Source organism: Corvus kubaryi, unplaced genomic scaffold (genome assembly GCF_017639235.1).
Source record: "Corvus kubaryi isolate FWS band 111438036 unplaced genomic scaffold, C.kubaryi_AGA036_p1.0 split3-131, whole genome shotgun sequence".
Taxonomy (NCBI): domain Eukaryota; kingdom Metazoa; phylum Chordata; class Aves; order Passeriformes; family Corvidae; genus Corvus; species Corvus kubaryi.
Genome location: NW_024582083.1, coordinates 808,642 through 1,096,999, shown reverse-complemented (window position 1 = coordinate 1,096,999; position 288,358 = coordinate 808,642). Strand labels below are relative to the sequence as shown.

Sequence of the window (288,358 nt, the reverse complement as noted above, 5' to 3'; positions counted from 1 at the left end):
AAAAATAAAAAGGCTATTCACCTCTTTTTTCTCTACAAAGCTTGAAGAAAAGAACTTTGCAGTTGGTATCTTAATTTTTTTTTTTACATTTTACTGGCTTGACAAATTGGTGATCTCATGTGAAGAATTACTTGAATATTTCTATTGGCTGGTTTAGAAAGGTTTTAGAACTGGAATGACTTTCAGAATATATCTGAGAAATTATAAGGGACACTCATCTTTCATTTAACGTTTTATCCATTAGGAGGTCTGAAAGTTGGGCTTGCCCTTGCTTTCTCTAGTAGCATCAAACATCTTAAGACTTACAAAGGAGTAACTTAAAAGATATTCTAAGAAGCTTTTAAGTAAACACAGAAGTTGCTTTCCTTTCTTGAAACCATAAAAGTTTACATTCACTCTCCAGTGAAGTTAATTACTACTGTAATTAGTATTAATCAATTCATCCTGATGAATGAGCAGGGTCAGGTGCTATTCAATCACAGAGAAAAAATGAAAGGCGATCTGCTACTGTTTAAACACAAATATTTAGGATGTGATGAAAATCCTCTATTATGAAATGAAGCACTAGAACTCATTACTCCAGAGTATGCTGGTTTATGACAAATTCTCTTTTCTACATATTTTGTTACTGATTTTATGGTACTTAGTTTTTATTTTGTCTTTAAAGAAGGGATACACTAATAACTGTGCTTACTCTTACAAAATTCCTTTGTCAGTATACAAAAATTTACTAGTTGTAATTGTATATATTTGTATTAAAATTGACTAAACATTACAGTAAACTTACAAGCCATCAAATTATATATATCATGTTATACATATCTGATTAAATATATAGGTGAAGGGAAGTAATCATTTTTTGAGAGGAAAATCTTTAGTTTCAACTCACTTAAAAACTTTTGCATAATTTCAAAATGCCACATCAAAATAGACACTGTGATTAATTCATGCTCCAAGTTACAGTACAGCAGGGAAAATATTATCCTCCTGCTGTAAATTGTGCTTTGAAGGAGAATTGCTTCTTTTGCTTTCTTGGTTTTCCTGTTCCTCTCTCTCTCCCCATGCAGGAACCCTAGAGAGGCTGGTATCTTCATGCAAGGACTCAGTCTACACAAATATCCCTCTTTTGGCTCCCTCCAGTTACATTTCTCAGCATGTCCCGTGCAAGATGCAGAGCACACTGGAGACCAAGTGCCAATTACACCTCCTTCCTATCCTTTCACTTCTAAAGTGGTTTGATGCCTTTTCCTGGTCTTAAAATCAAGTCATACACAGTTAGAAGGGGAAAAGGGATTTTACCTTGGTATTTATTTTAAGGATCCTTAGGTGCACACATCCAGGTCATATGCATCGAGATGCACCCCACCAAGTATCCCCAAAAGATCTGGTATAACATTATAGGTTTTACTAATTAGCATATCTATCAAAGATTCCCCAGTGAGAGGCTCGAGTGAGCCCCCCCTCCCCAAGGAACCTTCCCCTGGATGGTTCTATCTCGGTTTACGGAATGTGTTCTTGGAGAGGACCTTGGGGTCTGGGGCACACTGATCCCTAGCTACGAAGCTTCTGAAATGTTTAGTCTCTGAGCTTGACAAACAAGTCCAAGAATGTAGGCTAAAAGCACTAAGAATACAGAAGTTGTAAAAAGGTGTAACAGCGGTATAAAAGAAAAGGCAAAAAATCTTTATGGCATCAGTTTGTCAGCGTATGCTTGTCCTATCTCCCCTAAACTCCCCTCCACTCTCTATGCAGCTACACCCTTTGTGTACATTTCCTGTAACATACAACACTGCACACCTTTTCATGCTTCTATCTGATAACTGCATCTGATGAAAAGGTGAGGAGTGTTGCACATTAAAGGAAATTTATTGAAAGTTCATGACTTTTCAAAATAATTCCCTCCAAAAAGCACAAGACAACACCCTACTCCCTAGCCTCTTGACATTGTCAACAAAACCAGTTTCTCAACATAATATCTGCTGCTCTTTCTGTGCTCTGTCGATCTCTCCTCATCATGAGACCCTCAAGCTATGTACATTCCTCATAGATTGTCCAAAAAGAGGAGAATCTGAAATATAGATTTGATTCTGGTGAGATGTGTTGCCATTCATTTTCCTTTTATGAATACTTTGGGAAAGCACCATGGACTACTCTTATTTTGTTGTTTTTCTGTTTTGATCTTAGTAGAAATAAATGAGCTCCAAGTAATGGTCTCACTAGGCATACTGCACAAAATTCTAGGCATAGATCTGTAAAAATTTTCTTGTTTTTTAGGACTTTGAAACAGTTTCATGCTCAAGCAAATCAAGAGAATCTCTTGGGTTTGGGAGTACAGTGCCAAAACAAGCTGCAGAAGTTATGTCAAGTGTAGATACATATCTGAAAATGCCTGAATTTCCTCATATAAAGTATACAATTCCACCAGATACAGATTAGCCCAATTTAAGACAGTCAACAGTAACAAGGATAAGCATAAACACATAAACTATACAGAGAGAGGAAGAGACCCCTAAATGAGTCTTCTACAGAAATAGCATCATAACTGCCTCAATTATCATATAAAGACAGAAAGAAAGCAGAACTCAAGAAATAGAAGCTGTCATGAAACATTTATCTCTGAATAACTGAAGAAACTAGAAGGAAAAAGTGAACTGAATACATTACAATAATTGATTTATGCAAAATTTTGATTAATTTTTTTTATGACTTTATGGCAACAATGTTCCACAAGAATTCAGAGGTGCCACTCTGTGGAAAAAAACAGTAAAGGATAGTAGACTTGAACAGAATAGCCTTCATCAATTAAAAGATAAAATGATTAAATAATTACTTTTCTTGTGGCTAGTTTTGGTCAATAATAAATGACTCAATGCATCCAGCTGTGACTGTGAATTATTACCTCCATCTTATTTACTTTTCAACACTTTCACCTATAACAACATATTTACATAGTCATTAGTGAGAGCAGACATTTTGAATGACAAGTACTTTTCCCCATGTGTTTCTTCATTGCTTTCTCCAATGCTTCTAGAGATTTGTTTTGTAGTTATCCATGCCCAGACGCAGATAAAATTGGGCAAATTGCATATTTTCTGATGTTGCAGTATTTAATCTTTGCAACATAACAAATAGATTATCAATTCCAAAGTCACAGAAAAAGGTCCCTTCTCCTCTTTTAAATGCATTTGATTTGTCCTAATTTAATCATATTTGTTAGTGTGAATTGGCCTCTGATAAACATACCACATCCTGTTTAAACAGTTGTGCAGAAAGTCACATCAATCTCCCATAAAATGCATGCATATTCCTGCTATGCCTACAATATCATCTAAATTATGGAAAACTGGTACAGTTTGGATCCTTTTCTTAACATCCTACTCACATAACATACATCAATTAAGACACCACTTTTTTCTAAGGCCAGCATAGCACGTTGCATTTCTCCTTTGAGCCATTCTTCAGAACATCAGAGTGTGGCTTTATTTAGAAAGGTATTCCTCAATGTAACAGCACAAATATTGAGTGTGTATCAGCCACTAGAGCATGTAAATTGTGGGGCGAATAAGATTCCTTATTATCACAAACAATTAAGACTAGAGAGAGTGTTTATTCCCTAAAGTCAACAGAAATCTTAAGTTGCTACTATGTGGGAATTACAGACATTGGTATTTTCATACAATCATAGAATGGTTTGGGTTGGAAGGGACAAAAAGATAATCTTGTTCCAACTCCCCTGCCACGGGCAGGCACAGCTTCCACCAGAGCAGATTGCTCAAAGCCCCATCCAACCTGGCCTTGAATGCTTCCAGGGATGGGGCATCCATCACCTCACCAGCCTCACAGATTTTCTTCCTAATATCTAATCCAAACCTAGCCTCCTTCATTTTAGGCTATCCCCACCTTGTCCTATCACTCCATGGTCTTGTGAAAAGTCACTCTCCAGCTCTCTTGCAGCTCCTTTAGCTACTGGAAGGCTGCGGCAAGGTCTCCCTAGAGGCTTCTCTTCTCCAAGCTGAACAATCCTAAGTCTCAGCCTCCAAGTCTCAGCCTGTGGTCCAGCTCTTGGATTATGCTTATGATTTTGATATAAAGAAGTTTCAATCTGTTCTAATACTGTTCAGTTTCTTCATGCTAATTAGTTAAAATACATCGAATGATGCCAGCCTCTTAAAATTATCACTGCTCTTGAGCAACCAATTTAACATGTTCCAAGACTCCAGAAATTTGATTTAAACATTTTTGTTTAAATTGTGTACCTAGTTAACATGAAACAGGAAAACACTTTTTCCAATGAGAAACTATATATTCTGTAGGAACCCAGAGTGCCGAGAATATTTCTCTGCCTGTTTTTAAGGGTTCTTACCCCCCTGAACAACACTGTTTTAGCCTCCAACCTTGGAAAATATTACCAACAATCAGACAAGAACTAGAAAATACAGTGGTGTGAATTAGGTGATAGACTACTACGTAAGATTGCCACAGGGAGAAAAATTTAGAGGTTTTGGGCTTCTCTTTGTAGTAAATAGGTAAGAGTAAAAAATATCAAAATGGAGGATTGTTGTTGTTCTCTAAACCTTCTTCTTCTACTACTCCATGTTTTGCAGTTAAAGTAGTTTGGAATGATTGGATAGAGAATTCCGCAGTTCCTAGTCGTGTTACTGAATAAGTGATAGGAAAGTGAAAATAATGTACGTTTTTAGTAACTATTGGTTAAAATGTCTTTAAAAGGCTGTGTAAATCTTGATAGAGAGCCTTTACTCCTGCTTTTCTGTGCTCTATGCTGTACCTGGGTCACACTAGTGGCTCTGTTCCTCTGGTAAGACTTAATAAACAACTATCTGGAAGCATTGAAACTCAAGGAAAAGTCTCGGTTTATCTTTGAAACTCCTTGCAAGGACTTTCAGCAAATTCTCTCCCAACAGGAGGCACTTGATTTATGGCATGGTTCAGTGTCATATTCAAAGAATATAGAGTGAATGACATTAGTCAGCTTAAACTGACAAGGAAGAACCATCAGGAGAAACTTTATAAAACTTTAACACTGGTTTTGGCCTGAGAAACCCTTAAAACCAGAACTACCCTTGATTAGGAAGATTTGGATATAGGCCATAGATGAGGCTGAAGAAAATTGTCCTTTAGTCTGATATAAAAATGCTTGCCTAATTTGCAGTTAATTTTTTTCTCAGTTGTAAAAAGAGAACAGTACTTGAATATTGCACAGAGTCCTCATGGAGCTTGAAGTACTTGAGTATGATGCTGTGTGTGTTACAAGCAAGCCTATCTGGATCTCAAAGACTAGTTCCATGTGAGAAACAACATCAGTGTTGTCTAATGATCCTGTTCATAGGCAGGATGGCGCAAGCATTTACTCTGAGCTAGGCCATCTGGCTTCTTGGTTCAGTTGGTAAATTTTATCATTAATATGTATTTCCCAACTATGAATCTCTCAACAGATTGTAAAACTACTTTGAAGAAGTAAGGGGAAACACAGAAGGAAATTAGACTCTTAATTAACTGAGCCTTATAATATCCCCATGGGATATTTCTTATCTATTACTGAGGAATTGAAAGTGTGCTGCTCATCTTAATGTTAACTGGTACTGTAGGTGCTCTGAACTTTGAAAACAAGATCATGTTTTTTGATGCCTGAAGTTGCTATGCTGATTTTGACCATAGTGTCTCTCTGAGACATACAGCGAGTAACGGGCAGAAATAAAAAAAAACTACCCACCCACCCAAAAAAAACTCTGCATACTCCAGGTTCATCCTTATCTTTGTGTTTTAACATGAAAACTTACCTTTTCTTTATTCCTCAGCTTTGCATTGTAGCATTCTTTTAATATATCCACTGAAAATACATGCTGAGCTGTAAAAGTGAGTACATCCCGTCTCAAGAGCTCTGGAAAGTATGTTAGGAACTGAGTTGTCCTAGCACATCTTAATGGCTTTAGAGCATAGCTCTGTGTTTTCCTGTCACTGTTGGAAACTGACAGACTCTGCTCCTGGGAGGAAGGTGGAAGCCAAAGCAATGTTTGCCAGCTGGTTCACAAAGATGCTGCAGTGTCAGCACATTACAGAGCCAAAAGGCCAGATGGTGTGAGACGAGACAGTTACTGGAGTCGGTTCCTATTCTCATTGCTGCAACCACCCACAGCTGTAGTTGGGGCAAGGCAGCTCATTTCTGTCCATCTTTCCGAGTTCAACTGATCAATCCATTACTACTACTTTGAAGTAAAAAAGGAACGAAGAACTAATAAACTTTATGAACTGAAATCTGTGTTTCTCCTTAGCACTGCTGGATCAAACAGCCTCATGTATTGATCCCACTCAAATATTATTTCAGTTTGTTGTCTACAACACTATTCTTTTTTATAGTCTCTATTTCCTTTCCAAAGCAGCTGTTTGCAGCCCCACCTCTAATGAGCTTGGTATCCACCTGTTTCTCATTGAAGTTGATAATAAAACTGCTCTGGATGAGAGGGTAGGGAAAGATGCAATTACAGCCTTTTCCTATGTGAAATTCAATTTTTTCCCCCCATACTTGGGTATGTGAGTTCCATGTACTTACCATTACAACAGATAAAAATTTCATCAACAGCCAGCTCCACCAAGAGGACTCCAAAGAATGGTGGCAATAAGAAAAAACAGAGACAACAGTATATACATGGAAAAGCTCCATCTTTTCCTCATAGTGCCTTTTTCCACTGCTGAGGATGAGCCATTAGAAATGTTTTCACTTTAAAACATCTTAAATTTGTTCTTTTGGCACAGTTAAGCCTCTGTAACTGCATAAGTGTTTTTATGATGCCCCATCAGAGAGATGGGTAGAAGCCTTCTGCAGTTTTCAGCCCACAAATACTTACGCTTATTTGCTTTGATGCAGTCTTTGTTCCTTACCTTATATAGCTATTTTCCCTCCATGATGTGTATCCATTTGCAGTAGTTAGGGAAGCAATGATACCTCCCTTATCCTTCTGCAAACTCAGTTTTCTATTGCTTTAATTTCACCCTATAAGACAGGCTGATTATTTTATGTTTTCTTTTTTCCTAAGAAATTAATAGTACTGGGAAATTATTAATCCTATATTTAATAGAGGCTGTATTCCCTGATCTTCAGTGGAGATACTTCACATGTGATACGTCTTAGGGTCATATTTAATTTTTCACAGCCTAGATCAAATTGTTGACTCACAGATGCATTAGGAAAGTCAGGCTTTTTTCATTATTGTTGGCATGCCCTCTTAAATAAATTGTCACACTTTATCTTATATTTAAGCTGTGAAATTCTATCCCATCACCATTCTTTTACATGTAATTCTCCTAAGGTGTATTCTGGTACCCCTGTACAGATAATACAGGAATATAATTTCAACAGTATAATGGACCCAAAAACAGAAAAAACAAAAAAAAAAAGCCAAAAAACTCCCAAAAATGGAAGTCAAAACTGAGGCCTTTCTTCAAAGAACTTCATAATTAGCACAACCTAGTTGTTTCCATACTTGTAGATCTAACACTTGTCCCTTCTTCTTGCATCTAAATTAAGAAATTTCAAAATATCAAATACTGTGCTCTTAAAAAAGCCTCAGATCACTTTCTCATTGAAAAATCAAAAACTGTCAGATGGTTCTATCATAATTTTTCTTTGATACACAGTCAGAGCAACAGTTTATGACATTTCCAATTTACTATTTCTGAGACTGACAAAGTAATCAGAAGTCGATTACTTTATTCTTAATATTTCAATTTATCTATTATGTTTCATTGCGTGGGTTGGACTTCACTACCCATGAGAAACTGGTTAAAAATTTATCTCATGCTTTGGCAAAACATCATACAAATTCTTTTCTTTATACTCTTTTTTTCTTTATTGGTCACTCATTACCTGCTGAAGCTGTCATACATATTTTTGTTTTCAGAGATTTCTTAATTCCAAAATTGCAACAAAAAGGTTAAAAGACACTCCAGAGCTTTGCTGCTTGTTTTCTATGCTTAGGATCTGACATTTCTCCATCTAATATTATCTACTCTAGTTTTTATCCAGCACACACAGGTGTCCCATTATGTTTAGCATAAATTAAATCAGATTTGCTCAAGAGAAATGCAAAAGAGATAACATTAAAGGGCTGTTTTATATTCAGAGAAGAATAAAGTCATTTAAATAAATAATATTTGTCCCTAGAACTACAATAAAAACATTTATATTTACCTGTTTCTGGATGAGGTAGTCTAGTGAAATATAGATTCCAAAGCCTCTTAAACACAGAAAGCAATTTCAAAAGACAGAAATAATGAGCCCCTCAAGTTAAAGAGAGGCAAAGGTCTTAAAACAAAAGGATTTTTACATGCAGATACAAGAGATCTGTGAGGAGCATAAGGTCAAAATAAAGGTTAGAAATGTGTTTTTGGAAAAAAGAAACTGCGAAATCTTTGTAGAATCTGTAGCACACTAAGCTTTCCCAAAGTCCTTTGCCTGCTTGCTGCCAAGCCAACAGAAATGCAAGTTTGGTATTTAATATTTCTATTTAAATATTAATGGAGAAAAAAAGGTGCCATTTTTGGAACTTTCAGTGTAAAGGACATAGCTTTAGTTCACAAATCCACTGATCTGAGACATATCACTTCTGCATGACAGTAAGGGTGATCTTGGTTAATCTAATTGTTGGAAATACAGCATTCCAAAGAATTCCAATACATCACATAAAGAAAACTTACAACAGCAGAAAACCTAGACTATTTATATGCCCTCATGTTCCTGTCAGATCAGAATAGTACCTAAAAAATCCCCAAAACAAGAGGAATCTAACCTGAAAGGCAGTACTGTTACAAATAGAGGCCTGGTATGTAGCATTTTTATGGCTTTTCCAATAAAAACCCCAGCCCTCCATACTTGTAGAGACAAGGAATTTCCTTTTTTTGTCATTAATGAACAATTACATAAAGTCATGAGTGATTATTGAAATGATGGTCATTTAGGAAAGGATTTCTCCTTTCTTAGATCAACAGATAGGAATATAATTCCATTACTAAAACAAAAACAAACAAAAAATCTTTACCACAAAACTGGAGTAAATCTGATTTTGAAATACATATGCCTTGAAATGTAGTTTTTCTGAAGATAATCTGAAAAACAACCAAAATTGAGTGCTTGATCATATATCAGAGAATGAATTTAATTTTTGGCTGTTCTGGCCAATATTATTAACATATAGTTTGATGAACATTCATATTACTACAGAAATCCAGACATCCATGGTAGTATAGATCTATTTTCTTCCAAGAAAATGCCTGCAAAAACTTTACAAAGAAGGCTATCAAAACTAAAACCTGCAAGGTGACTGCTTTGGATTTATGTACTAGCTACAGACAAGGTTTTAATAAAAAAAATAGCAGTTTAAAGCCAGATTTTTTCATGTTCACAATGCATGTGGACATGAAGTTCTTCTGTCATAAGAACAGTTTCTAACTAATGTTCAAACACAAATTAACTCCCAGGCTATCCAGCTCACCAGCACTAGGTAAAACTTAAGGATTACAACACTGATGTCATGGAAACAATTATGCTATCAGAAACTCTAGTATATTGGAGATTTCCCACCAGAGTTAAATAACTATTAAGTGTTTAAATAATGTTGTTATTTTTAAAGTTGCCAAGGATCAAAGAAATTATGAGAAAAAAAAAAAACCTAAATGAGTGACTCAAAAAGATGTGATTTTGTGTTTAAGGATGGATGCTTTGACTGAAATGTCAAGGCACAAATCAAAGTGCTGAATCTCTCACATAGTCAGCAGGATTTTAGGAATAAGTTTATCAAGCTCTAAAAAAATTAACTTTCATAGCAAAATTACTAGAGTTTTCAGGGTGGTGTAATAGGCTGGTTGGATGGGTATCATGGCAGCTCCTTTAATGTTTGAAAAGTCTGTTGTTGCAGAACAAACCGGGTCTGCATACAGAGTGCTAAGGTATTAAAGAAAAATAGTGAAAGTCTTTCATCTAGCATGAACCTGTAAGCATGGACTGAAATTGCTCCAGTAGAAGGTGGGAAATACCTTCCTCAGCAAAGCAACACAGAATCCCAGAGGCCAAAGTCCAGGGATGTGAACTTCTTGGGCAATTATGATATTTTTTGTCCACAATCAGATCTACCCTACACAAAATTCTGAATATCCCTTAGTAACTCTTTGACACTTCTATCAAACATGTCTGCTTTGGTGGCACTTCTTTGCTGTTTTGACAGGTTAGATCTCCTTACATGGTGACAGGACTGTTTTGGTTTCTGCTCCCTCAAGGTCAGCAGTATTTTTTCCCTCCAAAATTCAAAGTCTCTAAGAGGTAGAAAGCTCAATGTACTAAAAAATTTCCTTTCCCCCTATTCCTTCTCTAGTCCTACCTTCCTAGAAATGTTTGGAACTGTCATAAGTGCATTTGAATCCTTAAATGAAAAAAACAAACAAACAAACAAACAAACAAAACCCTGCAAAAATACCCCTATTCCCGCCCCCCCCCAATCTCTCGGGAATTTTATCTACAGAAATTTCATACAGTAAAATACTAGTCATCCAACCATTCAATTATCTTAAATAAATCCTTTTTCTCAATAGAGAAGGTGAGAAAGTTGGCACAAATCACTGCCAATATTGCCATAAAACCTTTCCTTGTCTTCCACCCTATGGTGGAACAAAATATTTCTGGTTGAGGGAAGATCACTGCAGTGACTTTTTTCTTTGAAGCTTCACTTGCAGCAATACTAGTGAAATCATGCTAAATGTGACTTGATATTCAACCTACCTGAATTTGAAATCCTACTCTTTGACTTTAAAAAAATCTTGAGTGATTTAGAGCTGCCATTTATCCCCCCTTCACCATCTCCAGCAGAACTGTTTCTGTTTACCAAACAACAACAGAATCCATGTTTTGCACAGCGATATAAACATGGGTTTTACAAGTTAACAGATGTACCTAGGAAATGAAAAATACCTAACAAGAAACATTGCAATATTTTAGAGACAGACAGACCAGGAAAAGCTACTTAACAGGGAAAACCAAAAGCAAAACAGCAAAAAAATGAAACAGAGCCAACCACAAACATTGTCTCTCCTGAACTGAGGAGGCCAAAAACACGCAGCAAAGAACAAGACCTGAGATGATCTGGTGCAGGATGTAAACCAAAGTCATGGTTCTTGGAACAAGAAAAGAACTTTAAAGCAGTTACCTCACACTGATTTTGTGGTTTTCTGTATCTCAGTGTTTCTTCAAAGTGAGCATTTAGCAGAATTTATGAGGCTTGCTTATATTTTAGAAACCTTGCTACCAGCTTATATGCATAGGGAATGAAGCAGAAGGGGAAGAAGAGGCAAGGAAATCAGCTGAACCTTTCCAGGCAATTAGTCATGCATCAGATAAGTTGTTTTCTACAGCTGCACAACTGCATTTCTTTTTTGATTTGGGATTCAAATTGACTCATAAATATTGAAATTATAAGCTTAAGGAAAAGGTACTATTTGATTCGTGGCCTATTTCTAAGAATTATTCTAACGGAGAAATCATGGCTCAAGTGTCACCATTTCAGTGTGTTACTCTACTTACACTTTGCTGACCCTTTCAATAAAAGGCCTTTGTAGAGATTATGGTGCTACTGTGCACTATTGCCTTCCTTTTACTACTATACAGTTCCTAGAAGTTCATGAGGCTGGATTTTCATTCATAACTGCTCTCCTCAATGTTGGCTGTTGCAGTGCTAAAGGACCTAGCACCAGTCAGCTCCACAGACCACTCGTATGGAGTCTACAGTACTTCCTTCTATACACTTCTGAAGTGTTTTAGGATCTTTATCATCCTGACTATAAAACTAGCTGTGTAACTCAGTCTACCTCCTACAGTGCCCTTTTCTTTTTACTTTTACAGCTGCTTGAACACGTTTTCTGCACGGCACAATTAATACTCTGCTTTTTGAGAGCAGGCTGTCCCCAGGGCGCAGTGACTGTAGCTTTAGAAGGAAACCAAACTGTTTCAGCAGTTTTGATCCAAAGCACTCCAAGGCAGAGGGAGTTGTACAGAGGTAAGTCACACAGATTCCTTCTAGACCCAGACTGCATGCAAGCATTCCACATACTTTTACTGGGCCCCATTGCTAATTAGATTTGCAGTTTTATGGCAATCATATGTAATTCTCTACTATTTGATGAGAACAATTTACATTTTTTTAGCTACCAAGTTATCTCATAGCTGATGTTAATGTCATCATTACCTGTTATAAGGTCCTTCACTAACTCTTCAATAAGCTTCTAGCATTCAGTGCTGTGATTTCCCCCATGCATTAACTGGAGTGTGGGTCAGACTACAGTACAGGCGCAGCTCTGCTTTTCTATCAGCTGCATTTTAAAATCCTCAATTTCTTATTTCTCCTATTTCAGATCACTTCTGTGTCTTGATCCTGAGAACACACGACTCTGGTAAGGTTTCTCTGTAGATCTTTCTAGCACTGCTTCTGCTAGCTGTTTTTATATTGGGTTGCTTTGTTTGAGCATACTGAATATTTTTTTGCCCAGAGCATGCAAGAATAACTGTTGATGTTTCCTTCTAAGAGATGAAATTTCTCGGCTATCAAAGTTTTAAAACTCTCACCACTCTTGAGCATCCAGTTCTCAGGCATTCTTCTCACTGATCATTCTTCTCACTGATCTTTGTATATCTTTTGCTCTGTGCTGTCACCTGCCTCATTGAATCCCGCGTTGAGAGATGTGTCACAAACTGTAAGATAGGTGAATCTGTTTAAGTATACCACTATTTCCCCAATGTTCTTTGCTCTACAATAACTTACTTTCCTGACTATGTTAAAAATTTGACTGTTGCAACTGCCTCCTTTGATCACATTTCCTCTTTAACAAGTGTTTTATTTTACCACTCTTGATAGCTGCTATCAACATTGCATGGCAGCAGATGTGAGGGGCTTGTTAAAATACACCCTTTATAATATTTCTGAAAAAAATAATCTTTAATATATTACAGCTTGTAGTAAATATGACTGTTGCAGAAAATTGTAACTCATGTAAAACTAATTCAGTACATTTTTTTCCGCCCCGAGAATATTGAACATTAACATCCTGTTAATCAACTTACTTTAATTACTTTAAAAACTGTCTCTGTGGTGTGAACAGAAACTCAGCTGTCATACATGATCATAAAAGTCAGTTGCAATAAAATATATCATCACATGGTGGCTTATTCCCTGCAGTACTTTGTTGGAAGTTTATTGGGAGTCTAATAATTACTGGGAAACTTTAGACTACCAACAGTCTGAGCGTAACACGAAGGGACAGGTAACCAACCAAACCCTGCTCAGTGTTGAAATCACTTCCAGCAGCAGGCTGTTTTCCTTAATCTATTATCTAAATCTAAATTAGGCATAGCCCAGTTTGAGTGACTACTCATAAAGCTCAAACTTTCTAGTATTAGAAGATTGTGTCCCATCACAATCCAACAAAGAATGAATACAGCTTACACTAGTATCAGCTATGTTAGAAGCATTAAAGTCTTCAGCATTTAATTTCAGTTTCACCTGTGCTGGTTTTTTCTCTAATAACTTCTGATACATTTCTAAAAACCACATTAGATAAGCACAGAGCTGAGAATCTGCAAAGACAAGCAAGAAAAAAGGTCATGTCTAAGAATGATCTTCACACTGCAGGGTAGTATTTTTAGATTTTGGAAGCCGGAACATTTTAGAAATCAACTTTCAGTCATTCAGGTATGCATAAAAGTTAAAAACTAAAATAAACCATCTGGACATTGGAATTAGACACAAGGATAGAAACAATTAAATGAAAACACAATTTTGTAGTCAAATATAGCTGTATTACTGAATTTCTCAGCTCAGAATTAATTCTTAGTTAACTACAGTCAATGCATTCCTGTTGATAAAAGATTTCCCAGAGATTTAAAGGATGAAAAGGTACTTTAATTCAAAATAGTTTATATTTGCTATGGGTAAAAATGGAGGAGAATTCTGAAGAAATCTGGGTTCAGAATGACCTAGCAGCATCATTAAGGCTGAGATCTTGAAATCAGAAGATGGGAACACAGACTGAGACAGAATTGCTGCACAGGCAATATACTTGTAATTAACAAAAAGGAAGTAGGAAGAAGAACCAAAAATATGCCCAGTGTAACAAATAGGCTTCATTTAAGAACACAAGAAAGAATACATATTTAAAAACATGGGTTTCGAATTTCACAGGCTGAGGGTCTGAACACAAGACCAGAACAAATAATCAGTCTTGCCACCTAGAAAATATGATCTGGTTTCAGTAAGACTTCATGTTATGTCTTACCTTAAGATTCACAGCTTTTTCATGTGCTAAACACTGATGCTCATTGTGAGTAACGAAGCTTAAATATGTTGTGATTGTAATTTTAGCCTAGCAACTGATAGGCTCTTTTTACCAAGGAACAGTTCTGAGACTAAAAGAACATATTAAAAAAGTGTTCTTCTCTAAAGTAATTTTGTGTGGTACAGCCTACAGCTTTGAAAATTAAGATTGCAGAGCTGGACCAGCGGGCCACATGAAACACTTCACACAAATGAGCAAGTGGATATGCATCTGTCGGAAAGACAGGAAGAAAAGCTCCAAAACTACATAGAACTTTTCTCCTCACAAATTATTCACATTGGAACCATGCAAGCTAGTTTATCCAGAAATTAAAGATCAGATAAGCTGCAGAGAATTTTTCTTTTGTTTCAACAGTCTCTCTTCCTATATCCACAAAAAACCCCTTTAATCGAAATTTAATGCAGCTACCATGATAAAGAAAATTTTTAGGCAATTTTACACAGACTTAAGAGGAAGGAGGGAGCAATGGTAATGGTTACAGGAAAACAAAGATGGGTATTTACCATGCATTCATCCTCAAGCAAAAGGGTAAAGTAATAAAATGGCTTCTGCTATAGACAACTGGTGCCTGAGAAATACCTAATGCTCAAGGAAGAGAAGCAGGTTCTGAGGTTTGAAAAAATAACAAGTAGTTGGGCAATTGTTTTCAGATGTAGGCTGGAAAGCATTAGAACTTTACAAAAGGCTGTTACATATGTGTATATACATATATATATTTTTTTTAAATATCTGAGTTGTTTAATGTGAATCTGAGTGCTTTCATGCTTGCACATCTGCATCATAAACTTTTGAAAATGGCTCATAACGGCAATAATCCCGAAGAGATTTATCATTACTGCAGCTCCTCCTTGCTTTAGAAGAATGTCTACTACTTTCAGTCTTTCTTCAGGCCATTAAATAATAAACCAAAAGTTACCAGAAAATTCACTGGGAACTGTTGCTTCATTATTAAAGCAAGATTAAAGCAAGCAAACAAACAACAAAAAAAAAAGAATGAAAAAGGTGCAATTTTCAGAAATTACTTACACAAAAAAACCAAAAGCTGATTTCTTTCCAATGCAAATTTTGTACCTGCCGCTCAATTCATGTGCTACAAAGGCAAAATAACTTAAAACATAATGGGCAATATTAAAACGAGGTTTGAAGCCTGGGGAAGACAAACATCATTTGGAACACGCTTCCTAAATAAACCAGGGATTCCAATATTAATGAAGTAGACAGCAGGCAGCCTGCAAATGGACATCCACGTTTGCTACATTTTAGAAAAGTACCATCTTGCAGAGTTCCTTTCTAGTTTGTCCTTTTAGCTGCCCTTTAATTCCCTGTGTCACAAATTCCCACTGCATATTTCACAAAGAGATGATGTACGGACTCAGCTACCCCCTGATAAGTAAGCAAGGTCACCTGAGACACCTGGAAACGTACAGGTCTCCACTACTCATCTGACTGACTACTGTGCAGATTTCTTGGCTGTCCTGAACATCCTAAATGACACCAAATGTCTCTGTATAGGCCTCTGAACTGTGCCAAGGGTGTCCGATCCCCAGTTCCTCAGTGAGGCAAGAGGTTCCCAAAGCAAATCAGCCAGCCAGGCAGCTGAACAGCAGGCTGGACTGTACTGACACCAGGTGACAGAAAACCAGGTCACCAGGTGACAAAACAAGATTGTCAGGTTTCTGCGTGCTAGCTCAAAGAGAGCCCGGAGGTGTAGCCGCAACCCGACTGCACTATGGCAGGCACACACACACAAAAGCGCAGCCAGACGGGGGTACGCTCCTCACCCAAGGGGGCCGTCCCTAAACAGGGGGTGAAGGCACGCAGGCAGAGGCAAAGAATGGAGAGAGAGGGGACTCTCCGTGTAATTTCTACAGAGAAGGTTTATTGAGCTGAGACAAAGGTGGGAGCAGATGGAGAGCCAAGGATCTGGCAAAGATCCAGGGATTTTATAGCGGGGATAGGAAAGGCGGGGATAAGGGATACAGCAAATGTGATACTTGACAGAAGGCGGGGTTGAGCGCAAGGGAACCAATGGAAATAACACAAAGGAGGGATTTAGGGAATGGGCCATCGAGGAACAACGAACTTTCTAGAACTGATACATATTAAACTTGGGAAATGAATATGCACAGCCTCATACATAAAGCAAGAAGGGAAAAGCATTAACCAATCAAGGGAAAACATGCAAACAGCACAGTAAGGACTCATGGGTTCTCACCATGACTGAAGTCACATGCTAAACTTGGGTTGCTGACTACCACAGCTGGCTGGCTGAGTTCTCCTCAGGAGACGAAGCTGGTGGAGCCACCTGCGCTGCCGCACAAGATGTTTTGAGATTGGTGTTTCCAACATTACAGTTAGTCTCAGGAGTATTTCTGAAATGGCTGTTTGACTGTTCCAGGTAAAATACAAATGCGTTAATATATCTAAATTTATAATAACCATTTCAAATATTTTTAGTCACAGAAAATATACAAAACCTACTAAATTACTCAAACTACAATCTAAGAAATGAGGGCATCAGCACTTTGATACAAAGAGAAGCCTGTTGTAGGTAATAATCTCCAGTGCAGCTTTGCAAATTAGGTAAAGCATTGAAGTCTAAACTATAAATTACACACTGACTCTGAGTAAATGGAAGCCAGTTGGCTGGCCAAAAGTAAGACAGGAACATTTTGTTGTAAAGGTTGCAAATGAAAAAGAGAGACATGAAATACAAGATTTTCCATAGTGTTGCATGATGGCTCAGCTCCCTGCTCTCTTGAATTCTGCATGAGTCTTACTTTTTACTTGGGGTAAACAGTGTGCTCAGAGCTATTAATTTTTTAGGGATCACAGATTTGTTTCAAACTAAATGTAACGTGAAGTAAAATACTAATGATTTGTGATTGTATTACTGCATTAGAATTGTTCAGTAACAATTTTGTGACCTCCTTCTCATTAAGTTCTTAGCTTAAAACACAAAGAATTTAGTACTGTCGGTGTAATAATCTGAGCATCGTTGAGGATAACAACACTAAATGATTCACAATAGAACTATAAGGGCTAAACACCTACTGATATCATACTCTACCACTTTCTTCGTGTCCATGGGGAAACCTACAGTAAGGAAGAAAAAATGAATTTACTAGAATATTTCCAATATATATATACAAAAATAGCATTGGTTTCCTACTCATGCTTAACCTGATGAAAATGCTTCTGAAAATATGGTAGCTGAGGAATGCTACCCTTGCATAAAAATTGCCCAGAAATATTTTATTAGACAAATTACCATCTTCATCTGAGGTGTTTGCCCAAGAATACCCACCCACGTAAGAAATTGTTCTAACATGTTCTATAGTTTATGAATGAGCTCTCTCTATATAGCACCGCACTTCACAATTAAAGCTATTACTGTAAAATGCAGGAAATTGCATTCATGGTTAATTGCATAATTCATTAACTCAGGCAAAGTGCGAGCTTGGTAAATATGTAAAACTTTTCAATCAACTCAAGTAGAACGAAAGAGGAAAACACATTATTGCTGAAGCTTTATATAGAAAATAAATGTTGAGTTGATGAATGCACTTTTTTTTACATACTCATTTAATATTAAAAAGGAAAAAATAATGAGCACAAAAGAAACAAGTGGGAACTACCTTAATATTTTGGAGTTCTTTCCTTGTGGTTGAGACAGAAAGATTCAAAGATTTCAACTCGTTATTCAATCTAATGTTGATTTTCTTGACTTACAAAGCACCTAACTGAAAATGATGATAGCACTGGGCACTTATTTACATTTTTATTACTTTTGATAGGACCAAAGGATGAAATAGGAAGAGATACTATATTTGAGGTATAAATATCTTTAAAAGTCTAGAATTCAATATTAAATGGAATATACAAATCTGAGCTTCTAAATTGTTCTTCTGTAATGCTTCGGTTTCTGTTCCATTTAAAGACAGCTTACACACAAACAGAGAAAAGAAATATTTATTCAAAAGAGAATTAATGTATTGTTAAAATTAATTTTTATCTTTTGAATCATGACCTATTTTAACAATCTCTTCATGATCTTTCTCATTTTGCTCATTCCAGCATTATGGAATACTAGACACACTAGATTGTGTCTGTTAATATAGGGTTTACTGGTACTATTTGACCATGCTTACAATTTGTATTGTATTTGCTGCTCTCTCTTCTGTCCTTCTAGAGAGAAACTGAACACTACTATCATTTAGAGAAAGGTTTTGAGTACAAGCAAGAGAAACATTTTCAGAGTACCTTTATTCACATTTTCTTTCCATTTTTGCCACCCTTCCTCATTCACTTTTGGATTTACCAGAAATGCGCTAGTAGCCAATCTTGCTCTTTTGATATATATCTTTATCTAGTCATTTAAAATATGGATAGATATCAGACCTTAAGAGTAGTGAACTAATCTCTTTGAAACAGATTCTTGCTGCAGATGAAGGTGGAAACACTAACAGTAACCTAGGAACCAAAAAACCTGCTCCTCAGGTTTTATATCTATATCAATACTTTATTCCTAGAAAAGTTGCTGAAGCCTATTGCCTTAAATATTAAACTACAGACTTGAGGTAATTAAATATGGAGTCAAGAGCTTACTTTGAGAATGGATCCCATAATCTCTGCAGAAAATAATGATCTAGGAAAGAGAGGACACTAAAGCTAAATGTAGAGTTTCTAGTAAATTGTAACTCTCTCTTAGATCTGTCGAGCAATTTTGTTATATGGAACATTGTTTTAAAAACATAATCACTAATGAGCACAGCTGTGTTTTGCAGCAGATTGTTCTCTGTCAATGCATTACACATAAAAGCATCCTACATGGAGTCACTGGTAGAGTACAGATTTTACAGCTAAAAAGAATTTTCTTTCTCTTGGTCCAGCAAGACTAAGGAATTCACACAGAAAAACACTGACAGCTACAAATTAATATGCCACAGTTAATAGTCACTTGCAGTACTTTTACACATTATCTGTACATGTATATTTATTTGCACTGTGCTTGACATTTAAAATGCAATTCAGGCGCTGCAGAAGAACATAGGAGATTCCAGTAAACCACTGCTGAGCCACACAATAAAGGTGAATTACAAGTCATGTATCTGACACGGCACAGATAAGAGCTGCCACATAAAGAAGATGGTAGTGTTTTTTACTGCTAATAGTTGCGAGAATGTTTTCTATTGATGGTGCAATATTCTGTAGCAGATGTGAAATCTTGAGTATCAACAAAGTAGTTGAAGACTTTCTTATCTAACGATATCCTAGTCTAACAATATAAAATGCTGATTGATATCAGTATAGCACAGAAAACAGCAGAATAGTTGATTTCACAAGATGTCCTAATCAAATTTCAGTTTTTCAATTGCTTTGTAACCTTTAGCACATCTCTTTCAGCAGCTGAAATCTGAGCACTTGATAAATATAGTAGCAGAATATCTGGCACGATAAAAAATAAATGCAAATACTAGAAGAACAACTTTGGCTATACAAGAGTGCATGCACTAGATATAGTTCACCAGGGACAAACTGTCTACATATCTTAGGAGCAGGCATGCTGATGAAGCTTGGTGTACCCGCTAAGGGAGACATGAAACAAAGGAATGATCCAGACAGTAATTGAAACCTGAACTTTGCTTGACTACCTTGAAAATACACATTACTTTTCATGCTCTTATGTATGTTAAAGACTAAAGTCACTCAAACTCCACCTAAATATGAAATGAAACCACCTGTAACTTTACCTTTTCCCCTCCCTCAAAGTGAGGAGGGAGGTCAGGGAAGAGTCTGTTGTAACTTCTGGGATCAGTTGATGGGCTGAGCCTGCCTTCTGCTCCATAGGGGTGTCTACTGCTAAATGATTACCTCAAGCTAGCTTTCATTGGTGATTAGAGCTTGTCACTACATGGCTTCCAATTCTTCTTTGCAGTCAGTTAACGTGAACAGCAATCTCTGAACCTTACCCCTTTAATTATCACTGTATTTGTAAATAATGTGTGTTGTTCTGTAAATTGTTTAGGGTGAGTCCTTCAAGGGCACTAGCAGTGGCCATCAGTAAATAAGATACTTGGAAAAACTGATAATACACCAACTAGAGAGTGGGGATATTGGTGTCATGAGCCCCTGGACAGGACAGCTGAACCACCTCCAATACAGGGGACTGTTCTGTGGGGACAGGACACTGACAGGCTGGTCAGGTGCAAGGGTCTCATCTTCCCTAGGGGTGCTGAAAGACTGGCCAAATATAAAGTGTTCAAGGAACCCCTTTCATGCCACAAGAATCAACAAGAGAATGGGGGAGAGATGCACATCTACCACACAGGGTAATACGTAAGTAGAGCAAAATGTCACAGTGTGTTGCTACCTCTCATTAAGTGAGCCAGAGGTACATGTGTTCTGTTCACAAAAAATATATTCATGTTGCCCTTCTATTACTCCAAAAAATGCTACTTTTCTGAGCCTAGCAAGTGGCAAAAACTGGTTACTGCTGATCTTACAATTAGGAGTCCTCCTTATTTAAAGGAATTTTTTAGAATAGGCTTCAACCATTTATTTCACTAGATAACAATTCCAAGTTAGAGCCCAAAATTCCCACTTGTAGGATCTATCCTTTTACTAAAGAAAAAAAACTAGTTTACTTCTTTTTTAATGGAAATAAAGATAAAATAAAATGAAATCCCTCTCAAAAAAATTCATTTCTGTCATGAAAAGTGGTTTTTTTTAAAAGGTAAAATATATTTTTCGACAATCAAACCAGGTACTGTAAAAAAAAAAAAAAAAGACTGATGCTTTTCAGCATCCATTAATAAAATGATGCTCATCTAAGAAATTTGGAAAACTTTATATAGAAGGAAAACATTTAATAGTCCAAATAAAGACCCATATAAAATGAATTATCTCAAATGCCTGCTGAGTGGTCCAACATGTTGCAGAAACTGGGTTTTGCCTTCCTTTCATTCAGCCTGAATCCAAGGTTCTGTCACAGAATACCCTTGTTCTGCTAGGAATTTGCTTACCTGGGCTTCCAGTGCTAAGATTTGAAGTGATTTTCCAAGTTGATCTTTGAGCACTGAAGGGCATCTTATGTTCTTTTCCTTCTGCAGTCAGAGCAGCTACTTTTTATATGAAACTGTACTGAACTTGGGTTACAACAAAAGTTTGCTGTTTTCTCATGTATCCTTATTATTTATTAAATGACCACCTGTCCAGTACCACAGAAGATGTAAATGAAAATTGTCCTAATGTAAAGATTTTTCAGTCTAAAATTGTTAATGCAGTCCCAATAGAGAATTATTCTCTAAATAATGCAACAGCCTGGCAGGGACTCCCAACTGTTCGACGAGCCTTAGGTATTCTACAGAAAATGTTGTTAATTGTAGGCAATCTAATCAGAAGTTTAGAGTTGACACTGGTCTTTCTGCCTAAATGTGTTCTTCCAGAGAGAAAGGATTAACAGCCTTGGGCTTCACTCATAACAATACAGACTATATTCAGACACAGTAGAAAAAAGGTGTTGGAAATTCCATTTAAGGCATATGAAAAAGGTGAGATGTTGAGAGGTGAGAGAGGAAAGAGTAGTGGCTAAGATGAAGACAACTGACAAAAACAGAGAAAAACTGTCTGAGACATAGCCAGTAAAGTAAAAAATAATTATTTTAATACATGTGTTTAAAGAGCTTACAGTAAGTACACTAAATGGAGGACTAAATGAAATCAAAAGCTTTATGTGACTTCGGATCAAAGCATGCACAGTAATTGTTGCATTAAATACATAGTCCAAAATGCAATCTATCGGTTTATATTGGTTTGGCTATTCCATAGCATTATCAAGCTTAATGATTCTTTAAAAACATTTCTTATTTTAGCATTCTCTCTAATTCATATGGCATAGCACTGCATATATCCTTACCCTCCCTCACATAAAACCAGCAATGTAAATAAGCTGAATACGATCTGTAGATGGATGAACATCTGAAGCTAATGTACTTGAAAGAGATCAACAGTTTGGAAAAGAGAACCGTGTCATTTACTGGGTCCTCAAATGGTAACCTTTCAAATGAAATGCAAACAAATTGCTATTTCAAATGCATTTTATCCAAATGAAGCAAAGACTAAAGTTCAATGTGTTAATTGCTCAAAAACTGGAAACAGTTATGAAGTCAAAGTTCATCATATAAATGACAAGGGCTGCAATTTTTCTGTAACAAGACATAATGAGTTTACATCTGGATAAATAAAAACCTCATCCTACATGCTAAGTCTGGTAATTTATGTATTATGAATCTACAATTAATTCCACCAAAAATTAATTTTTCAGTGGAACTTTGTGTTACACTCTACTTGGCCTCTTTATATTGAAGGATTAGCACACAGATTTTAAAACTGTATTTATAACCACATTTAAAATGTTTTTAATAATTTATTGTAGTGAAAATTTATTATCCTCTAATTCTTACCCACTTTTTAAACTAGAAATTAAATCATAACAATTTTTTTTGTACATGACCTATTAGACAACTCAGGATTCATTAGAAGTTAACCCTCTCATTGTTAAAAGAGGGTTAAACAAAAAAAAAAGGACAATAACCACATGCAGAAATAAACCTAAACAACAGTCTTCATTTTTAAATGAAGCGGTTACATGCAAAAACATACATAAGAAATAACTGAGACACCCTACTTACATGCACTTACAAAATAGTTAAAATGTTTAAAAAGTTCTGTAGCACATATCTGGTAGAGTTATTATGTGACCCACCATGACAGTCTGGTCAGAGTGACTCCTTATATTTCAGTGTCACTTGTATGTGTTTATCAACATACAGAATGTTATGATTTATGAAAGAAAGGAAAATTCTTATACTGAAAAATGATGCAGTCAAACCCCATATGTGTTCTTTGTAGAATCCTTGTACAGGTGATTTGGGAAGTAACTTTTCTTTTTTCCACCATTTATATTCCCACATAGCACTAAGAATATAGCCAGGCTGCCTCCAACTGAAAGCAAGATACCAGTGTAGATCTGGCTGTGGATGTAGTTTTAACACCATGAAGCAAGATCCTGGGAAAGACATGCCAGTGAGAATTTACCAAAGGTAAAGCATTTTGGCATAGCAAGGTCACAAGAGTGCCTTCTTCCCAGAGCAGATATCCACATTGGAAGTTGTTGCTCTAAGTTATAATTACAGGAACAATGAAAATCAGAATTCAAGCTCAATAAGATACTGGCACTATTTCTGTGGAAACAGGACAATACACAACTGTTTATTTCCAAGAAGGGGCAACTTCTCGAATATGAATCGATCATGACTTTTTTTCCTTTACGAGGTGAAAAGTAGGACCCTTGCCATCTTTGCATTTTATTCTACTATCTCCAATTCTGTGTCTCCCAAATATATATTGTATACTCCTAATCATTAAATAAATTGGCTTATTGCTGCACCAGTGGACATCAGAATGCTTAGACCCATGTAAATGACTCTGTAACTGTTCCATAGCAACTATTCCATAGTAACTAGTGTACTTCAGATGGAAAACAGCAAGGGAAAACTGGAAAAGAAGAAACTGAAAAACAGTTAATCAACTTTCCCCTGTTATGGTGTATTTCTACAAAGTTTTCCTTGTGCCCCTGGTTCAGCATAAAGCTGCTTCCCTCATCTGTTCAGTTACCTTGTCAGAAAACTTACTCTGGAGTGGAAAGGTGCTGCAATATGGTCCTGTCTGCTTTCTAGAGCAGTGGCATGACCAAAGTTTGTTAAGTGGTGTCTTCAGGGCTCTGTTTCCGTATCTGTATTTTGCCATAAGAAGGAATTCATTACTCTTTTGCAAATGGTTTCATGGAAGACAGCTAAAGTGTTTACCTGTGTATGGTATTCCTCCAAGAGCTAGACAGCAAAAGGGAAGGCAAAATGAAGGGGAAAGAGAAATGAACATTGGAACATGCCCATCTTTTATTCTAAAGAGAATCTGCAATAGGTGTCCCACAGAGTAGCCTGCTGATAGTATATTTTAGTTTAAGGACATACTGCATTGCCATTATCTTGCCAATCCTGAGCAGAAATCAACTCAGGGCAGAAGAGAAAAATGCCTGTTCAAGCATCTGGACAAATAGAACACCAGGCTTCTGGTTTCCTGTCCGGGGTCCAAAAACCAAAGCCCCTAAAACACTTATTTGATGTAGTACTACATTCCCAACAGCATCTAAAGTTAAATATTTCCAGGCATGTAAATGCATAGCTGGTAGAAGGCAGGTAGGAATCTACTGACAGACACTTAGGCATTGAAACAGCATCTGAATATTAAATTTAGCAGCTACATGAAGACACTACAACCATCAGAAATAGCTGAGAGGTGGAAGCAAACCTGCAGAGATCCAGCTAATAACCAAGTTCCCTTCAGAAATTTGCCTTCAAAGTTGATCTTAATTAAACCTCATCTTAATGTGTTGCATTGAAATAAACCTCTTTTTAACATCAGATCTACATCCCTGTTAGAAGCTTTGCCACAATAGTTTCTAAATTATACAGTAGTGGAGTTGCAAAAACTGAGAGCAGACCAGCATTTGTGGACCCTTTCATCTGTTCCTTTTGGAAGCTTGTGATGAGCGCTAGATAATTTCAAGGCAATTAAGACAATTTAGAGAGGAATGTAAAAAACTCCCAGAGAAAGAAACGAGAAAAGGACATTGGTTTAATTCACAGAGAGTTACTTTGAGAAAAACTTCTAGAATCTTACATTTGAAAGAGATTCATCCATGCCTAATTCTTAATCTGCAGAACTTTGATTAAATTTTATACATGTAAAATGAGGTCTAGAAGGGGAGCTAGCAATACAGATGTTATGGAGGAACTGTACAGAACATTCTCTTAACTAATTTACATAAGTCATGTCAACTTATTCCGCTAAAGTAAAGACTGTAAATGTTTCCAGTACAACTATCAGAGTAATAACAATTAGATTTATTCCACACCCCAAGAACCTAGGACAAAACAGCACAGCAGATTTACATATTCTTTATTACCTTTCAGTGATATCCATTCAAAAGGAAAAGGAACCTCTGAGTTGAAAGTGAATGTAAATTACAATGCAAATTTGAGGGGAAGGATAAAAATTAGAAATTGTTAGAACTGATATACAATGTTATTTACCCTACTGAATCTTCCTGCTAGGCTTCCATGAAGACATGATTGACACAAATAATTGACAGTGACATTCTGTCTACCATCAATTTACGGTTTTTCTTATCTATGAAATGAAGTTAGCTGGAAAATTTAATTCTAGAAATCACCCCAAAATCACAAGAGTGTGTGCCTACAAATAATAAATACTAATGTTTAAGGATATATATATTCTTAGTCTGCTTGTCCATGTGGTGAACACACCTAAGTATTTTAGGGTGCGTAGGCAGTATTCTGCAGAGATTCTGGTCTGGCCATATGACATTAAACCTCCTTATCAAGTAGGTAATTTTCGTTAAGTATCTTCAATAAAGAATGATTATAAAAGGATGACTATTTAAGAACTATCTGGTTTCTTCCATGCAATAAAATACATAAGCACTGATATCTCTATGATTCCATATATGCTGTTCAGAGACTGCTAATGTCATACACAGTATGATACAATGACTGTGATTTCCTCACAGGTATATCATTTAATGGCAATTCTTTCAAGACTGATCAGAAATAGCTTAACCAATCACATCTCTGCAGTTTTTATGGCACATTAACCAGGTTTTGACGTACCTGAAGTCCAGAATGCCAAATGATTGCTAGAGGGCTTTAAATGGTAAAATGGTGTTAAATGTAAGCATCAGAGCTTTCACTGTAAGCTCTGTACATTGCAAGCTTATAAAAAGTGAGCAAAGAGTGAGCACTGGTGCTGTTCATCAAATGTGTCTGTTATCAAGTGATAGTGAGCACAGATCTATTAAGATATTTTTATTTTATCTGTCTAGAAGCATATGAGATAATCAAATACTGTGCATTAAAGATGATATCCTAAACCAGATGAAAGAATCTTTTAGGAAATGGGTATCAAGTGAAATAAATATTAGATAGTCAAAAGATACTTCTCTTTTCCAAATCCTGTGACTTTTATAAAAATGTTCTGTAGAATTCTGAGACATGCATATTTCTCTGGCCATAAGACTATCATGACCTATGTCAGTATCACTAAAATCAAGATTTGGCCTTTTTCACAGGTATTTCTGAAAAGCCTATTCACTTTTTAATCTAAACATCAGAGTACCAGAGTACCAGTATTAAGAGGCACAGTACTAAATCTCAGGTAGGTTTCCCATCAAAGTTCAACTGCTTTATTAGTGGGTTTACTTGTTAATATTTTCTATTTAGAGAACCATCCATCAGATAAAGTTGGCTTTCTGAAACATGCAGAATTTAACTTGCCATACAGAATGAGAGAACACGTGAACTATTTTCTCAAGTTCTTTCTCAGTGCATACTTAAACTGGTCCTTAATATGATGATTTAATCATTAATTCTTCATTATTGATAACGGAAGCCTACTTCATGGAATAAAATTGGAAATGAAAGACTAACTGTTCACAATGAAATGTTACTGCTACTTTCTGTGCTTCAAATGTCTGATAACTCACGTAGATTCTTCAATAAAAGAGTCAGATTACATTAAGTATTAGCCTCACCTTTATTCTGTTGTACAACTTCTCAAGTACTTGCATTTGATCACATAGGTCATGATAGCTACTGAAAGACTAGAGAGAAACATATTTTGTCATCTTGTGCTCTAAAAGATTGTATAAGAGCCAGAGAGAGACCTCCTGCTTTGGGAAAATAAATGTTTCATTGAATAAACATCAAACATAAGAATGCAATTCAGAAAGTCTTCTCCACATAAAGTAAATAACATACACAGGTTTATACATAAACTTCTTCTGTGTTCTTTGGTTTAAATTAAAAGTTCTAAAATATGAAGTACCAGGTTATGGAAAAAACACATTCAGAATGTTGAGTGCAACTTAGTTCCAGCTGCTAAAACTTGATGAAAATACTGTAATTATTTCATAAGGTCCATGTGACTACAAAGTGAAGTCATTAGAAGAGGGTTTCTTAAAGACAGCTCCCATCTTTTCTGATATTTATTTTAGGTTCAACTTCTAAATGTATATACACTGTCTATTTTACTTGCCATTACTAGTAACTTTAACTTCCATAATTTTGGTTCTTCTCTGCATTACTATCAGTGCACCCATCCCCATTTATTTGACCTTTCCTGTAATGGCATAAATATGCATTTAGCAAATTACTCCTTTCCTGGTCCCCCCATCACTGCCTTTCCCTCCTCCTCCCCCCTGATAATCTGGGTAATGGCCAGCACAAAATAATAAATCTGACACATTATTGGAGTGCCCCTCCCAGTCGTGACAGGATTAATCTGAAAACCTACTGTTATTTACAGGAACACAGTAGGGACATGATCCAGTTTGCAAGGAATCAATGGTAGTCTTTTTACCCTAATTTATAAGCTGTAATAGAAGCTGAAAGAAGTCAGCTTCTAGAAGATTTCCCAAGTGATAGGAAATTCAGAAGCAAATGAAAATAATTTTGTAACTGTTTTCTAACACCACGGTTTTTGTGCTTGGTAGATTTTGGTCACTGGGCTCCTGCATTTTGTCTGAACTTTTTAAAATTTGAAGTATGAAGTCTTTTGACTGCTTGGTATTTTTTCTAATAAAAGAAAAAAATATATATACGCTTTGTTGAAGAATGCATGTCCAAGTTCAGTACAATGTTGAGTAGTGAGTACAACTCTAGCCTTATTTTCCTCTAACATAATTGAAGTGTAATTGAAAATTAAGATGCACTAGTATTTAAAACAATTATAACTAAATGTAGTGGTTGTGTAATTGACTTCTGTAAGAATGTTCACCTCAATTTTTACTTGAATAATTTGATTTAGCAGTACATGGAACTCAGAACTTGCTGCTCTCATCACAATTACTACCTACATGTAGTACATTGCTGAGCTATTAATCTGAAAAAGGGCATGTAAATATGTTCATTTTTTCCCCTACTGGATTTCAACTATAATTATATGATCCAATAGCTCTTACAGCTTGTCTCATTTAAAGTAAGGTCTGGCACAAATACTGAAATAAAGGATCATCACTTAATTTCTAAGGTAGGAACTGCACTTTCATTGTTACTGTAGTTAACTACACAAATTTCAGAATTCAATGTCATCTTGATATTTCAGTCAGAATAATGATGAGTATTTTAAAAAACTGAATAGTTGGTAGTTTTTTAACATACCCATGTGCAAAATGAGTAATAGAAAAATGTGCAAGGCAATGTTTCTAACAATAGAAATAAGAAAAACAAATATTGATGTAGATACAAAACTTCAGATTTATGTCTGAGCATGAAAAAAATGTTGACGCATATTGCTAGTTAATGGCAGTTAGCATGCAATTTGGTAGTGGCATTAGATGAAAATTTATGCCAAATATTAGTTAATCTATACCTGAACTACCATGATAAAATGTGTTTATAGTGAGATATTATGGACCTTCAATCATTTATTTTATTATCCCACCTTATTTCATGACAATAACTCTGGATTGTCATTACCCCAAAATTTACCTGGACAAAGTGCATCTTGCTAAACATCTGAGACCTGGTTCTACATATTCACTGATACCACCAGAGGAAGTCCTAGGACCCAAAAGCCATCAGAAAGGTAGCAAAGCCTGGGAGAAGAAGATTTTTTAAAATATCAATATTCAGTGTGTGGAACCTGTATGTTAGGAGAATAATAAGTAATTGTGTATCTTTGATCACCACACTCAGATTGGCCTCCCAGGAAAAATCTGGAAAACCAGATCACTGAGCAGTAAGAGGAATCTGGTAAAAGAGGTGCTGAAAACTTCCCTTCCCTTTTCACAGAACAACAATTATTATTTGAAAACAAATTTACCCCTCAACAACTCTTTCTTCATAAGAGCTTTCTTTCTTTTCCATTTTTCATTATTTACTGATTGGTTTACTGTTACAGACTGAAAACAGAAGTCTTTGTTCCAAAGAGAGGAGATGTGATGAAATGCTCAAAAAAATGCCAGGGCGATATAATCTATAAAAGATCTTTGAGGCACTTTTCAGAGAAGTTTTATGTCACAAATACATTACTTTCGTAAAATTCTTGCATGTATTTTTACCCGAAAACCAATACCAATGAAATCTAAGACAGACATAAAATTACTGCCTTAATAACAGAAAATTGGTGTCTAATATCTATGGTAACATATATAGTGTCTATAATCTATGGTAACATTTTCTCACTAAGAATCTCCCTCTGTCTAGACAAACAGTGCATCATAGATACAGATTATTTCCAGAACACTCATGGATTGAAACTGCTGTTCTCTGGTTAAGTAATTTACTAAGATTTTCACTGAGATTGAGAGATTAATCCTTCTGAAAATACTACTTCTCTTACTTTAGCAAACAAGTAATTTATACTCATTAACTGCGTCTCACTACAACGATACATTCAATAGGTCTTTGTAATAGAATCTGTGTTGGTCATGAATTAACTTCTATGCTGAGTTTCATTTTGTGAACACAGCTGAGTGAGCAACAAATATTTTCATCCCAGCCTAATCCATTTAAAAATGCTCTGCTCACAACACTGTTTAGTGAGTAGTAAACGTGGTTAGGATGTACTTTCAGTTGTAAGCCATGGTTACAAGTTCATAATAGAGCTGAAGATATCAGGCAAACGGAGCTCACTGACCAAGTATAAACAGGAGAAACTGACAATGAAAAGAAAAAATCACAGCTGGCCAGATAGTCTGTCTTGGTAAATTATAGGCATTATAAAAATATTAATTTGGAACTCAATTATTTTGTGCTGATAAATTTAATCTTATATTCCATGACTCTAGGTGTCTCCCAAGAAGTCATGGCAGATATAAAATAAAAATCCTCCACCTATTAATACTCACACAACCAATGTCCTACATATCAATGGAAATGTAAAAGAGAAGCCAACTTCACACTTGCTGTCTGGGACTAACATAACATGGTTGGTCAGCCAAATATGTAGTATTTCTGTTCTCCATGAGTAACAAAAAACCCTTTTCTAGGATTAATATTTCTCATGCTAAAACCTCATGATTATTTGCCCAATTTTTCAAACAGATAGTTCTGTCTGCATTTATAACTCCTGAAGACGATTCCACAAAGAATGTGGCAAGAATTTTTCTTCATCCCACTAGAGAGAAATACCTTCGTAACCTGTTCCTATGATCCTTTATATCCTAGGTAGAAAAGCAGTTTTCAAAACTATTTGAAAGGAACAGAAAAAAAAAATAAAGAAAACAGATTGCTCAGAAAGAAAATACAGCTGAGCAAATAATGGTGATTCACATTTTGTAATATAAGGGAACAGCAAAATAGTCCAAGTTTCATTTCACCTTCCTGGGACAGAAGACAATTTTTTCTTTCCTGACAGAATAAATCAATGTAAAACCGAGAAATGGCCCCTTCTAATCAACCCACAAGAGCCAGACCAAAGACGAATTGTGAAGATGCAGTGGTCAAGTGAGGTTATCAGGGAAAAGCTTTTTCTCTACTATGTGTCATGCTGTTTTAGTCTACACAAGTGCCTTCCTGGATGATAGTAAGAATTCTAGCATTATTATGCCTGCATTTAAAAAAGTTTTATTTCCTTGGAAAAAATTGTCCTAGGTAACTAATGTAAAGATTTGATGTTACAAGACAAAACACTAATGGGAATATTTGCAATCATATTCTTAACATCCTTTAATTAGTCATTTGATAAATATTTAACTTTTCTGTCAAAATGATGACATCTACAGCTGGATTTGTTAGGAGAAGAGATGTATTTCTTAAAGAGGCACTGCAGTTATCTTTCCATATGCAGAACTGGCACAAAGAGACAGATGTCACCACCCTAAAGCATTCTTTGGGTGGCCAGCTTTCTGCAGCAAGGTCTCCCCAGCCAAGCAGAAGAGAATAACTGTTACACCACGTCAGCTGAGCGGGCAGCATCACTATGACCTGGAAATGAGAAATTAGCCTGAGCCTTATATTGATTAATGTCAGGACAGGGACTCCTAACCTAATTTTCACTACACACCTGTCGTTTTTTTTTATCTGCGCACCCGACTGGAGAGCGGGAGAAGAAGCAATCCAAAGAAAACATAGGAAATGAGTGGTGATTCTCCTGTTCTCTTTCTTGCTTTCTTTCTGGTTTGTTTGTGTTTGCTGGTGTAGAGAGAGGAAAAGAGATAAAGAAGGATTTTTATTTCCTTTCTCTGATACAAATGAGAGAACTTCTAGATCCAAATTTCCCAGACAGCAGTTTCTCTGTGTGGAATTTCTTAGCTGCAGAAATGTTAGCTAGAAGGTAAGGAGGTTGGGGCATACCTTGTTCTGCTTATTGAAGGCTGGCAGTCCTTTGGAAATACTATCTGTAATCATCGACTTTATAGCATGTTATCATCAGCTTCAGAACAACCATGAAGTATATGTATTTACCCCCTCAGCATCTGCACTGCTGAGTTCACTTTAGTGCAGCAGAAAATCCAGTTTTCAGGACATTTGAAGAAATATTCCAAAATGCCCGAAGTGATAAAAATCAAAAAATTGGTGCAGAAAATATCCATTCTGGCATGTCAGTCACTTTTGATCACTACCCACAGGTAAATGCTAATGAACAAAACTGTCAGAGCTACTGCTTTCCCTCACATTCCCAAAAGGACAGTCCTCTTTATGATACACAGCAGACACCTACATTTGCAAGTGCTGAAATTGGACAATTCAACTTTGTTGCTGAGATTGAACCTTGCTGTACTTTTACACAATTAGGAGATAATGAGTCCTACCTTTTCCACACAGCAATGATAACAAGGAAGAAACATACAGCATTGCTACAACATATTACTGTTTGCTCATCCTTAGATTAACTAAAGAAACATAGGCTCTGTGTTGTACACTCTTTCTCATCCCACCCACTGAAGTCTACTGACATTTATAGTCTCCACCAGAGTCTTTGTACAGACATCATGGATCAGTGATAGTCTTTGTCTTGACATCAAAAGCAAACATAACTGTCTGAGGAAGGGAATGCTAATATTTAATTTGATAGCGATTGCAAATTCTTGTCATTGCTGTAAAAGAAACCATAACTGCTAAAGCACCAAGAACCAAGGGGCTGACTCTAGGTTCACACAGAGAAAAATTCTAAATGACTCAAAAATACAGTACATAAAACTGGTCTGAGTATATACATTGTGTTACAAAGGAATCTGCAGCTATTTTCTGAGAAGAATTTTATGTTTTTTCCCAGCCATTTGTGTTCTTGCACCACCCTTGTTCTTTTTTCTGTGGCAACCCAATGTTTGCTGCAGTCACTAAATTCTTAACGGAAGAACAGCCATTATAGCCATAATAACTCATACCAGTTAAAGATTTACTTCTCCTACCTCTTAAATTTTAAGGAAAATATTTTAGAGGGAAAAACATGCTCAAATGAATCTTATACCCTTCCATCCCCTTCACACTAACCTACAGAAATGAGTCCTCTCATCTGTGGTACAACTCCTCTCTGAGGGCCTACAGGCCAGAGCCAGTTGACAGATTACGAAGATGGCAGAAGATCAGCATCAAGCCCTCTTGAACAGATTACATTTAGTTCCTTGCCCTGGAGCCCAGTTTCATCTATGCTGTGCCTCTACATCCAAATACAATCATTATGCTGGCTTATCATGAAAGAGTTCCCACATGCAACAAAAACTGTAAACAACCCAAATTTGCCTCTACCACCTAAAATATAAAATCAGATTTGCATCTCAAAGCTCAGGGTTCAAATCAAGTTAGGGAAAAAGAAAGTATTTCTCCCCATTCCCAAACTGTTTCAGAACATTGTCTTAGAACAATACTAGTTTTAAAATAAATTAATCTTGTAGCTAGAAAAAAAGCCTTGCAAGTCTTTTTTCATATATTTAAAAGTCCAGGTGAATGGCTGCTTTCTAAAAGAAGTTTTCTCAAAGGTGGAGGGGCCGGAGCAGAAAACATGCAACATATTCTGTGAACTTCCAAGTTTGAAATTATAATGTCTCAAAACAGGCATATAGAAGAGTTCAGCTGCATTAATGCTCTGTATACTCTTTACTAATGTTAACAAAGAATTGCAGAATGTCTTAGGACCTAAATCATCATGGTAAAAAAAAGATAAATGATAAACTGAAACATTGCTGATTGTGAAACAGATTGACCGTGCTGAGATATGATACAATGTTCAATTTATCATAGAAAAGGCTTTCAGGAGACCAACAGTGGCTGAATCCTATGTAACTACCGACTTTGGTGCGGGTTATTTAATGAGGAAAATGTTATAGTAAGTCTGCTGGTACCTCTTTATCAGGAAAGGACTTTGAAATAGATACCTAAAGACAGACTAATAGTTTTTTGTTTAAAATATTCAGTAATCAAAGCACAGTGTATACAAGTATGTCACACGGAAAAATGTCCTGAGCACCCTTCAGTTGCTGCTTAGTAACGTTTTTGAAAAAAGACTGAATTCTGCTTAGCTTACACATGTATAATTCCAGAAACCTCATTGAACACCCTTAGCATGTACAATTTTACAATGTTACTATTCAATGGCTGTTTCTTAACCATATATGTATTTCTGAATATAAATAGCTGATTGCAGCTCATTTTATAGTAATAAAACATGGAACATTGATGCTTGTATTGTTTGTCTGTACATAAAAATAGTCCAAAGCTTAGTTATTTGAAATAGAAGCATCTTACTCTTAGTTTGATTTACCTTGAAAGTATTCCTGTTAAGTGTCTCTGACTAATTCCAGGTGGGGATAGGGTCTTGGAGTTCTATGCAAAAGCAGTTTTTCTCATGAAAGGACTGCACAATTAATTAAGTCTTGAAATATTTCCATCATCTGGATGTTGTATGTTTTCTTATCTCTGTGGTAAGGATGAGTAATTTCAAGCACAGACGAACTCACTGAATTTCACGCAGCAAATTGCAAGTAGTGGCAGAATCACATCTGAGGGATTTTTAGCTTCTAGCACTTGTTTGACCTCATTGTCCCTTTCAAGTACATTTACCTGTAAAATGGCAGTTTGAGGCAGAGGAAGTTGAAAGGGCTTATAATACATCTCCAAGGGTCTTCAGTGTCCTGTATAGCAAAGCCCTCTTCACTCATTATAGTGCAGATATCCACCTGGATTCCTTTCAGTAACATGTTTCTCCTGTGTATGCCACAAATGGAAGTTGTACCTCTTCTAAGATGTGTGTGAATGGAGAGCTCTGTAAAACATCAGACGTCTGAAGGGTTCTAAGAGGCCTTAAAAAAGAGCAAACCTTAAAAAAATAGTTTTTCAATGAAAGGTGACTGAAAAGGAAATACGAGGACTGGGAGATTTCAATTACCTTCAATGAAAATAAATATCCCCTAGTTCTAATCCTCAGAGTTTAGTTAGAAAATAATAAAATACAAATAATAAAAGAATAGTGGTATGGTACAAACCAATGCTTATGCTTAATATTTCACACTAATATGGAAATTTTTACTTACTGTATAACTCCCCCATGATTCCCAGTGTATAAATTATTGTCATTCCTCTCTAGCAGTTCTCTACCAGTCTGCTGGTGAAGATTCCATCCCTAAATTTGAATACTTTTGGATTTCCTCAGTCAAAATCAGCAGGGCTCGTCTTCCCAATTTTAATAAGTATTTTGTACTAACCCAGATTATTTTCCCTAAAATGTTTCAGGTAATGCTTATAAACACTCCTTTACATATCAATATGAGGCAGTCAGACAAGCAGAAAGGACCAAGATTCCATTTATTATGTAAAATGAATGGATTTGCAGAGTGTAAGTAGGTGCTAGCCTACCAGCCTTTATAGTCAGGAGACTACCCTTAGTTCTATAACTGAGAATTCTCATTGTTTCATTGGGTTATTATTTGATTAATAAAATTTTGATAAGAGTGCCAAAAAATCCAGAACATTGCTAGAAAATGGAATAATGGAATTCAAAGACAGTAAAAGGCAAAACCAGAAAAAATAATATCTCACATTACTTCATGTCTTTCTTAGCTTCAGTAGGTCTTTAAATTTATGTAAATCTAGATACCTTGGAAAATAAAGCACAAAGCAGAAGGTAATTCCCTCAAAACCAGAACATTTTAGAAAATTGTTAAAACAATGTATTTGATGACACAGTAGCACTGAATACTTTAACATCCATTAATGATACTAGTTTCATTTAAAATAAATCATTAGTTATTAGTGTTCTAGCATTGCACAGGAATAGGAGGCAAAAATACTATGTAGAAAAATTTGTCAGTGGACCTTAGAAACAGGCTATTCTCTCTGTAAGTAGGCATATTCTTCTGCTGAAGAAGGACAGAAATATTTGCTGCAAAACTAATTTGCATAGGAAGCTTGCACTATTTTCACCAGGTGTGAATGGTAAAGTATACTCATGTACTAGTCTAGCTTACGTGGTGACGTGTATACTCTGAACCTGTACCACTATAATATGTTCATTTTCTTAATCATAGGAACTAATGAAAATCTGTTCTGATTTTTTTTGCAATGTACCAACTGCATTGAAATATACTTTGGTTAGAGCCTAAGGCAGTTAACCCTCACTCAGAGTTTGTTTCAATACAAATACTGTCTTACTCTCCCAGTAAATTCAGCCAGTGTCATCCTTAATAATCATCACAGTGATTTCACAGTCATGTCGAACAGGGAAGGAGTTGTCCAGAAGCATTTTCAAGGGCAGTATTTCTTAACTTTAGTCCAAAGTGTACTTGTCTTTCCTGAAAATATCCAAAGACCACACCCTGTAATTAATGCCAACCAAAACCATTGTCATTATGATTTCCACTAATTTAACCAAATAATGTTTAAGCTAAATTTGCAATAATTGTTTGCTATTGTTCTTTTTGATAGCGTGGGGAAAAATGTACATGTTGCAATGACTTTTTCACCCACCTTGTGATACCAGATCATCAGCGGTTCACTGATTGAGGGCATCTTTCTGTCTCTCACTTGGCAATTCTATCTGGTCTGCATACAAGGACTTCAAGCATATTTTCCTCTGGAAGGCATCAAATTTATGCAGTCAATCACCTTTCCCTGGTGTAACAGCGAACCATGGGTTGTGAGGCTGATCAAGAGACTAGGTTTAAAAACACAACCCTAATCTAAGCACAACTGCCACAGCAGATAAAATTAAGTGTTTCTTCATCATCATTACAAAGACAATTAATCTAGGAAAAGAGTAATCCAAGTCAGACCTAAAATTGTGCTGCGCAAAGTACTGTCTCACCAGATGAGCAACATGGGGAGGATGGGAAAGCCATATAAAACACTAACTAAAACATCAATATCAATAAATCTAAATAAAAACTTCCTCTCATTGCAGGAAGGAGGAAAGCTCTCTTATTATGTTCAGCATAACGTGTTTTCTGCTTTATTTCTTTTAGGGAGTAGGTACAGATTTCTGCAAAGCAATGGCTTCCGATTTAAATACATACCACTCAGTAACCAACGAACTACTGGACAAGATACTTCTTGTTAACAACCTGGATATCAGATTTCCAATAAGAAAAGCTGTCAGAACAAGATCCTTCACCATCTAAGTGTATTAACTGACTAAGTGAAAAAACCAGTGTCTCTGTAAACAACTTAATATACGTGGAGCAAATTAATATGTCTGAGAAAACAGCTTTGGTTAAAAGGATTTTCAACATAAGTCTTTACTTTTAGTGTATCAGATGAAAGTAAGCTACAGAGATTCATTCCCCCACTTAAACACTGATGGTATTTTGCTTTGGGGACTATCCTTTCATTTTTGATGGAGCCTTTCTAACTATTTTGGCATCATTAAAAGGGCCTTGTAATGGGAAAAATATTTTTTTCCGTCTCAAAATACAGTGAGGACATATACATGAGTGATCACTATGTTTTTTTAAGTAGAAATCCTTTTTATTATACAATAAAGCAGTGATACAAGGCTAGGACCTTGAGGAAGAACTCACTCAAATCCATACTTCAGTTAGCATCAATATTAAATAGGGCTTAATGTGCAGCTGTTTCTTTCAGCTTTAATTTAATTTTATTTTGGTTAGAACAGACACTCTACAGTTGTAACCCCAAAATGCCATCTTTAATTATTCTCTGTTCATATTTTTTCTACTGTGGATATCCAATTTCAACTCAGCACCTTTGCAGTTTCAGAGAAGCCACAGCACAAACCACCCCCCCTCTCCTTTTTCTCTCTTTTGTCCAGTCCCAGAATTCAGGGCAGCTTTGGAATGAGCTGACATGCAAAAGAGTAATTATCCTTCAGTCTGAATGAGGAATTAAGACATTAGTGGAAGACTGGAAATCTAGCATTAGCTTAACCATCAATTTGTGCCCCTGCACAAGACCCAGCTGTAACACATGAAGATTATGCTATCCATTATGATATCCATTAGTGCTTTAGTTGTGCTGATTGACAGCCAAATCTTTTGTGATTCAGTTGATGTTTGGTATGCACAGATAGAAAATGATTACTTTGACATTCTTATTAATTGATTTAATGTTATTTAAAATGTTGGTTTGTAAAAAAATAAAAGAAAGGCAGAAAAAAAGGCAGAAAAGGCAAAGAATCCTGAGTATAGTAAAATCTTTTGTGTGTCATTTGAAGTGACATATGCATGGGGTTGGTTGGTGGAGAGTTTTTTTAACATTTTCTAATTACTCTATCCTTTCCTGAGTGACTGAATGTTTAAATTTCCTTCCAAGAATTAAACCCTTTATTTTACTGCTCTTAAGTTTTTTGGCTCGTGGTAACTGTTGACAATTGCCTTGCTTGAGACATCAGCCCCAAGACAACTTATAACTATATACTAAGTGATGCCACAGATATCAGGAGGAGCACTTACTGCTCTGAAAACTGAAGTTGGTTAGTGATTGTTGGGAATAATAAATGTTCTGAAAGAAGAAAGGTGCAAGTAGCTCTGCTTAAAAAGTATGCTGCATTTCAACAGCCTCCAACATTACACAAAAACACATATGCAATTATTATATTGTCTGGGCAGTTTTTGGGATGGTGTATTCAGAGTACTTGTGATAAGCCCCAATCAGACATGTGAATCAGTCTTATTCAAGAGTTTCTTTCCTTCAACAAAAGAAAACCCAGCAAGAACTTTTCATGCTAAATCCAGACTGCTGTAGGTTCCTAAGTAGCAAAAATTGTAAAACAAAGGGAGTTGTCAAATTAGAAGCAAACCTTAGTCCTATCCTCAAACGTGTATCTATTTGATGCCAGTGGGACATGGGTTTTATCCGAGATATTTTTACCTCTGAGCAGGTGGACAAAATGTCATAGCAGCGTGACAACATAGACCTTCTCCATAGTTATAGGTATCAACTGAAAGCACTTGAAAAAACATAAACTGTTCAGCCAAGAAACATTTAATTATACATCCTTTAGCCACCAATTCTAATTTGTTTGCTAATGAGTACAGGTTGGTAATGGACTTTTTTGTGGAGAAAAGCAAGTCACGGGAAATTAATGTAGCACGTGCCTTGCAGTGGTACTCAAGAGAATGAGATGGAATTTCAATGCTTTAGTTTGACAGTCACAAATACCTTAGAGTTTTCTGGTTTATGTATCATCCAATATGTCTTTACAGTACTTGTCTGGAAACTTTAAATACTTACGCATTTTCTTGCAGTTAGAGTGATATATTTATAAAAATATTTTTGGGTTTTTTCATTGTTTTCTTTTTTTCTTCTTCTTCTTTTTAATACGTCTGTGGCTTATTATCCTATTGCTGACTTCCTCATATATAAAACTGCAGATTTTGCAGTTTGCTTGCTCTATTTCATGTGTTAACATTATCTAAAAATGATTTGGTATTACAAGAGGTTTTTTTGGATTTTTTCCTTTGTTTTAATTTTTTAAATAAGACCTGCTGATACACCATTATGCTGTTTCACTATGAATGCATATATTGGCCTTTTAGCTGATATTTTATGAGCTTCATAAGGAAAAAAGAAAAAAGAAGTTTCACATTATCTATTTAGCTGCCACACAGATACAGGGAAGCATTAACACATAGCTACAGCACTTTACATAAAATAAATTTTAAAAATAAAATACAGCACCACTGTTGTTATATAGTTGCTAACAATTTTTTCTTCAGGAGGTTGAGGTTTATATTATAACGAAATAGGCCATAATGAAAATGAAAGTGCTTACCCTGCAGCAGTCGAAGAAAGAAGCAATGTCCTGGAGACACCTTATGCATATCAGGTATTTCCTTAACAATAATAGCTAGAAGAAACACAGCTATATAAAAGGTTCAATACATATTTTTCAGAAAATCAGCATTCAGCAGATCTGATTCCAAGTTGAAGACATGTGGTTTCTTACCAGGGAAATTCTTAATCATGTATACAGCATATCATAAATACAGTAACAGTTCAGGGCCATTTCTAGAGAAGACTGAAAAGAACCCATGCATTAATAAATGTATGGCTTTGGTACTCTATTGTAATTAATAGTGACTGTTAAGTCTAGGTCAGGACGTCTAAAAACCTTTTGGTTGTTACATTAGGCAGCAGAGACTGTGTTTTGTTAGACAGGAAGCTGAAAAACAGAAAAGGCATGGTTCATGTCCTACACACAGAAAACTTCCCTCCCTATTAATTGTCACTCGAACAAGCAACATTTCAATCCTTACTACACAGCAACTTCATCAAGCTCTTAATCTGCAGAAAATTAATGCCTGAGAACACTGTGAGTTTTTATGTATGCATATAAAACTCAAGATGCTGTAGTGATGAAGAACATATAAATGACTGGGTATATAAATTTTCTGTGTGTCCTGCATGTCCTAATAGCAAGCAATACTCATATTTTTCCACACACAGCAAGCTGTTTTGCTCATCGCTGTGTGGCTGATGAACAACTCCCAGCTAGACTTTTATCAGGTTATACCTAACTGATGAAATCCAGGCAGTTTCAGTCTAAATTAACTGAAAGATCTGTAATTAAATGTACAACCCAAGATGACTGGTATTAGCTAACAATGGGTTAACACCCAAGGCCTTGGAAAATATCCTGAAGGGCACAGTGTGAAGGAAAAAACCCTAACCTAACTTCCAGTTCATGGGCTGACTGGGATTTAGGGGCATGTCCTCTTCTAAGAGGATCTTTACTATTTCCATGACTTCCTCTCTTTCACAGTGTCTTGTTTTCCCTGGTCACCCCAAGGTTAAAGCTAAAGTGTTATAAACAGCATGTAGCAAGAGCTAAAACCAACAGCAGAACAGAAATTTCAAGGCAGTTGTTTCATCTAACTGAGAACATTAAAGGTTTCTGCTCAAAGGGAAAGGCCTTATTTCAGTGGGAGGGTCACAACTAGTGAGCATACCAGACAGCATAGTGATGGCATATGGAGCATTTTAATTCTGGGTCATTGGGTTCAAATCTGACCTAGCTTTTAGTAGCCAGTAGTAATTACCATCTGTTGACTATTAGTGGCTATATGAATTAGTCCTCTGTCTAAATCCTAGTAAAATTATTCCCTTTCACAGATAGACAGTATTCCAGATTTGTTTGGCATGCCTCCACCTTTTTGTCCCCCTGCAGGATGGACACATCTCAAGAAATCAGCTCTCTTCCACAGAATTGGACCCTACAGGAAGAATTCAGGGTTATTAGGAAGGATGTGTGCACTGGTGCTTGTTGTGCGGTACCTGTTGTGCAGAAAAAGGGAAATGCTCATGCTCCAGGGCTGCCAGTCTGGCCACCTTTTATACAGTCAGAAATGTTAAAGCTAGAGAGGAGAATGAAAACCATCTCATCAAACCTCTACCTCATGTGCCATACAGCACAATAATCAAATGAGATCTACAATTTTCAATACTGTTTTGAGCTATAGCATTCCTATGCTGTACTCTTTTACTCCACTGATCCAAGATACTATTAATAGAACAATACTTTTCTAGGTAAGTTGATAAAATAATGTTACCATTGAAAACCTGCGCCTTCTTTTGAGTCTGAATTTCTTCAACTGAAGCTTTCAACTAGGTCATTTGGTATCAAGAACCAAATATCATCAGAGATCTCTTTATAAGGTAGGTAGTACATGCCATGATCAACTCCACTGAGTTTTAGCTTCTAAAGACAAGTGTCTTTCAAAGTTCAAAGCCTTCCTGGGTGCTTTGGAAAGAATTTTAACGATACAGAGAAAATTTTCAACTTTTATTCTGAAGACAGCTGGCATTTATGTTGTTATAATCAGAGAAAAAGGCATCTCCTTACTTTATGCCTCCTGCCTTTCTTTGTAGAGCTGTTATGTCAGTATCTTAGTATCAGTGCATTAGAAATTTACTTCACGTCTTTAAATCCTTTATGATGTTGTAATTCATGTTGCAAGTCATGCAACAGTCTTAATTCATAGATATCTTAGTTTTCATTTAGCCTCTTTAATATTCATCAAATGAGGTCCCTGCATGAAGAAATCCAAATGTATAGATTTCCTCCATTACTTTTAACCATTTCTTTGTCACATGAATCCTACTGGGATTATGGCTTTCCAAAAGAAAAAGTGGCTTTTCAGTGGCAATAGACATCTGGATATTAGTGCTAGTCCCTTCTTTTGCTCACTGTCCTCCTAGAAAAAATTACATCTACTTATTTTAAAATACTAACTTCAAAATGGCAGGGGGAAAAAAAGGCCTACAAATATTTCTTTGTGAAAGAACGTTTTCTCCTTCCCCTTAATTCTTCATCTCTACAACTCGCAAGCAAACCGCAACAAATATTCTTGCCTTAGTGCTTTAATTCTTTCCATTCAACATAGTTATGAGCTATCTACACCATATCACACAGAATCTCTTTTAAAACTCATGCTACTAAACTCTAGACACACCTAACAGCCCAAATTATTTCTATGTGGTCCAAAAGCAGACTTTGCCTCTGTGGTGGCACTCAAGAGATTCTATGGGTTGTGGAGGCTTGTGTAGGTAAAAGGTCTCCTCTAGCACCAGGGCAGAGAAGGGTAAGTGTCTTGGAAAGTGAAGTGAGCAAAACCATCAGCCCTATAGAAAAAAGATTCACAACTACCAATTCCAGATCCTGCTAGCTCCCCCAGCCCATCCTACAGATGCATGCAGAAAAAAATAAGTACTTCTGTGTCTAGTCCAGGACCACCATCTCATTAAAGGCAGACCAACTTGTGCTGGCCTGTCCTCTCCTTCAGGTCTTTCCATCCCTTACAGACCCTTCCCTCAGCAAGTCTCTGGGCATCTCCAACCTAGTGCATCACCCAGAAGACAGGTCCATCCACCACACATTTTCCCCACTCCCTCCTTCCAGTTCCCTATCATGTAAGGGCACAACTGTAGTTTGACTTAAAAGCTTCTTTCTTCTTTCCTAGATTAAGTGCTATTTTTCCACAGTCTTCTAGTTCCACAGACAACTGAGAGTCTTAATATCATCACAAGAATTTTCCTCCTCTTTATGTCCCTGCTGAAGCCGTTGATGATCTCTTAATCAAGGTAATTTGTGTCATGGCTTCCAGTCATCAGCATGATTTTTACCATGCTGTTCAGACTCCTATCAGCCCTCTGTGTGATCAATGTTTTTATTGCTTCAACAAAACACTATGCACACTTTCTGTCCTTTTGCCCTCTGCTGAATGTCTTGTCTGCTGTTCTTAATGTCAGGAATGTTGAATTCATAAAAATTGTTTTTAAAAAGGGAAAAATATCCCATGCCCTATGAATATTGATGCTGAGTGTTCCTGAAAAAGGCTGATGTGTTCTTCTAAGTGATACCTTTTAACCATCAAATATTTTCACACATATTAAATTACCTCTGTGCTTGCTTTCATGTTAGTTTGGAGACATGGTAGCTTTGAAGTGTTTTAAAAGACGTGCTTTTATGTGTTGCAGTATTAAAAATGCAATGCTTTACCTTTAAAGGGTGAGGAGCTTTCTGAAAACTGTCTGGGGGTTTTGGGGGTGTTTGTGTTTATGGCAATTGTTCCTGTCAATGTGTAATGACAGCTAAGTATTTTCTCCAGTGACTTTCACAACGAGAATCAATCAGGTAGCAGCATGAATACACAGCAGTACATACTCAGACATAAATTGATTTACAGGGTCATTACTCTTCTCACTAACTTAAGGGACCAGCTCCTGTTAGTGACACCAGGAGATGCTTGACATTCAACTGCTCATAAAATAATAAGACAAAGAAACAAGACCGAATCTTTCAAACTGCTCCTAGCAGCAAGTGGAAAATTACATTTAAAGCTAAGCTAATAGAACAATTCAAGATTCTGGGGTGACCCTGATAAAATAGCACAAATGATCTATCTGGAGCATGAATTGTAGAATTAAACTTTCAATGGTCTACAACTACCATGAAATTATTTCACATTTATGTGTATCTGAAAGAAAATCTTTAGGAATAAAAAAGCAATTCCTTAGGGCAAACATTCTAATGATGCATTGCTTATATAAAATAGCAAATTCCATTAAAATCTGCATATATATCTAGATCTATAGATATATAATATAATACCAAGACATTGTTTAATTTGTGTTTTAGTTGTTGATAATATTCAGGACGGACTCCCTTCTGATAGATATACATCTACAGATGTATATGTATCTGGGAGATACGTATACAATGCTATGTCAACTCTGCATTCTAAGACTTTTTTAAAGCCAAAATGTTTAAGTGATATTTTACTGTTCAACAATGTTCATGCCACTTAATACCTGTCATCACCACCCTCACCACCTACTAAGTTTTGCATGTTCTACCACCAAACCTATGTTCTGTACTTCAACTTGAAAGGGGAGTCTGTCTCCTGAACATCAAAGGCTGACGCTTCAGTTATTTTATGTTACTGCCTGTGCTCTGCCTGACACAGCTGAATAGAGACATTACACTGAGAGCTCACCTGAATCAGCTTTAACACTGAAGCTCTGTGATAGCAACGTTCTTTTCTTTTGCTAGCCCAAACCCAGTACTTTTCTCCTGTTCTGACATTGCTTTTAGCGTTCCTCCCTTAACTATGTTCAGAACTTGTCACTGCTCTCAGATAGATGCAATGGCAATTGCAGAGCCACATCAAAGTGGCACATTCCCTCTTGCTGCTTTAACTTGGTACTCAGTGATGTCTTATGACAGACAGATAACAAGCATAATGTAGTCTGAATGATCAGCTGCCATTCCTGGCTATGTAGTAATATTTAAAATTATTTTTAAGAAATTAATGCATTCCTTCTTCAGGAATGAGTTGTTTCAGGACTAGAATGACTTTTCTGAACAAGCTGTATTTACAGTGCAAACAGCAAAGCATTAGTGAGATAAGGGATCCTTCATCTGGCATCTTTCTCACCACTGACACAGCACAAGTATGCTGGGAAAATCAGCAAGATACTAAAGTCTGCCCAATATTTACCTTCTTTAGTATTCTGGATAAGTCCAGGGACTTGAAAAAATCCATGTTAAGTTTTTGTAAAACAGAAATACAAAAAGTAGCACAATGTATTTCTAATGTTTAAATTTTCCTCTGAAACTTCAAGTTTAATCAACCACCACCACTATGTTTAGTTCAATTTTGTCTCAACAGAGAAAATTACTTCACTGAAGTTGAAGGTTTCATATATTTACAGGTTTCTTTCAAAGCTACTTTCATGTCAGGACCTTTTCCTTTGCCACTTTCCGTCTTCAGCTCCTGTCTTATCCTACCTCTTGTTTTTTCCCCATGTTTAGATAGCATCTTTATAAGTTGTGTTTCCTTTTCAAGAATAGGCATCTCCTTTAGCTCTGTCACATGTACTGAAAGATTTTTTCAATCATTCTGTGGGCATTAAAATAACAGATATCTCTGTGTTAGAGAGCCTGTATGAGTTTGTACTGTGTATTAGAATAGCACTGTGGTGGAAAGGTTAAAGCAAAAGTCTATAAAAACAGTTTGAGCTCCATTTTTCCAGTAGCAGAGCTGCCACCTTGGACTTTCAGAGGGCACGCTGAAAGTATGAGAGGTGAAAGATGAGCCAGCAGGCAAGAAGACTGGGCTGGCTGGAATTCAGTGAAAAAACCAGAGAGTTTACGTCCTTTGGAAGGAGTAGGCAACATAGGAGAACTTCAAGGATGTTTGTGAGGTTATGCAGGTTAAAAAATTAGAAGGGTTAAAGACCAGCTAGAAATTGATCTGGCTATTGCTGTGAAAGACAACAAAAAGTGTTTCTATAAATGAATCAGCAACAAAAAGAGGGGTAAGGAGAATCTCCGTCCTTTACTGGATGCTAAGGGAACATAGTGATGAAAGAGGGGAAAAAGGCTGAGGTACTTAATGCATTCTTTGCTTCAGTCTTTAATAGCAAAACCAGTTGTTCTTTGGGTACCCAGCCCTCCAAGATGGAAGAAAGGGACTTAAAGACTATTCAAGTGTCACAGTTAATAAAGAATGGCAGAATAAAACAACATTATCATTTTGTTATTTCCCACTTATACTGTCTCTATGAATAAAATCCTTTGTTGAGAACCAACCCACTAATGTGCTAGGGTCTGTACAAACACAAATTAGAAAAACAGGTTCTGGCACAAAGACTCCACAACCAGATAGACAATAGATAAGAGGTGGATACTGTGAAAAATAATAGACATTTCAAAAAACCAGAACTTTCAGTTTCCTGGTTAGACACAGAAATGATTCCTGGATTAGATAGAAATGGAATTCTACTGACAAGGATTAGCAATCATCCTTCAATGTCAGGAACATATTTTGTTCAAGGTTTTCTGTGATTAGAGGGGAATTTTAAGAGTGATAATGAAGCAGCTTTGTGGCTGTTTATGACACATCTCCAGTGTAGGAGAGGCATCATAGGTCAAGGTTTAAGGGTAGCTTTTAAAAAATTTACAAGTGGACAGTAAAGGCTGTTGCTACAATATGGTTGACACTGATGAAAGAGAAAGCTCTTGTTTGCACTGAATACTTCTGCTGCAAGGAAAATATGATTTTCTTTGTGGCTCTATTTTATGTCATAAGGCAGAAAGTTTTTGCATGAGAAAATCTATCTCCCTGCTATGTGTCATTCCTATTTCCACAAATAAACAAAACCATTTCTTAACTCAGCTATAAGATTATGTCTTCAAAACTGCATGTATTGCATGTTACCAATTCATAAAAAAATATGCCCATCTTCAATGTGAATAATTTTCAGAAAGCAGAATCTTTTTTCAGTTTAAAGCATACAGCCCAGGATTTTATTGTTTTCGAATTCTTAGTTCCCTTTTTTTGATACCTATTAAGAAAAATGCTGTGTCTCTTCTCTGAGACTGCTCCTTCCCTCTACACCGTACACAAGCTTAGAAAAGAGTTTAGCAGTGTGATAGGCAAAATGTACAAAGTTCCACTTTTGAGCCCCTGCCTCCTCCCCCAGACCAAACTGTGCTTAGACAATATTACCATTATCAATTAGCACTTTGACAATTAGCCAAGCACTGGACCTGCACCTCCTGTAGCAGGTGATTCAGAACTTTCAATTACATCTTTCTATCTCCCACAGTTCAGCACTGAATTATTAAAACACTTGGGGAACTCTGGTGGCGGGCTGTTAGAATTGAAAATATGGATTAGATACAGTACAAAATCAGAGGGAAAACTTTAGGCAAGCAGTAAAAGACTGTTATATATACAGCTGTACATCCTGTGAGAAAACATTAAGGTAAAAGCAGCCTTCAAGCTAGAATACCCTGGATCTTATTTATGCATTTGCCACACAAATTCTCATAGCTACACTTCCAGATCTTTCAGGTAGTTCATTAATTCCTGCCTGATTAGTTGTTGGTATGTATTCAAAGTCAGTACTGAGTTTTCTAATTTAGCACACACCTCTTTCTGTGAGGCCTCTGCCACAAACCTATTCCCTGCTATCATGGTAGAGACAGCTTCAACCCCTGAGCCTTCAAGTCCTTGTGAGCCTGCAAGATTTTTGCTGTTTTAACTGTAGGACATACATGATTACTTGGGAAAGCAGACCACCGAATTGTAGCTTTTTGATTTTAGCATTTTTTGTGCTCTATACAGGGAATTCACACAACACCCTTTCTTCTTACCAATAAGAGACTGCAGGAGTTCCACAGGAAAACTACATAGAAATGGCCAGTCTTATCAAGACACATCTGAGTTCACTCCTTTCCTCATGGGAGCACTCGTGACACTGCTGGAAGCCATTCCACTGCCTCCGCACCTAAAAAAGGCAGAACTGCTGGATGGATAAGCAGCAAGATGAGGAAAAACATCCCCAGAACTTGTGTCACAATGTACATGTTACAGTGTCATTTAAAAGCAGTTCTTGAAGGCAAGAAGCACATTTAAGAAAGGATTGATGTTGCTTTGCAACAACCCCATTGCTACAGCCTTGGAGTAGAGTGGCTCGAGAGCTGCTCAGCAGAATGGGACTCGTGAGTGCTGGTCAGCTGGATGGGAGGTGGCAGTGTGCCCAGGTGGGCAAGAAGGCCAGTGGCATCTGGTGCTGTCCACCAGTGCTCCCAGGTCCTTTTCTGCTGGGCAGCTTTCCAGCCTCTCTTTTCCAAGCCTGTAGTACTGCTTGGTTTTTTTGTGACTCAAGGACCGGACCTGGCACTGCCATTGTTGAACCTCATATGACTGCCCATTGATTCAGCCTGTCCAGATCCCTTTGTTATGCACTCTATTCCCTCCCTACATCAAGTAATTTCCCATCATTGTCCTGAAATGTAAACCCCAATACGACAGATGACATGTGGAAAATGGAAACAAGGGGTAAGTTGGTTTAAAAAAAAAAATTCCATTTGCTCTGCATTGTCCATTTCCTGCATATTTACCTACTTGAGCTACAAGACAGAAATGTGCTACCTTATAATTTCAGTTTTTCATATATTCTGCATGTGTTCTGTAACTTAACACCCATTTCTTCTCCTCCATAGGCATGAGTTTGTAACAAATTCCTTAATGAAAGATGTGAAACATAATGGGAAAAAAGTGAAAAGGGATCACTAAGGAGAAATCTGGGCCCTGACGTGTTTCTGGATCCCATTTTCCTTTTCTTTGAAGGCAATTTCAGAACGCCAGCCAAATGTATCTAAAAGCTATAGACTTCCTTCCTGCTATTTACTGATAATCTTTCCTTCTTGTGCAGATGGATCCTGCTAGAGGTAATAAATATCTGTTACCCAGATAACAAAGAACAAGACAACAAAATATAAATCATCACGTGCCAAAGAAGCTGTTCAAATACTATGAAACAGCATAGTTTGTTGCTGTACTTCTCCCATTTCTGGTAGACTGATAATTTAAGCAGAGACCACTTCCCTCCAGAATGAAACAAAATAGTCCAGACAAAAAAAAAAAAAAAAAAAAAAAAAAAAAAAAATTAGTCTTTTTCTGAGTTGGTAAAGTCTTGTAAAGCTGCACCAAAAATATTGTGTATTCAGGAAGACACCTCTGTCTTTCCAGGCACATCTATTCAGTCCTCAGAAATATGACAAGTGGTTCTTGATATTTGTCTCTTGTTGCTAATCCTGGTAAGGATGTATGCAACATCAGACTGAAGTTAATCATGATTGCTAGGAAGTGGCTGAATCAAATGCACTTTAGGAGCTCAGACATCCCTCCTTCTCAATCCACCAGAGCTAAGGCCTATGTACTCTAAAACCAGAGAGGTTTCTCCCATCCCAGCCTGACAGATGCAGTTGCTGCTCTTCCCATGGGGAGGTCTGGCCAAGCAGCAAGACGCAGACACTCTCAGTACTGACATTGTCTCACACAGACTAACACAGGCAGAGCAGTGCCTTTTCCAGCATCCACGTAAAAACCAATCTTACACACATATAAGCACTGATAGCCAAGGCTTGTATCACCTCTCCAGCTTCGCTCTCCAGTTCATAAGACTGCTGCTTTTTTATGGATAATAAAGGCTTAAATTCCTTCTAATCATAAAATTAAAGAACTATAAAACATTTTGGGTGGAAGGAACCTTACAGATCATCTAAATCTAAAACCCTCTGCCGTGGTCTGGGACAACTTCTGCTAGGACAGGTTGCTCAAAGCCCCATCCAACTTGGCCTTCTCTGGGTGACTTGTTCTGGTGACTCCCCACTCTCATAGTGAAGAATTTCTTTCTAATAGCAAATCTAAATCTACCCTCTGTCAGTTTAAAACCGTTTCCCCTTGTCCTATCATTATAGACCCTAATAGCTTCCCTCTCTAGCTTACATGTAACTCCCATCCATGCCTAACCACTGGGCCCCTTCCCTGGTTACTAGCTCAGAGCTTGGGATTTTCCAGGTGCAGGTTGCCTCTACTCACCCACCCAGTCCAGGCTGAAGTTCCCTAGTGAATTACACATAAATATACTCAGGCAGACAGAGGGCTGCTGTTCACTGGGTGCCATGGTTTAACCCCAGCCAGCAGCCAAGCCCCAGGCAGCCACTCGCTCACTCCCCCAACAGTAGGATTGGGGACAAAATCAGGAGGGTAAAAGGTAGAGAATTTGTGGGTTGAGATTAAGGCAGTTTAACAGGGAAAGCAAAAGCTGCACACACAAGCAAAGCAAATCAAGGAATTAATTCATTGCTTCCCATGGGCAGGCAGGTGTGGAGCCATCTCCAGGAGAGCAGGGCCCCATCACATATAATGGTTACTTGGGCAGACAATCCTCCTCACTCCAAATATCCTCCCCTTCCTTCTTCTTCCCCCCCTCTTTCTATCCTGAACACAATGCCATTTGGTCTGGAATATGGCTTTGGTCAGTCTGGATCACCTGTCCTGGCTGTGTCCCCTCCCAACCTCCCATGCACCCCCAACTTCCTCACCAGTGTGGCCATATGGGAAGCAGAAAAGGCCTTGGCTCTGTGCAAGCCCTGCTCAGAAATAACAAAACCAAAATATCTCTGTTATCAACTCTGTTCAGCACAAATCCAAAACACAGACCCATACCAGCCACTGTGAATAAAATTAACTCTACCCCAGCCAAAACCAGCACAGTGGAGAAAAACACAAACACACATACACAGACACACACAGAGTCTAAAGACACCTGTGGTCCTTTTACCAGTTTCTAGCACTTGGATCTCTTAAATGTTTCTTACACATGAAAGTATAAAGAGTGAAAAATAACAGGACAATAGCAAGAAGAAAAGCCCTCAGTGATCAGGCATTTGGCTCAGCCTGGTGAGCACACTGCTAATCTTACTGGTAAGAGACTGGCCTCTTTTATCCCTGTCTCTCCATTTTGCTATGCTGGGTCATCTCCCATCAACCTTAAACCCTCTCTAGGTCACCTCAGCCGTAAGCAGCTACACCTAGGTGTGCTTGGCTTTGCAAGAGTGCACTCTCCAAAATGTTCCCAATGCCCCTCTAAAATTGTGTGTGGAGTGTGGCAGTCTCTCATACCACTTCCACTTAACTAGTTGTGAAATCTTGTCCTTCCTCAAGGTCCTACATGCAATTTTGTGAGTCTCTTGTTCTGTCATTTATGCTCACCAGTTTCTCATGTCGTGTCCAGCAGTTTCTTGTGGTTTTCTCAGCTAGCCAAATCTCATGCGAGGACCTGCACACCTTATCAATGATTATTTGGCAAGGTACTTCTCTCTATGCATAAGTTTAACCGTATGCCTAAGTTTCACTGGGTTCCTCAGTGGCTACTTTCTATCTACAAAAGAAAACACAAATGCTGTATGTATATGTTCTCTTTGAAGAATCATTGCAAGATGATTGCTATAAATCATAACTCCACAAAACCACCCATGTTCCTGTTATCTCTCCTCATGTAGGGGCACCACTACATTCTCAATGTTACGAAAAACACCCACAAACATAACTTTTAATAAATCGTAATGTTTGATGTATTCTTATATCTGAAAACATCCAACCTAAGAACCCAATAAGACGGCATCCAAGATAAGAACTAAATTCTCTTACTTCACAAGGAAGTTTAGATTTACTTGAAGGTAAACTGTACATATATATATAGAGATATATTTGTGTTTGTATGTATTTAGTTTAGTCAGCATTTCTTCATAGCAGACATAATTTTTCCCAGCAGTTTCCTAAGGGAGGTATTTTAAATTATACAATGATGCAAAAGAAGCCCTGGACTACTTTAAAAGTATACTGTAAACTGATAGGAAGATACTACTATCTTCTCCTATAGTAGAATTTCAGTTAGAATTTTGGCAACTTAAATTTTACCTTTTGTGAGGCAGACACCTTTTTACAACAATCTGGAAATAATTTTACTGTACTGTGCAACACATTTACTTGCCTTCATCAGTAATATTCAGCAGTATATGCTCTATTTTGCTGTGGTCTTTGGTTTGTTTTAAATATGACCAAGAATACTGAACGCCTTCAATTCCTTGTTGCAGGAGCCATCTGGTATCTGGGCATAAGGAAAGAATAAACATATACAAGAGCATATGTAATCTACAGCAGCATGAACAACTTCCAGTAACAACTCACTTGTTTCCCTCAGCAAAGATGAGGTAAGACAGGACTTAAATCACGAAGGACATCTAGCTTGAATGATATTTGGGTTAAAAACAGACCTTCAAATCTGCATATCTTTACACTATTTGCAAGATTGTTATAGATTTAGCAGTCTATAAAGTCAAAATTGTTAAGTGAGAAAATCAAACTGTCTAAACACAGAGGCAAACCAATAAACAAAAAAGGTTTCCTCTCTCACAGAATATTGCAGCCGTAAACTTGCTGCAGTTAGTTATGGATTTTAATACTGCTGGAGCAGCTTGAATTGAAATCACTTACATGCCAACTGAGCTAGGAAATCTGTGAGTCATTTTAAAAATCCTCCTCCTTATGTAAACACTGCATATGGTAAAGATGAAATAAGTGACCTAGTCAAGTGAAAGTTTGCCCTCTGGCTCTGGCCTGTGCACTCAACTGGCTGAATAACAGACTTTCTGCCTGGAAAGATTTGCCTTTCCTAATGGTTCAGACATGCAGCTCAGAATTCGCGTAAGGAGGAGACAGTTTAATTCTCTGCAGCCTGTTTTTGTTCAGGATAATTGTTAGGATGGCATAACACCTGTAGGAAAAGTGTCTATCTCTCAGTAGGAATGTAGTTACTCTGCTGTACATTGCAAGTAAGAATGGAAAATGCTCTTAAAAGTCTATATAGTGAAACCTTAACAGCAGGAATCATTACAATTTAAACAAAATCAAGCATAATTAAGTATAATACTTTCTATAATTTGGAGCAATATGCTTTTTATTAGAAGTGGGGTTTTTTAGCTGAAGAAGAGCCTACATTGCCTGGTGATAACGTTCAAGGATATTACAAATTCAGTTATCCAGCAAGTGGTCTTTGCATTTTCCTTGGTGTTTTTACAGTAAGAAAAGATTAAAGCTAAAAATGCCTATGCCTTTGTTCAGGTGACTAAAAGGCAAGACTCCCTGAATGTTTAGACAAACAAATATTTCTTGCATTATTAATTTCTTCCACATACAAACTGCTTTCTTTTCTTTTCTTTAAAATGCAACAATTAAATGATTATGAAATAATTCAGTGGGATTATGTTCTCTTTTTAAATATTAATTTTGGATATCTACCTAACATTGGCACTAAAGATCAGTTTTCTCTGCGTGTTAACTGCTGAACTAGGAAGGAAAAAGGAATTTCAAAGGAAAAGTCTAGTAGTGGTTAAAAATGCAGTTCACATATGAATGCTAATGAAGTAGCAGATGCAAAGGCTTCAGGTAAATTTGAACCAGACAGAAAAGATGATTGGAGATTCTCATGTAAGGCATATATACAAAGACAATGACAATTTTTATATGCAGGATCTCAAGCACGTAAGAAATCTAGATAGGCGTTTGGGGCTAACTTTGCTCCAAGCAGCATGTGAACTACTTGTTCTCCCTGATTTTCTGTCAGTGTAGTGTATAAACAGAAAAGTCAGGGTAAACTGAAATACTATTTCAGACCTTGTTGAAAAAATTGACATCTTACTTTCATTAAATGTTTTCTCTCTCACACATATGAGATACACCCACAGAGCTGCTCAGCTGTCTCTAAGCACAGGCAAGGTAGGCTGTTTTCTGGAAGCTCATCCTGAGAGGCAAGTGGCCGTGGCTCTGCTATACAAACTGTAGTGCCAGAAATTTTTAGGTGGAAAAGACTGTCTGATGTAGCTCCACTTGTAGCTCCAAAATTCAGCCTGCAACTGCTTTCTATTGCAGCATCTAGATAGTCCTAGCTTATCTCCTTTGGCATGGCAAAATGAATTGATGTCTGCCTGTTGAGAGGTACAGAGATTTTTCAGCACCTACTCACAGAACTGATATACAATTTGATCTACTTGTCTAACAGGCTGGAAAGGAAGAAAGAGAGGAGGCTGCTTGTATCAGTTTTAAATACTCTAAAGTGGTGGGTGATGGAGGCTGTAAGAGCAGGTGAAAAATGCCTGGAAAGAGCAAGAGGTAAAAATCATCACAGCAGTGGAGGAGAAACCAGAAGGCAGAGAAAAACAGAGTATTATTTCAGAGGCAAATGGATCTATTTGAACTTCTGAGGGATAAACAGTTTGCCATGGTGTCAAGTATGTGTTGGTAAGGGGAAAGCTAGACTAGAGCAGCAAGTAAACCTCAGCAAATATGCTTGTATCCATCATAACTGTGGCATGCATCTCCAGTTGAGGAGAACCCAAAGAGAGCACACATCAGTCAAAGGCCTTGAAATTTTCTTTCTCTCTGAACCTTAAGATACTTCAAACTTAAGACTAATCTTGTCAATTACTGTGTATCATACAAATCTAATAACGTTTCTCAGATATTGGAAGTAATGTTCATCCTGGATTGACATCTACCAGGTTTTTACTCCTTCATGTAGACGGTAAGGCGAAGAGGAAGCCAGGTATGAGTATTCATCTGCTTGAATATTACTAGTTTCAGTCAGTATAATGGCTTTGCATTTCTTTTTTATTTTCTTTTAGAAAGCAGAGATATGAAGCTGAGCATCTACATTTCATTTGTCAATACAGCAATTGCTATATTATTTCTCAGTATCATTCACTTCTAAAAATCTTTTGTAGACGAAAAAGCATTTGCACTGAAATTGTTTGAAGAGCATTCACATCCACAGCAATTAGGGTGTCTTAGGCTCTAAAGAGAAGAAATGTTTTCTATTCTGTATTCAGTAACAGTGGCTTAGGCACAAATCTAAACAAAAGAGTACTTTCAGGAAGCGCCGTGCTATTAAGTACTTTCCTGGTCACACCTTCTCTCACACAGCAGACTTTTAAGAGCCTTTGAGCAGGAGGTTGTATTGCAGTTGTACGGCCACCATATTTTAAGAAGTAGAACAGTGACATCTAGTGCAATAAGGTTGCATGGCAGGGCCCAGAAATTGCTTTGGTAGCTTATCTTCATTTCTTTGAATACTGAGGCAAAAGTCATTGCCAGTAAAATTTCTGCAAACTAAATTTACTACATGATCTTTGATGCTATGCTTTGTCAGACTGATGTTAATTTCTGAAGTCTTAGTCAGTCAATGAAAGATAAACATTGATGATGTAGAAGAGGAACAAACAGTAAAGGAAGAAATGCAACTTTTGTTTAGCTCTGACGAGCTCTTAAAGAAAAAGGGACCCACCATGCTGTCCTGACAGGTGCTTTTGTACCAGTTGGGTCACTGATCTCAGGTGCCTCTTATGCAAAGGAAAAGGGGAAAGCTAAATAGAAATCTGTGTAGATGGAGAAGAGAATGAAAATATTGGGCCTTGGGAGCGAAAAATAGAGAAGGTTACCTGAAGAATAACTCAGTAAAGCAAAAGAGAAAAGAAGATACTTGAAAAGGAAAAGGGGGAAAAATTACAAGCCATTTGAAGAAGATAAGAAAAATGAGAGAATGACAATGTAATCTGACATTAGCACAGGGGAAAACCCGTAAATTCCATGTCTAACAATATGAGGGGGAAAAAAAGAAGAAATAAACATGGGAGACAACATTAAAAAAATTGTGCTATTTCAATTGTTTTCATGCCAAAAAACAGTACCCTAACCTGTTCAAAATTCACACTTTTTATTGGTCATTACCCATAATGCTGCTTAAAAGAGCAGGGGAAAGTTAATTGTATCTCAATTTCAGAGTCAGCAGAGATTTCAGAATGATCTGCCACCAGCATGACAAAAACTAAAACTGTGCTGTTGGGTTTTGAGTCTGAATAGGAAACATTTGCTCAGTTGTATTTCATTGCTCTGTTAGAATGAGGAAAGCAGAGAATAACAACACTTTCCTATTATTTACTGTGAAAATGGCATGGCAAGAACAAGAATGAAGCTGATACTATTGAGACATTTTAATAGTGGTATAGCAGAGGTCGAAATATTTTGATAACATTTGTTCAGCTCCTGTTGGCTAAATATCAGTTTTACTTGAGATGTATCATGGGTGAAGGTGCAAAAAGGATCTTATCCTGTTAGCCTGAAATAAATACTATAGCTGCCTTCTCTCCCTTGTGATTTTACAGTGTCTTAGTCACTTCACACTGTGGCCACTTTGCCAAGGAACACAGTCCCACACAAAGTGCCCTACTCAAGCTAGAGACATTTGCATTTGTTTGCAGTATCCCTGTCTGTCTTCAGCTGTCAGTTCTGACTGCTGAAAGACCTTCTGGATCCTTATGGCTCAAGAAAGGAGGAGACAGGCTATCTATCTAGAAAAAGAAAATTAAAACTGCTCTATTTCTTTCAAGGAATTCCAATATGGAAAACATGATGACCTACTGCATTGCATAAGCCCAGTAGATCCAAAGACAGGACATATGCGTGGGTGAATACACTGTGCAATATGTGCACAGTAAATCCAGCATTTTCCAGAACTATGGTGCTGACTCTGTGTGTGTGTACGTCATGGAAATTTCCAAACTTCCCAAAGTCACAATTGCTCTATCAGAGCTACTGTGCAGTAATTCCAAAAGGACTGAATGGTGGTCAGGGATTGTGGGGAAATGAATTGTTTTGAATTGCTTTGAACAGTTTTGAATTCTGTTCTATTATTCAGTCCTGGGGTAAAATCCTTCAAACCTGGAAGCAAGACAGGAGAGTCTGGTTCACCTCTCATTTGCCACTGCCTTTTCTGGCCACCTTATAACTTTAAGCAAAGCAGCCTATAAGACCTCTATGAAAATGTTGGGGACTTTCTGAGGAGCAAAGAAGATGGGCTTCCTGCTCCTGAGCCAGTGTCAAGTGAGGATTCTACTTCCAGACACCAACACATACTAGGGAAATGCAGCAAAACCAGAAGAGCCCAAGGGACAAAAAAAAAAAAATTGGTCAGTGACATCTGGAAGTTTCTAGTTGAAAAAAATTAGAAATGCTTAATTTAGGGAGGAAATTAACATGAGGAGAAAAGAGGAGTATATCAATAACATAGCAAAGAGGAATCACATACCCATCATCTCAGAGTACAAATGGGCTGTCACAAATGCAAGCACAAATTAACAAGAGCAGCCTTAAAAATCACAGATAAATACAATCAAGCAGATTTTGACTGAAAGGATCGTATTACACTCTGACAACTTTGCCACTGGACTTATTAAAATCCTGTGTCTCAAGCCAAACCAAAACCAGATCTCATGTTTGCAATGGAGCAAGGGCTAGTAAATCACAGTTACAGGAGGCCTGTGACACATGCCTGCTCCCGTGGACAGCAGATCCTGCCCACACATGGTTGCCAGCTGGGCAGGAACCTCTCACCTCAGCCAGAACTTTCACCTCAAAAGAAATTTTAAATTAAACCCCGTGTCCTCTCCCTGTATTCACCACTGTGTCTGCCTTTCCCTGCTCATGACTTATTAAAGCTATACTCAGCAGAAACCTTGCATGGGCCCCTCAGTTTTTTCTGAGTTTGAAGCTTTCAGTTTTTTTGCTTTTATAATTTATTGTTTAAAGTTTTCACTTTTTGAGTCCTGCTATGCTTGAACTTCTTACATTTTTTAAAAGGTAAACTCTCCCATCAAGTGTGATGTCAGTTAATGATTAAGGCTACATACTTGACTGCGTTAAAACCAGAAAAAGCTGCTCTTCTCATCATTTTCAGTCTCTAATGTGATCCTACAATGCAGCCACAGTCTCTTCTTTCCACTTCTGTGGTCTTATTACATATAGTTTGATTTTTCAGCCGACTGTGCAAGATTTCTCTACCTGGCACAAATCCATTCTCTATATATTCTTCATCTCCACTGTTGTAGGTACTGCCTCAAGTCCTGTCATCAACTCATTGTGGACTCAGAGACAAGTTACTGTACTCAGTCTCCTCCTTCATCATCCTGATATTTCCAGTATCTCCACAGACTGCTGCTCACCTCCTAATTCAAATGAGACATTACCTTCACATCTTTGAAAAAGATCTGACGAGCTGCTTTTTTTCCTTTAACTACACTTAGAGCCAGTTTTATTTTTCTTACTTCTTGTGTACCTCTCATCCTCACATGCTCTTTGAAGTTATCTTCCATTGTTGAATGGTCTTCATCTTCTTAGATACCCACTGACCTTTCTCTTCCCATCCATTTTTTTCTTATAACACGTACTTGTTTCACTACACTTTCAAAGGTTTGTGGAGAATGTGCTCCATGAAGCCTCCTGTGCTCAGAAGCCACACTGGGCCTCACTGGGACTCTCTGTGCCTGCAATTGAAAAATCACTGGAATGATCCAGGAGGGGATTAAAACATGCTTTATCAAGGTTTTACCACATTTCTGAGCCAGTCAGGAAGGAGAGGCTTTTGTGGGAATTGGTTCTTTACAGAAGACTGTAACTCTTTTTATGGGATTTGATGGAACAGCAGGTCCACCTCCCACAAACTCCTATGTGAACTCTGCTCTCCATCAAGAAGCTGAAGAATGGATAATAGTGCCAGCCCTGGGTCAATTGCCAGTATGATTTTTGTTTGTCTAAGGCATAAAATATTTTTCAAAGAAGTATAATTTTACCCAAGGTTCTTCTGCATGACTCTGAGCAACCTGCACCTGGCTTGTTTGCATTATTCAAAGGCAATGGGAAGGGTCCTTTGCAATGAGGCAGCAATACACTTTGTCTGACCTGAAGCTGTTTTCATAGGGAAAAATATTTCTTGGATATGGAGGGATGTGGGGAAACACAAAAGGTGGAAAGGATTTTAGGTGTGAGAAATAAAACATGTGACATATCACATCTTAAAACGTATTTTAGATCAACAGAAGGGGGCAATAGAGGTAACACCACAGATGAGGTTGAGTAAAGCTTTATATGTTTTTATTTTTTTGAACAGCTCTTTTGCAGAACCTGATCCACCAATTTTTAGGCGTTTTCTCAAATAACACACAAGCAAAATTGAGAGAAAATCCTCCTGTTTTAATTAGAAATCCTGAGACAGGACAAATTGAAGGTCCTTTTCAACTAATAACTTGGGGCAAAGGGTATGCTTGTGTTTCCACAGGTGCAGGACCTAAGTGGGTCCCCGCAAGGAACGCCAAACCATATTGCACACGAGAACGCTCTGACAATTCTACAAGTGAAGAAGCAGGCACGCAGATGTGAACCAAACAGAGAGATTGAGAGTCACGCCTGACGCCCCTTGCTCACCCATGGAGTTTGCAAACCTTGATTTCATGTCCATGATACATGAATGAACTGCTGGTTTCATAGAGCTCTTTTGGCAAAAGCATGGTATCCACTGTGTTTAGTAAAAGTGTGTCCCTTCATTGGTTGTGCAAAGGGGAAATTTCACCTTTGCCATTGCCACCTTTTACCATTGCCATTCAGCTCCCCAGCAACTTTGGGAAGGAAGAAAAAACAGAATTTGTGAGTTGAAATATATGGGAAATTCTTTTGCCAAAAAGTAGCTCTTGAAAACAATGGAGTAAAATCAAATGTTTTATTGGAGTTTGTTAGCTTTGCTTGCTTTTTACAATGCAGATTTCCCTGTGGGACAACCAAAACCAAATGTTTGGGTCACTCTAGCCAAGGCAGCAGGCTCAGATACTGTATGCCTGTCCAACTCAAACCCAGAAATGCCTTTTGCAACCTGTTTAGTCAGTATGCCAGTAAAAGATTGGCTGATACCCATATATCATGATCCCTTGACCAAAAAGCAACTTAACAGCAAACCAGGAGAAGTTGCTAGTGGAAGCAATCCTGTAAGGGATTCAGATCTTTGGACCATAAAACTTCCCAAAGCAACTATTGAACCCCAGGAACTGGAAATTCTGGGTTCCTTGACAATGGATTTCTGCCTTACTTTTTCAGTCAGCAATCAGCAAAAGAAATGTTCTCCCAGATACAATGTCACTCCTAATCACCCTGTCTACAAAACCTCAAGCTTTTGGTGTAATTACTCAGGCAGTTGGGTATGGGAGAGGGCTTCGGTGGATCGATGCCGCGTTTGTCCCTACTGGGTCTCTCGTGAACTGCTAAGGCAGCACTCTGCCAGCACCTACATGTGCACACAATCTCACCTTTGCAGGTGGTCGTGAACAGCCACTCACACACACAGTCTGTGCATGAACTGGAGACAAAGAGGTGAGAGGGGTTCTCTGAATGCAATTCCAAGGCATTTAATGGCAACACACCAGAAGGGAACAGAGGCAACAACAACCCCGAACCAAAAGCCTGGGCCAGTTTTATCCCGAAAACTCCCAAAGGCGGGCAGAGCATCCAAAACCAATAGTCTGAGGGCTCGGGGGCAGAGGCAAGGTTGAGTGACATAGCAGGGGCCAATGGGAAAAGGGATGGGAGGGGGAGAGGGCCAGTGACCAGCAGAATCTAGACAAAGGGAGAACTTTCTAGCACAGTGTTGTAAGGGGAGACCACTTTTAAGGCAACTTGGGGGGTGTAAAGTGGACTTAGCCGCCGCAACAGTTGGGGCGGACATTCCGGAGTTGATCAATATTCACAGCAATTACCAAAAGGATATTGGTTCATTTGCAGAGATAGGGCTTGGCAAGGCATCCCATCACACCTTGAAGGTGGTCCATGCAGCATTGGAAAACTTACTGTGCTAGCACCCAATGCTAAAACAGTCGTCAGGGAAAAACAGAGAGAGAAAAGATCTGCTTATCCCTATGGTGAGAATTGTAACACTGAGTTTAGACCCTGGAAAACTGCAGCAAGGGTTTCAGCAAGTTTGTTAGTACCCCAGCTTGCCTCAGCAATGGCATTGAAGCAATTGGATCAGGTAGGCTGTTGGCTGAGTAAACAAACCAATGCCACATCCATTGCAATCAGCGATATGCTGGTTGACATCAACAGTGTTAGACATCCTACCCTTCAAAATAGAGCAGCAATTGATTTCCTTTTACTGGCACATGGACATGGTTATGAAGAATTTGAAGGATTGTGTTGTCTGAATTTGTCTGACCACTCTGAATCCATCCACAAAAGTATGCAAAAGCTAAAAGATTAACATCTCAAATTCAAAAAGATAGTGGATCATGGCTAGATGGTTTGTTTGAGGGATGGAGCTCTGCACCTTGGTTGAAGGAGCTTTGCAAGGCAGGTTTATATGTGCTGATGATTGTAGTGGTGATACTGATAGTTTGCCTTGTATTCTTCAGTGTGTGCAATGAATGATAGACAAAACTGTTAAGGAAGTTTTTGTCGTACAAGAAAATGATGTAAGAAAAGGGGTCACAGAAAGTTCTCAGAACCTTACCCAGGCAGCTATGGATGAAGGCTTTGAATTAAGGCCTTAGAACGGACGAGACTTATTCGAACGATACAAAACAACTAACGCTGGATTTGACCTACATTCTTGAAATAGACCTGACCTTTCACAGCTTTAAAATCGCTGTGGTGTAAAATAGCACTGCTTAGAGCAAGCAGAAGAAGTGCCTTTATGTAGAAGAGCTGTGAAATGCAAAGTAGTCGATAAGCGACAAAGTTAAAAGGGCTTCTTTATGGTTGTACCAAGAGGGGGAATTGTGGGGAAACACAAAAGGTGGAAAGGATTTTAGGTGTGAGAAATAAAAGCAGGTTTCAAAAAATAAAGTAAAAGGATGTAGGATTCAGCTTTGCCTGTGAAAACTAGAAGAAGATACAGTTATGCAGCACCAAGGATATTAAAAACAATGGTTAGAGTTTCTAGGCTTGGCCTAGATAGATTTTGGAGTTGCCAAAAATATTCTTAGCTAAATAGATACGTTTAAGCCTTATAATGGAGTATTGCGTATTGTTATGTCAAGGCATAACAAGCCAGCATTGTGTTCAAAGGTTGTACCTGCGCTGTTTATGATTAGTTAAGACAGCTGTCTGTAACTTTTAGAAGCATGCTGATTGGCTAAGAAGCTTTTAAAAATGCTTTGCAACCAGGAAGTCTTTAGACGCCCTTGGCAGCGTGACCTTTGTACCAACTCTGTCTCAACTTGGTATGTGAGACTGATAATGCCATAAAATAATAAAAGGCTCCTGGGGCGCCTGTCCAGGCTCCCCGTCCCGTTTGTCGACGAAGATGCCAACATAGGGACAACTGCATTTTGTAGTTCATGTTCCACGTTTGGTCTTGGCCTACAGTTACCAGCCAAGGCTTAAAATACTGCACCGCATCTGAGAGAGATTCTTTTGGCTTCTCTATCCTTACACAAGGGTTACAGGTCTTCAAATGCCTGGTTCTTCCATCTGCAGTCTGTTTCTGAAACAGTTTCCTTTTTTTCAGGGCTGTTTTACAGACCAATAATTTAGAGTAAGTAATTGTCTCTAAATTCAACCAGTCATTTAAAATGGTTGTCTGTGTAGTCTCACCACTGTGACCTCTAATAAAGTCTTTTAAAGGATTTTCAGCACAGGGAGTTCAGCTGGGACCTTGGATTTTCAGGAGAGAAGTATGTAAAATGTGCAGCATACTATATTCACCTTCTTTTTCAGCTTTTCCACAAAGAGAAGTCACAGACATAGTAGATTTAAATTTTGTACTCTGCAATGGAACGGAGAATACAGACACCTGTAGTAAACGCACCTAGAATGTGTAAATGATATAACTGAACTCTAGATGAACAGCTTGGGCCTAAAAGTGGTAGGTAGATGAGTCTGCTTTCATAGCATTGGTGCACCATAGCTAATAAACCCAGATTTTTGTGTTTTCTTGACCATGGTTTCCTAATGCTTCCTGTTCTAAGAAATGACTCCAGCACATCTGCACCAGCATGACTTTAGAGGTACAGCATCATAAAATTGAAAGTTGTCACATAAAGATACTTAGCAATTTTTAGGGCTCCAATGAAGGAACTAGTTTTCCATAATGGGTAGTTAACAACAGAAGTCTGGTAATATGGAATTCAATTTCCATTAAATTGAGCAGATCCAAGTTACATTGATCAGAAGCAGATTAAATTAGCTGTCTTTGCAATAACTGAACAGTATGCTTAAACTTTCACTCTTTCATTTTAGTTTTTAATTTTATAGGGTTTTTAAACACAAATCCCCATGAGAGATATTTAATTTTAGAATATATTTTAGATAACTTACATTCGGGTGCTCTTGAAAAATTGAAAATTTGAAATTGAAAAATTGAAAATTTATCTCTCTTCCAAGAGAAATAAGATAGGTTCACCTTCTGCTCATACTTACAAAACCTGTGAAGAGTCATCCCCATTAACGGTTTGCAGAGTGACGTGAGGTAAGGTGACTCTTCAGACTTTGTGCTTTCAGTTCCGTCTCCATAGCGCTTCACAGGCCAGTGAAAGAATTTTGCTCATTTATTGCAATCTGAATGTACTACATTAAAAAAAAAAATCTGCTATTTCACAGACATCACAAGACTGAAAACACATGCAGAGATGGGCTAAGAAATTAAGAATAGCACAGTTTTTCATTAACAATTTTGTATAGTTCTCCACACCTCACTACTCCTTGGCATAGCACTACATGTATAAAGCTCCAACCAATGCTGTGAGATACATCAACCTGAAATCACAAAAAATTTAAGAACACAGTTTAAAGGTTGGTTTTAAACCTCATTGGAAGTTTATCTGAAAAAAAAAGCTTTTAAGGTGTACCCATACTATAACAATTAAAACCCAGGCTCACTCCTGTTTTCAGAGCACATTCATTTGTGACTTTACATTGATGGTAAGGCTACAAATCTTTAGTTGCTTCAGCAACTAAAGTTGCTTTCATCAGAAACCTAACAGTAGCTAGAAGTAATAAATATTATATGGCACACAGCTGAGCAACCTTATTCAACAGAGCAACGTAAATAATTTTAATATTTCAGATTTATGATAAATATCTTAGATAGAAAACCATTTTGGAAGATTTCTTATATTACTTCTCTTTGTGATCCAGTTGATGCACTTGAAGTGATATCAAAGAATTTTTAAAGATGTTTTTTAAAAAAACCTCATATTTCTAAATGGCTGCTAAAAACCCATGGGCATTTATCTCAGGGCTATTTTAAACGATGTGCTCTTGACTGCAGAATTCAGGAATTATGATGTGTGTACAGAAATCCTGAAATGAATGGAGTTGAGGAAGAATAAAGAAGATGGAATAATCTGAATAATGCCTCTGGTAACCCATAATTCTGACACGCCTGGTTATGCGTTGTGTTGTCATCTAACCATAAAGAGAATGGAGTACATCTCATTTCACTTAATAGGAGCAGATGGATGCAGTACTGTTCAGCATCATCTACAACAAGTAATTGTATTGCCATCTCATTGACATACAGTCTACATAATTTTTCTTTTGTTTGGCATGCACATATTTTACAAAAATGCCCCAAAGATGCAGCAGTGGCACATTAAGAGGTACTAGAGGGAAAGATGAGGCATTCCCACCTGTTCCATCTTTTATGGTCCTCAATCTCACAAAGCCTTTGGGCTGTGTTCCCAAACCCCTGAAGAATAAACAAATGTTTCAGTGTGGCAAAGTTGAGAACATGCTTCGGTGCCCTAGTAATTTGCTCTGCTCCATTTGTTTTTAACTAAAATCACAAAGGTCACTCTCAACAGTAAAAATGTGAGCAAACTCTTACTTCCCAAACAAATAAATAATGAGAAACAAAACACAGAAAGAATCAAAATTTGCATTGGCTTTCTGATATATTCACTTCAGTACTCACAGAAGAAGTACTTGTAAAAGTACTCTTTACTGGGGTTTGTTTTAAAATTATTTAAAGCAACTCCCATCATAGGAAAAGCACACATCCCTCAAACCTGTGAATTTGTTCTGAGCTGTAAACATGGGATCCATGTTTTATTTCACTAAACACAAAGAAAAAGGGAGCACTTGTCTGAAACACAGAGAGGAATTCAGCCTTGAGTGCTATATGACACCACAAGTCAATGCACAATCTGAAATAGAGGGTCTCAACTGCACCCAGTGCAGGCTGCTAAGCCATGAAGTGACCTGATGGCCTCTTCCCCTCCTTGAAAAGTAAAATAACTCTTTCCATTTTTCCTGCTTCTCATCACAACCACCTACCTCTGCTCATCTGGCCAGGAAGAACATAAAGAGGGTGTAATTGCTACCCCTGCCTGTTTGGGACTGCTGAAGGGCTGACTGCTGGTTACATTTAATCACTAACAGAACCATGATTCTTCAACACAAGAGTGTGTGACACACACACCCCACAGCTTCTCACTTCCCTTATACAGCTAAGTTTTTTCCTATTAAAGGAGAATGCACTAAGAAAGATGTACTCAGAAGAAAGTCATCCTTTCAAAAGTCCTTCCAAATAGAAAAAAATTATGAAATGGAAAAAATAGATCATGAAGAAATCTGTTAAATCTTTTCAGAGAACAACTGAACAGGAAATAAGTGTTGGATTTGGGGAACAAAAAAGTCACACACGTGATGTGAGCACTTTCTGTTCTTTGCAGTGAATAGGAAGGGATCTGTAATCATGATAATTACAAGTTTAACCAAAAGCACATGCAAATGGAGAGGGGGAAGGTGGCAATTCAGTGTTATTGAATCAAATGTCAAGTCTGATGGTTTCCATTACACTTTTCTGCTAAAATCTTATGTATGTACTTGAATAAAGGTGTGTTCTATACATGCGGAGGGCATTTAAAATATTTAGAATTATCTGGACACTTTAGAAACTGTGTTAAATTTTTAACTACCTTTCTATCTCAAAAATCAGGTTCAGATTGTGTCTCAGGTGTTTAGTCAACCATACTGCCAAACACCAATAAAAATAAGTTATCAATATGGGAGCTTCTTTATTATTTGTCTTATTACAAAATTATTTGATGGACATATATTGTCACTGTCTTTTCAGACTTGGAGGTATATGAAGTAATCTTTTAATAGGCATAACAAACAGACATACTCCCTTTATATCAACTAGAGATCATAAGGAAATCAGTTTCATTCTACTTTCAAGAAAAAGAAAGCATTCCAATTACTTTGTGGATACCATCATTATTTTACTACTGTTTAAACTGAAGTTATACCATCCTAAATTACTACAACACCCATTTTAGGTCACACTTCTGTATCACTGGTGTCAGTTTCATTGGAACATAGCTCAGACCACCCACTGCTCAAATAAAACCTTTGCCTTAAGCGTCAGCCAAAAGGGATTGCACAGAGCTGTGACTGATGGATAAACTGTTTACACAAGATGAAAGTGCTAGCAAGGTCAGGAGAATGTTACAAAATACATGTCCTTGTCAAAAGTAAGTAATTGAGATCAATTTATTAATCACAGCATGCTGCATGGCCAAGGATAAGGGAGGAATGTGAATGTGGGGATCAGAGGACAGGTCATGAGCAACACTTGTGGAGGGCTGCAGTGAAGGTGGAGCCGCCTGCACAGGAGGTTTAGGTCGGCACATACCTTCTGATCACTGGAGAAAGAAATCATGTAACACTGTACTGACCAAAAGAACACCGCTTTCTGCCAGGCATACAGACACTGACACCTCAGTAGATCATCCACCCAAGCAGCATCCTTCTGAAAATAAAGCTTGCCAAGCCTCAGTCAAACTTGTGGTCATCTCTTAGAACAGAAGAGCAATACTGAAGCTTTCCAGCTAACATCATGCTAGCACCAACATCCTGCCAGACCATAAAAATACTACCAACAAAGGACAGCAACAGCTTTAACTGTGCTTAAAAGCCAACAAGCTCTGAAACAAAAGAAAGGAGAGACCATTTAGTGCCTGTATTTTCCATATGAAAAATAACATAAAAGAAATTAACTTAGAGCAAATCTTATAAAATTCCAAGTTCGCTATCGCTATTACATATTAAAAAATACATCTGTATGTGCAACAGTGCATTGCTACTGCTTTGAGGGAAGCAGAGCCACTCAGTTGGAGGAAGACACTGACTAATCACCTTAAAGCAGAATCTGTTGAAGTGTTAAACTAGCTTTTAGCCCCAGCAGTTCCTTCTGCTATCTGGTTATTTCAGTTCAATAACTCATTTGCTTAAGTTGAAAACCAACTAGGAGGTGAAAAAGAGCAAGGGTTGCTTTATTCATGCAGAAGAAGAGAATAGAATAGTAGAATAAAAATGATGTGATAGCTGAAAAGGTCTGCTGTTTCTGAAATGTTGGGTATGTACTAACCAGAAACAACAGTTAATTAATTGCAGATAGCATTCATTTTAGAGTTTAACTTCTTCTGAAGTATTGGACGTGTTTAAGGTAGATTTAAATGACTAATAAAATACCACGTAACTCATAAAAACTTTTAGCTCATGGGGAAATTCTATCCTAATCTAGTCTCAAATGAAATACTGAAAATAAGCTTAAAATAAATTACATTCTTTATTTTCTCCTATCTAAGAGAAACAAAGTGAGATTGAAACCAGAACTGAAATAGTTGATGTATATCAATTGACTTCAATACAGACATTCACTTCTTTATTTCTAATCCACCACCATCATATTTTCAAAGTCATAAAATCCTCCTAGCTAAATATGAGAAACAGTTTTTGATTTCTTTTTTTTTTTTTTTTTTTTGGGGGGGGGGCAGAGGGGCTTATCAGAAATAATGTTTTTATCTTCTTCTCAACAGCCCTCCTGTCCCTTCCATGCCTGCAGCAGCTGATCACAATATTTAGTAATTCTTAACCCTGCCAGCACTGTTAGCTCATCTACATACTGTCGAGTGTAAAAGTCATTGAGCCACTGGCTGCTGGTTCCCCTTTCCTGAAATGCCCTCAGTAAACTGCCTTCCCCACAGAAAACAATTAGACGTGAACAGCAGGGCACTGAGGCCATTTGGAGCTTGTCCAATACAGCCTCACATGGAGAAGAGGGAAGTCACTATTCCTTTTAATGCTGGCTGCTTCAAAGATGACAACAAAGTATTTATTATCTGAAAGGTGTCAGCATATGTAATGAAGAGAAATAGGAAGCTGCAGCTCTGTATGTGTTTTGTAAGCCACAGTCTCTGCTAGAGAAATAATATATTCCTAAGTTGTTTAAGCAGGGTATGCAGTTTAAGGCTAAAATCATTGTTTATGCATTTGTAATAGAATTAGACACAGGATTATGAGATAAGTGGTTAACAGATGGAAAGACAGAAATTTCCAAGCCCTTTTGTTAAAATTACCTAGGTTATTCTTCTTCAGTAGCCAAAGAAGTGTTTTTAAAAAGAAAATGACATACCTCAGGCCAAGGTTTATAAACTTGCACTTCAATCTACTATCCTGTTTACAAATACATTAATACATTACAAATAAACACTAAGAGATTGCAGTTATCTGAAGACTGCCTGCAAATGTGTTCTCAGTTATGTTTATTCATAAATTGAGTAAATCTTTTGCACTGATTCAATGGTAAAATTCATATTACTTCCATTGAGACCAAAAGGGAGACCAGTGCTGCTATTTTGGAGTGCCCTAAATTCCAGCTAAAGTCTCCATATTAATGCAGTGTATTTATCTATTTTAAAATGAATAATTTATAGATGGCTTTTCCTCTAACTTCATGGATGATCTCTGGGACTGACTCACTGATCTAATTTGTGTCTACAGAACAAGTAGTAAAGTTGTGTCATTGTCTAGCTTAGACAATGTGCAAAACCCACATCACCACAAAACAATTTATGCAAGACTGGTGATCTCTTTGATCAACTCCATTTTATAATACAATAAATATCTTCTATTGAAAGAATGTCAAAAAGTATGTGTTTGGAAGATGTACATATTATTTCTTGGAATCCTACTGTAAGTCAATTGTGGGTCTTTCTTAAGTATTAATTGGTGTATTAATACTTTCTCTTTATGCAGGTCTGCAGCTGTGGTCATCAACACCTTCCAGAGGAAAATAATCTCAGTTAGATCTCAATCATGCTGTTTACCAATATGATCAGAGAAAAAAAATCAATTTTTTTTTTAATTTTCACTTTGCCTAGGAGTAAGACCAAAACCCAAAAGATGTTTCTGAAAGGGATTTCCCTTTAATGAGTGGTAGCATAGGATGCTTTTAGACATGAAAGGAGGGAAGATACTAGAAGGAGTGGAGTGCAATTCACTAGGACGGCAAGGGCAATTTGCCTAAGGAGGCAGCAACAATGCAACAAGGTTTATCTGTGCTGACGTTCTCAATTCTTTAAAAATGAGGAACACTCTTGAACAGCTTAATCCTTGCTTTATGTCACTATTTTTTCTTGACAAGACTTTTCCCTGTTGTCTTCCCATATCCAAATGGAACCTCCAGCCAAGAACACAGTTGTGTTCATTTGTTCATCTCATGCTCCAGGAGAAAATCAACTGTCTTCCCACCCTGACCCCACATGAGCATGAGCCAAGGTTGCTCCTTTGTGCGTAGGTGTAAACAGATGTTTAACTCAGTAACTGGTGTCCTTGAGTCTTGTAATTCATTTGTCTCGTCCTGTGGGGATGTGATTCATAATACCCTCTCTCTCTCTTCCTTTCATATTTATCCAAATACATCAGCAGAAGCAGCCCCACAGGCCACTGGCCAGCAGAGTTGAGGACCCCTTCCTGTAGTCATTAGAACCCAAAGAACTAGGTGGAAATGACATTAAAATGAAGGCTAGTCTGCTTGATATCTCACCATCTTCCTCACCAGCAGAAAAGGGAGCAATTTCTTTTAAGCAGGAATGTGGGGACAAAAATTCCTCTTTATACTGGGCACCAAACCCACAATGTAATCGTAAAGAGAAAAGAGTGTATTTAGATGCTGGACTAACACGCAGAAAGCGGAAGACAACTCACTCTACTTACCTTTAAATGATAGTAAATTGTAGGTCATTAGTACAAATTCATTATCCCAGAACATAAAAGCAAATAAAGATGAGATACAATCACAAATCCCTCTAGAAATTAAAATTCCTTACTTGGAGCGTAGTACTCAGGTAGCGGCCTAGACCACAAAAGCAACACTGTTGGCTTTTACTTTATTTTGGCAAAGGATTTTGGCTGAAGATGCCAATTCCCTACATGGATTGAGCTGCAAAGCCCTTTGGATCCTTACCATGTGGCCCTTCAAATCCCTTCCCTCCCTGGGACATGACTTTCTTGTCCTTTCTTCCAAATGCGCTGCTGTAGGTGTTGATTTACAGAAATGGTAGGGGTTTGTACCTTCCAGCCCCTTTCCTGGCAGGTTGCTGGGGCCCAAGAATTGCTATAGTATATGAATATAGGATTTTTTGTTGCGTCAGATGCAGGAAAGCATCAAGAAACTGAGGCAATAATGCTCCATAGCTAAACCACATGAAGTTTCTCTTCATTTTCCGCTTTGTGTGGTCCCATCCCTGTGCAGCAGGAAAAGAGGCTGCATCAATCCCATTCATTTCTTGTATCCAGAATAATGCAGGCCCTGCTCTGCTTCTTCCTCTCTCAAATCCCCCACAGGATAGCCAGAAAACAAAGGCAATGTTTGATGAGAAGTCCAAACCACTGCAACTGCGTAAGGACAACTTCTCACTTTCCCATTAATGATGGTGAACTTCAGATAACCCTTCCCACCTCAGCCTTGTTCTTCCACATTGCTGATGCCCCAAGACCACTCCAGTGTCCTGTCCACATATAGCCAACAGCACTTGTTTAAAAACTTATCTAAGGAATTGTAAGGGGATGGGATACAGGAGGTGAAGAGTTCCTTCAAACAAAAGGAAGATTACTGTCTCAGTCAAGAGTATGTTTTACTTTGAGTCTAATAATGTATTTATAAGTGCTTTCTGCAAATGACTTGCTATATTTTTGGTTTAGGACTTAAAGGTTGCACTAAATTTCAGAGATGCCTTATATTAACTTTGATCTGTGTGTTAAAAATAAGCAGATAAATGGTGCTAAAGTCTTTTCATTCCAGAAGGATGTTGGGTGATAAACTGCAAGGGTCAGATTCTGAACTGCACAACCCCAGAGCAGAACTTCATTACTTCAGCTGTACAGAGCTAAAAAGACCTGATTTCCTAGTGGTCCCAAGAGACATATGATTGACAGGCAGATAAATAAGGAAGCAGAGTTCTAAGAAATATGGACTATCTTTGAATTCAGAGGAAATGAGAAAAGCAGAAGGACCTTTTGCAGTCCAAGTTAAGTGCAGGCTTAAGAATAAAAGGCATAACATTAATAAATCTTCAGATTAAATAAATATTTAAGACAGGAGAAAAGCAGATTGCTAAATCATAAAGTGCTCTAAATTTGGATTAAAAAAGACAACTCTTCAGATAAAAATATGTCTTCCTTGAAAGCTGTATGCAAGGGAAATTGGAGGAAAGACAGATTGGCTCCCAGTAAAAGTTTTTTCTTCTAGAGATACAAATGGATAAACTGTATTTGGGGAAAAGGAAAAGCAAACTGATATTCTTAAGCATAGAAAATTAAAGGAAATATTCCTGAAATTTTGCCTGAGAGGAAATAAAATTTTAAAAATCCAACACACCCCAAACTCACATGACCACTTTTTTATTCATTTACATTTCCCTGCATACAAACATAAAATTATTTTTCCCTCTGATAGCAGCTTTAAAGAAAAATCTGCAGAGGTAGAAAGCACATAAGGCACTTCCCTGTCTGGCATTTGTCAAAGACAATTCCAAAGGAAAGCTGCTGGTGATTTAATTTATAATAGATATGACAAATATGGAAATCCAGTGGAAGGTATTGTTGCATTTCTTACTTCCATAGATGTCACAATGACTACATTATCCCATTTTTGTATGTGGGTCTATCTGTTCTTAGACGAGGTATGCCTTCTGAAGGAAAAACAAAAAATTTCAAAATTCCACATGATCTTTGGGTTAAAACCATCACCTGTAGTAGTGATCACACTACTCCATCACACGAAATGCTAACAGCATTTCAGGAAAAAAAGTTGTATCTTTGATATTTATGATTTTGTAGCACATAGTAGTTATTTCAAATCACTACTTGTGGGAAAATTTTTTTTTTAATGTTTTAATTAATGACTTGATACTGTCTCTTTTATTGAGTCACATTACAGGTATTTTGGATAGGGTTGTAGGATGAAAAACAGACCTTGGAAAAACACAGATTGGATGGATATGGCCATTAGGCCCTGCTATGGTATATAGCAATAAAGTTACTGTAGAAATCTGATGCTTATTAATAGCAATCATCAGCTCTATAAATCAGACTCAACCTTCCCTATGTTGATCATGTGATCCCAAATGAATGACACATGGTCCTGGCACAGGCCATGAGTACAGTGCTGTAGTCTCTAGATTTCATAAAAATAAGGTAGAAAGGACTAAAGCCATTCTGTACAGAATAAAAAAAAGTGATAATAAAGTTTGTTTCAAAACTGGAAAGCTTTGCCATTCATCCACCAATCTAAGCCAAACGCAGTTAGGTGATATATTATGATCAATAGAAAAATGTGAAAATAACAACATGACTGACATTTGGAGAAACCTCAATTAAATGCTTTTACCTCTATAAATGTCACTGAAGCTTTTGTGGAGTAACTGGCCACAACCGCTATTTCCATCTCCAGTTTCCCTGAAATGCTCCCTTGATGCAGAATTTAAAAGCTATCACTCCAAATCTCCTCCCCTTCCTTCTTTTGCCAGCTGTTACTGCTGGGCGTGATGTCTTCCAGTATGGAATATCCTGTAGGACAGCGGGGTGGTTTGGTCTGGACCGGGCGTAGACGGTCGGTGACGGACGGAGACGAGAGAGCTCTATAGTCAGATCTTGGAACATGCGGTTTATTGCAAAGGGCGTGGGTACAGGGGCACTGCTTAGAGCTGCAGCTGGCAGCTCTGAGCAGGCCCAAGAGAGCAAGAGAGTAAGCGGGTAAGTAAGGAGAGAGAGAGAGGGAGAGAGTGTAAGAGTGTGCGAAGAGTAAGAGAGGAATGGAATGGAAAAATGAAGTATTGGTTACAATACAATAAATCATCCTCTGCACTGAATATTCTAATTGTCACTAACCAATCTAATACAAGATACAAATCCTATAGCATTTACATACAGCCTATAAGAGTTCTTATATTACCATAGAGTGTTACATCTTAACTTCTAAAAACTACTCTTTGGACCCCTTCTGCTGAGCTAGTAGGGTCTGCTCTGACCCTTGGACCTGCCTGCAAGCAGAGGGTATTGTTCAATCAAGAGGGGATTACCTTCAGTTGGCCATACCATTGTTTTCCAGTTGCTCAGTAACTAAGACTTGGTATCTCAAAGGTGGCTTTCATTTCAATGTCGCCTGTAGTTTTCATATTCCCAAAATCTTTTGTCAGGCAATCATATTTATAAGACTTTCCTGTTTCATCTTCCCCAACAATATCCCTTTGGTCAGTTGGGATCAACTGTTCCAGCTGTGTCCCCTCTCAACTCCTGGTGCACCCCCAGCCTCCTTGCTGGCTGGATGGGGTGAGGAGCAGAAAGGGCCTTGACTCTGTGCAAGTCCTGCTTAGTAATAACAAAATTATCCCTGTGTTATCTACATTCTTTCCAGCACAAATACAAAACACAGCCCCATGCTAGCTACTGTGAAGAAAATTAACTCTGTTATACCTAAACCCACCACAACTTCTTCATGTTTTTCTCAGCCTCAGTTTAATACTGGCATTCGTGTATTCTATGCAACAGAAAAGGACCAGTTTAAGAAAGTTAGGTCTTTTACTTTCCATTTCCTCCTGTATTTGTTAGATTTCTCTCACCCCTGTAATTAATTTTCTATTTCTTTATTTGGTCTTGTTTTTTTCTTGCAAAAACCTGCTGAAAGATTATGTTTTTAATCCTGTTCTTTATTTAATTTTTGCTTCTTCTTAGTGACTGTCTGGTGACTGAAGACTGCATATCAGAGCCTTTCTCCTACAAAGAATATAATGAGACTGGCCACTTGCAACTTGTCCTGTGTGCAAGGGCAGGGGCATGCTAGAGAATGAAATACGAGTTGGTGAGTTACTCTTGCACTGAAATATATTAGAGACATGTAGAAATAGAATGGAAATTTCTGCATTTTAATGAAATAAGAGAAGCCAGCTAACCAACATAAAACTCACTCATATTCAGTCAATCCAACATATCCTCTTCAAAGCGCTCACAATTTATTTCAGAGTCCATAAGGGAGTAATCAAAAGAAATAATGTCACAAACTATGCCATGTTAGCCACTAAGATTTAGCTGGAATTGGTATAAACAAAACCTCTCTATTCCTCATGCCTAATTAAAGAGAAGTTAATTATGATTGTCTAGAAGAGACAATTTCACTCAAAAGAAATTTCCAGTGGGAAAGGCAAAACCTACTTTAAAAAGCATCTTGATAAATTATTTTCTGTGTGGCAATTTAATTCAGTGAAGAAATATGACAAAATACAAAAAACCAAGATGTGAATGTAGGCTGGAGTAACTGGAGGTCTCTTTCAGAACTCCACTGTTCATGCCAGGGATCCATTTCAAAATGCAATCCTGATGTTCTTCTACCATAAATTTTGCTACAAACTCACGTCTGATTTCCACTCTATTTCTTACACTTTGAATAAATGAAGTGGGAAACTGAAAAACAAATTCTGAAGTATTCCTCAGGTGACTTGTATCAGAACACAGTATTTAATGAAGTGCCATAACAGGCAACTGTAGTCCTCCTTTTTGGAACGACATCAAGCACTAGGGATGTTGGCAATAGCATACATTTTTCATTTGAACACTGTTTCCAGAGACTTTTTTTTCCACTTGAAACAATCAATCTCACTTAGGATGCAAACAGCTGTTCTTCATTCAACAACTTCACCCAGAATAAAGGGTTTTAAAGGACACATCTGGGGTATTTTCTGTATTTGTATGCAAACTGCTCTGAAGATCATGACGAAAAGCAAAAATAAAAAAATAAAGGTCTTCCCTTGTATGCAGAAGCAATAACACCACAATATTTTATCACAACATTTTAGTTTTTCCGTTCTTCCTCAGTTGTTCTACACCATAGTCAAATCCTATTTTCAGACCCAGGAGTTTCTTAAGGCACATTGTGACAACGTCAAATTGTTTTTAGCAATGGAAGCTTAGAGAGTCAAAATCTTTTTTCTCCAACTTGCTCTTGCAATGTCATTTGCTTTGAGATTTTAAATAAAAGCAGTGAATTTGTGGCTTCCCAGAAGAGATAGGTTATATGTTTTGCTCAAGAAAAGGAAGAGAAGCAACTGTGCATATGTAGTCTTACTTCTGACAAATCTCTGCTACCAGTTGACTTTGGTTAAGTAGTCCCAGTATAAAGTAAACAAATTGAATCCAATTTATATTTCTAAGTATTTTCTTTATTATTTTCAGTGTGGTACGCTAAATCCACCAACCAGTCCAAGTTTTTTGGGTAAAAAACAGCAACTGAAGGGATACCCAACTCTCTTTTTTCAAGGGGGAAACTAACCAGCTTGTCTGCTTGTGTCCTCAGGAAAGGAGCTCCTCAGGCCAAGGCCCTTTTGGAAAGGCAAACCCAATAGCCTCTCATTCCTAGTTCTGCCAAACCAACCCTAAGAAAGACTTGGAATCAATGCTTCTAAGATTAAAAAAAAAAAAAGTCTGATTTTTATTCATAGAGCTATTCTCATTAGGATCAATATTTTCACAAGGCTTCCTGAAACACAACTATTTTGAAACATTCTCAGCAGAACTTTTGTTGTGGCTTTATGTAAACATAATACTAATATGCCCTTTGCAATAGAGAATTTGAGAGCCAGATTTTGTGCAAACTGCATTAAGAGTTGCCCCTCCCTGCTTGTGTCTCTCCCTCCCTCAGCATTAACGGGCACTGTGGTAGGTTACCACAGACTAAATTCATTTAGCACTCACTAAATTTCCCAAATGTTAAAATCCTCCCTTATAGCATTAAAAAAACCAAAATCTCCTTCCAATGGTATAAGGAATCAGCCCATATTTTAAACAGCTGTAAATCACAATTAACACTGACATAATTTTATGTCCTACAGGGCAAACTGACTAAGAAAATTCAGGATTTATCTACTCTAAAATGCACATTTTAAAAAGTATTACGTAGCAGCAATCTCAAGGAAGTTTCTCTTCAAAATGATAAAAATAGAGTTACTACTGTGATTACCTAGAAATATTCCAAAGATGTTTTAGTCTGTGTCTTCCCTACAATATTGCCTTTGCTGACATAATAACAATAAGAAATTTAAAGTAACCAATTAAATGTCAATAGGTAAAATTTTCAGCTCTGTATGGTCTTCCCATATAGCATAGTCCAGGCTATGGATTTTAGTAATTAAAATTGTTTGTCTCATGACCATCAGAAGAAATAGCAACAATGTAAGAAAGGCAAGAATATTAGTAAAGATGTCTCAAGTCAGCTTTTTTCCATGCAGCTCTTCAGAACATCAACTTTGTAAAGACATCTCAACAACCATCAACACCTGCTATATGTCAATATTCTGCTTGAGAATTTTTACTCAAGATGTCCAGGTTGCAGATGTGGGTCATTATTGTATTCTATCTATTGTAATAGAAGTGTTCTCATCTTCACTAGCGACAGTTCTTTCAATTATAAAAGTGTATTGCTATTAAGTTCATTGAACAGAACGCAAATGTTTTGCACAAATTTGAGCAGAGTGCTTCATAACTGAAAGGCACCTTTAGGTATTGCTCTTTCTCCATTAGACAGCATTCTGTACAATATGGCTCCTGATATTTGAGAGATGGGACTATCATCCCTGGGAAATTCTTCTGTCTCTAACACTGAAGAGGTCTCCTGACACTCAGCTTAAGTATTTTATTGTTCAGATTCGGTTTTTTACTCCTATACATATTGTTGTAACATCTTCTAAACAATCTCACTCTACTCTGTGAGAATCACATGCCATATGCAAGCCAAAATGTCTTTTTTATCTTTCCTTTTTCACTATAACTTCCCTTCATTGTATGGACACTTACCTGACGTGCCCCTAGAAAACACTACCATTACTGTGGAGGGAGAGAAAGGTCATTGAGCGTGCTCTGAAAGACTTTATATTCCCAATGATTATTAGCATTCCTTGTGTGTCAGAAGTTGCTATCACATGGGAAACACCTTCTAACATATATGCATAAATTCAGGGATCCTTTCCCGTAGTTGCAACAACACAGGAAGAATTACTACACCTGAAGGTCACTGAAGACATTCACATACACAAAAAAAAATCTGTCATCTGTCTTTCTATCATATCACTTAATCTTGCATTAGGATGAGATTTGACAGGTTACAAATAAAAACCAGGGAAAACAATTGCAGAAATGGGATCCAAATAGGGAGACTCAAGCCTTGCTAATGTTTCCTTTTGCTGTTAACCCAATACCACTGTACCATAAATATATTTTGCCACTGACTCAGCTTATTCTCTTTGTGAACGCAGAATGAGAAACCAGGGAAAATGAGAACATTTTCTAACAAGGAATAACTTGCAAAATGCATTTTCCTTTTTTTTGTTTAAATCAGACTTCATTCATCCTGATTCCATGAAACAATATTAATCAGCTGCCTATTATTTTGATTAATTGAACTAGATCAAGCAGAATAACATTAAAATGTTGTCCCAAATATTCAGGTTAGAGCAGCAAGACTTGATAGCGCTAGAGGGGGAAAAAACTCAACCTGTAAGAGCTATAGCCCAGTGTTCCTCTCTCACACAAGTGGATAGTTACTCTAGGTATACGTGATTAGGAACCAAAGCAAGTAATTTCTTAGGTTGTCTTCAGTTCTCTGTTTGAAAAATTCACTAACCACTGCAATTAATCATCTAACCATTCCCTAGGTAAGGGAAAGCAATACAGCATAAAGCAGTTTTAAAGAATATGAAGGATGCATTGAAAAAATAATGTATCAGCAACAGTGCTGACTTTGGAGACTCCTTTTTTCTTTATAATATAATGTAGTTGTGTCTGTGGTAGCTTTATATTTTGCTTTTTCAGGCATTTTATTTGTTCTGGCTCCTCTTTCTTTTCTTGACTGACCAATTAATAATTGAATCATAATCAGCAATGATAAAATCAAAATAAGAGCAAGTCCTTTGGTAAGGGTCTGCCAATCTGCATGATCACATACGTTAATGTGATATAACCCATCCCCTCCTATTACTCATTTGGACCCAACTGAAGGCCTGAAGTCAAAGCAAAATTCTCCTCTGGTTACTGGCCAGGTCTATTTTAAGATTGAATGCTTTCCTGAAATTGCATACACATATCAGGTCCCTAAAGTCGGAGATCTGTAAATTTTGGCAGAACAGAACCATTTAATTATAGAAGTTCCAGTGAGCCTTGACGGTGACCACTCTCTATGGCAGTGCAGCACACAGTTAGTGCAGCACACACACAGCCTGTGAGGTCAACAACAATTTCCTCTGTTAGAACAAATTAGGTGTGCCACTTACACCCCAGCACCATAGCAAAATTGCAACCCTATTCCCCAGGTGGATAAAGCTTCCATCCAATAATTTAATTTTTACAGTGGTTCAAAAGCAATCTGCTTTAAATGAAAAAGTAACTCTGCAATATTGTGTTAAGGATCTGATTTGGCTCTCACCCATGCTTAGGTCAACTCACTGTCTCACAGAAAGGCAATGTTACTCAAATATGTTGTCGACTATAATAAAAGGCCAGCAAAGAACAGAACATTTGCTGTGTGTGCACCTGCCTTGCTTTATTCACTTCAGCTTGACCTCCACAGCTTGTACGTAAGGCAACCATTTTAACTGCTTTCACTGACGACTTTTATTCTTTTTTAACTTTTTTTTCTCTTTTGTTTGTTTGAGGTTTTTTTTTTAAGGGCACAAGAATAGCCTCTCACAAACATACCTTCCCTCTTATCTGATTATCTGAGCATGATAACAGGATATCAAGGATCACAGGATTTGGTCTGCCACAGACTTAAATTCTCCAAGAGCTGTCAGCCATGCAGAACCAGCCTATTCCATCAAAATAACACTTTACGCTGAATTTAACAACATTAAAGAATAAAACTCATCAAATCAGAAGCTCTTGATGTAGTTGAGAAAACTTTACTATATGCTCCAGGAAAAGTAATTTAAATCCATTAACTTTGCCACAGTCAAAAAAGTTTGTCAAATAGGAAGCAGAACAAGCGAGTATCATCTTCATCCTGATGGGAATGTTGCCAGTAAATGCACTGTAACTAGATCTCAAAGCTGGAACTGCACATGTGGATAACCCACACTCCTTTTCACAATTTCAAATATCAAAATTAATTCTTTTTTCATTATTTTCTGATTGTTAGGCTATTTATGAGGCATGCTTCCCCTAAGGGAGGAGTTCATTTTTCATTACATCAGGGAAAACCTCCTAGGACTTGTAAATAGCTATGGTTTTAATAGCATCCAATAGCACCACAAGGCACTGACTAGGATCATGGCCAATGAGAAGATACAACCCATATGGTCCATTTATCATCAAGATAATCATTAAGAACACCTTCTGCATTTTCACCACTCTGAAGCATATGAGATCTACAATGGAATAAGCAATCAGAGAAATAAAATCAAACTTTGTATTCAAAGTTATGGCAACTACTCTCTTCTGACTTCTACATATTCCATATGAAACAATCCCAGAAATGCTGTGCTCAAAAGCAATTTTTTGATATGACCATAAAGAAGCACCTTCCACAGAGTTTTGGAAATACACCATAATGTGTTGCCCCCAGTCCAACCTCCTCTCCATCCATTCCAGCTGCGCTATTCAACATAGAACAGCAGGATTTATACAGGGGCCTGTATGAATCAAGAACAACAAGAAAAGCCTTTCCAAAAAAAAATGAACTTGGCTCAACCCTGTGATTATTAGAGTAATCTTGAGAGGAATAAGAAAGCCTAATTTAGAGAAAAGGAAGGCTTTAGCAAACAGAGAGAGATAATACTAAGGGGAGACCGGAACAGAAAAGTGGAAAATAAGATAGCACGGAAACTTGCATTTGATCTCAGCCTCAGAATTTCCCAGCTCCTTTTGATTAACCTTGCCAGGGAGACACTCCTGCTGCTTGCTTTTCCTTTCAGAAATTCAAGCATTGGAATTCCACCCAGCTGATAAATTATGTAACAACATTACGAATACACATTTTTTTAACTTCAGCAATATCTCTGGCTGAATTCTGTAGTAAAATATCTTGGAGAAAATGTTTGTAGTTCATTTCTTGATCAAACAACCTGAAAAATGAGCCAAAAAGACAGTGTAGCAGCATTATAAAAATACAGAAATTATTAAGTTTTTGAAATTCACACGCATCAGTCTAAAAAGAAAAATATATGAGCAGTAACAGGGCTGCTAAAACAACCAAAGACACCTATACAGACATTCGGTTTTTATTTTTATAAAAAAGGTCAGATTTATTAGTGCCAATGTATGTCCATAGAAGGAAACAAAAACTAAGCTAATCTGAGTAGCAACTTACATCAAAGGATATCAAAATAATATTTCTTGTAAGTGAAACATAATACTTCATTTAAACTTGATTCTTGCAAACTAGAAGTCCTTGTTATCTGTCTATGAAGCCTTTAAAGAAAAGTTGCTACAGTCAAACAGGGTCCTGATAGAACTTGGCACATAAAGAAACAATTCCATATTCACCCACACAATACCTCTCACTCTCCTGGAGCACTCATTCATACAATACTTACATAATGCATATACATTATGACTAAAGCCATGTACGGCCTAAAGCACATAGAGTATCTCAGTTCTAAATGTAACATAACTCTACATCAAAAGCAGGTCACTGTATTTACAGCAGAAGATCTCTCTCTGCAGATCGGGCTTTTGCTTGAAGATCCTTTTGTTAGTGTATGCTAAGATGCTTGAATTGTCAAATTATTTATCAAATTAGAAGTGTATCTACAGGAAGATCTGTCTGATTGTGTGTGAGGATTCTAAGGCAATAATAGTAGTTGTTCCACAGGAATAGCGCTGCCATTGCAACCCACTTTCCATCGGAGCAATGAAGCCTTCCTTCTCCAGATGCAGCCAGGTATAGTGAGACATTCATGATCTGCAAACTGTTGGCTCAAAAGTCTAAAACTTCTCGGTTTGTTTGGTTTTTTTAATGTTCATGGAATAGCACCATAGGAATTCACACTTGATATCATAAAAATCCTGGGTCTGTTGTTTTGTTTTGCTTTTTTCACCATCATGGATATTCTTACTCTTACAAAAAAAACCCTAACAAAAACCTCTTTGGGAAACTTCTCTTTTGGACACTACTGCAGCTTAATTTCTGAATAACTAAATCAGGCAAACAGCTCATTCACAAAAAGGTCCAAAGAAATAAAGCTTAGCAGTGGTTTCAAATGTACTGCTGAAAACAAATTCAGTAGGAGGATTTTCAGATGATCCTTGACCATTTCTCTCTCTCATGGATACTGATTTTGATTCAGGACAGGTTTTCATCTCAGTCTCTTTCTATATTCAGTGCAAAATAAGAGCACATCATCAGAGATAGCTTACTTAACCAGTAAACCAAACATTTTCAGATGCTTACACCATTCAAATTCAGTCAACTAGTGATGACTGATGTAACAGTTCAGACTTCTCAGTCATTAGTAAAACAAAATACTCTATAGATCAGTTATGTTTCAGAAGTAAGATTTTCCAGTTTCAAAACACTGATAACCTGATATGACAGATGAATTTGTAAAAAGTACAGAACAATGCAGGAAGGACTTCCCATCCCATATCTTCTTTCAAGTCCTTGTACACGACGTATGCAGGATTCAAAGTCAAAGCAACTGGGTAGGAGGACAGTATTTTGAGTGTGTGACCTAAAAGAGCTTCTTTTCCTCCTAGACACCATACAATTGTCAGTAGGAAGAATGGTCTACGGGGTCACTTCCCCTGAATGAAACTGAGTGAATCCACACGCAGCTCTAGCAAATACTGGACCATGAACAAAAGCTTTTATATTCTCCCTGCATGCAAAGTCCTTTCACAAGCTCTGCAGAGACAGTCAAGTATGGAGCCTGCACATCATCATCTTGACTATTCCACTAGGGTAGGTGATTTTCTTCTTTTATTTTATTTCAGTCTCTAGTCTTATAAGTCAGCATTTCCACTGAACTTATAATAAACATTTGTGCTAATAACTTCAGTTTAAAAAAAAAAAATGACACGCCTTCCTTCCTTTTCACTGTGCATTCTTTCTCACTCTCCTTTTCTGGCATAGAGGTTCTTGTGTTATTTTTTGGTGTGCATGCTATCTGGATATTTTATACTTCTGTATCGTATATGAAATCCTTTCTTGTTGATTGTATCATCAGTGTGAAAGTGAAGTAAAAGAGATTCCCCTGCTGAATAAATTTCTTCTGGTGGCTAAAATAAATCAATAAAGAGAAAAAAATTATTTGCCTACTCTGTGTATTCCTTCACTATTTTTTTTCCTTACAAATATTTTTCTTTTTCTGCTATGCCTCATCATGTACTTCCACTGTGTCTCATATGATGTCATCTGACATCATCAGACAGAATAGTTCTATCTCATTCAGCTCTCAATTACAGGCGAAGAATTTTTGAGGCAGACTGAGGAAATAACCTAAACTCCTAGTTTCTCTCTAGTTCAGCTGGAGTAAGACAGTGACTGGGCAGGACCACGTACAATATTCTAAATTTAGATAAACAGAGGTCAATACCTATTTTCCATCTCATTCTTCATAGCCCTCACAATGTCCTGTTTTATTACTGAAGCACATCGATCAGAAATATCAGCTGAACTACCAAATCCTCTTTCTAAAGTTGAGAAGTTGTTAATATATACTAACAGTGTCTTTTTCCCACTCCAGCTTGGATCATTTTGGTTTTTATTTTCAATAGCTTTTCTATTTAATTGTATCTTTCCTATGTGGCATCTGAAGCCATTCATTTACATCTTACCAGAACCAAACCGCCACTGCCAGTACTCAATCATTCCACCCCGAGCCCCAAAAAGAAGAAAATAATTCAGCCCATTTTCTTGTTCACTGCACTACTATTTGTAAAATAAAACAGTAACTTGCAAAGAAAAATACTGTTTTGTGTAAATTAGTAGATTTTAGGCTCAGTTGTAGCATTTCCCTTTCAATACATCCCCAACAGTTCAAATGGAAGCACCTTTTGTGCATCATTAATTAGTGTTCAAAAATTCACTAAAAGGATTTAAGGCAGTTTACAGGTGACTTGTCTGAATGACTAAGATGTTTGATCCAGCACAGTGGCTCAAAAAAGTGACACATAATTACTTAAGAGCTTCTGTCATCTCATGTAGAGTCTTTGAAGCTTTTTATCTAGGCAAAGAGTATATGTGTGAAAGTGTGCTTGCCCTGGCGCACATATAAAGAATTGATGAGGACTTGTGGGATCATTGCACTGGTTTTCACAAGGCAGGCAGCCAGCAGACCAGCGCAAGTCTAAAATGAGAAATAGGATACAGCATTTTCAGTGTGTCATCTGGCCAATTTCCTCCATGTCTCACAGTTAAAATGTGTCAGAATGCATATAGGATTTCATGGTTTTCTTAAGGCCCATATTAATCACTCAGGTTAGGACCCATTTTTTCCTAAAATCAGACTTAAAAAGTCAATGAGCACACTACAAATACCTCCCAGCTGCCCCTCTTACTGTAAAATGTGGCTTCTTTCCAACTCAAAGAATTTTAATGTAATAATTTTCAACACTGCTGCACTTCCCTCTACATAAGGGAAAAAGCTGCTAACTTTTTTGTGTGCTGATAAACACGCCACTACCAGCTACTTAAAGATTAACATAACATTACAATACTTTGGTCAAAAAGTAGGTAAGAATATTTATTGATTAAAGTATTTCAATGGAGTTATTGTACTACAAGCCTGCAAATTTATACATTAAAATCTGAAGTAGATAATCTAGTATCTTCACTACAAGGTGTAGTAACTAAACCTCATGATCCTTACCTTCCTCTGCCCTGCCTTTCTTATTCTTTTTGCAGAAACCAAAAAAAAAGTTTTATACCTATTTACTTACCCCAGATCCACAAAATCGACCGAGTCTCACAGCTGTCTTATCATGACCATCAAAAAGCTCCACGTAATCATAGCCACAGTCTGCCTCCTCCTCAACCTCGAAAGTCTGGAACATTAACTCGACGCGAGAGCCGCGCTCGGCCACCAGGAGCCAGTCGCAGTCCGCCTGAACCGGGTAGTTGTTATCACCAAACTGAGCATGCGAGTACAGGTCCTTGGGCTTGAGTTCAGCTTTCAACCGACCACCACACTCTAAATGGAGGGGAAAAAAAGATGGTGAAGCTTATTCAGTGCAAATTTGTGTTTTCTTTTCATAGATGCCCAGTCTTATTCAGGCTGAGCACATTTACCCAAGGAGGGTAGTCAAAAAAGCTGAAAGCGAAGTACTACCCTGTAGGAACATAAATCCATCATTCTGAGTATTTGTTATATAAATTCTGTTTTATAACTAGAGAGACTTGAACATAGTTCATAATTTTCAAGTGAAAGACAAAGACAGGGAACACCAAAGCTGTAAGGAATGTGGCTTAAGCAGTATGAGAGTCTTTGGGCAGGCACTTGAAAAGGTTCCTGTGGGCAGCAAGACAGTTGCTGTAAGGGTACCCACATTTCAGTGGTGACATTTCCACATGAGTTAATGACACCATTTGCAAGTGATAGGGGAGGATCAGGTCCAGCACACACAGTCAGTGGCTGAGTGCAAAACTCTTTTGTTTCACAGTAGTGTCATCTTTAACCATAATGTGGCACCTGGAGATCCAGCTCAATACTAAATACCACTGCCAAGCTTGCTACCTTGTTTGCTGTGTAGTCCATGAACAGGCCTTTCTCTGCAAAAGAGTGTGATTGGGAGAAAGCTGCTGCCACCAGAGAAAGTCTTGTAGCTGAAAGCCTGCTCATGAGGCAAGCCTTTAGCTGGAGATCCCTGCCTTTTTTCAAAATCATTATTTTAGCATAAATCTCTATTTGTATACAGTTGCAAAATAGATGTGGGGCTTTAGAGCTTGTTTATAACTGCTCAAAGTGTTCAGAATTGAAATATGAATTAGCTTTAGTGTATAGGTGAATAAGCTGTCCAACAAATAAATAAAAGTCTTGTTAGAATCCAAGCAAGAATAGATGGAAATTGTACTTAAGGGGAAAAATGCATTGTTTGTCATGTTTCTAAAAGGTGGGTGGAGGCTTTTTTACTTTACAGGTACAAAGATTTCAATGCAAACACAATAATTTAGCTTTGGTTTCTCACCAAGAACAAATCATCTCTTAAAGCACCCATAAAAAAATCAAGTGCAAACGAGCCTGAACAAAATACTGAGACTCACAAGTTTAGATGTAATTTTTAGAAATAAATGAACAGATAATTTAATCTGCATTTAAAAATATGTAGATAATACTGATTGATCATTTTAGAGTAACCTGAAACAAACAGCGAGATTCAAGTCTTTCCAAGCTTTGGTGAAGAGACACTTTGACTTCAGTGTCACAGACTCCACCCACACTAAACAAGACCAATTGCACTATTACATTGTGAGGAGTCACATTTCACCTAAGAGTCAATAATGGTAATGACCAAATCTTTACTTTTGAAAAAGGGTGGGTTTTTTCTTAATAGGGAAATGAAGGAATAAAACCAGGAAATACAAACTATGTAAGTAATCCATTATGCGTGATCTGTTCGATCTGAAATTTCAAACTTTTTTCGCTTTTAAAGAACAAATAGGAGCACATGATAAAACATTGGCAAATAAGATAGTTCAAGCAGTTATTTCTCATTGCTATTCTAATATACTGTTTTTTCTCCCTATTCTGAATTTCATTTATTTCCTTTTCTTTTGTTGAGAGAAGAGGGGATTGTTTTAGGTTTATTTTTTGTTTGACTGGACTCTTGCCAATATTAGGAACATCTCCCTGCCTCAGATACCAAACAGCTGCAAAGGAGAAAATGTTTAATGAACTGTCTACATTCTTTCCCTCTGCTTGCTACAGAGGACAGGAGCTTAAAGGAAAGTTGTAGCCATTCAACCACAGAAAATGGCAATTCCCGTTCCCCTGCCCTTCTCTCGCAGATTATAGCCTCATATTTTAGTATAGAAATTACAAGCCAAATTTTCAGTTTCTTAAGAATCAAGTTGTAGTTTCAGAAGCCTACATCCAGCCTGCACAATGAGGCACTGCATAAGACGTGGGACAGTGCCATGCAGCACTGCTTGCAAAGCCTTGGTACCAGAGGTAACCCGGCCACACCACCCATCGTGGTTTCCATCGTGCAGGCATGGCTGCTCTGCAGCAGGCAAGATGGATGATTCTAACTGTAAGGAAATATGTCCAACTTGTAAAATGATGGTCATCTGGCAGCTTCAGATGAAAGACTTTTTCTAGATCAGCTACGGCACAAAAGCCCCCTCATGTTTCATGACCTTTCTAGGGACTTTCAGGCTTCTTACAAACATATGAGCAAATTGAGCACCAGTTTCTTGACTGTTTAACAAGCCAGACAGATGGGAAAAGCTTAAACCCACACCATCTGAACTAATGAAACAAGATTATAAATTGATTTAGCACTCCCATACTGAATTATTACAGTTATTTTGGAAGCAACACAGGCCTCTAAACTGAGTGACATTTGAGATATCCAAATTTGTTTGAGACATCCTCCCACCACTGACAGATAGGAATAGGACCTACAGTAGATCTGCAACCTCCTAGAGCAGTGGCTGGAGGCCAGGCACCATAAATGAAGCTGTCCAGAAGATAACTAGATGCCTGAGTTAGGGCAAACAGATCACTCCCTGAGCAATGATGTTTAATGCTCTGTCAGGAGCATTTTTATGAATTCCTCTTGGATGGGTTATGCCTTTTCTGAACAGGGAAAATATGACAGAATCTCCTTCTAAAACTGTGTTTCACTTTCAAAACAGCATTTTATAAGTTTTGCTCCACCCAAGGAAGCCTTTCTATCCAATTTATTTTTTTTTAAACTTCACTGTATCTGCTGCTACATTTTTATTCTGTTTTCTGAAATATTAAATGGAAATTTGGAAATTGGGTAGCACTTCAAGCCAAAAAGTGTCATAGAAGGGAAATCAACGTCATCGACAGCATCTACTGGAATAATAAGAGGCCATTAAATCACGAAGAGGCCAGGAATGCAGCAGCAGAGACAGCTCTGGGTGCAGAATCCAGCTACTCTTTCACTGCTGTTGTGTTATACCAGACTTTTTACTGAGTGAGTTCTGCCAACATGTTAGAAGTGAAGGGAGCAGCTTCCTCAGCACTCCCTGTCTGCCTGCACAGCTATGCAGGGTCGAACACAGCCCTGTCTACTTCCATTGCATACCATCAAGTATTTTTTTTCTAGAAAAGATAACCAAAGGGAATACAATCCTCTGCCCATACGCTTGTTAGGTATCTGCTCATTCACATGTGTACCGACAGCACAGAGGTAAAATTCTCACAGAACTCTCACAGTGCATCTGTATTTGGCTCAAGACTGAAGGAATAGACTGCAAGACCCGAGTTGTTCCTCATTCAAACACTACCTCCAGGTACATGCCAGTGATGAGAGCTCATCTCAGAGGGCAGTCTGTGCAACAGCAGCTGACAGGAATAAATGTCCTCTCTTAAGGAGGTAAACTTTGTAGTTTTTTATAATATTCTTAAAAACTGGGTAGAATTTATTTCTCTCAGTTTCTCAGGAAAGCACATGCTTGTGCATGTCGAGAATGTTTTTATATTTTAGGCACAAAAAGCTCAGCAGATATGAGGGAAAATCTGGCAAGTCATAACAAAACTTGCAATCTTTAGAAGTTAGGGAGTATACCTCTGAACTTCATTCACACACTGATTGTTCCAATTCTGCAAACTGAAAGTGAGGATAATAACTGAGATAGAAGTTTTACAACACCTGTTCTAGCAAGAGTTCTGACCTTTAACTATATACCCTGAGGTAATTGAAAGTGGGTAATTATTACTTCTATCTAATTTTGTATCTAAGGGCAAGTGTTACTGCAGTAGGGAAGGCAAAACATTGGAGGCTTGTAAAAGATGATTTTCCACAAGAAAAACAAACTGAATTACAGGAAGCTAAACTTTTCATTTTCAAGGCCAGATCACAAAGAGTTCATATATTGTTGTCTACTCTCTTTCTCTGAAAGGGGAATTAAATTACTAAAGATTTTGAATTATTCATAACAAAGCAGAAGGAAAAAAGAGAAAATGCCAGCATTGATATATGTGAGGATGTTTTAGCTGTGCACTACACATCAACTTGATGGATACTTTGGGTAATATCAAATTACATTAACAGTGATTCATAATCTTGATTATTCTATTAATAGCTATTACCTGTCATTAAATCTTATCTCCTAGCAGAGATATTTATTAAATATTTTCTGCATTATTTATTGCCTGTATAAATAAGAATGAACTCTGTAAAGACAGACATTAGGATTGAAGATTAAAACAAAGGCCAAAAAAACCCGAAATCCCCTTGTCGTACAGCAGGCACCGGATGTTCAGAGGTTCAGCACTAGGGGCCACTGTAAGCCAAGCAATATCAGGGGAAAAAATCTCCACACTGAAAATGTCCCAAAAACTCTATTAATCAATTACAAACCATTGTTTCCAACTTCAGTGACTTCTGCCAAACAAGAAAATTGAATGATAAATATGAAGGACATTATATTTTAACAGTCCTAAGAAAGTCTTCAATTTTTTTTTTCTTATTCTTCTTTGGCTTATCTTGCCTTTTAAGCACTACAGGAAAGTAATGTGTGTTTACACAAAACCCAGATTTTTGTTTAATTTAGAACAGGAAAGTAATGGACGTGCATCACATGTCCCAGTTAAGTGTTATCATTACATATACAGTGAAAAGATACTGAATCTTTTGTGATCTCAGGTCATGAATCCTAAGGAATCTCATTTCTTATCTGACTTTGTTTCAACATCTTTTAATTTCTTACACATGAGAGAGAGACAGGGAGAGAGAAATATCTAAAATATTAGAGAATACTTTCTGCAGTCTCAGACTTTTCCTACTGTGCTTAAGGTTTCATTAAATACAGCTGTTACATTGTCTTATCTGTGAACTCATCCCTTTCCTACAAAAAAGTCTGAATATCTACCACCAAAGAGCAATGGGTGAGTTATTAGTAAAAATCACGTCCTGATTTCTGACCTGTAGAGTGCGTTGCTTGGAAGCCTTTTCTTTGAACTGATGCATCGGAAATAAAGTGGAGAAACATTTTGTTTCCAGTAGCAATAAGAGGATCTGGTATTTTATTGCCACATAAGCGCCCCAGGATTGGCGATTTTTCACTTTCACCATCAAACACTTCCAAGTGGTCATAAGCACATTCTTGATGTTGTTCTATTTCAAATTCATTGAATGTCTAGGGGAAAAAAAGTAAAATGACCCATTGTGGGACTGTATTTACATGGTACATACATATATATGTTAACACATTTTAGAATATAAGGATGCAGTTAAAATGACAGATTTAACATTACTGCCTCCAGAAGCCCATAGATTTGAATAACATATTGATCCTGAGAAAGAGGAATAAAAGTTAAGACAGTGAACTTTGAGAGTGCATCATCCTTCATGCAGAAAGGCACTAGAATCTTTATAATCAACTACTATCTATCAGACAATAATAAATCTAGAATACTGCTGCCTTTCTGCTGAATCTGCACTGTTTTTAGGATTATTCCAAATTTCACAGAGCATTCAAAACAGCAAAAAGTCAGAAATTATTGTTTCCTCACATAGTTGAGGATTGATTGAAACATCTGCAAAACATAATGGCTCCCCCCCACACCCCCTCCCTTTTTTAAAACCTACATCACACTGTGACTGAAGCCTCTGAAAATGACTTTTCCACATGAAGGTTTATGCATGAAAGTTTTATTTTCTAATCTATTATCTAGAGATCTGTTTTTTTTTGTTATTACAACTTAAAGATGTTTCAGGCTGCACACTTCATGCTAAGTTCAGATTTTTGCTAGTGAAAGCATTGTCAAACATTAAAAAATTGTGTTAATTGTTGATTAGAAAAAACTTCAGGCGTTTCCAAAAAGTGTGTGCCATACCTGACAGAAACTGTTAACACACATACAACTTATACCTGCATTTCATATATGGAAGAGTGTCTTCCAAGACTAGAATGTTATAAACAAACTTATTTCAAGGGGACATCAGAGTTTTCAAACAAGGCTTTTTGACCAGGGCTAAATTTTAACAACAATGCTGAAGCTTAATATCTGGTAATTTCTCCTCATGTAAACACTGAGAAGGCAATATACATCTTTGTGAATTTTCAGAGTAACCTACAATTTAAGGTGAAATTCAAAATGTATTTTGTTCAACGAAATAGCATAAAAACACCAAGTACAAATGCTTTCATGAGTAGTCCTATAGATGACTGTTTATTAAAAAAACCAATAAAACCTCAAACAAAAACCCAAAAACCAAACAGAAAAGGATTAAGAAACAATAATTAAAAGGAATAAAACTGAACTCTCAAATGCCGAGCAAATATCACAATTAAGCATTCTCTCTGGTACACCAAACCAAATCTGACCAACTAAATCACTCGTGGAACCCTGAGAGTGCGAAATGCGATGGAAATTTATATTAACAGCTGACCTAAAGGATATATAAAGAGCTAACACAAAGGTTTTTTTTCCCAGAGAACTTCAATATTCAGAATAACACTTGTTTTTTGTGAAGAGCTGCATGGTGCAGTGCATGCAGGTCCATTTCACTGTGAAAATGTGGGGTTTACATTAAGGGACTGAAACTGCAGAGGCAGTGAAAACGGCTGTACAGCAGTCACTCCTGCTGCTCTTAAACTGCGGTCAGCCATCCTACTTTTATGATGCCAAGTATGTGTTGTCATTTATACCCAAATAAAACCTGATGGATGAAGAAAACTCCAGAAAGCTGAGAGACTAATTCTCAGTTAGCCTGAGTTAGTTAAACGCAGTTAAACACAGTACCAAGTCAAGCCAACTTGGAATCAATGGGAGCAATAGACATGACCCAAGAACAGCCTGCAGAAATTCATTTTCTTTAATAGGAAAATTGTATCTGTTTTGTTTACATCTCACGAGCATGAAAAACCCCTAACAACACCAACACTCTCAAGGAATCATATCTCACTATGAACTGTAAGACACACCTATTATTTTTAATATTTGACTTCTCCCTGGGATTCCTAAGCCTTCAGGAGCACAGACATGTTATATTGTGTCCTTCAAACATGACCAGAAAAAATGGTTGTGGTTTTAGCAAATGATTCTAGCAATTCCAGAGAGAATCCAAGGAACTTGCTTTTTAAAGAAAAATCAGATCTTAATATGCATAGTCTTTTAAAAGCTCAAAATGCCTGATATTTTAAAACACCCAAAGATAGTCTCTGTGTTTTAAAAACCAGTTGGCTCCTTGCAAATTTGAAAGAGGAGAACTGACATAAACTTCCCCTAAACAGAAATGAATAGTTGATGCCAACAGAGTTCACAAATGATTTAATAAAGTTGGTAGTATAATTAAATCACGCCCTGTCTTCCTGGGACAAATACTTTTGAATTCCTACCCCACCATGACTATTTTAACCCCGTGTGATTTGTCTCCTTAGAGGGAATGGTGTTCAGAAATGTTACATATAGCTTCTGACCATCCAGCCCTTTCTATCTACACCACTCAGCCGAGTAGATAGGTTGGTGGCACTTACGGAGAGCTGCCTGGATGGGACACTTAAGCCTGTCTCTTATAAACATCCGGCTGATTAGCTCATGAAAATCAGTCTCTCTACGATGTACATTTTCAGAGCCATCTTTATCTACATGTTTCATTTAAAAGTTCTGAAGTGCATACCCATTTTTTCATAGGCAGAGTGACAGCAATCACAACAAAAGATTAGTTTCTATACATACACCCCTCTCAAAAAAACAAGCACAGCCTCACAATTCATGTGGTTCGTTACCATGAAGTAACCGATTCTCTTTTTGTTCAATTTGAACAAGTAAGCTATGAAAAATAGACTTAAATACAGCGTGAAAGTCCAAGGAAAAATACTGATCCATTGTGGAATTATGGTATTAATATTATTGATATGGGACCTTGCTGTAGTACACAGCTTGAAGATATTATACACATATAATTTAGGAATTGACCCTACTGGCTTGCACAGAAGAGCAGATCTCCCAACTCTAAATCATGGAGGCATTTTTGAAAATTCTATCTAGTAAAATTCTGTCTAGTTTTCCGATTCCATTGGCAAAAACCAATTTAAAAAAACCTTTTCTTTGTAAAGTAAACCACAAAATATTTCACTGAAGAAATCTGAATGTTGGAATTTTGCCTGCTGTGGGTATAGGTATTGGAAACGCTTTTACAGTAACGTGCCCATGTCCATGCCTGGCTGGCTTTGGTTTATTCAGTCAGTATGAAGAATACTTGCTCAGAAGCAGCAGTAGAAAGGCTGCCTGAATTAGAAACCTGTTTTCCACCCTTGGAATGGACAGAACATGCACACTGCTCATTCTCCACCACTCCCACCCCCTTCCAGTACAGTTTAACCCTTTTAGTTTTGGTGAACAGGGATCCATACACAGTCCCACATCAGCACCAGTAACAGGAGTGGTTTAATTCCAGGCAGCAGCCAAGCCCTACACAGCTGCTTGCTCACTCCCCCACCAGTAGGACTGGGGAGAGAACTGGAAGTGTAAACAATAGAAAACTTGTGGGCTGAGATATGGACAGTTTAATAGGGAGAGCAAAAGCCGCACACATAAAGTAAAGAAAAACAAGGAAAGAATTCACTGCTTCCCATGGGCAGGCAGGTGTTCATCCATCACAAGGGCTCCATCATGTGTAAGGTTTACTTGGGAAGACAAACACCATCCTCTTCCTCTTTCTTCCCCCGATTTGATATCCTGAGCATGATGCCATATAGCCTGGAATACCCCTGTGGTCAGTTTGGGCCGCCTGTCCTGTCCGTGTCTCCCCCCAATCTCCCATGAACCCTACCTTCCTTGCCAGCAGAAAAGGCCTTGGCTCTGTGTAAGCCCTGCTTAGCAATAACAAAAACATCTCTATGTTATCAACACTGTTCAGCCCAAGTCCAAAACACAGCCCCATACCAGCCACTGTGAATAAAATTAACTCTACCCCTGCCAAAACCAGCGCAAGGGGTTAGGGTTTGGCTAAGGTCAGTAGTTATGAGATAACAATATCCCTTTCAACCCTGCACCAGTATTGGCTATTGCTTCTACCTCTCTGAAGCAGAGACATCTCTCTCCTTAACTTTATTTGCTCCAAAACAGTTGAAAAATCAATTTATGACATTTAAAAATATGTAAGGCCAGCTTTCGTTGTGGCTGTCCTGCAAGTACACTGCTGAAGGAGCACTGGGGCTGAGCTAAAAGAAGAACCCCCTGGGCAGAACCATGCCTTCAGCTTCATACAGAGGCTACAGAATCTCGGTAAACCTGCAAAGCTATCAAAACTCTTCTACGCCTGTCTTTGGACACCAGCACTGTCCTCAGCCAGCTGGACACAAAATTCACAAATCTACTCCAGCCTGCTCTTCTACTTATGTTAAAATTTGGAGCCACTTTTAAATGAGAAATCCAGATTCTCAGGGGTTTTGTATCTCTTTTTCATCCTTAAAAAGAACAGAACAGAAAAAGGTGTGTACGAGGACTGTTCATAACTCAAAACTTTGCTTATTCTATATATTGAAATTTGTGAAAATGGCCTCTGCCATATTTGACAAAACTTAGCACAAGTTTTATGAGTTGCAACAACAATATAGTAAAGTCTGACAGGAGGAAAGTATGCCTTTGCAGGCTATTTCCCATCACTATAAATTTAAATCACAGCTCTATCATATTGAGTAGTCCCTGTTGGCCAGAAATTGACAGGAGTCAGCAAATTTTTAAAATTTACTTCTGGGATGCAAACTGACAGTAAAGTTTAGTAACAGTTTCATATCATTGAGCAGTCATTTGAGAAGCTGATTTGGTGGAAGAAAAGCTGAAAAGGAAGGGTAGGCAGAGACTCACCAGTTTGACCCTCTGCCCAGGGGTAGCACTGATTTCCCACGTGCACTCCTTTCTGCTGGGATACTTGTCCGGCCAGTTGGGACTCGTGATGATGCCATTGGGACTGTGGATCTTCTGTTCACACTCAGCTGTGCCAACAGTGATAGCATCAGTTAGTCTGGGGGTCTGCATTCAGAGGTAGTCAAAAAAGTACTATTTTTTGTCAGGGCAGCCACTAAATGGAAGAGATCTTTAGGAAGATATGTAAGTATGCTCTTCAGAGTGCAGTTATTTTCTTCCCCTCAGGCACGTGCTTTAGAGCATTAACCCAGCATGTTTCTTTATGGATTGTTGTGATACATACACTGTTGTTTACAATGGATGGCTTTTTTTTCGAGTACTATAGTACTATACAGGAATAAACATAAGATAAATGCTGAAAACTAATAAAATATCTTCCTATTCCCCTATCTTACATACAAGTGTGTAAATCCATATAAAAAGTCTCACTACTCCAACCTCAAAAGAAATGTCTCAATTTTTTTCTCTTCTTGCTAATTTTCACTGCAGCTAGAGAGCAATCAATTTGGTTTCTAAACCACAGTTTCTAGATATACATATAGACAATTTGAGAACAGCAAAGACTTAATTGCAAGTATGTACAAAGAACAGCTTAGTCACTGACTTCGTAACTACACCACTAGTACCCAGAAATAAAAGAAGGCATTTTTTTATTTAGTTTTTTTAACTGTCTCAAATTGCTTTCTAAATATCAGGGAATTATTTCAAAAGAAAAACTTTTAGAGTAGGCAAGTAGCATTCCAAAACCAGTGAAAATGCAAATGATTCACAAGGGCATGTCTTTAGTCTCAAATTAAATCCATGGTAGAAAACAACATTGAGAAATTACAGCAGCTCACATGATATTGCACACTCGAGGTTCATTTGCAGACAATTTAAATTCTACTTAAGCCCTAGAACCTATTGTCTTCTTGAAGGTAGCCACACCTTGAGAGAGCCAAGAGGAAGAAAGATACATAGGGCTTTGACTGGAACTTATATTGTCGGAATATGTCACCTAAAATAAACCCAGAAAGGGTAGAGATGGTTTCAACATGACTGTGAGGAAACTAACTGCTACTGATAGCAGCAAATCACAGCTTTACCAGGCTTCTCTCCAGAAACTCTAGACCTGTGTTTAATACAACCTTAGATAGATACTTTATCAGAGTTTTTAATATTCTACACTTCACAGAACTATTGAAAGTAGCACTCTGTGCCAGTGATCCCAAGTTTTCCAAACTGCATTCCTGTGGACCTCGAACTCAGCCCACACAAATGCTGGGGATGGAGGTGAAGGGAAAGGGGAGGGATGTTGTAATGCTTAAGCCCAGATGTCTAAAACCCCATTACCAAGAACTTTCTTTCCTTTCTTTTGTTTGAAAGGAGAACTGCAGAAAGCTTTCTGCAAGCCAGTTGTGTAACCAACCAGTCAAATGCCTTCCTACTCACCTTCCTTGCAGTCATGTTTATTTTCGTGTAGCACGAATCCATTCCGGCACTGGCAGACGTAGCTTCCTACCGTGTTGATGCACTCGTGCTGGCAGCCACCGTTGTCCTTGGAACACTCATCCTTGTCTACAAAATACACAACAAGCTCAGGTGAGCACACAGGTCCCAGCAGACCTTGCTACCAAGACAAGCATGGAGCCTGAGTCCAGAGCGGGATAAGCTACAGCAAAGTCACTCTTCCCAGTAAGGCAGTTCTGTGGTGCCTTAGTTCTAGCCACTCTTTGCTCAGCCTACAGCCTTGCACTATGGCACAAAGAGTCTGTCTTGTCTTTATGGGAGATGAAGGTTAGTTCCTAAGGGAGAGGAACACTAGTAAAACAAGCTAGAACAAAGGAGGTAAGAGATTTACCAGCTTTTACTCTTTCAATTGGTCTAGCTAGTAAAAGTTTCATAAATATCCAGTTTTATTTTAGTAAAGTGGTAGTGTAGATTATGGACAACACAAATTATTCCAGCTTTATGCTAATTCCACAATTTAATGGTGATACCTTGAAAGGAACATATAGATCAAACAAGACTTCAACTTCTACACATTAAACATGTAAGAAGAGAAAGATTTCACAGAAGCTTTTCTAATATGTTGGGCTTTTTTCCCCAACAGAGTGACAGTATGCTTTACTTTTGAATGAATCTGGACATCACAGAACATCACAAAAAAACCCATTTCATTGAAAGAAAAGAAAAAAAGAAATTGGCATTAGTTAGTTCAAGATCTACAATATAGCATGCAGTTCTGTTTATTAACATATAATCCTTCAAAAGAGCTTTTAGTGTGTTAGAAATAAAGCAGAGAGTAGTGGAGGAAATATGACCTGCATTAAACAGCTACAAATTCATTGCATGGACAAAAGCCAAACTAGATTAACAGGCTGTCATTGTAGCAAGAGGCCTCAGCTGCCACGCTTCTATGTCATTCAGCTGTTCTTGTTTTAGGTGAGGCTGGTCCCTTTAAAAGAGGCAGACTGCTCCTGACATGTATACACATCCTTGCATGTATGTAGAACTATATATGTATACACACATATATACACATTGTTAGATATAAAGATATATGCATATATATATATATAAACAAACACATATTAAACCTCCCCTGTATTTTACTAAATTCAACATGCTATTTCAACATGCAAAAGAGAGGAGGGAAAAGAGCGAAGGAATTTTGGTCATCCCAGAGGTCTGGTTGTTGCAGGGCTGGAATGCAGAGCATTTACCCCCTTCAGTCTCATATACTTTGGAAAGCAGCAGTTAACATTATCTCCAAACAAGGCAACGTGATATTTCAGACTTTAGCAGGTACAGCAAGAATTTCTATAGGTCAGAAGCCACTGTGGATAATTTAAGTCTCTTTTCATTGTCTTACTCATGCATTTTTTCCCTGCCCTTACTCATGTTCAGTAACACAACAAAGGAAGTTTGCATTGTAATTGCATACGCATCATCTTCCTCTGCCAAAATGTATGCAGCACTCCCAAAATGCATTCTGCACTTGACCTGTTTACTTGCAGATCTTTCCATACAAATCAGCTTCTACTTATAATACGAGATGATAATGTACATTTAGAGGCAAATTCTGCAAGTCAAACCCAAGCATCCACTGCATTTTGTACCATAAATCTCAAATCTGTTTGTACTGAAAGTTTCTGGAAACTTTCTGCAAATGTGAACAGATTTGAAAGTTAAGAAATAGTTGAAAACATAGATACCTCTCGAAATCATACAGCCAAAGACTTATACTACTTGTCATTTTGATGATGAAGGGAAGCATAAAAGCTCCACAGTACACTATTTATGCACCTTGCAAACTGAGGTAGTAAATCTATGTAATTTCAAACCAAAGTTATAATTTTGCAAGAGCAAGCACCTATCATAAATTAATTCCACATTGCAAGTGAGGAACAGTAACAAGCAATTCAGAAATTAGAAATAATATGAACAAAACTCTTCAATATTTCCCTCTTAAGCATTAGTTTGTAATTTTTCACCAAAATAACAAAATAAAAGGAAGGCAAGCTCAAAATGCATTCAAGTTAAGCTTTCAAGTACAGAGTAGGTGGACAAATTCTAAATAAAAGCCCTGTCCATTTTCATCATCCACCAAACTCTGTGAAAACACTGAAAAGTATTTTAACATTAAATATGCTTATATTCTGTAAAATAATCTCTTAAGAGACCAGTACATAAGCAAATAGGCCCATGTTGGATGTCCTCAGAAATAAAATAATGGGCAGAAGGTAGAAAGGAGAAATTTTGGAACACATTTGAACTACAATAATGACTTGCACATAGTTAATCAAGGATGCAACTGTTGAACAAGCCTTCCTCACACTTCATAATTGAGAACAGACTTTCTGTCAAATTGATTGCCCAGTTTAAAAATTTGTGAAAAAAAAAACAATTAGTCTGTATTAGTTTCTAGAACAAATGTTTTGCCATGTAAAAACAAAGCCATTTGTTATGCTGACAGATGGAAATGAGTCCCCCCAGTTTTGAATGGATACTTTCTTTCTTTTCTCATTTCAGTACTCAGAAGAAGGAAAGATCCATTCTCAACAAAATATTAGATGGAATCAATCTGAGGACAAATGGTCGTACCTCTGAGACCCTCAGAGGCCACCAGTCTGTGAATAATACGTACTCGGCCTGAAGGGACCTGTATCAAGTCCTTGCAAGATTCAAAAACAAAAATTTTCTCTTTGCAGGCAGCTTTCTTGTCTGTGGAAAAAAATGTACCAGGATGGCACCAGAGGTGAGTTTGTGTTCAAGGCTAGAAACATTCTAGCTGTCTCTTTTTAACTGCTCAATGATTCACCACCCAAGAAGAGATGCCCCAACAAACCTCATTTCTACATTACATCAAAAACCATGAATATTTTGAATGATTATGCAAAGAATCATGTTTATTTACAACACTGAAGTAAGTCTGAAACTTATGATAAATTGAAGTTTAATGACAAACTAAGACAGATCCTTAGGTTATCTTCTCAGAAAGATCACAGAAAAAAGATTAAGGCCTTTTAAAAATATATTATTATTATTATTATCATTATCATCTTTTTGGCATTATTTAACACTTCTCTAGTCTTACAGGCCCAGCAGAGTGTTGAGTCCTGCAGGGACTTACTCCTAGGTCTTGGCCTTATAACAAAAGCAGGAGACAGAGGAGGACAGAAGAAAGAGGGAGAAGAACAAAATCCTAATTACTGGAAGTTTTTTGTTTAGAAGCCTAATATCTGATTCCAAGAAGTTTTAATTATTTAAAAAAAAAAAAAATATTTAGTGACCCCCTAGTTTCCTCTCTTTTTCTGAAAAACTTGATTATAAATATGCAATAGAGTCTCTGCAGATCAGCTAGATCCCTGCAGAGGCTCCTAACTGAGCTTTCTTCAGAACTGTCCCATCAAATGTAAGTTTTACATGAATGCTGGAAAAAAAAAAGTTTTTCTCACTTTCCAGTAGCACCTGTCTGTCTGTTAACACTATTTTACAGCCAAAAATATAATTACATGTTGTCTTGTATCAACATAAATACCTTCCTAATGCAGGTCATCTGTTGCCCTATGTCGCTGTTTGCTTTCACAGTTTATCACAGCAGGTTTCAACCACCCAAAAACTGCTTTCTGTCGTCTAAGCTGGAGCTGGGCCATCCTTTCTCAACTCTAGCTGTGGTGCAGAATTCATCACCAAAAGAGTTGCTGAAAACAAGGGAAGTTTTGTGGCTGTGCTTGAGGAACACTTTACGGTTCCTAACCTTCACACTAATTTAACTTATCCACATTTCTCTCTTGCTGAGCATTGCATGTGCCCTTTACTGGTGAATAGAGTGCAAGATGTGTTTTATTCATTACATTTTTTTCCATTATGTCTTTCTAAGTGCTTACACATACTTCTATTGTGGTTTAATTAATAAAATTGCTAAATGTATGCAATCAAGTGTCTAAGTATTTCTACCCAGATATCATTCTAAAAGTATTGTATTCTGAAGATTAATATACATATAAACAGGCAAAAACACACCACCTCATCAGCTGAAAAATTATGTTATCAACTCCCAAAAGTCAAAATACTTGAAGTCTCAAGCCTGTTCTTCATTGACAGATCAATAGCATATTATGCCCATAATAAGGAATAAGGAATTCAGGCATAAGAAAGTATCAGTGTTTTCTGGCAGTCCTAAGATGTCTGATTAGTTATTTGGAGATGACATCTTCTTTTTTGATATTTTAAGTTCATAAATTTTGCCTCAAGCATTACAAAATCTCTGTTTTAATCAGGAAACATTGTCAAACAGGGAAAGCCAGATGACACAGAAGAATGGAATCTGCTAGAAATTAGAACAAATGGAAGATAGTTGAGAAAGAATAAAAATAAAATACTCATATTATATTCAAATATTTGAACTTATATTAAATGCTGGCAGAAATGCATTATGAAGCATTCAGTAAATTTATATACTTACAAATTCAAAGACTATTTATATCAAAGTTTGGGGGTTTTTTTGAAAGAGATTAGATATATACTATGTCCAGGACACATCACACATTTCTATTCATTAAAAAACACATTAGTTCAAAACTATCCCTGACTAAAGAATTTATTCTGTGATCAATGACATCATTTAAACTTTTTTTTTTTTCAATTACCTTGAGGGGGAAAGATAAGAACATTTCATTCATCACTGAAATATACAAGGGAAAAATTCTGAAGAATTACAACCTGATGCTTTCTAATCCATGACCTATAGTCTAGACTTTCCCCAAGATACAGCATTAGTGGAACCCACTCACTGGTGGAACCCAGTCATTTTAAAAAGCCACTTAAGCAAAATAAATAAATACATCTGTGAAGATTAACTATTACTTTAAAGAAAACCAAGATTTAACTGTCTATAAATGTATAAATGATCAGGATGTCCAGAAAACATAACTTCTGAGCCATGGAACTTACACAAATTACTACGCTATCATTGCCAGTCTTAAGTGAAATATCTGTAAGATCTTAAAAAGATTTAACAAACTTCATTTGCAGTTTTTAGAACTTGAACATGTCAATATTTAATCCTGTAAAAATTCAAAGTATGTGACAATTTCTGCTGGCAGGACTAGACCTACATAAAATGACTAGCTGTGTGCTTCTAGGAGAAAGCTCTGTTGTGTGCACATACATATTTACTACAAATAATGAATAAACCTTGAATGCTTCTTGCCAATGTAAATCATAAATTTAAAATTAAGAAGTTTTCCTATATGTAAAGATGGATCTCTGGAAGACTATGACCAGAAAAAAAAATATACACTTAGAGGAGGCAAAATGTTTGTTAACATCTTGTATGAGATTAAACACCTTTTCTCATCTTTCATAGTTGCTTAATAAAAATATCAAAATAGTCAAAATAAGAAAATATTCAATGTCTAAACTGTTTACCTTGGTAGATATTTTTTCATTTTCCAAACCTCATCACTTATATATTATACAGATTCTTATTAGTCATAATCATTAGTTATTAACAGTAACCAATGAAATACCATTTCATTTCAGTTTTGATAAATATTTTAGCAAGCAAATGCTAATAATGGTAGCATATTTTACTACATGCAAAGTGTAATCAGGATTCTCCAGATTTAGATTTTTAACTGCCATCAAAAAAATCTGGGGCACAATTCAGCTCCCAAATTCTTCTGTTTGATACCTGGTTTAGGGAGGTGGGCAGATGGGACTGGTGTTCTGTGTTGTTTTACCCAAGGTGAGATACCTATCCCTATGTGTGTGTGTAAACATGCAGGAAAAACACAAAGCAAACTTGGCTACAAACACCAAGTGGTCTCCTGCCAGAGCCAGATTTCTATGTCCCCCTCTCAGTGGGTATTTGCAGAGGCCACTGTTGAGCAAATATTTCCTCACACCTTAAGCTTCACTCCTGTAACTTTATTCAATAGTCTATGTCCTCATATGATACAAACTTCCACTGCTCTGATCTCCCTCAGTAAAATTACACTCATAAATAAAAAGACACAGCTTTTTTGCAAGATCAAGATCTTAAACCCTGTTCTTCTGCAAAACGTTAAGTGCTAAGTTTGGCACAGAAGTACCCATAATGTTAAACAAATGTTGTACCACAAAGTGGTAATTTCCCAACAAATGGAATATATTAAGAGACTTGAGTAGAAAAAATACTAGTGTACACAGTGTGCAATTCGTATCACATTACAACTGGGATTTGAAAAAAATAGCAACAAAATTTAGGATAAAAGAAATCTAATAAAAATATAGAAATACAATATATTTTCTTTCATCCTCTATCTCACAAAATTTACTTGCTTCTGCTGTTATTTATCTATATATGTTCCATAGGTTTGCTACAGACATTACAAGTGAGAACAGTATTTTAAGACAGGACAGTGGTTTATTTATATATATAAAACTAATTCAAAGCTAGCAGGAGAACCATAAGCAAAGAAGCCACTCATTTTGTGGTCACTCCACCTAGCCAGTGGACACCCAGAGGCACTTACAGGTATACAAGGGTACTTTTCTATACCTGAGAAGAAGTGTGCCTTGAAGCCTTTTTTTGAGACGGTGTTGTCAGATCGAAACTCGATTCGCATGTTGTTGTACTGCGAGGTGATAACTTCGGGCACTTCTGTACCGCAGAATTTACCGTGGAGCTTGGAATCAGAAGAAAGGCCACTGCGAATCTCCACATAATCGTACTTGCAAACCTGAGAAGAGAAAGAGAGAAAAAAATTTGGCTCACCAAAATAAAAGCGTGAAGCTGTTTACAAATGGCAGAACTCTGACTGGTATATATATTGCTGCTTAGTAATAAATGAACAATATTCTTCTTCACTTTGTCCTGACTCTGAAAGCATTTGTAAATTCTTGCAAACATGTCTTGATTTTAGGTAAGAATATTTTAAGGTCACTAACACATAGCTATACTATGAATTATGTTCAAACATATTTTTATAGGATGCTGACCGGTGTTTCATATCTAAATTTCAAGATGCTTAGAAGCATTTCCACTTAATTTGAGAAGCAAACATTCCATTGATAGTAAATTAAAATCTAGAAACACTCATCCTAAAAAATTGTACCTATCTGCATGCTATAAATCACATACCTCAAACCTACAAACCTTCCACTACTTGCATCTCAAAGATTTTTTTTAAATATTAATTTTCACCTAGAAACTTGCAAGGTAATTTTTTATCATAATGTATTTAAGATAAGTTTATTTATTTCCAAATATATAACTTTCCACTATTAAAACCATACAACTTTCATCAACAGTAGCATAGTTAAAATTTGGAAGCAGGATGCATACCATTTTCATTAAAAGGTTAAAAATAAAGTAATATAATGTAATAAAAAAGCCTTATGCAAGGCCTACTTCTCATGGTAATATTTTCAATGCATAATCCTTTGGTGAACTTAAAGCCATCCACCCAAAAACTTCTAAGCTTCTTAGGCTCAACTATCAATCATTTAATCAAAAATGTCCCAGTTGTCTGCAATTAATAGCTTAAGAGAAAATATTGGCTGGGAGGATTCAAACAGAGCTTATATTGTCCATTAAATCCAAGTTGTCTTTGAAAAATTGCAATTTCTAGCCAAAAAAGGAGCGTCAGGGGAGCTGGAAGGGAACAATAGAAACGGATGTTTTGGCCTTTGTTGTTCTCTCCCTATGAAAAATTGTCAATTTCCAGTTGGTTTTAATATAATACATTGAAGATGTAGATTAAACTTTAATTGTTACTGGAAGAATTTTCATATGTTGCAGAGTGGGAAAGTGACTTATTCAGCTGAAACTCTTTCTGTACAGTATAAAGAACACAAAGATTCATGAAACTTGAGTTAGTGCCACTTGCTGATCTATATTAATTGAACGACATATTTATAATAATGCATGTGATTTTCAAATATAGCTTACTACATTGATAAATCCCACCAATTTCAGCAATATAAGAGTGGTGAGTTTTTATGGTTCCATAGCTTTAGATCAGAAATGAAATGCAATTTCAGATAAGTTTAGCTTCCTCTATACTACACTGCATTGAAAAAAATTTACAAGTTAAACTGCAAAATGTGAATGTAAAATATTAAATTTTAGTAGTGTAAAAGACATATTAAACTTGGTCCTAAATGAAATTCCTATAACAAATTTTTAAAAAAATAGAGTACTGATAAATGTATACATTTTATGTCTGCACTCAGACAATATATTAGAATTTTCCAGATATTATGTTTCTTCTGATTTTCCCAGGCATCCATCCTTAGTACTACTATTTAACAATATAAAGCCAAGACTCAGTAGCACATGAGATGATCAAACTCCAGTTCTGAATGTTGAAACACATTTAGGATTTTTCTATCTGCTTATGTTACACGCCTCTTATGACCTTAGAAAAGTGATTTAACTTCCTTACACGCCAGGTGTTTTCCTTGCAAATCTTGCTCACATAGCAAGAAAGTGAAAGGAAAAGGTTTTTATGACTTGTTCAAATGGTAAATTTCAGTTCTTTGGAACTTTTAAGCTTTTATTACATCTCTTGCAGTTCTAGCAATAATGACTACAGGACATGAGTGTAACATTTATATCATTGAAAACTGGAATTTCACGGACTTTAGAACCCACTCCAAAAAATTACGGGGGGAAAAAAAAACCTCACATTGCTGCCTCTGCAAATAATATTGAGGAATTTTGGAGAAGCCATGGCTGGTTTGGTTCTTAGTTATAAATTAAACTCCAGCTTTTATCCCTTCAAATACCTCTGCCCAAAAGGTAGGCCACCTTTATACCAAATAGATTGCTACAAATTTATTTAGTCAGAAATAACATCCCGGGATTTGTGTTCTTAATGCATAATGTGCATATAAACTCAGTGGTTACAGCACGCTATGGCTGGAGTGTAGTGAGGGAATTCAACGATAGGACAGAGAAGTGCCTACAAAGCAGAACAAATGCTGAAGATGATGTTGAAACCCATATTTTACTGCTTCCCATCCAAAAAGCACTGCAACCCCCACCAATTTTTTTAAAGCTGTAAGGAGCATCCATCAGTACATGGAGGGCTCTGCCCTGTCCCTCCTCCTACCTGGACAGAAGATCCTGCATGCCTCTGGGGGCTGCCCAGCTCAAAAACTGCTGCTATTCTATTGTGCCTTATTTCTGGTACTGCTCATTTCAAAATACTCCCCCAGTGAGATACTTGTGATTTAAATGCTCTCTCACTCCATCACTAACCACAGCTTATATGTATTCTTTGTAGTCAGTTTGTAAAGATGATTTGGTTTCTCCAGATTTTCTTCTCTTGAATTCTTTCCAATATGCTTCAGCCCCATTTGCTCTGTTTTATTTTGTTGATAAAAAAGTCAGCTGAGACTCAGCAGAGAACATTTTTTAAAATTTCTTGTAATACATATACATTTAGATGATATGTAAAAGAGAGGTATTCTTTCCATGTTTGTTTTGAAAGAATCCAGAAACAGTCCCAAAATGAAAACAAGAATATCCATGCTTATTGTCAGCATATGAAAGGTCAGCAAGGGTTTTATAAGACAATACCTACTTTTGAATGCTTGTGAAACTGTTTAGCATGTAACAGATTGTGCAGCTCTTTGTTCCCGGTTACTTACTTCATTCCCTTCTAACTCAAAAAACTCAAACTTCATTGAAATTCGGTATTGCGTTGGGGCAACCACCTGCCACACACAGTTTTTGTTTGGAGGATACTCTTTTGGCCACCCTGGTGTGGTTATGGTCCCATTTAGCTTTGTCAGGAGTCCTCCGCAAGCAGCTGTAAAATTAAAAGAGAACATAGTTTCTTGACTGACACTGTGCTTTACTCTAAACAGAAGCACACTGAGAAGAATCGGTCCTCTCATTACTTATATGCTGCAATGCCCAGACAGAATAATCAGAATCTTGCTTTATCATGCTTGGTGCAAACAAAGAGAAAGAGACAGCCCCTATCTTGAACAGCTTGCAGGTTTGTGGGCAGAGATAAGTTTCAGGACTACACAAGGCGTTATCATATTCATTCTTTTCCCCTCCCTCCAGAGACTCTGGTTATTCTCTCACAGCCTTTCCCATACAAGTCCTCTGACCTCACCACCCTCCCCAAGACCTTGACCACCCCTCTTCTTACAGAGGGATACTTAAGATGTGCTTCTCTCCTTGATTATTGATGCAGAATCAGCCCTACCTGTCTCAGCTCATATGGCTGCATATGCCTCCCATAACCTCCTAGATAGGGTCACTTCTTTGGAAGAGCAGACACGTACACTTCAGTCACAATTACTTTTGCTGAAGTATGGATGTTCGATTAAAAGAGAAAATGCTTATTATTTCCAAATATAAGCCAAATAATCACCTCTATAAAACAGAAAAATACTGTACTTTGCTCTTGAATGCAGTTCAACTTGCAAAGGATAAACTCATTAATCTTTTCCATCTGTGTAGATTTTTTTTTTTTTAAAAGGAAAGTAATGGGATTTAGGGAAGCTCTCGATCACACTCGGCTACATTGATACCATTGCACTGTGATGGCACTGGAAATCATCCACACATCTCTTTCCAAAGAGCTGAAGGGGGGAGCTCTATTCAGTGGCGCTCCACAACACTGAATGCTTTAAAAACTGGCCATTCCAGTCTAGTTGATGATCTCACACACTTGCATCTACTCCATCTAACACAGCTGGGAGAACTCACCAGTTACTGTATCAAGGCTCATTTTGTCAACTCAGACACACACCAGTGCTCCTCCCAGTCCCTAGTTTTTCACGCAGCACATTTCTTCGTGTACATGTAAAAGTAATCTGATGGGAATGGGTGCACTAAGACCCTGGGTCACACCTCAGTGTATCAAAAAAGACCAGACATAGGTTTAGAGACTGCACCCAGATGGCACAAGCTGTCCCCTCAAATGGTCCAATCTGGGTCAGAGCAACTACTGCCAGATTTCAATTTCTACTTTTGAACATTGTTCTATTGATCCTTGAGGCAAGGGCGGGAAATGTGGAAACAGTGAAAAAAGAAAATCTTAATGCTTTCTAATGTGCTGCCATTGGTGGAGACTTGGATTAGAAGACCATGAAACAAATTTCTGTGCACTTCAACACTGCAGTGAAGTACAGGACAAAGTTTCTGACTGAGTGGCTTCTACTCATGTGTGAATTAATACAGCTAGCTCACCCCCCAAATGGCTTTTTTTTGGCCCCAAAAAGCCATAACGAGGATGTAATGTTCACAGTGACTACACAGTAATTTTGATTCAGCAGTCCCAAGTACTATCTACATACAGTGAGTGCCACCTCAGGTGGAACAAACACATACACACTTTTAGGGACAGCTCAGGGTTTTTGCTCTACACCACACTGCAGTGCTTAGAGTGTCTTCTTTTGACAGAGTTGCTTTACTGTTTGGGTGCCAGGGATGTATCTCTTTTCTATTTTTCAGAGGCAGAGGGAAGAGTATTCTGAAAGACTGGTAATCCTCTCTAATATTCTGACTCGAGTCAGCAAGCAGACTAAACTGAATTCCTTGCATAAATTTGGGGCGATGATCAAAAGCCCAGAGATCAAACTTCTGTCTTCATGGCCCCCTTAAACTTATTTTCTTATTGTCTGCCTAATACACAGACATCCATGTAAATTATTTTTCAAAAGTTCTCTTTATTAAAGGTGGGGGAGGGAGGAAAAACAACCAAAAAAACCCCAATGAGCTTGATGAGAGCCACAATCTAACATGCCTTTAATCTAGGACTGTCACCACCTCACACAAACATACAACAAAAAATAACCCAAAACCAACCCACAGATCCAAAAGCAAAATAACAAGAAAGAATTGCAAAGAAACTAGGCAAAACTACCCCAGATTGTGACAAATAATGAATAAAAGCCAGGAAACTGGAAAAAAGAGACACCAGTGAATTGCATCAGAAGAAAACCAGGACTCCAAGTACTCCAATTTCCAAAATCCATTCGCTAGTCAAACAGATGAGCTAAGAATAAATTTGTGCTGTCCCTTGATTTATTGGTGTTTATGAGTAAAACTCAAACAATAATTGGTGCGTAATGATCAAGAGCTTATGTGTCTTGCCTTGGATATGAAATATGCATAGAATGCAAAATCTTATCTCAGTTCAATCCTATGTTTACACAGACTTCCACTTATCTCTTTTTTTTTTCCCCTCCAAATGGTTATTTGAACACACTTTGCTCACCTTGAAAAGTAAGAAAAGTCCACTATGTGGCTATGTGACTAGGAGTGGGGAGGATTCCTCTGAGCTTTGAGCCAAAATGAAGGCTCTAGCTCTTCCAGACCTGCCAGCTTCCCAGGCACATCCAAGTCAGAGGTGGTCAGAGGGATTGCTAAATACTCTGATTCTGAGAAAGTGGCACGTGACTCTGCTGGTAATTGTCTCCTTGAGCACGGTGAGAGATTTTGCTTTAGTGAGCATTAATAGTGTAATAAGTGGTATGAAGTCCTACTTTGCACCATTCCTGATAGACTAACGGCAAAATCTACAAAACTAAATTGCTGACAGATATAGGACGAACGTGGCTCTGGCCCTGCTGCTAAAAAGAGAGCACTGGTTTTCTGGGTTGGGTTCCACAGATCTCACGCTGCTTGGACAGAGCCTAAGAAACATGTAGCATTTCACTCAGGCAATGCACTCTGAGAGCTTTAAGAGCCCATATGACAGCAACAAACTGTACCTTCACAACTCTTTTTGTCAGGACCAAGTTCGTAGCCAGGATCACAGGCGCACTGGTAACTGCCCAGGGTATTTACACAGCGCTGCTCACAGCCACCATTGTCAGGTTTGGCACATTCATCTTCCTCTACCAAGACAGGGAAGAATGCAAAAATGTGTTAAATAATTACCTTCCTCAGCTGTAACTGCTGGATCAATATTAACCCAGAAAGCTGTATGCATGCCATTATAAGATGCACCACATAGCACACTGTGGTTACTGGCTAGAGGATTTTCAAATGCTAAGGAGACCTGCAATGGCATAACTAAAAATTTGTCCTTTGTGGGTAGTGGGTGTTTGGTTTGTTGGGTTTTTCTTAAACAATATCTACCAACAGCTGCAGAAATAATTTATAAGCACTTTGTGTGCAGCATACAGTAATTCAGGCAGCCATAATCTAAAGGTTGTACAAAGTATTGAAGGAAAGATTGAAAATCCACAGTAGGGTCACTTGAAGGGCACTTTATCTCCCACAGAATCAATCTGTGCATTATCCTGAATTCATACTCAAAAACAGATTAACAGAATCCTCAAATCCCAGGTTTTTATTCTACTGATATTAAAAGGAACAAGATGAATCAGGGCTGGGGGAGGGAAAGGAATTGTGTATTCCGTCTACCAGCTCTGAAATATACCCATGAGATTCATTGCTAAAATATTCCTCAGATGCTGAAATATTGTTTCCTTACACCAGGACAAGTAATTTCTCAGGAAAAAGCCACAGCTCCTACTCTCATGCCTATAGCCTTCAAAGTTATAATTGTCTACAATGAAAACTATCAGTTAGGATTAGAAAAGCACAGTTTGTGTCTTTTCAAAAGAGCAAAAAGGTTCTCCTAGTGGTATGACCTGTATTTTGGGTGTCACCATGGCCACACCACTGCCAGTAGCTTTTACCGCGCCACCAGCAGCACGGTGTGCAAATTACAAACTTTCCATTCATCAAATGCTTCAGGCATACCTGCAGTTGTATGACACCCTCCTCTCCCCAAAAAACACCCAAAACTGAAGGAAGACTATGAGGTTATTGCTCAATATGATTTCCCATCTGTTTTTTTGGGGGGGTTTTCTGCTTACAGAGAGTAATAAATTGATGAAGCAGACTAATCCAGAAAATGGATTAGAAAAAAGCTGACAAGATTTAGACAAAGAAAAGAAAAAACCTTTAACAGGAAAAAAATCCATTTGCAATTATACTGTTTATATTTGAAAATACAATGTAAAAAAAGTGCCACTTTTTTACAAAATTAGATATGTTTCAAAACTAAGTTAGTTAATTGAACCTGAAGACAGTAGAAAGTTGTGCTGAATGTGTTCCTTTATTCTTTGAACACATTATACTAGGAGATTCAAAGGCCTCTATTGTTTGTCTTGAATAAATTTTATGCCCAGGGAAAAAATATGCTAGGGACAGTATAGTCTATTAGTAAAAAAAAGACTGAGAAATATGTTTAACATTCTTTTATAATTTTTCTAGTCCAAGAAGAAGTGATAAGCTGTTCACAATACCCAAAATATGCTTTAACACTTACCTTTAAAAAAGTTAGCTGCAAACCCTGCTTTGTTAACAGTTCCATCAGAAACAAACTTCATCCACAGAGTATTAGAGGTAGATCTAATGTCTTCTGGCTTGTCATAGCCACAAAAGTGACCAATTAAAGGACTGTTTTCATTTGTTCCATCTCGGATTTCCAAGTAGTCATATGCACAGTTGTCATGTCTTTCAATCTGTAAAACATAATTTTCAAAGTGACCTACCTGAACTTGACCATAAATATCAAATATTGGTCATATAATAAACAGAATTGAATTTTTTCAAAATTAAGGTTAAGGTCTCTGTTTAGGCTTCAAGCAGCAGGAAGATGAACAAGTATCACTGAACTGATTTTACCTATACTTGTTTTCTACAAGAAAAAATTATTGAAATGTTACTAAGGACGCAGCAGTCTAAGTGGGAAAAAAGTAACTAAAAAAGACATGCCCACCTCTAAGCTTTCCTCAAAGTTCTACTCTGACCTCAAGTAAAGTCCTCTTTTCTCATGTACACTCAAGTAAAGCAGATTAATGGCTCAGCAACTAAACAGGTCAGAAATATTCACTGTTTTAGCAATATTAAAAGCTCAATTTTGATCAATATGATAAGATTTTTAGACTCTCCCTTTATCCTCCTAACAGAGCAAAATTTTGCATTTGTCTCTGCTCCCTGATGTTGCAGGATAAAGGTAAAAAATTGTGGTCCGTAAAGAATTTGATGCATCTGAAGAATTAGATCCAAACACACATCTAAAATGATCAGATCTTAAGTAGTAACAGAACAGAGGACAAAAAGAAGCTCATCATTTTTCTGTAGCTGTTGTGTCTAGTTTCTGTTGCATGATTCCCAATTTCAGGTGTCATCTTTTGATTTTCTGGATCAATTAATGACTCTTCACTGTACTGATGGAGAAACCTACTGAAACCAGAACAACTAAAAATTCCCTTTCCTTTTAAACTTTCTGCTGGATGACATTCAAACACAGACTAATATGTGGCTGGGCATGTGTACATGTCTACTTGAGTAGCGAGCTTTGTTCTCTTTACATAACAGTATTTGCAGAGTCAGTCAGAATGGGAATTGCACCAGAGAGGAAAGCAGTAGCAGCCCAAATATGGCCTTGTCCAGAAGCTAGATAATTTACAATGCTTGTCTTTATTGAGAGAGTATCTTTCTCAACAGAATTAAAAACCCTCTCGAGCTGGGTCATTTTACTGCTAGAATATTTCACATCACTCAATCTTGTTTATAAAAGAATCAACTAGATCCAAGCATTCAAAAACAATTCTTCTAAGAACACTCTTGTTCAACAAACTGGCTGAATCAGGAGAGGCAAGTTTAGGGATGGAGAGGATGGGGAGGGTGACAGGATCACAGTCAGGTAGAAGGGGTGGAGAAAGCCTCAAATTTAATTCAGCACATCCAAATTCTTTTAAAACAATAAAGACGTCAAAACTAAACTAAGCCCAGAAAAAAAATCCACATTTGAACTCCAGAGAGAATCTTTCTTGCGCCTTGGATTCACAGTAAATAGAAGTTATCTACTGGTTCTCTGCTTTAATTGTGCATCATGACCAGCATGAAGCTCAGGAACCACCACAGACCCAGGAGCTTTCACTTAGCACATTAGGATTTCTTATATAAGAGGGAAAACTGGGGGAACTGTTTGATTTCATGTCATTTTAGAGGCATCAAAATATGGCACTTCCACACAACATTTCTCTGTCTTCTTTCCAACTTTCCAATTCTTCAAGCATTCCCATGCGTAATTTTCTGCCACTCACTTCTCTGTCACAAACTATATTGCCACTTACTGTAATTTCCTAGATGTTTACTCAGGAATTGCTTTGGGACAGAGTTTGGGAATGAGTGAGGAAAGCCAGGAAGATTTGGGATGCAACCACTTATTGCTGATTTTAGTGGCAATTGCATGGTTGCAACTAATGCAGTCAGGAATGTGTCTACATGAGCACTGCTAAGTTTTTGACAATACCAATTCCAAATTTTCATTAATCTAAATAATAAATTCATGACATCATACTCCAACTTGAAACAAAGTCTGCCTTGTTATCTCAGTAAAAATCAAGAAGTGAACTGGTCCAAAGCCCACTAATATCAATGAAGGGATTGTGCATTTTCCCCACATCTGTGGTCATTTCATAACTCAAGACTTTTAATTAACATCAGTTTTTTCCATGTTTCCAGGTTTTATGGGCAATATGGAAATTATGATTATCCACCAGCCCAGTATGGCTCTGAGTTATGTGTGCCAAATTTCCGTTGAGGTGAATTAGTAGCTTCTTTTTTGAGGATCACTTTATTTTGGGCAGAATACAACAGCTAAAAATACATTTTGTATAGGAGTAAGTTTATAAATATTCAAAGACTATAAAAATCAACCAACTTGCAAGGCACTATTGAGTTTCAAAAAAAAAAAAAACCAATTTGAAAGTTGGCCATTCTACTATATTCATTTAATTTTAGTTTACTATTCATTTAATTTTAGTAGTGCAAGAGATGCCACTATTATGAATATTACTATATTAAGTGATTAAAGTGTTACACCTATATAAACCTAACAGAGAAGTATTGTGGTTTTGAGAAATAACTGGTACTTGGTAACCAAAGAAAAAAAAATATAAAATGTGTGGTTTTTATCCACACCTTAGGTTTTATAGTACTGTCACCTGGGAACACTACCATACAAAGATCTATTACACTTGCAATAGTCTCTTATTCCTCCTATTTCCTCCTATATTTTCTGTCTTAGTCTTCCTACTTCCTATTTGTTCCTTGAGGAAAGTCTCCAGTTAATAAAAGGACCCCTGGTGAGATTGGTTTTAACTGGACTGATCCCATAAATCTTGTTTACTGGAGCATTAAAATTTCACAAGGTTGATATTACACGTTGATGAGGAGAAATATGCAAAATGTTAGCAAATTTAAAAAAAACCCATAACTAAAAAGTTTTTACAGAAAAATGCATTTCCTATATGAAACTGAAAGATAACCTCAGATCCTGAAGGCTTTGGAGGAAACCCTGAATTTGAATGGCATCAGAGAACTAAGTTGAGAAAATGACAGGAAAATTACTAAAGCAGGCACATAGGAAAACACTATGAAATCTCCCAAAGAATTGGCAAGCCAGAGACATTCTCAACATCCATTCTCAAAAAACCCCTCCTGTGTAGTTTTAGTTTTAGAAAAACAACAACAAAACCAACCAAAACTGAACAAACAAAAAACAGAGAAAAGGATATGAAGAGAAAATCTGGGAGCAATTCTATTGCAGTAAAAATCTTTACTTTTTGTCATTGTTAATTTTTTTGTTCATAAAGTCAAACTGCAACACAGGTAAACACATCTGCCTCAGGTTGTAGACTTCAGTCACAAAAGGTGGCATATATGCCTAGTGAAATAAGAAGATCAGATAAACTTTATTCCCTGATTTATTTAAAAATAATTTAAATTATCACTATCTGCACAGAGTTTAACAAGATCACTCAAATGAGGAAGATGAATATGAATCTGCTCTACAAACCCTCTGGATCGTGTTAGTTGGCGAGACTGCATGCCAAAAAAAGTTCTTAATTAAAAAAAAAAAAAAGAATTAACAAGAAAACCCTGCTAATTTTCAAAGAACAATATTATAAAGGTGACTGTAACAATGAAAAAGATGCAGTTACCAGTCCCAACATCTCTACTGTCACACAGACAGTGGAAATTATAGCAGCCAAGTAAGAAAGCGTAATCCTGCACTCAGTGGAAAATGTGTTGCCCACAGCAGGCAAAACAAGATGACTCATTGATACAGTTTGAAATTCTCAGTTTCCCTAGTGCTTTCATTTCAGAATGAAGGTTATTTATACAGTTATTTTTTTCTAGTATTACATAGGGCTAATGAGAATTCCTCTTACTTAACTGTACCTTTCAGAGGACAGAGAAGTAATTTTCTCACAAACACACTGCAATAACTCTCTGGCCTGACATTTACTTTTTTCTATCTCAGCTGGCACCAAGAACTGTGATTTTTAAACAACTTTTTGTTTTACTGGGCAGGACACCAAGGATTCAGTCCAGAGAGGGACTCAGTATCAAAAACCAGAACACCTACATTCAAGCACTGGGAGCAGAAACGGAAATCAGACCCAATGGTGAATGTCCAGGCAAGGCACTCCAGAGCAGCTTCCAAAGCAACTCCTCCTCAGCAGGGAGCCTGGTGGATGAGCCAGTAAGAGATGCCACAAAGACAGAAATAACAGTCTCGTGCCTGCCTAGGGAACCTCATTTGGTGCTGAAGGGCATCTTGCCACTCTGGAATTACATCTCAAACTCTCCCTGGAAAAGTATTTCAAGTCTCTACTGTTGTAAATTTTTAATTTTTTCCTTTCAAAACACATGAAGTATAAGCCCCAACTTGAGACTGTCCCCTGACTATATTTCTGCTCAATTTCCTTTTTTCTTCTTATGAAGTGTTAGTCCACATGTTTCACCTCTAGAGAGTGCCATAATACTAAACAGTCTGGAGGAAAAACTGGTAGACCATTCCTGAGCAACTGCATGCAGACCAAATATTGCAGCAAGTCTCTTTTGCAGAGGCGTAGGGCCATTTCCCTTGTCATCAAAATGAAAAAATGCTGAGCCACCAATGGCAGACAAGAAAAGCTTCATATCTAGTCAGTAAATTATATAAAAGGTACTCAAAATATTGTTAATTTTCAACTGTGCTTAAATGAAGAGACTAATGTATTATGGCAAGTAATCTTGAGCCAGGTCATGCAGACTCTGAAGAGCGTTTTGAGAACCCTCTGAGCCAGGGAAGCTGATCTTTTCTGCACTAGAACTGACATTAATTCAGTATTTAAAAAAAAGGGAAAATTAAGCAGCACCTATGAAATTATTAAAATTTCTATACATTCATAATTGCTGATAAAGTGCCAAACCCTTATTGTCTCATACTTGAATCTTTCTATCAGTCATAGCAAAAATGTGCCATAATCCTAAAGTCTGTCTGCAAGACTAAAATGTCAGGTTGGAAATTATAGCTATGTTTACTATACCTCTATTTATATCTATGTACAATATAATGCCAAAAAGTTTAGATTTTTAAAAATGTTCTTCATGCCCTTACTGCTGAAACATATTCAAATGAAACAAATTAACTCAAAGTATGCTACTAAATTTATCTACAAAGTTCAAGCCAGTGTGTTGTGTAGGAATAAAACAGACATATGAAATATTGCTTTCTTTTTTATGTAATTGTTTACGACTGTTTAGCAATCTTATACACAGAGTGATGTACACTAAAGACATACAAGTATGACTCACTACATCTTTTTTCTTCTCTCACTAAATATAGGTCTGTGATCTGAATATTAGTTTTAGGGTCTTTCCCTTTTCAAAACAGAAGCCAAAAAACACAGTGTTTGTTTCTCCAGCCACACATTCCCTTTTAACAATAAGGTTTAGCAAAGATAAAAAGTCCTGGTTATTTAACATAACATTGAAGTAGTCTTGCTGAACTGGATTTTGTATTTGGTAAACTCTGACTATCTTCACTAATTTAAACATTCTAATTCAAATATAACCTAAAAAACCTTTAATCTTGAAAATTTCTGTAAAAGAGAAGATTTCATTGATTCTGGAGTTATTTTTCAAAGAGAATTCTTAAATTTATTCACAGGTTTAATATGTATTCCCCTAAATTTCACTGTAACTTAGCCACTAGATGCTTGTCTGAGATTAGTTAAAAGGCTTTACCTCAAATGCTTGAAAGGTTAATCCTACATTGTAGTTTTCTGACACTGTTATTTTCCACACACATTCCTTCATTGGTCTGTAGTCATCAGGATAATTGGGAGACTGGATCTGGCCTTCATTTTTGTGGATTTCACCTCCACAAATAGCTGATAAAAGCACAACATTTTTACTGTCAATAATGACATTTTCTGTAATTTCCCCATGCCCAAACTGACATTATATGCTCCCATTTTTAAAACTAATAATAAAGTTGTTCTGGAAAATACTTATATCTACCAAGGATAAATTATTCAAAACACAATTGATTTAAACCATTGTATGCATTTCAGTTAGCAAATATAATGTAGCATTTCTAATAGCTCTAAAGATGGCTACAGTGTTAAGGAAGATTTTGTAATAATGGATAATCTGAATCTATACATTTTACAGAATATATTTAAAAGGTCAAAATAATTAAATTTTTGTTCACCCTTGAAATATACTTAATAATTCTTCATTAACATTTAATAACCTTTGGAAAGAGACAAATGAAAGCAAAATCTCATATTTTATAATGATCTATGCATTTTAACCTACAGTTTATCACTTCAAGCTTGCACTCAGTTTGAAGAAACAGCTAATATAAATAAAAAATATTTTCATGAAAAGTACAGGCTCTATTTTAAATAGGTGAATGTTGACTTGTTAATATACCCAGTATGCATGGATGCCTTTATTAACTATATTTTCCATATACTCTGGGAATAAGACAGATTTTTCTGAAGGATAAACAGAAAACACACAGAGAAATCCTTGCAAACACTAAACTCAAGAATATGCACAATTGGTTAATTAAAGACTGGTAAAAAATGTTTATGATTATTATCAGTGATTTCCCTGAGAAAGAGCTCAGCTGAAATCTGATCACAGGAGGAGTTTCAAAACTCCCTGTATAGTAATTTAGCACCTACTGCCTCTTAGTGATAAAATACTAATTTCATATGTTAGTTTTGGCAGGAAATGATTAATATCCAAAGGTATCTGGTCAATATTTTTCTTCAATAATCAATTCATTTTTAATGCCATAAGAAGCTTACCTTCATAAATTGCTGCAAAACCTTTCCCAACCCAGTTGCTGCTGCTGCGGAACTCGATCCACATCCTGCTGTCGGAGGATGCGAGGACTTCTGGCAGTTTGTCACCACAAAACCTGCCTAAAAACATGCAACCAGTAACTGCATTTTCTGCCACCTCTGAAGCCAAATGCTGCAAACATTTATACAAGTGTTTAACATTATAAGCCAAAGTAGCAGAACCAACTCAGTGGAACTATTCATACGCTTATGGTTAAGCACATGTGTTTCTGCAGATCAGGACCTAATACACAAAGATTTTATTATAAAGCTTTCAGAACTTTTTATTGCAGTCAGGCTCACAAGTCTAAGCGTAAAACCTTAGGGGAATTAATGAAAAAAATTATTGTTAGAGATTGTTTCTATGCATACAAACACATGCATTTTGCAAGGGGAAAGTGAGTATTAATCTTGAGAAAGGAACGCAATGTAGGTCACAGTAATACAGCTCATTGTGCCTAAGGGCCAAAGAGATTTAAAAACTAATATCTAAGTTACCAATTCTACAGTATCCTCTTAAATTCTGCCTATGTAGGTAAAATTTATGTTTTTCTAGGTGTTAGGGAACAGAAGAAAAGGATGATTACTGTCTGGTCTTAATTGTTTCTTCTTTATTTTCTGTTCAAGGCCAAGAAAATAGACATTCCCATTAGAAAACTGTCCTCTGTATCTGGGCACTAGCATTATGGGAGGTGAAATCTCCCCACCAACCTTCTGAATTAAAATAGGATGACTGCAGCTTTTACATATCAGTTGCAAGTCAAACTTAATTCATTATGGCTTTGCATGTCTTTTCTCTGCAAGAGCAAAGGACACACAAAGAACAAATAGAAGGAATCCACTCATAATCTTAAAGGAACAGGCACAGAGCTTGTAAGAACAACTCTACAGCAGGTGCATGTGCTCACCCCACAACCTATGGATTTCCCCTCAAGTGCTACACGTTTGTCTGTAAACTACTTCCCTATTTCTCTGAACAAAACTATGGCAGATTCATAGTTCAATATCCATAAGCAAAGCAAAAAGTTGCATATTTTGGAGTTGGCATCTTTTCACACATGTGGCTGAATAATGGTTAGCTGCAGTGAAAGGAAGGCTTGAAGTCAAGGCCATTTAGAGGTTTGGTTTTTTTTCCAATACCCAAGTTTAGATACATTCTAGACACCTAAAATCCAAGAAGTTTGTTGTGGGTTCAACACCAGGTCCACTGAGCCCAATGAGTGTGGTACAGTGGACGGTGCAGCATTTAACAGTTGCATACCAAGCAGAGAGGATTTTCTCCAGTAGCCATCTCTTACTTCAATATAGTCGTACCAACAGAGACTGCTCTTGTAGAGGTCCATGGTGGTAAAATTTAAAACGATCTGCAAACAGATGAGAAGGCCTAAATAAATCAAGTGTGATTAATAAGAGAAAAACAATCACAACATTCTGCAGAACTGAAGCCAGAGTGGTCACCTATAATGGGATTCCAACTATTTAGACATTTAATTAACCTCTCCTCAATTATTTATTTAAGTAAATAATAATTTAAGTAAATAATAATAATAAATAAATATTTCTTGGGAACATGAAAATTTTCTTCTATTTAATCTTATATATTTGAGCACATTCGAGACAAAGTATTCACATTTAATTGCTCATAGGAAGCTTTTCACTGAGAAATAAAGAGTTGAGAATGCTAATAAGGTAAAATACTTCAATAATATAATTTTAAGTATGTTACTTGATAATTCTACTGCCAATTCCTCTTCCATTACACTTTGACTATGATCAGCACTGACTATAATCAGCTGCAAATAATTTTTTTTTTCCAAAATAGTTGTTTTATTTTGGTTTGTGCTCCCTTCTACTACTGTTTTGACAATACATTTTACTTTCAGTCACATAAACATTGACAATGGTGGACAATAATTCTGAAAGCAAGGTCACTAATAAGAAATGGTATACAGTCCCTTAATGATTCTTAATGAAATTATAATAAAGATTTTTATACAGAAATCTGAGTTCTGTGCATTTCTGGAACTTTTGATTTGGACTCCAAGTTTTACTGAGAACATCTGTAAACAGGCATAACTATGAGTACTACCCTTATATTAAATTACATTGTCCTTGTTTTAGAAATACTAATCCTAAACTGCCATAAACTTACACTTTTAACACAGGAATAGGATTCTTCCTGATCACATGTTGACACAATAACTACAATTTAAGCCCTGACTGACTGGGATAGTCTTAGCATCATGTCCTGCAATTACAGGGACAAATCCAAGCAAGCAGATTAGAAGTTACTCAAATTTTACATTATAAAATCATTTCCAATTAATACCTTTTTATTGGATTTAATTGTATTTGGAAAAAAAATTAATCTTCTTCTGAATCAGTTCCTCAGTGTACATAAATATTTCAAACTAACTGAAATTCTTCTCTATTCACATTTGAACGTAGAATTGGTATTACTTTAGCTTTGATCCTAGGAACTCACAACTGAAACCTGCCATTATAAAACAAACATGAATTGCTGCATAGTAGCAAATACCTCACATGCAAAAATACATCTCCATGGCAGCCTCCGGACCAGCTGTGAGTGTTAGTTGAAAGGAGAGGAATTTACCCTTAGTCCAGATGCAAGATAAAAATTATAACACCATAACTGGAACAATGAACCTAGACAGTCAGATAAGATGGTTTAGTTCCATCTCACACTTTCATGGATATCTAACCCACGGGACATTTTGCCTTTACTATTCAGGCAGTCCTTCAGGAAGATGTACTGAGGAAATAAATGCACAAATATTACCAGAATTCCAAAACTACCTCCTTACGATGAGAAATATGGAGATGTGGCTAAAAATACAGTCATATGCTTTACTCTGCTTCAGTTTTTTATTACATTTCCAAGTGCTATTTGAATTTACTTCAGAGGGTGGCAGAGAGCTCATTCTCTCATTCACACAACAAGTCTCTGTCCTTGGCAAAATTTTTCTCCTTCAACTTTTCATTTAAATAAAGATGCCACACCAACTACAAAGCTTTTGCTCTCCTGAAATCATCCACTTTGCAGTTCAGGTTCCTTCTAAACTCCTACCTTCTATTTTTCTCAAAACATAAGCAGGTATCTCTGTTTGCATTTAGCCATACTGCTTGAAGAGCCTGCTGCCCTCACCAGCCTTGTCCTTTTCCACCCGTGCCAACTTTACCCCACCCCCCATGTGTGCAGTCAGAGGGATGCACAAGAGGAAACCCTTTTTCTTTGCCCCGATGAGATTCAGACAGCTGCTTAAACTAACCCAGCTGGCTCTGTGGCTGCAGAAGCCACAACCTACACCTCCTTCATCGCTTCAGCTCCTTAGAGCCTGGAGGTCTCTCACCAGTCTAGCCACAAGTTTTCCTTTTTCCATGACACAGCTGGAACATGAGATTTCTCTGTTCTTTGTTTGGAATTTCACCTTTTTCCGAAACCTTAGTTGCCAGGATGGAGCTGGGAAATGGATGGTTTCACTTAGGTGCGATCGTGTCAATGTCTCAAAGTGCTGCTATCTAAATGGAAACGGTTAAAATTTAATGAGCCTCCTCAATGGCCTCTGCTTTTGAAACTACATGAAATAACCTTCACAGCCTTTTCTCACTCTGACATGCCAAGGTATTTGATGATACAGCAATTTCTTAACACTTTCAGAATTCATTAGCTGTACATAGGCAGAACCCCCAATCTGTCACAGCATGATTTCTGGTCATGAACCAAACAAGTTTAAATATATTTAAGATTCTGATTTGCTATTCTACAAAGTATTAAATAGAGCTACAGACAAGGCAGAGCTTGTTCAAGGGGACAGGATGGCTGAGAGGCTTCCCAGGAAAAACAATCAATGGGTATTTGTCAGCACAATTAAAGAATTATTGATTACGCAGCAGATTCGATTGTGCTACTGCAGCTTCCAAGAGAATATATCATACCCCCTACTGCCTGCGATAAGAAAGCACAAAATATACAATAAATAGCAGTAGTATGAACCAAGGTTTCTGCAGGTGGCATTTTTTACCCATATCAATCAAGGATTTTTCTGTCCTATTTTATCTTTCATGTAAAACATTAAGGAAAATTGAAAAGTAGTGTAACCAATTCAAAAAAGGCAGATTCCAATAAAACACTGGCACAGTTGCAACTCTCCCTATGCCAATAAAATTTCTACACACCACAGGGTAGGATTCACCCTGGCTGAAGGCATACAACATTAATAACACCATCCTCTCTCCAAGACATTTCTGTGTATAGATATTCTGAGTACAGCTCTTTACCAAGTAGTCTTAAGTCTTGAAAGTAAAAGGTGAATGGGCTGCCTTGTTTAACTAACAGAAACTTACATATTTTAGGTTGGCCTGGCAATTTATGACGCCTTGTGAATAAAGAGAATACTACAGCTAGGGCATGCCACTGCAGTCCCAGCCTTCACTAAATTTCTGGGCACCAGAGAGCAGAAGAGTCCTTACTTGCAGAAAGAAGCATGGATAGAAGTCCTCCAAACTATGCTCATACAGCAGAATGCTAAGTCTCAAAAAATAAATAAATAGAAAAGAGCTAGGCAATGCCTTTTCAGTTTATTTTTAGGTGACTAAAACGCTCACTGACCTTTCAGAACATGATATGATGCACTTACACATACTCTAATCTCCACACAATATTCCGGAGATTTATCAGGGTCAAAGCAGCAAACAAACAAAAATTTGAATATATTTTCATTTTCCCTTCATTATATGAATGTATTACTACCACTTACTGAGAAAAATTGGGATCAAGTATAACGCATGTCCAAGGTACCATGATATATGCATTAGCTAAGATTTAGACCTCATGGCTCTAAATAGGGCTCATTATCTCAAGACAGCCAGTTTCCCATGGGAATAGCATGGACAAAACAGACTTTTTGACACTAGCACAGATATAATTTACCTTGTTCTTGCTGAACTATATGGAGACTAGAGAGCTGGAAGTAACAGTACCCTACAGACTTGACCTGTCATGTAAAATTTCAGCTAGAAGATTCTGCTTAGTCTTTTCCCCATTTGTGGCAGCACATAAATTGGGAAAGGAGCTGGTCCTCTCACATGCTGACTTCAACACAGGAGTTTTCCCTCATTAAGATTTGTTACAGTATAATACAGCTTCAGTGGTAGTTACACACTCAAGACATTTTTGTTTTTATTATATCACAAATGTGTTACAATTACTGGTGTCCATAGATAGGCTTACACAAAGTTGGAGCATGCTATGAATACTTAAACATGTACATTAACTCACACATCAGTATTTTTTTCAAAAGCAAATAATTGTAGAGGAACACTCTTTTTTTTTATTATTTTTTGAATGGAGGGGTGGGAAAAAACCCTTAGCCATTTTTGTTGTTATCACAGCAATGTCTAAAATGCCACACAAATAGTGGGGACATAAATTTACTATCTAGAATAATTTTCACCCTTTGCACAAATATTCTCTTATTCACCTCTTCATTTTTTTTCCCCTGACAACCTGCTGAGCCACCCTTTTCCTTCAGCAGAGTGTTTAGTTTTCCTCCTGTGTCTGGCTCTCACCCAGAGGAGGGCAAACACTCTCCAGATGACTTTGCTTTCATTCCCCACAGCAGCAAATGCCCTTATAGCTCCTCAGGACCTATTAGAACATCAAGAGTATATATTCTTGGTGTCTACCAGGACCCTGACCTGAAAGAAACATGGAAGAAAGTAATACAACCAGGAGAAAATAATGTCCAATACAGAGTGGAAGACCACTGAGAAAAATGACTGAAACATCTGGGGGCATGCGCTGGGTCTTCCTATTTGGACTTGCCAGTACTGAGTCTGTTAGATTATATATTTCATTCTTTAGATTCCATATTTTAGTCTTTAGTATTTGACTGCTTGATACCACCCCCTGCTTCACGTAAGGAAACTTACATCCTTTTTCCTGCATACTTTGTCTCAGCTGAAGCTTTTTGTCACTCCCTCTATCCTTATTTGTTTTGAAGCAGCCTGACATTTGAGCCAATAATTTAAAATAAGATTTAGCTAGCACATTTTGAAAGTGCACACAAGAAGGACAGGTTTTGCTTTCCCTAAGATGGCACACTTCTCTCTCCAAACTGCTCTCACCAAGCCCATTTTTTTCCCCCACTCTTTTTCCCTTAAAATTTATCCCCAGAAAGTAAAACTATGTGCACTAGGAACCAGTACCAGGGAACACCTACAATGACACTTTCTTTACTCATGTTATTAAGGTTTCATTTTAGAAACATCTTATGTAACACACTAAGAACTTCCTTAGTTACAGCCCAGCTATCAGACCCATACAGCTCAGTCAGCTTGCCCAAGCCCATGCTGGAAAATGGAACATCCAGAAGCCTGAATCACCTCTTCTACTTTTATACTGAACCATAAACTGAACTCGCAGCCAGTTTTAAAGGGAGTTCATGGTGCAAACATACAACAGATTGAAATCATGCCCTCATTTCACAAGGACACCCACTGAATAGATGATGTGGTTCTAATGCCACAGATTAAAGTCAAGTCAATACTACATAGTCCATGACCCCATTTTTTTATGACACGCCATTATTTTCAATTAATATGCATCTTTTAAACTTAAACAAAAAGCTAAATAACCACAACATTCTACTCTGAAAATAGTGTCTATGTCTATCTAAAGAAACGTTAAAATACCTTCTCTCCCGGGGTCACAGAGATTCTCCATATGCAGTGTGTGTAGGAAGGATAACCATTTGGAAATCCAGGAGAAGAAAAGTTGCCCATAGATTCCTGCAGTGTTTCTCCACAGGCTGAAAGAAACAAATTACAGTAAAAATATAAAATTTAATGTGCCTAAAGGAGAAAAATGCATCTTTCCAATATCTACTCAGAATAGCTTTAACTCACTGCAGATGCAGAATGGAAAATAAACTAGTTAGTTTACAATTTATTCAAAGCCATGTTTGTAAGCCAGTCTGACATTCATTCCATTTTATGCGGGGTGTTTTTATCCCATGAGCTATTTCATTTGTATGTTGTCTGTTGACATAACCAAAATTATGGCAGTCTTAAAAAAATCATTGGTGTCAATCAACTGCAACACTATACATAGAACTCTTTTGGTAATAAAAAATATTAGACATCCTTTAAGAACTAAAATTCTAGCACGACATGACTTGCACCACACTGAAATTTTGTCAGTGGTTTCATCTAATTTAGTACTTTACCCACATGAGAGACTGATCTGACCTAGACTCACTCATTTATGTTGGTATAGAAAACTAAATGCGATATTTGACAAAGTCTCTTGCAAGAGTGATTTGTAGAGACATGAGTAATAAAAGCTAAGCAAATGTAAAGTCCTAAAACACCAAAGGCTTTTATATTCTGTATTATTGAAGCTTTTAGCACCCTTCTCTCACCTGTCAGTCATGCTACTAGATGCTGGTGGATGCTGGTTAATAAATCATCTTCACACTAAAATATAACGTTGGAAGTTCCTGCCGCTCTCCACCATTAAAACTGATTTTGGTAGGGTGTTGCACCTTAATCAGTCATCTTTTTTGACCTTAACCAAATTTTTTCACTCACGGATTTTGCAGGTATGATACAAAATAGGAATTTGATATTATGTCTTGACTGACAGTGTAATCAAATCTGCAGTGCTTTCAAATTACAGAGCTATCATTGCCAGCAGATGAACAACTGTGTCATCAAAATATCAATGAATTATAAATGTTCACGAAAATCTTTAAAATAAGAGAGGACAAAGGAAAGGATTGTTTATGACAACACAGCTGTAAAGGCTGTCTTGTTAAAATGCATCTAAGGTGTGATCGGACAACTACACTGTTGTAGTGTAAGTTACATTCAAAGCATTAAATATGCTCTCTGGCACTCAAATGGTTATTGTGATGAGGACAGACAGGAAAGATTGACGTGGCCCTTAAGAATTGTAATGGCTAAAGCCACCATCACTGTGTCCTTTAGGAATGAAACAGGAAAAAAAATTATTTTCCTTTCTTCATTAAAAAGCGTGGTTTTATCTTTAAAGAATTGCAGGCAGCCACAACAAATGACATTTCTGCACAAAGCCTTTTCAGTGAAAAGGCTGTATCTGTCATTAACCACAATTTGTTTTTAACACAACAATGAATGCAAAGTTGTTTAAGTTGCAGTCCTGTACTGGGTTTCCCCAGAGCTGGTGAGCTGTGCCGTAGCTTACAGTGCATAGGTAAAGCACTTCAGAAAAAGCCAACAGTGAAATCGTTGGAGTAGAGGACAATAGAGCCTAAAGATGAGACATCCACAAGAATCCAAGTGCTCCTCTCACCCCTTTCAGAGCCCTCTCTTCTTCTTCCCCCATGGATGGTTTCATTAAGACTACGCTGGAACATTCCATGTTCCATATACAGAAGATGTGTATAGACTCAAAACACTGGCTTTTAAGTCACAGAGGGAGCCATGGGACATTTATTTTTTTCCCCAGGAATTATAGAATAAATCTATTTAATATAAAAATTTATCTCGTATCCATATTAAATTCCTGGGAGCTCTCTATCAAATTAAAATTATCTTCAGAAATATCTCTAAATTTAACAGAAGTGTAAGAAAACTTGTAAGTAGATAACTTCTCCTAAGAATTAGCACAATCAGAATTTATAAAATGCACTTGGGCTTTATGTGTTTTGCCATATTTATCTTTTAATTTTAAATTCTTGATTACTCAACGGAGCTAAAACAGGAACAGCTTACACCAATCAATAGTTAAATTAATTTTCTATGGGATCTGAGTCCCAGGCTGACTTCCAAAGCTGCAGCAGACAGGGTGATATTAGGGAATTTCTTGTTGAAAAGCACATTTCTCTGCAATGAGAAACAGTTAAAATTCTATCACTAGAGTATGTAAAGGTTTTCTTTATATTTGGACTGTAGCAACTGCAGTATTTATGACTAGGCTTATAAAATAGAATATTATAACTTTTTTTTACTGTATAATGGTCCACTAGTAAAGAAATCCACTTTGGGAGAGAAATGTGGAAGGAAAATGAGTGGTTAGGGCCACTTATTTGAATTTCATTTCATACTTTAGTATATTTCGAGTCAGAAGATACCAATTACAACTTCAATCTTACACAGCTCTGCTTTATAAAGCATTTGTACATTTTTATTCCTTTGTTAATCATTAACATTTGCCAAGGTTTTCTCTGATGATTTTTCCCCCCTCTTTCAAATGTCGTGCCTTATATCAATTTTACTAGGATAGACCACTTGCAGAAATGCCACTTTAGCTTTCCCCACACACATACTCTAACCATAAAAGCCACTCTCCTCTGTTTTACAGCTTGAGAAGGTTAGACATCTAATGAAACTTTACATGTTTAGGAGAGGGAAACTATTTTTGCTTCTCCTTGTAAAGATTAGTAATGGGTGTAGGCAGCAGGTGGATTATGTGCTTATACAAAGCAATTCCCACCAGTGTACTCTGCAGCAGTGTTTAATTACACGGCCTGCACGTAACACCTCTCTGGGCTGGCCTACACACGTGGTCAAGTCCCATCAAGGACTACCGTGAAATCTGAAAATGATGAAGCCCAGATCCTCCAGGACACTTAGGGAAACAAGTCTCATTGCTTTGTACATAGCACTAGCAAATACATACTACCATTTATGGCTAATTTGAGTTTACCCTTTTTTTTCTAAGTTCTTTAACACTGAGACACAAGTCTATATGACTACACATATGTGGCATATAAAGTTGCCAAGGAGCCACAAAAATATTAACTGCTGATCATGTACTTGTTAAATCAAAAACTTAAATCAGTTTACTACAACTCAGGGTCTTACTATTGACTTGATTCCCCTTTATAGTTATAGGGAAACTGTCTTAATCTAAAAACCCTAATCCTCCTTATGCAGTGAACACAGGCTGACGTTTGAAGGTGAACATTCTTTTCAAATCTGATAGGGATGGCAGCAGTTAAGCCTGAGGAACAGTGAGAACAGCACAAAAAAGACACAAGCTTCAGCCTTCACCTGCTCTTTTCTACACACACTGTCACTGACCCAGGAAATTTGTGAATTTGCTGAACTTTGTCCATCCACCTTCTCTTCCTCTAAACAGATTTCTCGCACCAGTCTGAGACTCCTTTCCCATTCATTATGCAGTCCCACTCTAGCCACTTAGTTTTTGTTCTCTCTTTTGGCATTTGAGTATCTTTCTCCATCATTTTCCTTTCTTATTCTTCCACTCCTATGAAACTACATATAAACATTAACTACAATTTCTATATGAAACGATAATGGCAGACCTGTGTTGAAATTTTAGCAGCTAGAACACATTCTATCACTCCATTAGACTGTCTGAAAACCACTGTAATACATCCAGCCTTGAAGTTCAAGTTTTATTCTCAAATACCAAGACACTCAAAATTCAAAATCATATCGGCAGAGGAAGGACTTCAACTTAGTAAATTTCTTTCCCCTTATTATTCCATCATGTAACAATATAATTCGGTTTTAAAATGTAACAGATCCTTATCAGCAATTACATTTTCCTTTTGCAAAAATCCTAAAGAAAAGTTAAGAACAAACCAAAATTGCTGTTGCTACATTTTTGTCATGGGTTAGAATTGGACCAAACCACTACAATTTTACAGACCTGGCGCTTACTCTGCTGCTGAAAGGTAGGTTATCAAATCTCACTCCTTGGCTTCACCAGGCTCAAAACTGTTTCTTGGTCATTAAGCTCCTCCCTGAATAATGATGCTGAATATCATGCCCTGGCAGGCTCAGCTGCCTCCCTGCTGTGAGGATCACCTGTATTCTCCAGCTTAACTGTATTCTCTGAGCTTAACTTCATGTTCATGGACCCCAGAAAAGGACTTGGACCAGCAACTGTTTGCAGAAATAATTAGAACTCCAAACAAAACATGCAGAATACCATAAAATCCTTTATCATAGAAGTGTGGGTCTCTGGAAAATACTGATCAAGTTATTGTTTTCTGTATTTTCATTGTATTGCATTTAAGGCAGCACAAATGAACACATGAAACAATGCGGATATTATTACGGACTGAAATATTCACTGCTGTTTTATTATAAGCAGGCATCATGATTAGTATCTTTTGTCTGGAACAGGAAATAAAACATACCTCCAAAACCAACACAGTATCGGGGATTTTACTGTTGTATACTATAATGATCACATGATTCTTTACATAAAACAAAAAACTTTATGTCTGTCTGAAATTTCAGTTTCAGTATTTGCTGGAAAATTTATTAGAAGAAAAGTACTGTGCAACTTTCAGAGATTTTCTTTCTTTATTGGATGCTTCAGTTGTGTTATTCAGCTATGCAGCTTCTATTAAAAATATTAACTGTAAAAATAGTATTTTAAATAGTATGCTATTTAACATTTGTAGAAAAACCTTCTGCCTTTTTCTGTCTCTTAAAACTCACTTTCTTCTATGGCATGGCTCATCTAAGAAAGGCTGGAAAGCTAATGTGTTTTATCCCAAATTTTGCAAAGCTAGGTGCCAGAAAAGGAGCATGATCCTTCACCCACCATTTATTTTTATTATCCATGTGACCCACGTTCACCAGTGCTGCAAAAAAAAAATTCTTAAGTTTCAAGTGGACACTGCTACTGAACAACCACAGTGGTTTTACGATACTGTGAAACTAACTTTCAACAAGACTTTCATGACATTGAAAGAAACTGTAACTCTCAGTGCATGTTTTCATGATGTATATCAAAAGAATATTTTCTCTGAACTACTCTTTGAACGTTAGCTCAAAAAGTATATTGCATCTTTTACAGTTGACTGAAAGTGCCTATTAGAGTATTATATACACACTAAACAGACTAGTTTATAATTTTTCCTTTTTTCTTTCTTAAGTCAATATGATCATGAGATACTACCTACTTGCACAGCAGTTTTACTTTTATAGACCACTTTTTTCCTCCAAAATTTGTCTTTTATCAAAATACATATGTATTCTTTGTGTTTATGAAATTGTTGCTCTCTGTATAATTTCATTAGAAAAAATGCTGCCAAGAGCGTCATTATTAAAGTACTTTCTGTACCAAAAGGAAAGAGCAAAAATTGTTCCCAAAGGAACAGTTGTTAAAGAAAAGGTGTTAAAATGGTTTCTGTTCAGGCAGGCCCAGAAGCTCTGTGCATGTTCTCAGTACATACAAGACTATGATTCAGCGTACTCACAGCACAAAGGAAAAGTGTATTTCAGCTGTACAGTGTACATCAAATGCACATCAGAATCCCCAGATCTTCAGTAGATCCCATTGCTGCTGGTACAAATTTGAAGCAACTCCATTACTTTAATCCTGATCCCTTTTTTTAGTCCTTCTGTATTGATCAGTTGGTTAAAAGTGGCAACATATCTAAGTTAAAACAGTTACTGAGATTTCTTTAATCCCCATGAGGAGCAGTAAGGCTGTAAACCCACGTGGCACAGAGCTGGGATGTCTATCCTCCCACAAGGGTCTTGCTGGTAAATCTTGGCTGAGAGATGGCACTTCTGAACTTCTTTGGTTGACACCAAAGGTTAACAGTGGTATCAGCCACTAGAACAAGGAAATTGAAACCTTTTGCTTTGAGATTTCCACCATTCTGGCAGCACTCAGTGAAGAAAGAGCACTAGAGAACAACATGAACCACAGGGTTGACTCTGGGTTACTCCAAGCTTGCTACTGATGTCTCTCAGACAGACAGCAACTCTACCACACTATTTTGAGATAAAAAAATTATATGTGTTCAAATTACAGGATGACAGAGATAGGCGGAAGATATTCAAATAGTAAATGTTTCTGTTAAAACTGTAGAAATTTTGTAGTAAGATCGCACAATTTTATCCATAAAAGAGTTTACAATTTAGTTGTCCTGGCTTCTTTTATTGACAAAATTTCAAAAAATATAATGGGTTCACAGCTGAGTGCAATAATTCATTTTGGTTCTTGAGCACTCAACTTGAATTCAAATAAAGGACTCCAGCCAGTATGCAAACCAGAAGTGATATTAAACATCTTTTTTTCTAGTTGTTGAACAGCTAAGAAAAGCAGATTGAAATGTCATGTTGTTTCATACGGTTTATCTGTCCTTAGGTGCTTTGCATTCCAGTGACCTTATCCATAAAATTCTTTTATGATTCAGTTCCTGAGCAGCCTATGTCAGTTGCCAACACAGAAACGGACTACTGAGCAGCTGACACAAAAAGTTTATCATTCCTCTTGAACAACAAGTCAAACAGTTGCTAGTATGTGGTTTTTGTTTGTTTGTGGTGCAATACCTGGACATCTATACAGCTTTCTTGCCTGTGCAATATCTCCTTTACTTAGACGAGTACGCTGGCCAATGGCAGGTCGTATACCATTGTCATCACGGGAAGGGAGAATGGTATCCAGAAACATGCCCCTAAAAAAAATAAAAATAAAAATAGACCCCAAAAACCCCTATCAGGTTTCTGTCATTAAACTGCCTGAGTTCCATGAATGTCTACCTGGTTTTTAAATCTGGTTTTTATATTTGACGTAAATAAGAGGGTAAAATACAGAATTTAAATACAGACAACATGCCATAAAATTCCTCACATTGGCAAACTTTATGCAAAGTTACCATAAAATAACCTATCAATTAACATAGCAACTTTTGTATTTCTGTTAGACAAGAGGAAGATCTCTTACTACTATTAAGACTACACAAGTAAAAGACACTGCCATTATGCTATTGCTATACTGAAAAAAAATTATAAAATTGCATAAAAATACATAAATTAATCTCTACCACAAAATTCTTAATCACAAAGTTCCCATTCTAACAAAGTTTTTATGAGAAGTCCTGAAGTCTGACTTACATGTAAGAGCAGGTAAAGTCAGATACATTTGCCAATCATGATTCCGTCAAGTGTTATAAGACATCAAACTTCACTCTAGCTGCTGACGCTTTTGAAACAGATACGCTTACTTGCCAGCCTTTACTTGCTTCACAATAAAATATATCAACTTACCATATGTGATTTTCATGACATTAACCTTAAATGACAAGACATCATAGAGAAGTACACTTGTTCCAAATGTGCAGTTCATTCAAAATTTCCCAGACTTTTAATATGATCTAAAACATTTTTGTATATTCAAATAAATTTTAAAAGATTAAGGTACAAAACTACATTCTATTATCACATTCCACAACTTAAAAGCCCTCAAATCCCATTAAATGGAAGTTAACAGAAGAATATGTTTCTATAGTCTCTTTTTCTTGAATTTTTTTATAGTCTCTTGTATACCTGCAGGGCTTTTATTGAAAAGTAAAACTAGCACTTTCAGATATAATATAGGTCCAAAATGAATGAACAGTAAGGTTTTTTGTAGTTAGGAATACCATTTCTAAACACATATTGGTTTTCAAACTATAATAAATGAACCCTTTTGAGTACTGTAGATACATACTGCTCTCTTTATCCAGTCAGATTTTTTTGAGGCATCACTAGAAATTTTGCAAAGACAGAATCATCTCAGGATGTTACCCTAAACAGTGAAATAAACTACATATGGCATTAATCAGTTTCTAGAACTAAAGCACATTATTCTTTAGAAACTGTTTGCATCTATGAAATATAATTCTATTTTCCACTGAATTTCAGTACAACCTGAAACTAATGCTTTCAATACTTTGAAATGAAAACAATCCTCTCTTAAATGCCTTAGCACTTTAACAAGGGGACATACTGTAAGTTTTAATACAGCATGAACAAAAGCCTTGTGTATGACTAGAACTTTATGATGTTTTGTGATTTCTACTACTTATCTGGGTGAGCAAAGTCTAACAAACAGCAGGCAATATGCCACAGCGTGCATGACTCACGCTTGCAAGATGAATTGGTGCAAATCAATACCTGACCTCAGGGTTTTGCTGGCTGTTTTTAGACAGTATGAAGTAACAACCTCTTGTACCTTGGGGCAGGGCATGCCTACTCATGGCACTATCAGTTTTTGCCAGCTTGGAAAGTGGTGAGATCAGGGCCAACAAATCAAATTACCTTGATGTTGTCCTTGCCCTAGGACTTGGGGGGGTTCTGTCTTGTTCAATTACTCTATTTTCTATAGCTTCTTATAATCTCTTCCTTAAGGTAATGGTATGTGTAACTGGATTAGGCAACGTGACTAATAGCTACCTCATGTGGCACATTCCCATGCTCTTCCAGGGGTGAATTATGCGTATGCTGAGTAATACAGCCTTTGGTTGGATTTTTTTAATAATATAATTTATATTGAGAGAAGCAGCCAAACAAATTTGCAAAGGCTGTTGAGGTTTTAGTGGGCCTCAGTTTATTTCAAAGTGTCAGATTGTCTAGTATTTTTGCCTTAAAATATATGAATTGGAGAAATAAATTAAAAAAAAACAACCCAAGCACCTAACTTTTCGAACTAAAATTTTTTTTGGGTGTTTCTGGAGGCTTCTTTTAATTTTACATTACTCTGGTATTTTTAGAGAATAATTAGCTGAACTGTAACTTGATATGAAATATAATAGGAGACTGGGTGAAACCCTCCTTCTTCTCTTTTTCTCCAGAGCAAGGCTGATCTATGGGACCAGCTCATTGTACACAACCCTGCATCCTTTCAGAGAGAGCCCCAGTGAGTTACTAAGGAGCTGAGAATGGATCAGCACGCAACAGGACAGAGCAAGCAGAACTCTTTATTATAAGGTTTTGATGGCAGTAAAAATCTGTACAAACAAGAGAGAGAAGGCTGCATCCTGTTATAAATGGTTGACTTGCTCTACCTGCATAATCCATAGTTATGAAACTCTATGCATCAAAGGAGATCTCTCTTTCAGAGAACAGATCCTGTTACACATAACATTCCTACATAACATACACATAACATTTCACTCATTTGGTTTTTCTAAATTCATGTTTTTGTGGACACAAAAAGAAAGTGAATATCATATAAAATGAGGTTTCAGATTATCTTATCTGAAAATCTAAAGAACTGAAGCAAGATCAAAGGGCTGTTTTGAAACTGAACAGAAAATAAATGCATTTTAAAATATAATTAAATTACTTCCACTTAAAATAAACAAACTGTGCTTTGACTGCTGTAAGTATACTATATTGCAAGGGACATTTTAAGGGATTTCAAAATACTTCAAAAAGCATAGTTCTTAGCATTCACAGACAGGAATAGAATTAAAAGTCAAAAGGTATAACCTGAGACTCCAACCTTGAGAAGGTGTTCCTGGCATAGTGCATAATGCTGTCAAAGTCATACGGTTCCCCAAGGGAGTTCACCTCTCCAGGCTCCATCTTCAAAAAGTTATATTCCTGACCTAAAAATAATTGATAATTACAGGCTCCTTAATATCTTTTTCTGTAAAGGTAAAAACCAAACAGGAAAAGAAAACCAAAAAAGATCCTAACCTAATTACCCACTGACATTCATAAATCTTTGCCATTTGGGAGAAAGGGTGCAACTTTATTATGCCCTCTTAACTGAGAGGGCAGACATCTGAAACACACATCAAATCATCGAATTTGTGTATTTGGATTTAGAAAGACTAGTCTCATTCAACTAACACATGAAGGCCCTACACATCACAATATGCTTCATGTAGAGTCCATACAAATTTCTGGTCTGATTCTAAATTTCAAAAAGAAAGCATTTGACAATAAAGACTCCAGAAGAACCCTCCTCACTCACTAGACTGAATACTAAGTGTCTAACTGGATACTAAATCCAGCACTAAACTACTGGACACTAGAGACTTTGCTTCAGCAAAGGCTGCTCCCTGAGACTCCCTGTAATGCAGACACTACAAAGTCATATTTTCAAGTTCCAGCTGTTGCAAATTAACAAGAGCAGAACAGCAGAAAAAGAATTATACTTAGTTCATAATTCCACACCATGAGTTCTTTGACCTAATCAGTATAGTAGCAATACAAAGCACCACTTACTCCAGTTCATATTCGCACTGGAGTCTTGCAAAAAAACCCTGCAGTGATATTAACACTTTAACCAACATAAGTTGCATACTATAACAAAACCCAGTGTGTCAGTGTTCATGGCTTCCTGATCCCATTTAGTGATCCTCAAGCTCATGCCACACCACAAGAAGCCGTTCCAGTCAGAAACCAGAGACACAACTGGAAGGGGGAGCAGGCGGCTGAGGATAGCACTCCAGCTGATTTTCTCATCATAGCGAAAGAAAAGAGGAGGAGCTCTTATGGCATCTGCACAAGTCAGTAACACAGAGAGACCAGAAAGAAGGCTCAAACACGCATGCCCTTTCAGGACCTTAGAGACTTAAGGAAGTGTGTATCAGCTGCCAGTCTCCTTCCAAGTCCTAAATGAAGTGGCAAAGATTAATCATATCTCAAATACATTTTAAAATATTTCCTAAAGAAACAGACAAATACTCCAAGCTATCATTGGACAATTTCTGATTTCACTCTTTTTGAGCCTAGAATTCCTGTAAGTCGAAAGCAGTGTGTCGCAAAGACCATACATATTTAGGAACATTGCAAATGAAACATGCCTAGTTCCCTCCCATCTTCCCTACCAAATACAAGCAAGGGCACAACAGCTAGAGTGCCAAAGAGCTGACAGTCACAGTTTAAAGTTCTCAAGTTCCTCAGATGCTTTATCTCAGTAGCACCAAGGTCACTGACTAAAGCTGCATGTTCTACAGAGAGTGAGGTGAATAATGTGTAAACTGCGGGACCTGTGCATGTCTTTGTCACAGATTCAAAGTCCTTCACCTTACCTCTCAGGTCTAAGTCTCTTGGACAGCTAAAAGCTACTGACGTATTTCTACTTAGCATTCACTAAAGCCTACAAGAGAAAGGCCCTTCCCTCAAGCACAGAAATATGACTTTTAAAGAGCCTTTAGAGCAGTGGCTTCTTCCAAACTTTTTGAGCATGATTGTTATTTTGCTCCTTCTAGCCTTCTATTTAATGGCTTGCTACACTGCCAGATCTTTGGAAAAGATTATATTATAATTTCAGTATTTTATATGTAAATCAGCTTGAGATCAGTCAAGGTAAGAAGAATAGCAGGCATAAATATGATTTCAGCTATTCAGCACTCAGTTCCAATAGAGTTGAGCAGATAAAAGAAACACCAAAAACAAACACATGATTTTTTTTCCAAAATACTTATCAGACTATCTCACCAGGTTGGATGTTTTCTCTAATGATGGTGACATGGTCATCACGGTCTGGTCGTGTATGTTCATGCCAAAAACCTATCACATGACCCAGCTCATGGACAACTATGCCAAATTTATCACAGTTCTTGCCGATAGATATAGCCTGAGGACCATTTCCCCTTCGACCCACATAAGAACAGCACCTGTAATTAAAACACAAACACAGGTGAAAATTTGCATAGATATTTCTACAAACCACATAGCAAATTCAGTTAAAAACTTGAGAAAATAGTATATAAAAATTCTGCAATGTAATGCACAATGTAATTTTGGCAGTCTCACAAACTAGATCTTATACAAGAACAGTTTATTATTCAAAATACACAAGAATGGGGCATTTTTTTATATTATTCAAGGTCTTAAAAGATGTTACTTAAAAGATGTCACCGTTGTGACAATCTGTTCAGTCAGTCTATAGCATGACACAGGAGCTTGTTTTCATCTAAAGAATAAAAATAAATGACACTCTGATGAGAGCATGAGCTATCATCTCTTTGTGAGTCATTGATAAAAATATTAAAAACGACAGGTTGCAGGACAAGCTTCTGTGATGTTGCACTTTCAGTCACAGCTTGAGTCCAATCCATTTAGTACAACCCTTCAGGCCCAACCATGCCACCAGTTTTAACCTATTTAGTTTTCAATTCACCCATAATCCTGCAAAATCACCTTGGAGACTCAACATGTTTAAACACATTTGTTTAAATCCTAGAATTTAATTTGCAGTTAAAAACCTTTATGATCTTAATACAACACATGATGGCAGTGCAAGAGATTGATGACAATTAAGTTAGGATAAGCACATATAATTGTGGAAAGACAGAAAGAATCCTTTTGTTTAAAACAGTTTAAACACTTCTGCAGAGTCTTCATGCTTGCCACTGTGTGGAAACTCTACAGAGAAAAATTGCAATGCAGAACTAAAGAACATTAATGATTATTTATGGCTTAAAAAAATCAATAGGTTATTGATACCTAAAGTTGTAGACTGTTTAACACATTTTTCCATAGTATTAACGTGCCTATTTTATTGACTTCATATACATTGCATGCTTCAGCTAGAAAAGACATTTTTGGTGGCCTAAAAGTTTCTCTATATATTCAATATAGTTATTTCACAGTGATACTTTAGAGATGAACAGACAAAAGGGAAAAAAAGAAAAGGAAATTATTTTAAATAGTACCTTCTGTTATGTCTCCTGCTTTGCCTTTATTGACACTACCGATAACAAGGGCAAAATAATAAAACAAGAATTTAACTACAGTCTATCTCTTCCTGTCCTTCTTACTTCTTTTGGACCAAGTGAGGGTCTAACTTTTTAAGGCTGTGCATTGTGTCTTGAAAAGGTCAGGCAACCAAACGTCCAGTATAAAACATTAAGTTATTAAGGCAATTTTAAAATAAGAAAATAAATACCTAATTAGCCAATTTACCAAATAAAATTAACACCACCAAGAAATTATTGTTTCTTGAAAACAGAGGTGTTTTGGATCATGTCTGAAAGCTTTTAGTGGTGTTTCATAAATCAGATAGATTTTTAGCTGTTTGACAAAATAATTTGACATTTTACTCTTACAGTAATAAAACAGAAAAGTTGAGCGTTCTCAAATGAGTTGAAAGACTGAGGGTACCTCATCTGAAAGATTTGAAAGATGTTTTTTTTCCACAATAATTAACTGCAATTGTTTACATAATATTTATTCCTCTAGGTTGTCTAACACTACATCTAAACCCCAACATATTGGGAATTATTTTTTTTAATGCTAACCTGCTCCTAAAAAGTAAGCAGCCAGAGGATGAGAGTTCCCTTACACTGGTTACTTGACAGATTTCAAGTACTGCCTGGAAAATGTAAAGAAATTTATTGACTGTTTCTTTACATGCCAAGGAAAATTAGAATTAACACCAAGTCTTCAAATAACAGCAGCAGTTCACACTTACACAGGGTCATTAGGATTTGCCAGGTTGAATGTCTTGTCAAGCACACCAGATACATCCAATTAAGCTACAACAATTTACCTCAACAAATGCACTGAGACAATAAGGAAAACTAAAATTAAAATATCTATGAAGTAAATTAATTTGCAATATTATGGGTTTGACCCCAGGTGTGTTTGGCAAAAGACCAAGATCTCTGTGCTGTAGGAGCACTTGTCACACCCCTTAAATTGAATCAGCTGGCAGGTTTTAAAGCTCATCTCTTTAATCTTTATTGCAACAGACAGCATTTGGAGACAGTAACTATTTATGAATCTCTAATTCCATTTAATCAGTCTAGCTGATCAATGATGGTTAGCAATGAGAAACAAATGACAAAGAGAAAGTGATATGACTGGAACAATATACCCATTCTTTTAAGCAATATTATTTCACAACTACTGTCAAAAAAATTCTTAATACAAAGGAAGAGAGAATCAGGCAGGGTCAATGTTGCCCTTTTTTTAAAAAGCTGCACTCTTGCAAATGTCGTAATATAAAAATCATCATAGGCCATGACATCAGCTTGCCATGGCACTGACTAAATGAAGATGTGGATGAAAAACTGCAGAATTTCATAAGTATACTAGGACTGTGTATCATCACCTTTATGTTACACAAAGCAAGAAAAAGAGGCTCACAAAATTCTCAAACAAAATCTCACGCAGGAAGCAGAGTGCTTTTCTTGGTGAAAACACCTCTTTCAAGCACAGATATAACTCAATTTGTAGAAAGGAGATATTGGCTATGACCTGGCTTGGCGAATTTGCTTTTTGCCAAGGGTCAAGGTGCAATTGTGGTTACTAAATGTTCTGATTCACTGCCCTAAGAGGACTTGTTGTGATGGCAGAAGTGTCTACCTCTTCTTTATCTGCTCAGTGGAGATGCCCACCCCAGTACTACAACCAACATTCCTCAGCTAACATCTGCCTATCCCAGCGTATTTATACAAACCACCCCTCACCGTTTATGTCACTGCACCACGCTCTGGACTATGGCAACCTGTGCCTTGCTCACAGCCCTCCTGCAGGCCACACCACAGCCAGCAATGAAGCTGTGCCAGCTGCCATGGGCAGGAAGAGTGCCAGCTGCCAGGGTTATTCAACTCCTGAGAGCATGAATCAGCCCTCCCCTGTGCATGGATTATTTAGCACAATTCTGGTTTCTCCTCATTTTATAAGAGTGACTGAGCACCTTTTATAACATATTCTTTAGCTGAAGTATGCTACAAAGGTGCATCTCAGACAATGAATTTACCTGTTCCACCAACTTTAAAAACTTACCTGCAATGCCTATTTAATACACTAGCAAGTTCAAAAAAGGTTAAAATATTCATCTGTTCAGTCTACAATGCTTGGGGAATCATATAAAAGAGATTTGATTTTCCTGTATCTCAGACAGATCTGCCAAATACATAGACAAGAGGATACAGTAGCAACTGCAATAAGTCATCTGAATTTTGTCATAAAAATTGTTTAAGTCTTCAAATGGAGAACAAAAATTGCCACAAATTGCCATCAAAGGCATGCTGAGCTACCAGAACAATATGAATAATTGTTCCTTTTGATTTTGTCTTCCTATGTAAAAAGAAGCTTGATTTTGTACTCAGTAATATTTATTAACAGCATGTGACTAGATGCCATCCCAATTTGCTGACCCCTTTTTGGCTTTGCATACAGAGAAGTATACTGACTGAGTCTTCAGGCACTTCCAATTTTATAGGAAGAAACATCAGGATAGAGAAGCAGTAGTGAGCAAAGAGTATTTTGAATCTGTTACCGCTTAGAGTCTTATTTGCCTTAATCAACTAGATGCATAAATACTTGCTGTAATTGACATTAATGCCAGTGTACACTGCTTGGTAGTAGAATCACAAACAAGTAAGTAAATTAAGTATCTTAATACTATATTTTTACTCTCACATCTGCAGCTCATGGATACAAATGACTATCACTAGTTAGAAAATTTCAAAGTACTGAGTTAGTGATTCAGCTATATTATGAAACCATATTTTAATAATTAACTGTTGTCAAACTCAGGTTAAAAAAACTAGACATGATGACAAATAGTTTAAGACTTCAGCAGACTAAATTATTCTGATGGGAAGGAGGGCTCCAGCTGTAAAGCTTTTGAAATTTTTCCAAACAACTGTCCATAAGCAAATTAGAGAAGTTTGATAGCAAGGGGGATATAAAGTTGGTTGGAATATTACATGACATTAAGATAGAGAAGATGCTTTTTAAACTTGCAGTCAGAGATAACACTGCTAAATGCCATGAAGACAAGCCTGGAGTTCATAGCAACTTTAAGAGGTTATACAAAAGATGTGGAAAGGGAAATATGGAATTACTTGATGTCTTAAGATGTAAAGACTGGAGCCAATGATGACGTGCCTGTGCTGTGGAAAGAGCTCTGGCTCTTATTTGGAATCACATCCCAACCAGCCATGTGCTGAACAAGACAGCTGTTGAGAAAACAGGAAGGCACTATGCCTAGGTACCTAAGTGGAAGGAGAGGCTACAAGATACATGCATTAGCTCTCCCACTGGCTCAGCAGAAATAATGACTCATCCGGACAAACATACCGTAGTTTTGGGGCTATCCATTTCAAGAAAGATATGGACTAGCTGAAAACAATCTCAAAGAGCAGTGTCATCAAAGGCCTAGAAAATACTATTTACCAGGAAAGATTAAATGAGTTAGGTGTTTTCTAGCCCAAAAGAATATAGAATTCAGGAGAGACATAATAACAGTCTCAAATTATGTAGTAGATTCCTTCAAAAAGTAAAAGGAATTTCTTTTCTATGGCCATAGTGAAAAGGAAAAAAGTTAATGTCCTGTAATTACAGTAAGAAATATCTGGTTTAGCTATGACTAAAAATGCTGCCCCAACTTCCTGCATTTCTTATATTAAGGATGCTGAAGCAATACAGTTCCTACGAGGCTGTGAAATATTCCTTTTGGCAGGTTTTTAGAACCAAGTTAGATAAGCATATATCAGCAATGATATAGGAATAGCTGTTTCTGTCTTAAGAATACATTAGACATCTTTCTGAGATCCCTTGCAGTCCTATGGGTCTGTGATAATCAAAACTTCTCTCTTATTCATTGCTGATATGTACCTCTCAACTTTAAGAAAGTCATGTATCTCTGATAACCAGCTGCTATATTTCAAATATGCTTTTTTAATCACTGCCCTTCTGGGATGATCTTCCCATGAACTGTTTCAAGATATAATGCATTACACTCCAAAATATTCTTATTGTTTACAAAGGCTCAGTAACACTTCACTTACTAGTGTGCTAATGCTGTCATATGAGACTTTTGTAGATACTGCCACCTGAATTTCCACATATATGACTCTCCACTTTGTTTCATTTAATGTGTTATGTTTTGACTGTGTGCTCTTTGGGGCAGGGTTTATCATTTCGTTTTTAATTTCAACAGTGCTAAGTACAATAAAGTCTCCGTCATCTGTGAATGTTAGCTGCCATGGTAGTACAAACAATACTGACACAATGTGCTAACAAACCAACACAGCAGGGTGCCATGGGAAAGAGCTGAAGATTAATTTCAATGCGACGGGCCGTGTAGCAGAAAGTGTTTGCAGTTGGTTTGGTGTCACTTTAGTCTGGGCTCTTTCCGTGGAAAATCCTGCGTCAGCACTGGATGCTGGTGGGTAGTGCACAGTTCCTTCTCACCCAGAGAATGTATGTCCTTATTTATCTGGATCTTCCTGAAACAATTTGAGGACCCCTAGAAAAATCATTCACCTGCCTCTTCTGTTTGGCTTGGCTTTTTTTCCATCAGTGATGGACTTTTCATAGCTACATTCTTCTTTTTTTTTATTTTAAACTTGTTACAGCCTTTGTAAATTATTTGTATTTTGCAAAGTATCCTTCAATAAAACAACATTAACGATAAAGAATAATATAGACTTTGGAGGTAGATACTTAGTGTATTACAACCTTCTGGTTAAAGCTGATTATAACCCAGCCTTCCCCCAAAGTGATTTGATCTCATGAAGCCTGAGGAAGAGTTCTTTGGCTGGAGAGATTTTCTGTTATTTGGCTTTGGGTATTTTGAAGTTGTAGAATTTATATTTGGCAGGTATCCCCATAAATCTCTTTCTAAACTGCCTGAAAACACTTATATCTTTCACTCTTCTGTTTAAATTGCTTTCTTCCTCTGTGAGTGCAAGGGAACCATCACGATTATTCTCTGCTTCCCATTTTCCTTCCAGCTGTGTGTCAGTATCCCTGAATCCTATTTTACAGGTGAATCCTATCTTACAGGTTGCATTAACTAAAATAATATCCATGCTGGCTCAGAACAAAAGTCCATTTCATTTGGCACTGTTTCTAACAGGGCTCTACAGCAGACCTAGAGTGGCACAAGAACATGGCAGGATACCAAGAATAAGCTCCCCTGTTGCAAGGATCTGCAGCTCAGAGACTTTCATGGGCAAAGGCTATGCCTTTCAAAAGCAGCCTAGGAGTAGGTTTTATTATGTTGTCCTATACTTTAAGAAGGATATCATGGGTGCTTTAAACAGATAATTCTACATGTAATTTTAGAGGCTATAAATTAAATACATTCAGGAGCATTCCTACAATGCAAGGAGGTCCCAAAACTTCTTTTCACTACCTTATCCTACTACGATTCAGAAGTAGACAAGCAAAGGGCTCAGTGATCAGGAAGGCAGTAAGACAAAGCTGTTCACTGCAGAGCCTACAACCCAAACAGGAGATGACCGTCAGAAGTACTGAATTTCCAACGGCAGTGTGCCCTCTTCTTGGGAAATGAACATGGTGCACTCAGGAAGTTCACTGAGCACTATATAAAATTAAGAATTCTGAGAGGAATAAATAGCAAACATAGCTGACTGAGGCATTTGTGAGCAGTAATATCTGAAGATGGAACGTGGTGATTAATGGAAGGCTGCACTCATGAGTAATAAAACCTGTTCTGTTCACTTTTATGTATCAGTGACCTAGAAGAAGGAATTTGCAAAACGGTCATGAATTTGGTGGTTAAATAAGTCTGGGCAAGGATACTCCAGCAATACGAGAGCTAAAATTACAACAAACAACAATTTAGCTGGAAAAGGGATATGGGATAGATGGCCATACATAATTCATCAGTAAATATGTGACATGGAGAAAGCTAAGAATAAACAAATGATAAACCTGAAATACCTTCAGAACAACACATATGAATATTGGAAGCACGACAGAAAGCCAAAAATAAAAGTCTCCTATCTATGTGTATATATAGCAAGATAAATTATCTAATAATAGACAAAAGAGGTGCTACTTCATAAAGTTACCACACACACAGTTTCAATGAACTTAAAGCCAGGCAGAACAGGCTCATCATTTAAAAGCAGTAATTATTTGTTCATTTTCCCGTGAAGTAGATATTCCCTTCCAAGCGCAAAGCTGACGAACATGGCCAAAGGCTGAAAGCAGGAGTGTGTGTCCCCCACAGGTGCACACTTACCCACAGGGTCTGTACGTAAACACAATGTAGCTTTCCTCGTCGCTGCGCTCGATGAACGTGACGCACGTGTGCTTCTCCCAGTGCCGCATGGCCTGCTTGAACATGGCTCGCTGCGTGCCTGCAACGACAATTGTAGGAGATTAAACCAGAGCTTTTCCTGAACTGCAGCTTCCTTCTTACGATCAATACTAGGAATATAGGCCTGGAAGCACTCGGTGAATCATGGAGCCCTGTGTGTCCCAGCAGTCCCATGTATGGCAAGATTCCAGCTAAAGGGATACTCAGGCCATAACTTATGTGCCTGCAAGGGGGCTAACAGTGCCTGACACACCCCAGTAAATATAAAACCTGCAATAAACATCACGACTATGTTACACCAGAGGAAGACAGCAGAAGAAATACAGCGTTGCTTATGTGCCTGCATCAGCATAACATTTGCTAAGCAATTTCCCAAATGAAACTGTCATGTGAACCACATTGTGGGAGAAAAAAAAAAAAAAACAGAAAGAAAAAGAACAAACAAAATTGAGTAACCCTAGATCATAGCTATCTATCTAGTAGAAAGAAAAAAAAGTTTAAAAAAAAATCCTACAGCCTTCAAGTCTGGAGACCAGTTTCATCTGAGCCATGTAAATAGGCATACCAGTAAAAATATTTGATTAAAATAAGGCTGTTGGGAACAGGGACCAGTCTCCCCTTCTTTGCATTAAAATCTCTCAGAAAACAAACGATCCATCAAAAATGGGAAATTCAGAATTCGGTAAAACGTTAAGCACACCTAGATATTTGCTTTAAAAATGAGAAATACATCCAGAAAAGGTTAGAACTATCCCCTAGATGGAGAAGCAGCCAGGCCAACTCTCAGCACAGAACACAAAGCTAGCTAGTATACAGTCCTTCAGAGAGTAGAGCAATGTAAATTCATTGCATGACGAAAGACAAGGCTTATTGACATAGAGGCAGCATGTGAGAATATAGCTGTATTGCTTCTGAGCTGAAAATCCACAAAGAAGAGTATTATTTGGCAAGAATTTGCTAGCAGAAATACACTCACCTTGAAGGTTACATAGGATAATTAAACAAAAAATCTAACCTTTTTAAAACTTAAAGACAACAAAACCTGAAAGCTCGTAAAAAAAAAAAGTTCAAATCACATCCGATTCTAAAAAATAAAGGTTATTCCATCCCAACTTGCCCTTTTCTTATATCTTTAAGCAGTGTTTTCTAAGCTTTAGAATTTGTCTTTCATTATGAAGAAGGCAAAATCTTTAATATGGTGCTTTTCATTTAGTTTACTACGATTATTTCAGAAGACAGTAATCCTAAAGCAAAGGTCACATTTGGTACAGTACTATGTAAATACCCAAGCTGAAAGCTTGACTGTAGCTGTCAGTTTGAAAGAAATTACTCTGGTTTCTCCATATACACACAATGTATGAGCATTTGCATGTTTCCTTTGGTTCCCTGTATTCTCGTGCACAATAAATGTTATTTCATATATTTTCCCTTATATCTTTGCTTTCCCTGCTCCATTTTTGTTTTAAATTGTCTCTTACAGCCACATTGATATTGATCAATTTAGTTTTCTGCCAAGAATTCTACATATAGGGTAACCAGTCTTTCTTCTTGTTGTATGCAATGTCTGTGTGTGCCCATCTGAAAACCGAACTGAGGAATAACAAAACACATTGAAGTCAGTTTGTTGAGTGAAATCAGTTCAGAAGAATACATGTCAGACCAGCTAAATTGGAGATATTCTTGTGCTAAATATACAGCATTAAAAAAAAAAAAAAAAATTCCTTGGCATTCCATTACTTAGGCTCATGGAAAAAATGTGAAACAAGAAATATTAGGTAAAGAAATAGAACTTTCCCTCTCTAAAACGTTGTTACCCGTTTTTTATTATGTAGCTTGCCTTTGAAAAAAATTAAGTATGACTAATATTTTCAAAACAGATGTACTTCAGGCCTGTTCCAACAGAAACCCTTCTACTGACTTCCATTGCATGACTTCACTTTTAAAAATTTAAAACAACAAAAAAAAGGCAATTAAAAAACATTATCTTTCCTCTTTTCACCCAAAGCACAAAGCTTACCAGTGAAATTTCCACCTATTACATATGGAATGACACCACCTGGCCATATTCTTTCTGTTCGTGATGTAGCAGCTCTGGGAAATCGGTTTTTCTCACTTTTCCCTGAGAATTTTACAGCAGTTCTTCCTTTAGATGTATTATTTTGCTCAAAACCTGCAATGATAATTAAAACACTGAATGAGATCACAAACACATGAAAAAAGAGAGCAATTATTTTCCAGCAGATCAAACTCAGATTATTTCTTTATGCCCTTTCAAAGTAGGACATCGCTCTTATGCGACGGTCTATCATTACGTAGTTTTCTGAGAAGGAAATGAAGTCTGAATCTTCGTTTTTTTAATATATCTAGAGCAACAATCTTGCACATATGTTTATCAACTGGGATGTGCATTGCATGAGTGCACCTAAATTTTCTCATTTAATAAAAATATTTAAGAAATCACACTCCCTGTGGTTTTGGTGGTGGTTTTTGGGTTTCTTTTTCTCTGCATTTAGTTTTGGTCTGATTTTTTTCAATAAATGAGGATTTTTCCAGCAAAGAGTGACAGACTTTAGACAGACTCAAAGTTATCAAGACATTCACTATCCCTTTCATTTGTATGGTATGATCTGGAAAAAGCAAGTACATGGCCATCTTTAAAGCACTGGACAGTAAGAAATCATACGTATTTCGTAAACTAACATTTAGAACCCCATGGGTAGGTATTACTCATGGCTGGAATTTCTTTACAAGAGAAAAAAATGTCTACCATTTTCAGGGATACTACTACCATTCATTCCACTACAGGAAAATCTTTTCAAATCAGCTGAAACTTACTGTGAGAACAGAAAAGGATAAGGATAGTTAGACAAGGACTTGTACACCAGGACAGGTGCTTCTTCTGAACAATTTGTAAGTTAGTTCACAGATCCAGGCAGCTGATCAAAATGGATCATTCAAATAGTGGTTAAAAAATCTTACTCAGTGCAGTTGAAGTCTTATTCCTCTTAGAAGACTACATTTTCCCTCTGTGAGAATCCCCTGTGGTACCAGCTGCGCTTAAGTATGAATGACTGTGTCAGAATCAGCGAGGATTCCAGGGCAAAGCCATGGTAAGGAATGTTGGCATAGCCCCAAGGCAGAGAGAGCAGCAATAGGAAGAAATGGAAGAAGCTACAGCACAAGGCAGGGAGAAAGCTCTGCTACACGTCAAGAAAAGCCTGCCTTTGTGACAACCAACATGTAACTTAAATTATATCAGGAATTACACAGAAAATTTCAGGGTTTAAAAAAAAACCCAAACAGGCAAAGCAAATAACTTATCCTTGTAATTAAATGAGTGTGTAAATGTGAATTACACAATAAATTGCACACAAAGTGTCTACAATACAGGCAGAAACAGAAAAACTATTTCTATACTTAGTATGTGGTCATTACTGAACCACATTACATGTTTATCTAGACGTTTTACCATTCCAAATTCTTTTTATTGGTGCTCTTTAGAGGTCTAAGCAAGAAATTTATTCCAAATTGCACACAAAAGAAGACAAGCATTTATGCAACACTAAAATTTTAACTCTCCTTTAAAGAATTAAGATGATGCATCAAAGCACATCTGCAAAGGCAGTTACCATGCTCTGATTAACACAACATGGTGCAATTACAGTGGTATTTCACATATTTTCCTTTTTTGGGGTTGAGGTTTCACACTACATTAAACTGACGACTTCTTGTATCAAATATAGCGAGTAAACTCAGACAGAATTAGGGAGGATTCCACTCCTATAGCCTGCTCAATTCAACTACATTCATACTGACAAGAGTGTGATCAGTATAAAAATATGCTTGTTCAGCATAACACGCCACAAATGCTTCAAACACAGTAGGAATCATCAGCATGCCCCACCTGGATCCAGAAAAATGTAAGAAACAAACCAAATTAGCAGCTTTGCAGAATGGTCTACTTGCAATGAAATAACATTGCATTGATATTAGTTAAGCTGATAACAGCCATCAAATAAAGTTAAGCAGTTGTACACATGACATTTTAAACCATGTATTTCAGCTTTCAGATTTCATGCTGGAAGAAGAACTCTAAGAAAATGGAACAAAGAGCTAATCTCTTCATTACTATACGTGCACACTTTATTTTATAATTTGTTTATGCCAGTAGTAATACAGAAAGGTTCTAAAGTGTTAAAGTACTATCATCATTAATGTTCATGATACACTATCACTTCAGGCAACTTGCTAATTTAAACAGTGAAAATACCAGAGCCAAATCTTCTTATCCTCTCTATAAGCTGATAGAGGGCACCACATTTTTTTGACATTCCATGCTCTCCAAAGCCACCTTTAAAAAGAAAAGAAAAAAAAAGAAAGGAATTTTCAAAAGTTAAAACCATGGAATTTTATATGATAGCAACTGTATTAGCCTAGAGAGGCATCCTAAATGAAGATTCGTATTCTTTGATAATTTCTGTAAAAGCATTTCAAGTATTCTTGACAATGCAATAAAATGACATTATTAGCTGAAAATTTTTCTAGTATGCATTCCATGAATGTAAGCCAACATGTCTTTGTTATTCAGGCAAGTCATGACAATTACATCATCTAATTATTATTTGGAGCTTTTTTCTTCTTGGTGACCTTGACATCCTCAGAGCCCTATTGATTGACAGCTAAAAGGCTTACTCTCAAAGAAATGTTCTGAATGTATGTGATAACTTTCTCATTTCAAGGGAGGGGAAAGAGAAAAAGCAAACAGCCAGTTTCATCAGAAAACAAACACACACACCCAACAAAACTGATTCAAATTTAACATGGCTGATTTTGCCATGAAATATTTGTTTTTCTTTGCTAGCATGTAAATAGATGTCAATGCACTTTTAAGGCTTTGAAACATCACATGCTGGTGTATATTGCAGTAAGACCTGGGAGGTATATATACATATATGTCTGTCTGATTACAGCAGACAATGACAATCTAAGCTAGGAAGTAGCTTATTTTAATACTTACCATGCCATTTACAGAAATAAAACACATTTCTGTGTTTACTGCATACAGTCTGTTACATACTTCACACAAACCTTTGTGGCTACAAGTGGCTTTTCAAACACCACTAAATCAGAAGCAAAAACACTGACTACGTTACATGAGTCAATTAAATCACTCAGAATTGTTCAGAAAGTTTTGGGATTTTACAGGTTTCCAGTAGGCTGTATTTTACAATTCACTACTTGTTATAGGACAAAGGAGTTTCTAAACTACTGTTACAACTGAAAAAGTAAAAAGACAGAAAGAAATGGACCATTGATAGCTCCAACCACCGCTTCCCAGCTTTCCATAAAACCTTTTAATATATATGTAGAAAGTATATTTATTAAACAGTACCTTAAATTCATATTACAGATGAGAAAATTCCATATAAGGCAAGTGAGTGTGTGGCTGCTCAGTGAATAACAATGTGCCTAATTATTTGGGATTACACTGTCACATAGTTGCTGGCTCCCTTGAGAAAAATTTTCCAAATTTTTAAAAACATTTTAGATAGATGAGGTAATAGTTCAACACATTCCTTCCCAACAAGTTACATGGTAACTATAACGTAAACTGCAGCAGATATAACATTGATCATCATTAATGTAATTGTCTCTCATGCTAACATTCATTTTATAAAATAAGGCTTATAGCTAAGCATTCCAAATAAATATTAAAAAAATCATTAAAAGCATCAACTGTCACACATACAAAAACCCCCAAAGAATCCATCAGTTACTTAAAGAAAGTATTATACTATATTTCTAGGGGGGAAAACCCCCAAAACACTCATTTCTGTTTTATTGTGGCCTGCGTATTTCATTTAGTGAGATACCAAAGAAAAAGTATGTTACTTAGCTAAGCTGTCTTATATGGCTAACATGCAGCCTTGCCAAACCATATAGACTAAAAAAGTTTTAGTTCTTATTTGCTGCATCATCTCATAATTCAGGCAGGAGAAGAAGGATACTTTTGGCAGTTTGGATTTATAACAATATACACATAAAACTGTTATCAGCTTTACTGTTGTTTCTGTTTACAGTGATTATGCATTTTGCTTGGATGAAATGAAAAATAAAATGACAGAGCCATACTCCAAGAAGCTCACAGATTATCTGACCCTGCAAATCCAGGCAGATAACCCTCTTGAAAAGGAGCAGTCACATAATGTGAATCAGAGCCTGTGAGCCTCAAGATTTTAATTAGAGTTACAATAACAACTGTGACTCCACCACTTCATCCTGATGGTTTACAACCAAGTATTTAATCCTTCCACCTGACGTCACCTTTAGTCTCTGAAAGCCAACATCAGAAAGTGCTCAGAAATCAAGCTTACAATTAATTGCCATTGTACCTGTAGCTAAGATAAAATTTTGTTTTCTAGATTACAGATATCTAGCATTCTTTTTATTCCTTTTACAGTTGCTACCTAATATTAACTAGCTAGCTGGCAATTTGCTGTTTGGGAATTAGGGGGAGATGAGCACACTAGGCTGTTCAGTTTGCAAAAACCAGCTAAACTCATCGTTTAAGCATCAAGAATGTTGGAAATTTAGAAAAAAATTTACATATGTGAAGCGTAAAATTGACTTTTCTAATGTTCTTTATGGAAAGATCAAGCATGTTGAGGGTTCTCTGAGAGCAATTATGAAGTCATTAACCTAAGGGATTTTGTTCTCCAAAGTTCAGTCCCACTGATCATCACAATTGCATTGACTCCTGTTGTGCAGTAAAGGCAGAAAAAAACGATCCAAATGAATTAGCAATACTTAACAGGGTGATTCAATATCCTGAATAGGATACCATCCACAAGAAAAGATAATGTGCATATTGCAAAACATGTAAGAAAGGAAAAACTAAGTAATAGAACATTAAATATAATTTTAAAACTGCTTAGAAATGTACATCTTTTCTGTGGTAATTAAAAAAAATAATAACTTTGCAGTTAGAAAGAAAAGAAGAAAAGCAAGAAGAAACAGGAGTCAGCAAGCCAAAGAAATCACTTGACTGCATCCACTTTAAGGGGAAATGACCAGTGTTGTTCCTACATTTCTTCAACAAAACTAGTGCCTGAAATATCTTCGCAGGCAATTAAAACCATTTGTTTGGAGGGGAGCAGAGCAGGGAGACCACTGACTCTATTAACATTTTAAAATGCAATCTAGATCTAGAAATGTTCAAAAGTTTTCCTGTTTTGGAAAAACAAGTGGATGTAAAAGGAGATAAAATTAATTTTCAAATTGTCATAAAAACACTCTAATCACAGCATCTACCTAGAAAAAATAAAAATATTTTTAAATATATCAATATTGAAAGATTAAATTCAATTGCTTCCTTGGTCTGAAAATTTTTTCCACCTATCAGGAAAAAGTTATGGTAGCTCAGTTCAGGAACACATAAAACATACTTAACAGAAAACAAATTTCAATAATAAATGTTTACATTTTCTAATAGCATTTTTTCCAGACTTTTCCTCAGTAAGTTGGCTTTTTTTTGTATCATAACCTTAAAGTTTACAAATTCTCAGTTATCAACTTACAAATCATAGCCTGAAAGCATAAATATTTTTAGACATTAGACAGACATCCATTTAGGAATGGATTATGTTTTCTCTCTTGCAAACAGACATATTTACACATAAATAAAATCTCTTTATCTAGCTGTCTGAATACCCAGCTGCTTCTGTTAATCAGATTGCAGCTTCTGGTGCTAATGCATTGTATGTTAACAATAGCATAGAAACGTGTATTAAAATGTCAAATAAATCGTTGTTTTTTAGACAAGGCAGATCTAGCAAGGATGACACATTCTAGTGTTTCTTCTAGGTCTGAGTACAGAACTGGATGAAACAGTAACAAGAGCAAAAGGAGGGGTTGTAACGCCAGCCTTCCAATTTTGCCTCCAGGATACCACATATGTTCTCTATAGTGTGTTTGGGCTCTGCTATCAGGAACTTTCAGTGATGAAATCAAAGCTTTGTACAATTTCCTTTCCCACATGACCACCTGCAGAGTAGACTCTACGCTTCCTACCAGTTTCTGCTCCTCAGTTCAACAAGATATTTTTAAACAGAAATGAGGGAATAAAATTCAATTTTTTGCTTCTCTTTTCCCTAAAATGAATTTATAGTCTTTGTTTAATAACTTTTCTAAGTGTAAACTAATGGTATCTGAGACATTACACTGCCTTTCCACATTTAAAACACAGATTGCCTTCTACACAGAATTAACTAAGAGGAAAAATAAATTAAAACAAGGCTGAAATAACATACCTGTGTTATGGCCAAGTCTTTCGTTGGAGTGCTGCGTAAGGTCAATTGTCCTGTCAATTTGAAAGATTTTTAAGTCTTCATCATCTAAGGCAATATCTCCCCAAAAGACAGCTTTAAATAAAAAAGAGCTCAATTTAATTAAAGAATTATTTGGACAATAAAGCCAATCTGAAGAATATAATGCCATGTTTACAACCTTTGGGAAAATATATGACAAACATATTTCCATCATGTGTATTTCCTTACTGATCTATATTTTTATATGAAGAACAAAAGAAAACTACCTAGTAAAAGACAAATAACTTTTTCCAAAATCTTAGTCTATCTGGTTTCTTCGCACATTACCTAAATGCAGTAATATAAATGTAGTGTCATTGTATTATTAATTTTTAACATGTAGTTTTCTCTATGTAAATACAACAAAGCATAAGAGACACTGAGATGAGAACATTTGAACTATGAAGTCAAATATAGATATTTCTGAGAAAACACAACCTTTACATTTCCTAATATTTTTTTGAAAACAGTAATTATTTGAAGGAGTTTTTATTAAGTTTCAGTTGCTTTCTACATTACATTAAGTTTCCCTCAGATAATTATCTGTTTTCTGTTAAACTGAGCTAAAAAACCTTTATTTATTATTTTCCTCTCTGTTTATTTGTATGCTTTCCTTTTATAGTTAATCTCACTATAAGGATGCTTTCAAATTCTTTGCTTTTCAAAGCTCCAATCTCTTTTCAACCTTCCTTTTGCCTTTTTGGTGGATTTCTCCTTCTCTCTTTTCTTTTTCTTTTGCTCTATTTTCTTTCAGTTTTTTTCTTTTTCACTTTTGCATAGGTAACTCATCTTCCCTAAGCTGTCTCTACAACTCAGTGGACCATGACACAGTCCCACTTCCAAGAATTCAGGATCTATAACCTAAAACTTTCATCTCTGCCTATTTTTGCTGAGATTTCATCCTGCCATCTCCCTGCCAATTCAAACTTAACATTAGAGCTGAATTTAACAGCCATATCCTCAATTGCTGTGAATGAAGTAAACAGAGCATGTACCAATTAACAGGAGCTGAAAGAAGCTGTTTATCTTCTTTATCCAAATTCTTCCTTTTCCTGTTCCCTCTGTCAATAGCTCTATTTTTTGTTCCCTCAGAGTCACAAAACTCCTGGATTCAATCTTGGTGTCATCTTCAATTCCTTTCCTTCTTTCCCCCACCCAGGGAGACATCATTAACTGCTTGGCTGTTACACAGCTCTACAGCAAACTGCTTTCTTCACTTCCACCCAACTAAACTCTAGTCCAAAGTCCAGCTGTTACCAAATCAGTCTCTCATGTCTTCCTCCATTCAAACTGATCCTAAACATTATTGCTAATTGTATTCTTTTTCTCTGCCTGTTTTTTATATCACATTTAAAAGACCACTTATCAGATGAGATTCTCATAGTAGTTTCATGTTGCTGCAAAAGTTACCCATTTCTCAGAATGTAATGCTCACATTCATTGGTGTTGAATCAAATTCGTATAAAAAAGATTTCTTACTTAAGCAAAAAGGTATTTTTAAATAACTCCAAGATATATTGCTTCCTCCAACTTACATTATTTTTCTTGAACACAAGGCAACTAGGAGAAATTATGTTCAATATGCTTTTATCTGCCTCGTAAAATACCTTTAAAAAAACCCCCAGATCATCTACACAGTGTTAATAATGAAATTAAAAAGGAGTATTTTCAATTCAAAACATACCAAACATTTTACATCTCCCCCAAATATTAATATTTCCATGTATATAATTTTTTTACACAAGATAATGTTTCTTAGAAATCACAAGTATTTGAGACTGTTACTGAAGCTGTTCAGTGAGCTCTAGCACATTCTGGAACACTATCCTTCAAAGGGCCACTGCCTCACACTCACACAAGACACACTGGGGACATCATTGCTCCAGCTATCCTGTTCTCACCAGGGATGGTTTTACCATCACATCAAGACACAAAGCCAGTGACAGCTCTAGATATTTGGGGCTTTTTTCCCCTAAGCTTCTAGGAAAAAAAAAACAAACCTCAAATTATCAGGGTTTTGAGCAGTGAAGGAAGAAAGTCAGTAGACTCCAATCTGGTTGATTATTTACTTTTATAAACACCTTCTAGAGGTTTCTCTTGAATGCCATTCATAATGGGGACCTCTACATGGAAAGATTGCAAACTTGAACAAACAGAATAGAAAGTTGTAAAGGAAGGAACTATTAACATTTCTGTCTATAAAGTGTGCCCCAGCAGAGGCCACAGAGATTGCCCACACCAAACTCGAGGAAGTGCTAAAGCTTAATATCAAGGCCATTTATCTTTCCTGGTGATATTGAGAGTTAACAAAAGGAAGATTCCAAATTAACAATGGATGATGCAAAAGATATCCCACTGACAGAAATGCATGAGCAGAAATCACTTTGGTTTCTGTGTGTAATACTGATGTATAAACAGGAAAACTCAAGGCAGATCAAACTTCATACTAACAATAAAGTAGAAAAAAATTGAAAAATGTCTACGCTACTCTTGGTGATGCATCTTTATCACTTTTATCACTTCACCGTGGTAACATTCACTTAAAGATGAAAATACAAATAGAAATACTAATTCCTGTGGATTTGTCTGACATAAAAGTATCGAATTTGTGTGTACATATGTAAAATACACCCTAGTGTTCAGGCAGTGTGTAGTAACTTTGTCTGTTGCATTAGAAAGGAAAAGAAAGCTATTTTTGTTAAACACCTGGACCATTAGCTAGTTTTTGATTAGCAACAAAGGACAAGGTTGAGTTTACCAATAGGATTACCACAGTAATACAATAATAAGTGCTTGTGCAAACTGTCACATAACTGTAAACAAGTAAACTATGTGACCAATAGCAGCCACATTCTCTGACATACTAAAGAAATACGAGTAAACACTAACGTCAGAAATATGTAAGATTATTTTATTAAAATATAATGGAAAGTTTGGAACTTTCTTCAGGCCACTGGTTCATTTTACTCAAGGCAATTCTGTTTTGCAGAAGACAACAAAACATGCTAGAACACAGAAACATTGATAAAAGTTGACTTTAGCAACAGTCTAAATAATGTCACTTCATTTCTACTGAACTACTCCTCTGATCTTCTGAATTAATTTAACTTTACCTAGCAAAAGATACAGGAGTTAACTGGATGGTCTTTAATTTCAATGTAGTCCAAACAATCAGCAACTGAGACAAAAAGGGAGCTGATAACTGTTTTTTAAAATTCCACCTTTTTTCCAATGAAAGGTCTGCAGTGAAGATAAATTCTGCCCTTCAAAGCCTAAAGCACAACCCCAACAGAATTATCCAAAAAAAGTAAAAAAATTATCTCCCGTAACTATTAAAAGTATCCTTTAATTTTTTGGAATGCCAGTTTAAGTGTCAAGCTACTTTGTAATAGGAGAAGACCATAGTTTTATCTCCTGCCTTAACATTTTTATGGCCTGCAACCATCTGAAGAAGTCACTCCATATACTTCATCATGTCACAAACCAATCTTAATGTTACAGAAGGCAAGCAGAGGATTGTTTGGGTATGCAAGGCATGATGTTAAAGGCTTTGCTAAGAGCATGTTAGGATTAAGAGCTTTAGTAGCTCCCTCTAAGGAACTTCTGACAGAATTGACCAGTTCAGCTGTTCACTCATTTTTCACACATATTTAAAGCATAAGTTTCACCTGGAAAATTAACAAGAATCTGACAATCAATTGACTAGGCAAGAAAATGAAACCGAAACAAACGGATAGGAAAACTTTTAAAGGGAGCTAAACAGAACTGTAATATACCTCTACTTATTTCAAGTTGTGTCATATTATCTCTTATCCTACCTGTATAATCAGTGATCTCAAAAACTTGATATTACAGATAGCTTTTTAATTTAATTTAAAAATGCAAGATTGACAATAAACTTAAGAAATATCTGTTGAAAATCTCAGACAGCATTAATTGAAAAGTATTTCAAAAAGCTTTTATTATGTAAAGGTATTTCAGAAAAATGAAAATGGATCTTTTTGTCCAATACTTGATATAAAGACAATACCCTGTCATACCAGACTTCATGCTGGTTAGTATTTGTTTTATATTTTTATATGTCTTATATGGCTGCAACATGATGCACTTATACAAATTCAACAGAGAAAATACATGCATCAATTTCAGAAAGGCGGACAAAAACTGGTTACGAGTAAAGGCACGCTTTTCTGTAACAGTGAAGAAGGAGTTTTGTGGAGCTGTTAAAACAGAGAAGACGTTTAACCAGCAGATGCAGTTCTGCTTTCACACAACTCAAAAGCTCTCAGTTAAACAGCACCCTCAAAAAGGTCTTATTTTATTCAAAAAGACAAAACATTGCCATGTAAAGCAGCTAAATTTGCTACCTGTTAACAATCACCTCACAAGCATGAAAACAAACAGGAAAACCAGTAGGCTGTGAAAGATATTTTCCATCCAGAGAATCACACCTTAGTATTGGCACACAAACCATATTAATGGAAAGGAAAAATAAGATTATCTATAAAGTACAGGTCAAGCACAGGAACTACAGCTACACTCTACTACTTGTAACAGGATCTATTATTTCATGATAAATAATTACTATTCATCTACAAACTTCTCTGTGCTAATCTACTCTCTCCCAAAAAGACCATCACCACAAAAAACACCCAATATTCTAAAGGAATAAAATATGCTACTAAGGACAGAAAAGAAACATAAATAAATTTATAAAATAATTTTCAAAAAATAGATTTCAACTATTTTTGTTTATAGATGTACACACATGGTATGAGTCAATGAGCATACACAGTGAGAATAAAAACATCTTTCAAAACTTTCAATATGGCTGGGAGAAAGAAATTATTTGCTAAATACCATAGGGATGCAATATGTAGTAGGATGGCTCATTCTAGGATTTGAAACATCAATTAGCATGTAAGTCTGCAAAATACAGAAAGGAGTATATTCTTATAATTGCAATAACAAAATTATCTACTTCAAGTTTCATTCACAATTTCTCCTACTATTACTGCTTTCTAAAACTCAAATCATAAGCAGCCATTTTTTAATAAAATATATTTCTGATAGTACTCATACCAGTATTAGTAACAACATACAAAATGCAAGTAAGTCAAGACTGCTATAGTGTTTGTCCCTACAGCACAGCAGCATAGCCAAAGCAAACCAACTTGACCTTGGGTAGGTTGGGAGCACTCAGCTACCCAGCAGACACCAACACCACCCAGAAACGATTCCCGGGACCTGATTTGCTCTGGCAACTCCACAGGCTAGAAACATGTTCAGCTGAGACCTTCTCAAACTGAGATGTAAACTGTGATCTTGTCCTGTGAGCAGACACAGAATTTTGACGGGGGATTACTCCTATACTGAGGAGATACCAATGAAAGGATTAAGGCAATTCTAGAAGGCATTGCAAAAGCAAAGCCTCAAATTTTGGTATGCTACTGGGAGTGCAAAGCACAGAAAGTTTGTGCTTTATCCCCTTTGCAGAAGCTGCCAAGAATGGACAACAAAAAATATTAGTTAACTGCAAGGCACAGCAAGGAAATCTGAAGAGCTCCTTTAACACCCTTAAAGGTGGGATACCCAACATGAAGCAAAGTAATTAATGCAGTAAGTAGTGCCACAAAGTGTGCTGGACAGCTTCAGGGCAGATCTCCATCCAAACCCACATGTACAGCAGTTCTAATTAGCAGACTCTTCTATAGCTGAGTCATTGAGTATTTCCCTGTAACAACACAGCTATGTGCTCTATATTCTATCTTGGTGAGTCACTTTATCCCATACGATTCATTCACAAATTACATAACTGCTTTTAACTCTGAACAGAAAATGGAAAGACTAGAGCTAAGACAATTCTACCTCATTACAAGGAAACCAACATATGCTACTATAACTAACTTTATTCTGTATTACCATTGTTTTCAAATTATTTCAGTCTTTCCAATATTTTCAGGTACAATACACTTTTCTTAGAAATTATCAAAATGAGAACAAGGCAGGGCAAATAAACAGCAAAAGATCTTGTCTACAACCAAAAGCGTAACACTGCGTACCACACCCTGAACTGTTTCTATCACTGCTCATCATGAGTGTTACCTTCAGTTGTAACTACGTAATACATTTCCATGTTACCATACAAAGCTCACAAAACTTTCAAGAGAAAGTTAATTTAACCAAATGCTGGATAATTATCCAAATCAATTTGCCTTTTTATTGGACAAAAATATTACAGAAAAGGAAAGTTAAGTGAAACCTTAACAGCATGAAATAGAAGACCAAGGTAGCCTACTGTCAAAGACACATCAAAAAGAAGTTAGATATTTCATGATTTTCACCATGCAGCGTTTCCACATCTGCACAGCTCTAAGCAATTGTTACTGAAATAACAGATATATACTGAAATAACTTTTATACTTGAAAAAGCTCACATAGACACACCTGAAAAGGGATGTAACACCTCTGACAGGCTGCTTCCATGTTTCCACATAAATTGTGTAAAATAGCAAGTTCATCAATACTCATACCAATTCCATTTTTCAAACTCTCTCTTCAAACTCACTATCAGAAAACCATTCTCCCTGAGGACAGTATCATTTCTATCAGAAAAGAAAATGATGGCAGAATACTGTAAACATCTCCAGACCGTACACCAGTTAGAAATTCATTCCTCCATTCTTTTGAACGTGGCATCCCTTGACAATAGCTCCCATGGGCACACAAAGTCATCCTGAAATCAGCTACCTTGTATGTGGTAGTGATGTAGCCTTAGAAGCACAAATTTTAATGCAATTTACTCGAATGCTCAATGACACTAGTTACACGTTGACAGCATTACCTGCAACTCACCAATTCCTCACGTCACTCGCCCCTAGAAAATTCACGTGTTCCCCATGCACAACACTTTTGGCTTCCTTCCTTCCTCTGACCATGTGTTCACATTTATAGGTAGGATGGTGGCAAGGCAACATCCTTATTGGTATAGTCTGGTGCAATACACTTTTCTTAGAAATCATTCAAATGAGAACAAGACAGGTCAAATAAACAGCATACAACAGGGCATACAACTCCCTATTGTTGCTCCCAAGTTACACTTATGGAGCCCCATCTGAGGCATGTAGCATTTCACTACAGCCAGTCCACACTATTTGCCAAACTCTGCATGAAGTTACTACCAAACTGACCCAACTAGGACAGAAAAATAACCAGGTAGGACCTGACTGTGGGCACAGAAAAACAGCTGTAGAGCCAAAGGTAGGAGAACAGAAATAATTGCTGGAAAGGCATCCACCATCCTAACTCGTTCCAGACAACCCTTCCAGGAGCATGGCAATCACATCACAATGCAGATGGGCTATGGGGTGAGTGACGTGCAGCACTGGGGCATGTCCTGAATTTTTCAAAGCAGGAAACACTCTGATATAAAGCAAGACTCATAAGGAAAATGGAATAATTGTGACACCCTTTACCTGAGTAGAACCTTCACTTTCCAAAAGAGACATTTGTAGAGCTTGATCTTTGTGAAAGGGGACACTAATTTGCTAGATATGCTTCTTTGAAGCACAGATAAATCTCAATTTACAGATATCCATTTATCCTGAGCTAATTCCATTTTTACTTTGTTCTTAATTTCAAAATCGTGACTTTTTCAATTCCATTTTCCTTCTGCTTTGTCTTTTAGTGACAATTTTCATATTTCTTTAAAATTAGTACAACAAAAAAATTTAAAACTTCAAAAAAAGCAAAGACAACTATGACAGAAGTTGCAATCTTAGGTAAAAGGACAAGATTCACCCCTAAACTTACTGCAAGGTGTTTTGAGGACAGGCTCTTCAATATTGCAACAGCTACTCTGTGAAAGGTTTCGTTCTTGGTTAAGCTACTCAACAGGGCAAGCTTCCTGACTTTCAGTAACTGTTTTCTTTTTTTTTATGCAAGATCATCATCAACACCACACAGGCTTTGTAGCTGGTAAAATCTATTCCTCATATAACAGCTTAACCACTGAACTGAACGCAGAGGACAGTGCTCAGTAAACAGTAAGGGTGTCTGCACACTGTTAGCAAAACAAGCAGCTGCACAAAGAACTTTCTTCACCACTGATAACTACCTCAGGCCAGATATTGGCAAAACAAACCTACAGAGAAGTAATCTCAAGGAGACCCACTTATCCATCCTACTATTAATATTTTTTATTACTTTTTTCTACTATTTCTACTCTTTCAAGTTTTTAGTATGCAGAAATAATCAGAAGTTTAATAAAAAATAAATTGAAACATGAGCCTTTCTTCAGAGCAGATATTAACCACTTTGAAAGGAAAGCCATAGCAAGAAACCAGTGACTCTTGGGAAGATCCACAAATGCCAAAAATATTGGGCAATCAGAGCTAATGTTTGTTACCACAGAAAATGCTGACCTGCTTTATATGAAACCACATGCAAGAAAACCATCATTTCCTGGGCCTGTTGCTCCTTCTGCCACCGCAAGAGTAAAGAGAGTGGAGAAAATTCTCCGTCTTCCTGGGAAGGGTGCACGTCAGCCCTAGCAGAAACCATTGTGGCAGAATTAGCTGAACTTCAATTTTGTGATAGCTGACTCTGATTCCCAGCGTAGGAAAAGAAGGCTGACAGGTCATGAGGGTTTTTTTGCTGTCCCCAGACACCTGCAAACACTGACTTCTTCTGCCTTATTAAGGAGGCTAGAAAAATACACCAGGGGGCAAACTCAGATCTATAGTATCACAACAGTCATAATTACCCCAGTTAGTCCTGTGTGACCACTATGATGCTATAATATTCACCTTCATTTTACTTTGAAACTCCATTATCCTGGATAGCCTTAGGGTCAAGATCTACAAAATTAATTATACAGCTAAGCTTTCTTACAGTAGAAAAAACAGACTCCATGAGGCAAAATTATCACTCTTAAAGTGAAATCTTTTTTTAAATATTGAAAACTCATAAACATATAAAACTGGAAAGAAAGACAAAATCATTTGTTCTGAAATTAAGAACAGATTTTAATTAATTCAGTTACTTAGAGAATTGGGAAATGGATAACTTCAAACATAAGCCACATACAGATGAATGGAGAAAAACCCTTGTTGGAAAGAAAGTTGTCAGTCGGAGTGTGCCACCTACATGAAACAGCTGCTAGGGCTGAGATAGATACAGCAGCTGCTACAAAGCCTGCCCAAAGATGCAAGTCTTAGACATTTTCATTCAAACACCAATAAAACAGAGCCACAGCACCAAACCAAGTGAATTACAAGCTAACTGATAATGCATGGCACAAGCCAAAAGACTAGTTTAAGTAGCTAAACAGATAGAGGTAAAATCCTTTATATCCTTTTCCAACCTCCAGATTAGAAAAAAGTTAGAAAAACTTCCAAACCATTCAGTGGAATTGAGGCATTATTGAACTGTAAGGATTTCAGAGAATAAAATCCCTTTTAAAGATGAAGAAGAAAATTAATAGAACATTTATACGTAAATAGACTACTGATGGTGTGGGGCAAATCAGTTTTGATCACAACTTTAATTCTACATCTCAGCCTTTCAGTAGCAATAAGTCAGAAAATTAAGTAAAAAATTATTGTTTCTGGTAAGATGAAGGATTAGATTTATACGCACTACAGGTCTTGCACCTTTGTAAGCATATTTCCCTGGATGCTTTCTTCTTCCACAAACACCCAGGCAAGTCAGATATGAATGGTTCCCCCTGAAAGGGTCCTGGTACAAGGACAGCACAAGCATGGCCAAAGCCAGCAGAGCAGAAGTACTGCATAGCAGCCTTGAAGGGGAAGCAGCAGCAGCTGTCTGGGGGGAGGAAATGTAATAAAAAAAAATTTAAAAAAGGAATAACTGCTTAGATAAGCTACCTGGCTTTGGCAATACCAGTCTTCAAGAAATTCCACAACCAAAACATCTTTCCTCTAGTGTTACAGGTTGTTAATGTGGAGCAGAAGTGGAGAAGGAGTTCAGTAATAAGGGAGGTAACTCCCTTAGTAATTTTACTGTGCTATGACAATAAGAGGCCACAGCAACACTTTCTTTATAGCTTGGCATTAGAACATAATAAGCATGTCACAATAGTGTTACAGTAAAGCAGCAGTGATAGTGATATATGTGGAAATCCTCCCCTTCTGTACCTTCTCCTCATCTATGGGAAACGAAAAAAAAATGTATTTCATTTTGTCACAGACACAAAATCCCAAGTAGGCTAAAGTAGTACCTCAAAACCAGAAAATCCTGAATAATCATTAAATGCAACCAAAGATTTATACAGAAAGCTAAATGGCACAGAAAGGAAAGTGCATATCTAAGGGATTATCTGGCATTCAGGATCAAGGTTGTCATCACACCACATGAAATAAATGTTGTTCCATTTGCATCATCTTATATTTAAACATGGAGAATTATTAAACTGTATATAAATAAACCCTTATTATAGGTTTCAGAAGTGATTTTCATTATCAGCTGAAGCTTCCTGTTTCCATGATTTTTGCCATGAACCTCACTTAAGTCACTCCATCTCATATTTTAGCACATCATTCTGCGACTTGGCTCTGCAGAAAAGACAAGGAAAGAGACTAAATAGCTCTTAATGCTGCTTGTTTTGGCAGTGATCCAGTGCTTAATACAGTGAGTTCTGGGTATTGGACCAAGGCAATTCTACACTTCTGTCTTCATATTCAAGAGTTGTCTTCTACCACATTTTTTTCTTACCAGAGTACAAATTTTAGTCAATAAAGCCAAAAAGATGAAGCCCAATTGCTTAATTTTGTATCTTCCAATTCATGTAATTGTTTAAAATAGAAGTGAGGAGTCTCCTGCACCACAACTATTTTGCTTGTCTCCTGAATACTGTTTCCTTCCTTCCCCCTCCCCCCCCACATTTGTAATTTAAGGGGTTGGGTTTTATTTTCCCATGGAGACTCTGCACAGCTGCTGATTATTTTTTGGACACAGCAAGTAAAAGAAAAAGTGAAAAATGATCCTCAGAGTTAGTGAGGTGACAGTAAATGTACAGTAGAAAAGCACTGATATTATCCAATGCCTAATAGTAAGTTATTAATTAGAATTTAATATTCCATACATCTGATTCTTACATAGCTTAATATTCTGAGAAATTTTAGCAATGATAATACTTGAGACAGAACTTGTACAATCATAGTAATATTTTGCCTCTTGATGGATACAATGAAATCTCATTTCATCTTTGCATTTATTTGTTTGCTCTTGAAAAGCACTATTCAGCATATCTGCTAAAAGCTTTTTTAAATCCTTGTTTTTAACCAGTAAAGAGTATTAACCTTTTGCAAGTGCTCTGCTGCAAGCCAGCAGAATCTCTGCCCCGTTCTGAAGAGAATTATGGCACCGAGTCCACACTTACTCATTTCCTAGTTTTTGGCACGGTGGTAATTCAAGTGTCATCCACAGAAATTATGCGGAGGAGGTAGGGGAGAGGACAATAAAAAAAATACACAACTTCAGCTTTCTCCTGTCCCTATAATTTCTTTGCAGGACTGTATTTATCCCCAAACTTGTGAGGCTGCAACCACTATTGCCACCCCCAGGCTGCCACAAAAGTGATTAGGTTAAATTGTGCATATTGACAGTAGGATTTACATAAGGACTTACAGTTTGCTACTTGTTTGCAGCTGATTATCAGGCTGGTGCATCACAAGTAAATTAAGATAAAATCAATCCTATGGTGAGAAACACCTTAGTCCCAAGAATTTAAATACAGACCATTCTGTGGTGTAAAATGGTAGCTATTTGAAGGTTCAAGAATTTCACAAATCTTAAAAAAAGCAAACAGTTATACTTTGCTTAGGCTTTCCATTTCCTTAACGTCAGTCTCATGCTGATCCCCATTATAGGGCATTTTAGCTTGCATGTCAAACTGAAACACCAAAGGGCCAATTCAAATAACAGATCCTGACTTGTTCTCCATGTCTATTATTCTTCCCTTCTTGCCTTCATTAAGCCACTGCAGCTCCTTATGTATTGCTTACCACCAGATTTCTTGTGCTCCTCTCTAATAGCAGCCCATATGTTAGCAGGAGCAGAGTACCAGGGTCCATTTGCCATCCCGCTCGCAGACACAGCTTCTCCCTTTTCAACTGCAACAGTCTTAACTGCAGCTGCTGTTTGCATGAATACAGAGAAGACATATACTAAGTTTTTAATTTTTTTAATGGATCTGTTTCTTAATTAATAAAGATGTTACTGCCTAAATTAGTCTCAGAGTATTTTCAGATGTCTTTCAATACAATTCAGCAGCTGAAACAAAGTACATGAGCCAAACATGATGCTTCTAGCCAGCTCACCCTGGGCTGGCATGGTCTGCTGGCTATGAGGGCTGCGTCTTTTGACGGCAACACAGTGGTGACCTTAAATAACCTCTTAATATATCTCTGGAAATAGGAATTACACAAGATGCTGAAAATACTAAGCTTCTTTTAAGCTCAGAGAAAATACAAATATTTAATATAGCTAACATTCAGAGCAAATATGCCAAATTAAATATTAACTTTTTCAGAGGACTGCTGTTTAGCCTATACCATTAAGGGTCTAATATTTCAAATTTCCTTGACTATTAACATTTTAGGAAATGGAGAATTTTAATAGGTTCTTTAACTCCTAGATGGTCTTTCTTCATTCTTTTATGCTTCCAAAGCAAACAATTCAGAAATAAACATGAATATGTAGAAAACCAAGGAAAAGCACTTGACCAAGTAAAGAGCAGTCAGAAAACATGCTACTGTATCACCTAGCCCTTAAGTAGACCATATGTGTTATTACTGTGTTTAAAAAACATTTTCATTTAACTCTTGGACACGGTGCTGGAGACAAATCTTATATTATCAAAAGGCATACTCCTATAAATATTTGAGAGACTTGTGTTCCACATGTGGGAGGAAAAAAAAAACCAGGCATACAAACCATATGTTTTCTTCTACCCACTATCTCTTCTCATATGAATTCTGGTCTGTAAATCATAATCCTAGTTGTCCACGTTTCTCACATACAAATTGTGTCAGTACACATACTTAAGTGGTTCCCCAAGTTAATACAAGGGTAACTGAGAACAGAATTCCTAATAAAGAACAAAACAGAAGGATTTGCTGAGCCAGTGCTCTAAAGCAAAGCTGTTTATAGCATTGGTCTATGAATATGAGAGTGCTCAAATAGTACAGTGTATTTTGGGACAGACAAGATTTCAGGTGAATGATCCTGGGTCATGCCCTATGTTTGCAAAGGAATGCTTTAAATTTTCTGTTCACAACTAAAATATCCACAGACTGTCATATTATAAAAACTGATCTGCTTGAAGCTCATTTAGGAAGACAAGAGTTCAGATTGTGGATTGGTAGCATGAACACTGCTTCAGTTACTAGAGAGCTGTAATATCACAGCCCCTTTGTGAAAATCACAAGTTATTCAGTTATAAGTTATTCCCCAAGAACATGGATCCCAAAACCAAAATAATTTTATCATAACAATTCTATTACTGGTATAAATACATTTAAGTGGACAATTCATCCAAATGTCATAAAAATTAATCTGCAAAAGCACCTTCACAACTGTGAAAATCAGTGACATTTGTGTTTATAAATTATTCTTGCATTAGTTCTGAAAGTAAATTTCTTTCTATCCCTGAACAGAATAAAAAGCACAATATTTAAAGATAGTCAGCTTTTCAGTACAATCAGTAGAAACAAATCACCAGAAATTTTTAGAAATTTCATACTCATTTTCAACTAAAGGACTGACATATTAATCTTAGAACTAACAAAAACCTAAATAAGATATAAGGCAGAATAGGGACAGACAAAATTGTCATGTAATCTACAAGACATAATGTGGGGGGAAAAAAAAAAAGAAAAAAGAAAAATCCTGTACTACAGGACTTAATTGCTTTTTTCATGGCAGACAAAAGAAAGAAGCATAGCTTTGGGTTGTGCATATATCAGAAAACTGTCTTTGTGGCATCCCAAAAGCTTTTCACTTTGATGAATGTGTTAGAAAATCATGAATGCACAAGGGACACTTCAAGAGCAGTAAATGACCTAACACAAAGCTTGAGAACAGAAGACATCTTCATGTGCTAAAATGACTTCATTTGTTTTATGAAAACATGGGAGGAACATCTGTCAGGACAGGAAAGTATTCTGGAGCAACTTAAGGCATCAGAGCTGGAATTGGCAGGAGGGATTTGGGGGTTGGGTTTTCTTCTGAATGCTTTTGTTTGGCTTTGACAAATGGTACTTCACATTTCTGAGACTTAGAGAAAGTGAGCTAGAACCTTGGAGCTCAAGACTGGATGGAAATGATTGCAAGGTTCCTATAAATCTCGAGAAAATGTAGTAAATTAAAGATCTACAGAGTATGGATTTTAGGAGAAACAAGTATCAGTGCTACTCCACCTGCAACAGTTCAGTCCATTTGGAAGAAAACACCAAAAAGCTTCTGAGTTACTAAATCCAGTACTTCTATTCCCAGTCCTATGCCTGAGTGACTTGATTGATGCCCTCTATTTTTGGCAATTTGTGGTATCTCAAGAGGCATTTTTTGGATTTGCACTAAAATAAGTTATCTTGATAAAATGAGCCAAACATCTGAAGGAAATAAGGTACTCTGCTAACTCCACAGGGATCTTTCAGTACTAACAAAAACCTGAAAGGCAAAATGCAACAGCCGTTGCTCTGGTTGCCCAGCCTGTGCTGAACACAGAGCAGTGCTAACTACCTTTGAGCTGATGGAGACAACCAGCCCGTGCCCCACCGCAGGGCTCAGCGCTGCACAGCATCTCACACCCCAACCCAGGGAGCTGCTCCAGGGCATTCTGAAGCACTGCTGCTCCATAAAGATCACCTGTAGCCCCCACTCTCAGCAAAGCTTCTTGTGCCACCACAAAAACATCGCTTGCCTATTGTCACTAGATCAACGAGTATGTTTTATTCAAGTTTGGAATCAAATATTATTAGTTCCAGCATGGAAGCATGAAAACAACCTTTCTAATGATTACATTATTTTCCATTTGGTAAATGGATTTTTCCCATTCTCCATATTTCAAAATAGAACTAAAATCAAAGTCACTATTTTAAGTCTGTCTGTCTTATCGGAATTTTCTTTTATTAAAATTGCAAAATAGATAATGAGTGGGTAAAAGTAGAAAGTATAAAACATGATAACCTAGCCTACGAATTAATATACCTTTCATTTTCTTTTCCATGTTACTTTCTGTTTCTCTGTATAATAGTGTCCAAAATAAAAGTCCAATCATCTATCCAATCAAAATGTTCAGGGAATACCCAGAAGCTCACTGTTTTAACAATAGAGAACTTAGCAATATAATAAAAAGATTCCACTTTGAAGTTCTGCTAACAGAAATATGCAACTGGTTGAGCTACTTAATTCACATCCCTTCTGGCACCACTGACTTTATTGCATGGACCTTCCCATAAGTAACCAACCATTTTGAAAACAATACATTCCCTTCACTGTTCCTACTGAAAACTTTTTCTGTGAGTGTTTCAATTTGAAGCTGACCTTTCTTCCTTGGCTTTAGACCTATTTTTTGAAAAATAGGTTAGCACTACCACTCAATTTTCATAAACCAATACCACAAATGCAAATGTAGAGGCCATTCCTACAATAAGAGTTTTGCAACCCTTTTTGAGTAAAATTTTGCAACAGTATCACTGGAATTCCTACCATGCAATAAAATTCTATAAGAGCACTTAACTGATAACATCCTTCAAGTTAAATAATAATAGTAATAATAACAACAACAACAACATATTAGGATTGAAGTCTTACTGCACAGCAAGATACAGATAGCTTAAAATTACAAGCAAAGTAATGAAGGTAAGTGGACTTCTAGAGAAGGGCATAATGCCAGCTGGAGTCAACTTATCAGAAAAACTTTACACTCAAAGATAAAAATAACTACTTTAATACTTTTAAATCTCCAGATTAATAAAAGAGGGATAAACTAACTTTGTCTTTAATTTGGTAGCTATATCACACTTTTATGTCAGAAACTAAATGTTTCTTCTGTATGGAATTGAAGCCGTTATCTTCATACTACTACCATTAATCAAAATCATTCATATTAAATTGATTTAAATGGTCTTTTGACAAAAGAAGGCACAATTAAGTACAAAGAATTATCATTCATCTGCATCTATTTTCTTGCAAGTTGTCTCTTAGCTTGATGCTATACAACTATTTTTCAACTAGAAAAATATAGAGAAACATTTATGAAAATCACCATTTAGCTTGGGGCTACTGTAACTGTATACAATGAGAGAGACAAGTCCTAAACGCAGAGTGACCTGGACTTCTTGCCAAACTGCCAAACAACCATCCAAACCAAGAGTTAACAGCTAGCTCAAGTGCATTTTAGAAAACTCATACCTTCAGAACAGGGGCACACAGGTCCATGTACCTTTGAAGAACATAGATCACATTATAGAAAGCAGATGTATCCTAGAAAACAGAAACTCCCCAAACGGTTTGTGAGTTTGCATGACATACCTCAAAATCAACAGTTTGGTTCAAGAGCAGCCAAGAAGCAGAGAATGCCTTGGCTGACAACTGAGAGGCCACCTTCTCACTGTTCATAGCTCCATCCACCCCATCAGAAAAATATTAGGCATGTGGATCAAACAGAACCTGCTTGGTATCTTATCAAGTTGTCAAGCAAAGGAAAACAACAAGGGAGAGAGCTGGGAAGAAGGCCAAGGTTCACTGGGGATGCAGCTGGACAGAAGCAAGAGGAATTGCTAATGACCCACTTACCAATATGACATGGAATTAGCAGAATGGTGAATGACCAGGCAAACATGATTTTTAGGGCAGCACTGCAGCCCCAGAAGTGTAAGCTATTTTAACAGAAAAATGGTGTAAAAGAACAGTAGGTATTTCACCTGGCAAACAAACTTAGCAGGGCATTGGCAGAAGAGCTAATTCAGCTTTCATATATGCTCTCTCAACAGAATGATGACAGGCTGGAACAGGTTCATAAGGGATTCGTGCAAATGATTTTTCAAGGTACAATGAGATACCAGAGGAAGTCACTATACATAAAATGTAACAGAAGCAATGTTAAATGGTTTGATCGCCATTAAAATAGTAAAGAGAAGAAGTTTATTCACTGTGTGACTTCTCTTAGTCCTGCTGACAAAAGACAAAGCAAACAGAAATTGACAACAGGACAAATCAAACTTATGGAATAAGGCATACTGGAGCTGGGAAGGCATTTACAGTGTAGCAATGATCATTAACTTTATTAATCATTAATCATTACCCCTCTAATTTTTGTCTGTAGTTCATCAAGAATGAGACTCTATTCCACACTCCAGAAAAAAATGAATTGCAAATAGACCCTATGCCATCTTAAGAGAAGAGAAAGCAAGGAAATGGACAGAACAGTAGGCAGTTAGAAGACTAAGTGCTTGATGTGATGGCTACAATAAGCAAATTGCCGATTCAAAATACTCATTTTGTGGTTTCTGAACTCCAGTCCCCGGGCATAAAGGTAACATAACAACTGCCATTGACATCCCACAGAAGAGTAAAGCCTCTCCTTGGGGGCAGGACAAAAGAAACAGTATCTGGAAAAGAGACAATGAGGGAAAAAAAAAAAAAAATCACTCTTATATGAGTTTATCAAAAGTAGCAGCCAGCAAGTTAAGCTATTTTCTTAAACAAAGAAAATAGCAACATTATCAAGTTATGCAAGAGCAAATAATCACAATTTTGAGAAAGCTGTATGTAAAATATATCTGACATGGGCAATCGAAATAACAGCTCTAATAAGCTTCATCTCTGAATACAATGTGGAGCCTCATCTCTTTCAGAGGATAAATTTCACACATTTTTTATCTTTTTTAATATAAAGGTCAAATATAAACTTTCCAGTGCTTTCAGAAAACCTGTTCTTTACTGTCCATACTGTATAAGTAAACTTCTTGTAAAACATTTTGATGTTTAACAAATGTAGAAAGTGCACCCCCGCAGTCACACAAGGCTGTTCCATACAATGCTTTAACTGACACACACAAACTGACGGAACATTTTCCTTCTCACTGCTTAGTGAGAGGTCAGTACAAACACATTAAGAAGACAGCCGATGTTTCATGGATCTAGCTTCCTTTGACTGTCCTTGATGTTTTGCAGAAGAACTTAGCTTCACCCACAACAGTTTTAGGGTATTTGTGGCCAGCAGATAGTCAGTGAGCATTCTGCAGCTGACAACAAAAGCTGTTGCCACCAAGATGTGGCTGTTCCACTTCAGACCAGGTTTGGTACCAGCTGGAGTAATTTTGCATGTTAAGATCAGCATACTTCCTACCGCTTTCTACTTTGGATCTAAAAAATACCCTGAAAAAATCTATATAAATTCTGAATTGAAAAGACAGGACAAATTCTTAGCATCTGGTTTCAGTTGGTTCAGATGACTTGGCAAAAATATACATCATTTTTCCGAATGGCACAGGAAATGACAGTAAAGATTCACAGTAATTGCATGATCCTTGAGTTTAAGATAATCACAAAAAAGACACACATAACAAGATTTGACTTGTGGCAAAGTTATCTGAAAAGCAAAAATCTCTTGGCTATACATGATGGACAGATAAATGAACAGTTTTGATCTTGTGTTTTTCCTATCATCCTATTTGATCTGGCAAAATCATCTGTCAGTGAAGCAAAAGCAGCTTTCAGGAACGGAATCTTTGGTATTTTCCACTGGGGCAGAACTAAACTTCTGAGGCAATTCTGTATTATGATAATCAACGAGGTGAAATTTAACATGGGACACTGTACAAACAATATTAACAATGCACCACTGAAGAAGGTATTTACCAAAATTGCAACTCCCAGAAGCACCCTCATCTTCAGCAGAGAAATACTACAACAAAGCAAAGATCTCATGTCAGCATTTGGCAAGAAAAAGAAAAAGGATGAGCCTTTGGTCTGATTAGTTTGAAAGAGAAGGTAGCTTGGGTTTGGAGAGAAAAAAGAAAAGAAAATCCTTAACAGAAATTTGTGTCACCATAAAAAAACCAGACACGAGGAAAAATGTTGACCAAGTTTTAAAACATAACAAATACCTAGTGATAAGTAGCTACTGGAGATAAATGCTTGATTTCCTACCGATAAATAAATATCAGCTAGTGTACACTAGTGTGCAGCTATGTACACATCTTTTCCAACACTTGAATCTAACACTCCTTGCTTCCTTAACAGTCAAAAGCACACTGTTATCACATGTAGCTATGCTATGCTATTGATTATGACTTTGACATTCTTCAGAATCATGTAAAGGCAGTTTGCTTACATGATAAAATGTTTTGGGGTTTTGGGGTTGTTTTTTTGGGGGGGGGGTTTGTTGGATTTTTTCCCTCTGAGCACATGGAATTTCTTCCCTGCTATGGAAACGTTTTGAAAATTGTCTTTCACTTGGTTTGGAACAAAATAACATTTTGTTCTAATCTTACATATTATCTCCTTTGCGGATATATAACAGGATTTTACTTGCAGTAAAATGTCTTAAAAAGCAAAACACTCTTGGAGACCTGTAGTGAAGTATTATTCAGAAGTACCAAGGAGTTGTTTTGATGGTACATTTCACACTACAGTCTTAATCTGTTGGCAAATCAGATACTTAAAAGGAACATATCCTGCAACTAGTTAAATGGTAACAATTGCTGGCATTTCATATACTGACTTCTGTTCCATTTCTATTATTTCTCTCCTCTCTTTAATTACAGGGAAAGATTACATCTGAAAAATCAATGCCTGTAGCTAAAATATGAAAGTTAAATTTAGGTACATATTATGTAAATGCAGAAAAAAGACTAGTCCACACTAATTATGCTTTAAGGTATCAGAATAAATTTTCTAACTTTCTACATTCAGACTTTTTTAATGGGTTTTTTCCCATTTTTCCACTCACCAGACAGGGCACAACCATCAAGAACAGTATTTTTACTTTTTCCCTACAGAAGTCTTTTCAGCAGCACCTATATCTAGAATAAATTTAACTTTTTCCCCCTGCTCGCTTGCATATTTCTGCACACAATTTCAATAAAAGTAACTCTTCGTAGGAAGCATGAATGAAGAAGGGTGTGTGACATTTGCAGCTAAGCGGCAGGATGCAGACTACCAGGAAAAGATAACTAAAGTCTGTGGTGAGCACTTAACAAACGTAAAGCAGTTTGGCAGAACCTGACACTGTGCTGCAGTCGGGAAACTAGATAACAAAAGGTTGGCAATGTGCATTCTGCTCTTTAATAGAAAAGATAGTATCAGATAAGCTAACAGCCAAATATTCACATCGTGTCTTTCCTCACAATAACATGGACAGGAATACCTGGCAATACTAAAATTTAATGGTATTTTGTTTGGAAGAAAAATTAATCTGAACTGTATGCTAAGATGACCTTTCATTTAGATAAAATTGAATTTAAAAACTACTCTTTCTGAAAAGAAAGCGATAATGCAACTCATTAAGACAATTTTCTGTAAAGATGATAAGTATCTAGCCATTGTTATATTTTTCACCACTATAAAATGTAAGACTAGTAAAACTCGTAGAGTTTTCTGCCAAAAGACCTTAGCTAATGAATTCAAGAAGCAGATATAACACTAAGGCTGTTTTGCAAATACAGCAGTCTTCATGGTAATGTTTAATTTTCCTTGTACCCAAACTTTGTTGAGAGTGTGCATTTGAAACAAACCCTTTGGAGGAGCTGAAAGTTTTCCATCTCTCCCATAAGCTAATACCTTAAAAGAAAGGTAAAATAAAGTACTGCACTGTGCTTCCTGTTTTGGGGCTTTGTATTATGATATACTATGATTGGGGAAAAAAATTCTACAGCAAAAGAATCTAAATTTAGATATAACAGATATGCAGACACTTTAATTCTTTACTATTGTAGGATTATTTTTGAAAACAAAATAATTTTCAACATCAAGGATTGTGTCATAATATGCTTCTACTATGTATTGTTACAAAACAGGTAAAAGCTATTATAAAGTAACTTCCTAGCTTTTGCTTTAAAAATTGAAGTCAATTTCTAGCAGGGCCAGCAACAAGAACCATGCTTCCACCATGGTTCAGGGTTTTAGCCTGAAATTACAGCACAGACTTCTGTCAGCTGAGATTTAGGAAGTTAATTGGCAATAGAGGAAGGCCTTATCCCAGAGAGGGAGATGGTTCATGGAGCTAAGTGTTACCTCCAACATCAGTCAGGGGAGCCATGGCTCAATTTATCCCACTCTTTTCTCCCACTCTGGAGGTAGGATCTGTGCCACATATTTGTGCCCCTAAAGGAGGGAAAAGAGACTATGGTTTAATGGGGAAAGCCTGGCCAGGCTGTCTGCTTCTCCAAGTTTCCCAGCAATTGTGAGAACCTCTTCTCCCAGGAGGTATTCTGGGAGGCTGATGAAGCTAAGTGAAGTCCTACCTCCTATCCTAACTTGCTTCCCTCCAGATCATATTGCTCTATTTGCTCTGTCAGCTCCCAGCATAATGTAGTGCAGTGCTTTGGCGGCAGCCTGGGACCCTCTTCCTGGAACAGCCACGTTTAGACATGGATTTGGCAGGCTGAAACCAGTTTCCTGAGGAAGAAAGTCAAGCGAAGGGAAATCAGGTGTCTAAACGGAACTGTTTAAACTCAATTAAATCTGAATAAAATTGGATGGGAGTTACAAAAGGGTGGTTTTCTAGCTCCAGGGTCTTTTTTCCCCCCAAATTTCAAAGATTTGCAATGTAATTGCTTTTCTGCATCCCATCCTCCCCCAAAAGTCAAAGTAATCTTAAAATACCAAAGACAATATCAAGTCTACAGATGAGTGTAGTAATCCTCTCCAATGAGAAAATTATAGACAGTGAGTGCATTTGTAGGAATTTGCATTTGAGGATTGTGGTCCTCGTTCTTTAACTCTGCAATAAGGCACAGAGGGCAAAATGGACAAATTCCAAAATACAGAATAGGGCACTTGACCATTCAAGAGATACCTCTTCAGCAGCAAAGCCCAACCTTGTTCTGAAATCAGTAGCTAAAATCCAGTCTAGAACCTGTCGTGATCAGCAGACATTACTACTTTACTACAAGGAAGCTTACATGAAGTGTGTTTGTGAAGCTCAGCCCACGCTACCCAGTGCACATGTGTTAACACTATAAATAATTTACAGTTTTATAGGCAGGTTCATCAAAATCATCATCACAACAGCCTAGAATTGCCATGTAGTACACTTCATGCTCTGCATCACTTCCTAACACCTATGAAAATAAGAAAAAACCAAGCTACACTGAGAAATTTATCTGTCCATACATTTTGTGTACATAGCCTGGAACCACAGCGTAATTAATATTTTATCAATGAGAATTTTTGTACAAAACTCCAAGGAAATGGGGTGGGTTCATTCCTACTTATTTGATCATATGCACTTGATAGCTTGAAAAATTTTGTAAGCAAAGTCAAAAATATCTGCCATTTATTTAAGCCACGAATGCAAGCATAATTCCTGCCCATGGCTTGCTCTCTTCTAAATGCTAACTATAGAGTACAGTTGGTGAATCTACAGTGCTTGTAGATTCACACAGATTTTGCAGATTTATCTTTGTTGCCCAAAGTGACACTTGTGTTCCAAGTAACTGGTGAATGGATGAACAGACAGGCAGACGTGTGGCTATGGATTCCCAGAGGACTGAAAGCAGAAGCATCCAATTAACATGTAGTCTTTCCTCAACTTCCATTATGTCCTAACACTTTTGTGTAAACTTTTATTTCAGTTTGATGCTTCCATCAACCCTTCGTTCTGAAACTCTGGAAGTGAATACTCCGTTTCTTGAATTATTTGAAAATATTAAAATACATACTTGGTCATATATTCAAATTATCATCTTTCTTGAATCCAAAATAAATTTTAAATCAAGGAAAACAGTAGTTACTACCTGTCACACAAAAATAGTATTAAGTGTGAATCAAAAGCTAAGTTCCAGGAAGTATACAACAACTATATAGAAAAGCAAGTTTCTTAGAAAAGTTAATGTCCCCACTATGTATGGCTGGTATACATACCTCGAGGAAGCCTTTTTTCCAAATTTACTGTTATTTTCTGTACATGCAAAATCTGAGCATTCACCAACCAAAAAAGAATAATATACAGTTTTGCCTATTGCTTGCTTTCTGTGGTTCAGTAACACAGTTTTTGGAGCTACCATGCTGCAGTTACTTCCACTGCAGTGAATAAAAAGCAGGCTGTCCCACAGTCCCACCTCACCAGCCACATCACCAAACACCTTACAGACTACAAAATGCTATCAGCTGTTTCAAAGAGCTCATTGCTTACCATCTGCTTGTCAGGATGAGGAGGTGGCACTGCTTTTTTTTTGAAAAGTCTTGGGTTATCTCTTCTTTAAAATAAAACATTGGCTATTTTTATGAAAAGGAGTGCTTGTTTTCCTTCTTTGTAAGCAAGCAAAAGTGTTTAGCTTTTGCCGTAGGATGTTTACTTTTGCTAAGAGGACAAAGCTAGTGTTGGAGCCAAGAAGAAATATATAATACAAAGGAAAGCTATTGAGGAATAAATTTGTAATGTTTTCTTTTCTTTAACAGCATTATTTGTTTCTAAAGTGGAACATATTTATTTCTCATAAGTGATTGCAGAGCACATGACTCAGGACTTACCTCCACTGACTTAAGAATATCTTTTGAAAGTCTCTAAGTCTAATGGAAAACCTCTGCTAAATTACCAAACAGGAAGTAGATTAAAAAAGGGAACACCTTCAGGTATTCCTCAGAAGCTCTACTTGAATATCTCCTCTCCATTTGTGTGAATTCCAGTAACTGGACAAACTCCAAAGTACCCATCCAATTTTGCAATTGTTCATCTCAATCATTAATGAAAGACTTGACTCTCACAATGGACATTTTACAGACCAGGAAATCTTTGGAAAGAGTGCCTCAATACAATTTTTATTTATTGTAGCCCATTCTTCAATGTAAAATATCAAGACCTACCAAACATGCGAAAAACAGAGAAAAGTGAAAACCAGAAAAAAAAAAAAAAAAAAGGTCACCATGCCTGCAATGGAATGGTGAATAAACATCCAGTGCACAAAAATTGTGCTTCCAAAATGTTGTCCTTTACAAGGAAAACTCAGGGAAAAACAAGTATCTGTGTAGTGTTAAAATCAAATACCAGCTATGTGAATTCACTTGGTAAACATGCATTTGCACAGACAATTTTAATGAAATACAATACCTGATCACTCACTCGCGAAGTTTAGCTATTCCCTCCAAAGTCAAGAGCATCCAAAGCACGTATCACTTCATCATACACATTCATACCCACTTTTCCAGCAAGAAGAAAGAGAAAACCAGGTGTTTCAGGCACAGGCCATGCACCCCAATGCAGGTGTCTAACACAGGCAGACCTAGTGACTGACTGATAATGCCACATCTCTCTTCAACTCCTTATAGCGGGATGAAAGATGACCAGCTTAAACTAAACACATCTGTCTTTTAGAAAGCTGGCCTTAGGGAAGATAAATGCTATCTTGAGCATTACTAATGCTTTAGCACATTTTCTCCCCAGTATTTTTCAGATGCAATAGAGAAATTGGATGCACAATGTTGTGTCTCATTTATTCTTGCAGCATAATTACATTCTCCAATGAAGGCACAAGTGGCAATGTAACTAATCTTCAGGCAAGTGTGGCATGTGTGCAAATCAGAAAATACAAGTTTGTATACATGTGAGCAGGTGATTTTTAAAATGAAAATATAAAATACCCTAAAATAATGGGTTTGAGTTCAAAAAGCAGCACTGCATTAAGTTCCTATGAAACAATTCTGCACATTTCAAGGTACAAGTCTGTTTTGTCTATTTAAATGATGTTTCTAGGATTTGAAGTGTTAACCTAACAGTGTACTGAAACTGAGGAGATAAATCAATGGCTTCATTTACTATTACTATGCAGCAACGTGAATATTTAAAAGAATAAATCAATGGCTTCATTTACTATTACTATGCAGCAACGTGAATATTTAAAGGTGCTTGCTTAAATGATGTCTTAATCTCTGTCAAAAGATTAAGACATAATTTGCACAGGGGACTGTGCAATTACCACTTACTTAGGTGAGTAATTAGTAATTTTGGCAAAAAAGATCCCCTTTGGACATGGGACAGAATCTTCCCTGTTGATTCTTAGACTAATTACCTAAAAAGTAAAAGACCAAACAATTATAAACTTGGAAAAACATACTGAGTATAAAAAAAGCAGCAAAATTAATTTACTTTTATTCTGATTTCTCTAATTGCTGTAAAGCAAAGTTTAGTATAGCTTTTATTTTAAACCCATATCTTGATTTTTTTATTTAATTCTGAAATTAATTAAGCCACACATAAAGCTCTGTACATTAGAAAAGTTTGTTCTAAGGGCCTGTCAAAAGGTTTATCATAAACAGTAGTTTCAGAAACATGAAGAAATGGTCCCCCCATGGTTTTCTTGGTCTTACATTGATTGCTACATAAAAGGGGGAAGAAAGCAAATAAATTTGAGCATGGGCATTGTGATTATCCATTCTTCCTGTCATTTCCTCACTCTGTTTCAAATTCCTCCAACCTGTTGTTTTCCAGACAAAATTTAAGTGTGTTCATAAATGTTCACTCCAGGGACCATTTCCCAACAAAACTGCAAACATTCAGATCCCACCAGCTCAGCTCCCAAGAGGCTCCCTGGTCTCTCCCGGCACGCCGCAGGGCAGGCAATGCATGCCCACATATACCCTTCATCTCATGGATAAAACTCCATCACTTCAGTGCACCACAGCACAGCCTGTTTTCAGACTTTGAGCCAACAAGGATACACATAATCGCAATCATAAATTTGTCCTCAAAATTATGTTGGGACTCATTAGGAAGCTGAAAGATGATGAAAATTGCACGTTCCTCAGTTTTAAAGCTTCTGAAAAAGGTCTGAACAGCAGCATTATACCAAAGTTTAAGCAGGGCTTAAGAGTCAAGAGTATTTCTTGTGAGACTTAACAGAATCCTTTGACATCTCTGAGTACTAGATCATATTTTTCCAAAAAATGAGCTGTATGTTTTCAAAGAAACACTGCTCAGCCTAACTAACATTTAGGAAAGTCTTTAAGGTCCTCGGATGAAAAGCAAGATCTCATGTAATTTAGGATATCACACCAAGTCTTAATTGGCAATACTTCAATTACTTTAGTTTAGAGAATAACTTAACCTACCCACTAAATTACTAGTTTGCCTAATTACAAGGAACAATCATTCTCTATCTGACTAATGGAAGACAGATTTTCAAATGACACACTCTTGTAGGTGAGACCATTTAGTTTACCTGGAAACTATCTCCAGAAGTGCATTACTTCAAAGCAGATCATAAAACTCTGGTTGTTGACCTTTTTTTTTCTCTCCAGAAGGGTATTCTGCAATTAAGCAAAGTGCCAGAAGCTAAAATGCTTAATCCTCTTACAATTTACTAATCCGTTTTATTAAGAACAATGAAGATATCACTACATTTTTTTCTTAAGCATATTAGGTAGGAAAAAGCTAGTGCATGACAAACACCCGAGTTCAATAAAACTACATTTTCATCTAAAAAAAAGTAAAATGAAACCCCTTTAAACAGTGCCTTAAGGCAAAAGTCTCAGAAACTTACTTAATCGGCACTCTTAAACAAACTTCCTTAACTGTATTTCTCCATTACCATCTACTGTGAGAATCCTTAACTCGATAATATTGTAAATCCCTGAAAAGAAAGAAGCAAGTTGAAAGGCAAACAGACTAGCGCATAATTGACAAAGGGACAAACATTTAAAGAAAGGTAACAACAAAATCAGGAAAGCTAGGTGTAATCAAAGCAACAAAGCATCCTTACTGCTCCAGGAATGAGAGAATTAAAATAAATAAATGAGAACAGCCAAAACACAAAGAACAAAAATCCAAAGAAAAACAACAACAACAAAAAAAAACCAAAATCAGACAAAAACCAAACAAACCAGAAAGCCACCAAGCCAAGGACTTCACAAAATGAGCCTCTAAGCTAGTTGAAACTGAGAAGGCGCAAGACACAGTCACGAAGCTGAGCAGAAAAGGATCACCACCACCGCCGCCTCCCCCAGCAACAGCAACACCGACACCGCGCTCCCTTCCTGCCCAAAGGGCAGCGCTCGGGGCAGGCTCTGGCCCCCCTTGCCAGTCAGGTACACGGCAGGGCATGGCCCAGGCCCTCCGGGATGGAGTCCCTTTAGCGTCAATGGGGAAGAGGCATGCATGGGAGCTGCAGGAGCTCCCTCAGCAGCTGCCCGGGAATTAACGCAACGCACGGCAGCTGCGGGGGAGAAGGGAGCCGGGAAAAGTGATGCGTGCATCAGAGAGAAATGGCAGCTTCGAGTATCAGGAAAGCTCACCGTGTCTGTGGGATTTAATCACGCGTTTTAAAAGGGGCAGAGGGGAGTAGAGCAGAAATGATGGGCTCTAACCCAAACAGAATCATAAGCAATAAATAATAGGGGTTGGAAATCAGAAACTCCTTCATAGTGGGCAACAAGCTCTGAAATTTCCATCATTTCAAACTCAGTGTTGATAAGGGTCAAGAAGAAAATCCTTACTTTTAGGAATGTTTGCTGTGATCTGTTCCTTGAAAAAATGACAGCTAGGGAAGGAATCAAGTAACTGCTGTGAAAAAATCATCTGTTCTGCAAAAGGCAACTTCTCTGCCAGCTGGTATTTAGGAGACAATTTTATGTGAAGAAAAACAAAACATAATTTACAGAATATAGTCATCCAAATTTACCAAAAGGTAAAATGTATTTATTTTTCTGACTGTAAACAATTTCTCCTCTTAGACACACAAACCCACCAGTATCATACCTGATGGCAATTTCTAAATCTGAGAAATATTCTTAGAAATCATGTGTGGATTATCAGTGTCAAAATCCATCATGTGGATCCATGAGAAAAAATTCACCCACTAGCCTATTTACCAGGAATTCTTTCAAATTTATTCCTTGGTGAATACCTAATCAGACTGGTATACAGATGTGACACAGAAAAGGCCAGATCTTTCTGAGATGCACCTTCGGTGACATTTGAAAGATATACAGTTTTAAGACCATTTCGAGTTTCCTATTTTAATTTAATATTCACCCTTTAATTTAGCTGGATTGGTACCTGAGCAACTTGAACTAATGGGTAACATTACTACGGCAGGAGGTTTGAAACCATATGATCTTTAAGGTCCCTTCTAACCCAAGCTATTCTAAGATTCTATGATTAGTAGTTACCTTCCAATCCATTTAACAATAACAGCTTTGTCTAGTTTGTTCTAAAAAACAAACCAGAAAAACTCAAACAAGGAAAAAAAAAAAAAATCAGGATTACAAGAGTGAAATTTGAACATATTAAAATAAACTGATTTTATATTAATCGTCTAAACATACAAATCGATTGAGCTCTATGTATAGCTATAAAGCACAAATTATATACCCACAAAACACAAATTAAAAATTTATGTTCATGTAAATATTTACTTTACAGTTCCACTAACTGCAGAAATTTATTCCACAATCTGTTAGTCAGTGGTTCCGAAACAAAGATGACTTCAAGCTTGATCGGAGAACACAGTGCAGAGAGGGATATGTAATCTCTTTTCAAACCAAACACTGCACATCCAACTAATATAATGAGATAAATTGTGATCCTGCAAATATTTAGTTACAACAATATCCAATGGAACTGGCCAAGGATGTCAACAGAAGTGTTATTTATTGACTTAAGCTAAGTGCCCACAAGAGAAAAATCTGCTTATCTTCACTGATAACACACTTAGAAAGTCAGAGGAATGGGACCACGCCTATCACTTCAGTTTAAATGCACTCACCAGGGCCACCTTAGCTGCTCAGATAATTTGCCTACAGCTGCAGAGCAAGTGGGAGACTGGGCACAAGCACAAGCTTAGCAAACATACAAGTATGAACTTCATTTAAAGTGGTTAGGAACATAAACTTTTGAAACACCTTATCTCACCAGGCCCTTATTCACAGCAAAAACTTCTGTTTTGTCAGCTAAACTAGATCAAAAAGCGTTTGACAAACAAGAGTCTTCACTGTAAAAATGAAGGGGCTTACTGAAAGCACCCATGTAATTAAAAGAATTGGGCTTGTTTCTCATACCTACAGAATAAGAGATTTAACTTAAAGCGCATACTTGCAGATTTTATAATGAGTTGCTTCAATAATTAAACATTTCAGCTGCTTTATCCAATCTTAGAGTTTGTACAACTAATTCAGTCTCGTTGACATTTCACACACTCTGCCTTATTCAGATTTCCTCTCATTCCACACATGGAAGCACTGCTGATAGAAATCAGACACCTAAACAGAAGCTCAGATCAGGGTTTAGTCAGCATGCTTTCAAAATATCTCAATTCTGAGAAGCACTCTTTGCAAAGCATTTAATTCCATCCAAAACCAAACTAATTTAAATTTCAGTGGAATCACTATCTATGTTATCTTGTTCCCTACTCTGCCAAATCAGGTCACCTCAATCCTAGCATTCAGTCAGTCTTTCTCTTGGCTTATCCTAAAAAATCCTCTGTATGTCCTAAATGGTAAGCAGGTATATTACCAAACATTATAAAGCTTAGCTGAGAACTGTATCTCACAAATCACAGCAATGCATTTCCAATGCATGTTTTATTGCTCGTATGTTCTAAAATCAAAAAAACTCATAAAACCAAATGCTCGTGGTAAATTAGACATTAAAAAATGCAACTCTTCATCCATACTTGGTAAGAGACACTTTTTAATTCAGCTGGGTAGACAAAATACACATATTTCTTCAAAAATGCTACTTCAGAAAAATCTTCCCCATCAGAAAATAATCTGTGTATGATGTCACTGTGATTTCACTATACTGACCTAGTGCTTCAAATTAGGGAAAAATGATAGATTTCCAAACTATGCAAGCTAAAATAACATTTGATTACACACTACTTCTTCTCTCATCTAAAGCCATTAAGTGGAAATAAGTTTATTATCATTGCCATTAACTTTTAAGATGCTTTGTCTTCCCATCATCCTCTACAGAGCCCCTCAGTACATAAATGCACAGAGTGATTCAGCACTTGGCACCACTGACAGGTAAGAGGGAGGTGGCTTGGCAACCTGTTCTTTCATGCCAGATCTATCCTTAGTTGTACTATCAAGGTAAAGTTAACAAACCTATCTTAATCCATAATTTTCCACTGCGCCTACAGTAAAGCATTAAGGAGAAGAAACTTCATAGAAGAACCTTCAATTGTATCTGAGAGCATTGTTTTAGCAACTGATTTGACTAATTAATGCTGTTTACACACCAAGTTTGCTGGAGTTCTTTGCTTTAAGAAGGTTTTATGTTGATTTAACCTGGAAACATTAGCATGAGGTGCTCTTAAATTGAAGAAAGAATGTCTAAAGAAGCCAATGCCGTGTTTAAACTGATCTCTAAACTTAAGCGATTTAATCATTACACTTTTCTTGTGTACACAAGGCCTTTGTGTTACAGCAGCCCCTTGAAAAGGTGTAGGCTTCAAGGATACTGAGAGAAGCTTGATGGACCACAAACCCAAAACGAGCTGCAGAATAGGTACACAAGGCTTTGTTTGATTACTCCCTCCTAACCAGCTTGCCCTATACTAACAGCTCTTAGGACAGTTATATTTGCATGACAAGGAAGAAGAGATTTTTAACTATTCTGTGTGTAGAATGAGAAGAAGTGGATACCCATTATGCCACTACACTGAACTAAAACATTATAACTTAGGCAAGCCAAGACTGGATAGGCTACTATCGTTTTCCACAATCTATGCAGCACCACACAAACACACACCCAGAAAAAGAAAATAAAGGCATTACTCAGAAAATAATTTACATTTAGTTAAAGGGATTTCATTTACCGCAGTCTATGCCTAAGCAAAACAAAAGAATATCTTTGTGAAAGCAAATTTCACATACAAGCAATCTGCATAATGAACTTTTTTCCAGCAGCACTTGCCTTTTTCTGTATAATAGAAGCCTGTGTGGATGACAGTGCACATGCTCCTGTTAGAATGCCTTGGGAGAAAACCATAATTCAGTGAGGCAGGGCCCCACCTCACTTCCTCCGCTGACAGGTGCTTGACAGTCCTTGTGCCCAGGGCATGCAGCTGTGGCTTCCCCTCTCCTCCTGCAGCAGTTAACACTATCCTCACCAGCTGCTGGACAGCCCAGTGTGGCTTGCAAAGACCTCTACACACACCTCCTTTTCAATACTCTTAGGCGTTTGAATCTCACAGCAGTTTGCTTTCAGGTTGCTCTATAACCTCCTTTCCAATTCTTTTAATAGCTTCTTCAGATTTTATATTTGTGTAAAATATGAGAGATGGGTTTGTTAATCTATTGTTTTTTCCCTTACTGTTCTATTCACTTGTATTTTCACATCCACATCAAAAAACGTAAGATTTTTCTCTCTCTTTTTCCTATTTTATACCTTCCATCCCTGTGCCTATTTTCTCACAGATTTTTCTCTAATGCTTTTCATTTTTCCCCTTTCACCTCACCTTCCTTAGTAATAATAACAACCATCTAGAATGCCTAACAGCAGAGGGGAGCCTCCTTCCTTCATACATGAAGCAGAACAATGATTTAAGGGTAAGGACACACATAAAATGCAATTTAGCACCTGCACAAGTTAGAAATGGGCAAAAATTCCAATTCTTGCTATACTAGATCATGACAATTATAACGAGAGTACATTCCTGTCTCATATGCCTCTTCTCTTTCACTTTTCAGCAGATTTTCAGAGGCAAGACAGTTTCCTCTAGTACAGAGCTGTACTTTACCTGGGTCTACAAGAAAATTGAGCATTTTAAAAAAACCTAGGCAAAAGTCTCACATTTTTCTTCTAAAGTATTAATCCATGAAATACGTAAAGTGCTTTCTGTGTGTCACAGCTGCCTCATTTGCCTTGGTTTCTAGAACAGACCTGCATCAGAAGAAGGGAAGATGTAGCCAACTCGAAAATGAAGCCACCTGGGAAAATGGATAGCATTGACAAAGGATTTGACATAATTTTTTCCCAGGTTTTCCTACTTTGCCACTTATCCTACATCAACTGAGAGAGGTCAGAGATACCATACTACCAATACCTTCCTTGTGTTTCTGGAAAATCTTCTTGCTTTCTGCAGACTATCCCTTACAGATGAGGCAATCAACAAACTTCTGCAAAAAGATTTTTAAAAAGCTAGTAGAGGTTTCATTACCTCATGTGTGATTTGCACATGGGCAAACTACAGTTCTTTTGATGGAAGTAAAAATCCCTGTTCATTTTTGGCTCTTCCCTGAACTCCACACCCACCTCTGGTGTCAGCTGTGGTTGTGGGCGTTCAGTTTGATCCAGAGTTTGGCACTGATCTTCTATAGCTCTTCAAGTACTTGTATATTTGGGTATTTTCCACCACCTTATTATTGCTCTGAAATATTCATTTAGCTTTTTACATGAATAAATTCTCATATAATTTACTGGCAGAGTAAAGAACTCAAGAGTCTGGACTACTATTTATTTATTTGACCTGATCACTTGCCACAGATGGGCAAGGTGCTCTGCAGATAAACAGCACATCATGCCTTAAACAGGCCAAGGGGGTAGGTAGTAAGATTTTCTTGCTTTCACGGTTGATTTCGTATATGCAGCATTTTGTTTTCTTTAGTGACAATAGTTTGTATCTTTTGTATACTTAAAAGGGGTTGTTTCTCATTGTGCAAAGCTAGTTCTCAAGCCAAGGAAGACTGGGAGAAGGGGGTCCTGAGAAACTAGGAGGAAAACAAGTGCTTTGAGTGACTCCCTAAGTGATTTCAAGAATATTGGATAAATATCCCACTCACAGAAGGACGGAAAGGATCCAAAACCTACACTGTAACTTGCATAATGCATCTTTCTAAAAAGACAAATACACAAAAGCAGAAACCACAGCATTTATGAGCTCCATTTACTTCCTTAAACCAATGGAAAAGCTATTAACATGAGTTTCATGGAAACATACTATTACTGAGAAACTTGTCTTTTTCTTTATGTTTTTCAGTCAATACACCTGCCCACAAGACCAGCTTGACTTGTACAATGACTTGTAAACCAGTTCTGCTCTCTTTCACAGACCTGAGTATCTTAGTGAGCATCACACTGTATTTTCAGACAGCAGTGGAACTGGGAATTCCTGGAATAAAGTATACAATAACTGACATCTTTCATAGAAGTTTTGTTTCCCCCCTAGAACCAGTGTTGGAATACGGCCACAAGAACAGTAAATATAATTTGAGTTTATGAGGCCAGATCTCCCAAAGCAGCTCCTAACACAGTCCCTGGAAGAAATATTTTAGCCACAATTTCCATTTTTGTCAATAGCAACATATTGGCATATGCACTGAGTCACCAAAGATGATCTTCCAGGCCACACATCCATCTCTACAAATATAGAATTTGCCTGGGCAGAGTTTGCAAGAGATCATTTTTCCAGATGGAGTGCAAGATACATTTCATCTGAGGCCCTCAGGTACTATAGAAACAAAGCCATTTTAAAGAGGTCCTATTTTTATCCCTGTAATGGTGTGAATAAGGTAGGATAAATAACTAGGATAAAATTGTAGACAATGTACTTCACGGCAATTAAACAGAGCCACAGGGAAGATGTTCTCCCTTTGAGCCTTCAAATCTTATCTCAGCAATCACTTTCTTCTCAATATTGTTCTTTCATCCACCATATTGAATTTCTTGGACTCAAGGCAGACATAACTGTGAAGTTATAAGTAGCAGCTGTCTGACCACAAAGTTAGTTAAAATCACCAAAAGAAACCCCAAACAACTCCACTGACACACATTACCACCTTTCTGACAATGTATTTTAGGCAGTATTACCTGTGTATTCCTATAATGATTTACACTACAATCCAGTGACACCCAATATGTTACAAACAGTGATGTTGACCACAAGAAATTTTTATACTGAGTCAGAACAACAGTATTTTGGACCTTTCATTAGTTACACGTAAAACAAAAGGACAAATTCTGGCTGTATAGAAACCAGCAGTAAAATTTCTCCCAAACTTTGAAGCTAAGATTAAAAGTGAAGTAGTAAATGGACATCTGACCAGAGCTTCTGCCTCACCACACTGTTTGTATTGTTTCACCCCATACAAGCCAGTCAGCCTTTATACAAGTGCCTTCCTCAAAAGCATCTTCCTGACTCACAAATAGTTCCTCAGGATCCTGAGTCTTCAGGAACTCCAAAAACCTACCGCTTCCGTAGTTTCTCCAAAAACAAGAAAGGAAAATAATCTTTTTTGTTTTACTCATTTTTCCCTGCCACCATAATGAGAAAGGTCCCCCTACAACGATTTCCCCACCTGCAGTTCTTCATGGCCATGCAGGCAACAGATCATCCACCAGCCCTTAGGGATGGTGACATCAGCAGGAAGGAGTTTTCCAGGACTTAACAGGCAGTAATGGTAAGCACCTGCCTGCATTAATCTGTTTATTGCAGGACCAACTGTGTGGAAACCAGGTCACTTCTGAATACAGGAGATGATGCAGTAGGGGCATGTAACACATTCTGGTGACTAAGGGCTCATCAAGTCTTGCCAAGTTTAATTTAAACCCTCAGGGCTTAAAGCAGGGAACAAGTTTCCCCTGTGATAGAGGAAGAAACAATTCTCCCCTTCTGTTTTTGGAAAAAATAGAAGAGGGAGCTTCCCAGACAGACTCCATATAGCAGGTGCCTTCTTGCACTCTAGAATGGATAGAAGAAAGGAGGTATACCTAGTGAACAAGGTGCAGTAGAGAAAGATAAAAGATTGCCCTGGCTAAAGGGCTCACAGCAGCAGCCATCAGGTCTGCAGCCTCTCTTGGGTGCTGATGCAATGCTCCCAGTTGCACTCCTGTTTCTTCCAGCAGCTGCCCCAGGTACACTGGGGAAGAAAGAACCACCTGCCTTCAACTCTCAGAGTTGGTAGGAAATGCTAAAAGCTGACTTAGGAAGATTTGGGGGTAAGGAATGAAAAATCAATCAGTGCAGCATTTCTCCTCCTGGTTTCGTCTACCAGGATCACATCACTGTGCCTGAAAACACCATGAATAGCTGATTTGCTAACACACGTCAGGAAATTCACTTTTTTTTAGGCTTAGAAGATGTTTTAGGCTCCCTAGACTTCCTCTCCAGTACAGGCAGGTGAATATTACATTCTGACTATTTTAGTGGTCAAAGGAAAACACTTCTGCCCATCGTTATTTTTGACAGTGAAAGGAAAATAAAATTTAAATCAAAAACATCTGTCACATACACTTCTGCTGTAAATATCTCTAGTTTACACAATAGTTCTGAGAGAGCAAAACGTAATAGTGGAATATATGAAATAGTTGTTTGAAAGGAAACCAAGAGCTTGTGTAGAAGGCATGCTTCACTAAATGGATAATGTAAAGATCTTTATTAAATCACTTTTTTGTTCAATAATCATTTTTACTGTTAAAGTTATTAAAAAGCTTTTACATGATAATTTGTCAGCATTCTATATGGAAAAAAAAAACCTGCTAACTCAATAGGAGGCTGTCATAAATGTCAGTGCTGGGCTGACACAGGACTATTACTTTTTTTTTCCCTACCATTAATTAAATTCTCAGTATGACAAAATGTACATTGCAAGAGCAAGTGAAAAAAAACTACAAGGAAAGCACTGAATGAATCAATTCATTATGCATGTATTCACTACTAAGGTCTTTTTTCTTCTGTTACTTTCCCTTCTAAACCTTCTGATTAAGCTTTACATTAAGTCAGACAAGCTGTCTCCTTCAAGTAATGAATATAGGGGTTTCACTGTAATGATATGCCTTTTGGTACACCAGCACTACACAACTACAATTACATTTTCACCAGCTAGATGATCAAGGAAACTTTGATTGTGCTTTCTGTAAAAAAAAAATCCACGGATAAGAGGTAAAAAACCCTGTGAAATGACAAGCGCATTTGAAAGTGAAATACGTAAGTAAGCAGACAGACAAGTATATGCGTGATTTCTTTTTTTAATATAATGTAGAGTGCTGGTTAGCAGCTTAATCACTTGAGAGCAAATGATTATTCAGCATCAATAACCCCTATTATGAGTTGTGAATTCTTTTTAAGTTAGAAGTGCTTAAATAACAGACCAAGTATAAATTACTGGGAAAAAACTTAACAAAAGGTTTTAATAAATCTAATTTCACATGCATTCATACACTTTGTTCTGTAACTAAGAGGACTTTAATTTGAAAAGTACATTGATTAAAAAAAATATTTTCTTTAGCCCTTGTAATACATTTAATTTCATAGATTTGTTGGTTTCAGGTTTAAGTAATGTATACAGCTCTAGGTTAAATCTTTGGACACCTGTGAGGGAGGAAGAACAAAGGAATACTCAAAGCCTGAGGGAATTGCCATATTCTCCATTTTAGCAATGAGATAAAATCCTGGAAGATTCTGACAGAGATGCAGAATAGCACCTGCATCCAACCCCATACCCTCAGAAAAATCAGTGATGTTTTTACTTATTTGCAATCATTGCTGCTGAATTGGGGCCTGAAGAAGAAACTGCAGAATAAAAGAGCAGATGGAAACCCCAGAAGAGCAGATGAAGAACTGCCAAGAGTGACTGAGGTGAAACAGAGCCAAATATTTTTATCAACTCCTAAAAGAAGACATTTTTGGTAGTGAGATCAGAAGCTGAGCAATCACACCAAATTATGCTCCAACCTGAGATGAAAGTTTTAGTTTTGTTCTTCCAGCCAGTATAAACAATAAAAGAAAAGAAAAACATAATAGGAACTTTCCTAAATATATTGAACAAAACCAGAGACAACCTTACAACTTACAAGGTCTAGAAGGAAGTCCACTGGAAAACAAAATAATACTGGATAGATAGGAAATGCTACGCAGCAATTTTGTTTCACAAAGGTGAATGTGGTTTGTAAGACAAAAGTTATTTTTCTGTTATTGCTTTTCGGGGTATTTGTTGTGCTGATGGAAGGCAAAGGTCAGACCTACACTAAAGAAACTTTACCTGATTATTCAGAAGTCAGAGCTCAAGTTTTTATTGCTGCAGTTTCCATTAACAAAACTGCATCTTGGGCAAACTGAAAGGTGATGCCTGGTTCCAGACTACTGGTGCACAACAGCCTGACTCCATGAGGTGCACTCCCGGGAAGGATGTCTGTGATGGGCTGAGAGGGCAATAAAAGCTTTCAGAGCCTGTTCAGGAATGAACATGTCTGACTAGAAAAGAAACAAAAAAAACTTGATCTGTCCAAATTCTAAAAGATGAGGGACAGAAATCCTGGAATTCATTAAAGACCTCTGTTAAGTATTTTAACAGACAAACCTAAGAAGGCTCTGTACACAGACAAGAGCCTTTTATTAATTTAAAAAAATATAAAATAAAATATTTTTTAAAAGTCAACAGCAAAACTACTTATTGTCCTGAGTGGAAAAGGAGGACCAGTGTGTAAGTCAAAATATATGTCTTTGAAAGTGAGGAGCTGTCACACTCAAGTTTGAAAATAAAACTATCTGGAAAAGTGATTAAACTATAGAGAGGAACCCATATGCTTTAGAATATGCCATTTGCACCAAAACCTGTCCCTGCATGCAAAAAGAGTGACCAGCTGTGTGTGGAACCCTTCAACTGGGCTACAATGAATTCTAACTTTTCTAGGAATTACCCAACAACTGCACAGCAAAGGCATAATTTCATTTTCCCTCTTCCATCCAGCTTCTCACCCCCCTACAGCTGGTCCCAGCCTGTTACTCAGTCCACACCACTTTTTCTGTGCTCAAGTTTTAAGAGGCTGAGCAACAGGAATTGCTTCCCGCAGTGCCAAACCTTCAGAGCCCCCACGAAGCCTCAGATTTATGGTGATTTCTTCTTACTCCATCTTAACCTCTATCAGAGAATCAGAGTCCCCAGAGAGTATTTTAGTTGGGCACTGGCAGCAGGCAGCACAGGCATGTTGCTTGCTGCTGATGAAAGCCAAGAAGTACGCTGCTAGATCTGAGAGCAAGACCCTAAATGACAGGTATGACACAGAAACAGCCAGCTGTTTCACTGGTTACCTTGCTTGACATAATGCAACTGGAAGTGGTTTTTGCAGAGTCAGGGTAGGAAGGAACCCACAAGGATCACTGAGTGCAACTCCTGGTCCTGCACAGGAGCACCCTAAGAACCACATCACATGTCTGAGACCACTGTCCAGTCTTCGTGCTGTTATCACTTCCCTGGGGAGCCTGTTCCTGTGCCCAGCCACCCTCTGGGAGAGGAACCTTTTCCTGATACCAAAACTAAACCTGCCCTGACACAACTTCAGGCCATTACTTCAGGTCCTGTCACTGGGCACCAAGACAAGTGATCAGTGCCTGGCCTTCCCCTCACAAGGCAGCTGTAACTGCAGTGAGGTCTCCCCTCAGTCTCCTCCAGGCTGAACAAACCAGGTGACCTCAGCTGCTCCTCATACAGCTTCCCCTCAAGGCCCTTCACCAAATTTGTTGACCTCCTTTGGATGTTCTATAGTAGCTTAATGTCTTTCTTATATTGTGGTGACCAAAACTGCACACAATATTAAAAGGACCGGCTGGTAAGGATGATTTTTGGGCAGCCTAAGTGAATATTCAACACCTCTGTGCATACAAGGATTTGCTGAAAGTGACCTTAATAACATGGCTCTGTACCACTTCAGAGCAAAAAGCCAAAAATGTATGTAGTGAGTGTAATACTGTATAAACAGTTAAAAGAGGTTGTCCTTTACAATGTGTGCATAAGCATAAGCAGTGTGCTTTGGAAAAATCGACGCAAAAATTAATGCACATCAAGCGCCTGCAAAACCTGAACTGGTGATTAAATTTTGGGCGGATAATTGAGCACTACTGACAAATGAAAATGTAGTTTGGAAGGCAGATGTATACTGCACTTCAGTGGAGAATTTACATTCATTCTCCCACAAAATAGACCATCAATGCATCAGGTTACGAGCAATTTATTATTATTATTATTATTATTATTACTAGATGAACATGTTTTATGTTTGGATGAAATATGAGTGACAGCTCACTTTTCCCCATGCAGTTAACCCAATCCCAAACTATTAATGTAAGAGAGTTCCAAGACAGATTTTCCAGTGGATGTTAAGTCAATGCCCACTGACTTAACTAAGGACAAAACTCAGCCTTTAAGCAACAGGAGAAATATTAGGTATTACGGCTACTCAGTACAGAGACTTTATTTTCTCTTCATGAAAAATAGACTTGAAACATATATTGAGGTGACCAAGTAATTTATGTCCTTGTTACCTTTATCGACATTTTCACTAGTACTTGCAGTTAACTTTGGAATGGCTTCTTTTGTTATAACATGAGCTCCTATACCACAAACATTTCTGTAAGTACAGTAAATGGTTTGAAACAAAGACATACTTTGTTTCCAGGAAAATTCTGCATTCTGCATAGATCACTAAGCTTTTAAAGCAAGTCATCTTCAAATACAAAGTGTCCCCCATACAGATTTTACTACTCTAAATTTAATATTACTCTGCTCTGTAAACCAGTGAAGTGGCTGGCAAACACTTCCATAAGATTTTAGCTAGAACACATAATGACAGCAATTTCCCATTTTTCATTTAGATTACCAAGTTACATAAAACCTTCACAATTAAAACCCCAGTTCATACACTTCTTCAAGTTACAGTTGATCTATCAAACTGTTTCTGTGTCAACATATACTACAGCTAGAGGTTCCAGCACCTTCAGTTTAATTGACCTGATGGAGCTGACTGAGAGTGAAGTCTTGCTTTGTAACCACATTATGTTCATTTTGACAGCATAAATGAAGCAGACTTCTTATAACCAAGACTCACTAATGTTTTAGTACAATAAGTATGTCAAGTCTAAGTTGATGATCTAAAAAAATTCAAACTACCACAGCTACCCAGATACGTAAGAATTAAAACACAATGTCATTTATATAAGCAACAACTGGAATAATAATTTTAGGATTACCCAGTTTCTTACTACTCCTCTAGCTTTGCTGTTGACCAGAAAATTGACAGATCTAGTCAGGGCAAACTTTAACAATCTCCTTCAGGCAGTCCTCTTTGGGAATATTTTTAACTCAGTTTTTTACCTACAAGCCTGTGATGCATTGACAAGCTTTCCTCACAGTCATGTCACTGGGTGCATCAATACTGTATTTTATTACTAGCTATATCCAAACCAAATCAATCCATAGGCCAGTCTACACAAAGAAGCACTACTCCCTCTCACAAACTTGCAGTACCCTGTGTCTACTAAAGACCTACTTCCTCCCACATTAGTGTCAGAAACACATCAGGAAGAAACTCTGTGCAAAATTTATTTCAGAGAATTCTCTGAGAAAAAATAAATAAAACATAACAAACCAAACACAAACTCAGGAAAGCAAAACTCTTTGGGGTAAATTATAGATGTGATGCAACATCCTTAGGCAAATATTACATAGAGAATACAGATATTAAACAGCTAAATAATATGATGATACGCAGTGCTGGTAAAGCATACATAGACCTGAGTCCTTAGAAGGTAAACCTTCAATACTGGACCCAAATCCCTACTTCAAATGTCAGGATGAAAATCATATAAATAGTTGAGCCAAATTCTGTCCTGTTAGGAGCACAATAGCAGAATTTTCTCGCTTTTAATTTCTTTTCAGAAAGAATATCTATATTTAACTACAGGAAATCATTTAGACCACAGAAGATGCAAAGAGTTCCTCTTGAATAAAAGTAAAAATACAGTGAATTAAGATAAACACAGAATCAAAAGAACTTGGAAACATGCATTTGCACTGCCTTCTGCACCTTTAGTGTTCTCTCTTCTTGGAGCTCAAAAAACCCTTTTGTTAAGGAGGTTTTTTGTTTTTTTTTTTCATTTATTATGCGTAACTACATGACACCTTTTTAAAATAACCAGAAATTCTTAACTACAGACACTGAAATACGCCCATGTTAACAATACAAATCAACACTTCTCCACTGTGCTAGTTAAAATCTTACATTTTGTGCCATCAGTGCAAAGAATGAGGAACTTGGTGCTATCTTACCAGTGACTGTCTGAATACTGTGGACAGGCACAGAAATCTTCCCCTGAATCAGGAGGAGATAGGAAAAGGACATCTGGGAGAGAACTCTTAATGCAACAGAAAGGACAAGGTTGTATTGCTGCTCAGAGAGGGGAAGCAATGGGAATAAATGAGATGTCCCAACTTTCAGTTTTCAAAATCATGACCTTAATATCAATAAACTGCCATAAAAATTACAGTCTCTGCTGTCTTCCTGTAGCCAATGGATAGAAAAGGCCATCCACTATGCCTCCACCAGTGCCAACTCTCAGAATGCACAGGTATTAAGGTTGGGAGCACTGATTGTCAGCCAAGGGCATTAGAAAGAAAGCTAGAAAGCATTTAGCCACCTAAACAAAGAAGTCTGAAGACAGACTACAGGACAGGTTGACATAATGAGCATAACCCAGCAGTTCTGCTTCCTTGGAAAAAAAACCCAGTGACCTCAACATTGAGCCCATATGGCATGATTGCATCCCCACAGATGAAAAGAAGCTGACAGCTGTTTCAGTGGCAGAAGCATTGTTTCACATCACCCTCTCCGGTGGTACACCATGAAAGCCACACAGAGTAAGCTTACATTAAATTTCAGGAAAGCCTGAACAAGGAACACACAGTAAAAACTATGAGACAAACTAGCAGGGGAAAAAAACAAAACAAAACAAAACAAAACAAACAAACCAGAACCTGATCAATACTTTCTTGTTGAAATATACCAGTGGCATTAAGTATTTTCTGTACTTTTTTTCCAAGTATGTCCAACATTTCCAGCTGGACAGCTGCTTGTCACCTTTGAAAAATGACACATACAGAACACCAATTATGGTAAGCATTTCCTTGCTCCAGAGGATTAAGAATATTTTTCTACTTGGATGCAAAACAAGACAAAAATTATTAAACACTGTCCCACATATCTTCTATTATAGAGAAAGGCTATTGGGAAATGGTGTATATTTTGCCAAGTTTCCTTTGAGTCAGCTGCAAGGTTTTTGCTTGCCAAATGTAGTTAAAATAGAAAGTATAGAAACTGACAGTAACAACTGAATCAAAAGTTTGTTGCTGCAGCTTTAATTAAAATCAGAGCTAAGAGAAGATACTGAAAGTTTTGGGGGTTAATATGTATGTTAAAGAAGTGTACCAAAGACCAGAAATAAAAAAAAAAAAAAAAAATTTAAAATCCTCTCTATGAATAAAAGATGACAGATGCATCATCTACTGCACTTAATAAGATGTCTGAAATTTGATTTATTCTATATACAAAAATCTTTACTACCTTATTTTTATACTTTACAATAAAAGTATATTTATAACTTTAGCACATCAACATTAGTGGATGTGATAAAACTATGTGGGAAAAACTCAGAGAATTAGTTATTGAGTTGAATGCCTATCTAAAAGCATCTTATTTTAAGCATGTCTTTGGTACTTTTTACAAGGCATGCTACAGTAGTAAAATCATTTACCAAATATGAAAATCCTAACATATTTGCAGTTCTTTACCATCCCTTCATTCTCATGGAAGTTTACATTAATAAAATGTTGTTGCATCTATTGCTCTCTATCACAAAAAGAATTTTTCAAGATGTACAAAAGGACACGTGAAGCATTACGGTATCCCTGGGAAGGTTGGGCTTTCTCAAATTCACTCCACCAGCCCTAAGGAACTGCAGCAAATACCCTCCAGACTCAGGGGGGAGCTGCAGGATTTATTCCAGAGCATGGTGTGGCGTGCAGCCAAAGGAGTCATTTAGTAGAGTTTTTGGCCAAGCAGGAAAGTGTTCCATTTCTTCTGCCATTCATTGAGACCCACGAGGAAACTGAGACAGGAAGTCAGGCTTCCAGATAATAGGAGTGTTCCTAATGATGTCCTTTGGCTTACAGCACAGAACAGTTCCTCTATGCTACATCTTCTCTCCATATAATTTCCTACTGTAAAGGGGGAACAACAACAAAAGCTTTTAAAATTAGTTTTTCTTTGCATCCAATTCAAAGAGCTTGGTTAAACTACATGGATTATCTGCTTCTTACTGTGTATTAACAGCAACTATTTGTTTGTTTTAAAACAGCTGATTATGCCTGGAAATTATTCTACCGTAATGTCACTTCTGAAAGATTCTCCAATTGCAATGCCTACATATATATAAAAATATATGTATGTATGTATGTATAAAAGCATCACAAACCACCAAAAAAACAGTTACACCATAATTACCCAGTTACCTCTTGACTTCACTGTAATGGATTGTTGAAAGAAATACACCTCCAGTAAGTTTCAGTAAAGTGACCCTAACTACAGTTTTTCTTCAGCCTTAAATTCTGACCTCATTAAGGTGAACGCCACCATGCCATTCATTTCATTAGAAGTAACAAGAGATCCTGAAAGGATCTGCAGTCCGAGTGAAGAATTCAGCCTTATAAGTTGCAGGATATAAACATAAAGCATTTAGTATTCATACATAAATGTGCCAGGACACACAAGTCAGAAAAAAATGAAAACACTACTTTATCATAGAGGGGAAGAAACCCCCCAAAAAACACCTTCATTAGCTGCTGTGGGTCACTGCTCAGAACATAGCTCCCTGCTGCACAGTCCACACCATGGCCCACCTAACACAATCCAGGGTTTGTAACATATCATTACTGCAGGTTCTTCCACATCCCACCTGTTTGATCTGCTGTATCCCATGGCAGGAATATGAGGCAGCGCTATTTTAGCTATGATAGCCCAAAGAGATGAAATTCAAAGTTTGCAAGGAAGGTAGGTACCTTTTCTTAGACCAATCTCACAGAAGGAAGTTTACCAAACCTCCTGATACAAAATCTTTATAAGCCAAGCCATTTTACCAGGTGTAAGAGCCAAAGAACAATCCACAGCAGCGTCCAAAAGCAAAACCGAAATATCTGTGCAAGAACAATTCATCCATATTTAACTGAATGACAGGTTGGAACAAAATACCACTAGGAATTGTATGAATGAATATGTGTATCATTAATTAAAAGTCAGTACCTTAGTAGCAGATAAACTACAGAGAGCAGTTTGATCTGCAGAAAAAAAGCACTCACAGAAATTTCTGCTGGAAATCATCTGTCTATGGCTGCAGAGGGCTCAGCACAGGATAATTCACCTATCATTTGCATCTCAGTTTTACCTGATTACCTGGCTTCCCCTGGCAAATAACCCATTCTCTATGATTTCTCTAAGCACCTATCCAGCCAGATAACTGTGACTCCTCAGGCAACAAGCAGGACAAGAAACTAAATCCAGAAATTATTCTGAAGAAGGCAGGAAGGAAAGATGCAGTTTGTGTTTGGCTGTGCCCGGGGGATAAGGAATCCCTGTAGCTCCATTAGTGCAGGAGCAAATCTTGCACATGCTCTTTTCCAATAGACAGCCAGCTGTAGAAAGGGTTTATTTCCATATCAGAACAGCATGAAAGGAATCACAATTGATTGGCATGTAAGAATGGGAATGTTAACTTTTGTCTTTAGCACTTGCAAGTGCATCCAAAATCTTATCTAGGTCTTTGCTGATTTTGATGACACATCATCTGCTTGTTGGAAGGAAAAAAAAATTTCTCCACTGATAAAACCTAGGACATTTTAGGTCAATGAAGTCAAGCCAGATTATGTGAGCAGAAACCAAGGGTCAAATAATTTTTCTTCTTCTATAAGATTATATAGTCAGAACTGAGGACTACTATTTATGTTCATTTTTGTTGATTTTTTCCTTATGGCTGTTATTTAGTCTGACCTTGTTCATAATTAGGAAAGACAAAATGTCTGGAAAGACTTGATTATAAAAGTAAGTAACTCAGGAAATTATTCAATTTCTTATATAAACTTGAACCTAGAATGTCTAGATCAATCAATCAGTAAAAATACATTATATGTGATGGAATGGTATACCATACACCAAATAAATCTAAGACATGTTATAAAAATCTCAAAAAATAGCCAAGAAAAATCATTTTTGTTCAAGTTGATAAAGATTGTCATGACTTTAGCTGGCTCTCCACGTTTTTGATTTAAAGCACCACAGAATAGCTTGCATTTCTCTCTAACATTTTAGCTTTAGCTAAAAGATCTGCATATCTCCATAAACACACTACTGATCTAGGAGGCATCTTTGTATTTGGCTCTCTTCCATAAAGCAAAAGGAAGCGTATGTTATAAATTCTCTTTACTCATGTTTCACTTCTGTAGACACATTGACTGTGATCCGTCAGCACTACAATTCATATTTAATTCAGCTTCTTCCAAATTAAAGGTGTTATGAATGAAAACATCCAAAAGACTTGAACTAGGTTTCTGTATTTTCACCTGTATTTCACGTGTAAAATGGTTTCATCCTCAAGAATGCAGATTAAAAACTGGAAAAAAAACAGGAAACCCCTCTCCTACACTCTCCACTCTCTACCACTCCTGCAATTTAGTGATCATAGGATCAAAAAACTGTAGAAAGTGAATCTCTTAATGAAGGGGAAAGATTTTTCTCCTTACTTCCTTCCCTTACCAATTAACTCCAGAAAACCCCATAACTAAAGCCAAGAGCTCTCATCAAACAAGAATCCTCAGTCAAATCTAGACTCATTTATCACCTACAGTTCTCATTCTGGCCATGATTTAAGTGCAACACACAGGAAAAACAACATCAGAAAGAAAACATAAGTTTTCAAAACAGAGAAGTAACAAACTACGTGGTTAAGTGCAAGATTTGCACTGAGTTAGGCTATGTTTTAAGGTTACTTAGTTCTATATGGCAATCTTGAGCTTTTGCAATCCATCCAAACTACACATAGCTTTGGGAGAAAAAATACTTTCTACTCCCTTCTTATTTTGCCATTAACTAATTCTTCAATTTACTAAACAAATGGGGATATTAGTACACCTGTTCCTCCTAGTTTTCCAAGATCTCTTTAGCTTCTAGCAGTCTCTGGATTAGAAAATGTGTTAATTTGGGGATATTGCAAATCACTGAAGAAACTTTCAGGGCTTGTCAAACTTTAGCTAATGGTACATGACTGATACTAGTTTCACATGCCTGCTGTATTTTGTAACAAATGGCTTATTATTTGACTCTACATTTCCTGAAATTATACAGATAAGGAACTGTATCTGCAACTGCAACCATCATGTTCATCAACATCTTTAGCCATTTATCAGATTGAACAATTAATAAAGTATTCAGCTATGACAAGAAGAAACCTATCTCTAAAGACTGGGAAATAGTTGCAGTAATCAAAATCCAGTCTTATCCTGTGGCTTCTTATAAGGGGAAAGAAAAAAGAGAAAATCAGATGCTCTTCAAGCTGCTGGATTTTTTTCACACCCCAGTCCAGCAAGAAAGAACCTGTAATCACAAGGTCACTGAATGTAAGATTTCATGATACTCTTGTGTTAGTGATGACAACTACAGAAACTGGGGCAAAAATCCAACTGCCTTCACTGACGTGCCTGCAAAGCATGTGAGCACATGCATACAAGTAAGCCAGAGCCCAAATACACAGAATTAAATTAGTCAGCTCTGCTTATTACTTATTCACCATAAACAAAATCTCTAAAGTAACTGGAAACATTCCCACCGAGTCCAATGGCCTCTAAATCAGATTTACACACAAGTTACCTTGGCATTTACAAGTGGGGGAAAAGCGAATAGAAGAAAAGCACCCACACAATCTGTATAGGTGACTTTAAAGAGCCTCTATTGATACTTCTGTAGGCATCTATGCCTCAGTGGTAGCTCCTTAGGTAGTCAGGTGAGCATGTGCATACATGTGGTTCATAGATAAACACGTGTGCAAGTGCACCACAGGACTCATGCTGACAATTTATAAACGTAGGTAAATGCAGTTTTCTTCTTGTATGCTTGCATACATTCATTCCCATCAAACATAGTTGGTCGATGTGTTTACAGTCAGATTGAGCTTTGAAATTCATTCACTTCCCAAAATAGCTAAATTGCATTTATCTTTTAGGCATGCTACAAGACATGAGTTTTTGAAATAGCACTTAGGGAGGGCTGAGGAACAAAGGAACTGCAACACTGGATCATATCCAAGGTCCTGTCTTTGACAGCAGTCACCACCAGCTGCTTTACAGAAAGAAACAAGAATTTGGAGTAGGTAGACAGGGGTAATCTTGCCACACATTTGGGTTCATCCTTGTTTCAAGCTACTAAATACTGGCTTGAACACTGAAGCCTGAGGTATATATCCACTTGAAAATCATTATTGTTACTATTACTAAATATCAGATGTCCAGATACACCTGCTACCTATGTAAATGTCATATCATATATCCAAATACTGACTCAGTGGAATGCTTTAGCAGATTTCAATATAAAAAAGTTGTATAAAATCCCCACATGGCTCCTAGTCTCTGTTCTGAATTTTCCAGTTCTGAATTTAACAAACTAATAGAACTAGAAACAAATATCTTCTATTTTACCTTCTTGTACAATTTCTAAAATTGTTCACATTTATCATGTTTCTTCTCTTTCATTTTCTCTTTACTAACTTGAACATCTTTTTACCCTGCTTTCATTAAACAGTTTTTCCAATAATGTAACCTTGGGGGAATGAAACACCCATGCAAGCTGTGTTCCTTAGCGATTTACAGGCTGAATTAATATTTTTTGTCTGAGGGTTTATTGTGGGTTTTTCTTTAATAATTTCTTTTCCAAGCACAAAAGATTAATCTCTGTAAATTATCAGAACATAATGCAATTATGGTATATCAATAACAAAAAGAAAAAGGATTCCACAATTCAGTCCTGAATCAGTAGTCTTGAAGAGCTCCATAGTTAAAGACTCAGTAGTTTATATTATGACAAAAGGATGGGCTGATGGACATGACAAAGATCCTGGTCCTAAAATGAAGATCCTAAAAAGATGGGTAACGTGCATTCAACACAATGCTGGCAATTATTCATGGAAACACATCATGCTCTTCATTAGAAAAGGGCTAAGCTGATTGCCTGAACACAAAATACCTCATTTATCCATTTGCTTATATATTTAGGGATGAAGTACAGAATTGTAAGTATGGAAACAGTTGTAAAGTAGTGTGGCATAACCTACCTACAAATAAAGCTGAAGTAAGAGCACGATTGTAAGAGTAATGTTGAGTAAGGGAAAAAAGCAAGTACAAGTGAAAATGAAGATGTATGCAAATTTGTTATAAATATAAGGACATTTTACCAGATGGAGAAATTGGGCAGTTCATCGTCATGTTCTCACACCCTCACAGTTGTTCTAAAACTACTCCTCATGAAAGCAAATATAATTCGCTGTGCAAGTAAACTGTTTAAATAAATCTTGATATTATATAAGAACCATCTGAAATTATTTTATTTGCTTATCTGAATGCATCATCTGGAAACATAGGAAACTCTGCCTTTTGGCCACTCTTTGGACAATCACTGTGCCCTAAGCAAAATTCTTTATACTCTTTTGGGCAAGTGGAAAAGTGTTGAAAGTCTTAGTGCTACAATGCCCATGACAGCAAGAAAGTATCTAACTAACACCTATTAAAACATCAGACACCAATAAAATGGATTCATTTTTGTTTAATAACAATTAAACTTGTTACTAGGAATATATTTAACTCCTGCTACCAGTGTGAGAATAATGAAACTCATCTGCACAACTATTTTGATATAACATCCCCAGCTGATGTCCTTGTCCCTTCCCTTCTTACAAGAGCTGATACTTAAATTCCACCATACAATTTACAACATCCAAGGATCACAATGTGGTTGGAGAGGTACTGGCACCCTTCAAATGCAGCAATGTGTTTCTCTCATTCCATTTCTGTAGGAAAAGACATGAAATTCCCGAGGACAGCAAGACAGAGAATTTCCAGAGTCAGATTTAAATGCACTGAAAATGAATTTTAAAATAAACATCTTTCCTTTGCAATTCTGTGTCCTGATTTTGCTGGTTATTCCCTGATCAGGCATCACTTATAACCACCAAAATGAATAAAAAAATTCAAAATCAATTGACTAGAGTCAATTATTGATAGATCTTTTTATCATGGAACTATATATAGCAAAGAAATTGGTTTAATAAACACTGCATATCCTATTAGGCATCGTATTTCACACACCTCAACAAAAAAAATAGGAGTTATTTTAGAACAATATTGATTTTTTGGCACTTTGATCTTGACAATCTCTGTTTTATAATATTGAAGAGAAAACCCACAAGCCTACATTTTGAAGCATTATTGCTCTGTAAGAGCTATCTGATCGTGCTCAGATATTTTCAAACACATGATACTCACTTATAGTCACTCAACATTTGCACTTGCAGACCATTACTCAGGCAAAACTCCCCCCAGAAAGTCACCTGAGAGTATCTGTTTGAGTGGGAGCTGCCTCCGTAACAGTCTGCAGGAGAATCACTCACATGGGTCACACACCAACACTCTACATATGTCCACAGCACAGCCTCCACCTTCACACTTCCCAGCTCAACCTGTTCTGCTGTGTTACTATTTATACCACCTTTACACTTCAAGTACTTAGAGTACTCTTATTCCTATGGATCAGCAAGGGATTGTCTCCACATCAAATCTTGATATTTAGGTATGTGAGTCCAACATAGAAAGAAAGTCCACGTATGTGTTCTGTATAAAACATTTGTAGCTGGATATTTCAGGATTAGCTGTGCAGTGTTTAACAGATCATTGCAGCTCACTGAGCATCCAGCATGAGGCCTCTGAGAACATGCTGGTCACACACAGCCCACTCATCTTTCTCCTCCTCCTCATTTCCAGCTGTGAGCACAGGTGCCCAGTTTCTTTGCTACAGAGCTATCAAAGCACTAGAGGACAGTCTTACAGAATGTCTGATGATGAGCTAGAAGTTATATTTGGAGGGAATAACTGATAATTGTAAACAAGAGAATAACACATCAAGGGAAGAAAACAGGAAGGAGTAGAAGACTGGTCAGGCAGCACAGTGAAAAGCCGAAAAGCAAGTAAAAAATGCATTCAGTGGAGGGGGAATCCAGAAGCAAGGGAACTTGCCATAGTAACAATGACAGAAATTACAGGAAAAGAAGTAGAAGATACACAGCAGACACAAAGAATGAATATGCATTAAAACACATTAACAGATTGGCCATTAGCTCTGTCTTAGCCAAGAAAAATATTCTGACAAAACAGAACTAAAAATACACAAAGATTTCTCTAGTCACACTTTCAGTTCTGTTACTGTGAAGGAATGTAGTAGGGAGGTGGAGAGAGATTGCTTGTGGTTAAGAATGGGGGGAATGAACTGAATTCAATAATGACTGAAACAAGTAGATTAGAAAGATCCTAATAGGTCTGAGAAAATCTGAAAAACACTATGAAATGCTGCTCATCCAACTGAAAGCTTTGAAAGGCCAAAACTTAGTTTTGCTCTGTAATATCACTCTTAGAATATATCTTTTCTTCAGATACATATTAAAAACAAAAATTATATACCATAATATTTTGCTTAGTTGAAAACCAAACTATAAAAAACTATTTCAGTTTAAGGATAAATACATCTTTTCTAAACAAAGACTAGAGATTTCTTCCCTTGTTCATCTTATAAAATTTAGAGTACTATAATGCATCCAGGAAGGGAACAAAAAAGTCTTCTTCTTCACAAGGTCCCCTGTGCTTGTGAAAACCAGAAGTTGACTCTCTTCTCTTACAGCTCTTCCATTTTACAGACCTTCTGTCACTACCATGCACCCCAGACATGATTTTCTCTCCAAAAAGAAGTGAATGAAATTATGTCATAAGCCTATCAACCCTATTGTCCAGAGGGGCAATCGGAATGACATAAGGCAGACATCCAGGTGTGGTGAATGTTTCAGAGTTTGCCTTGGGGACCTGATTCCAAGCTCAATTAGATTTGCCAGTTAGACTCATTTTGCAGTGATGTAATACTGCTCCTTGCAGGTCACTTGTTTGACACACAGGATATATATTCAGAAGCAGATCCCTATGGAAAGTGGTCTGGACATGAAATTGAGCCTTTGGTGTGGAAGGATATTCGCAAAGTTAGAACATAAAACATGCTCGTTTAATGTAATTTTCCCAGAGTTTCATATTGAATTAATCTTCTCAATGAAGCTGAGGAGAAAAAGAACTTTATGTTCTCACAAATCTCTTTCAAAGCTGTTGAGATACCACATTTAAGGGCATCAACAATAAAGTAATGGTGGAGAATTTTGGGGGGGAAAAAAATTATTTAAAAGCTAAATTTGTCAGTAGTCTTATTTACCCTATAAGTTTATCCACAGCAGGATGGAAACCAGTTGGGAAGACTGTTCAGAAAAGCTTGTTTCTGTTTCAGCTGCCTACACTATGCATTTACTACATGAACAGTCACAGTTCTGTCAATCTGGCAAGCAATATTAGCAGCACAATCTCTATATTAGTGTAAACTGCACAATATATCTTCAAGAGTCTACTACATGACTGAACTATAAATATGAAATACCTCAATTATCTAAATCATGCACAGATTCAAAACATGTAATCAGAGGTTTTAAGAATTTTCCTATTACCAGGCTGCACAATTAGAATGCTTACTACTGAACATGTCCCAGAGCACAAGAGGGAAACTAAAAAAAAAAAACCTACAATGTAGCAGCATAGAAAGCTGCTGCTACAACAATAAAAAACAATAGTTAGATTGCAGTTACAGATGATATGGTATAACAATTGTACTCAACATCTACCATCAATTTTTCATGTTCAGCTACTCACAAATAAAATACATTACTAGGTTTCATGCTTCAGTGATGTGGGAAATACTAATTTCCCTGCTACAGACAATCCAAACTTTTTTTATTATTTATAAAGGTGCAAAGTAACCAAATGAGTTCCTTAGAATCTCACAGGAGGGAGAAATGGACATGTGAGGAGGGTCTGCCTTAATTTTCTCTAATTCTCCAGCAGGCGGGCATGCATACAGACAGAATTTGTTCTTAGTCAAATAACTGTATGCTAACGAACTTTCAAGTCATGAAGCCATAAATTTAATTGCTTGTTTTCAAGATTTTTTTTTTTGACATTTTTATCTAGCTTCACTGAGGAAAAAAAAATAAAAGTAATTCATACATGATTTGAAAGGAAAAAGATCCCAATTAGCTGGGTTTTGGCAGGGGTAGTAATCCAAACCAACTACAGTGAAAACTGTAAAAGTTTCAGTGAAGTTTTCCTTGGGAGAATTTTCCCCAGTGCAATACAGAATTTCTGGTGCAGAAAAAAAACAAGAAAACAAGGCCTACAAAAGAGAAAAATAATAGCCCAAGGAACTCAGCTTCAAGCCTGTTTCCCAAACCTTTAACATTTGTTTTAGGAAGTGAAGTACCTCACAGAAGAAGTGCTAAAAGAGACTTATCTGGGGACAGTCAGCTGTCCAGAGGCTGAAACAGACCTCAACACTGTGGCTATGCAACAAAACGAAGGCTTCTAGCCTAATCTCCCACCGTTCGCGGTATTTTAATTGGAAGACCACACCAGAGTACACTCTCTTTTTTATTTGCTTTGTTTTGTTTTAGGAAAACAAAGTTGTTGAGAAAACAAAACAAAAGCCTTCAAAAAACATTGAATATCAACTAAGTGCAGGCTATGAACAAGTATTACAGGATGGGAAATGATTTTTCTACCCATCTCACTCTCTATGTTTCTCAGCAGATATCCTGAATACATCATAAACTGTGGTAAGAATGGACAAAAAGAAAAACTACAGGAATCCACAGATAAATATAGGTGCATGCTGCAATCTGAAAAGTCTGATGATGCCCACTGAAATCTAACTCAGCATTTTATTCTTTGGAGTGGTATCTGATTATACAAATGCTGATCTATGTCCTTAGATTCTTTAGAGTGCGGTGTTCCCAGTTTCACATCTTCTGGCAAATTAGATCTTGAAGATGGACTAAGAATGCCTTACACTTGAACTCACAACAGTAAACACTGGGGGCAATATCCTGCAGAGAGACACAAGGAAATATCCGAGACATCAGAAGCACAGAAACTGTGTTACATCACATCCCGCTGTTACAGTGTGCCAGGATTCTTGTTATAAGGAGGAGTAGCATGACCCAAAATTCACACATAGGTTAAAGGTCTGCAGACAAACCCACGGGAAATCACACAGCTCATCAAGTTCTTCTGCACAATGTCAACAGCTTCCTTCCAGTGGTCATCTCCCCAACAGCATCACAACATTTCTCCAGGCCCTTCTCCTACCTGAAGTACTGGGGCTCCCAGTACGCTGGCTTCACTACTGAGAGTGTACTTTGGGGTTGTTGCATAAAATAGCTGCTGTTTTAGATGCAAACGGAAACATCAGTTCCAGAAACAATTACCAGTTCTACTGGGCATCTGACTGACACTTGTTATCTGTAGGTTTTTCACAAAGCTGGAAATATTGTAAGAAAATGTACTTTTCAGCCTCTATAGCATCCCGCACTGTGCCGCTTCCAGGAAGTCAAAGCAACAGTGTGATTCTAGGCACATTCACTAAAATGATCCCTTCCTTGTGAAAATATTAAAATACACACATAGTACCCATAAAAAAATCCCACAGAATACCCAAAATAACCCCTCAGAGGCTGTCACATTGTGTTTCTGGTAAATTTCTTCAGTTCTTTCACAAAAACCAGGGAGAAAGGTTTATTCAACAGAGTTAGGATAGTATCTATAAAGAGATATAGAATTGTAACTTCATCTAACTATGGATCTGATGCCTCATGTACAGTGCTTTCTGTCACAAGATTACAAGTGTTTTCACATGTAGTCTATGCAATAAAAACTAAGCAGTGAACATTACTCACTGGAGAAAATTTGAACACAAATAACTTCGAAAATACAGGTCAAACAATCTTGCATCAACATATTTGGGGGTAGGTAAAATTATTCTAACATGTCTAAAATTTGCACAGGTATCACTGGAGTTTTGAAGCATGTCACTAGGTAAAACCATAGTGGTTTTGGGTGTTTCTCCATTTTACTAAGTCGCAGAAATTCACTTTTATCTGGTTCCTAACAACACTGACCCAACTGACCAGCCTGAACAGCTTAAAAAAAAAAACAAAACCACTTTTACAGCCTCAGCTGCAGGCCCTCAAGATGCAGTAAAAACAGGTGGTGACTATATCTAAGATACAAAGCTTGCATACCTTGAATGTTATCTGTGCAAGAATTCTCTTATTTTATCCTGTTACCTTGCGCATAGAGTGACACCCAGATTTGAGTGTGAACGTCTCACACCCCTGAGTGTGAAGCCTGGCTTTGTCCTTCTACAGGGCCTCACTGTGGAACCCATCCTGATGGCAGAGATCAGTAAACTTACTCCTGGGAGTCCAAAACCCACCCCAGCCGATAAGAGCTGACCTAGGGAGAGCACAGACTTGGGCTGTGCTGCTAAAAGAGGCTGAGCACCCACTACTCCCAGCATCTTTGATCAGGCACCAGTACTTTACAGTCTAGGATTAACAGAGCCTTTAAGGAAGGTCTAGCAGGAAAAGTAAATTGCAAAATACCGTTGTAGGATCAGTTTCACTGATATCTAGAGCTTTCAATTTTTTATGAAAAATGATGGGTACGTGGTACATACCCAGTGTGCAGCAGTTAGGTGCATTTTTATTTCTGAAGGACTACCACACACTAAGAAGCAAACAAAAAATTGGGGGTTTTACTGGGTAGAGAACTTCAAAGTGACAGCTTTTAAGACTAAGAGGAACTACACAAAGGTAACTCTCCGCACACCTACCTGTCTCTCATCCCTGTAGTACCTAAGCTCCATATACCTGTGAAGCAGCACAAGCAAGAACTTCAATAAAATATTTCTGTGGGCCAAATTTTCCAAACAAACACTTCTTTCTCCAGGCAAAACAGAGTGATGGCAGGGAATTGGCAATGCAGATCAAATTGCAGTCTCCTACTGTTGTCTTTCTCTCATGCATAACCTCTAAACACTTAGTATCGTGAATTATAATTGCTAATTATTCCCACTATGAAACAAGAATCCCACAGCAACTGAGAGTAAATACGCATTTCTCATTATATGAAATGATGCATATGAATCTTCTTGAAGAATTACAGACCAGAAGAAAAGAATGCAGGTTAACTATGACCAGTTACTTATATTTATTTGTGAGTGCTAACTGAGAAAAAAATAATGTTTTGTTTGCAGTTGCTTCTGTTCTTTTTGAACATTCTCCAGCTGTAAGAAAATCAGACCTAACAATTCACACTTAGGAACAAAATATTTTTGTGATTAGAAAAACAGAGTGTCTGCATATTTGGCATATATGTACACCACATTCTCTTCAATAAATTAAAGAAAACCACACAGATACAGTGAACACAACCTTTGGCTGAACTAGTTTTCAGAATATAAAATAATTAATGCAAAGGAGGCTGCTAGAAAACTTGAGCACTTGTTTAACAATAGAGCTGTTGGGAATGGACAACCACTGTTGATAACACATTGGGGAGGGAAAAAAAAGCATCACCGAGATACACTTGTCTACTGAAATACCAGTGAACCCGGTCCCTGAGGTCAGTTCTTGTTACTGATAACTTTAATGAGTGAAGAACTGTACCTGGCTTTAAGGAGGCTGCAGTCCTAAATCAGTAGGATAAACGTTCTAGAAAATCACTCAATTGCTGTGCTAAGTGAGAAGAGGCTGCAACTCAGCTCTCCCCGCACGGTTTAGACAGGGATCTGTCAGGCACCGAGCACGCGGGAGGCACCCACCGCACACGCTGTGGAACACCAGCCCGCAGCACGCACCAGTCGGGCTCTGAGAGCCGGACGCGTGGGCTTGCCCGGCTGAAACCCCGGCAGACAGCCACCACCCCCCGCATCCCCTCCCGCTCGGGAGCCGCACTTATCGCATCCACATCCATGGGGCGGCCAGCGCCGAGGGCCCGCTCCGGCCCACGGGAAGGGTTGACTGGCCGGGGAGCGACAGGTTGGGATGGAAGAAGGCGAGAGGGAGGCGGAGGCGGCACCCGCTCCCGTCGCGGGGGCGGGCAGGGCCCCGGGAGAAGCCGCCACCCTCCGGCGGAGCCCGGCCCGGCGGCTTCGTGTTCCCGACTGGTGCTGCGGGGCACGGTCCCGCCTCGAAACCTTCGAGCGACGCCGAAATGCTCTCCGCAACTTCCGCTGCTCCGGCGGCGTCCTGACCCGAGGGCTCCTCGGCCGGCACGACGCCCCCGGGGCCGCGGAGCGGTGGCGGCCGGTCCAGCCCTGCCCGCCGCCGCGCCCCTCTCCCACCCCAGCCGGAGACCGTAGGGAAGTAAGTGGGAAGTCCCGGAAAAGCAGGTCCCGGGTACCTTCCCAGGTAAGGGGGCTGGACGTAGGGCTCCGGCTGCGCTCGGCGCCGCTGCCCCGGGAGGGAGCAGGTGAGCCCGGGACTCCCCACTCACGCACCCCGCGTAAATAAAGCCGAGACAAAGTCACCATCTGGGGAGGGGGCGGGGAGCTGCATCAGACGTGGAAGTCACTTACCGGCTTTGCAAGGATCCTTATAATCTATCGCCTCGGCTTTATCCTCTTCAGTGAAATCGTAAGTGTAGTCATAATCAAGGCCAGAACAGGAAGAAGGCTTCCCGCAGACAGTCCACCCGGCCAGCCACAGTGCCATCCTCCAGCAAAGCATCTTCATCCTCCCTCGGGCGGAGAGGTGGCGAGCAGGGCGAGGGTGAACTAGACGGCCGGCTCGGCTGTCCACGCCGGTTTGGGAAAGGAGGATAAGGGATGGAGAAACCAGAGCTTTTGGGGGAGGTTGGTATTTTTTCCTTCCTCCACCTTGGAGGCTCTTCCAAGAGACGGTGCTCCCTAGGTAGCCCCAGTCAGACGGGTGCGACGCAGAGTGAGGAGCATGAGCGTCGCTGGCCCCCCTGCCCCCTCGCCGGGGAAAAGTCGCTGGGTGTGTGGGTGGGCGCAGGGGGTGGACTCAGGCCGGGAGATCCTGTCTGTCAGGGCTTCCCCTCGCCTCTGTCAAACCCCAGCCAAACTTCCCGCGGAGGAGGAGGCGGCGGCAGCGGCTGCTGCCCGCGTCCCGCTCCGCGCCCGGCCCGCGCCCCGCTGCGTGCCCGCCGACCGCCGCGCCTCCGACCCCGGTCCCGCTGATGCTGCCAGAAGATAGATCCGGGCTGCACATCAGCAAACTACCACGGGGAGAGGGGAAAAGAGAAAGAAAAAGAAAAAAAAGAAGGAAGGAAAGAAAAGGGAGGAGGGAGGGGGAGGTGGGGTGCACTACAGCAAACCGCGGAGCTCTACTGATGGGAGGCAGCAGCTATGCTGGAAGGAGCAAAGTGTCAGAGCTTCGCCCCCCTCTGCACAAACACTTACTCTAAGCTCTGTCTCTGGCCTGTCCCCCCTCCTCCGTCCCCCTTTAACTTACGAAAACCTTACAGGCAACTAACACACAGTCGTCAGCATCCTGCTTACTTATTCATACAGTCAGGGTCAGGATCCGGGCTGCTTCTGATCTGCTCCCTTGATAGTGTGTCTTATGGAAACACACGCGCATTCACTATACGCCTCTATCTCCATATAGCCTTCTCTCTAGATAAGCAGTGCATGGCATTTAAACAACAACAACAAAAGGATCTTGATCAGATAAAACAATGCACAGATCGACAGCCGGCAGCCAAAAAAAGCGCGAGAAAATGGGTGATGAGGAGGACGATGAGAAGAATTAAGTACAATTTAGGAGACAGGAAAATAAATCAGTGTCTGTATATTTCCCCCTCTGCTGCAGCTGCTTTGCAGTGTTAGCCCCATGAGCTGAAGGGTGGGGGTTAAGGAGCGAGGGGGAGGGGGAAAGAGAAAAGTTTAAGCGCCCACAGTTTGTTTAAAACAGAGGAAGGCATTATAAAAGGTCCATTGGTCTCCAGAAGTTCAGCCAAGCAGCTGGGAACCGGCTCCAAAATGAAAGTAAGAACAAACAAACAAACATAAAAAAAATAATCAAGGCAAACAAAAAGTAAAATTGCAGCATGCAGCAGCAGCGCAGAGATCTTGCAGTCGAGCTTTCCTGCTCTCACGTGGATCTCCAGGAAAGTGCTGTAGGTTTATTTTCCAAGCGAAGTTTCCGCGGGAGCCACCGCCCCGCTCCGCGGTGTCCTGCCTGGCCTCGCCCGGCCCCGCCGCGCTTCAGCGCCGAGGCGCCCCGAGCTGCCGCCGGCTGCGCGGGGCCGGGTTTTGTTTTAAAGCTCGAGAAGGGATCAGCGCGCAAAGCCTCATTTCAGCCGATCAACCTGGAGAGGGAGGAGGAGGGGTGGAAATACGTGCTGCTGGATTAAATAAGATCAAGCGGGAAAAAAATTTATATATATATATAGGTGGCTAGAGATCTCCCTGCCTGCCTCCTCCCCTCCCCCGAGACTGGCAGCTCCGATCCTGCAGAAACGCCTGAGACTGTTTCTGACCAAGGTGAGACTTTTCCGTAGCAAACTCTACTCCTCCTCCTTTTACGAATTTCCATGGAAAAGGGCGGGGGGGACGACGAGGGGCGGGTAGAGGGGTGTTTCTTCTGCTCCCATTTCGCCGGGGCGTCACATTTAACACGGACTTTTGAAAAGGCTGCCGCGGAGAAGTGGCCGCGTCTTTCTCTCACGTCCTAGCCCTCACAGGCTCGCTCTCCCCGCAGCACTTCCCGGTAGCCTTCCCCCTGTGGCAGGGGTGGAAATCCGGAGATAGTCCCTTCCCCTGGCTGTGCCAGGAGCGCGGGCAGCGCCGGCGGCGCGCCCCTCGGCCCCGCGGGCAGCTCCAGGTGCCGCGGGGGCGGGGGGCAAGCCGAAAGCACTTACGAAAACTCCGGGTGGGCACAGTTTGCTATCGAGAGAGGGAAGGAGGGAGGGGGCACAACTTTCTATCGCCGCTATCAAGACTTAGCTGCCCCCAAAAAACGGGGGACGGGGGTCGGGTGGGGGCAAGGTGTAAAGCCTCCTTTCGAATGACGAAACCTGTACTGCCTACCCGGGGACTCTTCGTCTGCCCCTGCCGTCCTGCGAATGAAGGGCTAGTGTTACTATAGATAGGCACTCTCGGCAGGTCATAACATTAAATCTGAAAAGGTCGGTCAAGACAGAACTAATAGGAGTTTAACAATATTAAGAAGTCTGGCACCGAGTAGCATCAGTCTCTTTAAAGCAACCATGTGCTTCCTTACATTTTTGGCATCCAGACTGTGTCCACATTGCTCCTAATTCAGTCTTGTTGCTCCAAAGTTGAAAGCCAAGGAATGGGTAGCTGCCACTGAAAAGGTGCAGCCTTCACTAGGCAATCTCTATCCCAGCAGTTCAGTTTGCTGTGTGTCATAAAGCCCTCAAAAAGCACCACATACCAGATGAAAGAAAAGCCTGAGAAACTTGTGGCCTGCTCTTTTCCCCTCTTCCTCAGTATACTTTCTATGACTAGCCGCCTCAGACACTTGGAACTGACTCCAAGGAAGTTGTCAGAGACCCTTTCTGTCAGTCCCTCAGAGCACTGTGGGAGCTGATGGCTACCTCTGCTTGCACAGTGTCACGGTTTGCTGGGCTGTGCTTGGCTAAAGAAACCAGCCTGATCCAATCTGAAATATGATTTCTGTTATTTTTTTATGTCCACAAAGGAGGCAGCTTATCTTGCAGTGTTATTAATTACATGCTCATTTGAAAAAGTGGACCCCCCTAACCTGGTTTTGTTACTTTGCTTGCTCTTGCTTCATATGTCCACACCTTTAAAAAGTTAACTTTCTTTCCTGTGCCTTTACACTTCCACCCCTAAAAGAAACGATCTCTGTCTAGCAAGCACTTGTTTGTCAACAGAGCTTTAGAAACACTGATTTTGCTGATTGCTTTACAGCCCAAGAAGTGGAATGTACAACATGCAATCCTCAACACGCCAGTCTCCCAAGTGAGGAGATTATTAGAGCCTCTGCGGTGGGAGATTAACTCTCCCAGCAAGGTAGGCACTGACGTCACCTTCTGCCTCAATCTGCCCCCGACCTCAGCATCACCAGCACTAGCACTGGCGGAGCAGCACCAAGCACTCACAGCCTTGAGGACAGCTGGCCTTGCAGAGCCCTGACTAAGACAGGAAACAAACTCAGAAACGCTAGATGGGAGTCATGCAGAAATCTGGGCACGTGAGTGCTGTAACAAACAAATGTGCGTATATGTCAGGGTAAAAGCTGTTTTCTGCTGGTAACCCAGAGCAGCTACACATTAGAATTACTCTTTAAAATATGCACTGCAGCTCTGCAGAACCTATTCTACATTGCTTAGTTATTAATATTTCCATCAGTCACATTATTAAAAAGCTTTCTTTATATTAAGAGAATTTTTTCCTAGTAACCAAACTGTTCCACATTAAAAAAAACTTTTCCCCTAAGTAACCTGTTAATTATTCAACCTAGCTTCTTTCACGATGCAAATTTTTGAAATATTTTAAGTAAAAAATATTTTTTCCTTATCACACATTCATGTCTACCATTCCAAAAAGCTCACAACTCTGATAATCCATCTGACAACACAGTCAATCAAAAATCCATCCTACAGCCGTTTCCAAAGAAACGAATACATAGCCAGGAAGACAGAATGCTTAAGCTGGAAGGAAACCAACCAAAGGAACACAACAACACCAACAACAAAGCCATTTTCCCTTTTCTTTTAAATTTCCTGATTTATGGGTATATTACAGGGACACAGGTAATGTTAAATGCAGTTATGTTAAAAGTGGTGGTGGCATTTATATATATATATATTTATTATTATCATTATTTTTAATCCAGAAAGCTGGAGGCTTTTCAGCTCTTCCTACACAAAAAAGAAACAACCAAAACCAAAAAAAACTTTGAAAAAAGGACAAGTATGTACCAAAGACAATCACAGAACTAAAAAAAATACATATGAAACATCGTTGCTCACACCTCCTCCTCATTCTTTGGCTATCTGTCTGCTGCTTAGGCCTCCATCTAGCATGGAGTTTTAGGTGGGTGGACACAATGGGCTTATTCACAAACATCAAGCTCAGCACATGCCTACGGCTTTGATGGCTGAAGACCATGGTGGGTCAGCTGCTTGGGACCAGGACTCGTGGGACTTTTCAGAAGGCTAAAACAGAGAAGTTCTGCAGAAGCTGGTTACCTTCCTGCTTTATCTCCTGATACACATATTCTCTCTGAGGTACCTAGAGCACTTCTGAAACAGCCGTAGTTACGTTTAAGTATTTTCACATTCCCCAAGTGCTCATTCTGTAGGGAAATACTGAAGCTGAAAGCACATTGTGACGAATAAAGTGTCTACAGTAACAAACATGCATATACACAGTCATAACACTATACTGAGTAAACCATATAAACTAAAATTAAACTTTCAAAGTTAAAAATCAAGCACTCATGATCTTAACAGCAGTGAGCTCACCAGAGAAACCGTATTTCTCCCTTCTCTCCTACATGTACTCATATATTATGAAAGTTGCTCATTGCATGTTCACATACAATTTTTTTCTACAAACCTCTGTGCTTAATTAACAAAAAGCCCTTCAATGTTATGTTTTCTCTTTTATTTTTGAAAGCATGCCCCATGCTTTATTCATTACTCATTTATTCAGATCCTATTCTGCATACAGAGTTATTAACTTCCTCATGGGCATTTTATGGAGCTTGTTGTTACAGTATTCATGGGCTTCAAAAATATTAACTGCTTTAGTTTCATCATACACCTCTCAGATGAAGGGGTATTGTGACAGGATACGAATATTACATTTGGGAAACAGTTATAGATTGCCTGGTTTGATATTGTACTTGGCACTATAGAAAACCTTATTTCTTCAAGGCCTGGTTCCCACTGCTTTCAGTTGTAGTAATTTTACTCACTGACTAACTACCTCTAATCAAACCCTGGAGTTTTCAAGCATCTGAAAATGAGAAGCAAATTATCAAGAAGTGTAATTTAAAAGCCCTGAACCAGCTCGATCAAGGAACTCTGTGGCAGAGACAAGAGCTAAGACACAAATTTCAAGCTGTTCAGCTCTCTCAAGAATTTTGCCACCGCTTCTCTTCCCATAATTCTTTTTCTTCAATGATTCCTTCAGTTTCTAGAATAAACATGGCCAGACTCCTGCCAGCAACAGCCCCATCATTAATGATATCCACATAATTCATCCACTGCTTTGAATCTTCTTCTCCTCAACACAGTACCTGTTAGCATGAATATGTCATGCTGTGTTTGGCCAGGCATTTGAAAAGATGTGTCTCTCTTCACCACTGGATTTCATGGTTATTACTGGCAGAAGAGGGAATCTTGGGATCCCTTCCAAACTCTGGGAGAGGGTGTTTTTAAATAGCACACTCCCATCTGCTTGCTTCCCATGTCCATGCTTTGCCTTATCTTGGCTTGTTATTTCAAACCTGTCTCCAGTCTCTCTTCAGTCTTGGCTGATCCCACTTCTGTTTTTCTTATCTAGTTAATGCTGGTGTTTGATTCTCATCCCAGTTCCAGCTGCCCTAGTTGTACTTTTCTTTAATCTTGTTCTGGTACTTCTCACTCTCAGATTCATCTTCAGCTATGCAGGGTCCTTTTGTTGTTGTTTTGTTTTCACTCTCTTTATCTAGTTGATCTTTCTCTTATGTCTTCTCTCCCGATTTAACTTTTAGTTGTGTTGACATCCACCCCCCTTGTCTATTCTTTACTCCAGGTGTGCACCACAAAGCTGGTCTTGCTCCTTGACCGTATTTCCCAGCTGCAGAGGGAAAGTCCTCGCTCCAATCCTTACACTGCTGTTCAGGCAGTTTTTGCTTGTCTGCTACCTTCCATCTACCTCTTCACTCTGTTACTTTTCAGGCATGGTTTCCTTATGCAAAAAATGTGGTTGTCCCAAAATACATCTATTATTCCCATTGCTAATTTCTCCTAATCACACCCTACATTCTTTCTCAGGAGCTTTGTGCAGACTCTACCATGCTGCAAGATCAGTTTTTCCTCCCCATCTATTCAAGTGAGACAACCTTCCCCTCTCCATCCCACAGGTATGACTGAGGTGGCTTAAGCATCCGAAATTATTGCTTCTTCTCAATTAAGTTACAGATCCAAGCAAGGCACTGCTTAAAATGATCATGTTATATATCATTGCAGGTGAGACACTCAGGTAAGAGAGCTGCTAAAACTGCTTCTATTCAAGGCTGGCTGTGGTGATGTGTAAGTCCATACCAATGCTAACAGAAAGAAAAAGGAGGTATTCCTTTACATAAGGATATTCTCCTTCTTTCTATTCTGCTCAAGATTTAACTACGTTTCCTACAGGCTGAGCATACTGAAGCCCTTCCAAAAATATTGCTGTGGTTTTTAATTAGGATCAAACTCATATATTTTCATGTTTCATTCTCAAATACCTGGATAATTTAAGCTAACATTCTGAAAGAAAGATTGATGAAGAAGAAATTAAGACTGAAAATCAGCTCACAGCTGATACTAGCAAGGAAAATATTATACCAAATCTTCACAATTAAGCAAAGGTATATAAGCAACTTAAACAATATCTACCAACAGAGAGTATCAAGAAATTTTAATATTAGATACGCAATCAGACTGTGTTTCTAACATGACTTGTGTTGTTCTCTCAATTTTTAATCCTCTAAAAGCTGCAGAAGAGCAAACTACATTGATAACACATACTGATGTTAAAACAAGTCATCAAGAAACAACAACAAAACCACCAGTGCACTCCTTAAATTAGAAACTGTTCTGTGTTTGCTCAGCATCCCTGATTCTCATCAAGCAATAAATCAATTTGCAGTAGCTGTGGACAGCTATTTAAACACAGGGCCAGAAGAGCTTAATTGTTAAAGCAATGTTCAAAGCTAGAAAGTATAGGAGGTTAGTATAAGAGGTCATATTAAATATTCACTTGTCTGAAAACAGCTGCATTCCAAGTATTAGGAGGCATCCTGACCTTCTCTTAATTAAAAAACAAGGTCTGTGAGCTTTGAGCTTAGCAGAGCTTAGCTTGCAGTTCTTCAGAAGACAGACAGAGGCTGCCAGATGAAAAACTGGCATCTAAATGTTTGCCAACTTGATTTTGTTTGGTTTACTTTATTGTCTAACACAAAAACCCCCAAAACAAAACAACACCCCACCCCCCAAAAAAACCCCAACATCCCCATCCCCCAAAAAATAGCTAAAAGCTGTTTAAAAGCTGTTTGGTTTGAAGTTTGCAGTTTATGTTTACAAGTTGATAAATCATTCAGGACTTAATTCTCAACTTTGTAAGAGACTGCTCCTTGCCAAAGTTGACAGCAAATTTGCATTTGAATTATGCCAGAGCTGATCAGGGTCACTTATCAGTCATCATTCTAGACGCTGGTAACTGGTGAACATAGTTTCTTTGGCAATTATATGATAATTTAACTGTAATAAAATATAGAAATGATATTACTATTCCCAGACCTGTTCTTCTATGAACAAATGTTGCTGTTAGACTCAGAAGTGACATTTGTTGTTAGACTGACTAGGTGTACAGGGTTAATCTTACCCTCCAGTATTCAGCATACTGTCACATAGCTGGGAGTCAGTGGATGATTTTTGACAGAAGAAAGCCTCTAATGAGCCTCATCTTGAGTGACTGCTGAGCATTTTGATCTTCCATTCATTTCTAGAAGACGAAGCAGCTCAGCACCTAGATGAACAGGGTTCACTGTTTTGAGCCATGTGCAGCTCAGATGAAAAGCCTCTGGTTTAGTTTACATTGTAATTTATCATTTATAACATCTCTGGCACTTAGGGCAGAAAACATGTAACACTGACACAGGAGGTAAGGAATCAAAGCAAATAGAGGAACCTTGCCCTAATTGGGTTTCTACATAGACACAATGTGTTCTTTTAACTCTGGCTCACTGAAAATAAATAAGGCCTATCACCAGCAACCAGGAAGAAGAATGGCAATTGTCTTACAGAAAGCAGTATGAAACTATGGTACAAGCGCTATCAGTGACAGAAATATTGTCCTGTAGTTATCAGCATTGTTTTGGCTGTGGTAATACTTATAAAAGTTCTCTACACAGCAGAAAACTTTTACTTTTCAACACTGTCTAACATATTTCTCATTAATACAGGTAGCAACATACCCACTGAATTTTATGGTGCAGCTATCGGAAAAAAAAATCCTCATATACCTAAGGTGTCTTACTTAGTACTCTTTTCTTATGTTCAGTGTCATAAGATCATAAATGTCTATGGCAAAACTAATTTAATTGCATCCACATTATACAGCCCTATCCAAAATTATTTGTACTCTGCTTATTGTCAATTCTTCTTTACTACAATAGAATATTTTCCAGCTACAGCTTCTTGTGAAAGAAGGCACTGATGCACCATGCAGCAATAATTAATAACCTCTGTCTGGAAAATTCAGGGATTATATTGTATTCTAAAGCTGAATGCTCTTTCACTCACCAAGGTGATAGTTTTGTGCAGGCACAATCAATATTTGCTGTAAATAATACATATTTCACACTAATTACACACCTATATATGGAATATACATATGTTTTACAATTTGAGCTTAACTTGCAGCCATTTCAGTACAACTTTCCTTCAGCATTATTAGAGTACTAAGCCCTTGCAATTCATTTTTTGCCCCCTCACCTCAAAGCTATATAATTTGCAATACTAGAGATGTCACAGATGACTGACTAGAGATAGCTATTGTCAATTGAGGGCACATATAAATGAATACTCAATATAAAGGACCCAAACTAAGGTCTGAGACCAAAGCACTTCTAAAATTAATTCCAGAATCTGGCACCAGCATTTACATAAATTTTTTTACCTTTCCAAGAAAAGGGTGAAAGAGGACCCAGGCACCACTTACACATGCACAGTTCTGTGTTGCATTTAATAGAATCCATTCTCACTGCAAAAGCACTGAGGGTTTTCTGAAGAGTCAGATTTACTATACATTCTTCAGACATCTAAGTTTGCGTTCCCCACGTGCTGGCAGGAATGCCCTTGTCAGATTAGTCACTGAAGCCCTTACTTTATGAGTATGGGTTTAAAACATTGAATATACGAACTCAGAATCTTCAAGTGTGAATCATAAGAATCAAGGTGTACATTTGTATTCCTGTTTATTATTATGTAGAACTGCACAACAGGTAAGATTTATTTTTTAAGTATGTGTTTGCATATGCATTTTATTTGTTAAAGAATTGCACTTACCATAGAAAAACTGCACCTAATTCTCAACCTACCTCCATCTACCATAGCCAGATTTGTATCTGTGTGGATCCTCTTTTCAGTGAGTGACATGAGTAGCAGTTTGCAGGACAGACATTGCAGACAAATTTTGCACAAAATGCTAGCAGTGAAAACAGTCAGAAATATTTCTGGTTTAAGACTAACCTACATTAAAGCAAGAGATCATGACTTCTAAATGATTCAAGCAGCCTTCAGTTTGTGAGAAACTCTCCTACTACTACTTTTCCTCCTTCTTAAACCTGTTTTCTTATCGCTGTATTCTGTTCATGTAACCTGTCACAAATATGCTGAAACCCATCACTTTGTTACTCAAATCTCTATAGAAATTGATACTGTCAGTTCATTTTTATCTCTATAAGTAATTATTTCTTTGGTGTCAAATGTCAAACTATTGAATATGGTTTTTTATATTTGCATATTTCCTTTGATTTTTAATACAGTCGCTTGATGTATTTGTAACAAGTTTTCTACTCCTGTCCAAGTTCCATTTACTTTAATGAACAGATCAGTTTGTCATTTGTCTCCATGAGTAAATTTGGATCTTTGGTTGTTATCAACTGTTACATTTCTTTCCGTAACTTCCATCATCAGTGTCACCACAGGAACAGAACATCTGTTTGTTTGGGAAATAAAGATATAGAAACATGCCTGAGGTTTGGTTTAAAAAGCAGCAGCAAACTAGATGAGGAAGACCTCTTCTGAAACCCAATCCGTGATTATATTTTAGTATCAGAACATTAACGAGGAATTATGTTGACTTAGCCTACATTACTTCTTCAGATAGTGTACACATAATTGAGTTAGTCAGGTAGTTAGCCAGAGAAGTGATAAAACACCACAACCACAGATTCTGTGTGAAAGAAGAGACTGGTACTTATAAATAAAATTTATTATTAATTTTCAACAGTGAGCACTTAATGAGCATTATGTAGAAAACACTCCCTAAGTCTCCTGCTAATGTCCAGGTTAAGGTCTGGAACCAAGATAGTCTCACCTGTACCAGCCACAGGCCTTTTTTACAGATTACCCACCACATGTAGTTAATAATAATTAGATGAGGTCGTCTTCCCAGACTCAACCCTCCCATCCTGAGCAAAGCTCGGTTTCAGCAAGCACCCAGAACCACCCGGCGAGAGGGCCGCGCACGGCCCCGACACCGTCCCGACACTTGCGCGTGTTTTCCCAAGAATTGCCCCGGCTTGCAAGCGGTGGCATTGTAGGCAAGGTGCAGACGTGTGGTGGCACCCCTGCCCTCCGAGCAAGCAGTGATTTTTTGGCATCCTGCGACCCCTAGTGAGAGCCGGGGCGGGCGGGAGGGCAGCGGCCGGCCCTGCCCCCGCCCCGGGCCGCCAGCGCCGGCGGGCTCCCGCCAGGCACCGGCTATTTCCAGGTCGCGGGCAAAACATCTCCCATGGGATTTCCGTTTCCCCCGTTAAGTGACTGAAAGCTACTATAAAAACATAATAACGCGTTGCCTTTGGTTGCTTCGAAACAATGCGCTGATTGTGTTGCAACTTCACAAAAAGCTGCTGTAAACTCTCAAGGCAGTGGAGGGAGAGGGGAGAGACAGCACTCATCTTCTACATACCACCCCAGGGAAGAAAGAAAGAAAATTGCCGGCTCCACTTCTACTTAATTATCTGCATGTAAGGCCTAAGCCTTTGCAAATAGCGACGATCAGTAGGGAAACGGTATTTGTTTGCCCGCTGGTGCTAGGAAAACATGGGTGAGAAGTTAGTCTCACAGCATGCAAATTTGCAAGCTAAGCTTTTTGCTGTTGTCATCATGCTCAGATCCACCAGAACAATAGAGTTTAAAACAATGATTGGTCCTGTTCTAAACACATACATGAATTAAAAGCTGAAAATGTAAACATGCAATTAGGGAAGAGGAAAGGGTATTTCTTAACTTGGTTCAGTTCCCTCGGCTAAGATCAAGTTGGTGTTCATATGTGTGCATCGGAATGTGTGTTTGAATATACAGACAATGGTACATAGCAAAGTGTTTTCTGTACATAAACATACTGTACACACACTTGTAGGACCACAGCTACAGTATGAAAGGGGGGGAGTCTGCTGTTTTAATCCCTACAATTAACAAACAAAACATGCAAACAATTCTACCTAATGCTAGAATTAAACATGCCACAACTTTAATATTGTGATTATCTGATAGAAATTATAATACACATAATATCATTTTTTCGGTAGAAAGATTTTGACAATCTGACTGGGGAAACACTGTTATCTATCAGATTAAAAGATTCCAGGTTATGAAATATACCTGGTTTCCAAAGGCACATATTAATCTCTTGTGATATATTCATTTCCAAACAAGCAGTAGAGGCCTAGAATGAGAGGGGGGGTTTATTCAGCCTTTTACATCGAAATAATTATGGCTTGCCTTTGATGAATAGTATTGACTTCTGATTTGTAGCTTTCTAAAACCCACTAAACTCAAATTCAAGCCTTCTAGTCAGTCTTCCTAGAAGTTTTCATCTGCTTACAACCAAAAGTAAATGTTAAAGATCTTCAGCAGTTCCGATTTAAAAGCCTACTTTGAACTGACTCAAACAATTTTCTTTGAGAGCTGAAATTCTCACAGATGTTTGAAATTCTCCCAGAGGTTTGCATAATGGGAGCATGGATAATATGAATGTTAGACAAGCCTGCAACGGCCATCTCCCATTTATCCAAAGTTTCTTTTACATGGTTTAGTGCCACCTATCCATTGCTCACTTTGCTAAATCACCACTTTAAGCAACATACTGTCAAGCCTAAAAATTGCCTCTGAGAAAATGACTAGTGTGGAGAATTCACTGTTAGTTATACTTCTTTTATGTATTTAAAACACCTATCTATTATATACTTCAAAGGAAAGAAAGGAGTTCACCTTTCTGCAGCAGTATGGTGAATATCACAGCTTGCATAACCCATAATAGTACATTAGTGAACAAGTAGTCAGTAAAAGAGCTGTCTCTCTGCTACAAAGTCTCTCCTCAATCTGCTGGGCTAATTTTTCTTTAACTTTGCCCCACATATGGGCAACCTTTTACACAGAAGTTTTTGTAGGCCTGTTTGGCTGAGCAGAGAGGCTGCAAGCCCTGTAAATACCAATATAATCCTGTTGTGTCACACTGAGGGAGGGGAGGGCAAACAGTCAATCAGGGGCAGCCAACCTGATTCTGTGTAGCAATGTACATCACGCTGATGGCTTGCTCCAAGGCTACAGGGTCCTTCACCGCTGCACAAATCAATTTTTTAAAAAATATTTTTATGCAATTGGAAGTGTACACGACTAAAAGTAAATTATGTATTTTTTAAAGCATATGGTCTATGTTCAGATATATGTATCTTATTTAACAAAGACTGACCTAAGCGGAAAATAAAGATCTATTTTTTTCTGAACCATTATAAAAGCTTCCTATAAGTCATTTGTTCTTTAACCAAATAATTCTGGAAATCCTCACAAAAAATGCAAATTGTAAGTTGATATTTACATACATTCTCTGTAGGTGTCAGCATTGCTTTATATTGTTGTAGAGAACTGTATTTTTTTCTTCTCAAAGAAAGAAGACATGCAGACTTGTCATTTTCCACATGAAAGTCAACTTTTATGCTGCTAGTTTCTTTTACCACCTGTCAGACTAAAAGATTCACTACTATCTTGCATACATGCAACTGAAGTAAATGCACAGCAAAAACCTACATTGCTTCCTTACGCAGCGGTTTTAAGTTTTTAAAGTTTTTTATTGTAGTTATTTTTCAAATAAATATCAACCGTAAAGATGTAAACACAAGGTCCATGTAACCTTTGCAAATGTTTCTCAAATGTTGCAAGAAGCAGCAGTTCAGTTATGCTAAATAAACTGTGAATCTACCTTCTTTACATAGACAGTAAACTGGACCCAAAAAAGCTTTTTCAATTTTCTACTGGAATTCTCAGAAAGCCACTACATGGCAAGTATTTTTTAATACTTTCATTCATAAACTTATCATACAAGAGAAAATCTACCACTGAGATCTGTTGATAATACATTATTGATATGAATTATCCATGCAGAAGAGAATTGTACTACCATACTAGAAGTGAATGACCTTGGGAGCCAAAGTAATAGTAATTGGATGAAAATGAATTGTACGAAGTGCAAGGTCATAAATAAAGTGCAACAACAACAATTGTTTCTGCAATCTCGGGCATAAAGAGTGATTGAAGAATGGTATTAATTAAATAGTCAAACAAAATTATTATCAACCTCCTACACCCATGAAAGGGAAACGCAATCCAAACATCTATGAGGCAAGATATTTTCAATTAAAAAAAAAGAAATATTGATGACATTATTACAAGCTCAAGTACATATGAACATGACTTGAAATGGTGCATATAATCCTGACCATTCTTTTTATCTAAGGAACAGAGAGCCTCTCTTCCAGGAGGCTATTAAGAGAGCACTTCAAAATCATTTGAAGGGATGTTAGCTTCCTATAGGAGTAGCGGAAAACAAATTAGCTACATAAGAAAAATATCAACACAAGGAAAAAAAGTCTAAAACCAGCTCAAGAATGACATTAAATCTGGTACAGAGAGTCTGACACCACCACCCGGAAGGAATAATAAAGGAAGAAATCCCATCTACTTTTCAAAGGGAGCTAAAAGAGAACATATGACCTGTCTGCTTGGTCTAAGTGTGTACTGGAATCTGTGTACCAGGGAGGCCCGAGTAGCCCAATCTTTCATTTGCATTACAGGTTTGAACCTGGTGCTATGCCATTATCTATGGATAAAGTCAAGTGCTACTTACAGTCATTGATTGTGGGCAGTCTCAGTTAGTCTAAGTGAAATGGAACAGATGAGAGTTTGTGGGTTTTTTGCAGTGGTAGTCTCGGAATCTATTTAGACTGGAATTCTCCTTCTTCTCTACAAGTGAAAAGCACCTTGATTACAGAGACTTCTCAGCACTGGCTGGCTCACAACCAACATTTTTGAGTTAGGGGATTTAATTTAGATGAGGATTTCACATTGGGCATTTACTTAATTGCAAGTTTTACCTGTGTATTTCCGTAACACACACCCTTTAGAAAAGGTTGCTTCTAAAGATTTGTTTACATATACCTTTTTGTCTTCTCTGCCCCCCTCCCACCATGTTTCTAATAAATTTGTCCATAAAACTGTAGAGCTACAGTGACTTATTTTTAGGTCATCTTAAAAGTACTTAGAAGCTCCTATTAATGGCACAGTAGAATGCTGAGTTTTCTATAACTCTGTGGCTTCAGAATCTTGTCTCTATCACAGATTTGCCCTTGGGCCACAGAATAAACAAAGAGAGTATTTATAGCCCTTCTCATACAAAGAGATTTGATCATTCAAAAAGAAGGCAATGAACTGTACAGTACTTTCTATATCCCCAGGCTAAGTACTAATATTAGTGTTAAGGAAAAGCTGATGTCACCCGATCTGTCACAGTATCTGCATTTGTACATCTCTGGGTAACAATGGGCCAAAAAGGTTAATTATTATTTTTGAATTAATTTATTTCAACACAGTCCCATTGTCATGACAGATTTAGAAATACTGGCCTCCACCTGAATTACATCAGATTGCTATAGTTGATACAGGATATAGGAAAAATCAAAGTAACACTTCTCAGAGTTCATCCAAAGAAAGTTTTAAGGAAACAGATGGCTCTGACCATTTGGAAATGGCCCATAGCTATTACTCTTAATAAGAGAAGCTGGAGATGAGGTAGACAATCCTTTTTTTTTCAGGCTGTAATTTGATTCTAACATAAGGTTGAGAAGTTTATTGGAAGATTCAAAGCTTTTTTGTACTATAAGGCAGGAACTCAACAGAATAAGCTCTATGACTTAAATGGCCTTCTCAAAGTCATTCTCTACTCTCTAAATCCAATATCCTTGCTTTGGAGAAGTTTGATTTAATCTTACATCCTACAATGTGGCACACAGCAGAGATTTGCTTTATTGAGAATACCCCTGGCTGGAAGCCTCACTTACTCAGCTGGATTGACTCCTCTGTGGCTCAGGCTACTTGTGCTGCAGTGTCAGAGATATTCCTCTCTCCCTCTGTGCTGAGTACACACACTTCCATGCTCCCAATCACAGCCACACCCAGACCCTCCTCAGCCTTGGAATATTCTCATAAAGCTCAGTCTTTACTATCCTGAATTAAGGTTGATTGCTGTAGCTAAAAACTTAAGTAAAAACATCTGATATAAGTCTATGATGCATAACTACTTTAAAAGCAAGATAACCTTTTACGACTTTAAAATATATTAGAATCCAGCAGAACCATCAAATTGATCTCACTTTTTGTTACCTTTCCTTTACTGTTGCTGCAAATCCAAAATCCAAATTCTTACTAAAAATAAAAAGAAAGGATTTAAACATTCAAATCCTTAAAACAAACTGCTAAAACGCAGAGTAAAGGCAAACTGGATAAATGCTCACATGCAAGGAAATATTTTTAGACTATTAATGTATTGCCATGTGTATTACATTTTGTCATGTAATAGGTGAAGAGAAAATGGGAATATTTGTTAAGTGATCAATCGCTTAGAAAATAAAAATAAAATTTTGGGCACCTCAGGTTGTTTTTCCACTGCAAAACAATAAAGTGATTTTCAGTTCAGTTACTTCAAAGCATGAGGACTAGAAACCAATATCTTAGAAAGGTAGAAATCCCCTTCTGAGCTGTGACACAGAGGTCCGGTTTGTATTGCTGAAAGGGAAAGAGTTTGAAGAAGTCAGAGATAAGGAGGAAAAAATAATTTTTTGATCTTCTGATAATATGATTTGAAAATAAATCATATTCAAATTTTAGCAATAATTCATCTGAACAGACTGGAGCTTGCAGTCCAACTTTTAAGTGCAGTGTGGATCCTACTCTTCATTGACTAGGCCCTTCCAAAGTAAAATCTTGTTACACAGAACAGAGGCCAACTGGGCTACTTCTACTTTGTTCTAGAATGAAGAAAAATGAATTCTGACCATGTCATTGTAACATTGGCTAAATTGATGTCTAAAAGTAGGTATTAAAATGGAAAGGGTAATCACAGTGAGATACATGGAGAACAGACTAGATGCAAATTGAATGCTTGAAAGCTGGTACACCAGTTTCATTTTGGTTGTGATTTTAAAAGAATACCTTACAATAGAAAGAAACTAGACTATTTCAAAACTTGTAGAAGAAAACAAGTCCTTTGCAGAGAGTTTGCAGCTACTGTAGATATAGATCTGAGTGTCAAAGATAAAAACATATTGTCATAATAAATTAGGAAACCTGTAATTAATATGTTTGGTAATTTGCAATAGTATTTCATATCCACATATACCAAAGACTCACTTACTCCTAGTGACTTTTTCTAGTTTTCTATTTAGCAGCTGACTAAATGTTAGATATGCATATACAGATAACTGTTATTAATACAGCAAATAGCTATAATGACTGTGATTATGGTGTATTGAAAGTACAAGATACATTTATACAGTTCCCTTGAAAAACAACTTTTAATGTGATTGCACATGACATTTTCCCTAAAGTCCAAGAATGAATAGTAATCACTGGATTCAACACTTTGTTTCATATTGGTAGTATAAAATATGGACCCATGCCCTCAGATTTCTCAGGAAATTAGGTGTTTTGCATTTTCTCTCCCAAAACAGTACCTCACAGGATCTTTTTGGCAAAGACAGTGACAGAAACTCATTCTCCAGGGCAACATACAGTTTCCTCAGCTACAAGACCATCCTTTCTTTTCTTGACATCCCAACTCATTCGAAACACATATCCCAACTTCCTCAACAAAACTGAGATGAGTCTTGCAAACAACAGACTCTTTCACTGTGTTGTGCTGATTCATTCCAAGCACTGTTCATCCTGCACACTGAATGAGGCATTCCTGTGGGAAAACAAAGGATGAGATCATGTAATTAAAGACTATGTCATAATGTACACAGGGATTGAACTATAATGGCCTCAACAGTCTTAATTCTATTTCTTAACTCTTGAATGATTAAGAGGTTTTTGTTTTCTAAATCAATAGTTATGAGCAAAGACATTTAAAAATAACCAAAAACTCCAAACAAAAAAAAATGACCACATGGAACCATACCAACTACTGCTTTATGGTATGCAAGGAGAATTACCAGTGGATCCAACTGGAGTGGAAAACAGCAACACTGCTTCTTTTGTTGAACATTCTATTCTTAATTTGCCTATCCATTAAGGTTTATATGTTTTCCAGAGATGTTTCAATTTTAATGAAATTCTGGCAGATTATTTTCAGCTCCTGCCTTCTGATTCCCACCAGGTCACAGGCTTGCCTTCTCTAGAAGGATGCTGATGAATCTATTAATATTCTCCAGGCCTACCTGACCAATACAGAGACCCTACAGACCTTGCTCTCTGTCATTTCTCTTCTGAGTGCTCTGTCAAGTTGGACACAGAATGGTCATTCCATTCTGAAGGAAATTTAACTTTTTGTAGGGATTCTAATTTAAAACCATTAAGTTTCTGAACCTCTCCTAAAATGGATGTCATTCTCACCATTCAAAGAGAGCTGGATCTTTTGCAAGCCCTAACAGCCATCCCACAGCAAGAGATTATTTTGAAAAATCAACCCTCCTCCCTGAAATTCTAGATCTGGAAGGCACTTGGTTTTGAAGCTGCAGAGAAACAGATTTCAGATGCTCACGCCTCATGCTTTCTGTCTCAGCACACCAGTCCTCCAGTGCTTAGTGCTGCCAGGCAGCAGCAAAGGCAGCACTGCTCTGCAAGGGGGCCAGTCCAAGAGCCCAGGCCAATCCCAGCACAGTCCTGGTACAGTCCCACAGCACATCAACACCATGGGCACAAAAGGGCGCTGGAAGCAGGGTCCATCCAGGCACTCCAGTAGGGAGCAGATGGAGACAAGGCTTGAGTTAAGGCCGCAGCACAAAGCAGAAGGGATAGAGCTAAGCAACAGACTACCTGCAATGCAAGTCCAAGGTCCAGCAGGGAAGCAGGGATAGAAAGACAGACGGATAGACACAGAACAGTTCTAGAAGGGACTGGAGGCTCAGGTCTGAGCTTTAATGGAGCCCCAGGGCCTGTAGGCAGAGGGTGTGTGGGTGGGGGTCCCAGGTGAGGCTGCTCAAGGACCCTAATGTCTATTAGTGCACTCAGAGCATGAGGAATGTTATATTCAGCGCTGGGGTTAAAACTAGGAATAGAAGGGTCTTCAGAGCCTCAGCATGTTCAGTAGTTTATAGCCACCAGAAGAGGGTGTAAGCTTCTATGAATCATTGCTATTTGTTCTTTTTTTCCCGTATTCATTTGGGGCTTTGTGGCTAATACTGCTTATTTAAAGGCTTTACTCTTCCTCTCTTTCTTTAGTAATATTTTGACTTATATTGGCTTCATTTGTTTGAAGCCGTATCCTTCCTTTCTCTGTTCGTTTTGTTTGTCTCCTTTGTTCATATTTTATGTTCGTTGAAATGTAAACTTCTGGGGACTGCAATGTTGAACGAGTTCCTCAACTCTAGTTGAACTCATTAATGTTGGGAACAGGAGTCAGTGGATCATAAAGGATGTAGAAACTTCTGTTCCTCACTCCTGGAGGTTTTTCCATCATATGTGCTTGGAACTCCACTTCCAAGAACCATTTCTAAGTTTTTCTAGGGTGAAGAACAAGTAGTGAGTAGCACAGCAAGACAACTAAGCCGTGTGGCGCTGATGGTGAAAAAATGTTCCATAATCGGTTGAATCTTAGGGCATATTAGGGTGCTGTTTCATGAATTTTGCCAGAGTACCCTTTTTTAAGATTTTACCCCAGAAAGCACCATCCTATACTGGATAATTTCTGACACAAAAGGTAGCAGGTCATAGTCTCAGTTGTGTTTTGTTTCCTTCTCTCTGTTTAAGAACCAAAAACTGCCAGCAAAGCAGACAGGAAACTCTCAGTGTAAAAGAACATCACAGGGCTTATGGATGCCAGGCAACACTGGACTTCAGATGCACTGAGCAGTACAGACACATTGTGAGAATCAAACAGTTACACCAAAAATCTGTGTTTACCTGTTATAACAAGAAATTGCACTCAGCAATAGAGTTGATACACATCATCTTAGAGTAATGGGTACAGCACCAGGGTACTCTGCTGACTTCAGCCTTGCTCTTACTGGCTGATCTCCCCAGTACAGTCGGATGCAAACAGTCATGAACTAGTTCACTCACTCTCTGACCAAGCATCACACAAGATTTTGTTGTCCCAAAATTCTTCAGAGATTCAGAAGCTGACCCTCTCAACCTCTCTATGAAGCACATCCAAGCAGGATTTACAAGCTTAGACACGGTTCCCTGCTAACATGGTCTAAATGCTTTACAGACCACAGAGTGAACAAAGTGGTGTCACGACTTATGTGCTTGTACTTGGACAGCTATCCAAATGCTAGAAAATCCAACCTTAATTAAGTTGTTAAAACAAGCTGTTAGAGATGCAGGATTTGACTGCTTATATAAAATAGATTATGCTGGTTAGATAAGTATGCTTATCACAGCGTTTTTACATATCTTCATTATTCCAGTGGACTGTTTCCAATCTAGTAACATATTTCTATATATTGTCACTAAAGCCCAAGATACAGAGCAAAGTACTCTGGGCTTTCTAAGTGAGAATATGATGAAAATTCATAAATATGCAGTTAGTAATTCATTCAGCCAGTGCTAAATGAAACCCTTTATACAGACTTTTCAAAAACATTCAGCATGTGAGGTGAGTTCATTAATGTGGTGTAGCAGATTGGGAGCAGCCAAGATTTGGCCTAGAGCAAGAATGATCATCTTCGTCAGTGCTGGTTTTACTAAAAGATCCTTCTGATGATACAAAGTAGAAATAAAACATCTAAAGAACAGCCATTTTCCTGGACTTATTTCTGGTGCACAGGCTGTTCTTGGGAGAATTTTGAAGTAACTAAACTATAATTCTAGTTAGAAATCACTCACACAGACTCAAATAAAATACAATACTGAAGCAGCTCAAACATTTAATTATGCATAAAGCAGAGAATATATTTTGATGATGAATAAATCAGAATTAAATGGGGTGGAGAGTTTGGAAGAAAGTACAATTTCCTTGTTACTAGCAGTTCCAGAAAAGGGCCATGAATATGATCAGAGCACAGGAGCACACACCTCTCCTGTGAAGAAAAGCTGAGAGACATGGAGTTGCTTAGCCTGGAGAAGAAAAGGCTCATGGAGCTTTCATGACAGATGGAGACTTTTTACCAGGGCCTGCAGCGATAACACAAGGGGCAAGAGTTTTAAACTGAAAGAAAGTATATTTAGATCGGTTATAAGGATGGAATTTTTTACAGTGGCGGTGGTGAGGCACTGGAACACGCTGCCCAGAGAAGTTGTGGATGCCCCACCCACCCCTGGAAGTGTCCAAGGCCAGGTTGGATGGGACTCTGAGCAACTGGTCTAGTGGAAGCTGTCCCTGTCCATGGCAGGGAGGGTTGGAACAAGGTGATCTTTAAGGGCACTTCCTACCCCAGCTGTTCTGTGATTTTCAGATTCTACTCTCTTGACTTATCTTTAAACATATGAGATTTTATATTATGGTCATGCTTGTTTATATATACTTTGACAATTACAAAAACATTTAATTTACCACTTCAATTAATCTTACACATTTAAATTAATTAAACCATTTTCTTTACTATTAATATATTTTAAATGTACACAAATTATAAGCTCTGCCTGAAGTCAATCAGTACTTAGCAAATGTTTATATAAATTCTGAAATGTAACTCTGGGATATACACAGTGCACATTTGAGTTATAGAAAATTCTAGTATGTAAGAACAGAATAGATCAAATTATGTTTTAGATATCAAAATGTAGTCTGCCAAATATAAATAGCAACAAGCAACTGACTTTTAACTAAAATGTAGCAATTGCTTTGTGTTCAGGTACTGAGTTTGAACTGCTAAGAGAGCTTTAGCAAGACAACAAAAAGGCAGGATTTAAACAAACCTTCACCAGTTTTCATGGTTGTGTTTTGATGCCAAATCCATGTTAGAATAAAAAATAAACAGCATTATATTCCATTTTACATGATAAAAGACTTGAAAAAAAAGCAGTATCCTAGCAACTAGACAGCAGAACTTTTCAGTGCAAACACCTCAACCCTTCACTGTGTCAAGCCATGAAAAGAGAATAATAAAATTCCAAACTTGCAATAAATCCTAACATCAAACATGAAAATAAAATAGCTCAATAACACATAGTAGATCTGAGCTCATTTTTTTCCTGGCAGAAGTATATGCTGAGACAACTTCCATAATACAGTTCCATGACTGATAAGGCCAGATAGTTTTGCATTCTTGTTTATTTAGGTCTCCAACTGTGAATCTCTAAAACCCTACTGTATCAGGTTTCTTTTGATGACTTTTATTTCATATCCAACAACTATCTTTTGCTGGACTTGTTCCTCCTATTCAACACAATCTGTCAAAAGCCCTGGTTGTGGTCCTCTCCTCAATCTGCTTTACCCTAAAACAACACAAACTGTCATTAATACATGAGGATACTTGATAAGTATCAGGGAGTACAGATCCTTGGAACATCTAAAGAAAGTGCCAGAAGTGGGCCACATGTCACAAACCAATAAACTACAAAGCCATTTTATAAAGCCAGCTGTATAATAAAAGTACATTCATTTAATGTCTCTTCCATGTTTCAAAGCACTTACTGTCCGGATCAAATGAAACCCTATCTCTAGCTTTATCATATACTATTGATGCCTGTTTCTAGAAGACCATCAAAATTTCTGTTAGCTCTGCAAACACTACCAATACTTTTTTTGGGTATTGTATGACATGCACTCATACAGCTATTATTTCAGGTACCTCCTGTCTTGGTTTTATAAGACGGAGAACAATAAAGTGATTTGGATAAAGAGGCAGACACCAGGATGTATTTCATCTGCACAGTAATCAACAGCAGCCAGAGCTCACAAGGAAAACATGGATTGAGATTTTTTCCTCTCTTTGGTTTGAGCATGGGTGAAGACCTGAATGTGCTGACCATCCTTTCCAGCAAATGACATGCTGCAATGTGTGCACTATTTCCAGTAAATTCAAAACTCCTCACTGACCCATTGTATAAAACAGAATACCACAGAAGAAGTTAACTATAAACATATTGGTGCCTTTGCATGAAAAGGGCACATGGATTGAGGGGGAGGGCAGGCTGAGGGAGAGAATCTGGGGAGGCCAAGGCCCAGCTCTGCCAGTATTCGTGTCAGGCAATGTCTTGCAAATGACCATGAGAAGGAAGGAGGGTTTAGCTTCTAGATGAGTTTCTAGTTCAAATATCAGTGGCTATCCAGCCAAAACCCCTCTGTTGGGCCTTCTGCTCTACATGCTGGGACTTGGGCAGAGGTTAGTCAGGGAGAAGGCTCACCAGCGCGTCCGGAAGTGGCTCTGGCTGTATCTGAGAGCCAAAGGTTACTCACAGCTCACATGCTCGGTCACACTGACTTGGAAAAAGGCCCCTCTCTCCCAGTAGGATATTGCAACCATCAGGTTATCAGGCAGTTTCCATTCCTCTGCACACAGCTACTCCACAGTGATTTGAAAAGTACATTTACAACAAGAGAAAGAGAAATATACTACATAAAATTAATAACGTAGGTAAAATTGATAAAGAAAATTGAGACCATCAAGAAAGTATGTGTATTTGGCAATGACTAAAGCAAAAATAAAATGTTTACTAGTGCAGGTAATTGAAAAGGCTTATTCTGTGCACTGCTGTTTTCTATCTTGAAAGAAGGATGAGATACTCCATCTTTAAGGGAGACTAAACTTTTTCAGCGGACTAGTTACTACAGAATATGTAAAAAAACCTTATGCTATCTAGAGTTAAATATTGTTAAATTCCACATAGGACTCCCAGAAGAGAATCTGAGGGGATTTCAACTGATTATTTTTATTTTCTGACTGCGACTCAATAACTTGAGTCAACGTCAGAAAAATTGGAGCAGTACCAATATTCTTTTGCTCTTATTCAAAAGGTCATACAAGATGAGTTAGGGAACAGAAGGACAAATGGTCTGATGTCAATCCAAACACACAGAACTGAAAGAGATAAGATGCTCATTTTTATAAGGTATTATTCATACTATAACACAGCTATAGGATCATTCCTTCCATCAGCCTGATATCTTCCCAAGAGATCTGCATTTCAAAATGCCTGGCAGGCCCAGGCTTAAGGCAGTTGCCTGGAAGATGGGAAAACTTTCTCTTACCAGGCTGAGAGAGGACTGGGGGCCCTTTTCATGTACCCCAAGTAGGCATGCTATCACTTAGGCATACAGGAGAACCACCTCTTGCTTGAGCATCTCAAGCCAGCTTTCTTACGTGTGCAGTCAAAACAGTTTGGATGTTTCAGAAAATTTCATTATAACTGAAAATATTTTCCATATTGGATCCAAGTTATGAGTTTGGATATATGAATAATAACTGATAACACCTATTTCAGAAAACCCAGCCCTAAAATTGATCAGCAAAGGTTCTTGCCATCACTATGTGTTTTCTCATTTAAAGTAACTGCTAAGAAAATTTTAATATGAAAATGTTCAAGTCCTTCCACATCTAAACCGCGCAGTCGGTCTGTCCATCTCACCTTCAGGCAGCTGTAGCATTGTTCAGTTACAGCACATCCTGCTTCCACACTCATCAGCCATGTATAAATAAAGCCATTTATGAGTGTGTCTGCACACATAGGTACACTACACACACCACCACTGCTTCCCTCTGCTACCTTATTCTTTGCCTTCCTTAGCAAATACAAGCAATGCAAGTACAGGTGCTTGGCAATCTAATTTAAGTAATTGGGTTTTTTTGGAATTACACTAATTACATTACAGCTTTTCAATCTCATGTTACAGTAATACTATATTGAAATATATTGCAAATTAAATTATTGCTATTTATTTAATTCACGAAGTTCCAGACTGGCAGAGCACATAACAGAAGTGATCCAGGTTCAAAACCTAATTATGGGAAATGTTTTGAAAATTGAAAGTTAGTTAAATATTTTTAAGTAACTCTATCACCTTGTTTATCCCGTTAACCTAAAAGAATCACTTAATTACCCTGGAAAAAAGTAAAAGGCAAATTTTCTGGGAAAAAAAAAGTCCCAGTAGCACTAATATCTGTGTCATGTCAAAATAAACTACATTTAACATTGACCAGTAGTTAATGTTATAGATGTGAAACTGTCCAGAAGTTCAGATCCATAGTGTTTGCATTAATTCTATATAGAGCTGTCACAAGTCTGAAACTTGGGCTTCAGCTTTTGAGCTGAACAAGGTGTTTCAATGAATTTTCATAAGCCTCTAGGCTCTCAATTTGCCTTGAAATCAAAGAAACGTAGGGACATATCTAAACTTTGGGTGTATTTGGCCCTTTGTTGCGTTTTTTAAAACACAAGGGCAGCATTTTTATAACCACTTAGATAAGTTAGAATTATAAATTCCATTACTTTAAACCCAGATGGGAACCAAAACATGGTTTCTTTGCTTGAAAGGTCTTTCTATTCAAAGTAATTTCTGATTACAAGAACAAATCCTGCTGTTGGACTGTAAGGTCATTGGTCTTTTATTTCAATTTATGCCTTTTAACTATAAGGATCTGGACCTTTTCTTCTAGTGGAAACAAAACCTTTGTGTAAATTTGTGTACATGAATACTATTACAATCACCAAACTATTATACCTTATTTATAATCAAAACCAGTAGAAATAATAATAAAAGGTTACTTTATTTAAAACACACCTGAAAAAGTAATTCCTAGAGCTTTTTATTGTCTCGTTAAAGTAATGATTTTCAGCCACTCTGTGTACATGAACCCTAGAAAACAGACAGAATTTCTTAATGAAAAATGTAGTATAAGGAAAGCAGACTGCTACCTATGTATGGACAATGTGAGATTTTGAGTCTCCCGTTTTAGGTCTCTCTTCAGCTATGTTTTCTCACTGCTTCCTGAAAGAAAAGCTGTCTAGTGCCACCAGAAAGCAATGCCAAATAACTTTGCTTTCCCTACCTCATAAGCACTTCCCTCGGGGTGCAATTGTGCAGTCAATGCACCCAAAAGCAAAGCTACACCTGCAGACAGCTCCTACCACTGACAACTGGAACAGCAGTGGTGACTTTTGGTTTCTAGTCCCTGTAGGAGTTATGCCACTGGTACCTAGCAGCCTCCTTGGGTCAAAGCATAATTAGAAGTATCTCCAAGAAAAAAGAATTTTAAAACAGCCCAACTCCTATTTCTATCATTCCATATGGCTTTCTATTCTCCAGAATCTTGGGAAACACTGCAATTGCTCTGTGTTACATCCCCTGGGTTCTACATCCATATCTCACATCTGCCCCGTCAGCAAGAACAGCAGAGTCATAATTCCTATTTGCAGCCCCCTATCCTCACTGTCTCTTTCCCTCTCTCCAGAGAGCCCATTTAATAGTGCAGAGCTCCTTTGATCTCTGTATTCCCAGCTTGAACAAAACAGCTGTGTAACTTTGCAACTGCATCTCCTGTTCCTCCAATGCGGCTCACCACAACACTCCAAGAACTCATCCACACCATTTTCCTGCCCCTCTTCTGAACATGGCTAGTCAGAGAAAATCAATATGCAATACAGAATCATTTATAAGCTCATATACCATTACCACTTCCCCCATAATCAATCCCAGAAGCAAAAGTCATGAAACTCTGAGACAGAACAGTGTGCAGAACCAGTTGTTCAAACCTCAGCTTCACTTTATATTAATGAGGCTTTCTGGCTTTGTTAACTTTGGCTGTAAAAGAACATAGTTATAAAAGAGCCTCTGAAATGTCCAGCCAGTGCCAAGGCTTTGCCCCTGTGTGTAAAACCGTTATCACATGTATATATTTCATAAAGATATGTCATGCACACAATGATAAAGGTGGACATACAATAAGAGAGCAGGGTCTTTGGCATAGCTTTAAGTAAACCCTCACATAGCTTGAAGAAGTCAGCGGGTGGTAGCTCTAAATGACTGACATCTATGATCATCTGTTTAAAATGTCTTTGGTAGGGAAGGATAAGAAAGAAAAGACTTGATGAGTATAGTGTCCTGCATTTGTTTGTTATTTGGAAGAAAAATACCAGAAGTAAAAGACTCATCTTCTGATCAACAGGTTGAAAATTTGTTTGCTACTTTGGGAAAAAGTAAAACAAGAAAATAAAAAAAAAAAAGACCAGTTGCTGTATATCACCAATTTGCTCTTTCTCTTTCAGACATCAGAATATTATTATTTTTGTGTGAATGGAGTTTAATCATCACGACAACGTTAAGGTCTAGAAAGTAGTACGCATGCAAAATTTGTGAACATGGATATAATACAAACAGGATATTTATACATTGCTTCTAAACCATAAAATAAAAGTCCACTTTTGATAAATATCCCTGTCTCCTACAGTCATTTATTTCCTACAAGAATTGTTTACTTTAAGTTCACTGTAAACCTCAAAAAACCAGAGACAAGAGTTGCAATCTCTTCTGATTAAAATAATATTATTTTTAAAATGTTTTTTCTCCAAAGGAAAGATAAACAGTTTCCCAAATGAATTCCTCCCCTCCTACCAGCATCATGTACTAACTCCCATGGAGAATTAAACTCAGGACCTTCAGAACAGATGGCAAAGGCCTTATCTGCTTTCCTACCACAGCAGGAGGCAATATAGGTTTGCCTGATAATGCACTCACAATGAGAAAGAGGTTTATTGACCCCTCTCAATATATCTACATCCACCAAACAAATGCTTTTTAAATTTAATCTACAGGTTTTGACTTTTGCAAGTTAATTTACAAAACCTTGCCAAGCATTAAACCTCAGATACTAAAGAAACTGTTTTCATTTTAGTGCAATTCCAGCTGTACATTTTTTCAAATCTCTAGCACATTTTATTCTCTGTCTTTAATGAAAAGACAGTTAATTTTCAGCATTGATTTTAATAGCTTCAGTGTTCATTTTCTATGTATTTCACATCTTCCTTCCACATTTGTTCTGAAATTATACCATAGTTTTGACACTGCTTTGGCCTGTGCTATATAATGAGCTCATAGTGGTTTAGCAGATGAGTAAGTTCAGTTCTGACACCACACGAGCCCAACAGCTCCTTTTGCTCCATCCAATTGACAGCTGCCCACCTACAAAAGTCTTAAAGCAAAAAAAAAAAAATTGAAATATTTCCTGCAAACTATGAAAAATATGTAGATATTAGACCAAAACCAGCTGCTCTCCTGAAGTCCTTTTCCTTTTCAACTAAGCAATCTAAACCTAATTAATGCTCGATTCCTGAATGTTTCAGCTTTTATTTGAATGCAACAGTCCCAGAACTTGGTACTGTGTTGCATATTATTGTATTAGTCAAGGTCATATTAAAAATTATTTTTAATTTTTAGTGATTTGCAAAGGGAAAAAAATTAAGTTTAGGGTGATCTTTAAACTGATGCCTTGAGAGGCCTCCTAGAAACAGAGACTAGACCAGAGTAAAGGATTAAAATAGGTATTTACTTGAAAGGCCTTCAAAGGTACACCCTGGGGAGCCTGAAGCTATTCTCAAAATGGACCCCAAGATGGACAACAGGTCACAAGTTCTTCACACCTTTATAGGCTTGGTTCATTTGCATAGCAAGGTTAATTCTCCAATTAAAGCTTCAGTTTTGCCCTCAACTTACCTCCCCTTAGCGGCTCTTTGGTTTATACTCTTTTGGCCTAGGACAGTCTTGGTGTCCTTGAAGAACAGACCCAGAGAGGCTTTGTTATGTCTGCCTAGCATGAGAGAGCAGAAATTAACAGGCTACAAGAAACTTCAGAGCTACACACTAAGCAGTACAGAATTTGAAAAATACGAAAGTTAAAACCTAAGGCATCAAAATCAGAACAAAAGGAAAAAATTGATGAAATTGTTTTGAAGTCTGAGGGAGTGAAAAACAGTGCCTGATGGCAGCCGATCTGATGGCCATTGGGGTGGTGCAAGATATGTTGATGGGCTCCCTATGGCTTCTTCTAAAAAAGATATTTATTTACATGGTTTTCTTTTTTCCTAGGATCCTTGTTGGAGCTCACAGGGAACCAGAAAGACCTACACCTTCTTTACAGGGAGAAGAAAAAGAAAGACAAAATAAATTATTGAAATATTGGCTCACTAATACTTCTAAACCCAGTATTTTTGCTGTTTGGATTACAGCAATAGGGGCTGAGTTTTACAAGGCTTGTTCTAACTCACACATGCTCTTTCCCAGAATGGTAACTACAACGGGACCATTCAGCTGTTTACCAACAAATGAACAAAACTTGTAGCAATGTACACAAATAGGTAAGAATGATTGTGATTATAATCTCCCCATATAAACATTGCCTTTGCATCAAAATAATTCTGTCATTAGCTGGAAAGAGATGAAGGTCTTCTTTACCTATAGAAATACTATTGTTCTACTTATGACCTAAATGGCTCAGAGTTCCCTGCAGCTACCCTGACTCCATAGAAAATCATACCCGTGTCTTCTTCCTACACTGCTGTTGTACTGACATATTCCTGCAGCAAGGAGTCCAGCCTTTGTTACATGCAATGGAATCCTCACGACTTACACAGTCAGTGAGATTTCACACTTCATTAGAGGCTAGCACACACACTTACATAAGGGTAAAGGCTGGGCAAGGCATTGTAGTACCAAAATCTAAAGCATGTCTTAAAAGAGGTTTCTGGACGTTCCCTTAATCAAAGTGTTCAATGCTCAGGCATTCTTTGGAATCAGCAAATTAATTCTAGAGTTGATTAATATGGTTTTTCCTGGTGTTTTCTTCAGTGCAGCACAGAGATGCCCAAAAACTTTTAACTAAATACCTTGAAAATACTAAGCAGTTTAGCAAAATATCTTTAGGCAGCTGTTGCAGTCATCTACCTCTAGAAAACTTAGTGTTTCCACATTACCCAAACACCTTGATTAGGCTGAGCAAAGGCATCTGGAAAACAGTTAGCAAAGTTGCTGAGAAAAGGAGGCTTTCAGCCCACATCTTACATAATTGCTTCTGGGAGAATATTTTCCACTGTTTGGTGCCTGGGTGCAATCTGTGATGAAAGTAATAAGAAAGGGAAAGGAAAAGTGGACAAAAAGGGGAAAGAAAGGCAGAAGTTGAAATGGTATCATAAACAGCACCCTACCACATTATTAGTTTTTCAAATATTTTTTAGAATATCTGTGATTATTTATAATGAATAAGTTAACTTGGGAAATGAATTAGCATAGACTACCTACATGGTGCATCTAGGACAAGCATAGTTATTTTTAGTTAAGATGTAATTTTTATATCTCACTATTTGGATGAACGTCCTCTTTGGTCTTTGAATTAGTGTTTGGCCCACCCTAAATACTACGAGTACTTTCCTCTTTGTGGAGCTTCTATTGTGTTCTTCCACAATAGAAAGGAAATGGGGGAAGAAAGAGAAAGAAGGCTGGCCACAAGGCTGACCACAATGAGACTGGCCATGCTTTCAGCTGGGACACTAACACTTAGAGATAGAAAACTTCTTGGCATGATTATTTCCCCTTACATAATTTCAAAATGGAAGTTCCTGAAGGTATCTCTTGTAGACCTATTAGAGGGAGTGATTTTAAGAAAAAAAGAGAAAATATTTCACAAGTAACGAATCCCTACTTTCAAAGCATGCATGCACGTTCAGTATCAGAACAGTCAGGCAACTCTTTAAAATCTTCAACAATATTTTATAATACTCCTTAATTTTTAGCCCAGCATGCAGACATTTTGTTTGACATTTCCAAATCCGGGTTCTGTCTTTTCCTACCTCCAGCAGAGAAGAGCCTTAAGACATATTTGCTTTTCCCTCTGAACATTATTTCCCACTTCTTTTAAACATTAAGAAATTGTCTTCAATTATAAAGATTCTGTAATACAGATGAAAAAGTCCCATTAGAAAATGGTGCAGAATCGAAGGCAAAATGAGTCTTCAGCTCTCTCAAAACTAAGCATTCATCCTCATTGGTTTTTTTCCTTATGATCAGAAACCAGCACAGGAAATCATCCACAGGTAATATATGCTCCTTGCATCTAAATTAAACTTGCCTACTCTTTTCATCTTTTCTAAATGCAGCAAAACTTTTACCAGAAAACCTGTTCAGTAAATGCAACGGTAAATATTCCTACAGCTCTGGAACATGAACATCTTCACTGCCCTGCCTGGCAAGGGGTGCACTAGGGCCTGCAGGGGTACAGCCTGAGACGAGAGACCAGAGTCAGACAGTCAAGAGCACCAGAGCAGGAAATAGCCTTTTTACAACTCATTGTTATCTCCCCACCGGCTTCTTCCAGGCAAAACAAGTAAATGAGCTACTTCAGGATTAGATCTGGGAGCACAGTGCAAGTAAAATTGTATCGCTGGTAACTGAGTTTTCCTCAGAAACATGTTCGAGGATGACAAGGAAGAAAAAGGAGGCACATTGAGGCCAAGCATCAGTTTTGAACAGTTGCAGAGCTGACACCACAATATCCTCAAGGAGAAAATGGATTAGGCAGGAGGCTCTTCAGCATGCAGCAACAGACCAGCTCTGTCTGCAATAAAGAGCATCCACATGGCTAAGAAATGAAAATTATTATAATGACAAATACATATTCCCTTTCACCTATGGGCATAGTAAAGGACAGCAAAAAATGAGAAGGTTTATTTTCATTTTATAGTTTTAAAAAGTTATTTTACAAGTCCGTGTAACTGGAGGATACTAATACTGTGTGTGTAAAAGCATCTAGAATATAATTAAAACTAGTACTAATTACTGTATAAATTGTGATCCTATCCTTATGACTGTATGAGTAAAACGTTTATAGTCATTCTTGAAGGCACTCTGTATCAGAAACATTTCTCTTCCTTATCCACAAATTTTACAGATATATCAGTTTTGCATATTAAATTTGAGAACTTATAAATAAAGAGAAACTGCATTAAATCAGTAACATGCCAAATATCAATGTCATTTTGATTATTTCATGCTCAGTAAGTACAATATCTCTAGACCTTATAGTGTTTATTAAAGGTACTTTTACTTCAAAAGGGATTCTCTTCCTTCCCTTTATCTACTTACATTATCAAAATGCCATGAATTCAATAAAATTGACCTTTAATAGATAAGTCTTATTAATCTAAAAACCTCAGAATCTGCTCATCTGTAAGGTATTTTTGGAAAATAAGAAGCTTCAGCAGAGCCTGGCATAACTGTCATCTGGGAAGCTACTCCTTTTGTATGTTCCATTCTTTTAATAGAGAATAAATAAAATGTATCAAGCTAGCAGTGGCTGAATGGAACAGATGAAACATCTGCCTTTGTGACAGAATTGTATTTTTAGAACTTGTGTCTTCAGCATTGTTTTCTGTGACCACAACAGACTTGGCTGAAAAAGGGAGAAGGATATGGGCCGATCACCTCTAGGACGACCAGCAGCTAGGCCAGCCAACAAACCCCTTGGGACCCTTGCTATATCTTTTAATTAGAAGGACACCAGGACACTCTGTGGCATGGTTACTACTTTTTCTCCGCTTCTAAGAATAGCAGTGAGGAGACTTATTTTAGGGACCCAGTGCCACAGAAATCAAAGACAAAGCAAAAATTTGATTTCCTTTTTCTGTCTTACTTTGTTTTCATGTGGACCACTGTGTGTGTTCTTCAAGTATCTGAGAATGCCTGCAGATATAAAGAATAGTAAATTTTTTTTCTTACCACAGTATCTTTTCCTGTCAGGCGAAGGTGAAAACTCAGCTCCAATCAAGTTCTAAGAGAGAACAGAACATCATGGGTCTACAACAGATACCATTTTTCTCTCATAGCCCCTGCTCCATGTATTAGAGAGCTCCCCATAGATCAAACCCCCTAACCAAGTTTTTGCCCCTCTCAGTTTTTCTCACTGTTTACAATTCTCCCCATAAGTAAGGTTTTATTCTTTTTATTCTGTAAAGGAGGATCATTCTTCCACAGATGCTGCGATCTCAAAAGCTATGTAGATTATGGGCTGCACTGCCACTTTGAAAAATGTGATGAGTATCTGATCACCTGTCTGTATTATCTGTAATCAAAAATTTCTTGAAACTAAGATCTCAACTCTAACAGTTTATAAAAAAACTAAGTGAAATTTACCTCTATTTTTGTGATTGTTTATTGTTTGAGCTTTAGCTTTTACCACCCAAAAGCAATTTAGTGAAAAAAATTTCCCCAAATCTGAACTACTTCATAAAAGCCTTCATAAAGACTCCAAAATAATACTTTGATTGAGTTGCTCTGTGATGCAACTGCTGACCACATTATGCCAGGTCTTCATTAGAATCACAGAATGGCCTGAGTTGGGTGGGACCTTAGAGATCATCTAGTTCAAACCCACCACACCTGTGGAGAGGGGTGCTGCTCACTAGGTCATAAAATAAAATACATCATAAAATTAAAACCTGAGAGATACATTATGTTAGCAGTCATTGGTTCAGCAGGCTGCCTCTTCAGAGGATACACTGAATAGATGGAATCTCTTAAAAATATGTTATTCCCTGAAAGTGTTGGGCTTTGTGCATGCAGCATACTGTAATCAAATCGAGCCACTTCAATGTTTATTGTATTATCTATAATGCTATGACTAGCAAAATGCAAGTCCATTATACACTAGCAGTTCACGGACAGTATCAGTCCTCTCAAAACTAGAAAGATGTGTTTGGAAAGCCTGCATGAAGGGAAACAAACATCTCTAATACAACTTTTGGCAACAAATTTAATATGAAAATGCATTTTAAATTGCATTTATAATGATGGAAATTCCTGCTCACAAAGACATATTGTGCAGAGAAGCACATATTCCATCTGCCTGGGCAACATGAGGACTCTTAATATTGACTAGAGTGGAATTCTGACTCCAGCTCCTTTCTGTGGTCAGACTGGGCACCAACTTGGATGAAACAGAGCAAATTTCTTTTGTTTTGCCTTGTTTGAGAAAAATAAATGCAAAGTTGGTCTGTGGGGCTCCCATCACATGTTAGTCACCTGTGTAGCTTCTTTCATTAAGAGTGAGCCACTGAGGAGTGATTTCAAGATTAGTTTTGGCATTTACTGAGAGGACAGAGATTTGTCCAGCAGTACATACCCAGGTAGGCTTAGTGGCTTAGCATGGGCTGCTTATAGGTAACTCAGGGGTCCAACACCATCCGCACAGACAGCTGAGGTGAAACACTGAAGGAGAAGGCAAAACAAGGTTACTGTCAGAGGTTAAAGGAGTAAGTCCATGTACCCCAGAAGACTGAGTCAAGAGCAGAACCCAAAGGCAGGCAAGGTGGAAAACAGGCACAACACTGGGAATCACTAAGAAAGTGTACATGAGCCTGAAGCAAAGCTGGCCTAGTGGTCCACTGCAGGAGCTGGATGGAAATGGACCCTATGAAGGGGGTACAGGTGAAGGATCAGGAGACAGAACAAGGGCCACAGCCCAAGACCTTTGCCAGATGACCACTGGTGTCTGCCTGTTAATGCTGTGGCTTGAGGCAGGACCCTTTGTTTACTGGGTTTTTTGGCAGCCTCAGTAACCATTAGCTTGTGCCCAGTTTTTTCCTTCCTCATGTGCATAGAAACTTGTCACAAAGTGACACTGTTAGAACAGTGTTGCAGAAAAGCAGTCAAAAGTTGGAGCTTGTCCACTGATTGCAACTCACTGTAATTTTATATACCGTAAAATATAAAACTTACACCCACAACCACCAAGCCTCATACCTAAGAACAGATAATATCTTTGGGAAATGTCATTATAAAATTAAAAAGTTTCTTATAAGCAAAAACTGGGATCATATAACATTGCCTCTGGAGTTGCATAACACAGGATGTATAAACCCAGATAGTATGTACATATTTTCTTATATATCTATTTTGCAGTTCTTTGTATTCTATGATTAAAATTTTTATTGCAATATTGTTTCCATCTATCTTGCTATCTACTAATCTAAAATAACTGCTTTATTTTTCAGTAAAATATAACATTTCCAAAGGCTAGAACTTGAATATTTCATAATCATTACACAATAGTGTCATACACAGTTCACTAAAGAGATTTCATAGACATCACAGCTACAAAATTCATACCCCTTACTTATTAGTGGGTCAACTTACTCTTTGATACCCTGCTGAGCTTGTCAGGCTACATGTTTATATATAGGTCTTCCTTTTGTATCCAGCTCATTCTCCCATAGAGTAGCAAAGCATACAGAAAAAGCTGGTATACCTTTCAGAACAAAAGTGAAAGTAGCACTCTGTAGAAGTGGGTTTCTGCATTCATCCAGGAAAGCTCAACCAAAAATATTCAATTTTCAGTAATGCCATTGGATTCCTACTCAATCCATGCAGCTGCATGGAATCTATGTGAATTGCCTGAAGCAGCAAAAGCCATTCAAACTCCGTTTTTAATTTGGATTCTTCCAACCCTGAATATGTGAACTGTAGTGCTATCTTCATTTCATCAAGTCCCATATTCTACCATTGTAGAGTTCCAATCTGTACAGATGCACAGTTTCATTTCCAGATTAATTAAGAAAAAGAAATCACTAGGTCATAATTCCTCTTCTTCCACAAGACTTGTGGAAGAGGTTTGAAAACCTTCATCGCAGTCTGCTTTCACAAGCTAAACTGTTCCCTAAAATCCTTTGATATCAGTGCAATTGCACCAGCAGAACAAATGAATCAAACGGAAAACCAGAGCCTGTTCAGAATTCAGGATGCCCTCAGGACCAAAGGAAATATTTAGACATATGTCTATAAGGGGGAAAGATGGTATCCTCAATGGAAGGACAGAACTTTACTGTACTTGTCATTATCACAAGTGTAATCATTAACCATGCAAACAATTTTTTTTTCTGAATGTGCATGTAAAGACAGACAGTATCATGCAATTACACATCTTCACGCAGTAAAGTGCAGTCTTGTCTTCCATTGAGAAGAGCTTTCCCATGCTCATATTTTTAGCTTTATTAGTAGGGTAATATTTCAAAATTATTTAGTTATTTCCTTTCTAAAATGAAGTTTAGAAGAAAGTAATGTTAATATCGGAATCTGAAAATAATATAATTTTCAGGAGTTATCTTTCAGTTGCTTAAACATCTGCAAACTGAAAAGAAAAATTTTCTTTATTTTGAGATCTGAATTTTAAGATAGAGGAAAAACATTACTTGCTTTTTACCTTTGAAATAGATTTTTAACTTCTGCCAGTGTGTTCAATATATAATTGCTGTTTTGTAAAGCAACAGTGCAAGGGCAACTGTAGATATACAAAGACTTATTTTCATTCTGTGAAGATGGGAAGGGGAATCCAAAATACAAAGGAGAAAGGAGTAAAGAAAAAAGTCTAACCCCAAACAAGAAAAACTTCTGTTTTTCAAAGGATATCCCTTATGCTGACAGTCTGCAGTAGTTTGATCTTGCTAGTGTCAAGTCAAGTGAACCAAGCTGGCCAAAGAAAACGCAGCTGATATCATATTTTAGCAGGTCATCGAGCTTTTGGGGGTGAAAAGGAGAGAGGCCGTGAAGCTAATCCAGATGAGATACCTAATCTTTTGTTTATGTTCCACTGTGATAATGTCGTTTCAGAGTAACAGTAATAATGAAAAGCAAGGAAGTCGAAAAAAGTAGAAGGACAGAAAAAAAAGGGTGGCAGAATTATTTGATTGTCATTTTGTTTTGGCAGATAACAATACAAAGTTCAAAGGCTATGAATCCTAATAAAAAGTTTCTAAAACAATGAACTTTTGATATCAATAGTGCATGCGTTGAAGGACATACTAAGTAGTGTTAAAAGGGTGCTCCAAAAAGAATGTCCCATGCTATAAGTAAAGTAAAAAAAAGGGCAAGAATGTCAAAGGGAAATGGTTATTTTGCTCTTATCTGAATACAAGGTGTAAATCATTTTCTCCCTGTCACCCTGGTGATTTTAACTCTCAGTTTTTCCAACTCAATGTAAATTTTAAGGAAAGATTCAGAAAATGCATCCATGACTGGTATATTACCACAGCTTTAAGAATGCCATAACACATCCGTTTTTGAAAAATTCAACAATTTTTTTCTAAGAATAATAATTTCTGGGCATAGCATCCTTACTCTCACATCTTGCTATGGAATTCCCCATTTTGTACATCATGTCAAATATTTTCTGCAAATTTTAATTTGCTCTTTCATAAAAATTACTTATAAATAATCTTACAAACTTCTCATTTATTAAGGATACAAGAGCAACAGTCATTCTGGATCTCTGTAAACCAAGTCAGTTCTTTTGAGTAAATGCTACATTTTCATTTCTTTTTTAAGAAGAGAAGAATACTCATTTATAGATAAAAGTACTTAAAGGATCATACATGCATTTATTAACAGCCTCTTATGAAATACAAGTTGATTCTGAAAATCCAGGCTTTCTGAAATTCCCATTTAATTTTTTAGAAGCAGCTCAGCATTCTGTACAAAACATCTGACAGAATGAAGAAAAACTGGGTGTTCAGTGTTCAGCCAATGAGGTCCAAGAAGACCCCAGAGCTCCTATTTGCCTGCTCTGCTTGCAGGACTGCGATGAGTCATATAAAATATACACAGGAACTAGTGAACAGTAACAGTTCAATTAAAATTAACATTTCTGAAGATCGTTTTCTAAGATTGCACACGTCAGAACTGCTAGGTTAAGAATCCCTCTCTTAATGATTTTCCTTGCAGATTTGAGGCTTCTATCTCAAACAAATAAATGTAATATACATTTTTTTTTTAATTTAGTCATATTTTAGTTCTATTGTGTATTTATCCCTAGAAGAACATTTGCATGGCCTAGTATTACAAACCAACATCTGCAGCTGTAACACATCCAGTCCCTCAGTAGCATTTAGCAGTCTATACAGCAGTTTTTTGCACAGTTTAAACGTGATTTACTTTTAATGTTGTTTTACTTCAGCCTTTCCCAGGCACAATGAAATTTTACTTCAACAATTTTACTTTTATTCTGTGTTTTTGCATGTGTGGCAGATTCAGATCTAGAGGCATGATTCCGTGTACAACATATATTTTGCTGCTTGTTTCCCAGCTGATAAAGAACATTTTCATTCCAAGAGTTCCCCTGTTACTCTTCAGACATGGGTGAATACTGAGAAGTAAGTACTCAGAGATATGTATTACAGTAAAACCATGAATTCACCTCAGTGGTATTTATGACCTTCTGTATTTATTTTCAGAAAACATGTGAGTATTTTTTTAGCCAAAATGCTTGAGGAAAACAAGAAGTCTCATGAGTACTCGTACAAAGGCTCACGCCTAGGAACATTCATTAGGGCTTTCTCAAACCTCTGATTTTCCTTCTTCAGTCATCTGGTCACTGACCACAAATACTAGGCAGCAAAGAGCTGAAACAGTTTGATAGAAATCTTAAATCTTGGCTGAAATGAACGGCTCAAATTCATCCTTTTTTCAGTAGTTTGTAGCCTATAATCCATAACTGGTCTGGAGATTACTTTCTGTCTCCAGGGAGAGTCATCTAGTCACCCAGTACACTCCTACTTCATCTGCTACATTGCACTCTGACAAAGTACAGAATTCCCTATCCTATTATTTTGCATTAAACAATTCTTGTGCAAACATGTCTCTGGAAGGGGACAGGATGACCCTTAAGTGGTGCTACATAGTGAAATGGAAAACTTGCCACCATAGCAAGTAATATGTTTTCTCCTCTGTTGAAAGCTCCCAAATGTGTCTGTCTTTACAGATAATTCATAAAGGAAAAGCAGCTGCTGCTATTGACAGTTTGAGCAAGATTCGCCCAATGCATTTCTTAATGAAAACCTTTTAATCTTAGCAAACCTTTAAAAAATGACAAGATGACTGGAACTGGTTCAAGGGACTTGAATTAACTAGACAATTTAAACCATCCTTTTTGCACTTTAAACTCACAATTCACACTTTTCAAAAGATAAATTTGACATCAGTTTTCCAGTTCACTACCAAGGACATTCCAAGCATTCGGTGTATTTTCCCCAATATATCTGCGTATGTCATGATAGAATTACTAACTATTTCAGTTAAATTAGATATTTGGGGAGAAGACTGCAGTATGCAATTAAGCTACAAAAGGAGAATAAAAGAGTGCGTGTTTGCATAAAGAGAACTCCTCAGCTCGCATTTTCATGAAAAGACAGACATCCAGGACTGAAATTGCTTCCCCATCATGTAAGAGTAGCATAACACACATAGCTCTGAAATATATATTGACCTGAAGTGCTGCCAATGCGTAAAGTCTTAATTGCCATATGAAATTGCCAAATATGACCATTGATATATATATAAATATATAAGGGTATGAGAGCAAAATGCACTGTGAAGTGTCTTTGGATTGGCATCATTTAGAGTAATGAGGTTCAATTCATAAAATGCACTTGTGAATAATTTGTGCAGTTCAAGGTATGCTTTTGCATAAAGATTGACCTATTCATATGTAAATATCCTTGTAAGCATAGTCACCACATGGAGACATTTATATTACTTTACTTTGTTCACTGATTTATTTTATTACACCATGGCCAAAATTTAGAGTACAAATTATTGACAGATGTTAATAAACTTTGAAGCATTCAATGTGGATCTTACTTGAAACACAGAATGCAATTATGAAATGTGAGCTTCTACTCTTGACTTTTATATTCCTGTAAACTTCACAGTTAAAAATAATAAAAAGCCAAATAAGTTCGTAGCAGATATTTCATATTCATGCCATGTTTCGTATTTGTTCAGCCCAACCTGACAGACACAGCCAAGTTGTAATTAATGTCATAACATAGAATGTAGGCCAATTAGTGATTAACACTGTTGGCGTGGTCTGACGCTGTTACAGTTTTGTTCTTCATTGATTTCTAGTATGCTGAATTTGATTGATGGGGTCTTTATTGTTTTTAGTAATGAAACTTAGCTGTTCTCCAGAAAAGTGTCCCACACTTCGATTTGAAGCAGTATTACCAAGTTTCAAAACAAAATTTGTTTTACTCTCCAAAAACTCTGAACTCAGAGTAAAAGCCTTAAAATTTGGTATTTATATTTATGGACTCCTAGCAGATCAAGTTATGGCTTTTGCAAATGAAGAGAACAAGCAGTAACAGGTACTTAATTGGCTGTATTTGTATAACATTTAAGCATAGCCAGTGACTGATCCTATGAGTATCCATCCAGTTAAAATACTGGATCACAGCAGAAACTGGAAACCCACTATGCTTAAAATGTAAACAAACATAAACATTTATGCAGCCTTTGGAGGGCAAATCCTCAGTAATTCCAACCCGATTATCTTCCATTTCTTTGTGCTCAGTTTCTCAGACTGCAGTTATTTCAGTGGCAGTTATGGTACACCACTGTTCCCTATGCTGTGTGGTCCTCCCAAATAATGCATGAAAAACAGAAGGGAAAAGAAACATTACTATGACAATCCAGTATTGGCAGAGATTTCTTCAAAACAGGGTTTTTAAGATTCATTCTGTGGTCTAGACATTCCACTATTACTAGGAAATATAAATCTGCTCCCTTTGAGGGGAGAGTGTATTACAAATTAGTTATCCTTCAACAGACAAAAGAAGGCTTTGGACACTCCTTGTTCCAATTAAATCAAAATCTTTTACTAAGCAGATCTTTAAAACCAGACAAACTTCTATTTACTACATAACAAAAAAAAGAAAAGAAACCACTTTTTTTGTTCTCAGTTTTAAAGGAAAGGCACCAAGTTTAACAGACATACACACACACGTAAGATGAACCTCTCTCCCACCTCTGTTCTTATATATTAATTGTCTCTTTCCCTGGAAATGTTTTCCAACGTTCTTGGGATTCTTTACAGTATAATAGGTTCCTTAGCATATGAACAGCACTAATAGAAGAGTAGAAAAAGTGACTTTGTATTCTTAGTTTAGAAATCAAGAAAAAAATCCATCCAATTACAGTTCTGATCAGTCATATTGATTTTAAGTGAGTGCATATCCATGAATCCTGTGAATTAACAAATACATATACCACAATACCCAGTGAGGCAACAAGACAGTTACTTGTTTTGTGTGACACACTTATTACTTATCTCCTTTCCGCTGAAATAAGCTTTTATAAAATTTAAGAAATTTAAGAGAGTTACACAAGCAGATTATGTAGACTGATTCAATCTCAGCTTCTCAGAAAGTGTCATACAAGTGAGAATTCATTTATTATCTGATACACACACAATTCTTCCCTTCTTGTTTTCCCTGGGAAGATCTAATATGCATAGGCATAGACTCTGAATACTGTGTGCTTTATACACATCTCCATTACTATTTAGAATAGATGGAGAGTGCTTAGACAAGACAAAATATTTGAGGTGTAAGCTGTAATTCGCTTCCGTACATTAGTAAAAGGCTGTAAAACATATTAGTACAAAGTTATAGAATTTTGTTGAGAATCTTACATAGAATCATAGAATCACAGAGTTTGAGTTGGAAGAGACCTTAAAGATCATCTAGTTCCAAACTCCCCTACTATGTCCCAGTAAACCAGTTTCTCAGAGCTACATCCAGCCTTGCCCTAAACACTGCCTGGGGTGGGGCATCCACAGCTTCTCTGGGCAGCCTGTCCTGGTGCCTCACCACCCTCACAGAGGAGAAGCTCTTCCTAACATCTAAATTAAATTTACCCTCTTTCAGTCTAAAACTGTTACCCCTCTTCCTGTCACTAACCTTCCTTAGCAACTGATTTTTCCCAAAGTTTCATTGAGCTGCATCTGCTCACCTTGCCATCCAAGGAATACCTGGCTGATTTGATATGTGATAACACAGTAGTCATGCTCTGCTACCACAGCACAAATAGTGCACAAATAGCAGGCTAGTGGAAATTTCCCAACACCTGTTTCTGTGAATGCTAAAGAAGCTAGAAAGGTGGGAAATGAGTAACTTCAGTGAGGAAAAAAATGCCACTTCAAAGGAATTTTTGTTTCAACCCCTAAAGAAAAGATCACCAAATCTTGCATATTGTTTCACAAACCCAAGAATTGCACTGAGAGATAAGTAGGACACGTGCAGAGGCACACATGTACACACAGTATAGGTCTGATCCGTTCACTGTAGAAGTTAAACCTCGGCACCTTTAGTTAAGGATCTTGAATTCTAGTTTAACATTCTTTAAACTGTGCAAGCCACTCATGATTTATGGCATGATGTTAGCAGAAACTCTCAGTGGAACTGTGCTCTCTGTAGTCAGAATTGCCCATGTTATATTTTGATACACACCATATACAAAACATATAAACTGTTACTTTATTGATTTCTAAAGCTTTTATGGCTCTGATCTCCAGAGCTGCACTCTAGTACAAGTAGAAATAGAAGGAGAGATCCAGACTTGTTCTAGAAATGTGTCCTATACAATTCCCGAACAGAAGAGGTTTCTCTTGCCTGATCTTCCGAAAGAATTATGGGGCACACGTCAATTCATATTGCATTAATATACCCTGACAGAACTCTGAAGGCTATAATCACAGAAGGAGGAGGTGATAGAAAAGAATCAGTTTACTACTTAAAGCTACTTTCAATTGTGGTGCTGGCCAATTATGGCAAAGTGCTGTCAGAGAGAGTTTGAATAACATTCCAAGGCACAGTACACGTTCCTGTCCATTTTTAATATTTAACAGGCAAATTATATTATAAACAATAGAAGGTAAAATGTATTAGACCATTTTCATTGCCCATACTTCTTCTCAAGTAGAAAACTAATAGTACAGAAAGCAAGAATCAAATGTACTGAATTTTATTTTTTTATCTTCTTGCACAGTAAAATATCATTTGTATGATTTTTCAGGATTTTAAGTGTGCCATTAATTTCTTCAAAGACACATTAGTACACTAAGAAATTTTTTAAAATATAAGTGGAATCATTAATATCCTTCTATTCTGATGAATGTCATAAAATATTAGATAGCTAACAAAGTATACAATAAAATAAAATAATTTATTTTTGTTTAACCTCATCACAACTTCCTTTGGCATGCAGAGTAACTCCAATTAACTACTGAGCAGTTTCAAATATGTGTCAGAGAAAAAAGGGAAAGCCTGCTAGAGCTATCAAAATACAGTTCTTTCTATTCTGTTTTCAATTATTTATTTGGTCTTGGAAATGGTAGGACCATGATGAAACTTTAGTACTCTGATAAAGGAATGGGGCACAACAATATTTTAATCCTTTTTTGCCACTGAACTTTCAAATTACAGAGGAGTGAGTGACTTCTCTGGGAACTGTTACAGGAAGAAATGAGCTCTTGAAAGCTCCAGGAGCTGAGGAGGGACTTTGCAAGGGTAACCCTGTGTCTGGTTGCTGTAAGGATGACATACAATGAACATAAACAGGCAAATAGTAACTTCTCCTTCACAGCTGAAAGTCTTGACACGTCAGAAAAGAAGGTACTCAGAGCAGGGCACAGAGGCCAGACTCACACCCATTTTGTGCCCAGGGGAGACTTAGGCAGTTGAATCCTGAATTGTATACCACAATTTCCATAAAATCCCAGAAACAAGTCTGCCCAGCACCATGTGATGCATCTTCCTTTTATAAACAGTAAAGAAAATCAGCTCTAAATTGGCTGAAACTGTAAATTCTGTAATTGAGGAGTGGCATTGGTCAAGTCCAGGCAGCTGACCCTCCCAGAGCTGCAAACAGATGGCTAATAACAGCCTAGGACATCCAACCAGCTCTGACAATTTGTCACATTTCCAAGCTGTGGTGACAAGTAGCCCCCTGACACCTGCTGCAGCTCTAATTTGAAATCTTGAACGTTACTGATAATCACAGCTAAGGTAATTTTTTTCCCCATAGTGTTGTAGCAGAGGATTTTCAGGTGGCTATTTAAAGCAAACTTTTTGTCTAAATTAAGCATGTGTATACGTGTGCTGGATGAGAAAGGGAAAAAACCTCACAATGAATTATGAAGTTATATAACAATTTGGAAAATAACTTTGTATCCCAGACACCCTACAATGGGTTCCAAGAGAGACATGTTGGAGTTACAAATTAAAATGCTTTGGCATTTTTCCAGGCAATAATTTATCTTCCCGGGGTGGATCATTATATTTACTTGGCTTAGATTATGGTGCAGGGTCATTAAAAAACATTCTGGTTTCTCCACCAGATTGCAATAGCTTGCATTTATCCAGCTGCACTACACACCACATTTAAAAAAATTGGTTCAGTATTGGCTAAAAATTGATGATGTAGGCAATTTTTATGATCAGTTCTTTGTGACTGATTAGAAAAAAAAGAAGTGTAGGCAACTTTTATGTTTGTTCAAACCCTATTAAAATAACACTTTTATCTTCCCAAACCATAAGTGAAGCGTTTGCAGCGTCGGGGCTGACCCTGATCTTCTGCATATTCTCTGCTTAAAGGACATGAACAGGAAATGGTCAGCTTAAGGACACAATGAAAGGAAACACAGCAGCAAAGGTTTCACTGATAACATGTGATTTGAAGTCAGTGAGCAGATTCAGTCAGTCATCCAGCTGTTTGGGCCAAAATCTATACAGCACTCTGCTGACTCCTACAAGACTGTGTCACGAAAACATGTGGAAGACTGACGTTTGACATGGGCAAGGCAGGGAAAGCAGAGCACTTTCACATCATCAGATGCTGTGGCTCAGTTATTTCATGCCAGAACCAGGGAAAATTATGCTGGTTTGGAAATATTTGTTTTTGTAAGAGCTAACTGGGCCAAATAGAAATAGGATGCTGATGTGAGGGTGTATTCATATGTCAGTGCATGAGTATCACTAGGTGTAATTGAGTTCAGGTCAGAGCCAGAACTGCAAAGTATTCCACACCCACAATTAAGGACTAATAGTATTATTTTTTATTTTTCTTTAGGGGAGAGAATTTTCCAGAAGACATCAGCACTTTGGATACTAAATTATTACAGTGTGTTTAAAAGGATTTATTAACTATAAACTTAATGCAGTTGATAATTTCTAAGTAGTTCTTTTCTTTCCTCACACACTCAGCAATAAACTTACACCAGCCAATAATTAAAAAGGAATCCTTATTGAGTGTAGCAAGGAAGGGAAAAATATTATATGCCTTGGGTGATGTGCTTTCATACTGACTTTAGAAGCACAGTTTAATCTAATTTCTGATTTTGGATTGTGGTAGTTACAAGTCTTGTGCTTGGACAAGAATTACATCCTCTATATTTTTCATGGCACATTTAACAAGAAAGGAAACATACTGAATTTTAAAAAAAAAAAAAAATTAAAACCCTAACAATTTCTTAAATCTTGCTTAACTGTGATTTCAGAAGACAATCACTGCCAGGTTGTGCAAGGGCATTAAAAATTCTTAGGGTATTGACAATTTATCAAATCATCATGCAGCTTTCTGTGTCAGCATTATTCGTTTGTTTTTTATTCCAGTCCAGAATGAACTTGCTGGCCAAAACCAAAGTAATTAATAGCCTGACCACTTGAAGGGATTCTGGATGACTCGGGCATCAGACTCCATCTTCTACCTGGCTCAATGTTTTCCGTTCTGTAAGAGCTGCACCATCTTGTCCATTTTATGTATTTTTATATAAAATACCAATATCAAGACAGATAGAAAAAACACTACATATCAGAGGAAAGAAACTTTGGGTATGAAATCCCCCACACACCAAGAAAAGTTTTCTACCCAAGAAATGAGTTATGCCAGAAAGAATCAATACTTATAAGACATTTTAAAAGGTCATGTGAATGTTCCACAGCAAAATTGTTGTATATTTTAAACCTCAAATAGTTTTGCAAATAGAATTCTTGTTTTCTCGCCAACCCTTCTGTTAAAACAAGCAAACTTGTAAAAAGAATTGAGACTACATCTAGTTTTACTTTCTGATAGTCATTTAAAAGTTCTATCATGAGCGTTCAGAGTTTCCATAGCCTTTCGTGACCCTGGGGGTCTTAATGAAAAGTGGTACTGATGCTATATATATGTATTATGTGGGGGTTTCCAAGTGCCAAAGAGGATAAATAAATGTGCTATTTACTCACAAAATTCACTACCTATCCACACAAGAAACCAAATGGAGATGACCACCCTGATACACAGCATTTTTATTTTTATAGCCTCAATATATCTAAACTGTGTGGGCATGGTCAAGAGAGAGGAGACTGGGCAGCAATAAATTAGATGCACAAAATTAAAATCTATATTAATAATATATGTTATGTCATCACTGAATAAGTTATCTGATAAATCCAAACCCAGCCAAGAGCTTTTTTTTTTTCCTATATAATTTTTTTTAAAAAGAAAGGAGTAAATTTTCAAAGCTCAGGGAAAACCACTTACTGCAGGCAACTCTATTTGCATTTGCATTTAACATCATCCTCCTCCCATTTTGAGCCAAGCACTAACCAAGAGTTTAGATAGAATTCAGACTAGTATTTACTAACATGAACACATGGTATATTTCTCTCATAAGGTTTCAGGCAGTACTTTATCTCTGATTAATAACCTGCTAGTTTTTAGAATACCATATGTGTTATTGCAAATGTTCTGTCTTGACAACAGAAGGAATACCCAGAGTTACCAGCATATAAAGTACTTGGGCCAATATTGTGAAGAGTACCCCCACCTGCATGAAAATGATCTTAAATCACTCTCCTTTAATCACTCTATCAAATGAATGAGCTGTAGTCCTATTAGTGATTTATTCAAAGTCCAGTTTTAGCTGGTATTGCTATGGTGGAAATAGGTGATCTTGAAGTAATTAGGAAGGACAGAGTATGCATTATCAATGGTTTGATTTTTTTTAAATTACAATCTAAAAACTATACAAGATACTGTTGGACCTAACCTGCGTATAGCTGTGCTGGTGAGGTTGGCAAATGGACAACTTCCCCCAGAGGAAGACCACAGGAAGTCTGAGGAAGACTAACTTAGGACATTCAGAAAGAGAAATGTTGGTAGATTCCATATTATGAGTGTCGTTCTACGCAACATGTTCTACATGCAAGACAAGGAAAACAAGTTTGGCAACATTTATTAAGGATCTTTTGCTCCTGGAGATGGAAGATTAGGTAGATAACATAAGACAGCTGTATCCTTTACTAAAGGAGACTTTCACAATTCATTTAGGCTTTTCCTCAAGTGCCAGATTCCCAGCTCTGCTCGACTCCATCTGTCATAATTTCCTCCCCTGAGCTTTCCATTCCTTTCACTTCATATCATCTGCCAGTATGCATCGTCATTTCTCCTAGTACGGATTTCACATGTGCCAAGCTCCCTGTTATCAGTAGGCTTATAGATTAATATCTTATAGCTATAACCAGAGGCTTATAGCTTCTACAGTAGAGTGAAAATAGAGTAAAGACTGACATTCTCAACTTTTAAGTTTTGTTTGTCTTTTCAGATTGCAAATGCTTGAAGAAGCTTACTTGCTAGACACAGCTTTCAAGGAAATATGCTTGAAAGCTGTGCTGTGATTACCACACAACATGAGTAAGGGCCTTTACCTCATGAGGAACAATATTGTGGAGGTCCTGATGATGCCTTCAGGTGGCTCCCTTAAAACAGAGGGTAGACAAGATTAAGGGAATAAAAGCAGGTATTTATTTGAAGGGCCTTCAAAGGTACACCTTGGGCAGTCAAAAGCCTCCAAGGGGCTCCACCCAAGATGGACGCTGGGTCAGGGGTTCTTCACACTTTTATGTTTGTTCCATTTGCATACCAGGGTTAATTCTCCAATTATAATTTCAGTTAATGATGTAATTACCACAAGTTTGCCCTTCCTCTCAAAGGCTGTAGTTTACATATTTTGGGGCCTGGGACAACAAGGTGCCCTTGAAGTGCAAACCTGGAGAGGGTTTATGTCTAACCAGCATGACAAAACAGTAGCTAACAGGCCACACGAAACTTCAGAATTACACACTGGGCAGAACAGGATTTGAAAAATATAAAAAGTAAAACCTAAGGGATCACTGATTATTGCCTTTGTCAATGAAAACATGAGTAAGACATTCACATCTAGATCTAGGTGGGTAACTTTGACAAATGGTTCATTTACCAAGAAGATGTAGTTTTGTTCATCCCAAATGACTAATCAGTTTGGATCTAATATATTGAAAATTTTCAGCCAGAAAAGCTTTCTGAAAAGTTTTACAGAAACTAGATTTATGGAGCAGAAAGGAATAAATTGGATAAGCTATCGGATAAGAGAAGCCAAAACAAATGCTCTGAATGTGGATGATGATCAGGATTCATTGTTCACCTTTGGAGGAGGGGATCTTGCTTTGACCTGTGCTGGTGACTGCAGTAGTTACAGGTGTCCTTGTTCTCTACAGAAAATAGCACTCTTGTTTGTCCAAGTGACTGGCCAGCTAGAGAGGCACTTTAACAGATGTCCTACCCAGCCTGGACACATGTATATCTTAGTATTTATAGCTTTAAAGCAGATTTAAAGAGCTCATGTAGCAGGGACTGAGGAAAGCTCCCACCAGAGAACCTGGCAGCAGGGTCATTAGGGGAAGGCATTGCTACCACCTATTATCTGAATTTGCCATAAAGTGATGAAGACACTGAGCTGTTGGGGTAAGTTTCTAATATTTTAATGAACATTTATTCACTGGACTGGTGTAAATGTCACCATGGAAGAGGAAGAACAGCACTTCTGGCTCCCAGCCAGTGCCATCAACTTCCTCATATTTCATGCTATGAATGTAGAATTCATACATAAGGTGTACTGCTCTGTAAACACAGGAAATGACAACAGTTCTTGACTTTTCTAACTAGCAATCCATCTCTAGCTCAGCACCTTCTTTCTGCTGGGTATCTCTTAGGAACGGAACACTAGAAACTAGAAACTATGCCCCCCAAATGCTAAAACAGCAGAAGATGCTCTTTCAGGTAGGATGTGCCTGTCTAGAAGGAGTCCTTTACCACTGAGGGGGGTTTGCCCATGGACTGATGCCATGATGATTTTTTGCCTTTTCTTTTATACCCCTTTTATACCTTTTTACAACTTCTATATTCTTGGTGGTTTTTTGCCTACATTCTTCAGCTTGTTTGTCAAGCTAAGAGACTAAACATTTTAGAAGCCTCATAATTAGGGATCAGAAAGCCCCAGACACCAAGATCCTCTCCAGAACACATTTTGTAAACTAAGATAGAACCATCCAGGGGAAGGTTCCTCATGGAGGGGGGCTCATTCGAGTCTCTCACTGGGGAATTTTTTATAAATGTGCTAATTAGTAAGACCTATAATATTATACCAGATCGTTTGTGGGTGTGCATTGCAGTGGGCATTGAGGTGCATTCGACCTGGACATGGTGCACCTAAGGATCCTTAAAATAAATACCAAGGTAAAATCCCTTTTTCCCTTCTAACTATGTCTGACTCTTGATTTTAAGACCAGGAAAAGGCATCAGGACCAGGGTTACAAATATGGCCCAGCTGCTCCTAGGTTCATTCAAGACCTAGCACAACCCTGACACATTTCTTCTATGTCAACAGAAAGCTGGAGAAAAATACAGCCCCACTTGTAAAGTACAGGAATTTGGTAAATTATTCTATAGAAAAACAAAATAGTTGTCTCATTGTTCCAAGGTTTCAGTCTTGCCCCCATCCACTCCATCTACACTCTCGCTCCTCACCAGAAGTTCAAGTCCCTCAAGCACAGTATTCAAGATTTTAAAAGAAGAACAGTTCAAATAAATACTTGGCCTAACCAGTGGTTTTCTTCACAGGCAAGCCCGCAGCTGCAAGAGAGTATCCTAACACTTGTATACGAACCCCAAGACCTATTGATTCAGGCAAGGAATAGTTTGGGACAAGTTTCGTGTTTTCAAAGGCTTTCCAGTGCCTCCCATTTTAAGCCTTCTTCCTGGACCTAGCTGACAGCACAAGTGTAATAGAACAAGGTTAATTATGCCATTATTCCACATCCTTCCTGGCTGCAGCTTAATTAACTGTGATCTCTAACTGTTTATTAAGAATTGTTTGTCCTGTACTCTGAATATCTATCCCAAATAGCACACTCAGGTTACTCTTTTCAGCAAGCATAGTAAGCACTTTTTTTCAGGGGTTATTTGCATAGTTTGTCACTGGACCTTTTTAGATAGCCACAGAACCCGTGCCTTTTGCCAGCTTTAACCATACGACTCACAGTTTTAATTTTTCTTAGAAGTGCACCCTGGATTTGTTGTTTATGCAGCAGCTCAAATTCCTTCCAAAATAATCTGTCTTTATACCACTTTACTTCATTTTCCTGTCACTGATAAACTGTTTTCCTAGTGCCTTGAATTTTATTTTTTTCTGTGAATCCCTTTGAAACACCTTGTTGTTCAAGCAACAGTGAAAAACTAAAAAATCTAATAAGGGCTGCATGCACAAGCATGGGTCTTGTTTCTGCAAATAGAACCTACCAGAATTCTGCAGCTTTATCAAGCATACACAGTTAAGCGGCATTTGCCTTATCCTCAGTGCCCTTCCTTCTTTTATACATACCTGATTCTTTTCTTCACAGAAATATTCCTCTTTTTATTAACGTTTTTATAATTCATTTTCCCCCAGTAAATTAATGCATGAAAAGCTTGAATACTTCTGTTCTATTCTTGATTATTACTCTCTTTCCAAGGAAACACTATCAAAGGCTTTTCATTCATCACATTTGTCTTCCACACTAACACACACTCCGCTTCTGTGAGATCAAAGGTTTTATGGACTTCTAATCCAGCTTTGGATATGCTTATCATTAGCACTTCCTGTGTGTCTTCCAAGCTAGTACCTAGTCATAAGTGGTTCATGTGCTCTTCTAGTGGCAGCTTTCCTCCTTGTGTCCTGAATTTTAATCTACATGCGTATCTTCTGAGGGTTTTCTAGCATTTCACTGTCACACTAAAGCCTCTATTTTATAGGAAAGCCTACTCATCTCTCACTGAAACTGCATCTACTTGGAGCTACAAAACACTCATCTGAGTGAGTGGTATAAGTGTCCTTTTTGTTCATGATGAACATTACCCAAACTTACAAACAGCACCCAGTGCGTTTCTTTCGACAGACCTTTGACTTGCATAACTGGTGTTGGTTGCCATGCTGAGCAGTCTGGCTCCATATAGTTCAGCTTTATGTTTTGAGTCCCTTTGCTAGTTCTTTTCACATGGGCACAGGCTCCAAATAGAATTTTTCTTTTCAATCCTTTCAAAATGTCTCTTCCACATTCCACATTGCTTCCTTACCCAGACTACAGTATTGTAGCTTCACAGTTTGTTTTATCTGCCTGAGTTAACAGAAAAGTATTACACAGACTAAAACCATACAAAATAACATTACCTTCAGTACTTTCCTTCTGAGTAGCATTCATTGCTTGAGCATATAGAATCAAGCTTTCTTTGAACTTGCCTCACTTGACTTATAATTTGCCAAAGAGTTTTAGCTAAAATGGGACTTTTATTTGTTCCATTCTCCCATATGAGATATATTCTTAATTTCTATGCCACTAGCAACATCTGGTTTTCTGTGACAGCCACCTCAGAGTTTAAGGCACTTGTAAGAGAGATTTTTCCATACCTTGCAACTTTACCAGAATTGTGCTGTTTTGCTGAAATCCATGCGATAGGATTCAAAAGATTATACAAATATTTTCTCCTATATTGAAGAACCCCACCAACCTGAAGTTTTATGTTCTTGAAGAAATACTTAAAAACATGAACCCTCCTCACACAAAACATGGAGAGGTTCAGAGACTTGAATCTGTTTAAAATCTCTTTATTTTTAAGCCAATGCTTTGATTTCTCAATGCTTAGAACCATAGCCATAGCTACATGGAAAACTGAGATACCCATGACTTTTTCATCTCTGTTGGGAAAGAGTGAGAAAGACATGGCTCTCAGGCACGTTAAACTCTTGCTCTGGGATTTGCAAGGAAGATGCAAACAGAGATGATGGTATAGTAACAAGCACCAGCAGCTGCATTCTACCATCTAATGAGCAGTGTTTCACAGAGACAGACTATTAAAGTGATGCTACAGAAACCTGTAGTGACTGCTGGCAAGTTTATGGGCAAGATTTAAACCATTGTTGTTAATTTAGAGTGAGCCTCAAAGGTTTCAAATCTGATTACATGAGAGACCACCTATCTTGCAATTGATTCTGTTGTATTAGTGGTCAGAAGAGGAATTCAAGTTAATAGCCTAGTCATACAAGCAGAACAGACTTGGCAGAAGGAGATCTAGTGGACAGCTTTGAACTCTGCAACTTATTCTTCAACTGTAAAATGGGGATAATAATGTTGCTCTACCTCCCAGCAGGGTGCTTAGGCTAAATTCATTATTAGACATTTTCAGTAATGCTTCTGTTTATGTTTCCAGGGTAATGAATAGGGATGGGCTGGAAATCCCTTAACAATAAAACTTATAGAGCTTAAAGGGCAATGGGAGCTAAGGGGTCACACCACTTGTGACAGGAATTATTATCTACTAGATAGTAGTTGTAAAATCTGGTAGATAACTCCCAGCCCAATCAGCTCTTGGCAACACAGTAAGAAGGCTTCTCTGATGCAAGCGCAGGCACCTACCTAATAAGAAGACTGCTCAGAGATACTTTATCTCATCTTCAGGAGGACCATTCATAATACTGAGACTGAGGAAAAAAAACACCTCTCTAAGCCATGTGGTACACTGGAAAAGCAGGTGCTTATCATCAACTCCATCCCTGCAGCCAAGAGTACTTTAGCCTGCCAGGACTGCATATATGTCCAGGATGATAGCAGTGGGATTCCTTGCAAATCCCGTAAGTCATTAAAAGATAAATCACTACACATGGATTTTACAGAAAGAGCTCAATAAAGACCCCCTCTTCCAATAGTACTTTGCACAGGAGCCCCAAACTTCACCTTACAGACAGATCCCTTTGCTGCCTAATAAACTAACCAGAAATCTCTACTGCCAGCTCCTAAGGTCAGCTCTAGGTCAGGCTGCCCTTGAGGCTGCATGCAGCTCAGAAGACTCTAGCAGGGAATCTTCATATATTCATGCAACCAGAAATCGTAGCATCCAAATATTGAGTTTATAATTCATCACACTGAAGTGTCAATCAAGCTGTATTCTGCAAAGGCATAGCCTAGTGCCTGTGGAAGGATGTCAGTCTTGTGGAATCAGCCTCAGCAAAGGGCTGAATCCATCTTGGCTCTTTGCCCTGAAGTCCTGCTGTTTGAACAAGAGGGATAGCAGAAGGAGTAAACTGTATGATACAAAGTGTACTCAGCCTCCTACTAGCACAAAACTTTTTGGTCTGTATTGCTGCATGTGTTTAATATACGACTGATTCCTTTGGTTTCAGCAGCTGCTCCAAAACCTGCTAAGAACTGCAGCTACAATATGTTATGTTCTGATGTATATTCGTCTTAGACTTAGGTGGCACTTCTTCCTGGTGATATTCAAGGTTAGATGGATAGCTCAAAGTTTGAAGACAAAATCAAAAAAACTTTCTGCATTGAATGTCAGCAAAAAGCTATAGAAAGCAATGGTTGCTGACTGCATCCTCTACTTTTTTCTTGACTCTCACTGAATAAAGGAATATCTGTTGATCTTAGTCATAGCTGGTATACACCAGTGCCTGCAGCGTATTTTACCCTGTATCCCACACATTCAGAACATGGCAGAGGTTAATGAGCTGGAGAATCAGGGTATCTTACACTGAAAACCATGTTAGAAAAACTGTTAAATGAGCCTCCTGGCACTGGGTGGGCCAGGAGCTGCCTCAGTAGCATGTAATGCACTTCGCATTGGCACACCGCATCAGGAAATCCCATTTCCTCCCTTCAGAGACCTGAAGCACGCACTGCCAGCATGCTTGATTAAATGGTTTCACTAAGGCCCCTTTTTATTTTTTTATTTATCTATCACAAAAGGGGTTATCTAAGATACTACCTGAAAAGCTAGGACTGTCACCACTACTTACCCCCAGCTTTTTACAATAAATCTCACCACTGTTGAGTTTAAACAGCCGCAGTTAAGTTTAATTCAGTTACTAGAAGTGTCATGAGTAGAAATAAATAGTGATTTTGTTCATGTTTTTATTTAGACTAAGTGTGGTCCCTAGGCTTCTGGCAAGCTGTCAATATAGCCATCTGTTTTGCAAAGTTTATGGATCTCTCTGGAAATAGACAGCCCAAAGCTAAAGTACACGAAGGATTGTTTTTCTTTGAACCACCTGCTGTAGATGAAGAACAGTCAGATTTCAATAGGACACGGGCTTTAAACTCCATATATGCCCAATGTCAGACCAACTTAAGGATGCAAAACTAACTTAAATTAATTTCACTTACATTTTTCTTACAACTCAGCTTTAACAACTTACTTATAAATTTATTATATATATTTGCAAATACACACACATACTAATATAGGTATAACTAGACAGAGAGTAGGAGACCTAAAGTCCAGAGCCAGGTCACTTCAAGATCTTATAAAAATATCTGCTTCAAAGAGCTTATATATTCAAAAACAAACATAGCAACTTAATTATATAAACAAGCAAGCCACAATGAAGACAGAAGGTATCTGATATGAAATTCTGATAGCAGATGTGCAGTTTGCAGGCTATCAGTAAGAACAGATGTCATTCTTATGAGCCATGAAGGGAGACAAAGCAATCAAACCATTATGAAGAATTTGAAAATAAACGCAAGAAAAATATTTTTTAAAATATCTTTTTGCAATTTTCATTTGGACTTTCTCTGCCATCTTATCTTAATAGCATGTGTACCTCAAATGTCTCCCTGACTGCAATGTAGCTTACTCAATTCTAAAGTGACTAAAAGCCACGTCAGTTGGAATTCTATTACATGTTTGCACATAAATGCACTAACATGTGAATTGAACCATGTACTGCCACAAAAATATAAACAGAGGACCCAGTACTAATGGGCTTGGTCCTGCAGTCTTGAAACAAATGACCAGGGTGTGGCTGAATCAAGATTTAGTAGATTTGGGGAATTTTTTATCAACATGGCTGAAGCAATTAAAGCCTGTTATTTTTTGCTTTTCCAAAATGGTTTTGGATGGATTTGTCACTGTTCTTAATACATTATCTGCTCCTTATATGCTTTGAATGTCAAGTAGTTGCTGTCAGGATGGAAGAAGTTGTGCTCAAGATCTCTAAAGTAGAAGGGAAACCCCACCTAATGTAATTGTTTTATTGTATTGCCAAAGCCTGAAATGTCAGCAGCACGTTGCTAATGTTCTTAAACCTGTAGACATAGAAATGATTTCATGGCAGTTATTTTTAAAGGAAAGCAGTTCTAACAGTGCCTGAAGATTGGAGATGGCCTTACACTAACCTCATAACCAAAGTGGTGAGAGCCAAAATGACAGTTTCATTGGCTAGTGTGTTAAAAATTGAGAAATACAAGTACAGCTGGTAATACAAACGTTAATGAGATATTTGTTTCAGTGCAATCAGCCTATAGGCACACAGTACTGTACTGTTGCTTTATTCTCTGCAGTGTTGGACTGGATGAACCACTGTGGCCCCTTCCAACCATACCCACTCTGATTCAGTGAGTCTGTGATTCAGTGAGTCTGTGATTCAGTGAATGTGGAAAGGAAGAAAATAAATGGAAGATCGCTCCTTTGACTTAAATCATACGTGTCTGAAGCTGTTATTGTTGCACTGTTTTGCTTTGGCCATTAGCTAGAGGATATAGAATGGGGTCTGTTATGCCTCTGTCTCTGATGCAGCTGACTTGTGGTCTGTTTCAAATCCAGCTGGAATCCATGGAAGTTTCTCCAGTGGTTTTATATTGTTTTGGTTTTTTTCTAGATCAAGTCCTGTGTGGACTTGGGTTTCTGCCACAAGAGGGAATTGGGATTCAAACTCCTTTTTCATGCAAAATCTCTCCTTAGTCTTGTACATGTTGGTTTCTGAAGCCATAAGGTAGAGAAAAAATGCTCCGTTTCATTGTACAGATTACCAGAAAAAAATGCTGAGTATTAATAGCACCATATGATCCTTATGAAATTCATACTCAGCAACCTCCAGCTGCTTATCTGAAGATATGGTAAACAAGCCTCTGCCACAGAAATTTTCATTTGATGGTTTATTTTCAGATATGATCTACTCTCCTTCCCCATTCGGATTTCAGGAGTATCAAACCTCTGGCACAATGACAGCAATCAGACATGCTGGTGCAATAAATTACGAGCTGTCAACAGCAATTCAGGCTGGGTAGCAATATCAGACCATATAGTGCTAGATCTGCTATTGTTTTATTTTTCATGTCGGGTTTCAAATCATCACATCAACATTAATTCAGTCTTGATTAGAGTTCTCTTTCTTCCTTGGCCATTGATACCTTTGTAGTTCTCCTGCTGATGTCAAATATTGGACTCCTACAACCCTGGAATTTAGGTCCCATTTGCAATTGTAGACTTTGCAGGTCCCCGATGCAGCCCTGTGTAGGGGGTGTAGTAAAACAGCAGGTAGTGGCTATTCATAACTTATTGAATCACCCTCCTGCCAAACACCACTTCTGAATATATGGCCAGCCTGCTACTGTGTGGAAAATTACACTTCCCCCTGCTCTTGTTTGAAATACATGTTTATTTGACATTACTCTGCAGGCTACTATTCACTCAAGTATATTAGAACTGAAGAATTATGCAAAACCAAGTGCTGGAAGTTAATCAGAAAATAATCCATTAAAATTGTCTCGCTGAAAAGGCAAAGCATTTCAAATCTTTTGCACTGATACCACCTTGAAACTCACATCTGGAAAAGAAAGGTTTTTTGCAAATGTTTGCTGCTGATATAAACAAACTCTGAAATGCTAAGACCAAGAAATCAAAACTCTATTTCCTGCATCATTGAAAATCTGCATGTTTCTGGTGTGCTACTAACATCGAACAGCTTACCAGATGTGATTTTAAATGCATTTAAAGGAGTCTGAGAAATGGTTCAGGATCTCAGATTTCCTAACTAAGCATGCAAAATGGATTTTTTTGTATCCTTTTATGAAAGATTACAAATGCAGATGAGCAAATGAGGAAATAAATGGCCAGCCATCACTTAGAAAAGGAAAAATGATGTGCTGTTTGCTAACAGATGGACAACAAGCCTATGTAATGCTTATATAACTCCTATATAACTTTGAGGTCCTGAGTTTATAGGACTTTTTTTAACACTTATATTAAATATCCTTAATTAAAATTAGTTGCTCACTCTTATCCTGAAAGCTAAAGAGCCTAACCTTCAACAAACTTAAGTCTTCTCAACAAGGCAAACAGTGATAAATCCAAAGGCCTTATTTCCACCTATTATTGTTTAGCTAAAAGGCTTTTCACAGATGGAATTATGCATGCGATGATTTATTTCATTATAGACTCTTCATAATACATTATTCATTATGTATTTATTATATACTCAATATTACCTAGCTCTCTGGATAAGAAGTTTTATATTTAGGATGCTTTCACTATAGCAAGCTGCTTGTCACGTTGTGAAGAGGTTTGTTTTAGGCAAGGATGAGGAGACAGGAATCAGGTACCGAATGCAATGCACTCCTTTAGTTGCCCACGTGATACCTGAACAATCTGAAAGGACATGCTTGGTGCCTTGGAAATATTAATGCATTTTCAGTCTTTTGCCATCACAGAGAGATCATAACTTATTTCAACACTAGTATTTTTTTGAACACATGTTATTCAGCCCATTCAGATTATAACGTGGATCTATGCTCTTTTTAATGAAAAATGAGTAAGTAAATAGGGCCCACTATGAAGAGTTTGACTGAAATATAGCTGACTTCACCCAATAGAATTATGGCCATTAAAGCAAACTCTTGCACTACTAGTATGAAACCACTGTTTTCCTTATTGTAGGAATTTAAGGCCACTCTGTTTATATCAGCTACCTTGTATTTCTATCAACTTTCTTTCAACTATTGTACTCTGTTTCTGTTTCTCCAAGACTGTCTTGCAGAGCTGATTAGAGAAGAAAAGAAACAGAAAGTTGATTTTTGGTATTTGTAGGGCTTTTACAATTAGCACTGCCGCAATCATGTCTTTCCCTGTCTATTGCTGTATCTCCTCATTTGTTGAAGCTCACTAAACAAAAGGGAAATGAGACTGGAATAACTCCACCTCCAGTTATGAACTGTGATTCCTCTTTTTTGTGGTTACTGTGTGACTAGACAGATGAGCAGAAGAACTGCAGCTCTACAATAAAAAACATCATTTCCAGCTCGGCCAAGAAGTGACATTTGAATGAGCAGATGTGCAACCTTGCTAAAGCAAATTAAATCATAAGTATAGCTTGCAAATCCGAGTAGTCTTCAAAGACTGTTAGTCACTCCAGTTGTCTCACAGACATTACAAGTAATGGTCATGGCACAAATCACAGCATATTTTCTACTCTAGATCAACAGAAAATGACATAGACTCAAAAGTTTGAATTCAGTATGACTAAACAATGAAGGTATTGAGTTACTCAAACACAGTGAGCTAAATTATAAATGAGATAAAAGTTATCCTCTAGGTTCAACTGGGAAAAAAAACCCAGATACTGTGATTTATTCCAACAACCAAGCATAATCTCAAGTGGAAGTATCTGGTCTACTAAGCCACTTAGACATATTTATTTTTCCTGTTCCTGTAGTAAATCACCTTGACTTCAAAAGGGAGGGAAGGTGAGAGTGGCAGACACAACAATGAAGGTCTTGCTGTCATACCATCTTTTCTGCAGATGTCATAATCTTATAAACCAAAACAAAGGTAAAAACAACTGAGTTACTACTTTTCATTAAACACACCCTAATTTATTTGCCAACATAAATTTTCTCAAGTTCTGCAGAAATATAGGTGGCCCAAACCCCAGCTTTATGGTTGTTCTTTCATGCAGTGTTCTATTGTACTTCTAAGCAGTGTCAGCTGCCAGTGTGTAACACTTACAGAACTGCGTTGTGAGGGGAGTTCACTCCTGGCAGGCTTGCTGGAAGCCTGTTAACCAAGCACATTTGGCATGAGTGTCTCTGCTTGCCTCATTACTCAGAGCAAACAAGGGACATCTGAAATACAAGTTTGGGGTGAAACCCTGGATTCAGTGAATTCAAAGGTGAAATGCACATGGACTAGAGCGTTGCTATGATTCCTCTCTCCTAACATCTTTCTCCACCCCAATAACAGGAATGTCCCCTTTCTGAGGACAGATTTAGCACAGATCCTTTTTGCAACTATCAGTTAGAAGCATCAGATTCTTATCATTAGAGACATGACCACACAAGTTACGATGCAAAGTCAGAGCACATCTGCTACATGATGTTATCATCCCATATATACATTTTTCACCATTAGTAAATGAAATAAAATAATTTATTCCTTGCTGGAAAATCAGCATTTTTTATTGACTCAGAGAGCGTAAATGGGCTGTTATCATTAGCTCACTGATTTTCTACAACTATTACTACTGCATGGTAGTAAGAGAATGCATGTAGATTATTATTATAATGTATTTGATGTGATGCAAATTTATATTCTTACTAAATTGTAACATTTTCATTTGCTCAAAAATGCTGAATTCACATTATTTTGTAATCCAATCCTATTTTATAAAATAATTGTATCTATGTAATTATAAACCTTTACTTAAAAAAAAAGTTATTTTTGATTTGGAAATCTGTCATTAACTGTTTCCCATTGTATTCAAGTGGAATTCTTGTTCACAAAAATAATTCCAATAATATTTTCAGTGATACTTTTCTGGTGAAAATGGAATACATTTACAACACAAAGAAAGCCCACTCTTACCACATAGCTAGTGGGATATGTCCAAAGGGATAACCTTAAACAAGACGGAAACTGAGAAACAAGACAAAGGAAACAGGTACTAGAATATTTCATTTAGCGACTATATGACAAGTCCATCATGGACCATTATTTATAGGTCACTTTCCTGTCAGCTGTAGGATTTCTGGCCCTAATCATGAGAGTCAACACAGACTTCCGAATAAAAACTTCCAACATGATAGAGATAATTCCGAGCAAGACAAAAGATACATATGGCCATGATTTGTTTCCTCTCTTACATTTAGAATGATATTTCTATAGTAATTCCTCGTCATTAATACTGCTGTTTTCTGTTGTCACAGACAACAGAAGAAAAAACATTTCTTCAGCAAGATCTTGAGCCTTGCTGAAGCTGAAATTCAAGTCAGCAAGCAACTTAAAGAAACTATGTGGTTAAATATATAATTTTGTTGTAATACCTTGTTTCTACTCTGTGCAAATTTGGAGGACTATTTACCTCTCCCTCAGTTTTTGCTCTTCAACACAAATTTCATATGCCCTTCTTCTATCTTTGTTGGAATTAAAAGAGAAAAAATATCTTTCTTTTGTTCCTGGTTTTGTTTGATGTGAAGATACTTGAAAAATAGCAGGCTGACTGGGAATATGGTCCAAGCAAACTGGCTCATGCTTCTGTTCTGGTATAAAGTTTCACAAAGAGGGCTGGGCTGTGGGGCAGGTCTGGAAAGGACTTTGTTTTGGGCAGTGTTTGGGCAGAAAACTGAAAACATCCTAGGTCAGCCTGAAACAAACTAACAAACAAACAGAGAAATCCTTTTGCTCCCCAGACAGGCAAAAATTGTGTAAGATCCTAACAAAGGCAATCCAGAACCTTCCACCTACACTCACCAAAGGAGGCATTTTAAACTTATTTTTAAAAATAAAAGAAGAAATTTAAAGATGAAAACCAGATGCCTATAAACCAAATCAAGAAGCTGGCCAACCTCTCCCTACTCCAAATGAAAGCCAAGTTTTGCCACCTTCACTGGTTGGTCATACTGTACTCTGATTTTCAGCCTTAAATGTCTTTTAAGTATCCGGTTTCCTGTATACCCAAGCAATACTGCAGGTCTGATACAGATTGCCTCTGAAATATGGTTTATCCAAATATTATGTTGCTCACTAAGAACAGTAAAAATTTTATTTCATTCTTTTCTCTGAGCTAGACAAATGTGAAGAAAGCAACCTTTCCTACCTCCAGTGTAAGCCCTAAAAACCATGACACTATCTAAGGGGCAGCACGCCTGAATTAGTACATCTTTTTTTTATATGTACAAGCTCATTATAGTTAGACAGCAGGGAGAAAGAGAGATAAAAAAGAGACAAAGTAGAAAAGTGCCATTCAGTTCTGACATTTCAAAAAAAGGAAACACAGCAAACTTGCATTAGGATTTCTTAATTATTTCTTTGTTCACTTGTTCCTTGTGGTCTGGCTTTAGATTTGGACTTGGGCAATGTGCCCTACAATATAATGTTTCCTCCTACTGTGACACCATCTCTAGGTCACTGGGGAAACTTATCCTCTGGCCATGCTCTGATGACTATTTTGCATGACTTCTGAAAAAACTCACTTCTAAGACCCTCTAATTACAAATGGAAAAACTCAGTGGACAATCTACAACTCCAACAGTCAATGAATTTTTTAAAAAAATTCTAATTAATGGCTGAATGCAGAGATTCACAATGTTGTTATTTTAAAAGCACTTGAGAACTTGAGAATAAATTTACACAGTGAAATAAACCATACAGAAGTTTTTATACTAGGCTTTAGAGTAAAGACCTTTTATGTTTACTATCCCCTATAAATTCTGTAACAAGCATTCTGTAAAACAAAGCCAAATGCCCGTTTAAGGAAATGTACTGCTTCCATATGACAGTGTTATGTTGGTGCAATACCCAGATGTTCTCACACAACATCAAACAACTCTGCTAACTTCTCTTCTTAGTGCCCTGTAAACTCACTCTTGTAAGCCGGATAACTTCTGAAAACTTTTGCAGTATAAGGACCTAGCATGAAAGTGCTAATGTTCAGATCAATATTAATTTAATCCATTGGCTTTAAAAAAACAAAATCCACACAAAATCCTAAAAGTTACAGAAGTGTAAAATGTGTAAGAAACTACTTATAAGCCAGCACTTTATGTTTTAACCAAATAACTGGATAACAGTAAAATAAAAAAGAAATTAATTGATTTCTTGAACGAAGACAGTTTGTCAGCTTTAGTGCTCACCACCATCTTCGTTATAAAGCAACTAAGCAGTATATCTGGAAAACTGCTGGTAGACCTATACCTTCTGACTAATAAATGTGATTAGAGTAACTAAAGAAACTCTCAGATATTAGAAAATAGTTAATTTTTGACAGTAGCAAAATAATGCAGTGTGAACTAATGTAAGCCCATGTTTAAGCTACCAATTTTTGCTCATAGACCTGGATTGCTCAGAGACAACAGGAGAAATGAACCTTAACTTAGCAGGTGCCTTTTAAAAACACTTATTCAGGCCCAGTTATGCTGACTGAATGTTGTGCCTTTACTACTGGGGCAGTTTCTTGCACTTGCAGAATGCAGCTTAACTCTACCCAAATGAAAGCATTCTTCAAAACACATTTATGTCCACAAGAGTTGTTATAACATGCATTCTTAGTAAATATTTGTTTGGAAAAAGAGATCTAACTCATGTGTGAAATGGTTCCATGATTAAAAATAAGACCCAAGAGTTGTTTTTAGTTTTTCATCAAAGATGGCCCTGCAGAGATCCAATGCTCATAATGCACATAAAAAAGTGACAGAAATTTAAATAAAGTTTATTCAGGAGAAGGGTTTGACCACACAAGAATTTGAATAAAAATAATATAAAATTTTCAAATAAACTTGTTTATTTGAAAAGATTAATTTCAAATGGCTACAGTAACCATCAAAAGAAAAATCCCATTTAGCCATCAAAGGCCATAATGAAAAACAATCGTACAGAACATGGATGTTCTACATTTGGGTTCAGTTTCCTCTGGAAAATGACACTAGATATAAGATTTTTAAATAAAAGGATTTATCTATGTTGTCTCAAGGTTCTTTAATTCATTAAGTGATAATTTCAAATAAGACTTTTCCTCAAAAACTCTTATTAGAAGTTAGGAACAGGTGATTCAACAAGAACAAAAGAGACTCAATTTTGCTATCCAAGAAATACCACATACAGTGTGTACTCTGTAAAATATCTACACCACTTACTAGCCCAAGCACTTACAAAGATGCACCAAGCATCATGGAATTATTCCTGGAAATGTTTCATCACATAAAATAATTATTTATGATGGCTGAATTATTTTCCAGTAGAGCTCTAGATGTTGAAAAACAATGTGCATTATTTACCAGTTTTCATAATAACAAGCTGCCTCTTGAAAGTGGGAGAAGGTCCGAGCTCATAAAATAGGGCATTCCTAATCATATCCATCTCCAAGGCAAGGTGACAAGAAAAGTCCCTGAGGCAGGAGCAAGACAAGGCCTTTCTGTTCCAATTGCCCTTCCATATCAATCTATCAGAAGAGAAAAACTTAGTATTTTCTGACCTACATTCTAAGGCCCTCAGTTTTACTTGGAAAATAACTTAAAATGATGGGTTTGCACTCAGGAATATGCTGTAATTTCATTAAAACTTCTCATTTCTTATAGGAATTACTTGCTTATATTATATTAGATCAAACAAGAGCAAAACATCTAGAACATTAAGGCCCTTCAGACACAACCTCTCCGCAGCCAGTTTTAAATCTCTCTCTTCTACCTAGCTGCTCTTTGGTTACAACACACAGACTCGGCTTCTGTACTGAAACACAAAAATTTGAAAATCCCCACTAATAGTTTTGTAATGGGCACCTAATTGAACACTACTCACCAGCCTTACCCATGACTGCTATTGAATACATCTGTGATCAATGTTGGTATTCTAGTGCAGAGTCCTCCAAATTTCAAGAAAAAAGTAGAGAAGGAAGAACAATAGTACCATCTTCCATAGGCTAGACTGGATGTTTGATTGATGTTAACAAGGTGATAAAATAAAATCTCTTGCCTGCCCATCCTTCTAGTTAAGCTTCTCATGATAACAGGCTGAAAGAAATTTCCGAGGAAAAAATTTCATTGGATAGGAACATGTGTGCAGACTCTTTGAGACCATCAGAAGAATGACAGGAGAGCACAATTGGGAGAAACTGCCCAGGGAAGCAAAGATGTTCTAAAAATATTAGGTGCAAACAGCATCCTGAAGAGTTTATAGAAAAAGGCAAAAAATGAGCTGCTATAGGCAAAGAATGGAGAAAAGAACAACCAATATATTCTGCAGGTAAAAGGCAAGTAACTAGTATTGAGAACACTCAAGGTATTCTATGCTTAATGGTTTGTTATTTTAGGGATTGCGGGGGATTTCCTGGTTTGGTTTGGGGTTTTTTTTTATCTAGTGAACTTCATTAGCCTGCTTTAGGGGCTTTGTTGCAATTGGCTCCGCAAGAAAGAAATTCCCTACTTTACACCTTTTGTTTCTAGAGAATTTCTCCTTCTGATTCTTTCTGGTACAATTTATAATGAGGTCACTGTCTCAGAAGCACAATGTTGAGTTTCTAATGCTAAATGGAAAGTCTAATGACTTCATTAAATTATTTATAATGGCTTAATCCCCTTTTAAAGTTAGAAATATGTTTTTAAATCCTGAAAGTACTGATTGGTAGGCTAGTAGAAAATAAACCGCAGTCCTGTTGCAACAGGTATTTTGCAGGAGAACTGCTACTGATTTTATTCTATGTCCTAAATGCAAAAAAGCTTAGAGACAAAATAAACTATTTCCCGTAAGTATAATTTATAGGGAGTATCTCCATTGAGTAAGAGATAAAGAATATCTAAATAAAACATCAGTTCAACAAGTTTTTCCAGACACATCTTATTTAAATTTAAATTTTAGACAGATTTAAAATAACAACTTGAGTGGAAAGCAAATGTTTTCATCGGGGCATCAGTGAAAATTTAATGGTCCCCTTGGGTTTGCTAATAATGACAGCAGCTTTTTGTTGTTGGTGATGGTGGTTTTTTTGACTGGATCAAAGCCAAGTTAAATTTTTTTCAGAAACTGTGGGTTTTTTTCTTGTTCTGTAACAAAAATTTTCCCCATCTGGGACAAAAAGCCCCAACAAATGTTGTATACATTACTGTCAAATTCAAGGGCAAATACACAAGATAAAAATTGTTAGAGTAATAATTATGTAAAACCATCAAAGCTAAGCAGCAGTGAAGATAGCACACAAAGCCACTCCTCGAGTTTTCTTTTGCAATTCCATGCCTGTGCCACATTAACATATTCCCAGCAAGCTGCAAAGACAACTTCTAGTTATAAGGCAAAGATTCAAGATGTGATGTGTTCTCAGCTGCACTATAGGGGGAAATTTTTGTTCTGTTACCGTTCAAGAGTAAAACCCAGCTCTCAGCTTGAGTGGCTATCTCATGGGCTTCAGAAGGAATTGTACCTGTTAATGCCAAAGCTTCCTATGGCCAGGGACATTACAGACGTCAGAGAAGCAATTGTAACTATGAATCAAAAAACCCAGGGGAACCTCAGCTGAATGCACTGGGCAGGAAAGGACTCTGTTGGAAAGTTCTTAAACTGAAATATTACACCAGCTAAATCATAACACTTGCTACAGTCTGCAGTGGTAGCTAAGATAATAAAATAACTCCTTATTAAAATAACCAAGCAACCTTTTTCTTGTGTCAATGTCCTTCCAGCCTTTAAAAAAATCATATTTGCTTGTGTGAGTATAATCACTTTTATGAAAGCAAATTATGTCTGATGTCCTATCCAAGAATTTGATAAGATTCCTGTCTGAAGAAAAATGGCTTTCTGCTTTACAGTCGTTTTTTGCAGAAGAGCACATATCTCCTTCAATTGGAAAAGGCATTACTACCTTCAGTTTTCCCATAGTCCAGCCCTACATGCAGATCATAGTCACATCCATGCTGGCAATGTTTCTGGTTATGGGTGAATTTCTGTCATAGGAGTCTGGCCATGCTCAGGAAAGTCTCCTGAACTTATATTTAATCCATATTCAGAATATCATTCCACAATATGATATCTCCAGCAAAGGAATTCCTGTAAGCATTTCCCAAGTTAAATCCATTAATACTCCTTCAGATACTAATTTTCTTCTGCCCTTCAACTTTCTACACCTTACCTGTGACGGAGCAGTGGGACATAACACCATACTCTATAAAACATGTGACTGACACAATACAGAAATGACAACTACGTGTGCCTGCAGCTGCAAGGTGCCTTGGAAGCATTCCAAAAGCATAACCAATCACAAATGCTACTTGGGCAAGCAGCAGTTTTCAAGCCACAAAACACAAAGCTCCACTATAGGTAAAAGGCTGGTGGCCATGGATCCATCAGCCATCACACTCCCAGGCTCCACACAGAGCCAGCCAAAGCTGTGGATGGCACACAGCTGCCTGCACTGCCTTACTATCCCCAGTGAACATTTACAGGCAAGGGAGAACAATCTCTTTAGGTTGCTTCTCTTCCATGACAGCCACTTTGACGTCTTCTGCCTATCAGCTCATGACACTCCTTCTACTGTCCAATTTCATTCTTATAGTCACCATGAAAAGAGCTCTTCATAATCTTTTAATAACTGAATATAAATGGCTTTACCAGCTTAGGCTTCTCAGTATAGTATCTTCACCTAAAACTTGTCATTTCTTTACCTCAGCAAAATACAGACAAATTTATCAGACAAAATTAGATGAAGAGCTATTTCAGCTTTATTTCTGGCAACAAAGCATGAGCCATGAGGGATTACAGAGTACCTCTCAGTGGCTCCAAAAGACATGGCAGGCAGGCATGAAAAGAAACCTTTACAGTAGAAATAAAGTTTAGCAGTAGTTCATGCTGAATAGAGGCTCAATAGCAAGAACATCCTTTTATTATAAAATATAGGAAGGTCAGGACCTAAGCAAAAAATAGCAGGGATATTTCTGGCTGAAATGACTAGAAATGGAGAGGAGACTCCTGTGGCATGAATATATTTCTAAAGGGTTTTTTATTTTATTTAGTAATGCAATAAACAGATCTAAAATTTTTTTCCTGACTGAAACGCAACAAATAGAACCCGTGATCTTAGATCATATTTATTTCTCCTACAGGAGACTTCACTTCCAGCCTAACAACTCATGGAAGAAATTAATATAATTTGTGTAAAATGCTACCTCTAGAAAGGGTATTCACATGGGTTGAATCCAACAAAAGCATACTGCTGTCTGAGCAGTGATATATTTGAGCAGCTGTATAATGCATTGGGATACGTTTGATCACGGACTTTAAGGATGTTATGGCAAAGCTTCAATTAAATACAGTGACTTCATCTCAATCTTTGCCAATTTAGCACTTCCACAACTTTTATTAGGGGTTTGTGATCTGACATCTGCTAACTAGTTATGGTTCTCTGGCCAATGGAAACCAATGTCTCAGTTCTGAAATGATGTAGGAAATTCTCCAGCTTCAGATCAAATAAATTAAACTCCCCCATTCCCCAGCCCTAAAATAGTCCTAGAACAGAATAGTAACTTAATATGAAACTTATTGAAGGATGATCAAGTACAGAGAAGTTCATGAAACTGACCTATCCAACTCATCCCTCAACCATGTGGAGCAATAGCCCTCAATGGATGGGATAGATACAACCATAAAATAAGTATGTTTTGTAGTTCTCAATAAAATTGCCTTAGAATAACTTCTCCTAAAAAAGAAATAGATACCCAGAATCTGGCACTGGACTAAAGGATAAACAAAATAATAGTCTAATAACTTACAAGGTTTGCAAAAAAAAAAAACCAACAAATATTGGTTTCTCTTATGACTCTGTGAGCTCTTTTAGTGTATTTGAGAGTTAGTTATTGATTGGGAGACAGTGGGAGGGGAAACAAGATACTATTTTATTCTCTCTTCTCCCACAAGAGGTAAGCTTTAAAATTGTTTTAAAATGTAATTCTATTCCATAAATTTTTGATACCTGCAGCTTACTTCCAAATACAGGATAGGGATAACTATCGACTATATTTTGCATTGATGATTCTTGATTTTACCACCTGCATCTAGAAATTTAATTCCTGCTTTTTTTTATTTGCCTTTTAAATGTTTTTCTGATTGTCTTGGTATGAATCTGCATTTAAGTTTCTTGTTAGCCAGACACATTTTTAAACTTCTAAGTTATAGTCATTGACATTAATCATTTCAGTTCATCAGAACACTTGTTTAGCTTTGTCCGCTATTTTGCAATACTGTTTTAACACTTCCTTACAACCAGACTATTTTCTGCCCAGCATAATTTCTTCATGTCTTTTTGCACTTCTTATGAGTTGTCTAACTGGACACCAGTTTCCATTAATATTTTCTCTTTTGAATTCATGATCCTTGTCACTTACAGCAACAAGGCATAAAATTTTGGGAAACTGTTCCTTTTAAAGTCCCAAAATATATAAACTGATTTGCATGAAATGCAGTCACTAGTACCTGGGTGACTGCTACTTCTAAGTCAGTGATTAACTCTTTTCCATCTTCCTGAGTGAGGTCAAGCATTTGGTAACACCCCGGTGGATACCAATACACAGAATATCAATATTTAAAGAATATCAAAGGAAAATTGGCTTCTAGTCAATACAGGACCTAATACAACACCTATATTTAATTCACTACTCAGAGGGGTTAGCTGAAAATTTTCCCAGAGAAAAAAAAATTAAGAACAATTTTAAAAACCAACCAATGAACCAAAAAAAAAAAAAAAAAAACCCAAAAAAAAAAAAAAACCAAGAAACCAAAAAAAACCAAAACACCCCAACCAATCCTAAAAACCCCAACAACTTTCCAGGATTAAAGAGTTTTACTCTGAAGAATTAAGGCACAGTGGATACAGGACAGGGCTCAAGAAAACCATTGCTCAAGCTACTCTTGGGCTCTGACTCTTGAGCAGCCTAGACATTCCTTCTCACGTGCTTTTCTTTGATTTTTTTACAGGTTATTTCACTTGAGGCTATCTGTTGCCAAGTTAGGATTCAGAATCTGAAAAGTCCAGGACTAGCTTGAAGCTCTGTATCTCTGGTGGGCAAGAATTTTTGCTTGACAGTGGACATGCCGCAAATTCTTCTTGAACAAGGTCACCCAGGACTTGAAGTAAAAGATTTCAGGACCTCCTACTGCCCATTGAAAAGTTCACAGAGATAAACCAGATGAGAATGCCAGTTTAATAGAACTATTACTGCAGATAGTTGGATAGCCAGAGTGTATAACAACTTTCCTTTAGGGAAGACCATGCATGCTAGATGTTTTCAAAACAAAGTTTTCTTGGAACTTCTGGCTAATTTCTAGAAGAAATCAGAGAAATCATGGCATCCATACAGTTCAATCTAAAACCATCTGAGCAAAATTTTAATGAAAACTGGAAGATTAGAAAATCTACCTTGCATCTCTCAACAAGACTGCAAGATCCAAGATGCTTGTTTGTTGCTTTTTTCCCCTAGACATTGATGGTAGGTCTTTCAGAATCAAATTTTCCTATTTTCTAGTGACCTTTTGTGTGCCCATTCTTAAGCAGCCAAACTTGAGACATGTGCTTTAAATACCAACAGCCAATCGATCTCCATTTTTCCTGAAAAACAAAACTGAGTTATCAGGGTTGCTTGTAGCCTTGAAGTCCAGAAGCTCTGCTGTTCATTGTTCAGTCAGAGGCAGATTTTAAGGCTAGGTGAAATATAACCCATGGAAAATCTTTTTCAATAACGTGTATACAGTTATCTTCCTATCACCTTTTAAGTCTTGGTTTTATACTTCATCACCTGGTCACATGTCAGACTGGCATGGTGGGGCATAACTGATAACAAAAAAAGGAATTTGCTAGGAGTTTTTAAAACTCCTTTCCTGTAGAGAGCAAGAATAACCCAGACATTTCTGAATGGGAAAGATGACCATCTATTTCATACAAGATATAAATACTTGAGTTGCATTAAACATGAATATTTAATGTAGAAGTGCCAGCAATTTATTGTTGAAATAATCACATACATGCTTATTACTAATAGAAAGTTAGTACAAAAATAGTCGTCTATTATTTCAAATAGGTAGGCACACTTTTTCCTGAGACATCTGCAGTGACAAATGAATTCTTACATTTGTGTATTGATTGTTGGATAGTGAACTGAGATTTAAGTGTTTGCTGAGATAAGCTGACATGTGAATCTGAGGCTGTACATGTGCAATTCATTTATGAGGCCTCAAATTTTCAAGGGAGAATTATTCAGGGAAAAACTGCCTGAAAAACATTCTTCAGACAATCATTTTAGTTCCTTGGGAATACATAAATGATACCATAATGTTCAGATATTATTGTTCAGATGGCCTAGAATTACTGATCCAGCATGTAAGGCCTTATAGTAAAAAGAAGAGTTATGTCTGTCTGACCTAGAAGCAGAAGCTCCTAAAAACTGAATAGACTTGAAAAATTCTCTTTTACCAAGTTACACAAACACAGATGATTTGGCTTCTGTACAGCGAAGGACAGCCAAAGAATACTGTACTCAGGGACTTCTGAGTGGGGTGGAGTTAAAGTATACAGAATACTGCTTTTGCACTGTAGTGGAGCTAGCTCTGCATGGGAAGATGGCCCTGCTGAATTCTGCCGGAAGAGATAAGGCTTACTTGCATTGAAATTCTGGGAAAGATGTTGCCATTTTGCATGAGTTTTATGGCTGCTTTCAACTTTTGATCCATATGTCTTCAAAATCCAATGGAATGGCCAAAAATGTCAGTAACATATTCATTTCTGAGTGTCTTAAGGGAGACTTTTTTCTAGTCAAAACTAAGCACAATGTAAGTGGTCAATATTGACCACTGCACATTCATTTGCTATTTAAGTTCCTAATAACATGCTACATTTCTAACATCCTACATTGCAATACCTAAATGTGGACAGAATTTTCTTAAGACTTAATGTATGAAGAAGTAGCTTTAGAAACTAAACTAAAAAAAAATAATTCAGGCTAAATGAGCAAAAAAACTTCATGATAAACAAAACACAAAAGTCCCTGATTCCTCAGAGAAAATAATTTGCATTTTGTGAAACAAAGTAAGAGACTGGAAAAGCTTTCCTCATCCCAACTAAGCAGCTAACACCACTTCAAAAGCTGTATCAAGTGTCAGTACACCACATTAATAGGCTGCTTAAAAAGAGACATGGACAAGTTACACAGTTCCTTGTGGTCTTCTCTTGTCAGAAAAAAAAAGCGTGTCTTCAAAATTTTTGAGACTGTCTGGCAGAAATAAATTTCAGTTATATATCTCTTTGTTGTGTCCTGCTATGAAGCCAAATATAATTTATTTCATGGCGCATAAACCATTACTCAGCTAAGTTTTCCATGGGAATAATTCAATTTCTTGGGTGTTCTATGTTACAACATATTTAATTTTACTGCGAGGTTCTTCACTGGTAACAAGAATAAAACCTGTTCATAGCTGCTAGTGGCAGGCACTAAATGTAGGTCAGATCAGCAGCTGGGGTAGATTTCTATAACGTAATTGATATAAATGGAGCTATTTTACTGAGTGGTCACTGTTGAGTACTTTCTGGTCTTTGAAGAATTGAACCTGACAACACTGACAAGGTGATCAAGTTAAGCTCATAGCTAATGATCTTAACATGGTTCCTGTTCATCTACAACTCGTTAAGTTATTGCAAAACTGTTTAGAAAATACTTGCAAATTTTAAAGCTAGCTACTCTTTTTCAAACAACAGTTTTCAAGAAATTACAAAACACCGAAATCACAAATGTTTAAATATCAGACTTCTAAATTTGCATTGCACTCCCTTTGCTTTGATACTAGCTACAATAAAATGAATAATGTTCATATTTCCCCCTTCCCTTTGTATTTTCAAAATCTCTCCATACTTTCAGTACACAATGGCAAAGTTTCAAAAGCGGGTTTTTTTCACTTTTTCCCATAATTATTTTTCTAAGCTTGGCAAAGTTTTGAAAAGTCAAAATAAAAGGCAACAAATACACAACAGTCCCAGATGACATAATTCCTTCTTTTTTCAATGAGGGAAGAAAGGGTAAACAAAATTTAAAACTGAAAACACAGGGCTTTAATGAAAAAATAAAATTCTATACATGCTACTGTAGTTTCCCATTAAAAAATAGAATGAAAAGTGGTATTTATCAAGATATATCCAAAAAATATGTCTGTACTATTCCATGAAAAAAATGCTGTTACTTTTTCAATTTGATGTAATTTAGCCTGAATTATTCCTTATCTATTCCTATCAGGAAAATATTCCTGAGTTGCTGTGAAAACCAACCACATACACCAGAAAAACTGAAAATTAAGACTATATCAGTGTCAAAATGCAGTGGCAATCTGTGAACAAGATACTAGTCAGTCGGGTAGTTGATCAAGTTGAGTGCTTGATCCCTTCATTGTTTGAATTTTAGTTCTCACTTGCTTAATTAATGATAAGATGAAAGGAGACCAAATAACATTTCCTTAACTCCAACAGAAAGAAATGTTTTACTTCTAGTTGTACATAAAACATTCCCCATTTTAATTCTAAGGGCAGCATCTTTATGACTCTTCCTGAATTTTAGGCACTTGCCTCAGTTGCACTACTGGCAATTAAGAAAATACCCATTCTTTGGCTTGGAAATGGAACACGATCTGTCTGCCAGGCATTTCAATTTCCATTGCTGAAAGACACCATGCCTTTTTTACAGCAACCCAGTACAGAACTTCAGTTTGTGATCAGTCTACTCTGCAATGAAAGGTTTATACTGGGATTTATTCAGAAGAGAGCTCAAGGAATTTTGACACTTCATCTGCTGTGACACCACATATGGATGTGTCACCTGCATACCACTACAGATGCGTTATTTTCTGTTTGAACATCACAAGTACCCAATGTGTATACACAAAAATTATATATGTCCTACCCTAAAGACCTAGTAACACAGGTGATTTGTGGTGTTTGAAATACATTTCAGATTTGTCAAGGTACTAGTAAAGCTGTGTTGAGGAAAAAAGCAACATCTTTCATAGTCATCAAGTGAGCTGATAATAGAATTACCAAAAAAAGCACAAGACCATCCTTTCTTTCCAGTCTAGGCCCAAACTGAAGTAACACTACTTTTTCTTTCTGTCCAGAATTCTGTCATTAAAAATGAGAACTGTATTAAAAGAGGACAGCACTTGCCCTCATTTGGACAGCAGATTTAAATTAAAAAACAGTTATTGTTATAGAGCATAGAGCCATCAGCATCTCTGGAACTATTTATACAGATTGGAAGAGGAACAGTAAGCTGTTATCCACCTCTTCTGCTCAAACATTTATCATATGGTGAGCTAAATGCCCAACAACATGCTTGTCTTCCCTGTAGCAAATGTGGAGACTGTGTTTTCCAGATGCACAAGTGTGAGCTAGAGAGGAGACTCAGCTGTCTCAGGCTGTTGTAGAGGAGACTGAATCTTTTGTCTGGGGCAGTGCTTAACTCCTCTCTGCAAAGGAAAACAGTAACATTCTCTACACAGAAATGTTGAGACCTTCACCAGCCATTTCTAAGCACAGCAGCAAAAACCTGGTGATGCTAGCTCTACATTTTCTGACAGAATGTTGTTCTAAACAAAAATGCCAGTTCCTTGAAAATTAACTACCTCCCAGGAATATGTCTTTCCAACAAAATTCCTGTGAAAAACAGACAGGTCTGATCATAAATGTACCTGGTTTCCTTCTAGATTACCTCCTCAAATCCTCTGGCAAATTACTCAAGACTCCAAAGTCTACAAACAAGTTTCTAGCTTTGGGGCTTCAGAACTGCTCAAAAAAAGGGCTCTCTAATATCAAAAGTGCTCCATAAGGAGACCATTGTTCAAACCCTTCCTGTACTGGTCCTGTTTTCCCAAAATCTTGTAAAAGCGGCTGAAAAAAAAGGTTTTGATTTCCTCAAAACAAAATCTTGGACCTTCTACTCCTGCTGAAATGTCACCACCTTATTCCACAGTTTGGTTTGAGAAGAAATTTTTGTGCATATGTGTATAATTCAGAAAACTATGATTCCAGTTCTGAATTAGCCTAGAATCCTAGACCATTCTTAAAATGACTGGGAGTGTTTAAAATATGTCTCGATAGAGTGAAAAAAAAATCCCTAATTCATATGTTAAAAAATCTGAAATGTAACTTTCATAGAAATCCTGGGGCCTGGAAGACTTCAACTGCAGGCTCTCAGCATACTAAAGACCTCAGAGAAATATAAAAGTTGCCTTCAAAATTTGTTCATGCTTCAGTGAATTATAAATGCCTCTTGTTCCTCAAAATAACAATGTAGCAGAGGTTTTTAGGCATAAATCCAGACTGAAGCTGCAACAAAAAGTCAATGTTTGTATAATACTCTGTCAATTCTTGATAAGCACATTTCTTAGGGATTCTTGACAATGTGTAGGAACACAGAAATACGAGATTGGTTCAATGCACATTTTATTTTTAATCATTGTCCAACTATAAAGCTATTTTATATATGCCATATATCATAGCTCTTTTCTGTATAGATGATCCTGTCCCTTTTATTTCAGGAAAAGTTATATAGTGCACTCTGTAGGATACAAATTGAATGTGCAGCAAGACAAAAACAAAAGGATCAATATTGTCATTTCCCACAGATTTATAAGGATTTAAAAGTAATAGTTCTTTCAAAACTGGAACAGACTTTAATAGCTTAGAGCAAAATGCCTACATGTTATCTGAAACCTTGCTGGTTTGTGAATATTGATCCAATATAATTTTTGTATGTGCTTCTATGAATAATTTATAAACGCCTCAAGCAGTAGCTAGATGCTTCTGATGAAGAAAAATAAGACTGTGAAATATATTTTAAATTGATTGGATGCTGAAGTTCAAGGTTAGCTCCAAGTGTGTTCAAAGCTTGGGAATACACAAATAGAATGTCACAGAATATTCATTTTATATGTGATATCATTAAAAATATGGTAGCAGAGAGTCTAAAGGCATTAAGATGCAAATGAGGGGTTTTGAAACCTCTTGCCTGTCTGTTTAGGAGTGCAAGGACAAAGCATTCCCAAGAGCAACCTTCAGTGATGTAGTGATGAGAACTGCATCTGTAGTGATGACAGCAAAACCTGCCTTCAATGAGCACACTTTATAGAATTAAATATTTCAATAAACCCTGAAAGGCTCACAGCCTTTTAAGCACTTCTGCACTGATCAAAACATAGAGGGACAAATTTACTAAACATAGGAAGTGGGACTCCCTTCCTTAGCCTAGATACTCTATCTGCACTGCACAATGCTGTGTGATGGGAGACTCTCTCAGCTGTACTGGGAGCATATTCTGGTGTTCCTGCGTGGCTCACACAACAGCCAGCTACCTCTGTCTGACTCCCCACCAGTATTACCAAACTGCTGTGCTATGCTGGGGGACCGAATGCTTACTGTCAGGCTAGTGTTGCTTTCCATGACATTTGTTCCAGTTTAAGGCAAAATGGCTGGTGAAAATCAGTTCAGGAACCTAATAACTACAAAATTTTCCTAAGCATCTGATGCAAAACAAAAAAAACTAGGCAGAATCCTGCAAAGTGCTGACCTGAACCACTGTTCAGGTGCTGCCTGTGCCTACATTTGTTGAAACGCTGTAGTAGTTTTGAGCTGCATTTACACTGCCACAGTGGAGCATCACTTGCCCATCTCCACAGCCACCCAATGTATTTCTCTTCCTTTTTTGTCTAGACTCCACTCTGAGGGGAAATACAGAGGTAGCATGTTAAGGAAATGCAGGTGCTAACAAGAGGATAATACATGCTGGTGTCCTAAACATACAGAAGCTGTCAACACAACCTGCTGCAATTTTTTTTTTCCAGCCTGCCCAAAATTAATATGCCAGTGTGTCTTAAAACTTGCTACATCCTTCATGTCCCAGTGCAACGGCATGTGACCACAAGACCTACCCGCCAGGTTCCTTCCCCTCACATGCACTGTGTATCATGACTTCCGGAGACCAGAATCCTGCCCAACAGCCCTACCTGCATCTATAGGTTTCCTTTTAGGAGCATTTCCAAGTGGCAAAATGAGAAGACAACAGCAGAGCTGACATACACAGGCTACTTCAACAATGCTGGTGCAAGTCTGAAGCTGAAAGACTCAAGTTGGCAAGGGGTATCAGTCAGCAGTGGGGTGCAGCTCAAAATTTCCAAGAATTCCTGTGGTAGAGATGCAGCTTGTCATAATCTATGAGCATTTGTGTTGAGGCTAGAGGCCCACATGCCAACATCATGGCCTGGAAGACAGAGCTCTCTGGTTATTTCACCACTGAACCAGAAAATACATTTTTCCATTGGTGGAAAGCCACCTTCCTGTCATTCCACTCCGAAACAATTTACGAGCAAGCTGATGGCCAAAAGCACCAGAGCCAATGGGGCTGAATTCTGTGCTTACAAAATGAGGCTTTCAGAGACTCCCTGGGCTCTCCCACAGCCTTGTCAGTCTCTGCAGGGGGCAGGACCTGAAGATACACACCTCCGACACATCGTTGAGCTCTCACTGTCGTGGTCAGCCCACCGAAGGCAAGAACTGCTCAGTCCTGGCGGAGCTGAGATGCAGATAAGGATCTCCACTGCTGCTGTGGCACCACAGGAAAAAGGGAAGGAAAGGGTATATTTCTTGCTTGTCATACAGAAGGATACTGATTTTCCCTTTGTGCTGTTGTCCCTTATGAGGGAAGGTACTACAACAAGAAAACTGTTCCTCTCATAACTTCCATTTGACTAACACTTCTATGAGTGGCCTCCTCACAGAGTTGGAAACTAAATTTACTAAGGTTTCAAATTTTATCATAACAACTACTTTGAGTTGGGTTTTAAAGAGGAAGAAATAACACAGAATAGGAAAATAAATATTACTCCATTTTCCAGCTGGAGTGGGTTTTAGACAATCAAATTTCAATCAAAACCACAACTTGTATCTATAAGACTAAAAAAATATATATATATGTCAGACCTGTGTAGGTAAAAATACAATATTAGAGAATAAAGAAACATGGTATTTTGGATCCCAAATGACTTGGTTCTAATTGTAAATTACGCAAGAGTCATGCATGGCTCGGTGCAAAAGGAATTATTACGGAGCAATTTTTAAAACCCTACCAGCAAAACTATGTGTAAAGGAAATGTTGACAGTATTTAGCTAGCCAATGAACTTTTTCTACACCCATCAGCCAGAATCCCTATTGGCCACACTCTGGTTGCCAAAATGATTATGTACTGGTGAAAGAATATGCCAATAATAATAGCTTGAGTAGGGCTAGAAACCATTACTATGCCCTGTCTGCTGCTGAATGCACAAATACCATGAAAAGACTAATCAACTTACAAAACAGTAAATATTCATCCTTTAAAGGTGCAATATTACACACATCTAACTGAAGTTTAAAATTCACTTTCATTTCAGCAAGTTTTCCACTAAAGAGACCATAGTTTGACAAGGTCAGGTGTTGTGAATGAGTATAGATTGCCACACATGCCTACTCTATTTGTTTCTCCTCATGAGCTCTATCTTTATCTACTCCAGAGACACACTTTCCTGTGATTTATTGCTTCTACTGTGTTCCAGAAACCTGCACGTCTCCCAGGACACTAGGTTTCTAGATTCTAAACCTCAGAAAACAATATTTATCAAATATGGATATAGAACAAAGAATTCTGAATGTAGCATCAGCGGAGCTTAGCAGGTATTTCTCATTAGCAGCTTTAGAAGAGTGGAAAGGGAAATACGATTTTTGTTCAATATTTACTCTTATATAAGCACCTTCTAATATAGTTTCCTTCTACCATATATTTGTCTTGATAATCTCAGTAGAGAAAGGAGTGTGTTCAAAGATGATTGTTTTGATTCCTCATAAAATTAGGTGGGTTTTGATCTTCTTTTCCTCGATGTAAGCATGCAATTGAAGAGAAACATAGGCTGGCAGGTCACTGGCCAGCTCATGTATTGATTGCATGTTTGAAAACAAGATTGAAAAGGGATTACTTTTAGACTCTCAGACAGGAGGTATTGTAATGGAGGGGTCATGTTTCAACTGCACTCTTGTTTACATCCCTCCAGAGAGATCCAACCACCACCTGTAATGCTCACTCGACCTCCAAGAACACAGGAATTTCTTATCAACAACAGCTGCTGCAGAGAAAGCCAAGAGAAAGAGAAGGGATGTTTCCTTCTGTGCTCTGCAAATCTACCTGTGAACTATTTACTGGCACTGATGTCCGGGTACCAGACCACTACCACTCCAGCTAGTTCCACAGCTGTACAGAGGCTGCTGAGAAATGTAGGGCAGGACACACTAAATGCTGGTCTTTGCTTAGTGCTTGAGGTAATTTTCTTCTGCCTTTGCAGAAGGGCTGGAGTGTTTCTATTAGCCAGCTTAATGTCCATGATAAGGAAATTTTAAAAGCCATATGCTGTCAAAGCTACCAAGGACAGTCTGCAATGACAGGCTGACCAGTGCCATTTATATTTAGGGGCTTTGAAGACATGGTGCTTCAGCCCTCATATTACCAACCATGACTATTTGCACAAGTGCTCTTAATAAAACTCTACCTCCAAGTTCACAACAGCAGCTAATAAATTAATAACAAAACATCTGCGTTATTTTTGGGCCTTTTCTACAAAGCACTGTTCCTATAAACATAGTTGTAAGCCGTTCTCACTAAGGCTAACATAAGAAAGAAAACAGGCACAAGTAATTATGGAGAGACATCTGAAAAAAGTGCCAAATGCTGTTGCAGCCCAGCGTGCCTCTGTGGGAGAAGGTAACAGAGAGGGAAGTGCTGCCGAAGCCATTTTGCCTCAGTTAGGAAAGAACATGGAGTTACTGGTTGAAAAGTTGCACAGATGGGCTTCCATAATGGGAAAACCTGCACTGAACAGGGGGAACATTCAGGGACCAAAGTGCAGTGGACTTCTTCAGGGGGCAGGGAGAAAGAAGAAGAGTTCTAAAAAGGAAGTTCAGTGCAAGATTTAGATTTTTGTTTTTTTAATTAGAAGACAGGAAATAATTGCACATCCTTCTTCTCTTTTAATCATGCAACACAACATTAAAGAAATTAGTTTCAAAGTTGTACTCAGGGTTTTCTCACTTTTTCTTCCTTGTTTTTCATTGTGTCTTCAGTAAAAATATGATATCAATCATACAGCAAGCTTTCCTCTCAGAAGTGCTATTAAATATGGTATGGTTAGGAAACATATCAGACACTGGTATTTCCACAGAAATAAATACATACTGAAGTAGTATCACAGAGCATTAGAAGGGATAAACTAATAGTTTAAGCAAGCTTCTGAATGTTTTTTGAGTTTGGGTCTCTTTTCCTCACCTAATCTGTGTCAATAATGTTAACTAGAAACAGATCTACAAATATTTACTATGTAAAGCAGAAACACATGCAAGACACTTCAGAAAGCTCTGTTCAGCAATCCAATATTTGTTTTATTCAGTTCAACACCGATACACTGGGATCCGTGCCAAGGTTATGCATGTTGTTGAATGAATCCCAAAGTGTCCTTTTCCGCTATGTTCTGAATCCCCATTAGTATAGTTCACTGCAACAATAAACCTCACCCGCTTCTCACCCGTCTGGCTCCCTGTGGAGCAATACACACTTTGCTTAAGAACCTACATCTACACAGAAACACACCGATGATGCATTCCCAGCAGAAGACTGGCAATCATATCAGGCAAAAATTAATTAACGCAAGTCATTTCAGATGGAAACAAGATTGCAAACACATGCAGCAGATAGGTTCTCTCTTTCAAAACACCAGCAAACCCATCATGTAGGCAGGACTGCTACCAAGAGGAGATTTTGGTGCAATTACTATAACCTTGGGGAAACCCAAGGCTGATGAGTTTTCCCAAGTTTCAGAAAATACAGGTGAAACCCATTTCATTAGCAGAAAGGGATAGTTCTAGTAAGAATGATTTTACAGGCAGATTTCATCAGCACAGAGGCAAATCCTGCCTCTTTCACACAGAAATACAAAGCAGCAGAACTAGTAGAGCTCATCTTTTCAAGATGAGTATGTGTATATCACATAGTCTATCCCATGCTCTGCTATTTTCACCACAAAATACACAATCACTGATGAGCTGCCAAGCAGCCTGGGGGCAAGAATTACCCTCTCCCAGGTCAGGTCATCCCGAAGTCCTAAGGAATATTGAATGTTACAAGTCCTACAATAGCAGAATAAGTTCATGCTTGCTCCACTCAAAAAATCTGCTCAGAGAGGTTTATTTGCCTGCTATAAATAAGAACACTTCATTCACCCAGTATGTGTCTGTCTTATCATCACTTGTATTAATACATGACACATAAAAAAACTTCACCTGTTGATATAAAAATTAACTGTCATAAAACAAACACGCTGCAAAATCTGCTTTCTTTATATTAAAGAGAAACTCCACCCTCACCCATCCCTAACTTGCAACTTTTTTGTTCTTTCATTTGAGAACATATGAGCTCCGGTACTCTCATGCCCTGTGTGAGTTCACCATCCAATTACCTATCATCACCCAGTAGTGATTCACACCCTGAAGTTAGATTTAGTAGCCTGAAAATTCATTTCCAGCAAAGTTCAAATGAAACAGGTCAAAGGGACACACCACTGGTAACTCTGAAAGCACAGATGTTTAGCAGAGACAAGTTTAAATTTCATTCTGGCAATAGTTTAGCCTTTGAACTCACAAAGACCGTAATCTGTTTAGCAAGAGAATATTTGGGACAATTTCATTTTCATACATTTGTTTGAGTCAGTAACACTTAAAACATGAGCACTGTGTTATTTTAAAAAAAAACCTGAGAAATTACTTTGCTAAAGTAATATAGGAAATTAGTATTTTAATCTGTGTGATGTGTTCTATTGAGCAAACCAGATAGGGTGAAAGAATTCAGTTATTTTTATCTTCAAAACATTAATACCAATACCCTTCCATACTTCTGTGTCAGAACAAGATTTAAGTACCTGCT

The 288,358-nt window shown here is 37.5% G+C and overlaps 1 protein-coding gene and 2 long non-coding RNA genes across 8 annotated transcripts; 1 reads left to right on the top strand and 2 right to left on the bottom strand.

Annotated features, from left to right (window-relative positions):
- Nucleotides 1–80,186: 80,186 nt before the first annotated feature.
- Nucleotides 80,187–208,029, bottom strand: TLL1 (tolloid like 1). 3 transcript variants are annotated; one of them, XM_042014862.1, is made up of 21 exons: nucleotides 207,587–208,029; nucleotides 150,766–150,876; nucleotides 146,727–146,807; nucleotides 144,474–144,626; nucleotides 142,379–142,496; nucleotides 134,863–135,041; nucleotides 132,914–133,019; nucleotides 129,979–130,103; nucleotides 123,364–123,479; nucleotides 117,911–118,013; nucleotides 116,614–116,730; nucleotides 115,538–115,683; nucleotides 109,776–109,971; nucleotides 108,205–108,330; nucleotides 105,121–105,281; nucleotides 102,023–102,203; nucleotides 95,425–95,550; nucleotides 93,934–94,061; nucleotides 89,042–89,255; nucleotides 83,864–84,114; nucleotides 80,187–82,201 (listed from the first exon to the last, which is right to left on the bottom strand). In XM_042014862.1, exons 1-21 carry the CDS (start codon nucleotides 207,741–207,743, stop codon nucleotides 82,067–82,069), a joined length of 3,030 nt encoding a protein of 1,009 aa, XP_041870796.1. In that variant the 5' UTR covers nucleotides 207,744–208,029; the 3' UTR covers nucleotides 80,187–82,066. The 3 variants fall into 3 exon arrangements, 2 of the variants coding, with proteins under 2 accessions (XP_041870796.1, XP_041870795.1); XM_042014861.1 differs by having other exon boundaries at nucleotides 150,766–150,815; nucleotides 207,587–207,622; XR_006013890.1 differs by lacking the exons at nucleotides 80,187–82,201; nucleotides 83,864–84,114; nucleotides 89,042–89,255; ... (3 more) ...; nucleotides 105,121–105,281; nucleotides 108,205–108,330 and having other exon boundaries at nucleotides 109,925–109,971; nucleotides 117,948–118,013; nucleotides 207,587–207,840.
- On the bottom strand, nucleotides 176,002–179,195 carry LOC121658218. Its single transcript, XR_006013895.1, has 3 exons — nucleotides 177,552–179,195; nucleotides 177,231–177,318; nucleotides 176,002–176,081 (listed from the first exon to the last, which is right to left on the bottom strand). It is a non-coding gene; the product is annotated as an uncharacterized LOC121658218 (long non-coding RNA).
- Nucleotides 208,030–208,918: 889 nt separating the features above from the next.
- LOC121658217 lies at nucleotides 208,919–242,358 on the top strand. Of its 4 annotated transcripts, none has more exons than XR_006013891.1 (5): nucleotides 208,919–209,518; nucleotides 210,932–211,033; nucleotides 214,009–214,097; nucleotides 214,204–214,216; nucleotides 236,462–242,358. It is a non-coding gene; the product is annotated as an uncharacterized LOC121658217 (long non-coding RNA). The 4 variants fall into 4 exon arrangements; XR_006013894.1 differs by having other exon boundaries at nucleotides 211,860–214,097; XR_006013893.1 differs by lacking the exon at nucleotides 210,932–211,033.
- Nucleotides 242,359–288,358: the final 46,000 nt, after the last annotated feature.

Bases quoted from the DNA above. Each gene is read 5' to 3' on its own strand.
- TLL1 (XM_042014862.1), bottom strand. From the start codon at position 207,743: ATGAAGATGCTTTGCTGGAGGATGGCACTGTGGCTGGCCGGGTGGACT. The intron at 146,808-150,765 runs GTATGTTATTTC...TTCTTTTTAAAG, and splicing joins AAGACTTGGCCATAACACAG to GTGGCTTTGGAGAGCATGGA. The intron at 89,256-93,933 runs GTGAGTCTCTGC...TTTTTCCCCTAG, and splicing joins CTGGGCAGAGGGTCAAACTG to ACATTCAATGAATTTGAAAT.